The 224,503-nt window shown below is 45.4% G+C and overlaps 1 protein-coding gene, 2 long non-coding RNA genes and 1 pseudogene across 16 annotated transcripts; 1 reads left to right on the forward strand and 3 right to left on the reverse strand.

The window, feature by feature from the left end:
* Nucleotides 1-75,889: 75,889 nt before the first annotated feature.
* Nucleotides 75,890-81,378, reverse strand: LOC147365262 (uncharacterized). 2 transcript variants are annotated; one of them, XR_015135322.1, is made up of 3 exons: nucleotides 80,647-81,378; nucleotides 79,381-79,466; nucleotides 75,890-76,902 (listed from the first exon to the last, which is right to left on the reverse strand). It is a non-coding gene; the product is annotated as an uncharacterized LOC147365262 (long non-coding RNA). The 2 variants fall into 2 exon arrangements; XR_015135323.1 differs by lacking the exon at nucleotides 80,647-81,378 and adding an exon at nucleotides 79,671-80,619.
* A 5,997-nt stretch (nucleotides 81,379-87,375) lies between these two features.
* Nucleotides 87,376-132,425, reverse strand: LOC147365263 (uncharacterized). 4 transcript variants are annotated; one of them, XR_015135326.1, is made up of 3 exons: nucleotides 129,215-132,424; nucleotides 123,855-124,099; nucleotides 87,376-89,370 (listed from the first exon to the last, which is right to left on the reverse strand). It is a non-coding gene; the product is annotated as an uncharacterized LOC147365263 (long non-coding RNA). The 4 variants fall into 4 exon arrangements; XR_015135328.1 differs by lacking the exon at nucleotides 87,376-89,370 and adding an exon at nucleotides 115,769-115,992 and having other exon boundaries at nucleotides 123,855-124,102; nucleotides 129,215-132,425; XR_015135325.1 differs by lacking the exon at nucleotides 87,376-89,370 and adding an exon at nucleotides 115,769-115,992 and having other exon boundaries at nucleotides 129,215-132,423.
* On the forward strand, nucleotides 118,789-120,958 carry LOC147365264 (E3 ubiquitin-protein ligase RNF113A-like; annotated as a pseudogene). The gene has a single exon (XR_015133572.1). The product of XR_015133572.1 is annotated as an E3 ubiquitin-protein ligase RNF113A-like (transcript).
* Nucleotides 132,426-135,260: 2,835 nt separating the features above from the next.
* On the reverse strand, nucleotides 135,261-200,979 carry NOX5 (NADPH oxidase 5). 9 transcript variants are annotated; one of them, XM_086322796.1, is made up of 18 exons: nucleotides 200,818-200,979; nucleotides 179,334-182,522; nucleotides 172,545-172,668; nucleotides 170,729-170,879; nucleotides 166,257-166,467; nucleotides 165,047-165,281; nucleotides 163,568-163,721; nucleotides 163,214-163,392; nucleotides 161,855-162,037; nucleotides 160,115-160,247; nucleotides 156,444-156,586; nucleotides 153,820-154,017; nucleotides 151,915-151,959; nucleotides 151,376-151,500; nucleotides 151,003-151,087; nucleotides 150,102-150,201; nucleotides 141,762-141,928; nucleotides 135,261-140,808 (listed from the first exon to the last, which is right to left on the reverse strand). In XM_086322796.1, the coding sequence occupies exons 2-18, from the start codon at nucleotides 179,381-179,383 to the stop codon at nucleotides 140,677-140,679; spliced, it is 2,415 nt and encodes an 804-aa protein (XP_086178922.1). In that variant the 5' UTR covers nucleotides 179,384-182,522; nucleotides 200,818-200,979; the 3' UTR covers nucleotides 135,261-140,676. The 9 variants fall into 9 exon arrangements, with proteins under 9 accessions (XP_086178922.1, XP_086178923.1, XP_086178924.1 ...); XM_086322797.1 differs by having other exon boundaries at nucleotides 153,820-154,014; nucleotides 200,818-200,978; XM_086322798.1 differs by lacking the exon at nucleotides 179,334-182,522 and having other exon boundaries at nucleotides 200,818-200,978.
* Between the last annotated feature and the right edge of the window lie 23,524 nt (nucleotides 200,980-224,503).

The following is a 224,503-nucleotide window of genomic DNA, read 5'->3' on the forward strand; positions in this document are numbered from 1 at the left end:
TATAACAAATTCCAAAATTACATGAAAAGTTGTATCTCTGTGAACACCAGTGTCTGGCACACTCAGGGCACTGAATAAATGTAGAAAGAAAGACTGAAGAATATGATATTTAAATACAGTCTTCTCTCAATATCCTGAGGTGTTTGTTCCAGGATATTTGCAGCTACTAAAATAGTGGACGCTCAAGTCCTTTGTGTAAAAATGACTGTAGTATTTGCATATAACCTATCACCTATATACTTTAAATTGTCTCTAGATTACTTATAATACCTGCTGCTGCTGCTAAGTCGCTTCAGTCATGTCCGACTCTGTGCGACCCTATAGACGGCAGCCCACCAGGCTCCCCTGTCCCTGGGATTCTCCAGGCAAGAACACTGGAGTGGGTTGCCATTTCCTTCTCCAATGCATGAAAATGAAAAGTGAAAGTGAAGTTGCTCAGTGGTGTCCGAATGTAAATACTATGTAAATAGTTGCTGCTGCAACTTTTTAGAACTTTTCTGGAATTTTTTCCCTGAATATCATGATTGATTGAATCCACACATACGGTGACCAACTATGTAAGAAATCTTAGACCTGCTCCAGAAAATTCAGGCTTTCCTAGCCTTTCCTCCATAGTGACAGCCAATTTCTTCACCCTTAAGTCCAGTCTCTTGATTAGGACGTCTGTCCTATAGTCTGCATTCATTCCCTTTACCACAAGTCCTTTCACTTGATCAAGGTTAATCCCTGCACCTGTGCCCCGGATGGCCGCCATTCCCAGATTTTAATTAATCAAACTATCCTTTCCCTGATATCACTGTTCCCCTCTAATCTAGCTCTTTTTTCCCACAGACACATTTGTTCCATCCTTTGCACAGAACAAAACAACCCAACATCCTCTGCCTTTTCAGATAACTCTTTAAATTGACTTTGTTGTCTTTACTTTTCATCTCTTATTTTCCCTACTGCAATGCTGTTTACACCCACACAATGGGCTGATCTTTCAGTAGTCACAAAGGACCTCATTTCTCTTTCTATTTTGGGGCATCTTTCCCAATGACCACTCTGCAGCCTTTTGACAATGCCAGCCATCTCCTCCTTGGTTACTTGCCTAACTACTTTCTCCAGATTCTTTAGCTACTCTTCTGTTTGTTTGTTTGTTTTTTGGATACTCTTTCCTCGTTTAAAAACTGTTGCATATTGGCATCTGCTTATAGCTATATACCTTGTACATGAAAAGAAAAATGGCTTCCACACACAGTTCCACACTTTGAGTGTCAATGAGTGGTTCAGAAACAAGCTGTTAGAAGAATCCAGAGGAGGAAACATGACTGTGAGGCTGGGTGTTTAAATAGTAGTTGGCCTATACAAATGCAGAGCAGAAGCAAAGGTTTTTCAGAGAAAATAGAGTGAACCTGAGCACAGAGGAGAGGATGTAGGCCAAGCCTGGATCTGAGTGGACCAGACTGGCCCACGGAGGATTCCTGCAGAAGAGTAGTGGAAGGTAAGTTTAGGGAAGAACCAATAGTAAAAGGCCTTGAAAAACCAGGCCAAGCTAATTCAACTTGATTCTGTATCAAATGAGATACCAGAGCCAACCCTAGCAGTTGTAGGGCTTACAAAAGTCTACACAAGGGGGCTCACATATCAAATGTCTAAATAGTATGAAAAGTTATAAAACAAGCTAACAAACTATAAATTTAACATATATATGCCTAGTTGTTCAGTTGTGTCTGACTCTTTGCAACCCCATTGACTTTAGCCTGCCAGCTTTCCTTGTCCTTGGGATTTTCCAGGCAGGAATACTGGAGTGGGTTGCCATTTCCTACTCCAGATATGTACGTTTTGTGTGTGTGTGTGTGTGTGTGTGTGTGTGTGTGCATATATATATATATATATATATATGTATCAGTTCAGTTCAGTTGTTCAGTCACTCAGTCGTGTCCGACTCTTTGCAACCCCATGGACTGCAGCACACCAGGCTTCCCTGCTGCTGCTGCTGCTACTGCTAAGTTGCTTCAGTCGTGTCCGACTCTGTGCGACCCCATAGACGGCAGCCCACCAGGCTCTGCCGTCCCTGGGATTCTCCAGGCAAGAACACTGGAGTGGGTTGCCATTGCCTTCTCCATTGTGAGAAAGTGAAAAGTGAAAGTGAAGTCACTCAGTCGCGTCCGACTCATAGCGATCCCATGGACTGCAGCCTACCAGGCTCCTCCATCCATGGGATTTTCCAGGCAAGAGGACTGAAGTGGCGTGCCATTGCCTTCTCCGCCAGGTTTCCCTATCCATCACCAACTCCTGGAGCTTACTCAAACTCATGTCCATCAAGTCAGTGATGCCATCCAACCATCTCATCCTCTGTCGTCCCCTTCTCCTCCCGCTTTCAGTCTTTCCCAGCATCAGGGTCTTTTCCAGTGAGTGAGTTCTTCACATCAGGTGGCCAAAGTATTGGCATTTCAGCTTCAGCATCAGTCCTTCCAATGAATATTCAGAAGTGATTTTCCTTTAGGATTGACTAGTTGGATCTCCTTGCAGTCCAAGGGACTCTCAGGAGTCTTCTCCAACACCACAATTCAAAAGCATCAATTCTTCAGCGTTCAGCTTTCTCTGTGATCCACCTCTCACACCCATACATGACTACCGGAAAAACCATAGCCTTGACTAGACGGATCTTTGTTGGCAAAGTAATGTCTCTGCTTTTTAATATGCTATCTAGGCTGGTCATAGCTTTTCTTCCAAGGAGCAAGCATATTTTAATTTCATGGCTGCAGTCACCATCTGCAGTGATTTTGGAACCCAAAAAAGGTCTCTCACTGTTTCCCTGTCTATTTTCCATGAAGTGATGGGACTGGATGCCATGATCTTAGTTTTCTGAATGTTGAGTTTTAAGCCAAAATTTTCAGTCTCCTCTTACATTTTCATCAAGAGGCCCTTTAGTTCTTCTTTGCTTTCTGCCATAAGGGTGGTGTCATCTGTGTATCTGAGGTTATTGATAGTTCTCCCAGCAATCTTGATTCCACCTTGTGCTTCATCCAGCCCGGCATTTCGCATAATGTTCTCTGCATATAAGTTAAATAAGCAGGGTGACAATATACACTTGTGTCCTCTGTAGTGAAACTTCAGAGTCTTAACCCCTGGACCACCAGGGAAGTCCTATATATATCTTCCTTTGCCTAGACAAACTTAGCTAACAACTTGGAAGACCATGTCCAAACTTAGGATTCTGGGACTTCTTCTTGGAAAAGAGAGCTGGTCCTCACATAGAGTGGTCTTACCCTCTTTGCCTCCCACAGTTCAGCTGCACGCTGCAAAGTAACCCCACTCCACGGGTACCCCAGCCTACATGTCCATGCTCCATTCCCACTTTTCCCTCTATAAAATTGTAATCTCTTAGCCATTCCACACATTGGAGAAGGAAATGGCAACCCACTCCAGTGTTCTTGCCTGGAGAATCCCAGGGACGGGGGAGCCTGGTGGGCTGCCATCTATGGGGTCGCACAGAGTCGGACATGACTGAAGCGACTTAGCAGCAGCAGCAGCAGCAGCCATTCCATGAGTCCAGGAGTTTATACTTCAGATCTAGGGGAGGAAGCTCATAAAAGCCCTGGAAGCAGGCTCAGGACCATTGGGGCAGAGAATTTTGCCTTCCAGTTACCTGGAACGAGGTCTAAAGGGGTGAATTCAGCTGCAGCTGGCTTTGGTTTGAGGGACTCCTGTGTAGGAATACAGCTGGAGAAGGACCAGAGCAGGGCCCCTTAAAAGGAAGCCCCTCCCACCTGCATCTAAGGTGATAGCGGATAGCAGCAGAGCCCCTGCATGTCTTTCGTCAGGCAATGACATATATAGTATATCTGTTTCTTGAAATATAATTCTGTTTATTTTCTATTTCCCACCTCCTCTTGCATTGGTATCTTTCTTAAATGTTGTAATTTTAAAATTAAAATCCAATTGTGCTGGATCTTCGTTGTTGCATGCAGGCTTTTCTCTAGCTGCAGCGAGTAGGGGCCACTCTCCAGTTGTGGTGCCTGGGTTTTTCATTGCAGTGGCCTCTCTCATTGCAGAGCACAGACTCTAGGGCCCATGGGCTCAGTATTCGTGGTTCCCGGGCTCTAGAGCACAAGTTCAATAGTTGTGGCGTGTAGGCTTTGTTGCTCTGCAGCATGTGGGATCTTGTTGGATGTGAGTGATTCACTTCCAGCAAAGAGAACATGGCAGAATTATTGACAATGTATGATTTCCGAGGTTAGGTCATAAGAGACATTGCAACTTCTTCCTTAGTCTGTCTCTTGGATCACTCACTCTAGTGGAAACCTCTGGAGGAAGTCAGCTACCACGCCATAAGGTTTCAATCAGGGATCGAACCTGTGTCTCCTGCATTGGCAAGTGGATTCTTTACCACTGAGTTGCCATGGAAGCCCTTGCACTGGTATCTTAATGGCAGGAATGTACTGGAAAGAAAACTCTATTCTTGACTCCACTCTCTCCTTTTGTGGCATCTTCTTTCCAGTGCCTTGTTTCACAAAGTGTACTATTCTATAACTCCCTTATTTATCAGTGTATCAGAAACCTAGATGTCTCTAAATGTGAGAAAAGAGAAAAGCTGTGAAGCACTCTTAGGCTAGATTGGAGCTTGGAATACTCACATTTGACTTCTAAATTAAAATGCTTTGGAAATAGAAGCTCCTGAAGAGGCCCAGTGTGTAGGGTACACAGGCAGGCTGAGTACCAAAAAGGCAGTAAGCCACCACAGACAGGGGCACCCCTCTCACCATCTGTCTTTGTGGCATGATGCTTTGCTCTGTGGCCTCAGAGTCATGCCCTATCCTCGCAACCTCTCCATCTGGTACCAAGTGCTGTACCAGCACATTGTGTGTTAAGAACTGCCAGGGAGCCAGAACCACCATGGTTTCTGTTTTCAAGATCCAAGGCTTGAATTCTGCCCACGGATCCTGTATATCTCTTGGCGGTGCTGCGGATGATTTCAGCAGAAGGCTCTGGCACTTCTTAATCCCAGGACCAATGTCTACTCATAACCTCACTCTTGCTCCCCCATCTGTGGCTGGTCTTCGCCAACCAGCAACAGGACAGAACCAGCTAATTTCTTACTCAGGTCCTACCATCTGCTGCGTGTGTCCAACCCATTAGTCCAGGTGAGTGCAATCCAACACTTCTATTTCTTTCTGTCCCTTCCATCCTTACTGCCGTCCCCCTCTCTGAGCATGCACTGGGAAAGCTTTCACCTGGCCACTGCATATTCATGAGGGGCATAGAAGACAGTATCATTGGAGAATCTGGAAGAAGAAATTTGGCTCTCCCAGACCCCACCTCCGCTCCCTTTTCAAGTTTTCAAGTTTTGGAGGAGCACCTAACTGTTAAGGTTACAAGGCTGAAATTCTACATGAATTACCCCAAGACTGAGAAAGCAGTATTCATCTATCCATTTTGCTGTCCACAGTCTAAACCTCTGAGTTTGCTTTGTTTTGCAAATACCTAGTTACAAGGGGGAGAATCAAGAGGGTGGTGGTGGTGGTGGTTGTTGTTCACTCGCTAAGTTTTGTCTACTCTTTGCAACCCCATGAACTGCAGCACGCCAGGCTTCCCTGTCCTCCACTATCTCCTTTTTAAATATATCCACAAAACTTTTGATACATCTCCCTTAAAGTGGCAGAGCTCTTCCCCTTGAGTGTGGGCATGACCAAGTGAGTGATTCACTTCTAGCAAAGAGAACGTTAACAGAAGTGACAGGATATGACTTCTGAGATTAGGTCATAAGAGGCATTACAGCTTATTCCTTAGTCTCTCTCTTTGATCACTTACTCTGGAGGAAGCCAGCTGCGATGCCATAGGACATTTAAGCAGAGGCCAACATGGCAAGACACTTAGGCCTCCAGCTAACAGCTATGTTTGAGTTTGCCATCATGGAAGGCCCAGTCCAGCTTAAGTTAAGCCTTCAGATGCCTGCAACCCAAGGCCAACACCTTGAACTAACCATATGAGCCAGGACCACGCAGATAAGCCTCTCCCCAATTCCACACAGAAATTGTGTGAGATAACATGTGTCTATTTCTTTTTTTAATTGAAATACTGTTGATTTGGGGGACTTCCCTGGTGGCTTAATGGTAAAGAATCTGCCTGCCAATGCAAGAGAAGCTGATTCAATCATTGGGGCAGGAAGATCCCCTGGAGAAGGAAGAGGCAACCCACTCAAGTATTCTTGCCTGGAAAATCCCATGGATAGAGGAGCCTGGCAGGCTACAATCCATGTGGCCGCAAAGGAGTCAGACATGACTCATCTACTGAACAGCAATATAGTTGATTTACAAAGTTGTGTTAGGTTCAGGTTTTAAGTCTGTTGTTTGAGGTCACTTCCTTTTGGCATCATTTGTTATGCATCAATAGATAATACAAAAGTGTTGAGAATAGTATAGTCTAATCCTACTCCTGGACAAACATCTAAAAACTCACATCAGGCAGTAACACTACCTCAAGAGCAAGGTACAATGGCTTTGTAGACATAATGGCTGTATCTAAAATTCAAGTGGCATTAGTGGTACTACACCAAAAATAAGTGGAAGAAATCATTTCTTGGTGGAAATAAAGATTCCAGGGCCTTCAGACTATTAAGAGCATCACAACAATTGGGAGACTGCAATAATCATGGAGTCATTTGGAGGCAGTTAATAGCAGGTCTTGAGCAGGAAGGAAACTTTCCACTCTCAGAAGCTGAGAGTGCTTCACAAACATACTGCTGTCATACAAATTTATGGAAAAGTATATGTTTCTATAAAAATAGAGGTGGAAATATCCTCAAACATCCTCTTACCCATCCATATTAACCAAGAATAGAAAGTTGAAATTTCCACCTATAGGGGCCCTGTCAAAACGAAATTGACATCCTGACACCATTAAGTACCCATGTGAGATCAGAGTATATTTGACAGCAAGAAGATTGAAATTCTTTCTTGAATATAAAACTGTATTTCTGAAGTCTTAACATTGTGAATTAAGATTCAGTGGGAGAGCAATTTCCCTATTAAATAAAGTATGAGGAAAAGACATAAAAAGGAGACCAGTTAACTGAATTACATACATTGCCTGTCTAAATTCATCTTACATCTGTAAGAACCATCTAGATGGGCCATATATACAAAGAGTAAAATACTTTACAAGTTGACCAGAACATAACTTAGAGCTGAGAAGATATACCCGAGATTTATTTGCAGCTCCATTACTCCAACAATCGTAACACAGATGTGGGACCTATCATTTCCTTTAGCAGTAAGAGCAAAAAGTAAGTCTTTAAACAAGGCCCTAGAAACACTCTAAATTCTATCTTTCCTCTCAATACCTCATCATCAAATTTTTAAAGTCAGCAAATATTCACTGAATGGCTACTAAGTACAAAGCATTGTGAAGATGCAGAATACAAGCCACAGTTCCTGCCATTAAAAAAGAAAATCATAGAAATGAGATGAGAATCCAAAACATGTCATGTCTTGCATGCAGTAATTGCTAGCAGGTAAGTTGATGAAAAAGCCTCCTGTGCAGTCACTGTTGGTTACCTAGGCAACAACAAGAACCGCACCCCCTCCTTTTTTCTAACAGAACTCTGCCTTTGTTCAGAATGTTCTCAGTCCCAGGAATGAACCTCGTTTGAGCTAATCCAGTTTCAGCTCATCCATTCCCCTTTGCCAGATATTCATCTTCCCTGCCTCCTCACCACGTGATCCAAGTTTCCTGGATGGTCTCTAGGGAAACTATCCTTTTTCTAGGAAAGTCCTCTCTCCATCTGCTCCCTTCTTCCTTCTGCTTGGAATACTGGCATTAAGACGTGGTGTCTGAGGCTATGGTGACCATGGAGAAACAAGGCCATGGTGATAAATAAGCAGTGTAGACAAAAAGAGCCTTAGGAATTCAGGGCCAGGAGAACCCACTTACATTTGGAGTGGTAGAATGGATAGCTGTTGTTTTTGCCTGACTAGTTTCCATTTCCCCTTCTGGTAGCAGTATCTAAATTTTCCTTTGGGGACCCACCCAACCCCCATTGTCTGTTAATGCAGTTCTGTGAGGTTTACTCTGCCCGTTTGTCTAGGAATGGACGAATGACCCAGCCCAGGTTAATCAGAGTACCATAGCAATAGGTTCAGGATGGGCACGTGACCCATCCTTCTTTAGGACTTTTGTTGAAACTTTTAACAACGAGAAGTTCGTTTTCCCAAGGTTTTTAAGCTGGTAGGATTTTAACCTTGCGTTATGGGGCTCCCCATGAAACTTATTGTCACCTACTCCCTGGTAAAACTAACTCAGAAAGAAATCAACAGATCAAAAGAATCAGCAGAATCCAGACAGAATGATTCCTGATAATATTTTACTTTATTAAAGTCATATTTAAATGCTATACCTGGATTTATCAATTACATGAACCAATAAATTCTTTTTCTTTCTTAAACTCATTTGATATTAGCCTCATCACTTACAGCTGAACGTGTTCTAACACAGGTGGCTAGGGATTGTCATACAGAGAAAATGGGACATAAGCTGTACTCTTAACATGGATTGAAGTTTGGTAACAGAAGAGAAGGGGGTGCTTCTGAGGGAAGTAAATAATGTAAACAAAAACTTAGTGAGTAAAAATGTCATGGTGGAACAAACAGTTTACAGAATAAGTGAATACAGAAATTTAGGTCAGAATCAGAATACAGGTGGGCTTGAAGGCTAGGGGAGGTCTGAGCTTTATTCTGTAGCCAACTCTTTTAAGCCAAAGAGTCACCTGGTCAGATCAGTGTTGGGGAAAATTAATCCAGTAGGATCTAACAGGGTGGACTGAAACTGGGAAAGCGCAAGTGTGAGCCAATGAGAATAGAATCCAAGTACAGAGTCTGCCCAAGAGGAGGGGCCCTTGACAGTAGGTGACCACTCTGCAGGGCAGAGCTAATTAGTTTTTAAATTACCAAATAATAAATAAGGAAACTCTTGATGAAGTTTTGACGTAGAGGCATGGTACTTAGGATTAGTAAGTACTCACGATTACTACCTACAAAGTACTTATGATTGGTCATGTATGTATTCTACAGATATTTACTATGAGCCCAGCATTCTGCCAGATGCTTGGTACATGATAATAAACATGACAGCTGTGAAGACCAGTTGATGAGGTATACATCCATGAGACAAGTAACTGAACACAACTATGGATGTTTTATACATCCATGAAACAATTAACAACAATTTTCAGGTGCTCTGAAAATTATTGGTTGCTATGAGATAATGTATCAGGGAGCCCAATGCCAGTCTCACTGGGAGTCTGGGAAGGCTCCCCAGAAGTAGTAACATTTAAAATGGGACTTGAAGTAGGAATGGGAGTTATTGTGGTGAAAGGAGTTGATGACTAGAACACTCCAAGTAGAAACATGCTAAGATTAGATGGTATTTCTATCAAAGATTCGACAAAATTCCAATGTGGTTTTCTTCCAATGGAGCAGAAAGAGTCTAAAGAGTTAAGTAGAAGGCTGGATTATGCAGGGTCTTGTGTGCAATGAAAAGGATTTGGAGCTCTGTCTGAAGAGCAATGTTAGCATATTTTCTCAAAAAGGAGTCAGTGAAGGGACCAGTCTCATGCATGTTCCAAGTGGGTGGTCGCCAAGTGGTGGGACGTAAGGTTTTGGAGAAGGTCCCTGATTGCAAACTGCTGTCTAAGATTTACTGAACATGGAATCTTTGATACAATAATAGACAATCACATGTCAAATTTCTCTAGGAAGAGGAGCACTGTGAGTCATGCAAATGATTTATAGCTGAACTGCCCTGAAAACAGGTTTGTAGGTCACAGAGAGGTGGAGGAAAGGAAGAAATCTGATACAGAAAGCAGTCACAGAGAGGGGAGAGGGATACATGAAAAAAACACTGGAGGCACCAGAGGGAATACCTAGCACGTAGTATATGCTCAACAAATACTTGTAGGAAGAAATGAAAGAAAGGGAGAACTTTCATAATTTTATTAAGACCTGGCATCTAATTTGGGCAAGCAAATTAGCTCTTGTCTCCCTGAGCCCACAGATGTCATGCATTAGGAAGACTAGGGACAAGGAAAGGAGAGAACATAAATATAATACATTCCCAGAAGTCCTGGGAGTGCCTAGAGCATGACTTGTGATTCAGTTGGCTCCTGGGACCACAAGGTCAGACAATGGCTTTGTCTTTCAATGAAGAAGACATAACAGGGCCCTGAGGGCCGGTGCACTGGGACGACCCTGAGGGATGGGATGCGGAGGGAAGTGGGGGGGAGGTTCAGGATGGGGACACATGTACATCCGTGGCTGAGTCATGTGAATGTATGGCAAGAACCACTACAATATTGTAAAATAATTAGCCTCCAATTAAAATAAATTAATTACCAAAAAATAAAAAAGAAGACATAGGAATTTACCCCAGGAAGGGGAGGAGCCTTGGAAACAGGCCGGGACTGGAGCCCTGTGAGTATAGTGGACAGAAAACCATGGCAGACACTGCATTTCTGTGCTGGCAAAGCTTAAGACCAGCCTCTAGACTGTGGGACCCTACATCTCTGAGACTTCCCCATAGCCGCTGCCCTTCTTCTGACAGTTCTTTAGCAGCACCTGGAACAAACTCTTCATTTGCACCCCCACGAGGTTTTTGTTATTGAATCATTATTGCTGACCAAGACTCATCCACACCTATGGGCTTTAGTTGGGACAGAAAAATCTGACAAAAACTGCATTTGAGTAGTTAGGGATGGTTTCTCATTTTCTTTCCATGCAATACAAAAGATACACGTCCCATTTTCCTTGTGCACATTTCAATTAAATATGTATGTTTGCCATATAAGCCTCTGCTGTCAGAATAAAAATACTTCTGGAATAGCTCAGTAAACTCACTGTGTTAATGGTAACTTGACCTTTCACTGATTTTAAATGAACCAACAGCGAAACGGTAAGTTGCCTTAATTAAAGCATTATCTTCATTAAAGATTATTAGATGAATAGGAAAAGGGCTCCCTGAAAACCAGCATGTGCTCGTTGGTTATAACAACCCTAGAATTTTGAAGGTAGCATGATTGAATAGTCTGGAATTGAGTTTGGTGGTTGGGTATCTCTGCAAAAATATGAACCGTGTTAACAATGATTCCTTCTCCCCAGTGTGTTCTAAAGATTGTTTCCATGGCAATCTACATTGTTTTGTCTAAATTATTCTTCATGCCACTTTTTTCCCTACATTTAGATATTTGTAAAGCACCTATCACTTGAGTATCTCTTCTCTGATAAAGTGCCCAGGAGGGAAAAGAGAATATTTCTCAGAAGAAATGAAAAGCTGACAGTTGTCAAGAAGAGCCAAATTTGTGAGATTATGTAGGGCCTGAGGGTCTCTATAGAGCACTCCACACTCTCCCTGCCCCTGCAATGGGATCCACCTTCTGCTCAGGTGATGGGAAAGCAAAAGCCCCAGTTCACATCTCTGTCACTTCCAAGATGTCTACTCATCTCGGAAATCCAGTCCTTTCCAGGCTTCGGGCAGAATGATAAACGGAGGCTAGGGGAAGGAGGAGGTGGCTGGGCTGAGAGGAGATCACCCTTAGAAAAAGATGCCTCTACTATGTAGCACAGTGATACTGGTGCATCAAATAATTCCATTTCTCCCAGCACACAGAAAGATTTCATTTTCTAGGTACGGCCAGATACTGGTTCTAGCAGAGGCAATGAACTCCTCATTGCTGACTTACCAGGGCAGAAGCAATGAACACTCCTTCTTGGCCAGGCTCTAAAACCTCCTGAGATACATTTTGCTGTCTTTCCTTTCTCATCAACTGGCTGGCTGGATATGGAGGAACCAGTGAAGGATTCCAAGGTTCTAAAAGATGGAAGGACCACTGGATGGAAGGAGTGGGTCCTAAATCATTATGTGGTAGACTGTCATACACCTGAACTGATGTGAATGAGGAATGATGTGTTAAGCTACTAACACTTGGATTGAAGCCCTAGTATTTTGGCCACCTGATGCAAAGAGCCAACTCATTGGAAAAGACCTTAATGCCGGGAAAGATTGGGGGCAGGAGGAGAAGAGGGTGAGAGAGGATGAGTTGGTTAGATAGCAGCACCGACTCAATGGGCATGAATTTGAACAAACTCCAGGAGATAGTAGAGGACAGAGGAGTCTGTCATGCTGCAGTCCATGAGGTCACAAAGAGTCAGACACAACTTAGGAACTGAACCACAGCAATTGACATTTGGGGTTGTTTGTCAAAGCAGTTGTCCTGGTAGATGAGATCTGGCAGGTTTCTGGGCAGGACCAGCAACAGATGGCAGCAGGAACTCCATGGAAGGAAACAATATGCAGTGACCAGAGGGAAAATGGACAGAGTCCAGATCAGGGTCTTCCAGGTGGTCCTAGAAGCCGTGGCCTGACATTAACTGAGCACGACAAGAGGGAGATCAAAGGACTGGGGTTCCCACTGTACTGTAGCCCCTGAGGGCACAGTTTGCACAATAAAAGTAAGACAAGGTCTTCATTTCAAAGGAGGGAAGTGAAGCCTTTAGGAAGGAATCAGGCAAGGCAGGGGGTCAAGCAAAAGGATAAGACTAGACCTACCTGGTGACCAGGACTGCAGCATAGTGCAGAGCCTTGGACACAGGAAAGCAATGTAAGAATTTCTTCCCAAGCCCAGGGTCACGTCAGAGGAACAAAAGTGGCAGCTACAGCATGGCTGACTCAATGTCAATCTTCTGGGGTACTGATACTCAGGGAGCAAGCTGGTTGCCTCGTACTTATAGGAGGATACAAAGTGTCCTTGGCAACCAGAGGACAATAGATGAAAGAAAAGCCAGTCACACAGTGGGAGAGCAGGGGAGCCAGGGCTCAGGAAGTGAGCCAAGAATCAGGAGCCCATCTATGGGGTCAAAAGGTGAGAGACGGTGGGAATCAGAGGTTTAAAAAAGTACTCTGAGAAAACAGCAATAATGGAGCTTAATAGTCAGTTGCCTTCTAATACCAGGTCAGGTAGACTTCAAGAATGGCAACAGGTGGGTGATGAGAAGGGACACTGATGAGCCAAGAGGTCAGAAAGTACCTGACACCAATCAACAAGGAAAGTAATCACCGCAAGAAAGCATCCTCATTTCCTCCCTGGCAGTGCTGCGAACGAACTGTGTCAATGTGCTAGCAAGGTCTGGGCTTTCCCTGCACGTCACTATAACCCACATGTTCTCATAGAGAGAATCAACACTCATCTCATTCAGGTGTTAGGAGGTGGAATTACCACTCTAGCTGCAGGCCTGTCACTTGGACGCTCATAAAACAGTTTTTATAGGCAATGAGCTATGAGACTGTTAACATTTACATTCTGCCCCATGCCTAGGAGTTTGGCTAGCTGTATGTGAAGGATACAAGTTCTGCAGGTTCATCATTAGGAGTTGGACGGTATTTTATCGGGAGACGTGGTTAGCAGCTCTTGGGATAATTAAGCTCTCATCCAGAGACCAGGGGAGCTCTAAATGACCAGGGATGGTACAGGCACATTGAGCTAGAAAAATGGCCAGTTGAATGCAGGATTCTGTCTCTGGTAACGAGTGGTAGATGTTTTCCTGCAAGTCTCTCACTATGGGTAGAGAGTGCATTGGTCATAGGAAGGATCGCCATGACAGTCTTTCAAACAAGAGAGACAGCCTTTTATTATTTAAGGTGAAATCAAATTTCAAATAGTAAGGAAACTCTCCAAGAAAGAACTTCTTATAGACTATGAATAATCTCATTTATACTATAATGTAAATGACTAATATAACTTTCCAGAATATATTTTAATTGTGGAGAGGCAGAGAGCTGAGTCTGAGAGTTGGGAGCAAAATGAGACTGTAAGGAAGGGGAAGCTCACAGAGTGTATCTAGGGATGCTACTGGTACTCTTTTACAAGATGACCTTAACTTACTGCTCCAGACTCCTCCCCTGCTTGTCTGATCACCTTTCACACCTATCCTGCAATGCTGAAGGATGTCTACCTTTCTGAAGACACATCCTATCCTTTCATCTCCATTTCCCATGTGTATTCCCCATGCTTGGGGCTTTTTTCTACCCCATGTACTCTCTGCCTGAACAGCTCTTACCTCTCCAAATCCAGGTTAAATGTTATTTCCCCTGTGAAGTCAGCCAGTCTCTGAGGCAGTTTCTGTTGCTGCTTCCCCTGTGTTGCAACAGCACTTCAGTCAGCTGTCTTTAGCATTAGCTATGTTAGATATCTTCTCCTCTAGGTTGCAAAGCCCTCAGTGTCGAGGACTGTCATTAACTGTTTCTGGATCCTGTGTCCAACACAGGGCCAGGCATTGCCACCTCTCAATCAATGGCTACTGGATCAGTAAAGAATTTTCTACTTAGGTGTTGTGAGAATGGATGAAGACAGTAGTAGATGCCAAGTGGGAACAATCAAAGCATCAAAGCAGTCTAAAAAAAAGTGTTTTTATGGCCTTGACTCTGGAAAGGATTTAAGATAAAATACTGATTCATTTTTAAAAGCCAACCAAACAATCCTTTTAAGTACCAGTTAGGCCCCTGATGCTGGACTGGAAACTAGCCTTTTACCTCAATTTTAATTTTGAGGTGTAATTGATGACAACATTAGTTTTAGGTGTACAACTAATGAGTCAATATTTCTATGTATCACAGAATGAGCACCACAATAACAATTCAATTTTCTGAGAACTGACAAGACCAAAATGTTCCATCCACCAGAAGAGACTTTTCTTGACTGGTCATGCATCATCATGGTGAGGATTCGTGTTTGAATCAGCCTATTCACTAAGTTTTCCAAATTTGCTGGCATATTGTGTGCAGCACTTTCACAGCATCATCTTTCAGGATTTGAAAGAGCTCAACTGGAATTCCATCACCTCCACTAGCTTTGTTCATAGTGATGCTTTCTAAGGCCCACTTGACTTCACATTCCAGGATGCCTGGCTCTAGGTGAGTGATCATGCCATCGTGATTATCTTGGTCTTGAAGATCTTTTTTATACAGTTCTTTTATGTATTCTTGCCACCTCTTCTTAATATCTTCTGCTTCTGTTAGGTCCATACCATTTCTGTCCTTTATCGAGCCCATCTTTGCATGAAATGTTCCCTTGGTATCTCTAATTTTCTTGAAGAGATCTCTAGTCTTTCCCATTCTGTTGTTTTCCTCTATTTCTTCGCATTGATCACTGAGGAAGGTTTTCTTATTCCTTCTTGCTATTCTTTGGAACTCTGCATTCAGATGCTTATATCTTTCCTTTTCTCCTTTGCTTTTCACTTCTCTTCTTTTCACAGCTATTTTTAAGGCCTCCCCAGACAGCCATTTTGCTTTTTTGCATTTCTTTTCCATGGGGATGGTCTTGATCCCTGTCTCCTGTACAATGTCATGAACCTCAGTCCATAGTTCATCAGGCACTCTATCAGATCTAGGCCCTTAAATCTATTTCTCACTTCCACTGTATAATCATAAGGGATTTGATTTAGGTCATACCTGAATGGTCTAGTGGTTTTCCCAGCAAATTTGGAAAACTCAGCAGTGGCCACAGGACTGGAAAGGTCAGTTTTCATTCCAATCCCCAAGAAAGACAATGCCAAAGAATGTTCAAACTACTGCACAACTGCACTCATCTCACACACTAGTAAAGTAATGCTCAAAATTCTCCAAGCCAGGCTTCAGCAATACATGAACCGTGAACTTCCAGATGTTCATGCTGGTTTTAGAAAAGGCAGAGGAACCAGAGATCAAATTGCCAACATCCGCTGGATCATCAAAAAAGCAAGAGACTTCCAGAAAAACATCTATTTCTGCTTTACTGACTATGCCAAAGCCTTTGACTGTATGGATCACAATAAACTGTGGAAAATTCTTTAAGAGATGGGAATACCAGACCACCCGACCTGCCTCTTGAGAAACCTATATGCAGGTCAGGAAGCAACAGTTAGAACTGGACATGGAACAACAGACTGGTTCCAAATAGGAAAAGGAGTACATCAAGGCTGTATATTGTCACCCTGCTTATTTAACTTATATGCAGAGTACATCATGAGAAACGCTGGACTGGAAGAAGCACAAGCTGGAATCAAGATTGCCGGGAGAAATATCAATAACCTCAGTTATGCAGATGACACCCCCTTATGGCAGAAAGTGAAGAGGAACTCAAAAGCCTCTTGATGAAAGTGAAAGTGGAGAGTGAAAACGATGGCTTGAAGTTCAACATTCAGAAAACGAAGATCATGGCATCCGGTCCTATCACTTCATGGGAAATAGATGGGGAAACAATGGAAACAGTGTCAGACTTTATTTTTCTGGGCTCCAAAATCACTGCAGATGGTGATTGCAGCCATGAAATTAAAAGACGCTTACTCCTTGGAAGAAAAATTATGACCAACCTAGACAGCATATTGAAAAGCAGAGACATTACTTTGCCAACAAAGGTCCGTCTAGTCAAGGCTATGGTTTTTCCAGTGGTCATGTATGGATGTGAGAGTTGGACTGTGAAGAAAGCTGAGTGCCGAAGAATTGATGCCTTTGAACTGTGGTGTTGGAGAAGACTCCTGAGAGTCCCTTGGACTGCAAGGAGATCCAACCAGTCCATTCTGAAGGAGATCAGCCCTGGGATTTCTTTGGAAGGAATGATGCTAAAGCTGAAACTCCAGTACTTTGGCCACCTCATGCAAAGAGTTGACTCATTGGAAAAGACTCTGATGCTGGGAGGGATTGGGGGCAGGAGGAGAAGGGGACGCCAGAGGATGAGATGGCTGGATGGCATCACTGACTTGATGGATGTGAGTCTGAGTGAACTCCGGGATTTGGTAATGGACAGGGAGGCCTGGCGTGCTGGGATTCATGGGGTCGCAAAGAGTTGGACATGACTGAACGACTGAACTGAACTGATTCACTAAGTTAATGACCTGTTAATTCAGATAGAATAAACTCATATCCAAAAGCAGCTTGGTAAAGTAGAAGGAGCTCAAGTCTGAAGGACTTGGTTCTAGTCCCAGCTCTGCCCTTAATAGAAAGGTACCAATTCTTTCTTTCTCTTCATCTTTCAAATGAAAAGGGCTTGACAGACTATATTCTCCAATCATGCCACAACACATGCTCTCATTCCACATGCTTTTTTTTTAATTGAAGTATAATTGCTTTACAGAATTGGGGTTTCTGCCAAACATCAACATGAATCAGCCATAGGTCCGCATGCTCCTCTTACAGTGTGATACAGATTCTTGTCCCATCTTGTTCTTTCCCTTGATTATGGGTGAAACTTTGGGACTGCTTCAACCAATAGAATATAGCAGAAGCAACTCTGTGTGACTTCTGAATCTAGATTATAAAAAATCCATGCAATTCTGCCTCACTCATAGAACACCCAAGCTCTATGAACTCATCTGTCACTGTATAAGGAAGCACAAACTAGCTCATGTGACAAGACCTCAGGGAAAGGTTATATGTAGGTGTCCTAGTCAACAGACAGATCTGTGAATGCAAACCACGCAGGGGAGTCTAGCCGTCGGCCATTGAGTCATTTCCAGCCTTTGAGTCTTCCCAGCTGAAGTCCCAGAAATCATAGGATTGAGAAAGCATTTCCTTTTGGGCCTGTCTGAAATTCTGACCCAAAGAATCCGTAAACATAATAAAATGGTCGTCTTATGCCATCCAGTCTCAGGGTGGGTTGTTACATGGCAATAGGAACTGGAAGCGATGGTACTATCTGTCTTGACACCCGTACAACATTGTGAAGATCAAATGAGATTAGTATGTAAGACCATGCTCTGCAGATTTAAAAACAACCTACAAATAAAATTCAATGAGCTCGTGTAAAGCAGCTGTGCCTGGCCTCACTAACCTCCCCACCTCCCTGCCCTCCCTTCGTGGTTTTGAGGCACCACTATGGAACATAAGACCTTGAGGAACCCAGTTTGAAAACCACCGTTCTCATCCAACCCATTCATTCTATGGATGAGATAACAGACCTAGGGTGACTCATCCAAAATCACACACTGGCTGTGTGCTTGTTCCAATTGTCATGCTGCCTCCAAAAAGAGAACTATCTCAGGTAGAACCATCCTTGTCTGAGAGCCATAAAGTGGCAAGCAGGGACAGCAAGATCATTGTGTGATATTTCTTTACAAGTCTCTAACAGACACTTGGAGCTGTTGCCCAAACATGCCAAAGAGGAGCCTATTTCATTCTCCTCTTCCCCTCTCTGCTCCTCTGCCTCTCAGTCCTGATAGTGTAGATCATTCCGTTGGGTAAAACAGGAAGACTCAGCTGCCTATTCCACGCGGAGCTCTGCAGGCTGTCAGCTCTGTGATGAATGGAGATCTGAGCTCATGCAGAGGTCTGCCTGGTTTGGGTGAAGCTCTGTTTGATCACCAATCATTGGCATTCAGGGAGAGTTCCTAATTGTCACTCGGTGATGGGGTGCTGCTCTGTGGTTAAGTGCGTGGGAGCCTCGCTCAGTTATTAACCTTTATGTTGCCCCCATTGCAGTGAGGGCAAAGGCAGGCTGGGATTCTGATCAAGTAATATTTAATGCACTGCCTCTCTTACTCAGCGAATATCCTAACTATTTCAATGGAAGGGAAAAAAGTAAACCCCCAAATCAAACCAAGCAGAAAGGATAAAGGTAAAAATTATTGACCCGAGTACAGTAATGTCTTTCCATCTGATATGTTCCTATACTTGGGAAGGTCCTGAGGGTATTGATGAAAGACCCCTGACACTCTGAAAACTGCAGATTCATAAATCATTGAGTTTGAAAAAGGCTTTGGTGCCTGTCCCCTGAAATAAGGGTGTCGTTCATTTAGGATTTATGGTTCTGGGGAAGGCAATTTATCTAAATAGCTACAGAGAACATTAATGGGGGACTTGAGTGTTTCTGATCCAGTGGGAGCCATGGAGCTAAAAGCTTTACATGGGAATTCAGGAATATCAGGTTTCAATGAACTTTCAAAAAATCCATAGATGTAGTAATTACTGAACAATGATTTGGTTGGAATATTAGTTGTCTGCATAACTCGAAGAAGAGATAATGAATTATCTTTAAAGACAAAGTAAGATGTTTATTATAGTATTTCATGGCAGAGTATGGGGATTTTAAATTTTAGATTAAAAATGAGCATTTTTATTACTATAAATGTGCATGTTCACTGGATAAAATTTGGTAAACATAAAAAGTCTAAAGAAAAATTAACAATATTCTCACTTGGTAACGATAATCACTGTAAATACGCTGAATATCTTTCCTTCCAGTCTTTTTTTCTGTGAATAGGTGTACACACACACACACACACACACATAAAATCGTATATATATATATCATTTAATATTAAGAACTTTGCATTCCCTGGTGGTCCAGTGGTTAAGACCTCCTCACTCCCCATGCAGGGGTCCCAGGTTTGATCCCTGGTCAGGAAACCAGATCCCACATGCCACAACTAAGACTCAGCATAGCCAAGCACATGTTTTTAAAAAAGAATGTTGCACTACAGCTTTGTATCCTGCTTCTTTATTTGACATTATGAAGATCATTTCACATCTTTCAAAAATATGTTTTGTAAAAGCAATGTTTGTTCCATGATATATTGAATTACCCTATTATTAGACATCTAGTTGTCTCCACTTTTCACACTGTCTCTGAAATTTTCTTTATGTTAAATCCTAGAAGTGAGGTTCGTGGAGGAAAAGATCTATACATTTTTACAAAGCACTTGACACAAACTGCTTTTACACTTTCCCAGTCACTTTATTTTCTCTTTTCTTATGCCGTGTGTGAGCTGCGGGACTTCACGCTTTTGCCCTTGTGTTCGCTTATTCCCACATCTTCCCTAGGAATTTGTTTACTCAATGTTCCTCGTGCATATGTTGCCTTACCACCCACGCTCACTTTCCCTCTCTTCTCTTCTTCCACAAATCACACCGATCTTCAGGGTCCAGTGTAACCGTCCTCCTCCAGGAAAGGAGGTCCCTCTCCTCCCCCACAGAGCCTTCCTAGACCTCTCTATCCATAGGCGGCTCTTCTGAACTGCTCCGTATTTTATTGTCTTCACAGCACTCCCCTGACAATTAATCACCACTTACCAGCTGTATGACCTTCAGTAATCCCAGAAGCTTGTTGTGAGAATTTAATGAGATCAAGCCTATAAAATAAATACCTATCACAGAGTGGGGCACAGGCTGCAGCTGGGCAATAAATGGAATAAATAAACGGAAGCTCTTGTTGTTGTGGCCCGTTTGCCTTGTGACATTTCTTCTGTGGATGTTACATACATCCTCTTCCACGGCTATTTAACCGTGTATGACTGCGATTCCAAATCCCCTGAGGCCAGCTACTCCCTCCACTCAGAGCAGCGTCCTCTCGGAAGAAGATCGCAGGGAATGTTGCTGCTGGTGACCAAGCAGTCGGTTCCTTGTTCTTCCCAACCGCTTTTGCTTCTTAGATGACCTCAGAACTCAAAGCTCCGAACTTGTCTGTCTCTTAAATGACAGTCTAGGCTGCTGGAGCACATAGCAAGATTCAGCAGGATACGGTGGTTTAGGACTGGTTTTGTGTTTAATGTGATTGGAGGGTAGAAACGTGAGCATGTATGTGCATCAGAGTTTCTGAGTTGGAAGGGCACTTCAAGGTCTCCTTGTCCCTTGTACTCGTTTTCCAAATATTGGGAGATACCCTCACGCTGTGCCTGGGCTGAGTGCTAGAAGGCCTGGATGCTGGCTTTCTATTTACAAATATTTGTTGTGTCTTCAACAAGTCACTACCCTTCCTGGTTTTAAGCTTCTTCATCTATAAAATGAGACAGTTGGGCTAGATAATATCTCAAGTGCCTTTCAACTAAATTTTATGATTCTATGAAACTGAAGCCCAGAAAGGTTAACAAACTTTCCCTAAATTATGGAGAACACAGACTAGAATAAAAATCTGACTTAAATCCCGGCGCTTTGCCTAGCCCTCTCGTCTAACTCACCAATCACAGGGACTCATCTAATGCCTTCCGTATACTAAACACTCAGAAAGATCACAAGCAGGGATAAGACAGGGGCCCAGTTTTCACACCTTGCTGGGAACACAGACAGAAAATTACTAACCAGCTAGTTGTTCCCCAACATCTGTTCTCCCCTGTTACTCACACAATTCAGAGAACCTCCAATTTTAACTAGGCATGTATCCATTCAGAATAAAGTTAAACCTCTTACCTTTCGTTGCAGCCAAGTGTGGCCATGGGATCAAGTTCTGGACAGGGCCACGTGACCGTAATTGTTCTGTGTGACTCCTAGGTCATTGCACTCCCTCATCTCATTTTCCCTTTTCCCACTGGCTGGGATGTGGATGTGGTGCTGAGCCATCTTGGATCATGTGAACAAATGTGCTGTCCTAGGGATGAGCTAGAAGATAGCAGAAGCCGGGGTCCTGGTGTCCTGGAGACACCACTGGACTGATTATTCCGGCACTGTTACAGAAGACAAATATATTTCTAGGGTTAAATGAGGCAAACTGTTATTTTGAGTTTCTATTATAGCTTCTAAATTCACATCCTAATACATTTGCCAGTTGAGGGCCAAAGGTGTTCATGGAATACAGATGAGAGGACCATTCCTGGAAGCTGTGATGGTCAAGATTCTTATAGATGGAGTGTGAGCTGGGTTAAAAAATCAATAGGTAGATGGGACTTCCCTGACTGTCCAGTGGCTAAGATTCTGCGCTTCCAATGCAGGGGGCCCAGATTCGATTCCTAGTCAGGGAACTAGATCCTACATGCCACAACTACGAGTCCGTATGCTGCAACTAAGATAAGATCCCACATGCCACAGTGAAGCTCGAAGATCCTACACGTTACAACTAGGACCCAGTGCAGCCAAATAGATATTGAAAAAAAAGAATGATGGGTAGAAATAGAGAACAGCCAACTACAGTGAGGTACATGGCAATGAGCCAAGTCACAGAAATGGGAATATAGATGGTAATTTGGAAAGGGTCTAAAGAGAAGGCTTGTATAAGATGATGGTTTCCAAACCAACTGATCATCATAATCAATTTGGAGACTTAAAAACAGATTCCTGAGTCCCAGGAACAAGTACTATGATTACAGTAAATCAGACATGGGATCCAAGAATCTGTATTTTGAAGCTTTCAGATGATTCTGATGATGGAAAGCACTGTGTGTCTGCAATATGAAGCAGTTAGAATGAGACCAGGCCATGGAGGACTTTAAAATCCATGCTAAAAATCTGTTGTTTCCCCAAGACTGCGCTTGGCACCACCTGAACACCTTAGAGATTGCTTTTAAAACTACCTGTCAGGTATACACACTGCTATACCTTGGATATACCTTGGATAAACAACAAGATCCTACTGTATAGCACAGGGAACTCTATTCAATGTTATGTGGCAGCCTGGATGAGAGGGGAGTTTGAGGGAGAATAGATACATGCTTATGTATGGCTGGATCCCTCTGCTGCCCTCCTGCAACTATCACCACATTGTTAATCGGTTATACTCCAATACAAAATAAGAAGTTCAACAAATAAGAACCAGTTGTCGGGTAAGAGGAATCCTAAGAGGAAGTCCACATGGTGTCCTAGAAATAAGTCAGACCTGGGCTCTCATTCTGGCTCTACCCCTGGTCAACTGTGTGACCTGGAGAATGAGCCTCAGTGTCTTTATCAGAAAAAATAGAGAAAATAAGCACTGCTATGGAGATGAAGTGGGAAAATGCATGCACCAATATCTGGCTCAGTGTGAACACCCTGTAACATCACTGAAATGTTAGTTGTCCTCCAGGCACTGAGCTGTTGCTCTGCCTGCTGTGTTTGAGGTGGGCTGATTAGAGGGTATGTAGAGGGCTTCCCTGGTGGTTCAGGTGGTAAAGAATCTGCCTGCAATGCAGGAGACTTGGGTTCAATCCCTGGGTCGGGAAGATCCCCTGGAGAAGGGAATGGCAACCCACTCCAGTATTCTTGCCTGGAGAATCCCATGGACAGAGAATCCTGGTGGACTACAGTCACTGGGGCTGCAAAGCGTCGGACACGACTGAGTGACTAACACTAACCCAGGGCTGGAGGTGGGGCTGAGGGTGGGGCTGGGGGTGGTAGACTCGAGACCGGGATTTTTGCTGTCCTGCCTCTGGCACCCACTCACCTACAACCTTGGGCCCCTGGCACTCTGCTAGTAGTGGACCATGCCATCATGAGTCATTGGCCCCTAGATAAATAATTCAAACTTGCTATTATTTAGTACTCTGTGGTCAAGGCTGGAGACCCGCCAAAATCAGGCCAGGCCTCTGTGGCACGGAAGGGCTCTCACCGACTCCCCTGCAATTTCAGCCTTCAGCCTCGATTTCCATTAGTTCAGGATGGAGGAGAAAGGGCACATTCTGGAAGCTCCCAGGGTTCTACATTGTGACTTGGAGAAAATAAAGAGGCTTAATTACTTTGGGCTAAAGTACACAGGCATTTGACATTTTGAAAAATAGTTTTATGACATTTCTTTGAAAGGTCTGGACCAAAGGCAGCTGCTTCTACTTTGAGGAGATGGCAGAAACGGAGAAGGATAGCAAGCAAGTGAGAAAAACTTTGCATTTTAACAATACTCCCTAACATTTACCAAGTGCTTTATACTTTTCAAAGCAGCTTTACATTCATTACTAAATTATTTGATTTTTACAATTACTGACCATGAGAGAGACAGCAGGGGGTGAAGAAATTCTGTTACTAACTGGATGGGCCTTGTCAAATTAACTTCTCTGACCTTAGCTTTCTCTTTCTTAAAGTGGAGATATTACCTGCTTGCAGGCTTGTGGTAACAAATGAATGAAATGCAAATTGTAATCAGAGTCCCTAGCATAGCTGCTAGCACCGAGCAGATGCTTACTAGCTGTGAGTTTCCTTTGCCTCCCATTGTATATATGTGCCAGCTGAGGAGAGAGATATAATGTGAGTCCATAAAGGGCTGGAACCAGAGCCTGGCCCAGAGATTTTTCTCGCTACAACATATAGACACTCAGGAAAGGCTAGTTCTCAAAATAAAACAAATACCTATTTGCAGGGTAGTGATGGAGACGCAGACAGAGAGAAGAGATTTGTGGACACAGTAGGAGAAGGTGGGACGAATGGAGAGAGCAGCATTGAAACATGTACATGACTGTATGTAAAATAGACCGCAAGTGGGAACTGGCTGTATGACACAGGGAGCTCAAACCCAATGCTCTGCAACTGCCTAGAGGGGTAGGACAGGAGACAGAGAGAGGTTCAAGAAGGAGGGGACATAGGTATGCCTATGACTGATTCGTGTTGATGTATGGCAGAAACCAACACAATATTGTAAAGCAATTATCCTTCAATTAAAAATAAGTAAATTTAAAAACTCAATATTCAAAAAGACTAAAAAAGGAACAAATACCGATTATCACATTTCCCCCTAAATTTCATACTGGGAGTAGAATCTGAAATGGCTCTGTAGGGCTTCTAATAGTAGAATAAGAGGCAAGTGAGAGAAAAGAGACTCAGTGTGGAAGACAACAGCCAAACAGATGGGTGAGGGGAGAAGGAAGCGCATGGTGAGGCTGGCTTCAGACAATGTGTCTTCTCTGCCAAGCTTCCAGTAGAAACGGCTGACAGAAGGCACAGAACCAAGAGCATCCAGAGCTACAGGAAGTTCCAACACCAGGCGAGAAAGACCTGCTGCAGCAATCCATCACCAAATCAAGGTCAGAAATTATCTTGACAGATCAAACGCAATGAGTAGGATGAAACCCCAAAGAATTCAACCTGAGTTCATGGCTGGGTTCAAAAGCTCAATAGCGCAAAATATTGAATGAGAAAAACTGACTTCAAAGCAGAAGATGTTTTCCACTTCCTTTTTTGAAATGGCAACCAAAGGCAGCCTGATACACTCGAAGGAGTACTGGACCAGTAGGAGCCCCTACTCTGTCCTCACTCCCCGTGAGCTGTGAGTTACTTAGCCTCTCTGGACCTCAGTTTCCTTTCCTATAAAATCAGCGGCTTGGACTACTAGACAATTCTGTTTATATTAACTTTAACATGTAACTCTCACATTTTCTCCAAGTCAAGGAGACGTGGTAATTTTAGTTGGCTTTAAGTTCAATAAGAGCCAGTAGTAGTAGAGAAGTAGCCCAGCCAACCCCTCAATTGCTGGGCAGGTCTCTTTTTAGTCATCACTTTTGGGGGAAAGGGCACATTTTGAGGGATCTACAGGAAAGCTAGAGTCTGCCCAGAGAAAACTCTTCAGAATTGTGGAAGATCATTTTCAAATTAGGAAAAACTGAGAAACTGGAAATATTTATTCTCAAGGAAAAAAAGGCAATGGCACCCCACTCCAGTACTCTTGCCTGGAAAATCCATCCCATGGACGGAGGAGCCTGGTAGGCTGCAGTCCATGGGGTCGCTAAGAGTCGGACACGACTGAGCGACTTCACTTTCACTTTTCACTTTCATGCATTGGAGAAGGAAATGGCAACCCACTCCAGTGTTCTTGCCTGGAGAATCCCAGGGATGGGGGAGCCTGGTGGGCTGCCGTCTATGGGGTCACACAGAGTTGGACACGACTGAAAAGAAATGGAATAGCTATAAAGCCAATATCTGACAGGTTGCAGCTCAAAAGATGAATGCAGTCCAGACAAAGTGGGTCAATTTGAGCCCAACATATGAACCTGCCATGGTGGGACAGGAGGCTGGTCATGCAAGAGGGAGCAGGCTGCCGCTGGAGGTGCTGGCCTATGCCCCAGGAACAGCCTTGGGAGGCACAAGAGGAAACCAAGATGCTTCCAAGATCTCTTAATGCTGAGACCTGAGGATTCAAATCAAGGAAGGAACAGGAAGGACCGAAAACAAGGCTGCTGGAAAAATTAGATGAGCAGGGTAAATGGTGGTAATGAGAGAAAGGGCCTGGCTGCCTCTGTAAAGGACACATTCATCACAGGCAGTGCTGTTAGACCAACTAGCAAGAAGCGTGACCAGTAGATTGCCCCTCACAACCTGGATGTGGGGCGACTGGTTAGAGTGGGAGCGATGAGACAGCAGAGCTCAGTGGCGTCTGGTTTCTCTTGGTTTTATCTTTTATCAATAGATTGTTGATCCCCAGAGAGCAGGGATCTTGTTTAGGCCTTTCTGCTCCCCCATCGGTTAGCTCCTGGCTCCACTTGAGATGCTCCACTGGTGTTCAATAAACAGTTTGTCAAGTGCCTGCTTGAATGGACGAAGGAACAGCTAGAGCTCAATGAACATCTATTGACTCAATTAATTAATTAATTAATTGATGGAAAATCGACCCGCCCTTTCATTCTGCTCTCAGGAGGGTGAAACTCTAAGAAAAGAGGCTCACAGTGGAAACAAAGATGGAGGAGATGAAAACTAAGGAAGTAAGAAACATGTTGTCAGAAGAAAAGGAGAGAGAGGTGGGGAGGGAAAAAATGCAAATAAACATCAGTGTTAGGGGAGCATCCATACTGGCTTCTGGAAAGGCATTCCATCTACCCATCCATCTATCCATACATCAATTCATTCCATGATTCCTTTATTCATTCCTTTGAACAGCCTTTTTCAAGGGCCTACTCTCACTCCAGCTTGTTCTTGAGACTACCTAAGACACCATGAGGCATAAAATCCAGCTGGGCTTCTAGTGTCTGCACCAGAGTCTCACAAAAAGAATTCTGCTAAAAAATAATATAAGATGCATGATGGCTCAAGATCATACACCAGCTCTGTAGTCTCCTAGATCACCAGGGGCTGACTATAGGAATACGATTTTAAAAATATTTCTCTGGCTGCCTGCATTCTGAGGCTCCTCAAATTTCTTCCCATGTCGTTCTGAGGTTTATCAGTGGGTGACACCCTATGCTTGTGGAGGTCTCAGGGCACCTGACCCGCCTGCTCATCTGCTCTGCCTTGTTGAGCTGAAACCTTCAGTCACCATCAAAGGCACATTCAGCAGCCACAGAGGGTGCCTTCCAAAGCCTGTTGCACCAGGGGCACCACCCAGGGCCCTGCTACTGCTGCTGGTGCTGACACTTGTGTTGAAGCCACTCTACCCCAAACCCCATCCTGCACACCTGCCTATACCCAACACCCAGTGTAGGTGACCAAGCTGGAGACACTATCTCTCTTCCAAACAGCACTTGCTGGCCCTAAAACAGCAGCTATTTTAGACCATTAGCATCTATGACCATCATTATAAGGCTGCTCTTTTATAATTTTTTGTAGCTCTTCCTATAGAGAAGGGCTCAGACATCAGACTGGTGGAGCTGGCCAGAGGTCATTCTGAGTGGCAGAATCCACATTCCCACTCCCCACACCCTGGGCCATTATTCTTAAATCTAACTTCTGAATCTCCCTGCTCTCTTCTCTTAGGATAAACTCTTTTTCCAGAAGACTCCTAGGTTCCTTAGGTAAACAGGTCCCTAGTGGGTCTCCAATAGTCCACAAAAAGGAATGAGCCACATGAGTTGTATAGGAAGTGATCTAGGTCCTAACTGGTTGCGAGCCCGGAATGGTAGGTTGAAGAGTCCAGGCCTTATTTAAGCTTAGCAGCACAGAGCCCAATGCAGTGATTGATTAGCGATGCCTGCCACATGCACTGGAGGGCCAGGGGCATCACATGTGCCAAGTGTAGGCCCTCCCTGATCTCGGTTACTGTTTGCCTCCAGAGAGTGATGACTGGATAGGAAAGGAAGGGACCTGAAATCTGATTATTTTAATAGTGAATATTAGTGATATTTAATAGCGAATATTTCATTATATCTCACAACAACCCAGAGAAAGGGATATTCTTAACAATCCCTTTTACAGATGAGAAGCTAAAACTCAGAAAAGGTAAGTGATTTGTTTAAAGCCAGACAGGTACCAAGAGTACAATCAGGATCCACACATAGGTTTACTGAACTCAGAAGCCATGCTTCGTCCATCATGTCCCTGAGCACTTACGGTGAAATGGAATGGACCACAAGATCCTTGAAGGCAGTGATGGGGACTTGGGTCTTATCCCAGGCAGAGCTTTATCCAAGCTCCCCATGTCAGCAGGCATGAGGTAATGCCTACCCTGGTATTGATGGTAGGTATCGGTAACCTACCCTGGTAATGATGATGGCTGATAATGACTGTGGGGATGTGGCCCAGGTCCCCCTCCTCATAAAGGATTGGACTTCATAGCAGTAGAGAAAGGGTTAGTTGCTCCCAAAGGCCTCTTTACATGCAATAGATTATCAGACTGACTCCTGATCATTTCAAAATGCACACATTCATCAGTATTATCCAAGCCCCACAGGAGCACTTTGCCAGGAGAGTCACCCAAATGCTTTTCCTGAATGCAGACTCTTTGTCCTCCTTGCTGACACTGACCACAGTGGCCAGTCACCTCTGACTCCCAGCTGTCCTTGGCCATCAAGGTGTCTGTGTGCAGTAGCTGGATTTTATGCCTGCAGATTTCCTGTGGCATTTTCCAGTTTAACAAAGCACGATACACATATGCTTCCATCTACATCTATGCACCTCCAAGTCTAGCCACCTCTGCTAAGGAGTGTTAAGGTTCCACGAGAGGCATTAGAGCATGTTCTCAAGCCTGCCCTGCTCTGGACACATACCAGCTAACATCCCCTTCCCTCATTCCACACCTTTCTGGGGGCAGGAAGTAAAATGACAGCCCAGGTGGGCTACTTTCTTCAATCACAGTATATCTTCACAGATGTGCTGAGCACTTAGCCCAGTGCCCATCGCTGTGGAAAAGACAAGAAAAGACAAAATTCATAGACCCTGCCCTCCAAAAGATGAGGAAACCACCCAGGCACAACCATACCACACAGCAGAGGATAAAGTGGTGGATTCTTTTTTTAACTTATTTTTTAATTGAAGGAACATTGATTTACAATGTTGTGTTGGTTTTTACCATACTATAATGTGAATCAGCTATGATTATACATATATCCTCTCCCTTCTGATCCTCCCTCCCCTCCCCTAACCTCACCTTTCTAGGTCATCAGAAAGCGCAAGGCTGGGCTCCCTGTGCTATATAGCAACTTCTCACCAGCTATCTGTTTTACACATGATCGTGTATAGTGCTGAATTTTGAGGCCAAGAAAAAAAAAAAAAAGAAGAAGATTTGTAAAATCAGAGGTAAAAATGTAGACCTGCATTCTCAAGGAAGGCCTCAGGAAAGACGGCAGGGGTGGGAGGATTAAATCTGGGTCTTAAATGAGGTTAAGATGAGAGCAACTTTCATGATGGTCCAGTGGCTAAGACTTTGCTCCCAGTGCAGGGGGCCCAGGTTTGACCCTGGTCAGGGAACTAGATTCCATATGCCACAGCTAAGACCAGGCACAGCCAAATAAATTTTTTTTTTTTTTTTAAAGAAAGGCTAAGATTAGAATTCAGAGACGAATCTGGGCTGGGTGCTGGTCTCGGTCCCTCACTAGCTGGGTAAACTTGACCACACACAAGCCTCCTCTGTGATCGGTTTCCTCATCTATCAAACAGAATAATCATGGGCCCTCCTAGGACGGGGGTCCAGGCTACCCCATGTTCCTCACATGTGCCCAATCAAGTGTCAGAATTACAACACAATCCCTTAGCAGCAATTCTAAGGCCCTGAGAGCCCAAAGTGATTTTTGTAACTCATTTGGTGTTTGGCAGCCACACCTGACCTAACTGGATGTACTGAGTGGTAGAATCTGGCCTGAACTGTTGGGAACCTGTGGATGATATTCTTTATCCCACATAGTGGCAATAGTCATATATTTCACTACAGAAAAAACTTAATGTGTTTGATTATGGCATGCTGCCTCAGATCCCACGGGTCAATATATAATACACTACAGATTATGTGTTTATACACCAAACTCTGAACAATCCTGAGCTCTGAAACACCTCTGGCCACAAAAGACCTGTATTATTATACCTGTATTATTTTTAAGGGTTATTTTTATTTATCTGGCTGCATTGAGTTCTTGGTTGCAGCACTCGGGACCTTTGTTGCAGTGCCAAGACTCTAGTTGTGACACGCAACGGGCTCCAGAGTGCATGGGCTCAGTAGTTGCAATGTGCAGGCTCAGTTGCTCCGTGGCATATAGGATCTTAATTTCCCAACCAGGGATGGAACCTGCATCCCCTGCAATCCAAGGCAGATTCTTCACCACTGGATCAGCAGGGGAGTCCCTACTTGTATTATCATACAGCCTTGGCTAAAGGGAAAGCAGCAGGCATTTCCAATGACTAACCCCAATACTGTGACAATCGCTATCTAGAGCAAGGCTTGGCAGACTTTTTTTCTGTAAAGGGCCAGATAGTAAATATTTTAGGCCCGGTAGGCCACATATGGTCTCTGTTGTAACTGTTCAACTCTGTAGCGTGAAAGAAGCTACCACAAATGGGCATGGCTGTGTTCCAATAAAACTTTATTTACAAAAAACAGACAGCTGGCTGGGTTTGACCCATAGGCTATGACGTGCCAACTTTGAGGCAGAGAAATAGGTTTGAGACCTGGAGAGAGTGCCTGCTTTGTCTCAGCCCCATTTCACGTGCTGATCTCTGAGAGGCACAGAAAAAGGCAGATCCAGGTCCAAAGGTCAGGCCTCTGGGTCTGTCAATTCTGGTGTGGGGTGGCAAGACTTCTCTCCTCCCTGGAGTGGACTCTACCTTGCTGCACAGACCTTCTAACACCTGGGAGCAGGGCAGAGGGCCAGTGAGCCTCTTTGGATCCCCTGATTCAGTGCCAGCTAGCCTCAGAAACAGAAGAGAATCTGAATTTCCTCATTGACAAGATGAAAAATGCCAACTCAAAAATCAAAAGCAATGAGAAGTATAAAGCCAAGCCTCAGTGCTCTTCGGGTCTGTAAAAACCATTTGGCCCACAGGCCAGACCCCCTGGCCAATGGGTGCTGCCAGCCCAGACTGCAACCAGAGTGAGGGTGGCAGATGACAGCCACCCAGGGCCTGGGGCCAGGGCAGCTCTGCCCACCATCTGCCATGTTCCTTTCCACTCCTTAGCCAGTTCGTGAAGAGCCTTGCCTTTTAGCCAGGCACCACAGGATTCCGGCCCCTCCCCAGCTTCATGCCAAGAAGCAGAAAGCAGTGACAGATGCTCACTGAAGGCCCTGGCATGGGGTGAAAGGGTACAAGCCTGTTCCTGCTGGGAGAGGGGCAGCTGTGGGCAGGAGCCATGCAGCCAGCCTGGATCCAGGAAACCAGGAGAAAGATATGGTCCTGGGGGGGCGGTTTCTAAAATCACAAAGCCTGAGCAGAATGGAGCTTTCGCAATGCAGCACTTCAAGCCCTGCTCCCATTTTACAGTGGGGAAAACTGAGACTCGATATCACACACTCATCAGTGCCTGGTGCCCTGGCCCTTGACTGAGGTCTCTCTTAACTAAAAGGCTTTCGACCATGGGAAATAGTCAGCCTATTGAAATGGATATGACAGTAGTATCTAAGTCACAGGGTTGTTTTGAAGATTAAATGAATAACTACACAGTATAAGCTTTCCCAGAAGTGAATTTCATCACTTAGGCTGTCCTGTTGCTCCTCTTTGTTGGTTCAGAATGACTAATTGATTTTTTTGTGGATGAAAAGAACGGCCTGACTGGTCATTGATCGGCTCAGCATAAAGACTTCTGCCTTTGTGTTAGCCAAGAGAGGAGGGATGCTGCTGACTCTATATTTCCATCCATATCTTCTGTCTCTATTCCCTGTCTTGTTTACATAAGGTTGTTTGCTATATATATATGCACATATAAACTTTGTCCTGGAGACCTGCTCAGAAACCAAATGAACAAAACAGTCACTTTCCAATGTCCACTCTTCCCTCCCCCAGAATAGAGAGAGGGTGGGCAGATAGCCCAGAAAGCCGTCTCAGGCTCTGCCCTCTCTGCAGTAGCCCTTGCTCTCAGAAGCCCCAGGTTTTAATATCCAGGCAAATGCTCCCAACCTGGCAGCATCCTCTTCCTCACACACTGGCTGTCTTTCGGGACCACGAAGCCAGGACCACAGAGTGGCTAAGAACTCACTGTCTGGGACCCAGGATGTGGGGTTCATAGGTCAGCTCTACCACTTATTTGCCAGGTGACCTTGGGCTAGTTCATCTCTCTGTGCCTTGGGTTCTCTATCTGTAAAAAGAGGGAAAAAATGGTACCTCTCTTACAGGCCTATTGTGAGAATTCACCAGTTAATACACTATATACACATATCCGGGCTTCCCTGGTGGCTCAGACAATAAAGAATCTGCCTGCAATGCAGGAGACCCAGGTTCAACTCCGGGTCAGGAAGAGCCCCTGGGAAAGGGAATGGCTACCCACTCCAGTATTCTTGCCTGGAGAATCCCATATCTTCATGTTACTAATATCATGGGATCTATGGGTGGGCTTGTGGGTGGGCTGCTACCCACTCCAGTATTCCTGCCTGGAGAATTCTATGGACAGAGGAGCCTGGCGGGGTACAGTTTGGGGGCTGTGAAGAGTCAGACACAACTGAGCGACTAACACTTGCACTTTTCACTTTCATACACATATTCAGCGTTGTACAAACGTGAACTTTATAGCATTCCATGCCCACAGCCACCACTCGTACTTTTCCCAGTGCGGGCAGGCTTGGCTGCAGTCTGCGTGGACCGCGACTCTGTGCCTCAAACATACTATATACTGCTGGCTCTACCCTTGCGTATGCCGGGGCCTCCGTCTTCTCCATCCCACCTCCCCTCTGAATGGCCCCAGGTGACCCCTGCTGAGAGTGGGTTTTCCTTCCTTAGAAATCTTGAGCACACCAGTTCTGCCTTCCCCAGGGACCACTCTTAGGTATGGCCATGCACTGCTGGTTTCCTTCTGTTTTTCATGAAAAACTTGCTTTCCAAAATTTTTATTTCAGGACCGTTGGATTTTACTTCCTACCGCTGAGTCAGCTCTGCTAATAAGGTCTATCAATGTAGATGGTCATACCCTGCTCCTCTGTCCTTCCTTCAATATTTAAAGTCTCTGGGCAGTCTCTGGCTCACTTTTTAGAACATGTGACAACATTTTCTCTTTAACAAAAGCCTCAAGGAGTGGTCAGGCACCTCAGTTGGATTGTGTTCCCCAGGATATTTTGAGGCTCAAAAAAGACAGGCCTATTCGTCAGGAGGTTGGCAGATTGACAGACCTTCCACACAGGGAAGGGGGCCTGGTCCTGGACCACAGCATCCAAAGGAAGCGGATGTCAACTCCACCCTAGTTCCTGTGATCTTACTTCAGTCTCCCCTCTCCTCGGGGACACACTTAGGCCCAAACTGGCTCCTGCAAAGGTTCTGCTGGGCTCCTGCACTATCAGGGCCGAAAACCAGCTCCCGTGAGTACTGGTGCCGCCTTGACGGACTCTGCCTGGCAGGGGGACTGTGGCCTAGTTCCCCAATCGACACTGCTCAGCAGAGGCCTTTTTAGAACACAGCTGAAGAGAAATAGAAAGCGTTGTTTGCTCAGTAAATGGACCTTTGCTGGATGGGGATGGTATTTTCTTTTTCTCCCCTTTGCTACTTGTCCATCATTCAGCTTCTCTTTCCTCCTTTTATACCCTCATCTGCCCTCCCTTCTCTCAACACACTGAAAGGTTTTTTTTTTTTTTTTTTTTTTTTTTAAATTGGAGGATAATTGCTTTACAATGTTGTGCTGGTTTCTGCCGTATATCCCTTCTTTCTTAAGCCTCCCTCCCACCCCAACTCCCATCCCATCATCACTCTAGGTCATCACGGAACACCAGGCTGAGTTCCCTGTGCTACACGGCAACTTCCCATGAACTGTCTTACACACAGTAGTATCTATGTTTCCATGCTGCTCTCTCCATTCGTCCCACCCTCTCCTTCCCCCACTGTGTCCACAAGTCTGTTCCCTATCTATGTCTGCGTTTCCATTGCTGCCCTGCAGACAGGTTCACCAGTACCGTAGTCCTAGATTCCATATATGTGCATTAATATGTGATATTTGTTTTTTTCTTTCTGACTTACTGGGCATATACCCTGAGTAAACCAGAGCTGAAAAAGACACACGGCCCCACTATTCACTACAGCACTATTTGGAATAGTCAGTACAGGAGGCAACCTTGATGTCCATCAACAGATGAATGGATAAAGAAGTTGTGGTACATATATACAATAGACTATTACTCAGCCATACAATGGAACAAATTTGAGTCCCCCTCTGTGGACTCAAATTCATACATCTGTGGAACTGAAATGTATGAATCTGGAGCCTGTTATACAGAGTGAGATATTGTGTTCTTACAGTAACAAAGTAATAGTTTTTAGTTTTGTTATATCTGCCTCAAAGAATTTGGGGAAGAAGATGAGGTATAAAATAAATGGATGGATGGATGAGTGGGCCATAGCTACCTAAGTATATCAGCCCTTGAGCTTGTTGGCCAAGCCTTGTCTTTTTTTCACCTGGTTTCCTAAAATCATGAGGATAAGGATAAATTTAATGCTGACTAAACCCTCCTGATAATCCTGTTTTTGTTAAATTGGAGTTCCTCACTTGTATTTGTCAATTGGGTTTGTCAGGCTATTCCAACCTTGCTGGGTAATTTATCTGTAATCTAGGTATGCTATATTGCATAGGAACCTGGAATGTTAGGTTAGAAGGAATCAAGGCAAATTGGAACTGGTCAACAGGAGATGGCAAAAGTGAACATCTACATATTAGGGATCAGTGAACTGAAATGGACTGGAATGGGTGAATGTAACTCAGATGACCATTATATCTACTACTGTGGGCAGGAATCCCTTAGAAGAAATGGAGCAGCCATCATAGTCAAAAAAAGAGTCTGAAATGCAGTACTTGGATGCAATCTCAAAAACAACAGAATGATCTCTGTTTGTTTCCAAGGCAATCCATTCAATATCAGGGTAATCCAAGTCTATGCCCCAATCACTAATGCGAAAAACCCTGAAGTTGAACAGTTCTGTGAGGACCTACAAGACCTTCTAGACCTAACACCCAAAAAGACATCCTTTTCATCATAGGGGACTGGAATGCAAAAGTAGGAAGTCAAGAGATACCTAGAGTAACAGACAAGTTTGGCCTTGAAGTACAAAACGAAGCAGGGCAAAGGCTAACAGAGTTTTGCCAAGAGAACGCACTGTTCATAGCAAACACCCTCTTCCAACAACACAAGAGACAACTCTACACATGGACATCACCAGATGGTCAACACCGAAATCAGACTGATTATATTCTTTGCAGCCAAAGATGGAGAAGCTCTATACAGTCAGCAAAAAATAAGACTGGGAGCTGACTGTGGCTCAGATCCTGAACTCCTTAGAGCCAAATTCAGACTTAAATTGAGGAAAGTAGGGAAAACCACTAGACCATACCATTCAGGTATGACCTAAATCGAATCCCTTATGATTATACAGTGGAAGTGAGAAATAGATTCAAGGGATTAGATCTGATAGAGTGCCTGATGAACTACAGACGGAGGTTCATGACATTGTACAGGAGACAGAGATCAAGACTATCCCCAAGAAAAAGAAACGTTAAAAAGCAAAATGGCTGTCTGAGGAGGCCTTACAAATAGCTGTGAAAAGAAGAGAAGTGAAAAGCAAAGAAGAAAAGGAAAGATATACATATTTGAATGCAGAGTTCCAAAGAATAGCAAGGAGAGATAAAAAAAGCCTTCCTCAGTGATCATTGCAAAGAAATAGAGGAAAACAACAGAATGGGAAAGACTAGAGATCTCTTCAAGAAAATTAGAGATACCAAGGGAACACTTCATGCAAAGACGGGCTCAGTAAAGGGCAGAAATGGTATGGACCTAACAGAATCAGAAGATATCAAGAAGAGATGGCAAGAATACACAGAAGAAATGTACAAAAAAGAGCTTCATGACCAAGATAATCACGATGGTGTGATCACTCACCTAGAGCCAGACATCCTGGAAGGTGAAGTCAAGTGGGCCTTAGAAAGCATCACTATGAACAAAGCTAGTAGAGGTGATGGAATTCCAGTTGAGCTATTTCAAATCCTCAAAGATGATGCTGTGAAAGTGCTGCACTCAATATGTCAGCAAATTTGGAAAACTCTGCTGTGGCCACAGGACTGGAAACAGTCAGTTTTCATTTCAATCCCAAAGAAAGGCAATGCCAAAGAATACTCAAACTACCACACAATTGCACTCATCTCACATGCTAGTAAAGTAATGCTCAAAATTCTCCATGTCAGGCTTCAACAATACATGAACCATGAACTTCCAGATGTTCAAGCTGGATTCAGAAAAGGCAGAGGAACCAGAGATCAAATTTCCAACATCCACTGGATCATGGAAAAAGCAAGAGAGTTCAAGAAAAACATCTATTTCTGCTTTATTGACTATGCCACAGCCTTTGACTGTGTGGATCACAATAAACTGTGGAAAATTCTGAAAGAGATGAGAATACCAGACCACCTGACCTGCCTCTTGAGAAACCTGTATGTAGGTCAGGAAGTAACAGTTAGAACTGGACATGGAACAACAGACTGGTTCCAAATAGGAAAAGGAGTACGTCAAGGCTGTATATTGTCACCCTGCTTATTTAACTTATATGCAGAGTACATCATGCGAAATGCTGGGCTGGAGGAAGCAGAAGCTGGAATCAAGATTGCCGGGAGAAATATCAATAACCTCAGATATGCAGATGACACCACTCTATGGAAGAAAGCGAAGAAGAACTAAAGAGCCTCTTGATGAAAGTGAAAGAGGAGAGTGAAAAAGTTGGCTTAAAGCTCAACATTCGGAAAACTAAGATCATGGCATCTGGCCCCATCGCTTCATGGCAAATAGATGGGGAAACAGTGGAAACAGTGGCAGACTTAATTTTTCTGGACTCCAAAATCACTGCAGATGGTGATTGCAGCCATGAAATTAAAAGATGCTTATTCCTTGGGAGGAAAGTTATGACCAACCTAGATAGCATATTGAAAAGCAGAGACATTACTTTGCCAACAAAGGTGTGTCTAGTCAAGGCTATGGTTTTTCCAGTGGTCATGTATGGATGTGAGAGTTGGACTGTGAAGACAGCTGAGCACCGAAGAATTGATGCTTTTGAACTGTGGTGTTGGAGAAGACTCTTGAGGGTCCCTTGGACAGCAAGGAGATCCAACCAGTCCATCCTAAAGGAGATCAGTCCTGAGTGTTCACTGGAAGGATTGATGTTGAAGCTGAAACTCCAATACTTTGGCCACCTGATGCAAAGAACTGACTCATTGGAAAAGACCCTGATGCTGGGAAAGATTGAAGAGGGGAGAAGAACGGGACAACAGAGGATGAGATGGTTAGATGGCATCACTGACTCAATGGACATGAGTTTGGGTAAACTCTGGGAGCTGGTGATGGACAGGGAGGCCTGGCGCGCTGCTGTCCAAGGGGCTGCAAAGATTCGGACACAACTGAGCGACTGAACTGAACTGAACTGTGATATCACCTGCTATCACCAGGTGGCAGGTCACTGATGTCCCTTTGTAGCCTGCTATCCAAATGTCTGGAGTTTCCATTGTCAGCACTAAGAAACACAAAATGAACTTCCTCCTTTAACAGTTGGGGAAGCTAAGGATTAGTAGGGTTAGGTGACCAATCCAAGTTCATGAAATGAGTTAGTCACAGAGTGATGGCTAAGGCAAACAAACAGCATGAGTTCTCTGGAGCCAAGAGCAGGTTTATTTGGGATTAGAGTCAATTGAGGGCTTTCTGCAGTTGGATGGGTAGAGGAAATTCCAATGACTGGAAGTGCCAAGGAGTCCCACAGCTTAAGTCACTTTTCCCCTGGATCTTTAATTTCTAGTTTGATGACATTAGTGGAAAAGGAGAGAATAGAAGTTTCTTTCCTTCAGATACATATTTTTAAGACAACTGGGGAAAGAAGCAGAGGACAAAAAGGATCTGCAAAAATTTGAAAAGGAAAGGAGCTGGTTTGAAGAAACCTGAAGAAAAAGAAACTAACATCTTTGGACAGCCCAGATAAGCACTGGGGTTAGAGAGGGTATGGATCTGGGTTGCTAAAGAGACAGAAACAGATGTGGGCTGGTCCCTGGCCAGAAGGCCTGTGTAAACCACCTCCAATGCTCTGGGCTTGAGCTGGAGGCCTCCCTGCGTCCTTAGAAACGCTCTTGCTCAATAGAAGATACCTACTTGTGGCCTCAGTTCTGTTTCTCTTAGTGGCCATCATTTGCTGGGCTCCTAAAATGATGTCTCAGAGCAGGACAAGTTATTTTAAGGAGTAAGTGACTAATAACCAACCCAAGAAAAGCAATCCCTAAAAGTTACCTAAGTTCTGAAAATTTCCCAATTAGAAATTTATTCCTTTATCTATAACCAACTTCAGCATGCATCAGAATTACTAGGTGGACAGTGAGCTATGCCTCACCCTGGTCTGGGATGGGGCCTGATAATTCCCTGACAATCTGCATTTCTAATAAGTTTCTGAATAGTGCTGATGCTGCCAGCTCTCCCATTAAGGGTCCTTGGCTTGGAGTATCACCCTTGTCAGTGGCTCCATGTTTCAGGACAAGTGGCATGGTGAGATAAGAAGATTCTACTTGGAATTAGGCGCACTAGCTTTGTCTCTTGTTAGCTGTCCTTTCTAAGGCTCAGTTTTCTCATTTGTAAACTGAAAGTTGTGCTGAATAGAATATTCTTTCTCTGAATTTCGCTTTAGACACTTTGTGAAATTAATGGGTTTTTTTTTTGGTGGGGGTGCTCCTGTCTCCTGTGACTGTGGAATCACCCAGGGGCTTGTTAGAAGAAAGACACAATCTTTATTTAACCGTCACTTTGAGTAGGGACTGCTAGCTTTTCTTTCAAAAACCATTCTCTCCTTTTCCCATTAGTACTAGATTCACTAAAGGCAGCTGATTATATAGCATTCATAATAAAGACCACATTTCCCAGCCTCCTTTGCAGTCAGGTATTACCATGTGACTACTACTGGCTGCTGGGATGTGAGTGGCTATGTTTACATCTTCTAGTTTATCCCCTTACTTTTTCTTACATAGAAAAAGTATGTTCTACATTGTGCCTTACTCCCTTCCTGCCAGTAGAACCAACTTCAATCAAAAATTATGTATTGAGTAGCTACCATGTGCTTGGCATTCTTCTAGGCACTTGGCACACCCAGTGAATAAACAAGACAAATACCCTTGCCCCAGTGAAGTTTACAGCCTAACAGGTGGAGACATACAATAAACATATCTTTGTTGGCCACCATTCAACCAGGAACCAAAAAGCATGCAATATATGGTGTGCTTGGCCTCAATGCTCAGCAAGCCAGATGGGTTTTCTCAGTCCTCAGGGTGGGTTTCTCTGAAGTGGGCCAACAAGCTTTGACCGGGGAATATACACTGTGTGGCAAACTCCAGCTCTGGGCATGTGCCAGTGTAGACTAAAGGCTAAGGAATAACCCTTTCTGTACCACTTCCCTCTTTACAAAATGGCCTAAGACTATTGAAAAACCAACCAACAAACAAGGCATCCACCTCCATGCCTCAGTTCTTGATAGAGAAAACAAGGGGTGGTGTGAAAGCCTGAAAGAGATTCGTTTTGGCTGGGTTTTGACTGAGGAACACAAATTTGGGAGCCCCAGTGCTGTGAAGTATGAGAATTACAGCAATGACCATTTCTCTGGTGCCTCAGGAGCTAAGGTGCTGGGTGCTGCATGGACCTTACCTTGCATTGCCACAGCCAAGAGTATAACTAAAATGTTTAACAGCCAGGAAGGTGTAGACACCAAACTCTCAGAACTGACCCTGCCTACAGCTCTGGGACCAGATCTGCAGCTCCTGCTGCTGTTTCAGACATGCCCTCAGGCTGCTGATGCTATGGATGCCTGGAAGTCCCAGAAGGGGATGTTTAGAATGTTTAGGAGTAAGGGAAATCCAGGAGCTCAGTGGTTTTTCACCAACCACTATAGATACATCTGAATATTCTAATAACTGGAATACCTCTACTGGTGTGTACCAGCTGAATAGCGACCTGCAAGGTAAATGTTGTCATCCCAGTTTCATAGATGAGGGTGCCAAGCCTCAAGGCCTGAGATTTCCCTGAGAACTCGTGGCTAGTGAGTGAAATGCTTCGCTGGGAAAGAAAGAATGTCAGAGTTGCTGGGAGGATGTGGGAGTGTCGGGGCCTCAGCTTCAGAGACAGTAAAAGATTTCAGCTAGGAAATCTCTCCCCTGACAGTTCTTATCCGAGGAGCTTAGAGAAAAGCAGCTACTTATTGAAAAGCTTATGAGTGGGGATCTCAAGGCAACTTCTTCCTCCCCAGGGAGTCCCGAGTTCCAGGGTAAATACCCTGAAAGCTCATCAGCCCTGCCCAGATGCTGAACCTCCCTCCCCGTGAGGGACAGTGCAGCATTCCAGCTGCTCAGCCGGGCAGCTCTGTGTGCAAGGAATGGAATAGAATGGAATGTCCAGATATTGCCGGGCAGAGGGCCACGGAACAGAACATTTCAACGTGTCAGGAGGAAATGCCTGGCAGAAATCAAACCAACTGGCTGATTGTGAGTATTTAGCAATCACTCGGCATGTAGAGCATTAGCAGGTGTCAGAGGTCAGCTGGAAGGCCTATCACTCGTGTCAAATCACACAGCCAGTGAGGAGGAGGGGGAGGCTGAGTGTCCCACCCCTGCTTCACCCACGTGCGCCTCTTTCATTTGGTTTATACATTAGGGTACTGATTCCAACTGCACAAAATGTTCCACTGCTTTAAAAAAAAAAAAAAAAAGATTTTTGCTGTTGATAAACCACTGACCTCATTCACTTGCCACATTTCACTGATAAGAAAAACCGGGTCTCAGGGCTGATGACTGGCTGTCCTGCCATGGGAGCGGGCTCCTGATGGCCAGTCCAATACTCTGCCCCCTTGGTCTCCCATGCATCCAACTCTGCCGGGCAAAGGGGTGGGAGAAGGCAAGGAAAGCGATGCTCACCTTCACTGGGCAAACGATGGGCAGACTTAGTTGCGAGAAAGGATCAAAATATCCAAAGCTGGCATCCCTGGATGGATTGTGTCTGGCAGACAGTCTGGGCTGCAGAAGCTCAAGGAGGGAGAGGCCAGTTGTTCTGGAATGTTAGTGGTGGGAAGATGACTTAAGCTGGACCCTGAAGGGTGAGGACTTGGAGGAACAAAAGAGAGAGGGGAGACATGGGGGAGGAAGGTGTGAGAAAAGGGCTCAGCAACGGATGGTGGAAAGGTCCTGAGAAATATAGTATTTCCTACCATATCAGTAAACAAGAACGCCACAGTCATCAGCAATTGCAGCACTCCAATATGAGCTCATAAGCCCTAAAGGCACAGGAAGGAGAAGAATACCTGAGATTTGGCAGCCATCAAGCTGTAGCCACTTCCTACGGTGAGCTAAAGGGAGCTCAGGACGTGAAAAAACACAGTATACTGGCTCCAGATAGCTGAGATGCATGTGAAAGGAATGGCTTCAGTGAGCCCAGACTCGTGCATCTTCCCATACACAGACATGTGCTAAATTCCTTAGCTTGGGATGTCTGGTTTTCTTTAAGTCATAAAAATACTTTGATATTCAGACTACCTGCCCTTTGTTGCAAACTTTATAACCTGATTCCTCCCCTCTGCCCTCTCAGAGCAGTTCTCTCAGGGTTACCTGAGATGGCTGTCTCCCAGGTTAAAGTCCTAAAAATTCCCACTGAATAAAATATTACTTTCAACTTTTAGGTTGTGTGTATTTTTTCAGTCGACATCCTGACTTGAGGAGGCTGGGACAGTAGCCTTGCTTCTCTGCCAGTCACTTACTGTCTCAGACCACAGCTGTTCCTCCATCATATGACAGAGTTCTATCAGAGCCCTGGCTCCCAAACTCTCCCAGTCATCAGAATCACCAGGATGGGAACTTTCTGATAACTTAGGTCCTGGGTGCTGCTAGTTTTGAGGGAGATGATTTAAGTACTAGACTTGGAGAATCTTGAGACCTCTGAGTTCCCTTTTGGCTCCGAAATTCTACAACCTTAAGATGCTTCCGCAGGCATTTGGCTCTCTCCCCATGGAATTAAAAAAGCATACTATTCTCCAACAGATGTGTGCCTGTCCAGAGCGTCAAGGAATAAGAGCTGCATCTTTCAAGGAGGAAAGTGGGTCCCACCTCCTGATCCACTCAGGCTCTGCAAGTCCCCAGGCACTGAAGTCCTTTGCTATGATGAGGTTTTCACTCCTAGTGTTTATCCAAAGTATGACAACTATTGTTTGAAGTTGTCTGTGCCTAAGGCTCTTTCTTAATTCCAAAGATTCCTGCTTACCCCCAAATCCCCACAACCTGAACATTTCACCCTGTCTCCCACCTCCAGAGTGCATAGATACCCATTAACAGCGGACTAATGCTCAAATTTCAGCACCAAGACATTTATTTTTTCAAACTGAAAAAAGTACTTTTTACTGGACATTTAATCTAGGCTCATTGGGGAAAAATTAGGAATTACATATTAGAAATAAAGAAAAATTACCTCAAACATCACTTTAATGACATATTCTTGTAAACCTTTCTCTAGCCAAATGAAATCTTTCCCACATTTCTCACCTCATGTTTCTTTGAGGGAATAGAAGCCCTCCCTCAGACATAAACTCTTCTTCTCTCACCACCAGGCCTGTGGATTTCATCTCCATCTGCAGACACACCCCTACCTTCTCTCCTATTGGCAACAGAAATGGACTTGCTTTTGTCGAAAACCAGCCCCTCCAGCCACTGGGATACCATCTTCTCTGTCCTCCAGTGACCCTACCCTGGCCATTACCCAGTGCTCTTGCACCCTCAGGGGCTCATTATCTCCATTATTCCCGGGAGCTTACAAACCCTCCTTGGTTTAAAAAATCCCTTCATGGAACGTAAACTGGTGTGGCCACTATGGAAAACAATACAGAGTTTCCTTAAAAAACTAAAAAAGAGAGCTACCATATGTTCCTGCAATCCCACCTCTGGGCATATATCCAGAGAAAACTCTGATTCAAAAAGATACATGAGGACTTCCCTGATGGTTCAGTGGTTACGAATCCGCCTGCCAGTGCAGGGGACACAACTTTGATCCCTGGTCCAGGAAGATTCTACATGCCTCGTGGCCACTAAGCCCACGTGCCACGACTACTGAAGCCCACACATTCTAGAGCCTGTGTTCTGCAACAAGAGAAGCCACTGCAATGAGAAGCCCCTGCCCTGCAACTACAGAGTAGCCCCTGCATGCAGCAGAGAAGATCCAGTGCAGCCAAAACTAAATAAAGAAATAAAATATTAAAAGCTACCTGCAACCCAATGTTCATAGCAGCACAATTCACAGTAGCCAGGACATGGAAGCAACTTAAGTATCCATCTATCCACTGATAGATGAATAGATAAAGATGTGGTGTTTATCAATGGAATACTACTCAGCCATAAAAAAGAGTTAGCGATAGGGAAGCCTGGCATGCTGCAGTCCACGGGGTCACAAAGAGCTGGACATGACTGAGTGACTGAACTGAACTGAAAAAAAAGAATGAAATAATGACATTTGCAGCAACATGGATGGACCTAAAGATTATCACACTAAATGAAGTAAGTCAAACAGAGAAAGACAAACATCACATGATATTACTTATACGTGGAATCCAAAAGCTGACACAGATGAACGCATTTACAAAACAGAAACAGACGCACAGACATAGACAACGCGCTTATGGTTACCAAAGGGGAAAAAGGTAGGAGGGGAACGGGGAAGGGATAAATTAGGAGTTTGAGATTAGCTACTTAGACACAAACTACTATACATAAAACAGATTAAAAAATAAGGTCCTACTGTATAGCACAGGGAACTATACTAAATATCTTACAATAAACCATAATGGAAAAGAATCTGAAAAAATACATATATATAATATAAACTGAATCACTTTGCTGTAACCAGAAACTAACATAACATTGTAAATCAATTATACTTCAATAAAAATAAATATAAATATCTCCTCCTGGACCACTGTATTCATTTCCTACGGCTACTATAACAAGGTACCCCAGATTGAGTGGCTTAAAACAACAAAACTGTATTATCTCACAATTGTGGAACCTAGAATCTGCACCAAATTGTGTGGAATTTGTGTGGAATTGTGTGAAGTTGTTCACAATTGTGGAACACCAAAATCGAGGTGTTGGCAGGACCATGTTCCACCCAAAATCTGTGGTGAGACTCTAGCCCCTGGTGGTGGCTACCAATCCTTGATGTTTCTTGGCTTGCAACTGCCTCTTCAAGTTCCACCTCTGTCCTCACGTGGCATTCTCCCTGGGTGTTTCTTCTCCCCTCTTACAAGGACACGAATCATTTTGTATTAAGGGACCACCCTCCTCCAGTGTGACCTCATCTTAGTTTACATCTTAAGATGTAAATTTCAAAACAACAGTCACAGGTATTAGGGGTTAGGACGTCTACATAACTTGCAGGGGGACACAATTCAACCTGCACAACACCACATCCCTCCTGTGTCTACTCCACCTCCATTGCCCTCCGCTGTGACACTCATTCAAAGCAGCTCCGTCTCACTGTCTTTGTTTCTCTACCTCCGTATCTTACTCTTCAACCCTCCACAGTTCCGCTGTACCATGGGGATCGCTTGTGTCACTAGCCAGGCCACCATCACCAGACTACTCTTACAAACTCCTAACTGGTCTCTCTGCTTTGACTTTTGCCCCTCAAGTCATTCTGTGCACCAAGCCAGAGTGATATTCTTAGATATAAATCAGGTCATGATTTGCTCTACTTAAAACCCCCCTTTATATCACACTTATAAGGAAAGCTAAATTCTTATATGACCTACAAGACAGATTCTTTCTCACCTGCCCCTGCCTACTTCTCTGGCATCCTCTCCCCCAGTGTCCCCATCACTCACTGATCACTGTTATAATGATCTTGTTTACTTCTTTATGGTCTCTTCCCTCTCCCTCCCCTAGAATGTAATCTCCAGGAGAACGGACACCTTGTCCCTCTTTTTACGTGCACCCTCAGTGAAGAGGCAGTAGGGTCTTTTGCTCAGCAGGCACCCAAAAACTACGTACTGAACGAGGACAAACACTGTGGTAGACGGCCTCCCAGATGACCCCGTGATCCCTCCTAGCATTCACACTGTTGCGTAGCTCCCTCCCACATGGCCCAGGGTAAATCTGCAAAATCAATAGAGCATTGCAGAAGTGACAAAGTAGGGCCACTGAGGGAGGTATGAAAGATCTTGTGATCTTCATCTTGTTCTCTAGGTTCCCCTGCTCCGGGGGAACCCAGCTGCCATGCCACGAGGATACAAGAGCTGTCCTATGCATGGATGTGCAGGTAAGAAGCGGAGGCCTGCTGCCAACGACCACAGAAGGAGCCATCTTGGAAGTGTCCTCTATCCCCATTTATGGGGATATGTCTTTAGACACAGGTGATCATAGCCCCAGCTGACATACCCCCATGAGGGACTATGTGCCAGAAGCCATTTCTGAATTCCTGACTCACAGAAAGTGTGAGGCAATACATGCTTATTATTTTAAAGCACAAAGTTTGGGGAGTAATTTGATACGTATCAACAGATAGTTAATACACTTGTAAATGCTATATTTTTTTCTTTAAAAGATAAGATTATAATATCCAAACTGCTTAGAAAACAACTTTTTCCTTTAAATGGTATATCATGAACACCTTCCAAGTTGATAAATCCAAGTTGATAAATCCATATCCACAGTCATTTTAATGGATATTCAGAATTTCACTGAATAAATATATACCACAACTTAGCTAGCCACTCCTCTAAATCTCAAAATTTTCACTACTATACTAAAAATTGCAATGGCCATTTTTGTGAGTAATTCTTAATGACATTTATGGGTTTCTTAAAATAAATTCAGAAGTGAAATTACTGAATCAAAGGGTATATTTTGAGCAGCACATTTCCAGATTGTGTCTTTTGAAATCTTGCATATGCTTATTTCCGGGAGGATCTGAGAACACCTGCTTAGTAGGCAAGTTCTTCAAAAACTTTTACTATGTTGCCCATCTGATAAGCTTTCAAAATGACCTTTGATTGTTTGAACACTCATCTCTTTGATTCTTAACTACAGCAGCCTTGAAACCATGTTTATGAGCAGCCCTGGGTGGGGAGGTCTCAGAGACAGAGAGGGCTCTGTCAGCCCATGCGTTTGCCCAGCCCATCATCTCCACCCCAAACAGCCCTTGGGAAGGACTGGACTGCCTCTGTTTCTAAGCTATCCCCTGCTTTTCTTTCCCTAGGGTGCAGGCAGAGGAGGAGTAAGGGGTTTCCTTCTTGAAACAGATGAAGGCCCTGGCATCACTGGCTCCCAGACCACTGACCCTGTCCTGTGGGCAGGGTGGGGTGGGGTCCTGCTGTCTGACCTCTCCACAGCTAAGTGGGGAACCATCCGTTCTCAGATAAGGAAAAATGCTGTCTCCATTTCCCTACTCCATTCTGCCAAAGTGCTTGAGGAGAAGAAAAGAAATGGTATTCAAATTAGTAATGCCACCAGCAGAACTCAGGTTAACTTTGCAGTCAGACTAAGCTATTTAGAGCTCCACCTACCATAAGGAAGATAGATACCACTGTTCTCAGGGAGGCTTCCTGACCCTCCTGCTTGGGGTCCCCACAGTGGGGAGATCTCCACTGGGCACGCTTCTCTCTGCTTTCTGGAGCATGGGGAGAAAGCAGAGTAAAGGGGGAGAAGGGAGAGCGGTATCAGGCCAGAGGGGAAGGGAGAAAAAGCAAAGAAAGCTGTGAAGGAGAGAGAAAGGAAGGAGGAGAGAGGAAGAGCAATGAGGCATATGGGTTATGGGAACACACACCGGGTTTGTCTGGCGGTTAGTGACATCGCCAAAACCTACAACTCAACTCCTAGGGCTGGGAAGAGTAATGTGGATTTATGGTAATTACCTGGGCAGAAGGAATACATTGTGTCACACCCCAGAACAGCAGGCCCTAATCAAACTTTCCCGTTTTCCTCTCCCCTTACTCTCCCAAAGCCTGTTTTTGAAAAATCCCTTTAATTTCCAGATCTCCATCTCTGCTCAGGTACCCTATGGAGCACAAGCAGGATGACCAGCCCTTGGTCTGCAGGTTGGTCAAGCCTTTCAACCTGGAGCCCCTCCTGCCTTTCTCTCCATTCCCCGCTGCAGCCTGGCTTTTTCCAGAAGTCAGTTCCGCACTCTGCCCAGAGCTGTGTGGTTTCTTGGAGTCCCCACAACCGCTGGAAGACCCAGCCTACTCACCCAGCATCTCCCTAGCTTCCCTTTTTCTCAGCAACGGGACAGATGGTGACTGCCTGGTGGATGTTAGGGTGTCAGGGTGTTGTGAACACACTCACCTGTCCTCTGGAGCTGTCCATTCCTGGCCCAAATGGGGGATGCCCAGCTTCCTTCCAGGTAATGAGAATTCGACCTTTTATATACCTGGTGTGTGTTTTCACATTCTCCTACAATTCAGTTATCTTCTAGAGCTGGGGCCGAGAGGAAGGGGAGGAAAGTGGCCCCTGGCCCTCCCCTGCGCTTATAGGCACTGAACCCCAAGAAAACTGAAACCCCAGGTGAATGGCTTGCTCAAGGTCATGGGGTCAGCAGAACTGAGGTAGGATCGCAGCTTTGATTCCAGAACAAATTCAAATCTCTTCCATATGCAATGCTCAAGGCCAGGTTATAATTTCCCTAAGCCCTAGACACTTGCGTTTTTATAGGCTCCTTCTACCATAAAAAATATTTAAAATGAGCAAAGAAAGTATAATGATCATTTCTTTGTATTTTAGGGACTTTAACCGGGACATCTTCTAGTTGGTATTAGGAATGTTTGGTGGTTTTCCAGACTTTTATTTTTTAAACACATCATGGGCTCCAATCTGGTCAAGCATCAACTAAGGCTGAGGCATCTCTGACTGAGGCGTTTTGTTTAATTTTGTTTTTTAAAATCATGTATTTGCCACAAAGTATTGGACTTGTCTCAATGGAAATGGTGTAAAAAAATGATATGTGATATGTATCATACTTAATAAATCAATCTTGTAAAGAAAAGATACTTTATGATTGCATTGGTATAAAGACAAATATAATCCTGGCTGGATTCATTATTCTATATTCATTATTTCTTCTGATTTTAAAATCAAAACCTTTTTATGGCCCCTAAGTCTACCCATTCAAGTGTTCTGGCCTGGAGAATTCCATGGACTGTATAGTCCATGGGGTTGCAAAGAGTTGGACACAACTGAGCGACTTTCCCTTTGCTTCAAAGTCCCAAGGACCCCAGACAGTGCCTGCTGTCCCAAGGGACCAGGCGCCTACCCTGCCGCCTTGCACTGAATGCTCTGCACAGATACACCGAGGCCTGCTTTTCAAAGCGTTTCCACAGCTGTGGAGGGAGATGAGATTATTAGGAAGGAAAAAAGATCTAGTTGATTAACAATGTAAAACACCTGTGTGCCTTACAGACCTCCAGCTGGGAAGCACGCAAAAGCCACAGGTGACCTGACAAATAGCCAAGGGGCTGGAGCTGGGTTTCCCCTGGGATGCTCACCCACCTCTTAGACCCCACCTGCCCAGCCCACCGAGACGAAACCAGCTTCACCAAACATCTGTCTCCTGCCACTACAGAGCAAGCACTCCTCTTTCTCTCCTGGTGAGTCGACATCAAGGACTTTCATCATGAAGATCAAGAGGAGGTACTCTGTGACCAGGGACAGCTTCCCTGTTCCAAGATGATACTGGGAGACGGCGTTCAGTTAAGAAGCTGAGTTACTCTCTCTGTGTGAGCCTTTGGAGATGCCAGGTAATGGTTTCTATACCTCTACTGCAGGTAACTGTAAGAGTCACAGCCTGTCTTTTTGCCTTCAGGGAGGAGGCATCTAGAGCAGAGATGGCCAATGTGGGTTGCACGTGCCACCAGACCTCTGCCCAGACTGGAGCGGACATTTTCATTCAGTCATGCATTCTGTCTGCAGAGACTGGGGTCGGGCTTGGGATCCTTCACAGCCTGGATAGTGCAAGTCTGCCCATGGGAGACCTGCTAGCCCTCTCTGATCTCAACCATTCTCTTCAGCCTTTACTCCCTCCTCTCTTTTTGTAACTTTAAAGGAATACATGCATGAGAAACCCAAACAGTGCTGCATATTTTTAACCCTTGAAATAATTATAGGTATATACATACACTTATGTATATAATTACTGTTCCCATTTCACAAAGGCAGGAAATGAGGCTTGAAGAGGTTAAATATTTAACCCAGAACATAATCACTAATAAATGGTAGAGCTGGGGTTTGAATATAAGCTGACTCAAAAGCCCAGAACATAGCTTAATGGAGATGTGAGCTCTAAAAGAGATGCCTTAAATTAATGATGAAACATTGACTCTGGAATTCCTGGCAATGGGGAGTTAGGGAAATTGAGGTATCATTACCCCAGAACCACATCACATGAGACTGCTTAGTGAGACCGAGATCTTAATTTGTCTTCCCATCAAAGGCTCAAGATGCGATGTGAAGTCTTTAAAAGAAAGGGAAGCAGGCTACTCTAGGGCACTTGCATTTGCTTCTCCAGGGCCACATCTGTCTCTTCAGATGCTCTCAGCTGCCTGCCTATTGGCTACTTGGGAGTCCCTGGAAGTGGTCTTTGCATCAATTGCTTTGCATCCTGCAAAGGAGTCTAGTCTCCCGGGTGGTCTTTGCATCAATTGCTGACCTTCTTCTCAACCCCGAGGACTCAGAGTTACAGGAAAGCTCCCCACGTCTATAATTCCACCAGTCATCTCCCTGCAGGAAAGCTTTAGATCTGTAAGTCATGCACCTGAAAGAGGTTAGAATGAAGTAGGAGAAAGATAAGCAAAGAACCAGCCCCACCCAGCATCTGGGAAGATGGGGCCACTGGAGGTGGACCCTGCCCCCCAGGGTCAGCCCCTGCAAAACAGAGGGCACCAGGGGCCGGGGTCTGAGGGGAACTGCTCATTCTCCTTTCTGCTCCTCCTTCTCTTAGCATCCCATCCACCTCTATGGTCTTTCTCTCTGGTCCATGCCATTGCAATTCACAAGTCCCCATCTGTGTGACCCCCTCCCCTACCATGGCACTTGACCTAGACTTCTGTATGGGAAATGAGGTGAGGATGGGGTGGGGAGAGGATGTGAGCCCTCACTAAGCACTTAGTATGTGCAAGTACTTTATATATCTTGTTTTATTTTTGCCTTTGAACTGGCTGTACAATTTGAATTTCATAATACAAATGAGAGCCAAAGAGATTAAGCAATTTGTCCCCAGAGCTAGAAAGCAGTGCTAAACAGTCTTGTTCTGAGTCTGTCTGACTGCATTGTCCAGACAAGACCTTCCCACTCGTCTCCCTGTTCCTGTCCCAGGCTCCAAGCTATCACCTTGCTGAGCTCCAAGCTATCACCTTGCCCTTCTGGATAACCGCCTCCTTTCAGTGGGGTCACCAGCGCATCACAAGCACTGTCAGGGCATGTTAAACACATTCTCTTTCCCAGATCCTGATTTTAGAGTGTGGGTGGAAACTGAGAATTTGCATTTCTGTGTTTTTTCTGGGGGTAGGGAGTTGGTTTTTGATTTTAAGAATTTTGGCCACCACTGAGTGTGGACTCCTAGTTCGCCAACCAGGGATCAAACCGCACCCCCTGCAGTGGAGCACTGAAAGTGCAGAATCTTAACCACTGGACCACCAGGGAAGTCCCAAATTTTCCATTTCTAATGAGCTCTCAAGTGTTGCTGCCACTGGGGTGCAGGGAAACCACACTTTGAGAACCGCTGCTTTAAATCATAAGATTGGGTACCTAATGGTAGAGTTTCAACCTTCTAGCAGGAAAATATTTGGGGCTCCAGGGCTTTTTCCAGTGACCCTGGAAACACATCAAGTAGACAGCTGCTTCGGCGTCCCTGGCCAGCCTGCTTTTCCTCAAGTCTTTGATGTGCTTTAAGGTGGAGCCAGAGAGCGCGCTCAGTAACATGATCTTTGGAGAAAGGCACTCGGGTGCCTGGTCTCTAGCCCTGGCTGGGCGGAGGGCTGGAACCTCCCAAGCACGTGAAAAAATAAGAGGAAAGGCCAGGGCAGCAGCTGCAGGCTGTTTCAGAGACTGCGACTAAGGTTTTCATCAGCTGGAGCCGTATTTGCCCTCAGGGTGAGTCTGACGGGGGCTGACAGGCCATAGCAGATGCTGCACAATCACAGCAGCTGTCTCCACCTGCCCTGTAATCAACACAAAACAGCAAAGAAGTTAAAAGCCTCCTTTTAACTGCTCCCCTTGGGGATTCCCACCCATGGCTGGGGGAGCTGACACACAGAGGGCAGAGGAAGGAGCATCCTGCTCACTCAGGCTGCCCCAGAAACGCTCTCCTTACTGGGGTAGGAATCCCAGGATCAAGAGGAGTTAAGGAATGAGGGCAGCGTCTAAACGCCCATGAAGGTACAAATAACAGCCCTTGCCCATTCTAATAAGAGCTAACATTTTTGGGGGCTGCGCTGGGTCTTTGTCACAGCATGTGTGTGTGTGTGTGTGTTCTCAGTAGTGTCTGATTCTTTGCGACTCTTTAGACTGTAGCCTGACAGGCTCCTCTGTCCATGGGATTTTTCAGGCAAGAATACTGGAGTGGACTGCCATTTCCTCCTCCAGGAGCTCTTCCTGACCCAGGAATCGAACCTGTGTCTCCCTGCATTGCAGGCGGATACTTTACTTGCTGAGTCACTGGGGAAGCCACAGCGTGTGGCTACTAAGTAGCAGAGCTGGGATCTGAGTTGAAACCTGTCTTCTCCAGATACCATGCTCTGTTAAACCGCCTCCCTTCTGAAGTTGGATTCATTGATTCATATTAATATATGCATTCACTCACTCAAACATTTTAGGCACTGAGAATAAGAAAGGAAGACCCAGTCTTTACACTCAAGAAATTCACAGATGTGGAGAAGAAAAGCAAGTGATTCACCAAGGGAGAAATGCTATGAAGAGCAAGTATAAGAATGCAAGGACTGAGGGTATTAGATGAGGGCGGCTCACCCACATGGGCAGAGACAGGGCCCTGCAGACACTGTTAGCGGCAGTAATCCTTGAACAAACGAGTTAAGGGGTTAGTCTCCTGACTCCCAGTGAAGGGCTGGCTTAGTCTCGACGAGGCACAGGTGAGGGCAGGCTATCCCACTGAGGAGGCTGGAGAGCTTCTTCATCCAGTGGTTCTCAACTCTGTTGCACAATGGAATCATCTGGAGAGGTTCTAAAAGGCCCTATGCCCTGGCCCTTGCCAATCAATCAGAATCCTGGCACAGGGACTCCCCAGGTGATATCAGTACGTAGCAGAGTTTGACAGCCACTGTTCTAGATGGTCCATGGGTCCTCCAATAGAGCTTCTCAGGCTCTCACCCATTGCTTGTTCCTGTTTCCCATCGAATGAGCCAAGTTTCAAGGAAAACTAGAGTGGGCCCCTGGTGAGTCTGAATTTTCACGCAGAGGAGTTTTAAAGGCCTGGGAGTCTTCCCTGGTGGTCCAGTTGTTAAGACTTCACCTTCCAATGCAGGGGGTATGGACTCCTGATTGGGAAACTAAGATCTCACATGACTCCAGGCCAAAAGATCAAAACAAAACAGAAGCAATATCGTAAGAAATTCAATAAAGACTTTTTTAATGGCCCACATTAAAAAAAAATCTTTAAAAAATAAAATCAAAGGCCTGTGAATACCACTTATGCTTTTGTGACTTCTTCCAGCTGAAGGTTGAAATTTCAGATGAGAAAAGTGGTTGTGAGAAGGGAACAGCTGGATAAATACCTAGCATGAGAATGTAACTCCAGATCTAGATTTATCCTTAGTTCTCTCCACGCACAAACAATTATACAGTCAGATCTTGGGGATCTGGTATTCTGACCCATGACTGATGCCAAAGAAATGGTTGCCTCCTAGCAAGGAACTCAGTGCATCTCAGGAAGATGTGAAAGAACCTTTTTGGTAAGAGAATGGTAACAACAGCAATGACTACTTTTGAGTTCCTAGCTAAGAACTGCTCCAGGTCAAATACTACTCCTTTAATCCTTACAACACATTCAAGAGGTAAATATTAGGTTGGTGTAAAAGTAATCATGGCTTTTACATTGTTGAAATTTGACATTTGATATTGGAATATATTCTTAATAAATATGGTCATGTTATATATCATCTACTGTATTCACCTGACCGCTCACCAACCGACCACCACTTCTTCAAGCATCTCAGCAACTTTTTGCAGGGAAAATGCTTCCACAATCAGCAAGAGGCAGAAAATGCTTTCCAGGAGTTTGTCAAATCCCAAAGCACAAATATTTATGTTACAGGAATAAACAAACTTCTTTCTCACTGGCAAAAATGTGTTTGTTGATTATACTGGTTCCTATTTTGATTAATAATGATTTAAATTTCATGGTCTGAAACCACTATTAGATTTGCACCAACCTAATGGGGTCACAAAGAGTTGGACACAACTGAGCGACTGAACTGAACTGAATATTATTATTAGCATTTTAGAAAGGAGGAAATGGAGGTCTAGAGAGGCCACTCAACCTATAAGTGGCAGAAGCAAGATTTGAACTCAAATTCCAAAGTTCTTCCCACTGGACTATGCTTACCTCTAGGCTGGAATCAAGATTGCCGGGAGAAATATCAATAACCTCAGATATGCAGATGACACCACCCTTATGGCAGAAAGTGAAGAGGAACTCAAAAGCCTCTTGATGAAAGTGAAAGTGGAAAGTGAAAAAGTTGGCTTAAAGCTCAACATTCAGAAAACGAAGATCATGGCATCTGGTACCATCACTTTATGGCAAATAGATGGGGAAACAGTGGAAACAGTGTCAGACTTTATTTTTTTGGGCTCCAAAATCACTGCAGATGGTGACTGCAGCCATGAAATTAAAAGACGCTTACTCCTTGGAAGGAAAGTTATAACAAACCTAGATAGCATATTCAAAAGCAGAGACATTACTTTGCCAACAAAGGTCCATCTAGTCAAGGCTATGGTTTTTCCAGTGGTCATGTATGGATGTGAGAGTTGGACTGTGAAGAAGGCTGAGCGCCAAAGAATTGATGCTTTTGAACTGTGGTGTTGGAGAAGACTCCTGAGAGTTCCTTGGACTGCAAGGAGATCCAACCAGTCCATTCTGAAGGAGATCAGCCCTGGGATTTCTTTGGAAGGAATGATGCTAAAGCTGAAACTCCAGTACTTTGGCTACCTCATGTGAAGAGTTGACTCATTGGAAAAGACTCTGATGCTGGGGGGAATTGGGGGCAGGAGGAGAAGGGGATGACAGAGGATGAAATGGCTGGATGGCATCACTGACTCGATGGACATGAGTCTGAGTGAACTCCAGGAGTTGGTGATGGACAGGGAGGCCTGGAGTGCTGCGATTCATGGGGTCGCAAAGAGTCGGACACAACTGAGCGGCTGACCTGAACTGAACTGAACTGATTGAGCATAAGGGGGTAACTGACACAAAAAAGGGAAATTTACCCTAAAATTTAAGGGGGATGAAGGAAACCAGATAGTACTGCAAAACCAGATGCAGTGGAAGACTCTCTCTTCCAAATAGTTCTTCTCTATTTGATACTTTCCATCAGTAACTGTAAAATCATACTTCCCATCTTTTAAAAAACCCTCCCTTGACCCCACTGCACACTCTAATTACTTCCATTTCTCTGATAAGCACAAAGTTGTTCATATCAATGTGAGAAGAAGTGTGTGAGATGAGCTGTGGGGGTGGCATGTGAACATCCTCTGGACTGGGGCGCTCTGTGTCCTTTAAGGTCCTGGTGGGGGCGTTAATCCTGACTTCCTTTTCCCATTTCTCTCTCTGCCTCTCCAGGAAGGCCTGTGTTGAGGCTAGGGCAGATGAGGGCTGCAGATGGCCAGGGAGGATGGGAGCGGCAGAAACGGAGGCTAAGAGCTGAGGTCAGAGCCTAGGTCCTGCTCACTGGAGGTCAGGCCAGAGCTGCCTGAGATGTAGTCATTTTTCAGACCATATTCTCCCAGGCACAGTTATACCCTGGGTTATTTATTTGGGATCTGAAAGAAACAAACATTTGCAGAAAACCCACAGTATCCTAGACATTGTGCTAAGTGTTGAACATACTTTATTTCATTTACACACTAAACAATGTCGCAGGAAAGGATGTCTTCTTTTAAAGAGGCACAGAGCGATTAAAGTTCTTGATAGAGGCACTCAGGACATGTTGAGCCAAAACTTCAAACCAGGAAAGAGCCTAGGAGGAACCTGCCTTCCTGGCTTTTTCTCAAACAGTATCCCAAAGAATTGGTGAGCTGGAGGAGATGGTGGCTCAGTGGCCAAAGTGACCTGAAATCCCCTTAGACTGTCATTTCATGTCTCATCCCTTGGAGATGGACAACCTGACTCCAGCCCAGATGCTGGGCCAGCCCTCAGGAACGTGGTACCCTGATCACCAAATCCACACACCTCATAACCACACGTCAGGAGGAGCACCAGATGCCATAGAAGTGGTTTGAATTTTGGAAGAAAGGAGATAAGTGAGATTGTTTCTTTGGACCCTCAGACCTGAGAAAGACAAGCTCAGCATCTGGGAGAATCCCAAGAGTTCGTGGAGATGCTCCACAGACCCCTGAAGAATTCTGTTCCCAGTTGCTAAAGGATAGAGGTGTCCTAAACATGGGTTGGATCCCTGATCTGGGAAGATCTCACGTATGGCAGAGCAAATAAGCCTGTGTGCCGCGACTATTGAGCCCGTGCTCTAGAGCCTGGAAGCCGCAATTACTGAAGCCTGAGTGCCTAGAGCCTGTGCTCTGCAACGAGAGAGGCCACTGCACTGAGAAGCCTGCGCACCGCATCTGGAGAGCAGCCCCTGATCTCCGCAACTAGAGAAAAGCCCAAACAGCAACAAAGGTCCAGCAGAGCCAAACATAAATAAATTTTAAAAATTGTATATTTTTAAAAAAAGATAGCAGTCTCCTAATGTCTAAATGTGACTTATTTCCCCATGGCTCCTCATGAAGGGAGGATGGAAATCTGCCACCATTTGCAGCTCCCCCAGCAGTGGGGCAGCTCTGTTGTGATAATGGGGTGATCTGGAATAGCCAGGGATGCAGTTCAGAACCCATAGATGGGCATGTCCTCAGTCCATATACAGAAAATCCCATCAGCCCACCGACCACACTCCCCTCAGAGGCAGGGCTTCCTGCTTTCAGCACATCTGAGTTGCCCACCTCAAGACATCCCTGAACACAGAACACAAAAGAAACTGGTGTTGTCCTTTTCCAAGGAAGGCTTAGAAATGGCTTCACCCATTTAGCAATAAGCAGGTACCACAAAGCATGTCCTTGCTTTCAAAGACTATACTACACAGCTGAGAGCATGGAAAGAAACCACAAAGCAAGTTATTAAGGATTAAAAGGAGCACCCCAGACAATAAGCACTTGAGCTATTGGAAGAAGACCCATCTCTGGAGACCAGCAGGCTGTTGAGAAGGCTTAATGACAGATGTGGGACTGGGGCTGGGCCTTGGGTAAGAAGGATTTTTCAGAGAGAGAAATAGAAAAGGTTTCCCCCCTCCGCCCCCCAGATGGAGTGGCTGGCAGGAATGAAGATGTGAGAGCAGGAAAGTGATAAGCAGGTTTGGAGACAAGGAGGAAGATACAATTTGAAGGGTAATCTGGGTATAAGCGGAAACAGAGTCAGGAGATGTTGGAGAAACTGCCTGCCAGGCCATTGAGGGTGGTGAGGACGGCCAGGGACTGATAGATGGGAGACTCGGGCTTGATCCTGTGGACACTGGAGAGGAGTTGCAGGATCTTGAGTCTGAGGGTTGTCTGTTCAACCTGGCAGAGGCGTGCAGCATGGACCATGAGGTGGCAACAAGGATGTAGCCATGCAGAGGTGAGAAGGGAGTGGAGGTTGGGACCCAGATGGTTCGTGGAGGCCACAGGAGCAGACAGCAGGGGAGAGAGGCAGGTTCCAAGGGAAGACGGCGTGAAGGGGTGATGTGACTCACTGTCCTGTGGGAGCAGAGGGAGAGACAGGAGTCTGAGGTGACTCCCACTCTCCAGCTAGAGTGACTGAAGAAAAGGAGTCATAGAATCAAGAAAGGGAAGGCGGTAGTGGGGGAGGGGCTGGCTTTTCAGGGGAATCAGCAGGAAATGTAGAATGCACGCTGCAGTGTGTGGAATAGGCAATGAGGAATCCAGAGTGGGAGATGGGTCTTGAGAAGGTTTCTCTGCCAATCTCTGGATGACGCAGCAATATCAGATGCTCCCTGGGGAAGGCTCAGTGCAAATGCACACCCATCCTTACCTCCCAGATCCTTCTTGTTGTCCCATCCCTAAATCATATCCCACCCCTAAGTCATAAGACTGCCCTGATGTCCTCATCTCACGTCATCATTTAATTATTTCACTCCTAGATCATAGGTGTCACGTAATAACATCATGGCAGCCAACAGCAATTGAACAGTAAAAAGGTTAATTGCATTTATTAAAAAAAAAAAAATGCCAAAGGAAGGTACTCAAACCATTGGGCAGACTAGTTGAAAGCTAATGTTGTGACTAAATTGAATTTCAAATGAATTTTACCTCCATAGTTCATTTTGCTAATTTGATTCTCTGCATCCTGTAATTTGTTGACAGTGATTGATTATTTAAGTGAATAATATCTGTGTATGGGAATCATTTAGTAATAGAAAATGCCATACATGATCATAACATTAATGAGTATTGTTTACTTGAGTTTTCATCACCTACTTAGTCCGTTGAAGGTATTGGGAAATTCAGGGGACCAGCGTGACTGGTCCCAAGGGCACTGGGGTGATTTTCACACCAAGGGCAAGATGGGTTCCTATATCTTCAAGACATCAGACCACAGCTTCACATCATTCATGGGTCATCTAGCACTACTTTTTTTCTCAGCAAAAAAAAAATCAGAAACACAGATTTCTGGGTTTGGAATCTCTGCTTCTCTTTTGGATGGACTACTGGCTATGCTCATATTAAGAGAAACATGACTTGTGTGTGGGGAGCACAGAGGAAAGGTGAAGAGAAGTTATCTGAATAGAGCTACAACTAAACACACACACACACACACATACACACACACACACACCCAGGACCTGAAATTCTCAAATCTCAATGTGCATCAGAATCACCTGGATGCTAATTTAAAGTGTAGATTCCAACTCTACTCTTAAGGACACATAGGAAGGTGTCCTAAAATCTGCATGTGAAATGAGCACCTACGTGCGCGCTCAGTTGTGTCTGATTCTTTGAGACTCCATGGACTGTAGCCCACCAGGCTCCTCCGTCCATGGGATTCTCCAGGCAAGAATACGGGAGTGGCTTGCCATTTCCTTCTCCAGGGGATCTTCCCGTGGAAGGATCTTCCCAGGGATCAAACCAGCATCTCCTGCATCGGCAGGTGGACTCTTTTACCACAGAGCCACCTAGGAAGCCCCGAGAAAAGCGCTAGAGTGATGCTAATCTGGGTGGCTCTTAATGACACTTTGAGAAACACTTTGCGTCCCTGAACATTCATTGTGACCTGCCTCAAACTCTTTTCCCAACTTTTTTTGATCCATTATACTCCTTGTTTCTCCTCTTCACCCTCAAAACAACATCATGAAATAATCCCCATTATTATCCCTATGCTCTAGTCAAGGAAACCGAGGCACAGAGAGATTAAGCATTTAGTGATTACAAGTCCAGATTCTGGTAACAAACCTGCAAAAGAATCTTGCTTTGGATTCTTACTGGGTAATTTTGGGCAAGTAAATTACTTAACCACTCTGACTTCAGTTTCTTCAATGGTAAATGGGCTGTTGGTCCCTCCCCAGTAGAGGATTAAGTGGGATTAGGTAGTGTATATAATACCTGCTGCTGCTGCTGCTAAGTCACTTCAGTCATGTCCGACTCTGCGTGACCCCATAGATGGCAGCCCACCAGGCTCCCCCGTCCCTGGGATTCTCCAGGCAAGAACACTGGAGTGGGTTGCCCTTTCCTTCTCCAATGCATGAAAGTGAAAAGTGAAAGTGAAGTTGCTCAGTTGTGTCTGACTTTTCGCCACCCCATGGACTGCAGGCTCCTCCGTCCATGGGATTTTCCAGGCAAGACTACTGGAGTGGGGTGCCATCGCCTTCTCCAGTATATAATACCTAGAGCACAGTAAACATCCAATGAACTGCAGCTGTTACTCTTACCTGGCTCTGAAGATGAACCCCACCCAGAATCAGACCAAGAGAAGCAGGCAGCATGGACAACAAGATGGCCAGCCCAGAATTTTGAATGATATGAATATATGACATATTGAGAAAATTAATAATAATTAGAAATAGAAAAAGTGTACTGATAGCAGTTTATTTACTCATTCACAAAACAAATGTTTGCTGAATCCCTGCTATATGCCAGGTCCTCTTCTAAGTGCTAAGGACTCAACAATGAACATGCAGGCCAATTAATTAATGCAGGCCAAAGAATGAAATAATGCCATCTGCAGCAACATGGGTGGGCTTAGAGACTGGCATACTGAGTGAAGTAAGTCAGACAGGAGGAGAAATATTGTATGACATTGCTTATATGTGGAATCTAAAAAGAAATGATGCAAATAAACTTACTTACAAAACAGAAAGAAACTCATAGACTCAGAGAATGAATTTATGGTTGCTGGGGTCAGGGCAGGGAGGGATTGTTAGGGAGTTTAGGATACACATGTACACACTGCTTCATTTAAAATGGATAACCAGCAAGGTCCTACTGTCTAGTACAGGGAACTCTGCTCGATGTTATGGAGCAGCCTGGATGGGAGGGGATTTTGAGGGAGAATGGACACATGTCCACGTGTGCCTGAGTCCCTTTGCTGCTCACCTGAAACTATCACACACTGTTTGTTAGTCAGATATTGTTTTTAGTCACTAAGTCATGTCTAACTCTTTTGCAACCCCATGGACCATAGCCCACAGGCTCCTCTGTCCATGGGATTTCCCAGGCAAGAAAACTGGAGTGGGTTGCTATTTCCTTTCCAGGGGATCTTCCCAACCCAAGAATCTAACCTGCGTCTCCTGAATTGGCAAGCAGATTCTTACCACTGAGCCACCAGGAAATTGGCTATACCCCAATACAAAACAAAAGTTAGGGAAAAAAAAAAGAAACAAGCAGACAAGAATCCCTGTCCTTGAGTGCTTATATTCTAGTGAGAGAGAAGCAATAAACGTAATAAGTGAAGGAAGGATAGTGCATGCTAGAAAGTAATAGACGCTATGAGCAGATGTCAAGCAGAGGAAGCAAACAGGAATGCAGAGGGCTTCATTTTTAAAACAGTGGTCACGGTAGGCCTCTCTAGTGTGGAGATGACCTGTGGTGGCTTGAAGCAGGGCTTGGGTTTCTAGCCAGAGATGGAGGTCGAGTCGCGGCAATGAGCGCACCAAATCCTAGCCACTGGACCAGTGATCAGTGACAAGGCCCTGGGTTTTTTGGCTTTGCAGAAAAGAATTCCCACAAAGACAGAAAGTAGTAAAACAAGGAAAGTGTCATTAGGAGGAAAAGCAGTACAGTATATGTGGATAGACACACAAGTGGACTCAGAGTTGTGCCCTCGTTGCAGTTTAAATCACTTACATGGGGCATTTCTTTCCGGTTTCCTTTGGTTTTGACTTTCCCAGTTCAGAGTCCATATTTGGTTTATCTCAGGATCCTCCCGTGTGTATGCACACCTCTCTTAGCCAAGATGGAGTCTACGGAAGAGGCAATGGGTAGTTAGCTTCACTTAGCATCTCCCCACTTTGGGCCTCCAAAGAGCCTTTCTGTGCCTGTGTAGGTGAGGAGGTCTCTTGACTTTGAGAAAGAGAAATATATGGCCTCTTATCTCCTATCTGGGCAGGACCCAGCCTTCTTCCTCAATTGTCCTGCTATTTTTGTCTTGGAGAGACAGAGAACGAACCCCAACTGTTTGCTCCGAGGGGCCCATCAATCTCCTAACTCAGTGAAGTTGCAACAGACTTCTGGGAGGCCCAGGACTGAGCAGCAGACATCTGGGAAAGAGCCTTTCAGGCAGAGGGGACGGACAGGGCAAAACTCTCAGTGAGAAGGTACTTGCATATTCAGGAAACAGAGAGGAGGCCTTTGTGGCTGGAGTGGATAGACAAGACAGAGAGAAGTAGGAGAGAAAGTCAGAGAGAGTAAGGGCAGGGAAGTGGAAGATCAGATAGAGCCTTTAAGGTCGTGGTTAAAAAAAGGCGGGGGGGGGCTTTTATTTTTAGTTAAATTGGAACCACTGGCAGTTTTGAGTAGCGTGAACTGACACAGCTTAAAGGATTGCTCTGGTTTGTGCATTGAGAAAGGTCCATGAGGTAAGGATGGAAATGGGAAGATGAATTAGGAAGCTATTACAATCATCCAGTTGAGAGATTACGGTGACTGCATTTGTGTCCTCGGGCTGTCATAACAAATTACCACAAGCTAGGTGACTTAAAACAATAAAAATGTATTATCTCACAGTTCTGGAGGCTAGAAGTCCCCAGTCAAGGTATCAACAGGACTGTGCTCTCTACAAAGCCTGCAGAAGAGAACCCTTCCTTGCCTTCTCCAGCTCCTGGTGGCTCCAGGTATCCCTTGGTTTGGGATTATAAAACTCTGATGTCTGCCTCCATCTTCTTATGGATTTCTCCATGTATCCATGTGTCTCTGATCCCCCTCTGCCCTTCTCTAATAAGGACACTCGTCATTGGATTTAGAGCCCACCCCGAATCCAAGACAACCTCATCTTAAGATTTTTAATTACACCTACAAGGAAACCCTCTTTCCAAACAAGGGCACATTCACTGGCTCCAAAGGTTAGGATTTGGACATGTCATTTGGGGGCCCATAATTCAGTCTACTACAGTAGCTTAGAGCCAAGACGATAGCAGTGAAGGTCCCGGAAAAATTATTAATAAATTTTGAAGATAGAGCCAACAGGATTTGAGGAATAAGAGAATGAGGAATCAAGAATGACTCCATGGTTTTTGGCTGAGCAAATGCAATGATTGAGTTGCCACTGGTTGAGACTGAAAAGGCTGCAGGTAGATCAGATTCAGAGGCAGCTGTAGGCCACAAGTTCAGTTTTGAACATCTTAAGCTTGAGATGATTGTTAGGCATCCAAATAGAAATGCCAGATGGGCAAATGGAAATAAATACTAGAATTAAGAGGAGAGTTCTAGGCTAGAGGCACAAGATTTTGAGTCAAAAGCAAATAGATGATATTTAAAGTCGTAAAGTTGGACGAGACTGTCTCAGTGGTAAGCGTATCAGGAGGACAGAAAGAATCTGTGCCCAGGGCCTAGGCTGGGCTGTGAGCAGAGGTACATTTGATGGTTCCTGCTCCCAAGGAACCCACAGTCCGAGGTGGGAGACAGATGAAACAAAGATCAATGCTCAACTGCTGGCCACTCTTCTCAAATCAACAGCCAGGTCACCATGGGAATGACCAGTTTTCTTCCACATATCCTCCAAGTGGCCAGTGGTCAGGGCTTCTGTTTTTATACAGTCTCCAAAAAGGACCTGGGCAATAGCACCTCCAGAAGATGCTATTTCTCACTACAGAGGATGGTTCCCATTTAAAAATTTTTTTCTAAACAAACGATCAGTTTGATGCATCAACTCAAAATAACTCTGCCTAATGGAATGGCATTGCCAACCTGTATCCCTGTCTGCAGCCTTCAACCCTCATTCCTATTTGTTTAAAAATGAGAAGCAACAAATATAGTGGCAGCTTGTCATGAAATATTTTCTCCCTAAATCCAATATACTATGTGTGATTCAAATCTAATTATACTCTTTAAAAATTAAAATGAGTCCTTCTGTTTCTAGTATGGCCATTTGTTCTTATCAAGTTTGACTTCACAATGAAGAGATTATAAGGTCTGCTGAGAACTTTTACCCATTCTGGAAAACTGTGTTTCTGCAGAGGGTTGATAGGGCCAGGTCCTGGCATAGGCAGGAGTGGTCGGTACAAGCAAAACCAAGGGCAAGGGTGTCATATTCTGTTGACTGTCAGTTTAGTTATGTTGTACGGTCACAGAATAAGTCCTTGCAGTTATGCTTAGGATGTAAAAGGAGGCAGTGTTTTGCCTACAGTACTGGAGTTTCAACTGGTACAACTAATTCATACATTGATTCAGTTCAGTTCAGTTCAGTTGCTCAGTCGTATGTGACTCTTTGCGACCCCATGGACTGCAGCATGCCTGGCTTCCCTGTCCATCACCAACTCACGGAGCTACTCAAACTCATGTCCATTGAGTCGGTGATGCCATCTAACCATCTCATCCTCTGTTGTCCCCTTCTCCTAACTGCCTTTAATCATTCCCAGCATCAGAGTCTTTTCAAATGAGTCAGTTCTTCGCATCAGGTGACCAAAGTATTGGAGTTTCAGCTCAAGCATCAGTCCTTCCAATGAATATTCAGGACTGATTTCCTTTAGGATGGACTGGTTGGATCTCCTTGCAGTCCAAGGGACTCTCAAGAGTCTTCTCCAACACCACAGTTCAAAAGCATCAATTCTTCGGCGCTCAGCCTTCTTCACAGTCCAACTCTCACATCCATACATGATCACAGGAAAAACCATAGCCTTGACTAGATGAACCTTTGTTGGCAAAGTAATGTCTCTGCTTTTGAATATGCTATCTAGGTTGGTCATAACTTTCCTTCCAAGGAGCAACCATCTTTTAATTTCATGGCTGAAGTCACCATCTGCAGTGATTTTAGAGCCCCCCAAAATAAAGTCTGTCACTGTTTCCACTGTTTTCCCATCTATTTGCCATGAAGTGATGGAACCAGATGCCATGATCTTAGTTTTCAGAATGTTGAGCTTTAAGCCAACTTTTTCACTCTCCACTTTCACTTTCATCAAGAGGCTTTTTAGTTCCTCTTCACTTTCTGCCATAACGGTGGTGTCATCTGCATGTCTGAGGTTATTGATATTTCTCCTGGCAATCTTGATTCCAGCTTGTGTTTCTTTCAGTCCAGCGTTTCTCATGATGCACTCTGCATATAAGTTAAATAAGCAGGGTGACAATATACAGCCTTGACGTACTCCTTTTCCTATTTGGAACCAGTCTGTTGTTCCATGTCCAGTTCTAACTGTTGCTTCCTGACCTGCATATAGATTTAAGAGCATAAAATGGTAAGCAACCTAAAAGTCCATCAACAAACATTTTCTATACCATCCATAAAACGGAATACTATGTATCTTATGAAAGACTGGATGTGTAAGTTTAGTAGCCCTGCTGTAACAAATACCACAGGTCTGGGTGGCCTAAATTACAGAAATTTATTTTCTCAAAATTCTGGAGACTAGAAGTCCAAGATTAAGGTGTGAGCAGATCGCTTTCTTCTGAAGCATCTCTCTTGGGCTTGCAGGTGGCTACCTTCTCACTGTGTGCCCACCTTCTCACTGTGTGCCCACACGGCTCTTTCTCTGTACACGTGCCTGAACCTCTGTGTCTCAATCTCCTCTCCCTAAAAGGACACCAGTCATATTGGTTTAGGGCTCACAGTAATGACCCATTTTAACTACATTTTTTAAAAAGACCTTATCTCCAAATACAGTCACATTTTAAGGGACTGGGGGCTAAGGCTTCAATATATGAATTTGGGGAGACATGATTAAGTTTGTAACACTGGACAAGCCCATATACTCTGACTTGGAAAAATGTCTATGAAAGTCTGCTTGAAAGAGAAAGAAGTTGCAGAAGAGTATGTCCAGGATGATGCTAATGTTGCTATAAAAATAATGCATGTGTGTGTGTGTCTAGAAAAATGTCAGCAAGGGCACCCCCCCCAAATAGTTAACAGTGGCTTTCTCAGGAGAGGTAGAATTGGAGTGCAGAAAAGTCCAACTTTTTCACTTTATAAATGCCTCTATTGTTAGTTTGATTTTTTTTTTTTTGCAACAACCAAACAATAAGTCTGTAATTCAATTTTTTTTTAACCTGGCAGGAGAAAAAGAAGGCTACTTTTGCTCACTGGGAAGGTCCAAAGGCAGTGTCTGCCTCAGTATTTTTGTCATCAGCACCATATCAAGTGCCTACTGTGCGCCTAGGGTTTTACTCTAAATCTCATTCGATCCCCAACCACAGTGCTATGAGCTACATACTAGTGCTCTCTCTTTATGGAGAACTTGTGCTCAGAGAAAGTAAACAACTGGCCCAAAGTTATGCAACAAGTAATTGACAGAGGCAAGAATCAGGCCTGTGTCTCCCAGGGGCTGTCTCCTGAGCCAAGTGAATGGCTTAAACCAATCCTTTCCCTTTGTCAGAAAACCAACTTGGGGTGCCTGCTGCTGATCATGGTGGTGGTAGGGGATTAGTGACATTCCCTTAGGGAAGGGGGTGTCCCCTGTTTGGCTACTGGGGGCTAGATCAGGAGGTAGCCAGCATGAGTTCTTCAATTGCTACTCCTTCAAGCTAACATTCATAAGTGCCCACAACACGTCTGGCTCTGTTATAAATGTTTAACATCTATTAATAGATCCCTCAAAACCACCCCATTTGATAGATGAGAACAGTAAGCTATTTCACAAAAAGAGAAGGAATCTGAGTGAGCATGTGCTGCTGGCTTTGTGCAGGTGGGTGAAGAGCTCAGCGCCCTGCCTGCAATTACTCACAATAATGAGGGGGCAGGAAGAGCATGAATAATACAAATTCCCTGATAATCAAAAAAGGTTAGCTGAAAATATGGGCCAGATGGCAGTGGGAGTAAGTGGACTCACCATTAAGTGAGATCATAGATGCTATAGTGCCAAGGACAATGCCTGGCACAGTGTGTACCCCCTGGTCAAGCAAGACCCCAGTCTCAGGCACAGGCAAAGGGCAAGGTGCCCAAGATGGGTGCTGGGCTTGGGCCACACTGACCCTCTAGCTGTCGAGTGTGGATGTACATCCAGAGCTGAGGCTGAGATCCACACCCAAATACACAGTTCAATAGTTCAATCAGGAACCAATCTGGGAATTTCAGACCAGAGCTGAGATTTCAGACTTCATGATATGGAATGAAGCCTGGGGGTTCTTCCTGGACACAGGAGCAGAGCTGCAGAAGGGGTCTCTATAATGGGTGGGAAGTGAGGATAAAGGAGCCGGCAGGCTTGAGCTCAGAGCAGGTGCTTAACAGGCTAGTTTCCTTCCATTCTTAAGCTAAGGAGTATTATTAGTGCATTGGTGATATTTGGGGTGCCTTGGAGCTCCATATTTCTAGCCAATATTTTTAATCAATGCCTTCAGGATGGGTCAGAATTCATCTGGGTATGGGGAGCTGGTGATTTCCTGGAAGGAGCATTGATCAAAGTTGCACACAAAGGCGGAGAGAAACAAACAAAACTCTCCAAGACAGAATGGGGACCAACAGGGAGGAATGCAGTCAGGCAGTGAGGTTCAAAATATCATTGTGATAGGAAAAGAGTAAAGAAACAAAATAGGTGATTAAGTAGTTAATCCCACTCGGATCAGATCAGACCAGATCAGTCGCTCAGTCATGTCTGACTCTTTGCGACCCCATGAATCGCAGCACGCCAGGCCTCCCTGTCCATCACCAACTCCCGGAGTTCACCCAGACTCACGTCCATCGAGTCAGTGATGCCACCCAGCCGTCTCATCCTCTGTCGTCCCCTTCTCCTCCTGCCCCCAATCCCTCCCAGCATCAGAGTCTTTTCCAATGAGTCAACTCTTCGCATGAGGTGGCCAAAGTACTGGAGTTTCAGCTTTAGCATCATTCCTTCCAAAGAAATCCTAGGGCTGATCTCCTTCAGAATGGACTGGTTGGATCTCCTTGCAGTCCAAGGGACTCTCAAGAGGCTTCTCCAACACCACAGTTCAAAAGCATCAATTCTTCAGCACTCAGCCTTCTTCACAGTCCAACTCTCACATCTCACATGTGGTCTCACATGACCACAGGAAAAACCATAGCCTTGACTAGACGAACCTTTGTTGGCAAAGTAATGTCTCTGCTTTTGAATATGCTATCTAGGTTGGTCCTAACTTTCCTTCCAAGGAGTAAGCGTCTTTTAATTTCATGGCTGCAGTCACCATCTGCAGTGATTTTGGAGCCCAGAAAAATAAAGTCTGACACTGTTTCCATTGTGGGATTGTAAATAGAAAAAAACAAGGGAGACCCTTGTAAGTGAATGATTACTCAAGAAAGCAGGCTTGTTTAGCAACAAAACTATGCAACGGAAGCACGAGACATACCCCAAGACAATAAAGCAGTGCGGCATGAGACCCACATACTGCCCAGTGGGCTCAGCAAGTTAATGATCCCTAGGACATGCTCTCTGCCACATAAAAACAACAATTTGTGGACCTAACTTGACCACATAGGGACAAGAAAACTCTCCTGCCCAACCTGAAGGAGGACCTGATGATAGAAGCATGACATCTACTCAAGAAAGACAAAAAAGCTCTTCTCCCTCTCCCCACTTTTACTTTGATTATAAAACTGTAGCCCAGTAAGTTCTTGGGGTGTGACATCCTCTCATCGGCCTGCTTGTAAGCCTCTCAAGGGTTCTATTCTAATAAATCATCTCTTGTCTATCACTTTGTCTCTTGCTGAATTCTTTCTGCATTGAGACATAAAGGACCAGAGCTCTTGAGGTCCCTGAACATGACACCAAACAGTTTCAGTTGCACAAGATGGACGAAGACGTAGGCTCGGCCACCCTTTAGATGAAGACTTGAAGTTGCTCACTTGGCCAGGAGTTCCATGTGAACTTAAAAGATGTGATACAGTGGCTAGGAAAGGTACTGCACATTTAGCTTGCATTCCTAGAAGCATGGTATTTAGGTCAAGCGAGGTGAGGATCCCACTGTCCACAGGACTGGCCAGACTTCATCAAGGTCTGGGGTCTAACTGATGAACAACCAGAGCAGTTGTAAACCAGCAGCCCAGGGGCTGGATCCAGCCTACAGATACACTGTGTTTGGCTTATAGAATGCTATAGAAAAGAACAAAAAAGAAAAAGAAAAAACTGATCTGAAAAAAATCAGAATCTTTCAAATAGAAACCCAGGCTTCCAGCAGCTTTTGAAAAAGTTCAGAAGCTCTGGCACCATCCTTTATGACAACACCTGGCTGGACCTGAACACTGCTTTCTTTAGATCATGCATTCACTTGGCATTTTGCCAAAGTGCTTACCATCCCTTGTTGTCCCCGCATAGCAAGATGGAGGGTTAGTTGCCTTTATCACTGAATTTGCAGAGAAAAACTTTTCAGTATCCTTGTCTCTATGAAAAGTGGGAAAATAAAAAATGAGAAGCTCATGTGACTTGCTGTACCTGGCCTGCTGCTCTGTTTATTTTCATTACTGGTCTGGTGTCTGCAGAAGTTTGAATTTGTAGTCTGAGTGCACTATACATAGAGGAAGAAGCACAGCATGTAGGAAGGTATCACAGGGAAGAGGTACAGCAGTTGTAGACTTATAGCTTGGAGAAGAAAAGGCACAGAGGATGCATGATTCAGGAGTGCAGACACTGGAAGGACTATCAGAGGGCAGAGGGACTGGCTTATGTGCTACTCTGGTGGGCAGACAGACTACGCAAGTTCGAGAGAAGCAGATGTCAGCTTAATACGTGGATGAGTGTTTGAGAACACAGCTTTCCAAGCAGGAATGAGGCATCTGGAGGGGTAGAGAGCTAGAAGAGGCAGAAGTTGTCAGGGGATGGGACAGAGAGAACGAAGGAGGAGGCAGTACACATCCAGGAATTCTGGTCCAGCTTCTATTCACTGTGGCCTTGAATAAGTTGCTTGATTTGATGCCTATAAGACAGATATTAAAATTATGCAACCTTTTAGAAACTTGGTAAGAGTAGAATCGGGCCTACCTGGTGACTCAGAGGGTAAAGAGTCTGCCTGCAGTGTAGGAGACCCGGGTTCAATTTCTGAGTCAGGAAGATTCCCCTGGAGAAGGGAATGGCTAGCCACTCCAATATTTTTGCCTGGAGAATTCCACGGCAGAGGAACATGATGGGCTACAGTCCATGGGGTCGCAGAGAGTCGGACATGACTGAGTGACTTTCACTTTCAAGGGTAGAATTAATCAAGGAACTTCCCTGGTTGTCCAGTGGTTAAGAATCTACCTCGCAATGCAGGGGAGTTGGGTTCCATCCCTGGTAGGGGAACTAAGATCTCACACGTAGCAGAGCGACTAAGCCCAAGAGCCGCAACTAGAGTCTGTGTGCCGTTTTTTCATCGCAAGGAAAGATCCTGCAAGATGCAACTAAGATCCAATACAGCCTAATTAATTAATTATTTTTTTAAAAAGATAATAAAAATCAAGTCAGTTATTTTGTATAATATTTGGCTTGTAGTCAATATTCAATAAATATTAGCTATTATTTACAATCGGGTGAAAGTTTAGGTAATTGATTTCTAAGAGCACTGCCAAATCTAAGTTCTGTGATTTTCTTGTCTTATTCAGCTTCATTTCCTCCCTCCCAAGAAGCTGCTGAAAAGAAAGAAAATGAGTGAGTTTCAATCTCATTTTCTTTTATTGCTTTCCTCCCACTCCTTCCAAAGCACTTCTAACTCATGAAATGGCCACAGGCTAACTTTGTGAACTACAGACTTTATTTTTAGCTCCTTCTATGGTCTCTTTTTTTGTGATCCAAAATCCTGAAAGTTAGCTAACGTTGGCAGACGGTATGCCCATTTGAAAATGTCTGCTCGTTGCCATTGCTTCAGATCTAAAGTTGATTGTCCTGGGATCTCTTATCAGTAGTGATGTTATCAGTGGACTGGATCAACTTCAAGGTCAATCAGCTTCCTATGAAATCAAACAGCCTGGAACCAGACCATTGTATATTGGTTTGATACAATTTCCAAGCCACTTGTTTATGACAAGTGGAATTATTTGAACCCACTTATATGGCAAAGATTTTTAAAAAGTGTTTTTTTTTGGTGGTGAAGTGGTTTTGATATCAGAATGAAGTAAGGAAGCCATATTAGGATGTCATCATCTCATCTGTTGTCAGCGGATGAGGCACTTGGTCGCTGCTGAAGGCCCTGCTGGGAGCCTATCAGTAAGAACAAGTGGAGAAGCAGCTGTGTCAAGGGGATATTTAGAATATGAATAGTAGGCGTTGTAGTGGAGAGTTCAGGTCTGGGTAAAGCCACCCTTTGCTGATCCAGCTCTCCAAAAATTTTGAGACACTTGCTCCTACATGCCCAGGCTACTCTGGCTTGGCAGGGCGTTAAGCCGAGTGGCAGTCTCAGGAAGAGAAGAGACACCTGTTCCTGCCTCAGGGAGGTACTCTTGTGCACAGTGTTGCAAGCCCTGCCACAGTCCCTGGAGTGATAACCCTCAGAGCAGCCTAGCCTGCCCAGCAGCAGATGCCTCTGTTTCCTAGTAACCTGCTCGAGCAGCAAAGGACTTTTATTTTTGTATTGGTAGCTAGATGTCAGCTCTCAGTTGACAAAGCCAGCTCTCCCTAGAAACCACAGCTCATAGAAAGGTACACCTCGAACTGTATTTGGACTTTATTTCTGTCATCTCCCCTTGCCTGAAACAACAGTGTGATTAATCTATCATTTGTTTGGAATGTGTTATTTCTTTGTTGGCTTCTTAAGAGACATGATCCTGGATGCTGTTGGCTTGTGAAATTATTATAATTCAATGGTGAACCTGTGCTAAATAAATTGCTGGCAAAGACAAACCAGTCTCTAAGCTTCATTTGCCACTCCCCAAACAAAAACACAGACAAATACAAAATGCTGAGCCACTAAATTGAGACAGAGACCTCATCCTTGGAGCATGGGATAGATATGATGTAGAGGCTGGGTGTACAGGCTGCTGGGCTGGTTTAATGAGGAGGAGGAAATCATGAAATGTGTTTGAAACACATTTGTTTTTCTAGCAGTGGGGGACACTGTGAAATATATATCCATTCCTCTTTCCTCTTTACTAGTCAAAACCCCATTTTTAGGGGGAATGTCAGTGTGCCACATCAGTTGAAGTTCCTTAGTCTCTGCAGCTGATTTTGACCAATGATTAAAAGTTTATTTCTCCTGCCACGAGCATAACAAATCTCTTACTTGTTTAGGTCACTGTTTATCAGATGTTCTGTTACTTCTAGCCAAACAGAATCTCTATAATTTGCAGATCCTCAACTAGGTGTCCAACAATTCAAGTGTGATTCACTTGATGTCAAACCCCACACGTTAAGGGCATAGTTCCACGTGACTGCCTGATACACCAATCACGAGTCCTGGGCCACCTATCCTTCTGACCAACCAGCTATAAATCAGGGGTTCTCATGACCCCCTCCTCAGGTTTGGTGATTTGCTCGAACAGCTCACAGAACTCAGGAAAACACTTGTTTTCTGGTTTATTATAAAAGATAGAACTCTGGAACAGCCAAATGGAAGAGACGCACAGGGTTAGGGATGGGTGTGTGTGGAGACACAGCTGACTAAACCATCGGCCACTGGTGATGAAACTCTAGTCTCCAGCCCCTCTTCCTTCCCTGGAGATTGGATGGGTTAAGGTTCCACATTCCAACCTTCTAATCATGCCTCGGTCTTTCTGGTGACCAGTCCCCATCCTGAAGCTATGTTAAGACCCCAGTCTCCAGTCATCTCATTAGTATACAAAAGACATTATCATTCAGGAGATTCCAAGGGTTTTAGGAGTTCTATGCTAGGAACCAGAGACGAAGACCAAATATTTACTTTTTATGCTACCGCAGAATCATATATGATTCATAGGCCAACTGCTCACTAGGTGTCTCCATTAATTTTTATGAATAACAAAGTACAGATGGTTCCTGACTTATGATGCTGCGACTTTACCAAGGTGGGAGAGTGATACACACTCAGTATAAGCCTAATTAGAATTTTGAATTCTGTTCATTTTCAAGGCTCGTGATATATAGTAGGGATACTCTCTGGTGAAGCTGGGCAGGGCAGTGAGCCACAGCTCCTAGTCAGTCCTGAGACCCGAGGCTAGACAACCAACACACTGACAATCATTCTATACCCTCATGACCATTATGGTTCTCACTTTCAGTATAGTATTCAACATATTACGTGAGATACTTAACATTCTTGATAAAATAGGCTTTGGTTTAGATGATTTTGTCCAACTATCAGCTAATATAAGTGTTCTGAGCAATTTAAAGGTAGACCAGGTAAAGCTATGTTTGTAGGTTAGATATATTTAAAACACATTTTCAACTTAAGATATTCTAGGTCTGTGATGGGTTTGTCAGGATGCACAATCCATCATAAGTCACAGAAGATCTTCACTCCAAATCTTAGTGGCTTAGAACAACCACCATTATTTCTCACAACTCTGATTTGACGGTAAGCTAGACAGTCTTCTGTTGGTCTCTCTTGAGGTCTTATGTAGTTGCAGTCAGACTGTCCAAGATGGTTTCATCCACCTGCCTGGCACCTTGGCAGGGATGGCTGAAAAGTGGGGACCTGGTATTTCCATATGGAAGCTGGATCCCAAGAATAAGCATTCCAATGCATGAGGACTTATCAAGACTTTGCTGGGATCAGGCTTTCTAATGACCCATTCATTGGCCAAGCCCAGAGGAAACTCCACAAGGGCCACCAAATTAACAGTCTACCACATCAGGGATGTTGTAGAAGTGATATATTCTTTATGTACAGGACAGGACTACATAAACCCTCAGGTCACTTCTAATAGTAGATTCCTTCTTTTTTACAATGTTTTCCTTTGTTTTCATCTTTCTACCCCTTCTTACTTTTTTCCTTTTTCTCTCCTTATAGCTAATCCTCACCCTAGAAGACCAAAAAACATACCAACTATCTGCAGAAGCCTTCCCATGAATTAGGAGCTAGGAAGTAGGAACTGAACTCTTTAAACCTGTGTTATAAATGAATAGCTCACAAGCATGTTTTGACTGGGGCTCAGTATTTTTTAATTTTTTAAAAGTTTTTTATGTGAATCATTTTTTACGTCTTTACTGAATTTGTTACAATGCTGTTTGTGTTTTATGTTTTGGGTTTTGGCCACAAGGCGTGTGGGCTACGACACGGGATGCAGCTGACAACAGCTGCAACGGAAGGTGAAGTCTTAACTGCTGGACCACCAGAGAAGCTCCGAAGCTGGCAAATTCCATATTAGAATTCAGATTCCCAGCGTCTCTTGAAAATTCAAAACAGCAAACCATTCCTGGGCCTACATTCTTCCCTGGCAACAACATGCAAGAGCAGAATTGAGGCTCCCCTTCCAGAAGGGCTAGGCCTTTGCCGTCTACCACGTTTCCCCTCCCCATGTTCTTATTTAAATTGGAATCACAGCTTCTAATTTGAATTGTCTACCTCATTCATTTCTATTATCTGTCTGGCCTCTGAAGGTTTTTGAATTGCAACCCCTGCTTGAAAGCTCCTCTGATTTTCCCCCTTTTACCATTACCACCCCCTCCCATTTATCTCCCCTCTATAAAATGTGCACTATTTTCCACTCATTCACTGCCATTCCATTTTTGAACCCTATCTAAAGTCTTTTCCAGCTTGAAATCAGCTCATCAAATAACTCCTTGCCTTTCATTTAAGCAGTGCCCCAAATCTCACCTCCTTTTAAAAGCCTTGCTTGACTTAATAATGATAAAAGAGTGTGGGTCCATCTGGATTCAGCATGTTTAAATCCAAGACCCCTGGATTCAACTCCTCCTTCATAATGCCTCAGGCCAAAGCTTGATTACAAATACCTCTGTTTCTGGGTTACAGGTTGGTGTCTAAGACACAAGCACAGAGTCATCACGTAAAGCAACAGTCTATAATGTGAGGATCAAGAAACACAACTCAGCCCTTTTCAGAGAGACATATTTGGTCCAAGTTTGGAGCATCATTGAGGGCAGTGGTCCTCAAAGTATTGTCCTTACAGCAGTAGCAGCAGCATATCTCTGTAAGCTTGTTAAATATGCAGAGGCTCAGCCTCACTCTTGACTTAATGGATCAGACACTTCAGGATGTAGGGCGCAGCAATCTGTGTTTTAAGAAGACTTCCAGGTAGTTCTGATGCACTCTGTGGTTGGAGAACCACTGACTTAGATCATCTGGCACCATCAGGCTTTATGGTTCCAATTTGAGCTAAGTAGACTAAGTGGTGGAGAAGGAAATGGCAACCCACTCCAGTGTTCTTGCCTGGAGAATCCCAGGGACGGCGGAGCCTCGTGGGCTGCCGTCTCTGGGGTCGCACAGAGTCGGACACGACTGAAGTGACTTAGCAGCAGCAGCAGCAGACTAAGTGGACACTCCCCACCCCACCCACCCTGCCCCGCAAAAAAAGATCCCCTGGAGGAGGAAGAAACGGCAACCTATTCCAGTATTCTTGCCTGGAAAATCCCATGGACATCCTGGGCTGCAGTCCATGGGGTCACAGAGGGGACACCACTGGGACACACTGAACCCCTCACCCTAATGCACAGATGTCAGTTGTTTTACTGGCTTTTAGACATTTTCCAGTCCCTTGCAACTGCAGGTAAGTGATTCCCAAAGTGACTCAGCATAGGCATTACCTGAGGAGTGAGTTTCAGCCCACCTCCTCATTCCTGATCAGTAAGTTGAGCTGGAGCCCGGAAGTGTGCCGCTCTAATGAGCTCCTGGTGCTGCTGGTGATCACGTGGGCTTGAAAAGCCTTTGTAGAAAGTACCTGCTAATGGGGTCACCTCTTTTCACCTCCCATTACACACAGCTGGGGTGCTTTGGCACTTGAATTCCTGGAAAACTGTTTTCAAAGTCTCAATTCTGCTGCTGATTTTGGAAGGCCGTTGAGTGGCCATGTGGCAGTGTGTGCGGAGTAACATGTCGCAGCACCGTCGTGTACAAACTGCTGCTCTCCAGCCCAAATGCCCACATGGCCAAATAGTTTGGTCTTTTCTCTCTGGGGCTTTCTGTAATGGCATTTGACCCATAATATTCTTTCTGTCTGGCCACAGGGGATTGTGTGCAGACCTTCTGGAGGGTTAATAAATAAATGATGGGCTTCTTTCTGGCCACGGGAAATCATCTCAAGGTCAATGCTATTGCAGAGCCAGGCTTTCCAGAGCTTGCTAAGATTAAAAAATCATCAGCTCCCACTAACCACATCCCTTCTTTTCTGAAACTTTGAAGCTTCGCTGCTGCAAAAAAAGGAGCACAATTAAGCCTCGATAAAATTTTAATAGCGGGAATTATGCACTCTGCAACCAGCCTACAATTAGCCGTTGCTATGCTACAGGCAGAACCTAATCACGATAATGAGGCAAACAAAGGGAGGGAATTAATCAGGGCTATAAGGGTAGCACACAGCCGTTCCATCTCAGAGCACTGATTTCTGAAACACAGCAGCTGGGCCCCTGGGAAATCTCAGTCCCACGCAAGGTTAGAGTCACTGGGGTGGAGTGGCTGTGTGTGCAAGCTTCTGAGTAAGGGGGCTGTCTCTGCAGTCTCATTCCTACCACTACCAAGAGGATGCATTCATTTTTAAAAACGATGAGGCCTCTATTCTGTGCAGGAATCCATGCCAGATTCTGCAAGAAAGATATTGTTACCCAAGACACAAATCCTGCCCTCTCAGACTTTGCTATTTCAAGTGGGGTCCTTGTACAAGCAGCTTTTGTGCCATCTGGGAGCTTGTTAGAAATGCAAGCTCTAGGAATTCTGGCTGTCCAGTGGTTAGGAATTCATGCTTACACTGAAGGGAGCATGGGTTTGACCCCTGGCTGGGGAACTGAAATCCGTATGCCATGTGGCACAGCCAAAAATAAAAAGGAAAGAAATACAGGCTTTCAGGTGCACCCCGGACCTCCTGAACCATACCTGGATTTTAACAAGATGCCCAGGTGAACTGTGTGCCCACTGAAACTAAGACACCTGCTCCGGGAGAGTTCAACCTGGTTCAACAACAAAAACAGTTATTACAGTGATACTAACTATTGTTTCTGTCAGGTTCTGTGTGAGGCATTCTACTTGTGTGATTATCTCATTTCATCCTCATCATAACTCTATGAGATTATCCTCATTATGTACATGAAGAAATTGAGGCACAATTCAGTTCAGTATATGATAAGAAGTCACAAATGAGGAGGATGGTTTTAAGAGATGACAAAGGGTCAGTAGCCTCATTTGGTTGAGGTGATCAGAGATGGAGAAAGTAGCATTTAAGCTGGAATTTGAATGATAAGTAGGATTTATTTAGAAAAAGTGGTGGGAAGGGCATGCCAGGCAGCTGGATCAACATAAGCAAAGTATGACTTGAAAACATGAAGGATGTTTTGGACCTAAGGAGAACACTTCATTAAAGTATGATTTGTGTTTGAGGTGGGACTAAATTATGGAAAGCCTTGAAAGTCAAGATAAGGGTTTGAACCTTACTAGGAGGTGATAAGGATCCATGGAGGCTTCCCAGGTGGCTCAGTGAGTAAAGAATCCACCTGGAATGCAGGAGATACAGGAGGCACAGGTTTGATCCCTGGGTCGGGAAGATCCCCTGGAGGAGAGCATGGCAACCCACTCCAGTATTCTTGTCTGGAGAATCCCATGGACAGAAGAGCCTGGCAGGCTACAGTCCATAGGATCACAAAGAGCTGGGCACAACTGAAGTGACTGAGCATGCATGCATGCATGAGGGTCCATGGAGGGCGTTTGAGCTGGGGGTGTGTCATGGTCAGGCCAAGTTCTAAAAAGAGCTAACTTGGAGATTATGAACTGAATAGGGAAGGCTGCGAGTCCCAAACCACCACTGGCCTGAGAATCAGAAAGGAAGGAGGGTCACAAGATCTTGCAAGAGGAGGGGGCAGAGCCGTGGGATGTGTGAGAGCCTCCGACTCTGGGCTTGTAACCTTAGTGACCGAGAGAACACTGAGATGGAGGGAAGGATGGTTTGGGGAGAAAAACAGTGGCATGCTCTGAGATGTGTTGCATTTGACGTGATCTGCAGCCTCTCATCAGCAGCAGCGGTGTTCCTTCGACAGCTGTTTATTAAGAGGGACAGCAAAATGAATAAGGCACAGAAGCAAACACGCGAAGCTCACAGGAGCCGAACACCCGCTGCAGGGCCCGAGTGCAAGGCTTCACAGACATTGCTTTTCTGACTACACTCCGGCCCCTTGAAGTGACCTGTCATCATTCACAATCCAGGACACACAGAATAATCACCTGGGGAGGTTTAAAAATACCGGGACCTGGGGCTCATCCTGTGAAAGATGTGTGTACTGTTACTGCACTGAGTGACGGTCCTGATCTAAGGTGGTGATTCTCAACTGAATCTTGGCTGGAACTTCCAATTCTGTTGATGCCCTTCAGCCAAAGACCACCAGGAAGACATCTACAATTAACCCAGCTGAGTCTGTTCCTCATGATAGAGAGGGAGAGTATCCCTGTGGGGAATCCTGGGGCATTATCCCCACTGGAGGGTCTTAGGAAGAACCCATCATAGCACTGAGCTGTGGTGGGGTGACTTAGTAGAGGGTCTCAGGAAATGAGCCTTGCTCTAGATCAATGGCTTCAGAAAGTAGGGCTCTTCTATGACTATTTCCGTGACTCTCATCTATGGGGAGGGGAGACTAGAATGAAGAAAACTGACATTGGTAAAGAAGTAGCAGTCACCCACCTTGGCCAAGAGTGGGGGTATTGTTGGGTGGCAGGCTTCCCTGGTAGATCAGCTGGTAAAGAACCCATCAGCAATGCAGGAGATCCCAGTTCAATTCCTGGGATGAGCCCCTGGAGGAGGGCATGGCAAACCACTCCAGTATTCTTGCCTGGAGAAGCCCCACGGACAGAGAAGCCTGGCAGGCTACAGTCCATGGGGTTGTAAAGAGTCGGATACGACTGAGTGACTAAGCACAGCACAGCACAGAATGACTTTGTTTTTGTCTTAGACAAATTTTTTTTTTAATTTTTAACTTTATATTGGCATATAGCTGATTAACAATGTTGTGATAGCTTCAGGTGAACAGCAAAGGGACTCAGTCATGCATATACATGTATCCATGCTCCTCCAAACTCACCTCCTTTCCAGGCTGCCACATAACATTGAGCAGAGTTCCATTATGGTAAGTCCTTGTTGTTTATCCACTTTAAATACAGCAGAATGTACATGTTGATCCCAAAGTCCCTAGCTATCCCTTACTCCATTCTCTCTCCCTGGCAACCATAAGTTTGGTCTCTGTATCTTTTTTTTTTTTGGTCACACTGTGCAGCATATGTGGGATCTTAGTGCCCCAACCTGGGAATAGAACCTGTGCCCCCTGCAGTGAAAGTTAACCACTGAGCCACCAGGGAAGTCTCAAGTCTTAGACAAAATTACCAAGTGGCCTTGCTTCATCTCATTTTATCTTGATCTCAGAGTAAACTTTGAGGCCGGTGTTGTGTGAAGTCGTTCATACCTAACAGGTGTATAACCCAACTCTGCTGTGGGCGTCAGGCCAGCTTCTGAAAGTCAGGGCTCCCACATTTTTTCTTTCTCACGGCCCATTCCCCACCCTCCCCCACCACCCACAAAGGATAGAGAAGAGGGGAGAAGGAAGCAAGCAGAAGGTTTAAATTTAAGAAAGAAAAGAGGAAAGAGAAGGAAACTGTGAGGCTGGATGTGGGGAGACTTAACCTCATGGATTCAGCTTCCCAGCTGAACACAGGTGGCTGGACAGGAGGGCCTGGCCTGAGCTACCAGGATGACAGGGATGCCATTCGCTGTCCTTCCACTGCCCTGCAGCCCAGCCCTCACTCAAGGTCAGCAATGACCTTGCCACCCATCCCCCCTTGGAACCAACGCACTTTCCCACCATCTGTTTGGCATCAGTCAGTTGGTGATGCTCAGCGTGGTGTGAAGGGGAATCTGCTCACGGAAGAGGAGAAGGGTGAGCAGTGAAAGGATCCAGGCTCTCGCAGCACTGCATGTGTATGCTCTCATGCACACGTGCACACCTGTGTGTGCTCACTCTGGCTTAGAGACATCTCAGCCAGACCGTTCCTACCCAAGCTGTGTGGACTGCAAGTTCTTCCTGAATCTGGAGTCTGAGCCCAGAGCAGGTGTCTGTGGCCTCTCCACCCCAACTCCAAAAATATAGGGAGGAGAGGGGGTGGGGCCTCAGTGCCCCCTGGCCCTTCAGGGCCCCGACCTGGCTCTCGGGCTGCCATCTGCGAGGCCTGGCCATCCCTCCACTCTGGGGCTGGCACTATGAAACCCTGAGGATTCTGGGGCTGTGGAAGCAGCAGCATGCAGGTGGCAGTGACAGGCCACATCCCTTGTGTCTTTCTCACCTTGGCTCAGGCTTTCCCTCCTCCTGGAAAATCTGTGCCTCCCTGCCCTAGTCAGCCTTCAGGACTGAAAGCAAAGGCCAGTGTCCCCCAGCCGGATCATTATCCCTGCCTCTGCTCCCAGAGGGAGGCCTTTGCTCCCCATTCTCCTGGAAAAAACTCTTACACTCTACTTCTCGCTGTGTGTTGCTTACCTGAGTGTCTCTCCAGCTGGACAAGGAACTGGCTTGTTTATCATGTGGTCCTCAGCTCCGAGAACTCAGCCAGACTCATGGTGGACCTTTGGTAAATGTTTGGAAAGAAAAGGAGGGGAGGAGAGAGGATTGGTTGCCACCCTAAACATGCAGCAGTGTCCCAGGGGTGACGGGGTAGCAGAGACCCTCCTGCTGGCAGTCAGCGCATGCCCGGTGGCTGCTGCCAACAGCAGCAGGCTTCTCACCTAGATCAGGCTGCAACTGGGTGCCCTCCCCTTTTCTCTCCCTACCTGGTTAGAGCTTCCAGGGAGTCTGGAGTGAATGACGCAGACCTGGGAGAGTCCTAAGCTCAAGAAGACACTAGGCCCCAGAAAAGCAGCAGGGGTCTTGGTGTTACCCAGGAAGACCTCAGAAGAAGGGTTGATCTCGGGTGGCCTCAGCCTGCAGCAGCTTGAAGTAGGACTTTGGTTCCCTGCCAGAGACTGAGGTCGGGTCCCGGTGGTGTGAGCACCAAATCATAACCGCTAGACTAGTGGTCAGTGACAAGGACCTGGCTCTTCAGCTTTGCGGAAAAGAATTCCCACAAAGACGAAAAGTAGTGAAACAAGTAAAGTGTTTATTAGGAGGAAAGGAATATAGTACGTATGGATAAACACACAAGTGGACTCAGAGTTGTATCCCTGTGGCAATTTAAATCACTTCTGTGGGTAATTTAAACTTACGTGTTTCTCCGAGATTTCCTTTGGCCAATCATTTTGCTTTGCCTGGTTCAGAGTCCCTATTTGGTTTATCTCAGGACCCTCCCACGTGTGCACACGCATTTCTTACCAAGATGGATTCCACTCAAGAGGCCTGTGAGTAGTTAGCATCACTTACTATGGGGTGGCGCCCCTTCCTTTTTTGACCTCCGAGGAGCCTGTCTGTGCATGTGTAGTGGAGGTCTCCTGACTTTGAGAATGAGGCACACGTGGTCTCTTACTGCCTGTCTGGGCAGGGCCCCGCCTCCTCCCTCAATTGTCCTGCTATTTTAGTCTCAGAGTATCGGTCCACAGAGAACCAGTGCCAACTGTTTGCTCCGGGGCCCATCTGTCTCCTGCCTCAGGATGACTGGCAAGCAGTCCCCTGTTGACACAGTGTAGTGATGATTTCACCCCAGTGATTCTGGTTCCTCTCTAGAAATAGCTCCTCACTGAAGCCACAGAGAAAATCCAAATTTCCCAGGAAAATAAGACGGAGGAATTGGGGATTAGGAAACATATCACTCACGCCCTGAGCTCCCAGGGCCGCAACAGAGCTACAGCAGCATTCATCTGGGGCCACAGGGTCCCTGGGCAGATGCAGGCTGTCCCTTCCTGGCCTTCATCTGGGCCCCTGCAGGGGGGACCCTTGCGCTAGGAGGGTCAAGCGGAGCAGAGCTTCCTCAGTGCAAGCTCAAAAGTCGAACTACTCAATTCGGCCCTGCCCTGGAGCTCCAGTGGAGATGTTAAATGCAAATGAGGATCAGCACGTGTATGATGATTCAGAGCAGTTGTAACGGGTGAGATGCATAAAGAGACCAGGAAGAGGCAGTTTGGGGGAGGGGGGTTTCTTTTTTCTTTCGGCTTGAAATGAGCATGATGGCCAGCACCACAGGACTCACCACCTGTCAAGTCCTACTTCGGCCCCCTCAGAGACCACAGAGTCTTAGCGGTTCACCAAGGGGAAGGGGGTGGGGGAAGAGAGTTGGAAATAACATCTGAAATGTCCCTCTGAGTCCACCCCGTGGGGCATAAAGGGACACAGGGGAAACGGTCTTGGCCGCTGAGATTTCAAAGGGGCCTGGCATAGTGGAGAGAGCAACAACTTGGATGTTAGATAGAAAAGAGTTCAATCCTGGTTCCACCACCTACAAGTTCTGTGATCTTAGATAAAGCACTTGAACTCCCCAAGCTTTGTTCCATCTCCTGTACGGAGAGAGCACGGCCTTCCTCCAAGGCTGTGGGATTTGGATTAAATTGAAGGACATGGTCTATAAGACAAGAAGGAGCACAACGCCTGGCATATTGGAGATGCCCAGGAAAGGGTGTTGCCTTCCCCGCCCCACCCTGCCCCTTACAGGACAGCAGCATGTCTTTTTAGCGCTCCACTCCTCTCTACCCCGCCCCCCCACCACCAACACACCAGACAGCCGCAGTTCTCACAAAATTAATTATCCAGGAATTCACCAGAATCTAAACACTCTGTGGGTGTGTCTTTGGCAAAGAAGCAGCAGCTGGCTGGAGGTGGTGGTCAGTGGGTTCCAAACATTGACTCTCCTCTGGGTGAAGCTGAACTCTAATTCATCCTCAAGTCTATGGCTGGAGGGCCTCAAGTGGGAGCAGGCTGGGATTGGACCAGGGTCTCACCTTCCCCATCACGATCTGATGGACTCTAATCACCTCTCCATCCAGACTTTCAGCCTCCAAGTTTTCATCTCCAAGTGATTCATCTCAAAAGCCACCCCCATGGGCCCCTCATCTGCTGTTTAATTGGAGAAGGGGGTGCTAGAGGCCCTAGAGCCTTAATTGCATCTGTTAATGGGTAGGTACAATTATCTCTGCCACATTCCTGCACACTGCCAGGCAGACAGAAGATGATTAAGGGGCTCTTGAAAACTCCAGCTCCCAATAGCCCTTTCCACTAATTGAGCAGTGGAGGAAGCGTTATTGAGCTCTCCACTCCTTTCTTTAAATTAACTCCTGGCTCAAGTCCTCCTCAGAGCAGTGTGTTGGCCACGTGGCTCAGAGCGTTCAGTTCCAATCCCATCCATCACCCGTCACTTAGGCACAGGGCCCAGCCAGATCGTCAGTGGGACCATTCATCACCTACAGACTGGGAGTGAGCTGTGGGTGGGGGGACCTTCATGGGCTCCGGAGGGTGACATCTAGCCTGACTGTAGCACCTGATTTAACTGAGAGGTGGTTTAAAGGTGTCCCACCATCTTCTGTCCTCAGCCACCCATGTTCAGCCCCAGTCTGGACCACCACATTGCCTAGTGACTGGTCCCCCGACTTACTGTGTTCTTCACCCAGCAGCCAGGGGGATCCATTTGAATTAAAAATGGGTTCAAGTACTGATTACCCAGAATGCACTCTAAACCACAAGTCATGTCCTACGAAGCCCCAGGGCTGTGGTGCCTGGCACATTCCCCCACATCAACTGCATCACCCCACTGCTGCTGCTGCTGCCGCATCGCTTCAGTCGTGTCCGACTCTGTGCGACCCCATAGACGGCAGCCCACCAGACTCCCCCGTCCCTGGGATTCTCCAGGCAATAACATTGGAGTGGGTTGCCATTTCCTTCTCCAATGCATGAAAGTGAAAAGTGAATGGGAAGTCGCTCAGATGTGTCCGACTCTTAGCGACCCCATGGACTGCAGCCCACCAGGCTCCTCCATCCATGGGATTTTCCAGGCAAGAGTACTGGAGTGGGGTGCCATTGCCTTCTCCAATCACCCCACTAGCCCTTGCTAACTCCACTTACTAAGGCCCACCCACACTGGTGTTATCATCCCAGTTCCTCAAAAATACCAAATGCCTTTCAGCCTCTGGGCCTTTCCTTGACTTGGAAGCCTTTGCCTTCACACTTTTCACCATCAGCTTCTTCTCACCCTTCAGGCCTCTGTTTAAATGTTGCTTGAGAGAGGCCATATCTTAAGTAATTTTCCATGTCCTTCCATGGAAGGACATATCTTAAGTAATTTTTCACTTTCTTTTTTTTTTAACACATATTTGTTTACTTCAAAGTACATATTACAACTTTTTATTATCTTAGTTTTATTCTTTTGCTATTTACTTGTGTTGTTTCTGTGTTACGGATCCAAAGCTTTGTGAGGTCCGGATCCTGCTTTCAGTTCACTTCCACACCCCAAGTGTCTGTTGGAGTGGTTGGTGCTTCTGTAGTCATTCAGCATTTACTGAGCTCCTACTAGGTGCTAGGCGCTCTTTCAGGCCCTGGGAACACAGTAGTGAACACATAGGAGAAAATACCGGTCTTCCTGGATCTTATGTTCTAGAGGGGACAGGAGAGGCAGGCGGTAGACAATAAACATAAACACAGCGAGGCGTGCAGTGGTTAAATCTTCGCCTCCCAGTGCAAGGGGTGCCGGCTCAATCCCTGGTTGGAGAACTAAGACCCTACATGCCTCTTGCCTAAAAACCCAAAACATGAAAGAGAAGCAATGTTGTAACAAGTTCAATAGACTCTTAAAATGGTCCACATCCAAAAAATCTTGTAAAAAAAATACCTAATAAGGAAATTACATATAACATTAGAAGGCTACTAGGGCTCTTTCTTGGAGAAGGCAATGGCACCCCACTCCAGCACTCCTGCCTGGAGAATCCCATGGACGGAGGAGCCTGGTGGGCTGCGGTCCATGGGGTCGCACAGGGTCGGACATGACTGAGTAACTTAGCAGCAGCAGCAGGGCTCTTTCTGGGGCTTCCCAGGTGGCACAATGGTAAAAATTCTGCCTGCCAGTGCAGGAGACACAGGTTTCATCCCTAAGTGCAGAAGATCTCCTAGAGGAAGGAATGGCAACTCATTGCAGTGTTCTTGCCTAGGAAATCTCATGGACAGAAGAGCCTGTCGAGCTACAGTCCACGGAGTCACAAAGAGGTGGACATGACTCAGCACCCACACAGGCACGCAGGTCTCTTTCTAACAACCAAGACTAAAAGCTAAAGAGAAAAGGAGTGTGTGTGTGTGTGTGTGTGTGTGTGTGTATGTATGTGTGTGTATTGGGTGTGCAAGGTCAGTTAGCCTGCAGAACATCTGTGCCCCATGGCGTGGTTCAGTCAGGTAAGTTTGGGTTCTGGCCTGCCTGGCATTCATTCATTCCCCTTTCTTCTAGAAACAGCATCCCAGGTTTTTCAGGGGGACCTCTCCCTACCCCACTGGATATAGGTTCGGTAGGGCTGTCAATCACAGCCTCTGCCTTCTCCCAGTTAACGGGTGGCACTGGACCCAGGCCCTTCTGAACCTGAGTCCTAAAAGGAGAGGAAAAAAGATTTAAAAACAGAAGTGTCTTCATTCTGATGAAATGATTGTTTGTTCCTGTTTTGTCCAATCACATGTCTCACTTTTCCCTTGTTGCTGGCACCGCACCATAGTCCCTCCACGCATTCTTTCCTATTTACGGAAGTTCCTATTGCTTTCGGCCAGAGATCCTTACTTACGCTGATTCACGATGAATGCATCAGTGCAAACTGATACAACTACAGACCAGTCCTCTTGTTTGTTGGTGGGTGACCTTGGACCTCCACTTCCTTGTCAGTAGAATGAGGACAATCATAGCATGTTCCTCTCAGGGTTATTGTGAGGATAAAAGCATCTGCATGTCAAAGTGATATCACTTTCTTGGCATCCTCCACATTCTCTTCCTAACCTCTCACACAAGTCCAGGAGGACCTGTGGCAAAGTAGGGACAGCTGGTCCCCACAGAAGTTGCTATGGGAACCCCAGCCACTTGGGCAGCATCTGGTGGCGGGGGGTGCCTGCAGCTGCTGAGGGACTTGCTGCAATGACTCTGCCTTTTGGAGCAGAAAGGCCCAGCTATTCTCCTCCCCATGCGTCCCGTTCTCAGTCACTCAGTTGTATTTGACTCTTTGCGACCCAAGGACTGCAGCCCACTAGGCTCCTCTGACTGTGGAATTTTCCAGGTAAGAATACTGGAGTGGGTTGCCATTTCCTACTCCAGGGGATCTTCCCAACCACAGATCGAACCCGTGTCTCCTGCATCTCCTGCATTGACAGGAAGGAATGCCAATTTTACTTTACTACTGTGCCACCTAGGAAGCCCCCCACCCCCTACCCCCAGGTCCCAACTCAATTCAATTCACAGAATTGCAAACAGAACATCTGTGCAGCTTGGGGAGACAGGCGGAGGAACGTACTTTGTCTAGCTCTCCTCTTTCGGGCTCAGGGGAGGCTGTCAGGGAGAAAGAACATCCCTCAGCTCAGAATTCTTAGACTGGAAACAAGCCTTCAGAAGACATACAGTGTGGATCAGTCCGACAGCAAACCTTCAGTGAGTCAGTTCTGGAGCGCAGCACCAAACTGGGTAGACAGTGAGAGAGACAGAACATCAGAAAACATGAGTAGAAGGACGTCAGTGAAAATAAAAATAGAAATCAAAAACAACAGTCTCAGTGATCATTTGTGGAGCACTCACCACGTACTCAGTTCAGTTCAGCCGCTCAGTCATATCTGACTCTTTGTGACCCCATGAATCGCAGCACGCCAGGCCTCCCTGTCCATCACCAACTCCCCACTCTGCAAAGATTTTTCCATGCATCTCTGTAGCCCATACTGTCAACTCTGCCTGGGGGCATTCCTGGGTCCTTTCATCTCCATTAGGCTGAGCTCAGAGAAGTTGTAGCGCCTGCCTGAGTAGTCCCCAGCCCAGAAAGATCTGACCTAGTGCCATCTGACGATCATACAAACCAATTCACGTCTTCACTCACTCCCGGGAGTTGGTTGAGTATTCGTGGGTTTTGGGCTCTGTACTGGATATGCATGGAGTCCCATGGGAGCAGCTCACTTGTACAGAGGTGATGCTGATAGTGGTCAGGGCGAGAGAAAGCAGTAGGACATGACACCAGCAATGCCTTGAACATCAGGATGGAGTGGGGAGACACTGGCTGAGCTGGGTCTTGAAAGATGGCTCAGTGACAGTTTAGCAAAGGAAAGGGTGGAGGCAGAGGAGGGGGTTTCATGTGGTGAGCAGGCGGGGGCGGCTTCTCTCTGGAGTTCCCCTGCTGGAGAGCTGAGCGCCTGGGGCTCCAAGCTGGGGGCTGAAACCAGATTGCAAAGGGCCTTATATGGGATGCCAAATGATTTGAATTACATCTGGTAGGAAAGGGGAGGCCTCTGAAGGGTTTTAAAGCAGGAGTGCTGTGGTCAGGTTCGCCTGATACCCAGGCCTCCCTGTTCTTGTGTGTGCGTGCGTGTGCGCTAAGTTGCTTTAGTCTTGTCCGATTCTTCGACCCCATGGACTGTGTAGCCTGCCAGGCTCCTTTGTTCCATGGGATTCTCCAGGCCATGCTGGTTCAATCCCTGGGTTGGGAAAATCCCCTTCTCCAGGGGATTTTCCCAACCCAGGGATTGAACCAGCATCATTTATGTCTCCTGCATTAGCAGACAAGTTGTTTACCACTAGCACCAGCTGAGAAGCCCGCTCTTGTGTGTAGGATAGACTATAGCCTGGACAAGAACACAGCAGAGATCCAGCCAGAGTGGATGGGGTTAAAGGGACCGGGACTGTGGTGGGGTGGGGGGGCTTCAGGGGACACTTAGAGACATTTCAGAGATGGAATCAATAGACTCATTGGCAGGAGACTGAGGACACAATTGTGTTTCTTACCAGAAACCAGGTGTGTCACTGTAGTGATTGTGTGTGCAGGTGTGTGTCTATCGACGTGTATGTTAGATGCACGCACGCCTGCGTGTGAGGATGCGGTCTGGAGGCACTTCGGGGGCCATGTATGCTCCTGTGCAGGTAAGCAGCTGTGTGCTCTCAGGCACATCAACATGACTGTATCTGTGTGTCTGTCCGCTGCGAGCCCCTCCCTGGCCCCTCGTTGTGCTCCCGGCTCAGGGCAGGTTTCTGTGTGCCAGGCACCTCCAGGGACTTAAGCTGCTTTAGAGGCTCCCACTGCTAATGTGAGCTGCATCTTCCATCCCTGTTTGATGCTGCAACAGGAAGTCTGAGGCAGTTCTTCAAAGGGAGCGACGGGGGTGGACAGAAAGAAAGTAAACATCAGGATTAAAACTGTGAACTCACCAAGCCCGGGTGCCGCAAACTTCCCCACCAACAGGCTTTGATTTGACAACTGCATTTTCCCCAGGCCAGGATTCCAGGCTGAGAGAGTTCTGGGAAGGGCTTGTGGGAGGGGGCGGGGACTCAACAGCTCCGGGAAATAGGCAGCCAGTAGACCTGCCCCCAGGGGCCTGGACAGACTGGGGTGGGGGGGGGGGGCATCCTTTCTTCCCTCCCTCCCTCTCTTCTCCTTCCTTCCCTTCTCCTTCCCTAACCGCCATTTCCAGAGGACTCTGAGGCTTCAAACTGACTCCCGTCTGTGTACTATTAATAACTCTGATGCTTAGTGATGATGTGATTGTGGGCACGGAGGCCTCTGTTGTACGAGACAGCTATTCTTCCCTCACGGGGTTGTCTGGATGAGGTCAGCCCAGCTGTGTCTGCACAGCGCAGTGCCAGGACCATCAGAGGAAGTAGCCGACGGCAGCCGTCACAACTACCATTATTGTTATACAGGGATCGATAAGGCCTCTCCCCACCTCATACAACTTCCTCCACATTGATCGTGTACAAAAGGCAGGATGCTCAGAGGGGTTCAGAAGGGCCCACTTTTCCCAGCAAAGGGGTGGGATCCCAGAGAGCTTCCTGGAAGAGACGATTTCTGAGTCTTAAAGGAGGACAGCTGAATTTCACCAAAGGAGTCCAGTGTGAGGCCAACCAGGCCAAGGAGAGAATTCCGCTGAGGTGTGAGAAGGGAGCCGCGAGGACCCTGATGAGCCTCAGGCCTCGGGCCTGTGCAGGAAGCCTGCTTCAGGCTGCAGGGCCAGGCAAGTCCTATGACTGCGCAGCACTCCTGGAAGAATTCAACCAAACCAGAGGCACTGGGGCTGAAGAGTCTCAGAAAATCTTTCTAGGCCAAAAGATCTTCTCTACCCAGGTGGCAGGCTGCCCAGGGAGGTGCTCCTTCAGTGAGGGACCTGCTGGGAGGGTTGTGGCAAGCACAGTGGTCAGCCCCTTCAGGAGAGCCTCAGCTGCCCGGGGAAGCCCTGCCCAAGATCCTTCCCTTCCCCCACAGCCCACATCTGGGGACTGACGGAGTATAACCATCTGGCCATTGCAGCCCAAGTCAGGACAACCCTGAGGGGTGGAGAGAAGCTCCAGGGCTTCTCTGAGGAGTCAGCTGAGACTGTCATGGGCTGAACTCTGTCCAGAGAAGGCCCTGAGCCCAGTGGGGATACTGGAGAAGGAGACAAGAAAGATAAACCAGGGGCCAGACTGTCATGGGGGAAGATATGACCCCCTCAATGGACAAGACTCCATCTTCTTCATCCCCAGATCTCTAGCCCTTAGCAAAGGAAGTGCCTTGCATTTGCCCAGCAGAAAGCAAGTGGTCATTAGAGTGAGATGAAGTCCAAAAGGCCGTGTAAATGATAATAGCTCCATTTCTCAAGCCTCCAGCAGGTGCCAGGCACATTTACATATTAGCAGCTCATTTAATGCAGTTGAGTAGCTTCGATCTGCTGATTTGCTGATGAGACTAGTTTAAGCTGCCCAAGGTCACTAAGTGGAATTCACAGCCAGCTGTGCCTGACTCCCCCTGCATGCTGTCCCCCTAGGCCACGCCGCTCCTCATTAGGGGAGCCAGAGAGAGTAGCTGTCCAAGGTCTTCGGCAGGCAGCAAGCCCATGCTCTCCCTTCCAGGTGAGGGAGCACAGAGACAGGGTCAGAGGGGCTCTGAGTAAACGGATGGGATAAAGGTGAAATGACGGCACCATTACCCTTATTCCGCCCATAACCTCTCTCATGCTCTGTAGCCTCCTTCTTCCACCCCTTTCTTCCACAAACACTTACTGAGCACCTGCGGTGTGTCAAGCCCTGTGCTAGCACCAAAGTGAACACAATGGACACAAAAGTCCTGCCTTCACGCAGCTTAGGCTCAAATGATGAACACAGGAGACAGCCATAATCAAGTGATTCCAGGATCAGGAACGGAGGGGTGGTGGAGATATTCCCACACGCTTGCTCTTCCTGCGGCAGACGCTGCTCCCAGCGCGGGAGGAAGCCCAGCGTTGGTGCGTTTGTTCTGTTCCCAGAGGCCTTTGTGTTGCTGGGTGAGCCTGGGCTGCAGGCTGCTGTTGCCAAGCACCCAGAAGCCATCCTCCCCTTCCTGGCTTTTGCGAAAACACATCTTTGGAGGAATTATGCTGTGTTGTCTGAAAAGAGGGAGGGTATGGAGAGGGTGAGATGGAAGCAGCTGAAGTAGAAAACTGGGCAGCATCTCCCAAGCAGAAAAGGGTCAGGTTTGGGAGACAGGGACTGTGCCCTGGGGGACCGTGGATGGGAGTGGCCATCGGGGACCCTACTTGTCACACAGATTCCTGACTTTGACAAAGATGCAAACAGTCCCCTACACAGACACACACACACGCATGCACGCGTGCGTGCACACTTGGCAGAGACATTATAGAGATAGACGTTACCTGTGGCTTCTGGGGTAGAACATAGACCAGAGGACCTAGCCTGACCAATGTGGATTCTCAAGGTCCCCTGAGACCTTTGCTTGAGGGTGGGTGGAGCCCCAACATCCAGGGAGATGGAATTTCCCAAACTGGAGACAACGTCCAGTTCCTCACCTGGTTCTCCTTGCTTCCTGTTCAGACTCTTTTCCAGACAATTATATTTTGTCCAACCTTCCCCATTGATCCTCCACCCATTCCCTAACTCCAGGGTTGACCTTAGTCCAGAATCCATGACTGCTTTTCCAGCATATTCCCCCCTCCAGTGTCTGAGTTGTGGTGACAGGGGTAACACCCTGGGAGCGGTGGGGGTATGAGAATAGTACTACCCATTGGGAAGCTGTGAGGATTAAACGAGACAACCCATGGGTAGCAGTTCATGCAGTGCCTGGTCCATGGAAAGTGCCCAACAAACATGATCTCTTGTTATTAACGATCTCTCTAGGCAAGGGAAAGCAGTCATGCAGCCATAGAGGCATGGAAGGGCATGGCATGTTCAGTTTGACAACAAACGGTGGGTGCAGATTTTAATCATGCTCAGGGTCCTCTGTTCATGGATTTCTCCAGGCAAGAATACTTGCCAATTCCCTCTCCAGGGGATCTTCCCAATCCAGGGATCAAACCTGCATCTCTGGCTTTGGCAGGCAGATTCTTTACCCCTGAGCCACCAGGGAAGCCCGTTTTTTAGGCAGGGATATATATTTTAGAGAGTACACTGGGCCACAGTGTGGAGGATGGATCTGAGTGGGGAAAGACTCAAGAACGTGCTGTTCCACGCCATTGACTCCGGTTGATGAGGACAGCCCTTCAATATCTGGGCAGGCAACATAAGGAGAAGAAGAGTCCAGCCTAATTTCCAACAACATCTCATTTTTAGTGAGTAAGCACCTTTAGAATTATGCTAATTGTTCTGTCAGGGAGGTGATACAGCAGGAAAGAAGGGAACACCTGTAAAAAGATTACAAAATAGAAAACCCACTGATGTGGCCCTATAGGTGATAGTGATTCACGGAAGCATCAAAGTTTCTGAAATCCCGACACCTCCCCTCCCATCCCATGCTCCACCCACTGACCCAAAGAGGTCTATTCCTCAGCGTGTGCATTAATTAGGACTCTGTATTGCAAGCAGCAAAACAAAACGCTGCTCAAACTGACTTCAACAGTCAAAGGAAGTTATTGCCATGAATCACTGAAAAGCCTAGAAGTATGGATTTCCCAGGTAGCAGTAGTGGTAAAGAACCCGCTGCCAACGCAGGAGGCATGAGAGTCGTGGGTTCAATCCGTGGGTCAGGAAGATCCCCTGGAGAAGGAAATGGCAACCCACTCCAGTGTTCTTGCCTGGAGAATCCCATGGACGGGGAACCTTGTGGGCTACAGTCCATAGGGTCTCAAAGAGTCGAACATAACTGAACGACTTAGCATGTATGCACGCTAGCTTCTGGTGAAGCTTGATCTAGTGGCTCAAACAATGTCATCTAAGACCCGGTCTCTATGTGTTCCTGCCTCCTACAATTTAGGTTTCAAACTCAGGCCTCACTTAGGGAGCCTCCAGTAGCTCTAGGCTTTCCATCACAGTTTTAAATGGCTGTATTGGAGCCTAACTTCACATTCTACCCTACTCTTCCCAAGCCAAGGGGGAGTCTTTCTTCTAGTAAAATAATTCCCCTTTCCCCCAAAAGCCTCCCTTTCCCCCACATCTCCTTGCTTCCTATTGGCCCTGAGGGTTTATACACCATCCCTAAATCAGTCAAGGTGAAGGTGGGGGGCTGGCATACACTGTTGTCTAAGGACCCCCTACCACCACCACCACAATCACTCAAACCACATGAAAGACAAAGGAGGAAGGTGACTTCCCAAAGGAAACTCCGAAAGTAGTGGGGTAGGAGGGCTTCCTTGGTAGTCCAGTGGCTAAGACTCCAAGCTCCCAATGTAGGGGCCTGGGTTCAATCCCTGGTCAGGGAACTAGATCTCACATACCAAAACTAAGAGTATGCGAGCCAGAAGAGCCTGTGTGCCACAACTAACACTTGGCATAGCCAAGTGTAAGTGCTGTTTTGAAAAAAAGAAGTGGGGCACGGACGCAGGGCCACTGTGATTTCACCTCCTCCGTGTGTCCCCCTTCCTCTCCACACCCCCTCCTCTCAGACCTGGGGTTCCCATCCTTTACGCATAGGGCCTCCCAGGGCTGTCCTCGGTCTTCTCGCTCTTGAGCTGTCTCTTGCGCCTTCCCTGACTAACCATTTATTGAGGAACTTGATTCCCCATGACCAGTCTAGATGTCACTCCTGCGCCATGAAACTCTAGACCCAGCTACCACTGGCCTGCCCGCTTGGAGGCGGCCCAGAACCCCACGGTTGGGTCTGAATCCCAGCTCATTTTCGCTCCCGTCAACCTGTTTCCTGTCTGTGTTCTTGATCTCCAGTGGCCTCAGCCTGCAGCCATTTGAAGCAGGATTTCAGTTCCCAGCCAGAGACAGAAATCAGGCCACAACATGAGAGCACTGAATCCTAACCACTAGACCACAAGAGAACAGTGACCAGTGGCAAGGCCCGGGCCCTTCGGCTTTGTCAAAATGAATTCCCACAAAGGTGAAAAGTAGTGAAACAAGTTGTGCTGATTAAGAGGAAAAAGGGTACGTGTGTACAGACACGTGGGTAGGCTCATAGAGTCTTGTCCTCAAGGTAGTTTGAATCACTTTTATGGGTCATTTATTCTGGGTTTCCTTTGACCAGTCATCTTGCTTTGCCTGGTTCTTCATCTATCTTCGAAGTCCATACTTCGTCTATCTCAGGGTCCTTCCATGTGTGTGCATGTATCTCTTAGCCAAGATGGATTCCAACATAAAGGCGTATGGGTAGGTTGACATCACTGACTATGAGGTGACGCCTCCCTTTTGACCACCAAGGGACTTTTCAGAGGACGTGTAGTCAGGAAGGTCTCCTTGACCTTGAGAATAAGAGACATGTGGTCTCTTATCTGGGTCGGGCTTAGCTTCTCCTCCTCTTCATCTTGGAATATCTGTCCACAGGGGCAAACTCCGGCTACTCAGCCTGGGGTCCAGCTATCTCCTGCCACATTCTTACCCTCATCACTGAGCTAGATCATCCCTGACCCCTTCCCTCCCTCATGACCCAAATTTCATCAAGCTCCAGGCCATAAATCTCTCTAGATTCCATCTCCCTTTTTTGTAGCTCTACTGCCCTGCTCATGTTAGGTATTCAGGAAGTCCTAGGTGACCACTGGTCTCTATTTTAGCCAAGGCACCATCTCCCATGCAGAAGACCTGCTCACTGCTCCTTTCATCCCCTTTGTGAATGATAAATATGGTCTGCCATATCAGCAAACAAAGGATCTGCAGCCACCAAGCCATCACATTACAGCTGCCCTGATGGTACACGCTGAGGAGACCCTGGATAAAAAAGCACAGGATACTGGCCCCAGAGAGCTGAGGTGCATATCAAAGGAATGATGTCAGTGAGCCCAGACTCTTGCATCTTCACATACATAGAAAAGCACTAAATCCCTTAACTTGATATATCTGGTTTTCCTTAATTAACAGTAAATTTTTGATGTTCCAACTATCTGGTGCCTGTTGCAAAAACTCCTATGTATCCTGAATCCCCTCTTGCCTCTTTGGAGCAGTTTTTCCAAGTTATCTGAGATGCTCAGACATTATCTGAGGGGCTTAAGTCCTCAGTTTTGTCCACTGAATAAAACAAAGCTCTCTGGTTGCAAAGGCTGGGGCTGAGGCGAGGGAGAGGGATGGACTGAGAGTCTGGGATTGGTATGCAAACTATTACATTTTAAATGGATAAAAAAACAAGCTCCTACTGTATAGCACAGGGAACTATCAATATCCTGTGGTAAACCTTAATGAAAAAGAATATAAAAAAAGAATGTACATGCATATGTATAACTGTATAGCAGAGACTGGCATAATATTATAAATCAACTATACTGCAATAAAAACAAATAAGATTGACAACAGCAATGACAAAAACCCCCAAACAAACCCAAAACCTCATAACTCTCAACTCTTAGCTTGTACCTTTTTTTTTTTTTCCAGTTGACACCTTGTGGCTTTGTCCTGAGGTCAGGGTCTATGTCATGACACTGCTGTGCTGATCAGAGCCCAGGACAGTGCCAAGTACTTAAAGACTTCTACCAAAGTGTGTGGATAGAACAAATAAATGGATGAATGATCAAAAAAAATAAGAGAATTCTTCTTGGGAAAAAGCGGCAACCTCCCCGAAGGCCTGGGGAACAGGAGGTGACTCTGACCAACCACTGGAGAACGGAATGGCAAACCACTTTAGTATTCTTGCCTTGAGAACCCCATGAACAGTATGAAAAGGCAAAAAGATATGACACTGAAAGATAAACTCCCTAGGTCAGGAGGTGCCCAATATGCTACAGGAGAAGAGTGAAGAAATAGCCCCAGAAAGAATGAAGAGATGGAGCCAAAGTGGAAAAAACACCCCGTGCTGTATGTGACTGGTGATGGAAGTAAACGCTGATGCTGTAAAGAACAACACTGCACAGGAACCTGGACTATTAGGTCCGTGAATCAAGGCAAATTGGAAGTGGTCAGACAAGATGGCAAGAGTGAACATCAACATTTTAGGAATCAGTGAATTAAATGGACTGGAAGGGGTGGATTTAACTCAGGTGACCATTATGTCTACTACTGTGGGCAAGAATCCCTTAGAAGACATGGAGTAGCCATCATAGTCAACAAAAGAGTGTGAAATGCAGTACTTGGGTGCAATCTCAAAAGTGACAGAATGATCTCTGATTGTTTCCAAGTCAAACCATTCAATATTACAGTAATCCAAGTCTGTGCCCCAACCACTAATGCCAAAAAACCTGAAGTTGAACAGTTCTACGAAGACCTACAAGACCTTTTAGAACTAACACCCAAAAAAGACATCCTTTTCATCATAGGGGACTGGAATGCAAAAGTAGGAAGTCAAGAGATACCTAGAGTAACAGGCAAGTTTGGTCTTGGAGTACAAAATTAAGCAGGGCAAAGGCTAACAGAGTTTTGCCAAGAGAATGCCCTGGTCACAGCAAACACCCTCTTCCAACAACACAAGAGATGACTCTACACACGAACATCACCACATGGTCAATACTGAAATCAGATTGATTATATTCTTTGCAGCCGAAGAAGGAGAAGCTCTATACAGTCATCAAAAATAAGACCAGGACCTGACTGTGGCTCAGATCATGAACTCCTTATTGCCAAATTCAGACTGAAATTGAAGAAAGTAGGGAAAACCACTAGACCATTCAGGTATGACTTAAATCAAATCCCTTACGATTATACAGTGGAAGTGACAAATAGATTCAAGAGATTAGATTTGATAGACAGAGTGCCTGAAGAACTATGGACAGAGGTTTGTGAGATTATACAGGAGGCAGTGATCAAGACCATCTCCCAGAAAAAGAAATGCAAAACGGTTGTCTGAGGAGGCCTTACAAATAGCTGAGAAAAGAAGAGAAGCTAAAGGCAAAGGAGAAAAGGAAAGATATACCCATCTGAATACAGAGTTCCAAAGAATAGCAAGGAGAGATAAGAAAGTCTTCCTAAGTGATCAATGCAAAGAAATAGAGGAAAACAATAGAGTGGGAAAGACTAGAGATCTCTTAAAGAAAATTAGAGATACCAAGGGAACATTTCATGCAAAGATGGGCACACCAAAGGACAGAAATGGTACGGGCCTAACAGAGGGAGAAGATATTAAGAAGAAGTGGCAAGAATACACAGAAGAATTATACAAAAAGATCTTCATCACCCAGATAACCAAGATGGTGTCACCAGTCACCTAGAGCTAGACATCCTGGAATACAAAGTCAAGTGGGCCTTAGGAAGCATCACTACAAACAATGCTAGTGGAGGTGATGGAATTCCAGTTGAGCTATTTCAAGTCCTAAAAGATTATGATTCGAAAGTTCTGCATTCAATGTGCCAGCAAATTTGGAAAACTCAGCAGTGGCCACAGGACTGGAAAAAGTCAGTTTTCATTCCAATCCCAAAGAAAGGCAATGCTAAAGAATGTTCAAACTACTGCACAATTGTACTCATCTCACACTCTAACAAAGTAATGCTCAAAATTCTCCAACTGAGGCTTCAACAGTACATAAACCAAGAAGTTCCAGATGTTCAAGCTGGCTTTAGAAAAGGCAGAGGGACCAGAGATCAAATTGCTAACATCCACTGGATCATCGAAAAAGCAAGACAGTTCCAGAAAAACCCACTTCTGCTTTATTGACTACACCAAAGCCTTTGACTGTGTGGATCACAACAAACTGGAGAATTGTTAAAGAGATGGGAATACCAGACCACTTTACCTTCCTCCTGAGAAATCTGTATTCAGGTCAAGAAGCAACAGTTAGAATCAGACACAGAATAGTGGACAGGTTCCAAATTAGGAAAGGAGTTCATCAAGGCTGGATATTGTCACCCTGTTTATTTAACTTATATGCAGTGTACATCATGCAAAATGCTGGGCTGGATGAAGCACAACCTGGAATTAAGATTGCCGGGAGAAATATCAATAACCTCAAAATATGCAGATGACACCATCTTTATGGCAGAAAGTGAAGAGGAACTAAAGAGCCTCTTGATTAAAGTGAAAGAGGAGAGTGAAAAATCTGGCTTAAAACTCAGCATTCAAAAAATGAAGATCATGGCATCCTGTCCCATCACTTCATGGAAAATAGATGGGGAAACAATGGAAACAGTGACAGACTTTATTTTCTTGGACTCCAAAATGACTGCAAATGTTGGCTGCAGCCAAACATGCTTGCTCCTTGAAAGAAAAGCTGTGACCAACCTAGACAGCATATTAAAAAGCAGAGGCGTTACTTTGCCAAGAAAGGTTGATCTAGCCAAAGCTATGGTTTCCCCAGTAGTCATGTATGGATATGAGAGTTGGGTCATAGAGAAAGCTGAGAGCCGAAGAACTGATGCTTTTGAACTGTGGTGTTGGAGAAGACTCTTGAGAGTCCCTTGGATGGCAAGGAGATCCAACTAGTTCATCCTAAAGGAAATCAGTCCAGAATATTCACTGGAATAGGACTGATGCTGAAGCTGAAGCTCCAATACTTTGGCCACCTGATGTGAAGAACTGACTCATTGGAAAAGACCCTGACACTGGGGAAGATTGAAGGCAGGAGGAGATGGGGATGACAGAGGATGAGAAGGTGGGATTGCATCACCAACTTGATATACATGAGTTTGAGCCATCTCCAGGAGTTTGTGATGAACAGCAAAGCCTGGTGTGCTGCAGTCCTTGGGGGTCACAAAGAGCCAGACATGACTGAGCAACTGAACTGAACTGAACTGACCAATCACGTGTGGGGCCTCCAGCAATTGAAACCCACCTTATACACGTTTAACACTAAGAGGGCTGCCTCCCTGCTCCCCCATGGTCAGGACACTACAGAGGCACTTCTGGTGGGAGGTGGCCACCCTAGCAAAGGATTCCTAAAGACCCTTCAATTCCAAGAGCTCAGCTTTTCCTCTCAGCTCAGTACAGTTGGCCCCCGGTACCACCTGGAGCAGCTATAAGTTGGACTGCTCCATTTCTTGTTTGAAGTCATCAGAAAACTAGCACATTGACACGGGGCCCTGGGAACAAAGTGGGTTTGTTTTTGCCCCACCTTGGTCACACACGGGATGTGGACAAGTAGGCTAAAGACACCAAGGATTTCAGTTACTGCAGCAACAATAAAGTTTCATCAGGGAGAAAGCAAAATGTGCCTGCTTGGCTCTAAAGACTCACAATGTTTATGAACCTTCTGTGACTTGGCAGAGACGGCAAGTGGTGGCAAACACACAAATGTGGAAATATTAATAGATGTGTGGCTTCGTGACTTGGTTTTCTCTACAAGGTTGCTGTACTTTTATAGGCAAAGACTTGCTCATACCTCTCTCCTGTTAAACAATGCCTCCTTCAGCCCTTGACAGGCTTGGAAAGAAAGACAAGGAAGGAGAAGAAAACTTGGTTTTGTTGTGTTCTTGCCTGGGGTGATCCCTGGGTATTCCTAAATATGATCTTGTTTAAGCCTCATCATAACCCCCAAAACAAGCATTTTCATCATCCCAATTTTACAGAAGAGACAAAGGCCCAGAGAAGTCTCCTGACTTGCCCAGAGGTTGAATGATTAGGGAGTGTTATATCAATTATACCTCAATAAAATTAGAAAAAAAAAATATAAATTTAGAAAACGCAAGCAATAGGAAATTTTAAAAATTAAATGCTCTTCCCCCGTATTCCTCTCCCAAAGGCAATCTTTCCAACATTTTCTTGGGATTCCTTCCAGTAAAAAAGAACATATGTAATCTGATATGTATGACTCAATTTTGTTTTTACACAAATGAAGTCGCCTGATACTCCTGCAGCTTACTCTTTTTTTTTTTTTATTGTTTTTGACCCAGTAACCCATCTGAGAGAATCTTTCCATTTCAGCACAAAGCCATCCACATTTCTTTTCCTGAACATGTAGGGTTCATATTCTTTGCTCATTGGCAAATCTGATTTGGGATCTTTTTCTTATCAGACTCTCTATAAATTGGTCAGTTCCTGGTCAACTTTATATGCTCCAAACGTTTCCCTTGTTTTTTACTGTTTAATTTCAAATCCCTGGAGGTCTTTCTTGTTTCTAGAGGTAGTTCGGGCGATTGCCTCACATGGACTATGGACATGGCGGAGAGGAGCTGTATTGCTTTTCTATTGCGGCTGCAACAAATCTCCACAGATTTAGTGGCTTAAAACAAATCAAATGTAGTGACTTACAGTTCAGGAGTCTGGATGCCTAAATAGTGTCAAGGGCTGTGATCCTCCTTGAGGCTGGGGTAGAGGTGCAGGGCGTGGGGAGAATCCACTCCTTCACCTTTCCCAACTTCCAGAGATCACCTCGTTTATGGTCCTTTCCTCCACCTTTGAACCCAGCAACGTAGCATCTTCTTTCCTCTCAGGCTTCTGCACCCATCCTTACATCTTTTCTCTCTCTGAGATGCTTATCACCTCTTTATAAGGATCCTTGTCATTGCATTGGGCCATCCAGATAATCCAGGGTAATCTCCCCATCTCAAAACCATTAATTTAATCACATATTCACAAATTTCAGGCATTAGGACAGAGAATCTTTGGGATGGGGACAGGAGGAATTATTCAGAGAAAGGGAAGAGGGAGGAAGAAGCAATAGTATTGCTCCAAAGCAAAGCACAGCTCTCCCTCCATCTCCAGAACTCAGGAACACGCTACACTTGGTGTGACCTAAGCCTCATCACAGACCTCTTCTTGCAACCCTACCTAAACGGAGACACCCTTACTCTTCAAGGCTTGTCACATCACCATGTCTGTTTCCTATCTGCCTCCCTGCCATAGGGCACAGGAACAGGTTATGGAAAGCAGATACCCATGCTAGGAAATTAACTCCCCCAGCTGAGTCTTCCCCTGTCACCAGGTTATAAGCTCCTGGAAGTCAGGGGTCAAAGCCTAGGCTTTTGTTCAGGGTCTTCCCTGGTGGTCCAGTGGCTAAAACTCCATTCTCCCAGTACAAGGGGCCCAGGGTTCCATCCCTGGTCAGGAAACTAGATGCCACATGCTGCGACTAAGAGTTCACATGCTGCAACCAGAGCAACTAAAGATCCCATGTGCTGCAAGGGAGACCTGGTACAGCCAAATAAATAAGTAATTTTTTTAAAATATTAATTTCTAGGCTGTTGTTGCAGCCCAGCACCTTGAATGCAATTGTAAAGAAAAGGAAGGAAAAAAGGAAGCGGTATAGGGGATGTTGGGGGTGAGGGTGGGGGCAGCTGCTTCTCCCAGGCCCAGCAGCTCTCCCTGCTAAGTCCTGGGCCAACGCACTCTCTCCCTCCTCACCTGGGTTCCCCCTCCCCTGGGGCCCAGCTTGACTCCACTAGCCCCTTGGGTGACTGGGTCTTCTCAGAGGACAGGGCCCGTAGGCAGGTCCTGGAGCCACCTGCGAGCAAAGACCTTGCAGGAAGATCGTGCCCTGTTTTCTACTTAGGTGAACAATGGAAACACGAGAGCAATAAAAACATTTACCATGCAGTTGAAGCTCTTTGGGGATTCTGCTGGGAGCAGGATGAGGGGAGCAATGGGCAGTTCCCGAGGTGGGGAGGAAGTTCTGCTATTGTGTCTTGTTCAGGTACTTCATCTCAGAGGCAGGGGAGTTGATAGAATGACTTCTCAACATTTCTTCCAGCCTGACATGGTCATAACCTCCACATCCCCAGCCCTGCAAAGCTGCCTCAGGCCTCTTACTCTGAAACCTCCAGCCTTGAGACTCCTTGGGCAGATGGCCATGGAATTTTTTACCTCGTGATTGTAAAAATAGCACATACCTCTTAAAATGACAAACTCAGAAAAACACAAATAAGCAGGAAAATATGATAGCCATAATCCAGATATTCAGCAGGAACCATAGTTTCCATTTAAGCCTATTTCCTTTTGTGAATTTGTAAGTCCTGTAAAAGGCTTCTTTCTGGGGTCTTCTGGGAGTTCAGTTCAGTTACTCAGTCATGTCCAAATCTTTGCAACCCCATTGATAGCAGCATACCAGGCCTCCCTGTTCATCACCAACTCCCGGAGTTTACTCAAACTCATGTCCATTGAGTCAGTGATGCCATCCAACCATCTCATCCTCTGTTATCCCCTTCTCCCACCTTCAATCTTTCCCAGCATCAGGGTCTTTTCAAACGAGTCAGCTCTTCGCATGAGGTGACCACAGTATTGGAGTTTCAGCTTCAGTCCTTCCAATGAATATTCAGGACTGATTTCCTTTAGGATGGACAGATTGGATCTCCTTGCAGTCCAAGAGATTCTCAAGAGTCTTCTCCAACACCACATATCAAAAGCAACAATTCTTCAGTGCTCAGCTTTCTTTATGATCCACCTCTCACATCTATACATGACTACTGGAAAAACCATACCTTTGACTAGATGGACCTTTGTTGGCAAAGTAATGTCTCTGCTTCTTAATATGCTGTCTAGGTTGGTCATAACTTTCCTTCCAAAGAGTAAGCGTCTTTTAATTTCATGGCTGCAGTCACCATCTGCAGTGATTTTGGAGCCCCCCAAAATAAAGTCTATCACTATTTCTACTGTTTCCCCATCTATTTGCTGTGAAGTGATGGGACCAGATACAATGATCTTAGTTTTCTGAATGTTCAGTTTTAAGCCAACTTTTTCACTCTCTTCTTTCACTTTCATCAAGAGGCTCTTTAGTTCTTCACTTTCTTCCATAAGGGTGGTGTCATCTGCATATCTGAGGTTATTGATATTTCTCCCAGCAATCTTGGTTCCAGCTTGTGCTTCTTCCAGCCCAGCATTTCTCATGATGTATTCTGCACATAAGTTAAATAAGCAGGGTGACAATATACAGCCTTGACGTACTCCTTTCTCTACTTGGAACCAATCTGTTGTTCCATGTTCAGTTCTAACTGTTGCTTCCTGACCTGCATACAGATTTCTCAAGAAGCAGGTCAGGTGGTCTGGTATTCCCATCTCTTTCAGAATTTTCCAATTTGTTGTGATCCACACAGTCAAAGGCTTTGGCATAGTCAATAAAAGCCCAGTAGATGTTTTTCTGGAACTCTCTTGGTTTTTCTACGATCCAACGGATGTTGGCAATTTAATCTCTGGTTCCTGTGCCTTTTCTAAATCCACCTTGAACATCTGGAAGTTCATGGTTCATGTATTGTTGAAGCCTGGCTTGGAAAATTTTGAGCATTACTCTACGAGTGTGTGAGATGAGTACAATTGTGCGGTAGTTTGAGCATTCTTTGGCATTGCCTTTCTTTGGGATTGGAATGAAAACTGACCTTTTCCAGTCCTGTGGCCACTGCAGAGTTTTCCAAATTTGCGGGCATGTCAAGTGCAGCATCATCTTTTAGGATTTGAAATAGCTCAACTGGAATTCTATCACCTCCACTAACTTTGTTTGTAGTGATGCTTTCTAAGGCCCACTTGACTTTGCATTCCAGGATGTCTGGCTCTAGGTGAGTGATCACACCATCGTGATTACTCAGAAGACCGTGAGGAGATACGCAATGTGTCTTCTGGGAAGAGGGTGTCAGTAGACCAACTGGCTGCCTCTGTGTGTCCCCAGTGACGCGTGCTGCTTTTGTCCCACCCCCCACCACTCGGGATGGGCTTACACAACCTTCCTCTGAGGTGCCCCTGGGCCCTTAGGGAAGATTTCAGCTCCATACTGAGTGAGAACAGATCTGGGGTTCTATTTGGTGGGGGTGGGAGGGAAGGTGGAGTAGGCTATTGCATGAACCTCCCCAAAGTCTCCTACTTGGAGAGGAGACCTCTTGACCCCTTTCCTCTCTTCCTGTTGCCCCTCTGACCTCCTTCTGCTCAGAAATCCAGCTTATCCTCTTCTGGGAACGACCTCTCTTCCTCAAATGAGGAATTCTTAAAACTACTCCTATGTCTCCCGCATTCCCAGCCTCTGGCTTCAAATGACCAAGTCTTTTCCCAAGCTGTCAGCTATTTCTGCTCCAGAGAGGAAAAGCTGGTTTTCCTGGGAGGTAGTGTGCAGGGGGCAAACGGGAGCCCTGTGTTCTGGGGTGCAAGTGTGGGAGGCAGGGAATGGGGGTGGTCTTCCATATAGCTGCTTCACCCAACAGTACATCTAAGAAAGAACCTACCTCCCTACACCAAGACTAATTTCTTCCAGGAAAAAACCCCACAACCATACAAATAATATTTGACCCACATAAGAAATTAATATTCTTCCCATTACTGTACTCGTAACTCTATTTCCTGTGAGCAAACACCCTGACCTTATTAGCCCAAGAGAACATTTACCTTCTCCCTGTCAAGGTTAGATGACAAGATATCCTTCATTAACTTGACAAAAAAGCATATGGCTTTAATTGCTTGGAAGAGAAATAGGGGTGGGTGTGGGGCGATGGCAAGAGCAGGGTGACAAGTCTCCTTTCACTCTATCACACATATCTTTAACAGACTTGAAATCATAACAGTTGTGTAGCCTGCTTTTTTTTTTTTTTTGCAATATGGTAAGCATTCTCCCACATTTTAAAACCCTCTCTAAATACATTATCTTATATAAACCCCATTTTAAATGATAGTATAACATTGCACTGTAGAGCAGAGCACAGACTGGATTTTTTAGGGGAAGAAAGTCAATGTTTCCAGATTATTCTTGCTAAAATAAATCCTTATGAAGCCTAATAACTAGCTTAGGAATGGCTGGAGACTTTCCAAATAAATTGCTAATAGGGAAGAGCCTTTTTAGACTGGGAGTGAGGCTCTAAGTTATCAAATGGTGTACAGAAGGTATTGATGCCAGCCCTGCTGTAACCACAGAAGCTGGGTCAAGAAACATATCAGAGGAGGAGCCAAGGTAGAAGTGTTAACCAGATACAAAAGACACATTACCTGCCTGATTGACAGCAGCCACCAATCTGTCCCCAGTGAGCAGAACTGGAGACATTTCATCCGGACACAGGCAGACTGTTGTGTTGCTGGATAGGGGTGGACAGGCCCGGGGCCAGCATATTTCTTACTTTGAACTCTGACCACCTCTGAGACTGTGTAGCCCTTGGTTCTCAACCCTGACCACATTAAGGGAAAAAACAAAGAAAATCCCCAGGACTTAGCACATTCTGATCAAAGAAAAAAAATTGATCTTTTTGCTCTGGAGAATCCTAGAGAAAGACAATGTTCTTTGTTCATTCCCCCCCCCCCCCACCTCAGTTTCATTACCCAAGAAAGCATTTCTGGAGGCAGGAGACAGGGGTGGGCTCTAAGACCTCTAACTGGCCCTCCCTTCCACCCCGGGGAAAATCAGGAATCTATGTTCCTAAGGCAGAGCTTGGCAAGAAACACTGGGATATCAATAACTTTACAGAGCATTTTATGCCCAGGTTTTTTGTTTGTTTGTTTTTAATCTTGCAAAGCCTGTTTTCAGGTCTCATCATCAGTGAGACTTGGTGAATGAGACAGGAATCTTGAAGTGGCAAGAACTCTGATTCTGGTTGCCTCAGGTCTTCCTGGAGGTCTCCATCAGACTTTAATCCAGATACTTACAGAGGACCTTCCAGGGAAGCAGTAGGGAGCTCACTGTCCCGTTAGGACCCCCTATGCCCTTCCCAGAAGGCCAGCCTAAACAGAGTTGGCTTGGGACACAGCAGCAAGCTGCAGAAGAAACCCAACTCCACATTCAGTTCAGTTCAGTCACTCAGTCCTGTCCGACTCCTTGCGACCCCAGGGACTGCAGCACGCCAGGCCTCCCTGTCCATTGCCAGCTCCTAGAGTTTACCCAAACTCATGTCCATTGAGTTGGTGATGCCATCCAACCATCTCATCCTCTGTCGTCCCCTTCTCCTCCTGCCTTCAATCTTTCCCAGCATCAGGGTCTTTTCAAATGAGTCAGTTCTTTGCATCAGGTGGCCAAAGTATTAGAGTTTCAGCTTCACTGTCAGTCCTTCTAATGGTTACGTCACAGCTTCCCATAGCCTGCCCTGAAATAGTCCACCTCCTCCTGGCCCTCTCCACCACCCCTCCTCCAACATCTAATCAGCCAGTAAAAGCTATCAACACACCCCCCGTTTGTCTCCAATCCACTTCTCTTCCTGCCTGGCACCAACTCCCCAGAGCAGAAGCAATCTCCTCACTGGTCTTGTTATTGTTGTTGTTCAGTCACTCAGTCGTGTCCAACTCTTCCTGACCCCTTGGACTGCAGCACGCCAGGCTTCCTTGTCCTTCACCATCTCCCAGAGCTTGCTCAGATTCATGTCCATTGATATGGTGATGCAATCCAGCCATCTCATTCTCTGTTGCCCTCTTCTCCTCCTGCCTTCAGTCTTGCCCAGCATCAGGGTCTTTTACAATGAGTCGGCTCTTCACGTCAGGTGGTCAAAGTATTGGAGCTTCAGATTCAGCATCAGTCCTTCCAATGAATATTCAGGGTTGATTTCCTTTAGGATTGACTGGTTTGATCTCCTTGCAGTCCAAGGGACTCTCAAGAGTCTTCTCCAACACCATAGTTCAAAAGCATCAATTCTTCAGTGCTCGGCTTTCTTTATGGTCCAACTCTCACATCCATACATGACTACTTGAATAACCATAGCTTTGACTATATGGACGTTTGTCAGCAAAGTAATGTCTCTGCTTTCTAATACATTATCTAGGTTTGTCATGGCTTCTCTTCCAAGGAGCAAGTGTCTTATTTCGTGGCTGCAGTTATCATCCACAGTGATTCTGGAGCCTGAGAATCTAAAGTCTGTCACTGTTTTCATTGTTTCCCCATCTATTTGCCATGAAGTGATGGGACTGGATGCCATGATCTTCATTTTTTGAATGCTGAGTTTTAAGCCAGCTTTTTCACTCTCCTCTTTCACCTTCATCAAAAGGCTCTTTAGTTCTTTGTTGTTTTCTACCGTAAGGGTGGTGTCATCTGCATATCTGAGGTTATTGATATTTCTCCTAGCAATCTTGATTTCAGGTTGTGCTTCATCCAGCCCAGAATTTCGCATGATGTATACTATATGTAAGTTAAATAAACAGGGTGACAATATACAGTCTTGATGAACTCCTTTCCCAATTTGGAACCAGTCCATTGTTCCATGTCCATTTTTAACTGTTGTTTCTTGACCTGCATACAGGTTTTGCAGAAGGCAGGTAAGGTGGTCTGGTATTCCTATCACATAAAAGTATTTTCCACAGTTTGTTGTGATCTACACAGTCAAAGACTTTAGTATAGTCATTGAAGCAGAAGTAGACGTTTTTCTGGAATTCTCTTGCTTTTTCTATGATCACCGGTCTACCAACCTGCAAGCTTTCTGCCTCAGTCTGTTCCGAAGCCACAGACAGCATAGGCTTTCTGTGCTGAGAACTTCTGATTTGAAGATGGCGTCCAGTTAGCAATCCTCCTTTCGATTACTGGAAACAATCTAAAAGTGAAAAGGAACTGAGAAAGGAAAAACTCCATTTTGAGTGCAAGTAGGAGATGCTTAAAACACAAAATAGGTAGAAGAGCTGCCGCCAAATCAGAGGCACTCAGGTAATTCCCTGGTGGTCCAATAGTTAGGTCTCCATGCTTTTACCAGGTTCAATTCCTGGTCAGGGAACTAGGATCTTGCAAGATGCATGGCACAGCGGAAAAAAAAAAAGCAGAGGAAGTGGAGTGAGGACAGTTTGCTGCAGAGTCTCAGGGACAACCTGCAAAACACTCATCGGAAGGCAGAGGGCACACCTAGAGGCACACTACGGAAAGCCCTCGTTTGCAAGAGCAGGAAGCAGGCGCACTTGCTGGTGGCTTGAGTTCTGCTGGCCCAGGACTAAGTGAGGCATCGTGCAGGCAAGCTGTTTGCAGGAAGTGATCTGTCTCTGTGGCAATAGGGGAGGAGAGGCTTTACACTGGGAAAAGCACCACCACTGGCTGGAGACAATTCAGGCTGTGGTTGCTAACATTAACCCTGGGTCATAAGGAAAACTCAGACCACCTAGAAAGCAGCCTTGGCCACTCTCAGACAGAAGGTCCATGGGAAAGGGAAAAAGAAATCACCTGCTCTAATGATCAATCATCTAAACAAAGATTTGATAAGAAAAAAGGAGGGAGAAAAAAGAGCAAACAACAGCAAGGCAAAGGAGCATCAAAAAAAATATTGCCACAGAGCATATGAAAATTCTAGCCAGAAAATTAAGAAAACATAGTGAAGAGACCTCAGGAAAGAGATGGAAACAATAGGAGGAAATGAATCCTGAGCTGACAGAGCTCAGGGAAGAAGTGGAAGGAAAAAAAAAAAAGTTTAATCTTCATTCTTAAAAAGAAGTCTAAAATCTGAAGGAGAAAAAATTACTGTTAGAAAATCAGTAAGAGATTTCTGGTTCAAGATGTTGGAGTAGAAGGATGTGTACTCATCTCCTCCTCTGAGAGCACCAAAATCACAACTCACTGTTGGACAACCATCTACAGGAGGAACCTACCAAAAAAGATACCCCACGTCCAAAGACAAAGAAGAAGCCACAGCAAAAGTCATTAAGAGAAAGCAAGAGAAAAAAGGGAAATCAGAAAATTAAAGGAAAATAGAGAATTAAAGAGAAAATGATAGAAACAAAAGACAAAGACGATCTATTGTATATGCATTCAATACCTCTGAAAGGACGCAGAAGAAACTGGTAACATGATTTGCTTTTAGGGAGGAAAATTAAGTCATGGGGGTCAGTGGACGGGTGGATGAGAGGAGGGCAAGGATGGAAGGGAGAATTCTCGGTCTTTTAACATTTTGACCTGTATGAACGTATTAGCTCCTCAAAAAAATTCTCACTAAGCAATCCTTACAACCCCCCAACACACACACACACACACACACACACACACACACACTCTCTCTCTCTCTCTCTCAAATCTGATTGTGTAATTCTCTTCACTTAAAACCCTACAATCAAAAAAAAAAAAAAAAAACAACCCTACAATCATTCTCATCAGTGTTAGGATAAAGAGCATACATTTCACAATGGTTTATTAGTAGGGCAACCATAGAATCTACTGCCCAACAAGACATTAAAAAAAAAAAAAAAAAACCCATAATTTATTTGGTTGTGCTGGGTCTTAGTTGCAGCATGCGGGATCTAGCTCCCTGACCAGGGATGGAATCCAGGCCCTCTGCATTGGGAGCATGGAGTCTTAACCACTGAGTCACCAGGGAAGTCCCAATAGCTGCACTTTTGAGGTTGAAAGGAGATGAGACAGATGTAACCCGAGACTAAGGTCACTTATATAAGGCAGGTACTTACTGCCCTTTCCAGTCTCAGTTCTCACCTTCCAGCCCTTCTCACCCTAGCCATGCTCCAGACCTCCCCACACATGCGGCTCTCCCTATTGTAGTGTCTCTCTCCCAATCCCCCACTGTCTCAGGGATGAAGGATGATCAAAATGAGGAACTTGCTGCCTCCAGGCTCTCTGGCTCTGCCCAGGAATCGGGAACCAGGCTTTAGCATACAGCTGCCTGCCTGTGTTCAAGATGAAATGTCTTCAGATCTCCACCCAGGGACAGACTGATAGCTAGCTCAGGGAATGTGTCTTTTCCATCCTAACTTTTAAAAAATTAATTTATTGGGCTGTGCCAGATCTTAGCTATGGCATAAGGAATCTTTAGTTGTGGCATGGGAACTCTTAGTTGTGGTATGTGGGAGTTCCCTGACCAGGGATTGAATCCACACCTCCTGCGCTGGGAGAATGGAGTCTTAACCACTGGACCACCTGGGAAGTCCCTTTGCATCTCGTTTTATACATTTACCTTGGCTCCTCCTTGGCTCCACTTCCTGTGCAGAGCCAACTCTGCAAGAAGACCCTTCTGTACCGTATCAGCCATGCCTGGCCTCAGTACCTTCTGTGCACAGCTGTGACAAGCTGGAGCCACACTCCCAATCTCCCAGCACGAGCACTCACTAAGCAATTGCTCTGGAAACTGTGTAATTCCCAGGGTGTAATTTCCATTAGCAACTTCATTTTAAAATCTCATCAAGCCACCAGGTGCTACCCCAGCACTCCAATAGGCAAACACCCTAAGAACTCCCCCATTAAAAGACAAGGAAACATTTTCCTCCTTCAGCTCAAGATTTCTAAAACTGTTACATCCGTACACATGGCCTTGGAGGAGAATTGAAGAGGGAGAAGTTCGGGGTCCTAGGACACCTGGGCAAGAGCACAGCTCTCTTCTTTTCCTGTGACTGGCCTCTGAAGCCCCACCCACTCTAAGAAGTTGAAGGGAAGACCCCCCAACTGGCCTCAATGTTTTGCCTGAAAGTTTTGTCTCAGGTTCAAAGGGTTTGTTAACAAAATTAGCCACTTTTACATACAAATAGATAATACAGATATTTATTAGAGAATTATCTAGCTTCCTTTCAACATACTAATGTTAGGGGAAGCATACTGATTGAAACCGCCCACCCTGGCCAGGCACCATAGCAACCATTTGCATGAGTTGTTTTATGACAGGAGATCCTGATAAGTAATACGGAACTAATAAGCCACCCCCAACCAGAAGAGTTCCGGAAAGGTCTAAAGGAGATACCGCGTGTCTGTCCACTTTCCAGAATCCCTCTCACTAGCATCCATCTTGGCTGAGCAATGTGTGCGCCACCAGGAAAGACTCTGAATTAGGATGATTGGCCAAAGACCACCCGGAAACTAATCCCATCACCATAAAACCCGAGACTGCGAGCCACGCGGCAGAGCAGTTCTCCTGGGTTCCCTTACCCTACTGCTTTCCACCCAGGTGCCCTTTCCCAATAAAATCTCTTGCTTTGTCAGCACATGTGTCTCCTCCGACAATTCATTTCCAATTGTTAGACAAGAGCCCAGTTTCGGGCCCTGGAAGGGCTCCCTCTTCCTGCAACACTAACATTAAAAGAAAAGAGAAATAGAAAGAGCAGAGAATACATCACCAAATTGGGTTTTGACCAACATCCAGACTCAAATAGCACTGGGAAGTCCTGTGTCACAGCACATCTGAAGTCCCATTTGGGAAAGAGTCCCAGGCAGCATGTCCGCTCTGCGGGTGAGACTTCCAAGATTGCAGTTCAGGGTTCCTGCTTCTAATCCCAGGACAGAGGCAAACTGATGGCATCATCAATCTGTCACCAAAATGCACACCTGGTTTCATGTTAATGCTGTTTGTTTTGTTGTGTAAAACTTGGAATGTAGTTAAGCCTGGGGCTTGGTTGGCCAAGGCCCCGCCAGGGTCTCAACAATCTCAAGATTCCTCACCCATCTTAACTCTGGTGCTGCAAGTCTTGCACTCACAGCAGGCAGTCACTCCCAGTCAGGGCAGTGTCCAGGCAGGTTAGAAGCAAGGTCAGAGGCCTGCCCTGCTTTGTCTCTGAAGCCTAAACAAGACTATTCATTTAATTTCCCTACACTCAGCTGAAGCTAGCCTCATCTCTCCCTCCATCAGCGTTTTCATGAGGATCAGAGGTGACATAACTGAAGCTGCAAATCCTGCACGTTGCATGTAATAGGTGCCGTGATGGTTGTTCCCCACCTTCTGCCTTCTGGTATCCCTCATCTAGAGAACTTGATTGTGTTGTCAGGACTTTTCTACAGCATTCCTCAATAAACTGGAATCCGCAGCCCTGCTGATTGGGACACTGGTTTGCTGGGAATGGAACGGTAGTGTTGACATTTGCAGAAAGCTTTCTTGCTAAACTTTAAACACTGCTGGTCTAATTCAGCTAGCCTTGCCTGCTAGTGATATTCCTATAGCTATGATGGACATGCTGAGTTCTATCAGACGCCCGGGGAGAGGGCAGGATAATTGGCTCCTTTTAGAGTTCCAGTAAAGTTAGATAGACACCAAGTCCATTTTACCAGGAGGGGAATTAACATATATTGAGTGTTATCTGTCTGGCACATAGGAGGAATTCGATAAATATCGACAAGCTGAATAATGTGAAGGAATAAATTAATTAATTGCACAGGCCAGGATGAAGTATGCATTTTTACTTCATACTGTTTGTCTTGCCAGGTATGAATGGCAAACTTCAAATGTTGATGTATTTATTTGGGTGCAGTGGTATGTCAGGCCATTTGCTAGGTTCTAGGGACATAACTATATATAAAACCAAGCCTCTCTGCTTTCTGAGATATCTCAATGCAGAGAGGGTGACAAAGAAGAAATGGGAGTATTACCTGTATTAGTCAGTCTCCTGAGGCTGCCATAACAAAATACTATAGACTGGACAACTTAAACAGCAGGCATTTATTTCCCCACAGCTATGGAAGCTGGAACGGGTGAATTTAACTCAGATGACCATTATATTTACTACTGTGGGCAGGAATCCCTTAGAAGAAATGGAGTAGCCATCATGGTCAACAAGAGAGTCTGAAATGCAGTACTTGGATGCAATCTCAAAAACAACAGAATGATCTCTGTTCGTTTCCAAGGCAAACCATTCAATATCACAGTAATCCAAGTCTATGCCCCAACCAGTAATGCTGAAGAAGCTGAAATTGAACAGTTCTATGAAGACCTACAACACCTTTTAGAACTAACACCCAAAAAAGATGTCCTTTTCATTATAGGGAACTGCAATGCAAAAGTAGGAAGTCAAGAAACACCTGGAGTAACAGGCAAATTCGGCCTTGGAGTACAGAATGAAGCAGGGCAAAGGCTAATAGAGTTTTACCAAGAGAACGCACTGGTTATAGCAAACACCCTCTTCCAACAACACAAGAGACAACTCTACACATGGACATCACCAAATGGTCAACACCAAAATCAGATTGATTATATTCTTTGCAGCCAAAGATGGAGAAGCTCTATACAGTCAGCAAAAACAAGACCGGGAGCTGACTGTGCCTCAGATCATGAACTCCTTATTGCCAAATTCAGACTGAAATTGAAGAAAGTAAGGAAAACCATTAGACCATTCAGGTATGACTTAAATCAAATCCTTTATGATTATACAGTGGAAATGAGAAATAGACTTAAGGGACTAGATCTGATAGATAGAGTGCCTGATGAACTATGGACAGAGGTTCCTGACATTGTACAGGAGACAGGGATCAAGACCATCCCCATGGAAAAGAAATGCAAAAAAAGCAAAATGGCTCTCTGAGGAGGCCTTACAAATAGCTGTGAAAAGAAGAGAAGCAAAAAGCAAAGGAGAAAAGGAAAGATATTCCCATTTGAATGCAGAGTTCCAAAGAATAGCAAGGAGAGATAAGAAAGCCTTCCTCAGCGATCAGTGCAAAGAAATAGAGGAAAACGACAGAATGGGAAAGACTAGAGATCTCTTCAACAAAATTAGAGATACCAAGGGAACATTTCATGTAAAGATGGGCTCGATAAAGGACAGAAATGGTATGGACCTAACAGAAGCAGAAGATATTAAGAAGTTGCAAGAATACACAGAAAAACTGTACAAAAAAGAGCTTCACGACCCACATAATCATGATGGTGTGATCACTCTCCTAGAGCCAGACATCCTGGAATGTGAAGTCAAGTGGGCCTTAAAAAGCATCACTATGAACAAAGTTAGTGGAGGTGATGGAATTCAGTTGAGCTATTTCAAATCCTGAAAGATGATGCTTTGAAAGTGCTGCCCCAAATATGCCAGCAAATTTGGAAAATTCAGCTTTGGAATCAGGACTGGAAACAGTCAGTTTTCATTCAAATCTCAAAGAAAGGCAATGCCAAAGAATGTTCAAACTACCACACAATTGCACTCATCTCACATGCTAGTAAAGTAATGCTCAAGATTCTCCAAGCCAGGCTTCAGCAATACGTGAACCGTGAAATTCCTGATGTTCAAGATGGTTTTAGAAAAGGCAGAGGATATCAGAGATCAAATTGCCACCATCTGCTGGATCATGGAAAAAGCAAGAAATTTCCAGAAAAAACATCTATTTCTGCTTTATTGACTATGCCAAAGCCTTTGACTGTGTGGATCACAAGAAACTGTGGAAAATTCTGAAAGAGATGGGAATACCAGACCACATGACCTGCCTCTTGAGAAATCTGTATGCAGGTCAGGAAGCAACAGTTAGAACTGGACATGGAACAACAGACTGGTTCCAAATTGGAAAAGGAGTACGTCAAGGCTGTATATTGTCACCCTGCTTATTTAACTAATATGCAGAGTACATCATGAGAAACGCTGGACTGGAAGAAGCACAAGCTGGAACCAAGATTGCCAGGAGAAATATCAATAACTCAGATATGCAGATGACACCACCCTTATGGCAGAAAGTGAAGAAGAACTAGAAAGCCTCTTGATGAAAGTGAAAGTGGAGAGTGAAAAAGTTGGCTTAAAGCTCAACATTCAGAAAATGAAGATCATGGCATCCAGTCCCATCACTTCATGGGAAATAGATGGGGAAACAGTGGAAACAGTGTCAGACTTTATTTTTCTGGGCTCCAAAATCACTGCAGATGGTGACTCCACCCATGAAATTAAAAGACGCTTACCCCTTGGAAGGAAAGTTATGACCAACCTAGATAGCATATTAAAAAGCAGAGATGTTACTTTGCCAACAAATGTCCGTCTAGTCAAGGCTATGGTTTTTCCAGTGGTCATGTATGGATGTGAGAGTTGGCCTGTGAAGAAAGCTGAGCACCGAAGAATTGATGTTTTTGAACTGTGGTGTTGGAGAAGACTCTTGAGAGTCCCTTGGACTGCAAGGAGATCCAACCAGTCCATCCTAAAGGAGATCAGTCCTGGGTGTTCATTGGAAGAACTGATGCTGAGGCTGAAACTCCAATACTTTGGCCACCTTATGTGAAGAGTTGACTCATTGGAAAAGACCCTGATCCTGGGAGACATTGAGGGCAGGAGCAGAAGGGGGCGACAGAGGATGAGATAGCTGGATGGCATCACCGACTCGATCCACATGAGTTTGGGTGAACTCCGGGAGTTGGTGATGGACAGGGAGGCCTGGTGTGCTGCAATTCATGGGGTCGCAAAGAGTCGGACACGACTGAGAGACTAAACGGAACTGATGGAAGCTGGAAGTCCAAGATCAAAGTTAAGCCATTTTGGTTTCTAGTGAATACTCTCTTCCTATCCTGCAGATGGCTGCCTTGTTACTATGTCCTAATATGGCCTTTCCTCAGCATGTGCAAGAGAGAGATTTTTCTGATTTCTCATCATCAGTCCTTCTCAAACTCTTACAAAATTTTGAGAAGGGAATACTTCCACAGTCATTCTATGAGGCCAAGATTACCTTGAAACCAAAGCCAGATAAGGACCCCACAAGAAATGAAAACTATAGATCAATATCCTTGATGAATACAGGAACAGAAAGTTTCAACATAGTGTCAGCAAACTGAATTAAAAAACACTTAAGGATTATACACCACAACCAAGTGAGATTTATGCCTGTATGCAAGGATGGTTCAACATACGCAAATCGATAAATGCAACACATAGTAATGAAACAAAATATTTTATCACATGATCATCTCAACAGACGCAGAAAAACCATTTGACAAAATACAACATCCTTTCATGATAAAAACCCTTAGCAGATTGGGTACTGAGGGAATATAACTAAACATAATAAAGGTCATATATAGCAAATGCATAGCTAGCATTATACTCAATGGAGAAAGATTAAAAGTTTTCCTTCTAAGATCAGGAATAAGACAAAGATGTCCATTTTCACCATTCTTACTCAATATAGTATTGGAAGCCCTGCTAGAGTAATTAAGACAAAGAAATGACAGGCATCTAAATTGGGAAGATTAAGTAAAACTTACCCTTTCAGTAAGTATTACTTGTACAGAAAGGCAGGTGATATGATCTTGTATATAGATAATCCCAAAGACTCTAGCAAAACAACTGTTAAAAACTAATCAATGATGTCAGTAAAGTTGCACCATACAACATCAATAAGCAGAAGTCAGTTTTATGTCTATTCACTAAGGATAAAATATATGAAAGGAAATAAAAATATCCCTTTCACAATAGCATCAAAACAATAAAATACTTAGGAAAAAATTTAACCAAAGAAGTGAAAGATCTGCACAACAAGAACTGTAAGACTACTGAAAAGAAATAAAAGACACAACAAATAGAAAAATATCTGTACTCATGGATCAGAAGAATTAATATTACTAAAATGGCTACAGATTCAATGCAGTCTCCATCAAAATATCAATAGTATTCTCCACAGAAATAGAAAAAAATCCTAACATTTATAGTGAACCACAAATGACCCCAAATAGCCAAAGTAATCCTGAGAAAAAAGAACAAAGCCAGCAGTATCACACACTTCCAGGCTTCCCTCAGCTGGTAAAGAATCTGCCTGCAATGTGGGAGACCTGGGCTCGATCCCTGGATTGGGAAGATTCCCTGGAGAAGGGAACAGCTACCCACTCCAGTATTCTGGCCTGGAGAATTCCATGGACCGTATAGCCCATGGGGTCGCAAAGAGTCAGACACGACTGAGCAACTGTCACTCACTCACACACTTCCTGATTTCCAACTATACTACAAAGCTACAGTAATAAAAATAGTACAGTACTGGCATAAAAACAGACACATATACTAAGAACAGAGCTCAAAACTAACCCCAGCTTACATGGTCAGCTAGTATTTGACAAGGGAGCCAAAGGCCTCCAATGTAGATAAGACAGTTTCTTCAATAAATGGTATTGAGAAAAACTGGATAAACACATACAGGGCAATGAAATTGGACTGTTATCTTACACCACTCACAAAAAGTGAAGTGAAGTTGCTCAGTCATGTCCACCTCTTTGCGACCCCATGGACTGTAGCTTACAAGGCTCCTCTGTCCATGGAATTTTCCAGGCAAGAGTATTGGAGTGGGTTGCCATTTCCTTCTCCAGGGGATCTTCCCGACCCAGGGATCAAACCCAGGTCTCCTGCACTTCAGGCAGATGCTTTACCATCTGAGCCACCAGGGAAGCCCCTCCACTCACAAAAAAAAACTCAAAATGGATTAAAGACCTAAATGTAAGATATGACACTATAAAACTCTTAGAGGAAAACACAGACAGAGCACTCTGACATAAATAGCAGCAACATTTTTACTGTCCTCAGTTCAGTTCAGTTTAGACGCTCAGTCGTGTCCAAATCTTTGCAACCCCATGAATGGCAGCACGCCAAGCCTCCCTGTCCATCACCAACTCCTGGAATTCACTCAAGCTCATCTCCATCGAGTCGGTAATGCCATCCAGCCATCTCATCCTCTGTCGTCCCCTTCTCCTCCTGCCCCCAATCCCTCCCAGCATCAGAGTCTTTTCCAATGAGTCAACACTTCTCATGAGGTGGCCAAAGTACTGGAGCTTCAGCTTTAGCATCATTCCTTCCAAAGAAATCCCAGGGCTGATCTCCTTCAGAATGGACTGGTTGGATCTCCTTGCAGTCCAAGGGACTCTCAAGGGTCTTCTCCAACACCACAGTTCAAAAGCATCAATTCTTCGGAGCTCAGCCTTCTTCACAGTCCAACTTTCACATCCATACATGACTACTGGAAAAACCATAGCCTTGACTAGATGGACCTTTGTTGGCAAAGTAATATCTCTGCTTTTGAATATGCTATCTAGGTTGGTCATCCTTCCAAGGGGTAAGCGTCTTTTAATTTCATGGCTGCAGTCACCATCTGCAGTGATTTTGGAGCCCAAAAAAATAGTCAGGCATTGTTTCCACTGTTTCCCCATCTATTTGCCATGAAGTGATGGGACCAGATGCCATGATCTTCGTTTTCTGAATGTTGAGCTTTAAGCCAACTCTTTCACTCTCCTCTTTCACTTTCATCAAGAAGCTTTTTACTCTCCTAGAGTAATGGAAATAACAACAAAAAAACAATTGGGACCTAATTAAACTGAAAAGCTTTTGCACATCAAAGGAAATCTAGAACAAAACAAAAAGACAACCCACAGAATGGGAGAAAATACTTGCAAATGATTTGACCAACAAGGAATTAATCTCCAAAATTTACTAACAGCTCATGCAGTTCAATATCAAAAAAAAAACAAACAACCTAATCAAAAATGGGGAGAAGATCTAAATAGACATATGTCCAAAGAAATATACAGATGGCCAAAAAGCACATGAAAAGATGTTCAACATCACTAATTATTAGAGAAATGGAAATCAAAACTACAAAGGGATATCACCTCACACCTGTCAGAATGGCCATCGTCAAATAGTCTACAAACAGTAAATGCCAGCGAGGGCGTGGAGAAAAGAGAACCTTCCTACACTGTTGGTAGAATGTAAATTGGTACAGCCACTATGGAAAACAGTACGGAGGTTCCTTAATAAACTAAAAGTAGAGCTACCATTGGATGTAACAATCCCACTCCTGGGCATATATCCAGAAAAAACCATGATTCAAAGGATACAGGCACCCCAAAGTTCATTGCAGCACTGTTCACAATATCCAAGACATGGAAACAACCTAAATGTCCATTAACAGATGAATGGATAAAGAAGATGTGGTGCAATATAAAATGGACTATTCAGCCATTACAAAGATGAGCCTGGAAATTAGCATACTAAGTGAAGTAAGTTAGAGAAAGACATATATCGTATAATATCACTTATATGGGAAATCAGTTCAGTTCAGTTCAGATGCTCAGTCATGTCCGACTCTTTGCGACCCCATGAATTGCAGCATGCCAGGCCTCCCTGTCCATCACCAACTCCTGGAGTTCTATACGGGGAATCAAAAAATTGAGAGAGTAAATTGTTAGGTAGATTGATAAGAAGTCCGGGGTCCCCTAGGAGGCAAAAGAGGTCTGGAAAAAGGAGGAAAGAGGAAAAAGGTCTGGAAAAAGGAAAAAAGAGGAAAAAAAGGGCTTTCAAGGAGGAGAAAAAGGATAAACTTTTTTTTTTTAACATTCCTTAGTCTTAGTCACATAAAATGTTTTTTTCTTTAAGTCCAGAGCTTATGTTTACACAACAAAACATCTCAGCTTAAACTCTGTACTAAGGATTATATAAAAACAATGTATCCTGCTTGAGGACATGTTTCTCCTTCTTGAGAACCTTCTCAGTTCAGTTCAGTAGCTCAGTCCAACTCTTTGTGACCCCATGAATCGCAGCATGCCAGGCCTCCCTGTCCATCACCAACTCCCGGAGTTCACCCAAACTCATGTGCATCACGTCAGTGATGCCATCCAGCCATCTCATCCTCTGTCGTCCCCTTCTCCTCCTGCCCCCAATCCCTCCCAGCATCAGAGTCTTTTCCAATGAGTCAACTCTTTGCATGAGTTGGCCAAGGTATTGGAGTTTCAGCCTCAGCATCAGTTCTTCCAATGAACACCCAGGACTGATCTCCTTTAGAATGGACTGGTTGGATCTCCTTGCAGTCCAAGGGACTCTCAAGAGTCTTCTCCAACATCACAGTTCAAAAGCATCAATTCTTTGGCGCTCACCTTTCTTCACAGTCCAACTCTCACATCCATACATGACCACTGGAAAACCCATAGCCTTGACTAGACGGACCTTTGTTGGCAAAGTAATATCTCTGCTTTTTAATATGCTATCTAGGTTGGTTATAACTTTCCTTCCAAGGGGTAAGCGTCTTTTAATTTCATGGCTGCAGTCACCATCTGCAGTGATTTTGGAGCCCAGAAAAATAAAGTCTGACACTGTTTCCACTGTTTCCCCATCTATTTCCCATGAAGTGATGGGACCAGATGCCATGATCTTCATTTTCTGAATGTTGAGCTTTAAGCCAACTTTTTCACTCTCTTCTTTCACCTTCATCAAGAGGCTTTTGAGTTCCTCTTCACTTTCTGCCATAAGGGTGGTGTCATCTGCATATCTGAGGTTATTGATATTTCTCCCGGCAATCTTGATTCCAGTTTGTGCTTCCTCCAGCCCAGCATTTCTCATGATGTACTCTGCGTATAAGTTAAATAAGCAGGGTGACGATATACAGCCATGACGTACTCCTTTCCCTGTTTGGAACCAGTCTGTTGTTCCAAATAGGGTCTGGTAAGATCTTTCTATTGTTGATCCTAATCTTGTTAATTTAAGATGCATATTGTGGGAGTGGGTCTGGTAAAAGTATATGAGGCCTTGCTAAGAAGATCGAGGGGTGCACTCTGTGCCGCCTTCCGATGTCTGTCAGAAGCCTTCTCTGTCCTTTTTCACTGTAATAAAACTTCTGCCATACCAGAGCCCTGAGTGGTCAAGCCTGGTCTCTGATCCTCAAGCTAAATTTTCTTCTTTGGACATCAGGAATCTGACCCCATTCACTGTAAGCTATCAAAATTATACAAGTGAATCTAATTTATAAAACAGACTCAGAGACTTAGAAAGCAAACCTATGGTTACCAAAGGTTAACCAAAGGGGAAAGATAAATTGGGAGACTGGGATTGACATACACATACCACAATATTAAAAATAGATAACCAAAACAAGCACTAAAACAATAGATAACCTCCAAGGACCTACCCTATAGCACAGGGAACTCTGCTCAGCATTCTGTAAAAACCTAAATGGGAAAAAATTTGAAAAAGAATAGATACATGTATAAGTATTACTGAATCACTTTGCAAACACCTGAAACTCATGTGATATTATTCATCAACTATACTCTACCCCGGAGAAGGCAATGGCACCCCACTCCAGTACTCTTGCCTGGAAAATCCCGTGGATGGAGGACCCTGGTAGGCTGCAGTCCATGGGGTCGCTAGAGTCGGACACGACTGAGCGACTTCACTTTCACTTTTCACTTTCATGCATTGGAGAAGGAAATGGCAACCCACTCCAGTGTTCTTTCGTGGAGAATCCCAGGGACGGGAAGCCTGGTTGGCTGCCGTCTATGGGGTCACACAGAGTCAGACATGACTGAAGCGACGCAGCAGCAGCAGCAGCATACTCTACCCAAGCACCCCTGAAGAAGGACAGCCCCCTTCCCAGGCTGATTTAAGGGGATTGATTGAATCAAAGGCAGTCACATGATTTAAGGGGGCTTTTTTTTTTTTTTTTAAGGTTTGTCAGGAGACTAAGAACACCTGTGGCCACAGATTTTGCATGAATTCACAGTCGAGCACTCAACAATGCAGTGATGAACAGGCCCACGCCACCTGGCAGACCACAGCCGTTTCTGAGCTCAGGACTCTTAAAATGTCAGAGCAACTTTCCCCAGGAAAGAGGACAGACAAGTTGTGAAAAAGATCTTTCTTTTCAAAAAAGCCTGGGCAAAAAGTGGCTGCAGGAAGTGCCCCATCTGCAACCAAGAGTCCAGAGACAACAGCTGCAGTGATGAAGAGAACACTGTGGTTCGCCTGGAAAAGAAGCAAGCTCCCCACAGTCCCATGATACAGAAGGCCCGTGGCAGTGGTAGACAGAGGTGGCATACGGTGACCAGAGTAGCGAGGAGGAGGAGAACAAGCCCAAGTGTCTGGGCGTGGTCTACAAGTCCACTCGCCCAGCAAAACCCATAGGGCCAGAGGATATGGGGGCCACTGCTGTCCATGCTAGACACAGAGAAGGAGCATGATGCACAAACCATCTTTGAGCACAGCCAGAAGATCCAGGAGGAGCTGAGGGGCAAGGAAGATGATCTTTTGGGTGGTTTAATCTAATAATCATTAGATCTAATAAGATCTAATAGTTAATAATTGCCAGAAATACATGAAGCCCAAGGATACATCTATGGGCACTGCTTCCTCCTGAATGGTGAGGAAGGGCCCCATCCGAGCTCCCCAGCATCTCCATGTGCTGGGATTACCAGCTCGACATTTGTTAAGGACTACGAGGAGATTGGTTTTTGCAGCTTCGCAGACCGCTGCAAATTCCTCCATGACCGTTCAGATCACAAGCATGGGTGGCAGATTGAACACGAACTTGATGAGCATCTCTGTGGCGTCTAAGAGGACAAAAACTACAAAGTGGGAAGCGACCAGGAGGAAATACCATTCAAGTGTTTCCTCTGTCACCAGACCTTCCAAAACCCAGTTATCACCAATTGCAGGATTATTCTGTGAGCTCTGCATGCTGCAGCTTTCTCACACCACCCCTCGCTGCTATGTCTGGAACCAGCAGACCAATGGCGTCCAGAGAAAGAATGGATTATTAAACTGGAGAAACATTGAGCTGCAGAAGGGGATGGTGCTTCTGATTTCCCAGAAGACCCTGATGAGAGTCCAATTCCCATTACTTAAAATTTCCCATTAGTCTCAAATCTCAAATGTTTTGTTATTTAGGAAATCTTAAGAAAAAGAAGAAGACCCATTGACTTAATGGGGTACAGGAGAATTAAGAAAGCAGAATGACTTAATGGGTGTCTGGAGAGTTAAGAAGGCAGACGGATTTAATGGAGGTCAGGAAACCTAAGGGGTTTGATTGGTAAAATGGATGCCAGGAGATTTAAGAAGGATGATTGATTTAGTGGGGGTCAGGATATTTAATGGAGCTGATTTAATCAATGGGAGTCACATGTTTTAGGGGCTGGTGTAATATGTAGGTGTCACATGACACAAGCATGTTGATCAAATCAGTGAGGGTTACCTGTTTATGGGGACTGATTTAACAATAGGAGCCGTGTGACCTAGCAGCTGATTGAATCAGCCCAAGGGGACAGCACCTACATAAAAACTGTGTATATGTGTCCACAAAGGCACTGTGTGTAACAATAAATATACACAGCTGTGTACGTACTGTGTGTCCAGAAAGGCACTTTGGGTACACAATGCATATGCACAAGTGTACCAGAAGGGATGCATGTGGGGAGCCCAAACCCACCCCCACAGGCGACAGCACCCTCCCTAACATCTCATCATTATTTCTGGTATTTCTGGTTTTTGCTACTACAAACAAGGAAGCGATATTATTGCTGCCTAACACATCACCCCAAAATTTTGCAACTAAAAAAAAAATTTTGTGACTTAAAAATAAATATTTAACATGGCTCACAGTTTTTGCCAGACAGGAATTTGGGAGCTGCGTGGCTGGATGGCTTCTGGCTTCGTGGTTTTCATTGGGTTGCAGTCAGAATGTTGGCTGGGGCTACAATCACTGAGGTTTGACTGTGCTGGAGGGTTCACTGCCTCCAGGGCTGGCAAGTGGGCGATGTCTGATGGTGCCATGCCATGCTAAGGTGCTTAGCATGTTGTGTCTGACTCTCTATGACACTATGGACTGCAGCCTGCCAGGCTCCTCTGCCCATGGGATTCTTCAGACAAGAATACTGGAGGGGGTTGCTGGCTGGCTGATGGTGGAGAGCCCTAATTCCTAGCTCCCTAAGTGGCCCTCTCCATGAGGTTGATTGAGGGTCCTCACAACATGGGGGCAGGTTTCCCCCAGAGTGAGTTATTCGAGAGAGAACAGCAGCAGCATGCATTTTAAGACCTAGCCTCGTAAGTCACACATTGTCATCTCTGCCTCATTCTGTTCATTAGAAGTCAGTCACTGAGTCCAGCCATTTGAAGGGAGGAGCGTCAAAGAGTTTGCAAACTTGTTTGAAAGCCATCAGTACTACCCTTTTATATAATCTTTACATACTTGTGTGAACACATCCTTGTAATAGATTTTCTGAACTAGAATTGCTGGATCAAGTGACATGTTCACTTTTAATTTTGATAATTCCTCTACGTGTCTAAAGCTGCCCAACAAATCTTTGCTCTGTTATTTGTTTTAGCAATGAATCTCCCAGGTGCTATCTAGGCACAGCTTGAGAAGGTATTTCCCACGCTCCCTTGCTACAGACAAGGGAGACAGGTAACTAACTTCTGGCCAGTGGGACGTATTGTGTGAGATTTCTGAGTCATGCTTTTAAAAGTAGCCATTGGCCTATTTCCTCTTTCCCTGTAGAGAATGCTGCTTGGAGAGCAGATATGGTGGTGGTGGGAACCAGCTTGCACCAGGTGATGAAGATGGTACCTTTGGGGATGATGGAATTATGTATAGAAAGAATCTGGACCTCTAGATAATCTCAAGGAGCCAAGCTACCCTTCTTCTCAGGGCATCTTGCCAGCTTAGACTTTTGTATGAAAGAAAAATAAAATTTCTATTTTAAGCCACTGTTGTTTACTGGTGATTTGCCTTCTGAAGAGGCTTTACCCACAGCATATGCATATCCATTCCCCCATCCTTGCCCACACACAATATTCTCAATCTTTAAAAATTTACCACTCTGATGGACTCCCCCTTCACTTACAACTTCATCATCCCCCTCCTTTGCAGCTGAACCAAATGCTAGGAATAAAGGGAGGGACACTGACCAGAAAGCCTACCACAGTCAGGTTAATAGAAAACACAAAGGCAAAATGTTGCTGTCGAGCAAAGGAAACTATAAGCAAGGTGAGAATACAACCCTCAGAATGGGAGAAAATAATAGCAAATGAAACAACTGACAAAAGGATTAATTTCCAAAATATACAAGCAGCTCATACAACTCAATACCAGAAAAACAAACAACCCAATTAAAAAGTGGGAAAAAGACCCAAACAGACATTTCTCCAAAGAAGACATACAGATGGCTAACAAACACATGAAAAGATGCTCAACACCGCTCATTATTAGAGAAATGCAAATCAAAACTACAATGAGATATCACCTCACATCAGTCAAAATGGCCATCATCAAAAAGTCTACAAACAATAAATGCTGGAGAAGGTGTGGAGAAAAGGACATGCTCTTGCACTCTTGGTAGGAATGTAAATTGATACAGCCACTTTGGAAGACGGTATGGAGATTCCTTAAAAAACTAGGAATAAAACACCATACGACTGAGCAATCCCACTCCTAGGCATATACCCTGAGGAAACCAAAATTGAAAAAAAATACATGTATCCCGTTGTTCATTGCAGCACTATTTACAATGGCTGGAACAAGGAAGCAACCTAGATGCCCATGGACAGATGAATGGATAAAGAAGCTGTGGTACATATACACAATGGAATATTACTCAGCCATAAAAAGGAACACCTTTGAGTCAGTTCTAATGAGGTGGATGAACCTAGAAACTATTATACAGAGTAAAGTAAGTCAGAAAGAGAAAGATAAATATCATATTATAACGCATATATACAGAATCTATAAAAATGGTACTGAAGAATTTACTTACAAGGCAGCAATGGAGAAACAGACATAGAGAATAGACCTATGGACATGGGGAGAGGGGAGGAGAGGGTGAGATGTATGGAATGAGTAACAAGGAAACTTATATTATCATATGTAAAATGGATAACCAACGGGAATTTGCTGTATGGCTCAGGAAACTCAAACAGGGGCTCTGTATCAACCTGGAGGGGTGGGATGGGGAGGGAGATGGGAGGGAGGCTCCAGAGGGAGGGGATATATGTATATCTATGGCTGATTCATGTTGAGGTTTGACAGAAAACAACAAAATTCTGTAAAGCAATTATCCTTCAATTAAAAAAAAAAAATGTCGCTGTCAAGAAAGGTCCTCTTACAACTCTAAAGTACATGTCCATCACCGAAAGAGCCTCTGCAGAGATGCTGTGCCTGCCCTCAAAGGCATGACAGCTGAACTGGGGACAGCAAATATCTGAAAAGAGACAACCAGCAGGGCAAAGTGGAAGGGTCTGGCTGTCCAGTTATGGGGGCTACCCAGGGACCTGGAGCAAAGACGGAGGACATTAGCCTCCCCAAGGCACGGTTCACGAGTTTCTCATGCTACTCTGGCCAGAAGTGGGGCGGAGGGAGTGGCTTACCTGGGAGAAAGCTACAGCAAATGGCGAACGGCAGGGGTGCCGGTGTTAGAGAGTCCATGCCGCCTCCACCTCCACCACACTTCACTCTGTGGACAGAGGACGCACCGAGTGCCTCCTGGAGCCGGACACTGCGGGCAGTGCTGGGAGTCCCGTGGGAAACTGCAGTACCCGGAGCTTCCCTTCAGGGCGCTAAGACGGACAAGTCAAGGCTGGGCCACCGTGTCCTCACCTGCAGAGAGGGGCATCTGCTGGGAAGACAGAACGGAATAACACGTGCTTGGGTTGGTGCCCACAGCCCTAGGTAGCGAAAGCTCAGTGCAGGCAACTGCAATGATTAAGAAAAGCCATGAAATATCATGATATCACTTATATGTGGAATCTAAAAAAAGGATACAAGTGAACTCATTTACAAAACAGAAATAGATTCACAAACAAAAAACGAATTTATGCTTACCAAAGGGGAAAGCAGGGGGAGGGATAAATTAGGAGTTTGGGATTAATATATACACACTTTTATATATAAAATAGTTAACCAACAAGGACCTATTACATAGTGCAGAGAACTATACTCAATGTTTTGTAATAACCTATAGGGAAAATAATATGTGTGTGTGTATCTCAATCACCTTGCGTACACCTGAAGATAACACAACGTTGTAAAACAACTAGAACCCCCAAATTTCTTCTATGTGCCCTTTTGTTCCCTCACTGGTGACTCCTTCAAACATTGGGTTAATGCCCATCCCTGCCTAGGGGGAAAAAAAACGCAGATTCCTGCTTTTGTAAAAGAGCGTTCTCCTTGAGAAACAGCTGATGTAGTTTTACGCCCTGATTCTGTTTCGTTAACACTTTAGTGGGGGACATACTGTGTTTGATTCAACCAGAGGAATGAAAGTCTAATTGCGAAATTTTAGGCATCAGTCAAGCTAACTGCGGACACCTGGCCCAGTTGGAGGTGCTTCACTGATGCTGTTGAAACCATAACTTTTAGGAACTGGCCCCAGCCTCTTCTCCTCCCCTCCCCTCCTCTCTCTTCTGTTCTCCTTCTCTCCTCCGTCTCCTGTCTTTTTCTTGCCTAAACAGCCATCCAAATCCCTGATGACTCAGTGTGATCGAGTTTCCACAGGCAGGTGCGCATCTTGTTTAGTCACATCACAAATAAATCACTTGGCCACACATAGTCAGTGCACCAATCTGTTACTTTTCTCTGCTCTTCAGGAACAGACTTCTGAAAAAGCACAAGATGGTTGGGTGAAATGCAAGCGAGGAAAAGAGCAAGGTGGAGTGGGCACAGCCCTTCTGAGCTGGCCATCTAACTTCACGTCTAATCAGAGAGTGAATCAGTTACATCTGCAATTATGTCAACAGCTCAGCATCATGACTGCTGCCTGGAACCCACGATGGCGAGCTGTGGAAGAAATAGGTTTGGAGTGGAGAGGTGGTGCTTGTGTTTACTGAAAACCTATCGTGTGCTAGGTCCTGTGTTTACTGGATACCTACTATGTGCCAGGCCCTATGCTTGCTTTTGCATCTGTTCTCTTCCAAGGCAGGGATCAGGATCCTGACTGGGGGGCCCTGGTCAGTTTCACCTTTCAGGGTCTTGTTCCTGCAGACTAGAAACATTACACCATTCTCTAATGATTCTGTTTGATATGATGGAAGGGTCTTGGGGTTGGAGAGACCTAGCTCCACCACTGTGGGCAGGTGACCTAACACCTCTGAGTCTCAGTTTCTTTGTCTCTAAATGGGTATGAAGATTGGATCAGATGAAATAACATATTTAAGACATCTCATAAATGGCAGCTAAAAATGATGGTGTTTAATCTCTCCTTCATAACATACAACTTCACCTTCTTAGAGATTTTTATAATGTTTACAGGTTAGGGTGGCAATGCTCCCAGAGCTCCGTGTGCGTACATGTGTTTCTTATAGTTGATTAAAAAAAAAAAAAGCAGTCTGAAGGGGAGACAGCTGAGTCTTTTATAGAAATCTTGGTGCTTTAGAAAATCAGACAAACCTCAATGAAATGCCATTGGGCACTCTGTCAGTGAACCAGGCCTCCCCGTGGCCACACCCTGCATGGTGTCCCTCCACATTGGATCTGGGCTGTGATTTGTTTTGAATAATAAGGCAGAAGTGACACTGGCCTAAGCCTCAGGAATTTCTAGAAGTGTCTGCCTTTGTGTTTCAGGGAGGCCATGAGCCAATATCTAAGAAATTTGGTCTCTGTGATGTAGAGATGTTAGCACAGGTTCACATGCTCCATGGCCAAACAAATGGAAACATTGGAGTTTGGAGCAGACAAATGTTTATTTCAGGGCCATGCTATGAAATGGGTGGTTCATGCTGTGGGTGGCTCACACCCAAAAAACCCCAAGCCCCCTGAAGGGGCTCCTTGAGGGGTTCCAGCAAAGTATTTTTAAAGGGCCAGGTGAGGGAGGGGGGTCACAAGGTGTGCGATCAGTTCATGCACAATTCTCTGATTGGCTGATGGTGCGGTAACAGGGTTGTGTCTCGGGGGTTAGCATTATCAGGCCTTAGGTTCTAGGAGGCCTGGGGCCATGTGCTCATGGTCATAAATTAGTTAACATCTTCCATTTGGGGGGCAGGTTCACACTTGTAAAACAACTCAGGAAATGTGCATCAAATACCGATATCTAGGTATTTCAGAGAGGAGCTAAAGCAGAGGATATGGAGAAAGGCCTGTATGCTTGCTTACAGAGACAGTATAGAGAGAGTTCATGGAAAAAGAGAGGCCCTGAGAATCTATGGGAGGAGAGAGTCTCAACCTAGGCCAGCCCTCCAGCCACCCCTCTGTAAACTTAAAAAATATGCACGACCTAAAAGTCGAGAGTTATGTTTTACCGGAGGAAGTTTTTAGGATGTCAAGCAGCGAGGCAGCATCTCAGTTAACCCCGAGAGAACTTCTCCGAGGAGGTGAGGGGGGAGCCAGGATATATAGGAGTTTGGCAACAAAGAGCAGGTAGTCAGACCGTCAAAAGATTATCGTTAATTAAAGAAAACCAGATATCTCAAGGAATTTAATGCTTTTCTATATATGGGAAGATGCTAGAGTCTGGGCTCACTGAAATCATTCCTTTGATACACACCTCAGCTATCTGGGGTCAGTATCCTGTGTTTTCATGGGGCTTCCAAGGTGGCACTAGTTAAGGAACCTGCCGGCCAGTGCAGGAGATGTAAGGGACATGGGATCCCTAGGTCGGGAAGATCCCCTGGAGGAGGGCATGGCAACCCACTCTGGTATTCTTGCCTAGAGAATCGCATGGACAGAGGAGCCTGGTGGGCTAGAGTCCGTGGGGTCACAAAGAGTTGGAACAAGCTGAGTGACTAGCATACACATACTCCACAGACTGTGGGCCATCTCAGAAGTCAACAGGCCCTGAAATATGGGGTTGTTAGTTTTTATGGACTGAGTAATTTCTTAGGCTAATGACTGAGAGGATTATTCCTACTATTTCAGGGAAGAAGCAGGGATTTCTAGGAATTGGACCACTGCCCACTCTCTGACCTTTTATGGTCAATGTCAGAACTGTCACAGCACTGGAGGGTTCGTCACTTAGATGCTAATGTATTACAACGAGTGTATAATGAGGCTCAAGGTCTACTGAAAGTCATATTCCGCCATCTTGAACCTAGCTAGTCCTAACCAGTTTTTGGCATGTTCTATGGCGATGTCATTCTTTTAAAGGTTGTGCCCTGCCCTCTTCCCTCCTGTTTCAGCTGGATGTAAAAATAATGGGGCTATTACAAAGTCAGGTTTTAGGTCTGCAGTGGGGACCTCAGAAAAGCTGGTCGTTTCATGATCTTTACTTTCTCCATCCCATTTGATAGAAATAATACAACTCACTTCCCTGCTGACTTACAAGCACTCGTGATTGTGGAGCCTTCTGGGGGAGGTTCCCTTCAGCACCCACTGGAGGGGGTGCCAGAATATGTGTAGGACCTGTTTGCAAAGGGACTTTTTAGGTCCCCACCAAAGATAGCTTGGGGGGTGGGGGTGGGGAATTGAGGTTGTCAGGCCCTTTGTGTACCGAGGAGAACGGTTTAAAAGACTAGAAGTGTAGCTTCAGCAGAGGTAACTGGCTGGTAATTAGCAGGTTAATGACTCACATTAGGGATAATGCAAGGCTGGAGCCAGGGGGCAGGAAATGACTTGAAAGTCTCCCTCTCTCTGCTCCCCACCCCCTAGTGTTTGCTGAGTCACTTCAGTCGTGTCCGACTCTGTGCGACCCCATAAACGGCAGCCCACCAGGCTCCCCCCTCCCTGGGATTCTCCAGGCAAGAACACTGGAGTGGGTTGCCATTTCCTTCTCCAATGCATGAAAGTGAAAAGTGAAAGTGAAGTTGCTCAGTCATGTCCAACTCTTAGCGACCGCATGGACTGCAGCCTACCAGGCTCCTCCGCCCATGGGATTTTCCAGGCAAGAGTACTGACTGGAGTGGGGTGCCACTGCCTTCTGCTTTAACGTCTCCTACCTAGGAAGGGCTGGATCCTATTTGTCTCCTTAGCTCTGGGAGTCAGGGCCAGGCCAGAAGCTGCCGGGTGGTGCCAAAAAAATACTGACTTGTAAAAAATAATGAGCAACTTTGCCCTTCTCTTGAGGATCAAGAAGGGGTGTAAGTGCAAATTGAAGGGGATAGAAGGGCAAGTGATCCCCACTCCATGCAGAGGAAGGCTGAGGGCCAGGGGCATCTTTTTTCAAACTTTTAGGATGCCACCTGAGCTTGTGGGTCCACCCAGCCTACTCCACTTAGAATCTTAGCATACACAGATTTTTACAGATACTGAATCAGTTAGGAATATGTTTAGTTGTAAGTAACACAACTCCCCTGATAGCTCAGTTGGTAAAGAATCTGCCTGCAATGCAGGAGACCCTGGTTTGATTCCTGGGTTGGGAAGATCTGCTGGAGAAGGGATAGGCTACCCACTCCAGTATTCTTGGGCTTCCATTGTGGCTCAGCTGGTAAAGAATCCACCTGCAATACGGGAGACCTGGGTTCCATCCTTGGGTTGGGAAGATCCCCTGGAGAAGGAAAACAGCTACTCACTCCAGAATTCCATGGACTGTATAGTCTATGGGGTCTCAAAGAGTCGGACACGACTGAGCAACTTTTACTTTCAACACAGCTCCTAAAGGTGGTCTAAACAATAAAGACATTCCCTCAATCCACAGAGAACTACTGAGAGGTGACTTCGTGCCTGGCACTGTTCTGGGAGTGGGGGACAGAGCAGAGCAAAGAAACTTCCTGTCCTAGAACAAGAAGGCAAGCCCTGGTGCAGGCAGAGGCTTCCCACAGCCTGGAGTGCCCGGGCCTTCCTACCTTTGTCCTCCACTCACCTTTGGCTTCTGCCTCCTGGTCCTAGGATCACCTGGGATGTCCGGGAATCTCAAGACAGGAAGCACGGGAGAGAGGTGGCACCAGCCTCTCCTGCTCCTTTTATCAGGAAAAAGAAAACTTTCCCAGAATCTCCAGCGGATTCTCGCCATCACTGGGGAGAAGAGGCACATGGCTGCATCAGCGTTCTCAGGACTAATTAATCTGGTCATTAGTTATCACCTGGGGTTGCCCAGCACAAAGTCAGGGGTCAGTTTGCAGAGGAGAAGAGGGAAGGATTTTGGGGTCAGGTTATCTTGCTCCTTACTGTTCACAGGGTGAGGCCCTGACAAAGAGACAACTATCCTATTGCAAATCTTAAGTAAATAGTAAAGCAATTAAAAATAACACTGGAGGGAATTCCCTGGTGGTCCAGTGGTTAAGACTGCCTTCCAATGCAGGGGGTGTGGGTTCCATCCCTGGTCGGAGAACTAAGGTCCCACATGCTGTGGCGTGCAGCCAAAAAAAAATTTTTTTTTTAATGTTAAAAAAAAATGACATTTTTTCTTTAATACAACCCAAGATGGGGCAAAAAATCTTTATGGACTGCTCTTACTAAGCTCTTTTCCAAGGGCTCTGTAGGAAATGTGAGGGTGGTGGAGAAAGGATCCAGTCTCAGGGCGCTCTCAGGCTAGCTGGAAATAACACACACACACAGCTGAAACCACCTGGGACCATGAGAGAGTGAAAAGGCTTTGGTAGGATCTGAACGCACGGTATCGAATAGAGGCACAAGTAAAGGCCGTCATGGTCCAAGGCTCGCTCACTGCCTGCCCTGCCCGCACCCCCTGGGGAACACGTCACAGCTCCTAACAGCCAGGCCCCTCCCCAACCCCAGCCATGGCTGATGGGATCAGACCTGGACCCTGAGCCCAAGGCAGCCAATCCATACCCAGCAGGGAGGACGTGAGCTGGGCCACTCAGGTGCTCTGTCTTGAGAATCTGAAGAGACATAGAGACTACTGCTCAGGGTGAGAGGTCCTGATACCTCGTGGTAAGAGAGATGTGTCAAGAGACCACACAGATCCTCAAGAAGGAAAGGACAAGGATTTCCCTGGTAGTCCAGTGGTTAGGACTCTCTGCTTCCACTGCAGGTTTGATCCCTAGTCAGGGAACTAAGATTTTGCATGCCTTGCTGCACAACCCAAAAAAAACCCACCTTTTTTAAAGAAGAAGGAAAGGGCAGCCTCACTCCTAACTTGACCCATCCTGAACTAGGGTTGGGGTTGCCATTCCATCCTGACCACCAATGTTCCTTTTATGAGGGCTGGTTTGAACAGGTTTTGTGCCTCAGCTTGAATGGTATGGCGTGGGAAGACTTCAAGCTCACCCCTCAGCCTTGTATCCACCTCTCTCCCATTCCGCAGTCCATCCCCCGCCTCTGCCTTAGGCCAAGTCCTCTTCCACCAGCTGCTCCGCCTGCATTTGTTCTCCCTGTCATTTCATTCACTGGTCTTTCTAACATGACCCTGCCAGGCTCTTGCTTTACATCTTTGAGTAGCTCCTCATAGCTCAGCCTCCAGTCCTATCTGACTCCCTCGCTACCTATGCTCCTGACCTGCCATCCAGTCACCCTAAGATTAAACAGTCACACCTCTATGCCTTTGCACATGCCCGGACTTCTGTGCACAAATACACCCTCCACCCGTTTCCCATGCCTCCTCCAAGATCAAGGTGGGGACATCTCTCTCCAGTCCTAACTTTGATTCCCCTCTGCTCTGGCCACCGCAGCAGCTCGTGAGGCCCTGTGCTGGCATTTACTTCACTGCATTGGCACCATGCTTGTTTGTCCTTGTCACCTGGCGCTGTGCCTGTGGAGTGAATGAACGAATACGCCTCAGCTGACTTGATCGGGTTCTGTTGGGAGAGTGGAGTGTGAGGAGGGGACTTTTCTTTCTGGGAGATTAGCCTCAGTCCAGCCTAGACTGGGGCGTCAGGTGCTTTCTGAGGCCCTCCTGCCTCATGCCCTGAAAGCCCACCTGTCTGCTTGCTCCTCTGGTGACATGGGGACAGCCTCATTGAAACTGGCCTTCTTGTCCTCAACACTGGACGGAAATCCCCCAGGAGCACGTCTCTGTTTGCCTCCTCTAGAGAAGAGGCACACAGACAGAACTAAAGAGCCAAGTGCAGCGAAGCACTCAGATTTGATAAACAGGCAGGAGATTTCAGGAGCAATCAGGGGAGAAAAGAAGATACATTATCCCCGGAATTCACAATGCAGAGGTGACGAGCTGGAGGGGCTGTGATTCCATCTTCCCATCTTCCCAGGCCTCCTGCAGCCCAGGAAGATTTGCTGCTTTGGGAAATGATGCAGTGATGTCCACATGGCCGTTCAAGGCTTCCCTGGTGACATGGAGGGTGGCGGGCAGTGTTTGTGGACTCCTGGGAGCCTGGTAGTCCTCCCTAGGAAAGAAGGTTGTTTATTAGGCTCCCAAATGTATCTAATGATAATGGACCTGAACACAAAGGGCTGCAGACCCCTCCTGATGGCAGAGGGCCAACTTGGAAGAGGGTCCTCACCAGAACCAGACCATGCTGGGACCCTGATCTCCGACTCCAGCCTCCTGAACTGTGAGAAATAAATTCTGTAGTTTATAAGACCTCCAGGTTATGGTATTGTGCTATAGCAGTCCAAACAGACTAAGACAGAAATAACCAGCATTTATTAAACTTACTACCTGCCAAGCACTGTCTTAAGCACCTTATACACATTAAGTTACTTAATCATTTTACCATTTCCCTATCTGACAGGTACCATTATTATTGTTGTCTCCATTTTACAGATGAGGAAACTGAGATCAGATCTTGAAATCTTTTGTCTACTTTGTTCAACTCCAGTGCCTAGAACCTAGGAATGCAACAAACTCATCCAGTAAGCAGCAGCAAAATGTCCTCTAACGCAGAACCTGGGGCCAACAATGACCCAGATGATGGCACAGTGGGACCATGGGGATGCACGGAGGCTTAGATGCCATCCAGAAGTTCTGCCTCTCCCTCCTGTCCTCTTTCCTTCCATACATATTTTTCAGGGGTTTCCTATTTGTAGAACGCGTTCACAGAGAGGAATCAGATTTCCCTTCTGCCCCAAGTGGGTTATAATTACAACATAATAAGTAGTGATAACCTATGCAGAAAAATTACGGTAAAGTAATTTTTTAAAAACCCAAAGAGAAGCAAACAACGTGCTGAAACAAATTTGCCATCCTTCATCCGTTCACTCATCCAAGGAGCGTGCATCGAGCTAAGCCCTGGGATGCAGGAATGAGTGTGAACTAGGCCCCCTTCTGGTGGGACAAGGCTGCCTCCCTCAGAGTAGCAAAGGCTTGGGGAGAGCAGCTGAGCAGAAGAGGCTCCAGACTTGAGGCCTGCCTCCCGCATCCCTCTTCCCGCTGCTCCAAAGGGTGCTTTCCCCAGAGCTGGCCCAGTCCAGTCCAGAGGGCAGGCTCCAGGGCTCCGGCCTGTTGAGGAAAGCAGGTCAGTAAGCCTTGTCCCAGGCCTTGGGGCTGCCGGTCCCCTTTCAGTGTCCCTCCAGCCTCCCTCCCTCCTTCTGCGGTGCCTGGCAGCGAGCCCCAGCTTCCCCAGGCTGGCTGCTCACTCACGAACGGGGCCCAGAGCCGTCCACAGACCGCGCGGCCACCTCCCCCAGCCCCAGCCCCAGAGCTCTGCGCCGTGATGGATGGCGCTGCTCTGCTCCTGGTCCCAGAGAGCTCCTTTGAATAATAACTTGGCAAAATTACTCTTTTTTTTTTTTTGCTTTCTCTATTTCTGATTCATTGGCTCTTTCTAAGTCATTCATCTCTTTTGAGTTAGAGGAAGAAAGAAGAATGAGGAAGAGGAGGAGGAAGTATCACAGGGTTACAAGGGACCCTGAGTCCCACCTCCTTGTTCTACAGGGGGAGCTGGAGGCAGAGCGTGGATTCCTATAGGAATCCTGATCTCCACTCATAGAAGAGAAGCAACTGTGGGAGGGATGGGAGACGGGGGAGGCAGGGATCTTTCTAGGGACCCTTCAGTTGCACCTTGAAGGCAGCTGCCTACTGTATCCACATGCAAGGCTGGTCCAGTCTGCCGGCAGAGACGTTGGAGTTTCTTTATCCTTGAAGGGGCACAGCAGAGCAGGGAAAGGGAGTAGAGACAGACGGGGCTTCAAGTGAGTTGTGGCAGCTCACCAACACCAACACATGATCACCTACTGTGTGCTAGGCATGGAGGAGACAAAGATGCATAGACACTGTTCCTACCCTCAAGGGTTCACAGACAGGTACAGGTAAAGCTGATGCCTGTGGCAGGTGCTGTAGGGGAAGTAGGTCCGATAAGATCACACAGAGGAGGTTGTTCTACGCCGGGAGGGACCAGCAGCGAGGTCTTCACAGATGAGCTGATAAAATGTTCTGAGATCTCAATCTGAAGGTGGGGAAGCATGCTCCAAATGTCAGGCACCGCAGAAGCAAAGGCGTGAAGGTGTGAAATGGCACAGTGTTCCGGGCAACGCTGAGTTCTACAGCATTTTTAGAGTATGAAGGTGAAATGGATGTTGGCCAGACACAGGAGAAGGGCCAATGATGATACTGCCTGCAGAACTGAATCAAGTGCTCGCACAGGAAGGCCTGTGTGCCAGTCTTGGGAGTCCGATGACTGTGACAGGACAGTTATCCAGCAGGAAGGGGTCTAATCAGATCTGCAACAGTGTGGAGGACGGATCAGACGGGAGAGGCTGGAGAAAGGAGGACCAACCAGGAGACAAATGTGATAGTCCAGGCAACAGTCTATGGAAGGACTGAACCAAGGCAGGACTGGCACAGAAGGGAATGGATGTGAGAAACACGTTGACAGGCTTGGTGGCTGGCTGAGGGATGAAGATGAGGAGACAGAGGAGTCAAGGGTACCTTGCTGATGCCACCAGCTGAAACAGGGATCACAGCGCAGAAGCCTTCACAAACCACTGCCAAGCACCTGCTAGATGGCAGTGCTAATCCAGACATAGAGACAGAGACGGATGATTCATTTCCCGTGGATGTACTTCTCTGTTCTTTAAAGACAAGCTTAATCTGTATACACATATGTCCAAACAAGTTTGGGAGAACCTTAGAAATTTTTTCTTTTACCAAAAAAAATAATACACCCATTCCCTCCCTCACTTTCTCCTGCAGCAACCCCCCCCTCCCCAACACACTGAAACCCACTCCCTGATTTATTTTGTTTTCTCCAGGAGGCAACAGTCATGCAACTGGGGTGATGCCTGGTGGTGTAGGATTAGGGCAGCTAATTTGGGGCCACTGTCACAGAACTAATGTTGGGAGGTGGGAAGCTTCCTTGAGAGTGGTCTTTCTCCAGCCATCTCTGCCTTTCTGCTGGAGTCTTCTTACCCCCTGGGATGGATTTCCCTGTAAAATAAATGTCTTGTCTGAATTAATCTTATTTTTAAAAGGAGAGAGTCATCGTGTTGTAAAGACAGATCATAAAAAGATGCATCAATCTGTCAGGAAGGCTGGTTAATGTGAGTATTTGTTTAGCAGAGTCAGTGCCCCCGAGGCAGTCTTTTTGGATCAGCCCTGGGCCTGGAAGGGCCTTTAATTTGAATACTTAGAGCACATTTGGCTGGCAGCTTTGCATTCGGAATCTGGGCACTGGCGCAGCCTTGCTCTGTAGAAGAGGTGGAAGGGGCCCATTCCCAGGGCCAGCAGTGCCCCAAACACTCCCATTGGAGAACTAATCAATAGGAGGGGTCTTTAGAAGACACCTCAGATGCTCTCTCCATTCTGCGTTATTCTTTTCGGGCTTCTTTTATTCCTATCAGGCTTCCCTGCTGCCTCAGCTGGTAAAGAATCTGCCTGCAATGCAGGAGACCTGGGTTTGATCCCTGGGTTTGATCCCTGGGTTGGGAAGATCCCCTGGAGAAGGGAAAAGCTACCCACTCCAGTATTCTGGCCTGGAGAATGCCATGGATTATTATATAGTCCATGGGGTTGCAAAGAGTCAGACACAATTAAGTGACTTTCACTTCAGACACTCTCTCCATTCTGCTTTATTCTTTTAAAAAGGATGCAGATAAAAACCGAGTAATATATGAAGTGCATGGTATAAAAATTCTATGCCGTGCAACATTCCATGGGTGATACAGAAATACAGGAAATAGAACAGAGAGGATGGCTCAAAGTGCTCCTTGACCTCCTTGCAGTTGACCACTGGGCGCTGTTAGGGTGCACCCTTCTTACCCTCTTCCAGCACGTTTCCATTTACCTGCATGATACACAGACACTGCTTGTTTTTTCTTAGATGGAAGGGAAACACATCAAAACATGGCATTTGAATTTTTAATTAACCTTCTATTTTGGATTTTTTTTAATACAGCTATAAAACTAATACGTGTTTGTCATAAAAATGTCAAAATTGATAGAGGGGTAGAAAATAAAATGGTAAAAAAAAAAAACCAAAAACCAACACCGTCCTTCCCACTCACTCGGAGCAGATAAAACACATCTCTGTGTAACTTTTTGTAAAGACCATGCATGTACAAGCGTTTAAATGCGCACATCGTTCATCTGTTCATTGAGGGAGGGAGGGCTCCAAGAGGTCACAGGGCAGATTAAGGTCACAGAGCAAATGCAGAGGCCGCCTCCTGGATTTCAGAGGGCAAAAGCCTTTCCACACCGCACGGCTCCCAGGAGTTTGCACGCAGCCGGTCTCAACTGGAGTGTCTAATCTCTCCAAGCTTCAGTACTTTAGCCACCTGATGCAAAGAGCTGGCTCAATGGAAAAGACCCTGATGCTGGGAAAGATTGAAAGCAGAAGGAGAAGGGGAGGACAGAGGACGAGATGGTTGGATGGCATCACCGACTCAGTGGATATGAATTTGAGCCAGCTCGGGGAGATGCTGAAGGTCAGGGAAGCCTGATGTGCGGCAGTCCGTGGGGTCGCAGAGTTGGACACGATTGAGCGACTTAACAACCACCACCTCCACCTTGTCTGCAAGGCGGCGACACTCCTGAGCACCGCCGGCTCTCAGTGTATTAACAGACGGCACGTGCTGGGGCTGTCAGAGGGTTTGTGGCTCTGATGCTGCTGTCCCCTCCAGAGCTGGCGTCACAGCAGAGCAGCGTCGTGGAGCCTGACAAAGCGATTCGTTCAGTGGGCCTGTGTTCTCGCTTTTGTTCCCCAGATTACCGTGACAGTTACAAGCGGAGGACGCTTCCAGAGGAGGATTCTGTTTAAGAAGCCCCTCCCCTGGGGGGGGGCTATAACCGCGTGAGGCCCTTCCCGTCTACCGGAGGCCCTGGGGCCACAGGCCTGACCGCTGGAAGATCCCATCTTGATGGAGTGGCCGGTACACACCCTAATAACCCGCCCTGATCTTGCGCTCACCTGCAGTCCCTTTCTGTTCACCTAGAGGACTGCCAACACCTGGGTGAAAGGAGAAAAGTCAGCCAGTCGCGAGATGTGCTTGTTTCTGGTTAATGGCAGGTTAGCCCCCATCTGAGCATCTAGGAAACATCCAGATGGACAGCCCGGCTAATCTGTACGCCCACATATTGGATCCTGTCACCCATGATGATGTGAGGTGGCAGAGCCTGGGCCAATGAACTCCCCCCACCCTCCAGCCCACCGCCCCAGACCTGCTCTGACCTTGCAGCTAGAAAAGAGGGAAGCCCAGAACTTGTACACTGGGTGCAGGGTTGGGAGGGGCGGGGGTGGGTGGGGGTGTGTGTGTGTGTGTGTAGCAAAGGGTGGGGAGGTGGAGGGCTGTGTGTGTGGGGGTGTGTGTGTGTGTGTGTGTAGCAAAGGGTGGGGAGGTGGAGGGCTGTGTGTGTGTGTGGGGGGGGTGTGGTGTGGTGTGGGTGTGTAGCAGAGGGTGGGGAGGTGGAGGGCTGTGTGTGCATTTGTGTATTGGGGGAAGAGGCTGGCAGCTAGAGAAACTGATTTTTTTTCTTTGCCGTGCCTCACGACATGAGGAAGTTCCCGACCAGGGATGGAACCCGTGCACCCTGTGAAGGTGCTTAAGACTCTGAAGCAGAGTCTTAACCACTGGACCACCACTAAGTCCCAAGAAACTCCAATCTTGAAAATGAAGTTTCTTGACTTCATGGTTCTGCCTGAGTCTCGGCGTGGAGCTGTTGCCTCCAGCAGAGAGCTTTGGGGTGGGGCTTTCTTCCCTGGCTCTTTCAGATTCACTACCGTTCAGAAACCAGTCTCCCTCCCAGCAAAACAAACCCTCTTGAGATCGCTGGTTCCGCAGTGCCCTCCAGTGGGTAACTAGAATATGTCTGGAGAGAAAGCCTTGGACACACACGGTCACAAGTCACTCCTGTGGATCCTTCAAGGATTTTAGAATCTAGGTGCAAGATTCTCCATTTGCTCCAAATGCCCTTTGGAAGATAAAATTCTATATGAAGAGTTGGCTGTTTGTATACAGTGGCAGATCAGTGGAAATCTGTAATGAGAGAGCAAGGGACTGCGGACTGGGGGACCAGTGTTTCAGGGTAGTATGAATAGTTGTATTGGGCAAGCTGTGAGATAATGGTGACTGTATGTGAGTGTGAGTGTGTGTGTGTGTATGTGTGTGTGTGTGTGTGAAGTCCTATTAGCACACACTAGAATGCTCTGCCAACTCTTGCCACATGACTGCTATATTCTCTTTACCAGCCCCTCATCAGGACACCCTCCTAGCTTACATCTACACTTCACTGAGCGACAGTTGCTTTTTTCCCCAAGCTTTCCCAAGTCTGACGACAAGATGAAAACACAGACTCAACAGGAGGAAATGGGCTCCAAGAGCGTGACCCCAGGCTGTTAAGTTAACTGTTCTTGGTCTAAGTTCCTCCGTGGGAGTTAGATGTCTATCCCAGGCTTGTTGGAAATTAAACACAATCGTGCACAGAGGCTCCAACACAGGCCTCTCAGATATGCTGACGCCCACCCCCAGGAGAGGCCCTGTGAACCCAGTGCCCCTCCTTCCTGCCCTCCGTGCAGCTCGCGTGGCTGCCTCCTCTGCCTCCAGGCTGGCAGCTGGGCCCCACTCCCCTTCTTGCACTCTTCCTCCTGCTCCTCCTGCATCTGGAATGCGACGTCCTGTGTCCCATCTTTTCTCTGTCCCAGTCCTCATGCTGTGCTCTGCCCTCTACCCCAAGCTGCACTTCAACATCCTTATCCACCAATCCTGTGTTCTTGCTGCTGCTTTTTTTTTTTTTTAAATATTTGGTTGTGCTGGGTTTTAGTGGTGGCATGTGGGATCTTTAGTAGTGGCATGTGGGATATCTTAGTTGCAGAATGGGAACTTTTCATGTGGCATGCGGGATTTCGTTCCCTGGCCAGGGATCAAACCTGGACCCCCAGCACTGGGAGTACAGAGTCTTAGCCACTGGGCCACCAGGGAAGTCCCCTTTTGCTGCTGCTATTTGAAAAGAACTTCTCTCACCGATGTCATTTCAGTGTCACCCACAAGATGACTCCAAGTGTCCTCGGAACTCCCCTCACCCGCTGTGTCCCAGGTTCCTCTCTGATGCCCAGCCTTTATCAGAGGTGTCACCATCATGGTTGTCACCTTTACCCGTTCTGTGCCCAGCACTTCTAACCCACAGAAAAGAAAGGTATATCCTACAATCCCATTGGAAAGTGCCTGATTCCAACCCCCTGAAAGCCGCTTTGGGGAGGAGAGTTTAGACTGTCACAGAAGAGATGGGACCCAGCAAGACCAGCTGCAAGGCGCAGGACAGGCAGCAGCTGTGAAGTCCCCAGAGGCTCGCAGTGTGGGGCAGAGAGAAAACACAGAGCTCAGATCTGAGGGGTGAGGCCAGCCCTTCTGCCCCTGCCTACCACCCAGGACATCTCCTCCCCAGAGTCTCCCAGGGAGCTTCTGTATTTGCTGTCCTTGCCATTGACTCCTGTCTGGACAGTGACAGATGCAAAAAGAGGCTCCAACACAGACATAAAGGGAGCTATGAAGTAGAGAATGGGCTTCCCTGATAGATCAGTTGGTAAAGAATCTGCCTGCAATGCAGGAGACTCTGGTTCGATTTCTGGGTGGGGAAGATCCCCTTGAGAAGGAACAGGTTGCCCACTCCAGTATTCTTGGGCTTCCCTTGTGGCTCAGCTGGTAAAGAATCCGCCTGCAATGTGGTAGACCCGGGTTCCATCCCTGGGTTGGGAAGATCCCTTGGAGAAGGGAAAGGCTACCCACTCCAGTATTCTGGCCTGGAGAATTCCATGGACTGCATAGTCTATGGGGTCACAAAGAGTTGGACACGACTGAGCGACTTTCACTTTCATGAAGTAGAGAGAAGATGCAGAGACTCAGATGCTAGAGCAATATAGAGCCACCCAGGGACAGAGGATGAACATCCTGAGCACTACTGGTGACGTCTCATTTCACCCCCAGCAACTGTGATCAGGGAGGCGGGGCATCAGGCCCATCCTTCAGATGAAGAAACAAGCTTGAGGAGGTTTCCAGGGCCACACCACTGGGGCACAGTGGAACTGAGCTACAAGTCACAACCTGCCAGATTCCCAGGCACAGACTTCTCTGTGACCCCCATGGAGAGACACACACGGAGACTCTGTCTCCATCCCACTCCTCTAATGACTCAGTGTGTGGAGAGAAGGGAAAAGCATCATGCTGAGCAAGGAAGGGACACACACAGGGGAGAGACACAAGGAGACAGGCAGAGAGAAGAAAAGGGACACAGATATAAAGAGAGATGGGAAGACAAGGGAAAATTAGCTGCTCATCTCTCCCTATGGACATGGATTCTGGATAAAACACACATTCCAGGTCTCAACCCCAGATCTGCAGAACCAGAATTTCTGGGCATGGGTCCCAGGAATCTACCTTTAAAGAAAGTTCCTCTGAGTAGCAAGGTGTGCTTTGAAATACATCAGCAAAACAGGATAGCCTGATGGATGAACAGAGGGAGGGGGAGATGGAAAATATGCAGTAAGCCAAACACAGCAAAATGTTAACTGAGGAATCTAGAAAGTGGGTAACACTGTTCCCTGGACAAGTCTTTAAATTTTCTGTATGCTTGAAAATTTTCATAATAACATGCTGTGTATGTGTAAGTTCCATAATGACCCTGATGATCAGGTGGATCTGGGACCACTGTAGGAGGAGGGAAGGTGTCCTCAGAGGACTTCTGGAGGAGGGGTTGCCCTGGGAAGGCCCCCTGTGCCCCTCAACCATGTCACCTCCACCCCTCTACCCCCCGGCCAAGTCTGCCCAGCCTCACAGCAATTCCCAAACTCACAGTAGCACCCCACAAGGCCCCGCCCTCTCCCTGGATTCTCAAGGAAGTCCATCTGCCTCCTAGGGCCTCCTGTTCTGCACGTGAAGCTGGATTCACTGGATCCTCTGAGGCTGGTCCCTGCAAGGCTCTAGCAGCAGTCTGATCAGGCTGGCGGGCAGTGGGTTTGGACAGAGCTGGGAGAGGCAGGGCTAGAAGTTCTCTTGGAAAAACTTGAAGCTGAACTGCTCACAGTGGCCCTTGAGGATCTTGGCCAGAGCCGGGGAGCCACAGAAGAAGACCTGCACCTTGCCTTTCTTCTCAGCGGCCACCTTCTGGAACACCTAGAGTCCACAGAATTAGGGAAGAGCACAGGGAGAAGAGGGGGACTTCGGACCCGCCCAGTGGCTCACCTAGTGGGGCTGAGGGCATAATGGGCCAGGGTGGCTGTCCTCCCCATGAGGAGCTCCAGGGCACAGCTGCTTGGCTTTGGCCATTAGTTTAGAGGCTATATGCTCAATGTATAACCTGACCCAGACCCCAGGGAGAGCTGGACCAGAAGCAGATAAGACCCAGGCCCTCCACTCAAGGAGCTGCATCCATGGGGGAGACGTACTAACCAGCTGCAGTGCTGGGGGGTGATGACAGAGCCCAGCAGGCACACTGAGCTCCAACGTCCCAACTTCACGCCAGCTCACAGGCCTGCATCAACATGCCTCTGTCCTGAAGTCCCCCAGGGAGGACCATTTTCCACCCCAAGTTCTGCTTAAGAATTGCCTTGCCTAAAGTTTTCTTGGTGTTCAAGGCCTGCTGGCATCCCCTTCCTCACCAGCTCTTACCATCTAAACATGGATCACCTACAGCAGTTTGAAAAGCAATACCTTCTGGTCATTTCAGGCAAACACTACACCCCAAATGGTAAGTGCTCAGGGAGGAAAAATAATAATAATAAAACCAATCTGAGGAATAAAATAGAACGACTGGGATAAGGCCTGATATCTCCCCAGAACTCTGTCCACTGGGGCCTTTGGAGTCTGGTCTGCAGGGTGTTTGCAGGCTGGGAGGGGCCTTGGAAGTCCTATGGACTAACTTCCTCTGTGATCAGATGGGGAAACAGAGGCTAGTGGTGGAACAAAGTGAGGCAGTGATGGAGCCAGAACGTAGGTACCCTGCCTCCGATTCCAGCCCTGAGACCCTAGCTGGACTCTGGCTGCTTGGCCCAAATCTCCCTAGCCAGTGCCTTAGGCTCTCAGCCCCACTAGTCCCCACAGGCTTCAGGACTCCAGGCAGCCTTTACCTTGTTCCAATCAGGCCGCCCAGGCTGGGTGCGTGTCTGGAGGCCCGTGATGGAGTCCTTCTTCTCCTTCTTGGCCAGGAGGTCGAGGGCCATCTGCAGACCAATGGCCTTTATGTCGTTCTTGCTCAGCGCAGAGGTCATGTACATGTGCAGCTCCAGAAAACGGCCTACGTGGTGGGAGGAGAGGGCAGGGCTGAGGGGCCAGCACCTATGATGGGGACAGGGCAGGATGCCAGCCACTCTGCCCAGGGCTTGGAGGGGGACTCATACAAACACCATCAGCTAACATGTTTACCCATTATCTCCATCCAACCAACACCATAGAAGGGAAAGCCACCTTGGGCTGCTTGAGCTGGGCAGGCCCTATGCACGGCATACACAAGTTACCTTATAGCCACTGTCCAACGTAAGCCTTACAGCCACCCCAGGAGTTAGACCTCATATTTGAGTGTGTGCGTGCATACTAAGTCACTTTAGTCGTGTCCAACTCTTTACAACCCTATGGACTGTAGCCTGTCAGGCTCCTCTGTCCATGGGATTCTCCAGGCAAGCATACTGGAGTGGGTTGCCATTCCCTTCTCCAGGGGATCTTCCCAACCCAGGGATTGAACCTGCATCTCCTGCATTGCAGGCAGATTCTTTACCATCTGAACCACCAGGGAGTAGATCAGAGGGCAAATGCTATTGATATACAGGGAAGGCTGGAGCAGACAGAGCTGCTTCCTGGGCTGGTGGGGATTGGGTGAGGTCTTGGCAGACGGGTGAGACTCAGAGGGGAGGTGAAAGGAAGGTACACTCAGAATGGAGCAGCAGGAGCCAAGGGCAGGAGACTGGTGTTTGTGGGTCACGATGTGACTGTCAGGCTGGAACAGAGCATCCTTGAGTGGGGGTGACAGGGGATAGGACTGAACACACACTGAGGCCAGAATGTGAAGGATCTGGAATGCCCTGCTAGGGAAGGAGGGCAGGGAGAGGGTACTGGAGCAGGGCATGATTAGATGAAAAGAGCATTTTGGGGAGGGGATTCAGAGGACTGAAGGGACAGGGCAGAGCCTGGCATCAGGGAGACCCATTAGGCGTGAGTGTCCACAGCTCTATGTCTGCAATGGGACAGCTTTGTGAGATGTTGATCCCGCCAGCTTTAGGGATTGGTGCATCCAGGGGGCATCTCCTTACTAAAGCAGTTTGCTCTGTGATCCCAGATGTGGCAAACAAATGTAATCACTTTCCCTGTTTGCCAGGATGGGGAGAAGACTGCTGAGCGCCGCCCCACACCCCTGCCTTTCCCTCAAGGATTCAGGCCATCCCAGCTTGTTCTCTAGTGTTTTATTAGCCCACTTTTCCTTTGGCTTGAAATCTCAGCCACTGTTAAAATGCAAATGGCCCTATAAATATATGGACAACAAGGGAGGAAGGAGGATGGGATGAACTGGGAGATTGGGATTGACATATATATGTATACTTGTGATAAGCTGCTTCAGTCGTATCTGACTCAGCGCAACCCCCATGGACTGTAGCCCATGAGGTTCCTCTGTCCATGGGATTCTTCAGGTGAGAATACTGGAGTGGGTGACCATTCCCTTCTCCAGGGAATCTTCCTGACCCAGAGATTGAACTGTGTCTCTTATGTCTCCTGCATTGGCAGGTAGGTTCTTTACCACTAGGGCCTCCTGGGAAGCTCTCTGACATATATCCACTACTACATATAAAATAGATAACTGATGAGAACCTACTGTGCAGCTCAGGGAGCTCTACTCAGTGCTCTGTGGTGACCTAAATGGGAAAGAAATCCAAAAATGATGGGAAATATGTATACATGTAGCTGACTTACTTTGCTGTACAGTAGAAACTAACAATATTGTAAAGCAACTATACTCCAATAAAAAAAATTTTTTTAATGCAAATGACCCTAAGAGGGACACCACATTTTATTTCACACATCACTGAGCTTGAGCAGTGCTGGTGGCACAGGAGGGAAAGAGATGCACCATAAGGGATGCCCACCCGAAAGAACCCTGGCCCTTCTTCTCTCTCCTGCAGTCACTACCTGCCTCATGGGGGTGAAAAAGGAGATGAGGAGACACCAGGGTGGGAGGGAGGCGGAGGTGCTGTGGAGGTCTTCACTCTCTCCAAGACACTTGTGTTCAAGACAGTCCTCCCATTTCTGGGATGCTCCCTTAAGGAAATCATCCAAAGAAAGGGGAAAAAAAATCTATGAGCACATGCATATTAATTGCAGCTTTACTTGTGATAATAAAGAATTATGAATAAGCAAAATGTCCCGTAGTAGGGGCGTGGTTGAAAATTTATGGCAAATCATTAACTGTACTATTCATTAGATAAGTCATTAAATACTACTAGTACTGATACTATTACTACTATTAAATTTATGGGACAATTACTACTACTATTATTACTTCTAAAATTAAATTTATTGAGCAGTTACTACTACTGCTACTACTACTCTTAGTACTATTTCTGCTACCGCTAACTTTACTGAGCAGGTATTAAGTTCCAGATCCTGTTCTAGGTGCTATACAGATGCTCTCTCATCCAATCCTCATGACAATCCTATGAGGTAGGTACTTAGTATCCATATTTTTCAGATCAGGAAGTGGAGGCAAAACAGGGTGCTCAAGGTTCTAGAGTGATTTTGGGTTAGAGTAGAAGATTCAAGTCAAACAAAATGACTGGAGCTTAAGCTATAGACATTAAAAATTATGAGCCACAGATTCTTTAACTCAAGCCTTGGTATATAATTAAAGTTGAAATCAGAGGCCATGTGTTTCAGCTGCAATTAATGAGAAACCTTGGAAGAAATTCGAGGTAGCAAAGCTGTTGACTCAAGTGACTTTGCGAATGCAAAGCAGTGGGTTCACTGTTACCCTTTGCTTACATAGATTAGGAAGAAGCAAATAGTAAATATTTGTATACCAGCAACCAGAAAATTTAAATTAAATCTAAACTTCCCCTGAGGCTATCATCATAAAAGCAAGTTTCTTATGAATTAAAATACTTAGGCATTTGGAACAAAGTCAGGGCTATATAAATATTTGCTTTAATTATTATTTACAAGAAAGGGCAAGAAGCTTTACTGCAACATCTAGGGTTTAATTGTCATCTTCCAAAGACTGTTGACTTGTGCTTTAAGGCTTTGGATGTTTGTTATAGTAAACTACATGTGTTGCAATGTTTTTATAGAATACTCTGTTTGATTACTTGAGTTTATAAACTATGTTTATCATAGGAATTTGAATTTACTCATGGCAACCCTGTGATAATTAAACAGCCAAATAATATCTAGTTCCAGTGAACTCAACAGTATAAAAAAAAAAAAACCTCACCAATTCTCTTGAGGTTAGAAACATATCTAAAACTGTGCCTTCTTCTATAAGATTTTCCACAAGTAAAGCATAACAAAACAAAATAATGACTAACAGATTAAGTACAGTACAAAACCTCAGTATTCCACAAAAACGTCCCAAGAGGACTATTATGTATCCCAGAGAAACATGTTATCATACAGTGCTCAGTGAAAATGTACACTTGCTGGGTGGGGAGGGGAGACTGCGGGGGCTGGAGGAGGACTGTAAACATTCCAATTTAACAAACATATAAAAGAAAGGACCATCCACAAAAGAATTTGTACATGCCAAGCTATATAATCTTTATCCTAGACCACTTTCTGAATTTTTGATTGCCACGTCATCAGGAAAAATATTGAGCACACACCACAAATAAATATATATGTTCATCTCTACTTACAGATTACATCTATTAAAAATCAATATTGGAGGGTGTTCCCTGGTGGTCCAGTGGTTAAAAACCTGCCTTCTAGTACAGAGGATGTGGTTTTGATCCCTGGTCAGGGAACTAAGATCCTACATTCTGTGGGGCGACTAAGCCCGCACTCGTGTTTACTGAGCCCGTGCACTCTAGAGCCCGGGCTCTACAACAAGCAAAGCCTGCCTACCATAACTAGAGAAAAGACCCCACACACATCTAAGACCCAGTGCAGTCAAATACTAATAAAATAAAATATTTTTTTAAAAACCATATTTGAGTAAAAAGAATCATAACACTCTCTCTTCTTGAACAACCAGAAATATGAGCAAGATATATAAAACAATGGTTTCCAGACACTGATCAACAAGTTGTGCAGAACTGTCTTTGCTGAGAGAGGAAATAATGAAGTATGCCTTACGACCGACTGGTGTCAGCCTCACTGAGTTGAGGAGACAGATATTGGAGTTCAGAGAGGCCAAGACAGCTAGAACCCACCAGGCACAAAACTAGAATAAAGGCGCATACAGACAAACAGAGAGAGAGAAGGAAGAAGAGAAAGAGGAAGGGAGGACAGGGACTCACCGTTCTAGAGAGCTGCATCAAGTTCCCCTCAGTCTTCGGCAGAGTGTTAGTCTATATACACGTGAAAGAAAACTACCAGGAAACAGGAGGCGCCACAGTGCCTGGAGCTCAAACAGAGCTGGGAATATTCTGCATTCCACCATCAGGGATGCAGAGAGCTTGTAATATCCAAGGCAGTAGAATGAGTCCTCAGAGGTGTAGCATCTTAGCTCTGGGGCTGAATTAGACCCACAGTAAAGGCTGCTCTGGAGTCACCCTGCTGCTGCTGCTGCTGCTAAGTTGCTTCAGTTGTGTCTGACTCTGTGCAATCCCATAGACGGCAGCCCATCAGGCTCCGCCGTCCCTGGGATTCTCTAGGCAAGAACACTGGAGTGGGTTGCCATTTCCTTCTCCAATGCATGAAAGTAAAAAGTGAAAGTGAAGTCGCTCAGTTATGTCTGACTCTTCGCAACCCCATGGACTGCAGCCTTCCAGGCTCCTCCATCCATGGGATTTTCCAGGCAAGAGTACTGGAGTGGGGTGCCATCACCTTCTCCGGGATTCACCCTAACAGAAGTTAAAAGCAAGGCTTGAAAGGATCCAAATCATCCTAAATAATGTAACTGTGCACCAGAACAAAGTACAGTACTATTTAAAGAAATACACAAAATCCAGAACAGGACAACATGTGATTCACAATGCATGACATCCAGTAACAAATTATCAAGCATGCAAAAAAAAACAGAATGCAATTCATAACCAGGAGAAAATTAGTGATTAGAAACAGATCCAGAAATGTCAGAGATGATGATGGACTCAAAGATATTACAACATATATTATAAACAGGCTTGAGAATATCAAGACAAACAAAGAGCCATGATGAGGAGAGAAGTAGAAGACATAAAAGATACCCAAATACAAGTTTTGTGGAAGAAAAACACAACAACAGAAATGAAAAACACAATGGATAGGATTAATAGCTATTCTAGGTCTTTGGGTTTTTACATATTAATTTTAGAATCAGCTTCTTGATACCTACTTTTAAAAACCTGCTGGGACTTTAACTAGAATTGGAAAGATCTCAGGTGGCTCAGTGGTAAAGAATCTGCCTGCCAATGCAGGAGATGCCAGAGACATCCAGTTCAATCCCTGGGTCAGGAAGATCCCCCTGGAGCAGGAAATGGCAACCCACTCAAGTATCCTTGCCTGGAAAATCCCATGGACAGAGGAGCCTGGAGGGCTACAGTCCATGGGGTCATAAAGCGTGAGATAGGACTGAGCACTGCACTGTACTGTACTATACTGCAGAGGAAAAGATGTACTTGAAACCATAGCAATAAAAACTATCTAAAATGTGGCATAGGTTGAGGGGAAAAAACCAACAACCAGATTCCCAATAGCCTGTGAGATATCAGTATAACACCTGTGTAATTGAAGTGACAGGAAGGGGCAGGGGAGACAGAAAAAAATATGCAAAGAAAGAATGGCTGAAATTTATCCACATTTGATGAAAACTCTAAGTCCATATGGCCGAGAAGTTCAATAAACTCCAAGTACAAGAGATACATATAAAAAAAATTTCTCCAAAATGTTTTATAGTTTTTAGTGTTCAGATCTTGCTCATATTTTGCTAAGTTTATCCTTAAGCATTTCATGCTTTTAATATTTTAAAGATTTTCAAATACTAATTATTTGTTGTTGGAAAAGATCCTGATGCTGGGAAAGATTGAAGGAAGGAGAAGGGGATGACAGAGGATGAGATGGTTGGATGGTATCATGGACTCAATGGACATGAGTTTGAGCAAACTCCAGGAGATGGTGAAGGACCGGGAAGCGTGGCATGCAGCAGTCCATGGGGTCACAGAGCTGAACACGACTGAGCGACTGAACAACGACGACAAATAAAAATAGAATTGACTTTCGCACGTTGACCTTATATCCTGGACCTTGTTGAATTCATTATAAAACTAATTTAAATAAAGAGCTAAAACTATAAAAACTCCTGGGAGAAAACGTAAAAGAAAATACTTGTGACCTCACGTAAGGCAAAGATTTTAGATAAGACATAAAAAGCATGAATTCTATGAGAAAAAAAATCTGATAAATTGGACATCATTAAAATTTCAAAATTTTGTTCTTCAAAAGACAGTTTAAGAAAATGAAAAGACAAACCACAGACTGGGACAATATATTTATAAAATGTACACCTGGTTATGGACCTGTTTCCAGAATATATGAATAACTCCCAGAGCTTAATAAAAAGAAGAAAAACATTGGATTTAAAAAGCAAACAAAATATTTGAACAGACACTTTATAAAGAAGGCATACACAGCAAGACCATGAAGATATCTTCAACATTATTAGTAATTAAGGAAATGCAAATTAAGAGTATATTGAAACTAAAATAAAAAATAAATAAAAAAAATTTTTTTAAGTATTTTGAACCTATAGGGGTGGGATGGGCAGGGAAGGGAGACCCAAGAAGGAGGAGATATATGTATATTTATGGCTCATTCACGTTGTGGTACAGCAGAAACCAACACAACATTGGAAAGCAATTAACCCTCCAATTTAAAAAAATTAAAAACAAAACAGACAAAAATGAGCATATTGAGATACCCCTATACACCTACTAGATGAGCTAAAATTAAAAAGACTGCCAACAACAAATGAGGCTGTGGTTGATGAGGTTGTAGAGCAACTGGAACTCCATTACTGATGGAAATACAAAACGGTACAGCCACTTGGGAAAAACAATTTGATAGTTTCTTATAAAGTAAAACTGAGCACATTCCGTACTACCCAGCAATCCCAATTCTAAGTATCGACCCAAGAGAAATGGAAATCATATGTCCACACAAAGACTTTCATAGTCAAAAATGGCTAAAAAGTGGAAATAACTCTAATATCCACCAACAACTGAATGGAAAAACAGATTGTGGTATGTCCAGAAAATGGAACACTTCTTAGCAACAAAAAAGGTATTAACTACTTACTGAAAGATGCAACAGCATGGATAAATCTCAAAGGTTTTATGTTAAGTGAAAAAAGTTAAAAAAGAATACATATATATTATATGATTCCATTGTTATGAAATTCTAGAAAAGGCAGAACTATAGTGACTGAAAGCAGATCACTGGTTGCCAAGGGCTGTTAAGTGGAGAGAGGGTGTTGATGCAAAGTGAGACAAGGGAGCTTTGGGGGGTAAAAGAAATGGTCCATGTTTTGATGGTGCTCCCTAGGCCCCCTCATGTGACCACCGTGCTTCTAAGGTTATACAACTGGACACATTTGTCAAAGTGCCATTATATTTATTGGACACGTGAATTGATGAATCTTACTGTACATAAATTATCCCTCAAAACATTTCTTAAAGAAGTGTGAATAGGAATCATCTGAGAAGCGTGTTAAAATGTAACTTCTCTAGCCCTACTTCCAGAGAATCTGATTTGGAAGGTCTGGAATGAGGCCTGAGAATCTAACTTTTTAATAAGGGCTCATTTTGAACAAAAAGAAATGTCATTTAAAAAAAAAAAGAAATGGGTGGAAAGTGAAAGTCGCTCAGTTGTGTCCGACTCTTTGTAACCCTATGGACCATACAGCCCATGGAATTCTCCAGGCCAGAATACTGGAGTAGGTAGCCTTTCCCTTCTCCAGGGGATCTTCCCAACCTGTGGAATGAACCCAGGTCTCCTGCATTGCAGGCGGATTCTTTATCAGTTGAGCTACCAGGGAAACAGGCTATACATTTTTATAAAATGTGAATAAGAAAAAAATACCAGAAGGAAATCCTTCAAAATGCCTGGGTAGCTAGATGGGATTATGAATGGGTTTTTTTCCACTTCTCTTAAGTTTCACAAATTATTATGTTTCATCGTGGGAAAAAAGCAGCTCCCTCTCCCCTACATTTCTGATAGAAAGAGAATGAACACTTTCTTTCAGAGACCCTCCCCCTCCCCCCCATTATCCTCCAGCCCCGCCCCTCTCCTACCCTCCTGCGTCTCCTCGGCCTGGTCCATCTCCAGTTTGGTCAGCAGGCTCACAAACCACTCGAAAGACTGCTGGTCTCGGTTAATCCAGATGAAGTCCACCTAGGGAGAAGGGCCCAGATCGGGGGTGGGGGGTTTACCTCATTCAGTCTTATCTGTGCTCCTCCTGTGACCACCCTGCTGTTAGCACAGCACACACTATCACTCCCGTTTAACTGGGGTAGTGGGAGGGGAGTGAGATGGGGGTGCAAACTGAGGCTCCCAGAGGTAAAGAATGAGGCTACAGAGCAGCACGGGACCAGAACTTGGGTTCTAGACTGCCAGGTCAGGATTTTCTCTAATGGTCTATTGCTCACAGCAAGCAGTGTTCTGAGCTCTTAAGCTTATTAAGCCAGAAGAACATTTTTTTTTTTTTAAAGAAACTCTTTTAAGTGGCTTACACAGAATAATGAATTTTCTTTTTTTTTTTAATTATTTATTTTAGTTGGAGGCTAATAACTTTACAATATTGTAGTGGGTTTTGCCATACATTGATATGAATCAGCCATGGGTTTACATGTGTTTCTCATCCTGAACCCTCCTCCCACCTCCCTCCCCATCCCATCACTCTGGGTCATCCCAGTGCACCAGCCCTGAGCATCCTGTCTCATGCATCAAACCTGGACTGGCGATCTGTGCAACATTTTCATTTTTAAAACCACCATCAGGTCACGGCTAGCGAGCATCATGGCTGTGACTGCATCCCGGCTGCCTGACTTTCAGGCTCTGTGTTCTTTAATGAGGTGCCTGCCTTCAGGGCCCAGAATGTCTCTCCAGAGGGAGAGACAAGCTGGGGGGAGGAACTGGCTCTGGTGTCTGGGAGACGCTCTGGAGTCCTGCCTGTGGGAGGCAGTGCTCACTCACCTTGTGGAGTTTCATGTCCTCGTCCTGACCACTCTCCATCCAGGAGTGCTGGCAATTGGGGCAAATGTGCTTTCTCTTCTGGTGTCTGAGGGCAGGTAAGAGGAGGGGATTTTGAGTTTGGGGTGAGTATGAGATTTCTCAGGACCCCAGAGAACAGTGCAGGGGACAGGGACGAAGGGTGGGGCGGCAGGGGGAGGGATGAGCCCATGAGAAGGGGGAGGGATGAGACCCCAGAAAAGAGAAGGAGGAGGAACAGAAGAGGAAAGAGGTGAAAGGGGAGATGGAGACAGGTGAAAGAAGGGAGCAGGGAGGAGTGGGCATCTCTCAGGATTCTGCCCCAGGATACAGGTAGGACCACAGCCTGCCCACCCACCTGTATAAGATGCTCTGCAGGATGGAGGCAAAGGGCGTGATGCCAATGCCTGCACCAATGAGCACAGCATGCTCGGAGGCAAAGATCCTGCGAGTGGGGGTCCCATAAGGGCCATCGATGTAGCACTGCATACAGGAGGGGTTAGAGGAAAGAGAGAGATGGGTGGGTGGGTGAGAAGTGGACCCCAACACGTCAGACCCCCTGTATATGTAGGCAGTTGTCTCCTGGGCTGGAACCCGGGAGTAAGTGGCTCCTGCTCAGAGCACTGTTCACACACTGCGCTCTGAGCTTGAGTCTGGGAGCACCCTAGAACTCCCACATGCAGATCTGGTGAGAGCAGGGTCCAACCAGCACAGCCGTGTGCCCTGTGAGCGTGGGCAGGGGTCTGATTCCCATTATCTGGGGACCTGGGAGTCAGGCTATGGGGACTGAAGAGCCTAGGAACTGAGCGCCCCAGCAAGCCCTCCCCGTGGGCAGAGGCTTTGCTTCCTCTGCTTGGGGCAGTGGTTTTGGACACAGCCACCCCTGGAACCTCTCACCTTGATGTTACAGAACTGGTGGTTCTCAGAGGACATCTCAGAGACCTGCAGAGCATAGAGCAGAGAAAGTGGGTCTTTGGGAGTGGGTGGGCCAGGCATTTCTCAGAGGTTTACAGTCTTGCAGTCTGAGCAACCTTACAAAAAGGGGATTGCCTTTTCTACCCAAACCATTCCAAGGAGCATGGGGCACTTTTGAGGGAAAACATCAGTGATGTGCTGGTAAACTGACTCCTCAGAAGAAGAAAGGACCACCAGAAACAAAGTCCGATTGTTAGTGTCGAGATTTCTGATGTAAACACTGCCATCATGGCTCCCACCAATGACTGGTTCTAATAACTGGCTCCCCCTCACCCACCTCATGCTCTAGAGCCCTTGAGCCCCAATTACTGAGCTAGCACGCTGGAACTACTGAGCCCCTAGCCCGTGCTCCACAAACAACAGATGCCACTGCAACGAGAAGTCCTGGCGGCGCAGGTAGAGAAAGCCCAAGCAAAGCAATGAAGACCCAACAATAAAAAATAAATAATAACAGCAATAAAAAAAAAAACAGGCTCTCAAAATTCCTGATAATTTAACAATCGCTCTTGTGGTCCAAAACAGGTCAGCTTCAGGTGTGACAGGAGAACACTCAGCCCAGCCTGCCTCGTGGGCTCAGCTACAACCGCTTGCTTTCATGTTTCTCGACACAACCCTGGCCTTGAACATGCTTTCCCTGTGCCTAGCGCACACCACACTGTCCTTTCTTCTAGCTGGCACATTCCTGCGCATCTCTCAGTGTGCACCTTGCTTAGAGGGGCCACCTTCCTAGAGTCTTTGCCCAGCGACTCTGGGCAGAAAAACCAGGTGCTGGCCTGGCTCACAGCTCACCCCTGCCCCGGGGACCCTGCTCTGGGCTCACTGATGGGGAGCCACCTGAGGGCAGGGAGCAGCCTCCTCTGTCTACTCTGCCTGACTCCTCCAGCCCTGAGCACAGGCAGACCAGAGTCCTTGAGGTTCATGTGCTTCCTTCCTGCAGATGAAGGAAACAGACCCGCAAAAGGGCTTCAGAGGCCTGTGATAGCTTCTCTCTGGTTAGGAGTGACCTTCACAACCATCCAGGCAAATCCCTCCTTTCATAGAAGAGAAGCTGAATCTGGGAGTGTGACAATGACTCGCTCAAGTCCCCACAGAGCTGGGCTGGAGCCTGGGTCTGTCTGCCCGTCCTGCGCTCACCACGTCACACCACGTCGCTCCTTTGTCCGGGGGCAACTGAATTTTGTGTCCTCCACAGTGCTGGCCTTGAGCTACTTGTGATGGTTATTTTAGGAGGCGCACTGTAAGAGGGCTACTCCTCTAACAGTTTAAAAAAAATCCTTCTTATTGCAAGGAGAAAGCCTTACATCATGGTTATTATATCCCCTTAACTTCTAACACTTACTATTCCCTCTTCTTTTTTTTTCCTTTAAACAAAGTGAGAAAGAAAGAAATGGAGAGCATGACAGAGACAGAGAAGGAACAAGCCGAAGAGAGCAGCTTCAGGCTCAAAGCCTCATTTAACAGGCAGAAACATCTGGCAAGAATTTAATACCATTGTTTTTGCTTTTAGACTTATCTTTTTTATGGCACATGATACTTATTTGCCATTAAACATGCTAATCTAAAGAGTCCTTTTAAAATACAGTTAAGCTGAAAGTAATGTTGGGATGTAAGGAGAAATATTCAGTGGGAAATACTGCCTATGGGAAGTAAGTATGGTAAAAGTGACACAGATGCCCGCCATACAGGTGAGAGGCTGCAGAAACGCCACGTGGCGTGGGGCCCTTCCTGACTGCGGCCCTCTATTCCAAGTTCCAAGGACCCACCCACCATTCCTGGGAGAAAAATCTTTGGCTCTGCAACCTCCAGCCCCAGCTTCTTCAGCCTTACCAGGGCCGGGTCCTCGGCTGCAGCTTCCCTCTGTGCCCGAGTCCGATCCTTTGTCCCCGTGTTCACCAGGCCTTCGTGTCCCTGCCACGGAGCTCCCTCCGGCCTGTAGGATATCAGCTCCACAATCACCTCCTTGTTGGAGGCTACTGCACCCTGTGCTGAGGCTCCGAAATCGATGGGCTGGGGCTGCAAGCCCTGCTTGGTTTCAAAAAACGAATATTGCTTTATTATTTAAATCACGTGTGTGTTAGTCGCTCAGTCGTGTCCGACTCTTTGCGACCCCACGGACTGTAGCCCACCGGGCTTCTCTGTCCATGGATTTCTCCAGGCAAGAATACTGGAGTGGATTGCCATTCCCTTCTCCAGAGGAACTTCCCAACTCAGGAATCAAACCCTGGTCTCCTGCATGGCAGGCAGATTCTTTACCATTTGAGCTACAAGGAAGTCTATTTAAATCATAAATCAATACAATTTTTTTTAAATTCAGAAACTACAGAATTTTAAAGGATAAAGTAACAAAGCACCCTGAATCAGAAAACAACTTCTCTAACCATTTTCTCTGTCCTTCCAGACTTACACACGCACTTTCACATAAACAGAACATGCTGCTTTGTAACTCGGCTTTTCCACTTACGGCATCTTGGCTAGCTTTGTGTGCTAATGCATATACATTTACATAATCTTTTTTAGGCAGCTTACTTTTCCATTAGAAGGGTGATTGGTAATTTTTTAAACTGCTTCCCTATTGTTGGGCATTTTGATTATACTCATTTTCTCATCACTGCTAACAACCATGGTGTATAAAACAGCTCCTTCCCTTTACTCTGACTTATTTTCTTCACGGCCCTTATCACCACGTGACACATTATGTGTCTATTGTGTATGTACTGTCCACCATCCGCTCTGTACTGGAAGCAGTGACAATGGGTATTTTGCTTATTGATGAATCTCAAGCATTTAGAATAGTACTTGGAAAACAGTAGACCCTGTGCTCAATAAGTGAAAGTGAAAGTTGCTTAGTCGTGTGTGACTCTTTGCAACCCCATGGAGTCCACGGAATTCTCCAGGCCAGAATACTGGAGTGGGTAGCCTTTCCCTTCTCCAGGAGAACATCCCAATCCAGGGATCAAACTGAGGTCTCCTGCATTGTAGGTGGATTCTTCACCAGTTGAGCTGCCAGGAAAGCCCTAAATATTTGCTAAGTGAATTGAAGGAATGAAGTGGTTAAGGAGCTTGCATACATGGCCAAATAGCTTTTTAGGATTAAACTCCTAAAAATGGTATTGCTAAGCCATTGGGTAGGAAGGCTTCCCTGGTAGCTCAGATGGTGAAGAATCTGCCTGCAATGCGGGAGACCCAGGTTCCATCCCCGGGTGGGGAAGATCCCCTGGCGAAGTGAATGTCTACCCACTCTAGTATTCTTGCCTGGAGAATTCCAAGGACAGAGGAGCCTGGTGGGCTACAGTCCATGGGGTCACAAAGAGTCAGACCCGACTGAGCGACCAACACTTTCACTTTTAAGCCACTGTGGATAGATATTTAAAATGCAGACACATACAGCCAGACTGTCCACCAGAGAGTCTGTGCCAATTTACTCTTTGGCAGTGGTACCTAAGACCCCAAGGAAACACAGCTTTTAGTATATCTACCCACCAATTCTCAGTGTTTCAGGACTCACCTGATTTTGAAAATCAGCTTCCTCCTTCAGGAGATTTCCCCTGATTAACAGGAAAGAACACCCTGTCTGTTTCTACCTACTTCTCCATTTCCCAAAGTTCTGCTCTTGGCACTGTTCTAGAAGGGCCCTCTGGTCTAGCCAGGCAGGATTCCACGTGGTTTTCTTCTCTGGACTTTATATTCCACAAGAGCAAGGCAGGGCTGGGTCAGGCCTGGGGGAATCTCTCCCTTTGACCTTCAGCAGGGTTTCCACATATTAACCTGATTCCAGGCCTGGTGGCACAGCCTACTAGCATTTAGGCACCCTCAGCCTTCTACATCGATTCCTGCTTCTTCAAGTGCTGCTCTGATCTCTCTGCATTCCTCCCAAACCTCCCAGAGCCTGTATTCAATGGCAGCTTGTCAATTGTATGGGTTTCATCAGGGCTCAAAACATAGTTAAACTCATGGTGGTGATGATGATGGTGGTGGTGGTAGTGCTGATGGGGATAATGAATGGTCCACCTGGACCATGCTGCCCAGTTCATGCAATACTTTACATGCATACATTCCACGGGTCCTTAAAACAATCATGTTAGAAAGGAGAGCGAACGACAGGAACCACCTCTATTTCATAGGTGAACAACTTGAGGCTAGTAAGGCTAAAAGGTGTGCCCAAGTCCATACAGTTAGAAAGTATTAGAGCAGAGAAGTAGAGATGGATTTTTCTCATCTCAATTTCCCCCTCTTTGCCTTGTCCCCTGCCTTCTAATGGAGCACACTGGACCAGGAAGGATCAGGTGTGGTCTGGCTTCAAGGAGGCTCTTGGACCACACATTCTGAATTGACCTACCTTCTGTGCAGTCCCAGCCAGTGTTCACAAGTGCTCAGGAGTTGCCAGCTAAGAAGGCAACCGGTCCCCATGGGTTTGTCACATGGTGGACCCTTTCTCCCCTTCAGTTACTTACCTGGGGCTTCCTCTGACTCCTCTTCATCTCCAACCTCCTCGAGAGCCTCTTGGAACCACAGAACACTGGCTCTGGTTTCTTGAATGACTCAAACAACCTGTTGGTCCACTGGCCCTGGGACCGGATGTGTAGCCAGATGGTGTCTGAGCAAGAGACAGGGCAGGAGGAAAGGAGTCAGTGCTGGTCTCCAGCAGGGACAGGCCTGTCTCACTGGAGGGACTGGGCATCAACCCCTTATGCTCTCCTCTGAACGCCCTTCCTAAGGTCCAAACTAGCAGCCACAGCCATGAGACTGGGAGAGCTGGCCTCTCTGGTGCAGACCTTGCAGTCTTTCTCAGTTAAGTCTACCTAAGGGTTCAGTTTCCTCTGCCAAGGCAGGGGTCAGAGTGGCCCTGAGCACACTGGGGGCTCCAGAAGTGGGGGCCTTGCCTCCTCCATCAAGCCAGGGTCTCACCAAGGTTGGGGACCATCTCTCTCCCACATTCTATGAGATGCCTGTCAATGGTTCTGCACACATTAGGTGCTCAGTCAATAGTGGGGCCAATAGCTTTCACTGCCCTCAGTGTCTGGGATACAGGGGGTGTTTGCTTAGGTTCCCTATTAAGTGGATGACTGGTAGAAGGGTGTTGAGGGGTACCAGAAAGAAGACACATTAGAGCAAGGAGGCCCCTTAAGAGACTTCCTGGTCTGGAGTTCTCATCCTTTTTCTTTTATTTAAAATCATGAACTCTTCTGGCAGTCCTGTGAAGGCAAGGATAAACTCCTTCTTGGAATAAGGTTTTTAAATACTTTGAATAATATATGTAGAAATTATGAATGAAACCATTTATAATGAGACAGTTACCAAAATAAATTTTTAAAAAATTTTGATTTTAAAATACATGTGCTTTTTTGTTAACACATGAAATAACGAGATGCAGCAGGAATTGCGTGGTCACTGGAGATGTGAATTAGCAATGAGCATGAATGACATGTCAAAGTATGGACAACAACCATAACACGATATGAAGAATCCATGGTTTTCATTTCAAAAAAGTCACAGGGGTTGGTAATGCTACTGTGATTTGTAACCTGCATTTAGAAGAAAATGCTAAAGCTCAGTCAGAGGCTGGTAAAAACAAAGGTGTCCCTTTTTTTTTTTTTTTGCCCATCTGCATTCCTGAATGAGGTGAGGCACGCTCTCATAGGGCTTCCCTTGTGGCTCAGCTGGTAAAGAATCCGCCTGCAATGCTGGAGACCTGGGTTCTATCCCTGGATTGGGAAGATCTCCTGGAGAAGGGAAAGGCTACCCACTCCAGTATTCTGGCCTGGAGAATTTCATGGACTGTATAGTCCATGGGGTCTCAGAGAGTCAGACATGACTGAGGGGCTTTCACTTTCACGCTCTCACAGCTTTGTGAGGAGGGGACTGAAAAAGTCAGGTCCTGGGACCACTGCTCCCAGGAGCCTCCCTGGCGCTTCCTCCCTCTTCAAGGTGCAAAGCAGCAGAAGGGCTGTGCTGTGCCCTGTCTGCACAGATGCACCCTGAACTGCCTCACACAGTGACTCATATGGGGGAGGCCTCTTAAATGTCAGTTGAATTCAGTCAGACAGAGTTGCCAGCTTAAGTCCCACTCCTGATCTTGGAAACCAGCTCTACAAAATCAGAGGATTTACCAGCCCCCATGCAGACTCATTTACTGCAGGGGACTCGGGACTAAGAGATTCCAAGCAGAGACCCTAAAGAAACCCTTCAAGAATTGGTCAAATAGGGACTTCCCAAGAGAGGTCCAGTGGCTAAGACTCCCAACGCAGGGGGCCAAGATTTGACCCCTGGTCAGGGAACTAGATCCCACATGCCACAGCTAAGACCCAGAGCAGCCACATAAATAAATAAATACTTTAAAAAACTGGTCAAATAAATTACACATCTATATTATAATCCTATTACTATTAATACACTGGAATAGCATGCAGCCATGAAAAGGAAAAGTTCTTCTTTTAAAAGAACTGACATGCAAAGATCTTCCTGACATATTATTCATGGAGAAAAAGTGGACAGCAAAACAGTGTAATCCCTTATATGTAAAACCATAATCCCTTATATGTAGAATTATCTCTATATCTGATTATTCATGGAGATACATCAAGATCTGGAAAGCTATTCACCAAATGATTGACAATAGTTTTCCTTGGGTAGAATTATTTGAGGGATTTTAATTTTCTTTGGCACATATTTCTATACTGTCTGAATTTTCAGGGAGCATATCTGTTCTTTATGAAACAGCAAAAAAAAAAAGGAAATAACAATAGGAAGAAAATAACCCACCCCCTCTAACTCTCACCCCCAACCCATTGTACATCCAGGCCACCACTCATGTGATTCCAGGGCAGGTGTTGTACAGCTTCTTGTGGGGAACCCTGGCCTTGGGTCTGTGCCCTGAGCTGTGGGAGCTGGGCCAGGGGTGGGGCCTGGGCTGGGGTGGGAGGCATCCTGAATGGAGCTACAGCTTTTCATGGAGGAGGGTCAGAGAACCCCGGCAACCAGAAACCTTTACCTCTCATGAAGCCAAGCAAGGGTCTGGCTTCAATAGGCCATACAAGACCTCCTCCGTCAGAAGCACTTCTTGAGGGACTTCCCCGGTGGTCCAGTGCATTCCGTGCTCCCAGTGCAGGGGCCCGGGTTCAGTCCCTGGTCAGGGAGCTAGATCGCATGTGCCACAACTAAGACTTCCCATCCCCCAACTATGACCCCGTACAACCAAACAGACAAATAAAAATAAATATTAAAAAAAAAAAAGCAGCACTTGAGATGGGAAGGCCAATCCCTGGCCTGGCCTGGAGGTCAGAGGTCCAGGTTGGGGCCCCAGCAACAGCCCAGGACCAGAAGGCGGGCACGCAGGCACATGCATGGGCAGGGGGCAGAGGACAGCTAGGTGAAGAGAGGGTCGGCTGAGTAGTTCTGTGGGTGCTGGGCACCCAGAGGATGGAAGTGGTCAGGGGTGGGGGAGAAGGATGGGACGGATTCTGTTGCCTTGGGGCTCCCCAGGTCTCATGCCCACATGGAGTGGGGAAGCCTCGCTGCCTGTCACAGCCCTCTGGAAATGCCCTGGTGCCCCTTCATCTGAGCCACTACTCCTTTGCTTAAGACCCTTGCAGGCTCCCAACTGCCTGTACCATTCCACTTTTCACTCTGCATTCGAAGACCTTCCAGACCCCACACTAGCTCTTATCAATTTTGCCAGCCACTTTGGTCCTTTCTCTGACCTTGTCTTCCTTCCCCTCACCTCTGCTTCCTTCCTCCCTACTCCACCTGACCCTCAACCCAAACTACATCAGACCCTTCCATGTTTGCAGGTTTCATGCTTCCCCTTCTGCCTCCACCCCGATGCCCTTCCCTACCTAGTAAACTCCTGCAAACCCTTCAAGGTTCAGCTGAAGTGCCACCCTGCCCATGTCCCCCACCAGATCAGGCCCTCCCCGGTGACCCTCACAGAAGCCAGTATAGCCCCGATCACCCCATTTAGTCAGCATCTGCACATCTGCCCCCGTGTACCAGAGGGAGATCCGGGAGGCCAATTTGTGTCTCGGGTCTTGTTTGCCTCTGTGTTCCTGGTTCACAGCCTTGCTTGGCACATGGCAAGGATGCAGTAATACCCCCTGAGGGACTGGTGGAGTTGGTGCAGACCTACCTTTCTGCTCAGGAGCACTGCTGATGGTGAAGGGGTGCCACTCGTAGCGTGCAATGCTGGGGATGTTCAGATACAAGTAGTCACCAGGTCTGTAGTGGAAAAGAGGGGGCCTCTTGATGAGGAGATGAGTGACCTGGGGAGAGAAAGAGACCAGGGTCATCCGTGCAGACCCAGAGCTGCCAGGGACCCCAGGACCATAGTCTGGGCCATCTTCTTCCACCATCACCCAGGCCAGCCTGACCTTTTGTGTCCCTGAGCAGCGGCTCACCCTACATACAGCACATGGGTGGTAGGTGGCAATAGGAGAAGGGGAGGCAGGCTGTGTCTGAAGCGGGGCTCATGGTGTGATCCCACTTCTTCTGGTGTAAATACTGCTTCAGAGTGGCCCTCCTCCTCTGTGAAGCCCCCTGACTGCTCCAGCCCCTTTTCTGGAACTGCTGTGGCATTTGGCTGGCATTCCAACCAGGAGCAGGCATTTCCCCCAGGATACAACAGTCTCCTGGAGAGTAACTTCGGTTTACTGAGCACTTACAGGTGCCAGAGCTGTGTGGAGCTCTTTAAGTGCTGCCTCTAGTCCTTACGACAACTCCCTGAGACGAATGTCCATCTTTCTCCACTCTACGGAGGAGAGGCTGAGTTAGAGAGGTTAAATGACTTGCTCAAGAGCACCAGCTAAGAAACCATGGGATCTGAATCTAACCACTCTGTCTGATGCCAGGGCCTAGACACAAACCTGTTTCTTATCCAGCTTCCGTGTCCTCACTTTCAAGTTGTCCAGAGTCAAGCCCTCCAGAACTGCCTGCCCTTTCTCCAAAAATGGCCCCAATTGCTCAGACACCTGCGAGACAGCCTAGACTCCTCCCCCGACACCCCCATCCCAAATGCAGCCAGCTACCTCTCGAGTCTTTCTGTGATATGCCCCCGCCCCACCCTGGTCAGGGTCAAGGCTCTCATGAGCTCTCCTCTGCATATGTGCAACAGCCTCCCCAGTGGTCCTCTCTAAGCCATCTTCCACAGACCAACTGAAGAAATCCAGCTGGAGTATACACCAGCTCAATACCACCATCCTTTCCCCACCCTGCTCAGGGGTTCCTGCGGTCTGCAGAGCGAGGCCACTCACCATTAGGCCCTGCCCACCCCTCCAGCTTCTCCCTGCACCTTGGCTCCAAATTGCTTGTAGTCCCTTCAGTACAGTATGCCCTTGCATTACTCTCTGCCTTTGCCACGCTGTTCCTTCTCCCAGCAATACCCTTCCCAGTCTTGTCTATCCAACAAACTTCTATTCATCTCTCAAAACCCCGGTATGACGGCTCCCCTCGCATTCCGAAGCTTCTCTGATCTCTCAAAGAGTTTAACGCCCCCTGAGATTTTCTTCTCTTGCCAACACAGCCCTGCACTGATGAAAGGGCTGACTCTCCTACTATCCTGTGTGTCTATGGAGAGTAGAAGACTGCCTCCGCTTTCTCTGCACCTCTGTCACCAAGCGTGGGGCCTGCCCCTTGCAGACATGTAATCTATACTTACTGAAGGCATTCTACGCACACCTGGCCTTTAGTAGTGCCCTGCCTACCCAACATTCCCCTTCCAGAAGTGTCACTCTTGCAGGGTAGGACCAAGTCTTGCACTTGCTTGTCTCCTCCACTGTGCTCCCTATTCCTGGGGGTGGAGGTCTAACAGAGCACCCAGCTGCTGCACCCCACCACCTGGGACACCTCTTGGCTCCTTGGGCCCCCTTTGCACCTTGGAAGGGAGGAGATTGACTTCCACGATGTGCAGGGCCGCCATGCGGGATGCTGCCAGGCTGATGGTTTTCTCCAGGAAGAACAACGTGCCAGGGACCAGCAGCCACTTCCAGAAGTTGGGCCCGTGCAGGATGAGCAGGAGCCACATGGGGAGGTAGGACAGGTGAGTCCAGTAGAACACCTGTGGGGGAGGGAGAGTAAAGGGGTCAAGGCATTGGGGTGGGACAGAGCCAAGGTTCACGGTCACCCTCAAAGCCAGGACTGTGCCCAGAGCCTCGGCCATACACACCCTCTCCTGGGAACAGGCTTGGGTAGGAGACTGGGGGTGGGAAGCTTTGTTGCCTCTTTGTTCTGAGGGCCTGGCTCAGAGAGTCTGTAAGTGAAGATTCTGGGCGCCAGTGACAAACACCTGGAACATCTGCCTGGGTGTGTTCTGGGCAGGGTGGACTGCCCCCTCTGATGGGCTCATCAGCACCAGTGTCCCGACCCACTGACCCTTTCTCGGGGGGAAGGAAGGAAAGAGAGCAATGATGTTCTGGCAGTAGAGAAGAAAGAGCAAAGCCCTAAGTTCTAATACCTGCTCTGCTACTAGCTGTGTGGCCTCGGCCTGGTAAGTTACTTCTGTGAGTCAGATTCCTCGTGGGTCAAGTGAGGATGCCAATTATGACTTCAATGGATCATTGCTGGCTCAGAGTAGCTGATCGTGTGTATACATATATATATGTCTATTTCTGCTATGACCAAATCAGTCCAGGGGACACAATCTCCAAACTAGACCCTTTGGGACCTTTTATATCTCCAGGAGGCTAGAGAGAGGGAAGCCAGGCTAGACCTAACACCTGTGGAGCGCCCACATGCCAGGTGTGTATAGTTATTGACTTCACCTGTATTATCTCATTTAATTTCTAAAATAACTCCAAAGGTAGAGAATCACAGCTCCGCTTTACAGATGAGGGCAGCGGAATGACCAATAAGGAGTGGGGTGGGGATTAGAACTCTCAAGAGCTTGTTTCTTGCCCTCTCTGTGCCATCTTGAGCCTATAATCCAATTAGAGCAAGAGGATAAGCCAGCAAAAAAAGGTAGAATCTTCTAGAGCAGAACATTTTCACTTGCCAGACATACATCACAGTTCAGTGGCAGAACCCAAGTCACATGTCCATAGTATGCAAACCACCTGGAACTTCCTGGGCTCTGGAGTAAGTTGGAGGGGGCACAGCATGAAATGAAAGTGGGTGACTCACTTTGCTGAAAAATACAAACCAACTATACTCCAATAAAAATTATTTTTTTTTAAAAAAGGAAGAAATGAAGGTGGGAGCCCAAGATAGGCCAGGCAAAGGGGAAAGGCTGGGGCACCTCAAAGTGGCCACTCCTGCGGACACAGGAGCTGGAGCAGGCGAACATGAGAAGCAGCAGCAGGAGCAGAGCCACGCCAGTCGGGGAGGCCAAGCCGTGGACCCAGCCGATGCCAGGCCTCATGGTGAGCAGGAGTTCCCAAAACCGGAAGGGGCTGGTCTCAGACTGAGCCTGGAGCGCTGGAGACGAGCACAAGACAAGCTCGGCCCACTGCACCTTCCTGTTGGGGTTCCCACCTCCCCTTCCAGCTTATCCAGGACACCCTTCTCTGCCCATTGGGACACATGGGGGGCATAAATTAGTGGTTTGTGGAAAGCCCAGATCCCTACCCCACCCCATCCCCAGGCTACTCACCGAAGTTCACCACGTGGGCCACGGTGTGCACGAGGGAGAGCCCAACCACCACGTAGCCCATAAGCTGGTGGAACTGGATGTTGTGGTCCAGCGGCAGGACCTGGGCCAGCCACGTGGCCCGCAGCCACGTGAGGCAGCGCCTGAGCATCAGCACCTGGCCGAGCAAAGAGGCAGAGAGCCCATCTGGCTCGCTCTCTAACCTGAGGCCTTCCCCTTGGCAGCAGGTGTCTCCCTGCCTCCCCCTGAGATGTCTGTGCTTACTGATGGGCGGGGCTGGCGGGTGGGCGGGGCTAGGGGACATTACCACCTCCCCCGCCCTCAAGTCTTCGATTGCTGCCCTAGATTCATAGCTGGGGTCCCAAAGTAGGACCTCCAGAACTGGGCAGGGAAGAAGAAAATCTTATAAGAATGTTCATATTCCTTTTATCTCAACACGTGGGAAGCACATAAGCTTTTACTAATATTTAGGCTCTGTGTAGACATGGAGTCCTCATTTAGTCGTAGGTCAGACAGGCACCATGTCCCACGTAGTTTTTGAGATGTCCTGAGGGGAGACGGCACTTTTTAAGGGGCTTATGGCGAGGACCCTCTCCCTTACTTATTTGCTTTAATTTATGCCTGTCCTATTGTGTGAATTTGCGGGTTACATTAACTGCTTTTAACTTAAGTAAGCTAACTACCCCTCAGAAAGGACAAGTAGCTTAAAAAGATTCCCTACAGAGAAAATGCAGATTGAAAATAGTGTTAATAAGGCAAGAGTAAGTGACCACAAAAATGAGTCATGTATCTCCCACTCCTGGTGTGAATTCTTTGTAGCTAGTTATGAGGTTAAAAATAAAACCCACTCTAGTAAGCAGATGATAGTGTCAAAAGGAGTATTTGAACTAGAGATGTACATCTCTGATCATTAAAGATGAACCTTGCCTTATAGTTATATTGTGCCTAAACCTATTGGCTAACAATAACAGGGCATGCATACCATTATAAGTGAGCATATATTGGGTAATTGGGAGAGGTTTTTGTTTTTTGTTTATTTTTGTTGGGTTTTATTTCATTCCAGTTTTAGAAGTGTGTTATCAAATACACTTCGAGACCTCAGGCTCTGGTCCAGAGGATCACGTTCTGGCATTCAAGGCCTCTTGAAGTATTCTCTTTCTGGCTGGAGCCCTGCACAGGAGCTAGCCTGACCTCCCCTGGGTCCACCATAGGGTTATCGTGAGGGTCAATAACCCTATGGAGAGTGCTTAGCACTGTGACTGGTACATAGCAAGCACACAAAAACGCCAGCTGTATTATTTACCTGCTGTGTGACAACAGACAACTCACTGCCCCTCCCACCACTGAGTGTTGGCCCAGTGGATTTCTAAGGTGCCATCCTGCACTGCCAATGCAGGTGTCCATGCGTGGGCCATTTAGTCTGAGAGGAGCCTACATCAGTCCCCCTGCCTGCTTCCCTGTGTTGTGCCCACAGAGCCCTACCGCGATGAAGCTGCAGTCAAAGTTGAGGCACTGGCCGCAGCCCTTGGCCACCATGACGCTGGCTCCGAAGGCCCGGTAGGCACTAGCTGCCAGGGCAAACAGCAGCACGTGGAGGCCCACGAAGACGGCCAGGCAGAGCACATGGCTGCGGTGGTTGTGCCAGTAGGCAGAGGTCAGCAGGCGAGGTTGGCGCCGGTGTCGCTGGGGAGCTGGAGGCGTTAGCCAGTGAGCAGCACTGTAAGAGAGGACTCCACTCAGAGGGACGCGGTGCGGCGGGGACCACCGGAGTGGGAACCTGGAGACGCACTCCCTCTGCAGCCACTAACTCTCGGGAGCCTTGGGGCAAACAGGCCGGCTTCCTTTTACATCAGGAAAGGGAGGTCAAGTGACTTGCTTACAGTCACACAGCGAGGTAGAACTGGGATCAATCTCCTGTCTGTCTGATTCCACATCCACGGCTTTTTTTTTTTACTACCTCGAGTGGGGAGACAATCATAATGGATGGAAGAATCTGAGAAATTTTTGACGTTAATACACAAAAAGAATGAAGTACAAAGTGGCACTATTCAGAACTTGGAGTCAGACGAACTTAGGGCTGTTGTTCCACCCTTTTTATGTTATTTTCTCCACAGTGCCTATCAATTTGTACTTGTCTAGTTTATATACTTGTTTATTGGTATAAATTACCTGTCTCAGCCCGGAATGCAGCCCCAGCAGAGCTCTGCTATTACTGAGAACAAGGCTTGGTACAGAGTAGCTGCTCAAACAAGTTGAATAAATAACTGTCTTTGCTAATTATTTGTGCGCTCCTAGGTGTGTTACTTCAGGTGAAATAACTTTAATGTCTTTTTGTTACTTCATTCTCTGTGTAACTGCAATTTCCTTTTCCATGCTATGCAATGATACACTTGTAAAAATTCCCAGCACATAGTTGGTGCTTAATATTGAGTTGATTCTTAAGGAACCCTGTAGAAAATGCACTCATGACAACAGCTGCCCTGCAGAGGGCAGGACAGACCTTTGGCCCCAAGAGAAAGCGGGCAGAGGAGCTAAGCTGGACCAGGGAGGGAACCCGAGGGGTGGGGCTGGGCAGGGCCGACCAGGGCGGGGCCGGGCCAGGCCGAGGGATCGTCCTTGTGCTCGGGCCACACTTCGCAACTGGGGTCTAATCCCGGCACGGGCTGTGTCCCTGCACCAGACAGGGCGGTACCTGATGGTCAGGTTCTCCAGGACCCCGGGGAAGCGCTGCAACTCATCTCGGAGCTCCTCGAAAGTGATGGTGCCGCTGCAGTCCTTATCGGCGGACTCGAAGAGCGCCAGCGTCAGCTGGTCTAGCTTCTCCTTGGGCAGCGAGATGGCGCTCTCGTACAGGCACGACTGCAGCACGGTGCGCAGCTCGTCGGCGTCAATGGAGCCGCTGCCTGTTTCAGGTGAAGATGAAGCCTACTGGGGACCCGCACCCAACCCCTCCCGCCTCACTCTGTACTTGCAAACCGCGCCCTGCCTTGCACAACCATTGTATCGTGGGGTTAACTTCCGGTTCGTTCAGGTTTCTGCCAACCTGATGTCTTTAGGAGTAAAGAGAAGGCAATCAAAGGACATATGCCACCTCCAGCTCACAAACCTTCCATGGCTCCCTACTGCTGGGCTCAACAGAGGCAACACCTTCCCAAGCACGGAGAGTCTTTGGCCCCAGTGCATGCCTTCCTCTAGAATCCGCAGCCTCCTCTCTAAGTACCACTCAACTTCCAAGACCATCTGCCCAGAAGATACGCTTGCTTACTTAATCTATAAGGAGCTATGTGGCCAGAGCCCCAGTTATTCAGAGGCAAATTATATATGAGGTGGTGGTGAAGAGGTTTCCCTTTGTTCCCCAACTTGTAGCAGATTCTGCTCATCCATCCATGTTGTCCTGAGAGGCCACAGCTGGTCCCTCAAGTCCAGGGTTGTGACCTTATGTGAACATGAGTGGCTAGAGTGGTATGGAAAGGAAGCCAAAAGTACAGTTGACCCTCAGCACAGACGGGTTCCTTATCTGCAAATTTTATCACACTTGGTTGAATCTGTGGATGCATGAACCCACAGGTTATCAAGGGTCGACTGTATGTCTACATTTTATATAAAGGACCTGAGCATCCATGGGTTTGGGTATCCACAGGGATCCTGGAATTTACTTGCGAAACAACTGTATCAACTGAGATGGGATCTGAGGCATTTTTTTTTTCTGTATATATTTTCATTCTTCATAAGTAGTAGGACACTTGATTAGAAATTTCTTGACTTGTTTTGGATGTAGACACACATGAGGTAGCAATATGCTTCTGCCCCTTACTGTGTGATGGTGGGCTATAAGTCCTTTAGAGTCTTGTGAATTTGCTTATCTCTAAAATGGGGCTAATTATTCCTCCCTTTCAGTATTGGTTCAAGGATAATAGATAATTATAAAGCAGAAAGGACTGATGCTGAAACTGAAGCTCCGGTATTTTGGTCATCTGATGCGAACAGCTGACTCATTGGTAAAGTCCCTGATGCTGGGAAAGACTGAGGAGAAGAGGGGGTCAGAGCATGAGGTGGCTGGATGGCATCTCCAATGCAATGGACATGAACTTAGCAAACTTCAGGAGATGGTGAGGGACAGGGAGGCCTGGCATGTTGCAGTCCATGGGGTCACAAAGAGACACAACTGGGTGACTGAACAACAACAACAACAATGCAGTATTTGGAAGAAAGCAGCTACACATAAATGAAAGTCTTATTGGTGCTGTGATCAATACTTGGGCCGAAGTCAAAGCCTGTAATCACAGTACGATGCAGAGTCTAGCACACCACTCTGCAGTCATACCTCCTGTCCTTCAGCTTAGGCAAGAGCCCAGGGCAAGAGCCATCATGGACCATACTTTAAAGAAAACCTTAGTAAAGCTCTGCCAAGAAACTCGTGAACCCTGGACCAACTTGTTTCCTATCGCACTCCTCAGGGTCCATGTAGCCCCCAGGAGTAGTCTGAGATTTAGCCCATTTGAAATGACCTATGGAGGCCTTTGCTTACTACTGACGAATTCTAAGGGATGAGGGTGTGAACCAGGGTGTGTCCAGATATTATTAATCTTGGACACATTCAGAAGGCGATCCATGACTATGCCCAAAAGGCAGTGCAAGCTCCCACTAAAAATGCAAAGGAAAGCACCGTTCCTTCACAAATAAATCCAGGGACCAGGTTCTTAAAACCTGGAAAGAGGGAGCCCCCCAACCCCAAGACCAACTATTGCACAGGATGGGTTGAAGCCTTCCCTATCTGATCCAAAAAGGCTATGGATGTCTGTATGTCTCTTTTAAAAGAAACAATTCCTTGATTTGGACTTCCAAAGTCCTTCCAAAGTGATAACAGGCCCTTTTTCATAGCCAAAACCATACAGGACCTAGAGAAACCCCATAGGCCAGAGGACCATGCCCAGGAGCACAACAGCAGCTGCGCTGAGCTTTCCCAGATGCAAATCCAGCCCTGTGACTCAGTGCTCGTCAATGGCTCCCCGCTTACTCATTGTACTGAGACTCCAAACCATGACCTCTGCGGCCTGCCCAGTCTGGCTTCACCAACCACCCCAGTCTCACTGGGTGCCTTTTTCCCACTCAGACCCACTTCCTTTGATGATTCTAGGCTTTCAGAGACTCTTTAAGCCACAAAGTTGCCAATGATGTAAGAACCAGGATAATTATTGCAGTGTCATTTATGATGCCAAAATAAGGAGGGAGAACAATGGAGTCTCCATTTTGGAAATGGTGTTTGAGTAAATAAGCAACAACTGACCCCTGTAAAGGTGTGTCCTGAGCTAGGCACTGTTTTGAGTTTACATAACTAATTTAATCCTATCAACCTCACAAGTATGTACTATTATGATGATCATTATTTTCATGTGATACATGGGGAAATTAAAGCATGGAAAAGTTAAGTAATTTTGGTCATCTGATGCAAACAGCCAACTCATTGGTAAAGTCCCTGATGCTGGGAAAGATTGAGGAAAGTTGTTGTCCAGGGTCAACAACTGGTAGAGCTGAGATTTGAACCTGGGTAACTTGGTCTCAGAGTCAGAGATCTTAACTACTAGGCTGTGCTTCATGGAATCATAGGGTCAAAGTCACACAGTAGCATATAACACAGTCACTACAAATGATGCTATAACTCCATTCAGTTTCCCTTCATACCTGTTAGATAGCTGTTATCAGAAAAAAAAAAAAAAACAGAAAAGTATAAGTATCGGAGAAATTGGAACCTTTGTGCATTGCTGGTGTGAATGGAAAATGGTGCAACCACTGTGGAAAAGAATATGGGAGTTCCTCAAAAAAAAAAATTTGTCCTGTGATCCAGTGATTCCACTTTTGGGTACATGCCCAAAAGAACCGAAAGCAGGGTCTTGAAGAGATATTTGTACTCCCATATTTATAGCAGCATTATTCACAATAGCCAAAAGGTAGAAGCAGCCCAAGTGTCCATTGACGAATGGATAAACAAAATGTAGTATATATGTACAACAGATCATATTCAGTCTTAAAAAAATAATGAAAGCCTGTCACATGGCGCAACATGGGTGAACCTTGAGAACATTATGCTAAGTTAAATAAGCCAGTTACAAAAGGACAGCTATTATACAATTTCACTTATATAAGGCTGCTGCTGCTGCTGCTAAGTCACGTCAGTCGTGTCAACTCTGTGGGACCCCATAGACGGCAGCCCACCAGGCTCCTCTGTCCCTGGGATTCTCCAGGCAAGAACACTGGAGTGGGTTGCCATTTCCTTCTCCAATGCATGACAGTGAAAAGTGAAAGTGAAGTCACTCAGTCGTGTCCAACTCTTAGCCACCTCATGGACTGTAGCCTACCAGGCTCCTCCATCCATGGGATTTTCCAGGCAAGAGTACTGGAGTGGGGTGCCATCACCTTCTCCAATAAGGTAGCTAGAATAGTCAAATTCTTGGAAAAGGGGGGAGTAAGGAGTTATTGTTTAGTTGGTACAGTGTCGGTCTGGAAAAATGAACAAGTAAGTTCTGCAGACAGATGGTGGTGATGGTTCACAACAATGTGGATTTACTTAATGCTTCTGAACTATACACTTAAAAATGATTAAAGTGATAAATTTAATATTATGACTATTTTACTATAATAAAAATGATATTGTAAAGCAATACAGTCTTATATGAACAATTGTTTATATTGTTGAGTGAAAAAAGGCAGTGTATATAGTATATAATCCCATTTTGTTTTTAAAAAATGTGTGATGAATGTGTATATGCAATCAGTTATAAGGCAGTATAGAAAAATGCAATGGGTGATTTTTGCTTTCTTTTTTAAACCATTCTATATTGCCTAAAATGTTCATAGTGGGCTATTACTATTATTAAAAAGCAACAAACCAATTTCTTTTTTCAAACATGGAAAATAACAAAGGAAAGTTCTGGCTTCTCGTGAGTTGAATCAAGGGCATTTGTCTGCCTGTCAGTGTCCCACCCTCTCCCCCAACAAAAGGGAGATGAGGACCAGAGACGGGGCAGGGAACCCACAGAGAGAGAGAGAAAGGAAGCTGTCAGCCTCACCTGGAGACACTGGCCCAGTGCTGGGCAGTCACTGAGACGGGCCGTTCCCTTTGTCCCTCCCTCTGAGTCCTCCTCCCATCCCACAAAGGATGCTTACCGTCGACGTCATACACCTGGAAGAGGAATTTGAGTTTGTCCATGGGGCTGCCGTGGATAAGCAGGGTCAGTGCCTTCTGCAGCTCCTGAAGTGTGATGGTGCCACTTCCATCCGAGTCAAACAGGACAAAGAATCTCTCAGCAAAGAAAGACTGTGGCCAGAGGAGGACGGAAGATGGGTACAAATTGGCCATGGAGCCTGGGCTTGGAATTCATTCACTCTGTGTGTGTGTGTGTGTGTGCGTGTGTGTACGCATGCCATGGGGTGGTGGGATTCAGGGAGGACTCAAGTGACTGAAAATAGCCTGTGGTCTGCCCAATGAAGCCACACTAGGGGACAGTGTCCATGGCCCATCCTGTCAGCTGAGAACAGCTCTGGGCTCTGGTAGGAGAACTGTTCAGATCCCTGGAGTGAGGATAGGCTTGTGTCTGGGTCCTGGGCTCCCTTCTGGCTCTCGGGCCTGGTAATTTGCATAGGCTCTCTGTCTCCATAACCCACCACTCTCATCAGCCTTACAGTCCAGACCTCTGGTGGCCCCTTACTCAACATGGGGAAGAGGTCAAATTGAGTGTCCCCCTGCAGGCTCCTCCCAGGTCCTGTCTTTTTCCCCTTAAGGTGACCCCGAGGGACAGTGAAGCCAGGAAGGATTTATAAAGAAGGTGCCACTTGAATACCTGTCTTTGCCTTGTTGTTTGGGCTGCCTATAGCCTACAATTAAATGTTCTTAATGTAGAGTTGTTCTTAACAGCACTTGTTCTCAGTTGCTGGTGCACTCACTCCATTCATCATTCAACCATCCATTCATTCAAGAATCGTATCTGCGGAAGCCCCTGCTTGCCAGGCAGGCCTTGTGTTAGGCACTGAAAACACAGAAATTAAGAAGACAGGCTGGGTCAGTGTCATAGATATCCACCGAGATCCGCTCCTTGAGGCAGGGAGAGGAGCCTGAGGGCTTTAGTGTCTGATCTAAGTTCACAAGCATGAGGTTCATTGCCGGCAGTCAACCCCACCTTGGCTTCACTCTTTTTCACCTGGGTCCCTTTAGTAATGCCTTTATCACTCTCCCGATATCATTCTACCATCCTGAATGGCCTTCATCTTAAGATATCTTACAGCTCCTATTAGGCAGAAGGCCTTTTTTCCCTTCCCCATATTGACTATGAAAGGATACAGCGTTTAGCGTTCAAAGCAGTGCCCCTGGTACCAGCAAGTGAGGGGCCCTCCCATCCAAACAGGAGCATTCAAATGCTCCTTGTCTCACTCCCATCAAGGATACAGGCCAGCCCAGAGGACACCTGTGGAGAGGCTGGCATTTGCAGGCTCATGCCACCCTCCTCTCTGCTAATGTCTCCACTTTTTGTCAGGCATGCAGGCTGTTATGGGGATGGGCAGAGGATCCATGACACCGAGAGAGAGGACTGGGGATGGTGTGGCAGTGCAAACAGGACTTTAATGGATACAAACCGTGGAAAATTTTGTTTGATTGGCAGGAAACTTAAGTCTTGGCATCACCTCTGCCCATGAGGCTGGTAGTAAATGTAAGGTCAATAATATTTCTTAAGATTTGACAAGCTACTGATTTCCAACTTCATGTTTTGTTTGGAAGATCCCAGGAGGCCATGGCTACCACCATTGATGGAAGGGCCCCACAAAGACAGAAATATCCTCTGGCCCTGCTAAGGAGTAGAGCCTCAATCCCAGAGGAATCTGAGAAGCAACTTTCCCTTCCTTGTGAGGTACTGTGTCCTGCAAACCAGATTGCTCCCCCTCTATAAAATATGAGCACAGGGTCCCCACTTCTGGAGCAGACACTTGCCTCTTTCACCTTCAGGGCTTTTTTGAAGTCTTGCAGGTTGATTTCCCCATCTTCTCCCGCAATGGTCTTAAACTGGTGCGTCACCCACTGAAGCCACTTGGCATCCTCCTCGGCATTCATGGTGCTGGGAGACAAAGGAGACAGGTGTGGGTGTTTGGGGTGTCCAAGGGCTCAGGAGGCCTCACGGTGGCCCCAGGACCTCTGTCTTCCTCCAGCTGGGGTCTCGGGCTTCCCATGTGGTTGAACTAGCTTCAGGGTGGGAGCTGCTTCTTGATGTCTTTAAGTCTCTTCTTCCATCTAGGGCATTGGCTGACCCAGGCTTAAGTCTCTTTAGGTTCTGGGATGACAGGGCCCCAGTGAACTGGGCCGCAGACTATGGGCTTAAGTTCAGAGAATGGCTCGCTCCATGGGTGTTATTAACATGGTGACAGTGACATCCCACCTCACATTTACCTGGCTCTTTACTGTGTTCCGAATCCTTCCCACTCACTCTTTGCTTTGGTCCTTGTTACCGAATGTAAAATATACTCGACTGCTCTGAGCTTCCTTCCTCCCTAAGACATTTTACAGGGCGGAAACAGGCTTAGAGCACTTCAGTTATTTAGCAGAATTTATTCAGCAGGTCAACTCCAAGGCCAGTGCTTTTCCCATCAAACCCAAGAACCTCCACCCTCTGCCTGAACATTTCAAGTATAAGCCATGCGAGGGCTGAGACCAAGAGCTTGACTCTCTGGGTCCAGGATGTATCAGCAATGTCACAAGGGCACCAGCCATCTTAAACCCTCACAGATGGGCTAACTATACTGTGATGAGAACAGAAATTAACACTTTCTGTGGCATCAGAACCCAGCAATCCAAACTTGAGTCAATGAGTAAGAATTTATGTCATCTTATTCTCTAAACTTCCTTTGTGAGAAATGCTTTTGTCTATATCCCATGGTTTAATATAACTTTAAATCAATCTTCGTTATCTGCAGATTCCATATATGGAAATAAGCCTACTTGGGAAAATTTGTAACCCCAAATCGATCCTTGCAGCATTTCCGAGGTCACCGTGGACATGGGTGAAGTGGGAATGCGTTTCAGTCGCTTGATGTGCGTGTTTCCTGTTGAGGTCAACACAAGCGACGGTCTGCCTGCTTGTCTCAGCGCTCAGACTACAAACAAACGGCTTTCCCACAATCTATTTAGAGCTGTGTGTTTCACATTTTTGCACTCTTCATTGGTGATCTTGCTCTTTAAAGTGGCCCCCTGGAGTAACACGAAGCACTGCCTAGCGTCCCTCAGCACGAAAGGCTGCGGTCCGCCTTATGCAGACGTTACATTGTTAGATACGCTTTGTTCAGACACGAGTTCTGGTGCTGTTGACCATAAGGTCTATGTTAACGAATCAACAATTTCTGCTTTTAAAGGAATCTTTAACCAGAAACACACATAAAACAAAACTATGTATTGATCATTATATGAAAACTTTGTGCTCATCAGCTGGGAGGAATCAAATCCTGTATTTATTTCCCCTAGGAGTAAAGGTACAGGATTTCCTCATTCAGGAAATGTGACTTTACAGAATACAACTACCACAAAAAATGAGAATTAATCGTATATATAAATAAGATTAAAAATAAATGAGTTACAGTGAAATGAGTCAGAGAAAGACAAATGTTTTATGATACCACTTATATGTGGAATGTAAAAACTAAAACATACTATGAACATAATGGAAAAGAAACAGATCCACAGATATAGAGAACAGACTAGTGTTTACCCATAGTGAGAGGACGGGTGGAGAGGAAAGACAGAGGTAAGGGGTTAAGAGGTACAAACTACTATGTATAAAATAAGCTACAAGGATATAGTGTACAACACAGGGAATGTAGCCAATATTGTTAACTATAAATGGAGTATAACCTTTAGAAAAATGAAATAAATGGGCTAACTTTCACATAAGACACTAGAAAAAGAAAAAAACACACACATACATGAATAGAAGGATAGACTCAAGTATAAAATCTGAAATTAAGAAACTAGAAAACGGGAAAAAAAAGGTCAAAATGGTAAACTGATGTTGGTTACAGCAATGGTTTTACAGATGCATGCATATGTCAGTTCAGTTCAGTTGCTCAGTCATGTCTGACTCTTTGCAACCCCATGAATTGCAGCACGCCAGGCATCCCTGTCCATCACCATCTCCCGGAGTTCACTCAAACTCATGTCCATCAAGTTGGTGATGCCATCCAGCCATCTCATCCTCTGGCGTCCCCTTCTCCTCCTGCCCCCAATCCCTCCCAGCATCACAGTCTTTTCCAATGAGTCAACTCTTTGCATGAGGTGGCCAAAGTATTGGAGTTTCAGCTTTAGCATCATTCCTTCCAAAGAAATCCCAGGGCTGATCTCCTTCAGAATGGACTGGTTGGATCTCCTTGCAGTCCAAGGGACTCTCAAGAGTCTTCTCCAACACCACAGTTCAAAGGCATCAATTCTTTGGCCCTCAGCCTTCTTCACAGTCCAACTCTCACATCCATACATGACCACAGGAAAAACCATAGCCTTGACTAGACAGACCTTTGTTGGCAAAGTAATGTCTCTGCTTTTGAATATGCTATCTAGGTTGGTCATAACTTTCCTTCCAAGGAGTAAGTGTCTTTTAATTTCATGGCTGCAGTCACCATCTGCAGTGATTTTGGAGCCCAAAAAAATAAAGTCTGACACTGTTTCCACTGTTTTCCCATCTATTTCCCATGAAGTGGTGGGACCGGATGCCATGATCTTCGTTTTCTGAATGTTGAGCTTTAAGCCAACTTTTTCACTCTCCTCTTTCACTTTCATCAAGAGGCTTTTGAGTTCCTCTTCACTTTCTGCCATAGGGGTGGTGTCATCTGCATATCTGAGGTTATTGAGATTTCTCCTGGCAATCTTGATTCCAGCTTGTGCTTCTTCCAGTCCAGCGTTTCTCATGATGTACTCTGCATATAAGTTAAATAAGCAGAGTGACAATATACAGCCTTGACGTACTCCTTTTCCAATTTGGAACCAGTCTGTTGTTCCATGTCCAGTTCTAACTGTTGCTTCCTGACCTGCATACAGATTTCTCAAGAGGCAGGTCAGGTGGTCTGGTATTCCCATCTCTTCCAGAATTTTCCACAGTTTATTGTGATCCACACAGTCAAAGGCTTTGGCATAGTCAATAAAACAGAAATAGATGTTTTTCTGGAACTCTTGCTTTTTCCATGATCCAGCGGATGTTGGCAATTTGATCTCTGGTTCCTCTGCCTTTTCTAAAACCAGCTTGAACATCTGGAAGTTCACGGTTCATGTATTGCTGAAGCCTGGCATGGAGAATTTTACTAGCGTGTGAGATGAGTGCAATTGTGGGGTAGTTTGAGTATTCTTTGGCATTGCCTTTCTTTGGGATTGGAATGAAAACTGACCTTTTCCAGTCCTGTGGCCACTGCTGAGTTTTCCAAATTTGCTGGCATATTGAGTGCAGCACTTTCACAGCATCATCTTTCAAGATTTGAAATAGCTCAACTTGAATTCCCTCACCTCCACTAGCTTTGTTTGTAGTGATGCTTTCTAAGGCCCACTTGACTTCACATCCAGGATGCCTGGCTCTAGGTCAGTGATCACACCATCATGATTATCTGGGTCGTGAAGATCTTTTTTGTACAGTTCTTCTGTGTATTCTTGCCACCTCTTCTTAATATCTTCTGCTTCTGTTACGTGCACACCATTTCTGTCCTTTATCGAGCCCATCTTTGCATGAAATGTTCCCTTGGTATCTCTAATTTTCTTGAAGAGATCTCTAGTGTTTCCCATTCTGTTGTTTTCCTGTATTTCTTTGCATTAATCGCTGAAGAAGGCTTTCTTTTCTCTTCTTGCTATTCTTTGGAACTCTGCATTCAGATGCTTATATCTTTCCTTTTCTCCTTTGCTTTTCACTTCTCTTCTTTTCACAGCTGTTTGTAAGGCCTTCCCAGACAGCCATTTTGCTTTTTTGCATTTCTTTTCCATGGGGATGGTCTTGATCCCTGTCTCCTGTACAATGTCACGAACCTCCATCCATAGTTCATCTAGCACTCTATCTATCAGATCTAGGCCCTTAAATCTATTTCTCACTTCCACTGTATAATCATAAGGGATTATATGCATTATAATATTATGCATATGTCAATACTCATCAAATTGTTCATTTTAATAAAAGTACATCAATTATCCCTCTGCTGCTGCTGCTTAGTCACTTCAGTTGTGTCTGACTCTGTGCAACCCCATAGATGGCAGCCCACCAGGCTCCCCTGTCCCTGGGATTCTCCAGGCAAGAACACTGGAGTGGGTTGCCATTTCCTTCTCCAATGCATGAAAGTGAAAAGTGAATTATCCCTCAGTATAGTGAAAAAAGGGCTTCTTCCCTGGTGGCTCAGATGGTAAAGAATCCGCCTGCAATGCAGGTGAACCAGGTTTGTTCCCTGAGTTAGCAAGATCCTCTAAAGAAGGGAATGGCTACCCACCCCAGTATTCTTGCCTCAAGAATCCCATGAACAGAGGAGCCTAGAAGGCTACTGGAGTCACAAACAGTCCATGGAGTCACAAACAGTCGGACATGACTGAATGAATAAGCATGCATGCACATAGTGAAAAAAACAAGTTGGTTCTATGAAAATACTAAGTAAGAAAGCATGATTAGAGAAAGTGAAAAAATAAAATATTAATATTGAGAAAGGCAATAGAATCCAGAATCAGCAACAGAAATACGAGTATTGTGTGCAACTGATTGGTGAACATAGAGAAATGAATTGATTTCAAGAAGTAACACTCTGAACAGACAAATAATCATTTAAATAGTTAGTAAGAGGGTTAAATGTCAACATTTAAAGTAATGTCAGGCCCAGCTTGTTTTCACAGTTGAGCTTTCTCTAATCTTCAGAAAATAAGTTCAATGTCAAACCATCTCAGATTGTAGAAAATGATGGTAAGATTATTTTACCATCATTTTCTAGTTTATTTTACAAAGCTAGCATTACCCAATCCCACTGAAGACAGCATGCAAAAAGAGAAAATTCTAGACAAGTTTCACTTACAGAGATACAAAACTCTAAAATATAACCTAGTTAAATCCTAAAGTTTACTTAAAAAATTAGGGACTTCTCTGGTGGTCCAGTGATTAAGGCTCCAAGCTTCCACTACAGGGGTGAGAGTTCGATCCCTGATCAAGGAACTAAGATCTCACATGCCACATGGCAATGCCAGAAAGTAAAAATCAATTATCATCATTATCAGGAAGGACTTACTTTAGTAATATAAGTGTGGTTCACTTCTAAGAAGTCTATCAATAGCCCTCTGCAGCCCAACAGGGCAGTCTCCTAAGAGCATGGTTCTCAGACCCTGGTTAGTGCTTGTCAGAAAAGGGGGAAGCTGGTGAAATGCCCATTCTGACTCACCAAATTCGGAGCAGGGCCCAGGAATCTGCATATGTAAGCAGCACCCTGACTGTCTGTGACCCACACAACGTGGCCCAGGCTCACACCTGGAGAAGCAAGGCCCTGAGGGTTGAACAGCCTCACCTACGACTTCTCTTGGGACCCCACAGGAAGACATTCCACAAAGCAGAGCGAATTCTAGGAAACAGGCTGCACACAACGGCTAACCTAGGGAGCATGGGGGCAGGGTATCCAATGTTAACCTCTCTCGTCTCAGAAATATTAGTGTGCCTGGCCTACAGGATGAGAAAGGAAACTCTGCAAAGGGGCTGGGGAAGAGACAACTGGTGGGAAGTAAAGAGTGAGGAAGGGTGGGGAAAAGGAGGTGGTCCTCGACAAGAAACCGGGAATCTGCAGGTTTCAGAGCTCAAGGGGAAGCTGGTGCTGATGAGAGGCCAGAACTGTCCCCAGGAGACCAGGTTCTTAGGTCCACTGGCCCCAGTGTGTGACAGTGTCCTCATCTGTGTGTTCGTGTGTGCTAAGTCACTTCAGCTGTGTCCAGCCCTTGGCAAACCCATGGACTGTAGCCCGCCACGCTCCTCTGTTCATGGGGTTCTCAAGGCAAGAATATTGGAGTGGGTTGCCATTTCCTTCTCCTGGGGATCTTCCCACCCCAGGAATTGAACCCATGTCTCTTACGTCTTCTGCATTGGCAGGTGGGTTTTTTTTTTTTTTTTTTAATCACCAGTACTCTTGCCTGGAAAATCCCATGGGTGGAGGAGCCTGGTGGGCTATAGTCCATGGGGTCGCACAGAGTCAGACACAACTGAGCGACCTCACTTTCACTTTTCACTTTCATGCACTGGAGAAGGAAATGGCAACCCACTCCAGTGTTCTTGCCTGGAGAATCCCAGGGATGGGGGAGCCTGGTGGGCTGCCGTCTATGGGGTCGCACAGAGTCGGACACGGCTGAAGCGACTTAGCAGCAGCAGCAGCAGCAGCAGCAGTGCCACCTGGGAAGCCCTCTTCACCTGTAAATGTGACAGTCAATCCTTCAACCAAGGGTTGCCACGCGGACCCAATGAGATTCTATTTCAAAAGTGAAACTGGTGAACACTGCACAAATGTTAGGTATGGTTATTAGTCTGGTTATTAGATTTGGCCAATTGCTTATTTTATAGGTGAGAAAACAGGCCCAGAAGAGGGCAGGTGACTTGCTCAAGATTGTACAGCTTGCTAGCAACCAGACAAAAGCATGCTCAGGTCTCCTTACTTCTGCCACAGGTAGTCTACCCTTTGCGGACCCCCAAAAGAATAAGCACTCCTGCCTTTCCCTTGTCCCTGGCATGGAAAGTGAGACAAATGAGCCACTCACCCTCTGAAGCCTTCAGAGTCTGTCCAGGCTGTGTCTCCTGGCGCGCTCATCTTCTTCGCTGTCTTTTAGACCACAGGTCCCGGAAAGGCTGCTGTCCGTATAGCAGCCTGCGTCCTGAAGCCCACAGTTTATCTCTCCCCAGCTACTCTTCCTGCCTTTTCTAAAAAGCTGCTCACACCCACAGCTGCTCACTGAGTCATGTGCAGGCTGGTGGCCAGGTTGTTTCAGAGAAATTTTATGAAGGAAGCCTGGTACAGAGTAGGGCAAGCCTTTTCCTGGGAATGATGTGGGCTATGTTCCATCCAGTCCAGTACCTTCCACCTTCCCTCCCTCAAGGAGACTGGGCAGGTAGGAGATCTAGAAATGCACCATGAAAAAAAGTGCTCCATGAGACTTCATGGCCCACAGTCCCATCAGTTACCAACAAAAATGCTGAGGACTTCACACATGGTGCCTGACTGAATATGTAACTCAGCCCTGCTTGGGGGTGTTAGCATGATCACTCTGCTGATATGGAAAGTGAAGCTCAGAGAAGTGAAGTAACATGTCCAGGAGGCTCGGCAAGAATTCAATCTGGAGATTGCATTTAACCATGTGGGGAGTGCAACTCGGACCCAGTATCCTGTGTAAAAATAAGTTGGAACACTCATCTGTAAGGGGTTTCTGTCCAAGGGGTCTGGGGGAAATCGGTGGTCTGCAAGCTCTGTTTGTTAAAACACAAAAAGAAATTGTGCAGTCATTTAGATAAGGCCACCCTGCAATTAAAATTCCAAGTGCTTTTCACTTCTTCTCCTGTCTGGTAAGACGTCAGCTCAGGATGATACTCCTAGACATCTGTTGCGCATTAGGACCTCCTATTGGTTATTTTAGATATTCCTGGTTCATTTCCAAAATGAGGGAAGTAATTATTGCTTTGTTTTAAAGAAGTTTCTCCAATTGTTTGGCCCCTGGCTTGGAAAATCCCATGGATGGAGCAGCCTGGTAGGCTGCAGTCCATGGGGTCGCTAAGAGTCGAACACGACTGAGTGACTTCACTTTCACTTTTCACTTTCATGCATTGGAGAAGGAAATGGCAGCCCACTCCAGTGTTCTTGCCTGGAGAATCCCAGGGATGGCGGAGCCTGGTGGGTTGCCGTCTATGGGGTCGCACAGAGTCGGACACGACTGAAGCGACTTAGCAGCAGCAGCAGGATATTTAAAGGGCTCCTTGAGTGACAGTCAAGGTAGCCCCTGAACCTGAAATGCTCCCTCAAATCCCTCTGCTGTCGCTCACATGCTCCTCTGCTCACAGGCTCAGCAGTTCTCATTTAACTAAGTCCCAAGGGAAGACGAGTTCTGTGGAACTTATCTGGTGACCTTGGCAAGTGCTTCCCTTCCAATGTGACAAGAGATCAAATCTATTGGGTCCAAATTGTTTAAGACAGAGAATCAGAAAGGATAAAGAGCATCTGTTTTTCCTTCAGGGAGAACCGTCCAGGTTTTATGATGTGATGACAACAATCTATGAGTTCAGTCTTTTGGTTTTAGTTTATTAGATTTGATTTGCTTTTCTTAAACTCAGGACTGGAGAGACTTCAGGGTCATAGAGTTCACTTGATTTTAAAAAGTAAGCTTTACTGAAATATTTGAGCTTTTTTGTTATTCAGTTGCTCAGTTGTGACCCTGTGGCCTGCAGCACGCCAGGATTCCCTGTCCCTCACCATCTCCCAGAGTTTGCTCAAACTCATGTCCATTGAGCTGGTGATGCCATCCAACTATCTCGTCTCTGTCATCCCCTTCTCCTGCCTTCAATCTTTCCCAGCATCAGGGTCTTTTCCAGTGAGTTGGCTCTTCACATCAGGTGGCCAAAGTATTGGAGCTTCAGCTTCAGAGTCAGTCCTTCTAGTGAATATTCAGGATTGATTTCTTTTAGGATTGACTGGCTTGATCTCCCTGCTGTCCAAGGGACTCTCAAGAGTCTTCTCCAACACCACAGTTCAAAAGCATCAATTCTTCAGTGCTCAGCCTTCGTTATGGCCCAACTCTCACACCCATATATGACCACTGGAAAAACCATAGCTTTGACTATATAGACCTTTGTTGGCAAAGTAGTATCTCTGCTTTTTAATATACTGTCTAGGTTTCTCATTCCTTTTCTTCCAAGGTTCAAAATTTCAAGGCTGCAGTCACCATCTGCAGTGATTTTGGAGCCCTTAAAATCTGTCACTGTTTCCATTGTTTCTCCATCTATTTGCCATGAAGTGACGGGACTGGATGCCATGATCTTCATTTTTTGAATGTTGAGTTTTAAGCCAACTTTTTCACTCTCCTCTTTCATCTTCATCAAGAAGCTCTTCACTTTCTGCCATAAGGGTGGTGTCATCTGCATATCTGAGGTTACTGATATTTCTCTTGGCAATCTTGATTCCAGCTTGTGCTTCTTCCAGCCCAGTACATTTCACATCATGTACTCTGCATGTAGGTTAAATAAGCAGGGTGACAATATACAGCCTTGATGTACTCCCTTTCCAATTTGGAACCAGTCTGTTGTTCCATGTCCAGTTCTAACTGTTGCTTCTTGACTTGCATACAGATTTCGCAGGAGGCAGGTAAGATGGTTTGTTATTCCCATCTCTTTCAGAATTCCACAGTTTGTTGTAATCTACAAAGTTGAAGGCTTTAGCATATTCAATAAAGCAGAAGTAGATGTTTTTCTAGAATTCTCTAGCTTTTTCTATGATGCAATGGATGTTGACAAATTTATCTCTGGTTCCTCTATCTTTTCTAAATCCAGCTCGAACATCTGCAGGTTCTTGGTTCACATACTGTAGAAGCCTGGATTGAAGGCTTGAAGGATTTTGAGCATTACTTTGCCATCATGTGAAATGAGTGCCATTGTGCGGTAGTTTGAGCATTCTTTGGCATTGCCCTTCTTTGCAATTGGAATGAAAACTGACTTTTCCAGTCCTGTGGCCACTGCTGAGGTTTCCAAATTTGCTGGCATATTGAGTGCAGCACTTTCACAGCATCATCTTTGGATTTGAAATAGCTCAACTGGAATTCCATCACTTCCACTAGCTTTGTTCATAGTGATGTTTCCTAAGGCCCACTTGACTTCACATTCCAGGATCTCTGGCTTTCAGTATAATAAATACTTATTTCTTGTTTACTTAAGTGCAGAGTGGTGTTTTGCTGATGAATCCTCTTAACCTAAAACCAAAAGTAAGTCTTTTGGCAGAGCACTGTACTAAAAAGACAGCCAATCAAACCAACAGTAGGGGGATTTCATTCTATAAGAAGTGAAAATAATAGACGTTAAGCATGTTTAGAATCCTCAAAGAAAGGAAAGAAAAACATCAGTTTAAAAAAAAAGAATAAGAACTTAAATAAAAATGGGCAGAAATTAAACCAGCCCCGTTGGTATGAAGAAAAGACAACTAGAAATATGGAGAAGAATGTGGTTATTAAACATTTAAATAATTCAATAAATAAGATAATTTTTAGTCTACACATAATTGAAGAGTAGATGTACAATTCCTAAGATAGTATTGAATAATTCACTTGGAATAATTTTGTAACTTCTTTTCACTTACTAGCATTTACATTTCTCCATACTATTAAATATGACCATGTCAAAATGTTGTGAACTAGTTTTCCGTGTTTGGACAGTTAACTTTCTTATATTTATTCCATTACTATAAACAAATTTGTGAGAAATCTTGTTATTAAATCTTTGTCCAAATTTCCAATCACTCTCTAGATCGCATTCCCAAAAGACGAATTACTGAAGTATGAAACTGTCTAAGTCTTTTGGTTACAGACAATAGCCAAATTGCTTTTCAAAGATCTTAAACCAATTTTTCAGTCCCACCCATGTTTGAAGAAAATGTCTATTTTACCAAACACTTTTGAATACTAAGAATTATTCTTTAAAATATTTGTCCATTTCGCAAAAAAAATACTGCTTTCAATTTTTATTCACCTTAGTCTGATTAGTAACAAAGTGAAACACCATTATGGAAGGAAAAATATGAAAACTTCTTTCCCTCATTTTTCTGAGTGAAGTAGGACATAATTTCCGGTAGAGGGGACACAGCACTTCATTACACGCCATGCTCCCAACTGGCTGCTTTTTGCCAGAAAGCATTTTTCTTCTACATTTTTTGTCAAAGGCATGATGTCTTCACTCCAGCCCTATAACAGATGATTTAATTCTTGGGGCTGATGTTAAGTTCTGAGTCTGTAGCTCCTGGATTTTCTCTGCTTGCTGTAGAGTGGGAACACTGCTACGGCCACCTTCCTCCACCTGGATGAGTCAGGAAAAGCAGCTGACGCGCTGACAAGCCGTGCGGAAGGCAATAGGTCACCTGCCTGTGCTCCTTCCCGTGGCCTCCTGTGCCCTGGAGCCTGCATCCCCTCGCCCATTCAAGGATGGTGACCCCATGCTTTCTGCAGTGTTTTCCCCTTCTCGGCTGGATCGTTCTTTCTCCAGCTAGTGCCCAGTTTCTCCTTAATAGCAAAGCTTCTTGAAAGAGTTGCTTATACTCAGTCTCATTTCCCCCCTTTTTTTGGAACCCATTCCAATCAGATTTCTACCCCTCTAAGCCCAGGGGTCACAGCAGCATGTGATGAAGGTGAGTTCCTTTCTTGAACCTCTGTCCTCTCTTGACTTCCTGAATCCCACCCTCTTCTGGTTTCGAACTCACTGTCTCCCTTTCAGTATCCTAACTTATTGATATACCTTGCTCTTTTTAAAAATATATAAATTTATTTGGCTCTGCCTGGTCTTAGTGCCTCTGCTGAAAAGGCTTCACCTCTGTCCTTGCTTCTTTGCATCACTTCAGATGAACCAAACTTGCATTTTGGATCCTTGACCTGGCTACAAGATAAGGCAAGAAGCAGCAGTCCTGGGAGGTGTATGCCAGAATAAGTCCTTTTTGGAGGTCACTGAGTAACCGTACTGTGGCTGCACGGGCGCAGGAGGGCCTAGAGGAGATATCCCACCTTGAAGGTCAGGAAGGGCGGCAGTGAGGAGATACCCCTCGTCCAAGGTAAAGAGCAATGGCTGCGCTTTGCTGGAGCAGCTGTGAAGAGATACCCCACGCCCAAGGTAAGAGAAACCCAAGTAAGACGGTAGGTGTTGCAAGAGGGCATCAGAGGGCAGACACTGAAACCATACTCACAGAAAACTGGTCAATCTAATCACACTAGGACCACAGCCTTGTCTAACTCAATGAAACTAAGCCATGCCCATGGGGAAACCCAAGATGGGCGGGTCATGGTGTTGAGATCTGACAGAATGTGGTCCACTGGAGAAGGGAATGGCAAACCACTTCAGTATTCTTGCCTTGAGAACCCCATGAACAGTATGAAAAGGCAAAATGATAGGATACTGAAAGAGAAACTCCCCAGGTCAGTAGGTGCCCAATATGCTACTGGAGATCAGTGGAGAAATAACTCCAGAAAGAATGAAGGGATGGAGCCAAAGCAAAAAGAATACCCAGCTGTGGATGTGCCTGGTGATAGAAGCAAAGTCTGATGCTGTAAAGAGCAATATTGCATAGGAACCTGGAATGTCAGGTCCGTGAATCAAGGCAAATTGGAAATGGTCAAACAAGAGATGGCAAGAGTAAATGCCGACATTCTAGGAATCAGTGAACTGAAATGGACTGGAATGGGTGAATTTAACTCAGATAACCATTATATCTACTACTGTGGGCAGGAATCCCTCAGAAGAAATGGAGTAGCCATCATGGTCAACAAGAGTCCAAAATGCAGTACTTGGATGCAATCTCAAAAATGACAGAATGATGTCTGTTCATTTCCAAGGCAAACCATTCAATATCACAATAATCCAAGTCTATGCCCCAACCAGTAACACTGAAGAAGCTGAAGTTGAACGGTTCTATGAAGACCTACAAGACCTTTTAGAACTAACACCCAAAAAAGATGTCCTTTTCATTATAGGGGACTGGAATACAAAAGTAGGAAGTCAGGAAACACCTGGAGTAACAGGCAAATTTGGCCTTGGAATACGGAATGAAGCAGGGCAAAGACTAATAGAGTTTTGCCAAGAGAATGCACTGGTCATAACAAACACCTTCGTCCAACAACACAAGAGAAGACTACACATGGACATCACCAGATGGTCAACACCGAAATCAGATTGATTATATTCTTTGCAGCCAAAGATGGAGAAGCTCTATACAGTCAGCAAAAACAAGACAGGAGCTGACTGTGGCTCAGACCATGAACTCCTTATTGCCAAATTCAGACTTAAATTGAAGAAAGTAGGGAAAACCACTAGACCATTCAGATATGACCTAAATCAAATCCTTTATGAGTATACAGTGGAAGTGAGAAATAGATTTAAGGGCCTAGATCTGATAGATTGAGTGCCTGATGAACAATGGAATGAGGTTCATGACATTGTACAGGAGACAGGGATCAAGACCATACACAAAAATAAACTCAAAATGGATTAAAGATCTCAACGTAAGACCAGAAACTATAAAACTCCTAGAGGAGAACATAGGCAAAACACTCTCTGACATACATCACAGCAGGATCCTCTATGACCCACCTCCCAGAATATTGGAAATAAAAGCAAAAATAAACAAATGGGACCTAATTAAACTTAAAAGCTTCTGCACAACAAAGGAAACTATTAGCAAGGTGAAAAGGCAGCCTTCAGAATGGGAGAAAATAATAGCAAATGAAGCAACTGACAAACAACTAATCTCAAAAATATACAAGCAACTCCTACAGCTCAACTCCAGAAAAATAAATGACCCAATCAAAAAATGGGCCAAAGAACTAAATAGACATTTCTCCAAAGAAGACATACAGATGGCTAACAAACATGAAAAGATGCTCAACATCACTCATTATCAGAGAAATGCAAATCAAAACCACTATGAGGTACCATTTCACGCCAGTCAGAATGGCTGTGATCCAAAAGTCTACAAGCAATAAATGCTGGAGAGGGTGTGGAGAAAAAGGAACCCTCTTACACTGTTGGTGGGAATGCAAACTAGTACAGCCACTATGGAGAACAGTGTGGAGATTCCTTAAAAAACTGGAAATAGAACTGCCTTATGACCCAGCAATCCCACTGCTGGGCATACACACTGAGGAAACCAGAAGGGAAAGAGACATGTGTGCCCCAATGTTCATCGCAGCACTGTTTATAATAGCCAGGACATGGAAGCAACCTAGATGCCCATCAGCAGATGAATGGATAAGAAAGCAGTGGTACATATATACAATGGAGTATTACTCAGCCATTAAAAAGAATACATTTGAATCAGTTCTAATGAGATGGATGAAACTGGAACCTATTATACAGAGTGAAGTAAGCCAGAAAGAAAAACACCAATACAGTATACTAACGCATATATATGGAATTTAGAAAGATGGTAACAATAACCCTGTGTACGAGACAGCAAAAGAGACACTGATGTATAGATCAGTCTTATGGACTCTGTGGGAGAGGGAGAGGGTGGGGAGATTTGGGAGAATGGCATTGAAACATGTATAATATCATATATGAAACGAGTCGCCAGTCCAGGTTCGATGCACGATACTGGATGCTTGGGGCTGGTGCACTGGGACAACCCAGAGGGAGGGTATGGGGAGGGAGGAGGGAGGAGGGTTCAGGATGGGGAACACAGGTATACCTGTGGCGGATTCATTTTGATATTTGGCAAAACTAATACAACTTGTAAAGTTTAAAAATAAAACAAAATTAAAAAAAAAAAAAGAAAAGACCATCCCCATGGAAAAGAAATGCAAAAAAGCAAAATGGCTGTCTGGGGAGGCCTTACAAATAGCTGTGAAAAGAAGAGAAGCAAAAAGCAAAGGAGAAAAGGAAAGATATTCCCATCTGAATGCAGAGTTCCAAAGAATAGCAAGAAGAGATAAGAAAACCTTCCTCAGCGATCAATGCAAAGAAATAGAGGAAAACAACAGAATGGGAAAGACTAGAGATCTCTTCAAGAAAATCAGAGATACCAAAGGAATATTTCATGCAAAGATGGGCTTGATAAAGGACAGAAATGGTATGGACCTAACAGAAGCAGAAGATATTAAGAAGAGGTGGCAAGAATACACAGAAGAACTGTACAAAAAAGATCTTCATGACCCAGATAATCACAATGGTGTGATCACTGACCTAGAGCCAGGCATCCTGGAATGTGAAGTCAAGTGGGCCTTAGAAAGCATCACTATGAACAAAGCTAGTGGAGGTGATGGAATTCCAGTTGAGCTATTTCAAATCCTGAAAGATGATGCTATGAAAGTGCTGCACTCAATATGCCAGCAAATTTGGAAACCTCAGCAGTGGCCACAGGACTGGAAAAGGTCAGTTTTCATTCCAATCCCAAAGAAAGGCAATGCCAAAGAATGCTCAAACTACTACACAATTGCACTCATCTCACACGCTAGTAAAGTAATGCTCAAAATTCTCCAAGCCAGGCTTCAGCAATACGTGAACTGTGAATTTCCTGATGTTCAAGCTGGTTTTAGAAAAGGCAGAGGAACCAGAGATCAAATTGCCAACATCTGCTGGATCATGGAAAAAGCAAGAGAGTTCCAGAAAAACATCTATTTCTGCTTTATTGACTATGCCATAGCCTTTGACTGTGTGGATCACAATCAACTGTGGAAAATTCTGAAAGAGATGGGAATACCAGACCACCTGACCTGCCTCTTGAGAAATTTGAATGCAGGTCAGGAAGCAACAGTTAGAACTGGACATGGAACAGCAGACTGGTTCCAAATAGGAAAAGGAGTGTACGTCAAGGCTGTATATTGTCACCCTGCTTATTTAACTTATATGCAGAGTACATAATGAGAAATGCTGGACTGGAAGAAACACAAGCTAGAATCAAGATTGCTGGGAGAAATCTCAATAACCTCAGATATGCAGATGACACCACCCCTATGGCAGAAAGTGAAGAGGAACTCAAAAGCCTCTTGATGAAAGTGAAAGAGGAGAGTGAAAAAGTTGGCTTAAAGCTCAACATTCAGAAAACGAAGATCATGGCATCCGGTCCCACCACTTCATGGGAAATAGATGGGAAAACAGTGGAAACAGTGTCAGACTTTATTTTTTTGGGCTCCAAAATCACTGCAGATGGTGACTGCAGCCATGAAATTAAAAGACACTTACTCCTTGGAAGGAAAGTTATGACCAACCTAGATAGCATATTCAAAAGCAGAGACATTACTTTGCCAACAAAGGTCTGTCTAGTCAAGGCTATGGTTTTTCCTGTGGTCATGTATGGATGTGAGAGTTGGACTGTGAAGAAGGCTGAGGGCCAAAGAATTGATGCCTTTGAACTGTGGTGTTGGAGAAGACTCTTGAGAGTCCCTTGGACTGCAAGGAGATCCAACCAGTCCATTCTGAAGGAGATCAGCCCTGGGATTTCTTTGGAAGGAATGATGCTAAAGCTGAAACTCCAATACTTTGGCCACCTCATGCAAAGAGTTGACTCATTGGAAAAGACTTTGATGCTGGGAGGGATTGGGGGCAGGAGAAGGGGACAACAGAGGATGGGATGGCTGGATGGCATCACTGACTCGATGGATGTGAGTCTGGGTGAACTCCGGGAGTTGGTGATGGACAGGGAGGCCTGGTGTGCTGCGATTCATGTGGTTGCAAAGAGTCGGACACGACTGAGCGACTGATCTGATCTGATCTGGTCTTAGTTGTGGCATGTGAGATCTTTGGTTGCAGCATGTGGGATCAAGTTCCCTGACTGAGGATCAAACCCAGGCCCCCTGCACTGGCAGTATGGAGTCTTAACCACTGGACCACGAAGGAAGTTCCTAGATTCTGCTCTCTTATGTGGCCTTTGTAAGTTGGGTTTAGCCTATCTTTTCTATCTAAACTAATAATTCCTTGTTAAGTTAACCAGCTCATCTACAAGTGCATGTCTCCATCCCCAACCTTGGCCTTGAACTGTGGTCCAGTAATTCCAACTGCCCCAGTTACTATCTCCACTTGGATGTCAATCTGCATCTAAAATTTAACACACCCAAAACTGGATTCACAGTTCCTAACTCCGAGCCCGCTGGTATTCCCATCTCAGTAAATGACCCCTGCCCCATTCCCCTCAGCACTATGGAGTACACATCTATTCCTTTCTTTCCTACATGTCTGACATCTAACCCACAAGCCAACCTTGTAGCTTATACATCCACATTAGAAATAGATGCAGAATCTCACTGCGCCTCCACAGGTCCCAGCCTAGCCAGAGGCACCATCACTGCTCACCTGGACCATGTTGACAGCCTCCTAACTCACCCTCTGTTCCACCATTATTGCCTTAGAGTCTGTTCTCTATTTGGCTGCCCTGGGGATCCTGTTCAAATGCAAGTTAGATGAGTACTCACCTGCTCTTATCCCACTTAGAATAACCACAAAGCCCTCCATAACCCTCCCCATGACATGACCCCATGACCCATGTGCCCTCACCTCAGGTTCTCCCCTTGCTCACTCAGCTCCAGCCACACTGGCCTCCTCAGTATCTCTTGAACATCCCAGGCACACTTCTGCCCCAGGGCCGTTGCACTGACCATTCCCTCTGCCCAGAACGTTCTTCTTCCAGAGATCTACCTGGCTAACTCGTTCACCTCCTTCAAGCCTTTACTCATCTCACATCTGCTTAATGAAGTCTACCTGGAGCATCCTGTCTTAAAGTTGAATCTCACCCACCCCAAACTACTGGTTCCCATTACCCTGATCTACCCTCTTCTTTCTGTGACATGTATCATCTTCCAGTGTGCTATATAAAGTGCTTTCTTACTGTTCCTTGTCTGCCTCCCCCACTCTAGAATGTAAGCTCCATGACAGTAGGGACTTGTGTCTGTTTCATTCTGAATGAATCTCAACACTAGAGCAGTGCTTGGACTGTAACAGTTAGTCCATATTTAGTGAGTGACTTAGCAGGCTCAAGCAGTAAAGAATCTGCCTCCAATGCAGGAGACTTGGGGTCGATCCCCGGGTCAGGAAGATCCCCTGGAGAAGGGAACGGTTACTAACTCCAGGATTCTTGCCTGGAGAGCCTCACGGACAGAGGAGCCTGGCAGGCTACAGCAATGGGGTCAGAAAGATTTGGACGTGACTGAGCGAGCATGCAGCTTAGTGGGCTAGCCACATCAGCATCCCACAGAGGAAGCCCCCGACTTCAGTCAACCATTCCCAACACCCAACTCAGTTCTAACCAGGGCCAGCAGGAACCGAACCAGCTCCAGGCATTAATCAGGAGAAGGGGCTTCCATGGCCAGCTTAACTCACTTTCTGGTCTAGGAAAGTCACATCCCCTGTTCCAGATCCAGTCCCTCATCTGCTCAGTGGAGATGTTCTCCTGTTCTCCCTGCCTTGAAACACACTATAAGAGCAGTCCCAGGGATATACACGTTTAAAGCCATTAAAATTGACCTATCCACATTGGTCTTCCCTGGTGACTCAGATGGTAAAAAATCCACCTGCAATGCAGAAGACCCAGATTCAATTGCTGGGTCAGGAAGATCCCCTGGAGGAGGAAATGCCAACCCACTCTAGTATTCTTGCCCAGAGAATCACATGGACAGAGGAGCCTGGCAGGCCACAGTCCATGGAGTCACAAAGAGTTGGACACGACTGAGTGACTGACACTTCACTTCATCCTCACTGTGCACTTTGTGTTTGGGAGAGAGGCCCACAGGGTGCTGTTCCTGGGGCCAAGGAAAGTAAACAGAGGCTCTGTCTTCCTGCGATGTCACTAGGTCTCTTTTTAATGAGATTGAATATGGCCTATCACCCCACCCTAGTCTTACCTCTCTGGGGTTGAAATGACCTCGTAGAAAACAGGGCAGTTAAGTTGACTTAATATCATTCCAGCAAGTTCTATCATCCTTTTAAACTGATAAACAAAATCTCAGAGGATATTAAGTTTTCACCAGCTTTTCTTATCTCCTCTTTAAGCTCTGGAAGGCTGGGACCTGTTTTCTTCCTCTTGTATACAACCATGGGGCTCCACGAGCTGGTTACCGATTTGGTCAGCATTTGGGACCTTGAGTAGCTGCCCTCAGCCTGAGGGAAATGTGGAGAGAGCCAACACTGTGCCTGCCTCAAGCAACAGGTTTCCCCTTGGGGTTACAATGGGTATTTATGAAACATTTCCCAGAGCAAAATCCTTGTGCAAATACATCCCAGGAAATCCCAACAAGATCCCAGTGGGGCAGATATTCTGAGCTCCATCTATCAGACAAACTAAGGGGCAGAGTCTGGAACAGAATACTCTGAGCTCCATCAGTCCTGCCCACTATCCCATCTCTCGAAGCAGAGACACAGCCTCTGTTGGAAAACTTGAGCATGTTTTGCTCATTTTCAACACAGAACCTTTGCAGGAACTGCCTGGTCTTCCGGGCAAGCATCTGGAGGCACCACACCCCTCAAACTGGGCTCATCCCTCAAGAGCCAGCCCAAAGTCCACCTTCTGGAGGCTCTTCCTGCTGTCCCCAACCCAGAGTTAATTACACTGTGTTCCTGCCCATAGATTTGGCTGAACACATGCTGTCTTGCAACATCTCATACCATTGCTTTGTATGGGTGGTGGCGGGGGGCGGGGTGGGGGGCAGGTGGGCAGGAGGGGAGGATTTGGTCCTTAGGTCATTATTTAACTTTTCGTGTATATATCTCTTCTCTCCCCAACATGCCTATCAGCTCTAGGTAGGAAACACCTCTGCTCATTCACTATTTCCCTCAAGTTTTTCCTTTAAGAAATATTCTATGTCATCCTTGCAATAAATAGATGATCCATGATTGCTGCCCTCACAAAACTCATATTCCTTATTTATTCTTTGATAGTGATAGTGTTAGTCACTCAGTTGTGTCCAACTCTTTGTGACCCCATGGTCTGTCCATGGAATTCTCCAGGCAAGAATACTGGAGCGGGCTGCCATTTCCTACTCCAGGCAATCTTCCCAACCCACGGTTTGAACCCAAGTCTCCTGCACTGCAGGCAGATTCTTTACCATCTGAGCTACCAGAGAAGCCCATTTATTCTTTATGTCCCTGCTATGATTCCCCGTGGGACCTGCTATAATTCATCTGTAACCAGCAGGCAGGAGTTAATAGTGACAGTCTCTGGCCAGCGAGTTCCAGCTGCGTGTGTCTCTTTTATCTGGTCATAGCCTAGCGAAGACTATTTTTAAGTAGAAAAGCAGGAAGGACCACAGAGATGGGGCCTGAGCAGGGCTGCCTCTGGACAACAAGCCTAGAAGGGAATTCCTTCTGGGAGAGACTGGAAGCTCCAACCCCAAAAGAGTCAGAGTTCGTGGGTTCTGAAGAGGCCTTTAGGCACACCAAAGCCACTCTTGTGGCCCAGATGGGGAAACTGAGGCACCCGGCAGGCTTGTGGCTGATCCAGTGCAGGACTCCCAGCACAGTGCTCTTTTCCTAGGACCCCCTGAGGTATAATTTCCTGCAAAAGGGAAAGATTTATTTTCCCACCTAGCTATTGGAAGTCACTCTGGCACACTCTGGCAGGTGGAAAGAGGCGTGGGGAGACCAATTCACAACGGTGGCTTCCATTACTTTTAAATAGGCTGGAAAACACTTGTGCTCTGATTCTGAGCATCTCCTCCATACCCAGCACTGGGCATGGGATGGCGGCGGGCTGACTGTACTCCAGGAAATCACACAGGACGATCAGCTGTTTGGCAGGTGTGGCCAGTGGGTCCCTTGATAGGAGCGAGACCTGTGAGTGAGAGGGGCTGAGCTTGACTGGAGTTCTGCCCTCCCTGGAAGCCCTCTGACCTTCTCTGAGGGTTCTGTGTAGGGTGGGTGGAGGTGTGTCTGCCCTGCCTACCAGATCACACGGTTGAGGACTAAATGAAGCACCATATGAGGAAGCACCTGTCCCGGAACAGACACTCAGTTTATTTTCACTTGTTCAGAAGGCTGTTTTCATTATTCCCAACCACCTCCTTTGTTTCCCAAATCCCAGAAAAAGCATCCTGGCTAGTGTTTCTGAAGCAGGAATCAGTGAGTGCATGTGACCCCAACTGCCTCCTCCAGGGGTCATGGTCCTGATGCTCCTGTTCATCCAACCACCCTCAGCATGGGTATTTTGGGCTCAGCGCTTGATGCTGTAAGCCAACATGCTTCCTTTCCACATTCCTCACTTTCCTTACCTGTAGAAAGGGACTGCTCATGAAACAGGGAAAAACAAATCTGACTCCACATTGGATGTCTCTTTCACTTTAACCTTTGTGTTGTATTGCTTTTGCTACTAAAGGGATGTTGCCTGTAGCTTAAAGTATACATAACTGCCCCTCTCTAGGAACCCTGTGGGCTTCCTTGGTGGCTCAGTGGTTAAAAAAAAAAAAAAAAATCTACCTGCTAATGCAGGAGACACAGGTTCAATCCCTGAATAGGGACGATCCCATTGGAGAAGGAAATGGCTATCCACTCCAATGTTCCTGCCTGGGAAATCCCATAGACAGCGGATCTTGGCAGGCTAGAGTCCATGGGGTCAGAGTCAGACATGACTTAGCCAGTAAACAACAACAAGGAACTCTGCCAAGGAACACCTGAGCGTTAAGCTAGAATACCTTTGCTTAGCTCACAGGAAACCCCCTGACCAGACCCACCTGTGAATGGCTGCAGGCAAGAAGAGACAACACATTCCCTCGGGAGTCTGGCCAGAAGCAGGAAATACATGCAACTTAGCACCTTCTTTTTACTTTACCTCCTTACCTCCCCCTCTTTGTTCTATTTAAGGGAAAAACAAACAGCAAACAAAGTAGCGTTCAAACCTGGGCAAGACGGTTCTTTGTGACCCTAGTCCACCATCTTCTCGTCTGCTGTCTTTCTGAATAAAACTCCTATTCTTCGGCCTAACAACTCATCTCTACTGATTGGCCTGATGTGCAGTAAGCAGGACGAGCTTGGTCTCAGTAACACCAGACTCACTCCTGTGACGTTATGTGGCTCCACTGAGACCCTGCAAGTACACATTCCAGTGGGTTCCACTGGATACATGCTCCTGATTCCCTTCCTTCTCCTTTCTGGAGGGGGCTGTTCTTCAGAGAGGATGGGGAAGGACCTAGAGGCTGGGTGAGAACCTCTTGTCCTCGGCTACCCCACTCTCTTCCCACCCCTGTCTACACCCTTAGCACAGGAAATGCCTTTGCTCTCCAGCCATCAGAAACACACGCAACGAGGGCCAGCTGCTGCTACCACCACCATTCCAGCCCAAGAGACAGAAGACATGTGTGAGACACTCTCCTGTTATAAAAGAGGGCAATGGTGGGAGGGTTGCTGTGGGGGACCAGCTGTAGAAGACAAGCCACTTCCCTCCTCCCCACTCTGCTTCCACTTTTGAGTGTGGAGAAGTCTAAAGACATATAGAACTTAGATCTGGATATAGCCTTGAAGGGGTTTCCCTGGTAGCTCAGCTGGTAAAGAATCTGTCTGGCAATGCAGGAGACCCCAGTTTGATTCCTGGATTGAGAAGTTCCCCTGGAGAACTTCCCCTGGAGAACTGAAAGGATACCCACTCCAGTATTCTTGGCCTTCCCTGGTGACTCAGATGGTAAAGAATCCACCTGCAATGCGGGAGACCGGGGTTCGATCCCTGGTCTGGTTGGGAAGAGCCCCTGGAGGACGGCATGACAACCCATTCCAGTATTCTTGCCTGGAGGATCCCCATGGACAGAGGAGCCTGGTGGGCTACACTCCATGGAGTTGCAAAGAGTCGGACACAACTGAGCGACTAAACACAGCACAGCACATAGGCTTGAAGTTGATTTGTTCCATGACTTCCGAACACTTAAAATTAGTTTTTACTTACTTGGGTAAACTTTTAACCGACTCACCTCCCTAAAATTGTGTATGCAGATTTTTTCCTATGAAACATCTAGTGTAACCTTTTCTTTCTTTTTTTTTTTAAATTGTTCATTTCTTCATCTGGCTGCGTCGGAGCTTAGTTGCAGCACACAGGATCTCTGCTGTGGCACACAGACTCTCTAGTTGTGGCACACGGGCTTAGTTGATCCATGGCAATGTGCAATCTTAACTCCCTGAGCAGGGATCAAACCCATGTGCCCTGCATTGCAAGGCACATTCTCAACCACTAGACCACCAAGGAAGTACCAACCTTTCTTTTCTAGATGGGGAAACAGAGTCCTTGGAGCGGATGTGGCCTCTTGACAGTCACTCAGGAGTTGGTGGAGATGGAACTAGAGTCCTAGTCCCCTAACGCAGACTCTTCCCACAAGGCTCCACGATAAGGGGGTGATTACAAACCCTGAGGCTGGCCTCTGTATCTCAGACACAGGCAGAAAGAAGGCAGGGTGGAGCACATGTGGCCTAAGTGGGAAAGAATCCAGGCTGATCCAGGAACTCGGTAAATTTATGTCTTAATCCTATTTCCTAAGAATTGGTTCTTGGAACAAGATCAGTATTTATAACTCAAACTTTTATTGGAAGAAATTAAAACATAATTTTTGCCTGTTGTTTTTGAGAGGCGCCAAGAACCATTAGGCTTTGGGAATCCCAGAGGGAGGAAATGTGGCCCTCAAACATCAGGCCTTGAAGGATGTCTGTCTCTGGTTCCCACTGTGAGTCATAGCTTGAGACCTTCCACAGAGTAGACTTGCCTGGCCTTCCCTGCTTTCTCCACCTTGCCTTGCCTTTCTTTTCTTCCCTCCCTCTCCTTCCTTTAACCTTATCTAGTTTGCACCCACAGAAATCACAGCATGAATGACAAGGCCTTACTTTAGGGCAGCAGCCCCAGCCTGTCCCCAGGACACTGGTTCCACTAGAGAAGAAGTGGAGTCTCTGGCAATTCAGTGCACATCGGCATAGTGAAGGCTCCATCTGGACTGAACATATTCTGGTTAGTTGACAAGAAGGCATTGCCTCTCTCCAGGCTTTGTGTTCACCCGAAACTACACCTTTGATCCTTGACTTGAAGAGGGCTCAGGGCCATGGCAGCATGACATAGTTGGGAAAATCTCTGGACAGACTCAGGACCCTGGTTTTAGCAACAAGGATGTGATAGCTCTCCTCCTTATATCTCCACCTGGTGAATTCCTAGCCCACCTCAAGGGCCACCACAAATGTTCTCTCCCCAGCCCACTCCTCCCCAAGAGAAGAGCTTACTTAGTTCTCTCCTCCAATTCTCACTGAACTTTACTTTTGTTCTGTCAACACACAATGTTGAATGGTACATTCTGGGGTGTGTGTGTGTGTGTGTGTGTGTGTGTGTGTGTGTGTGTGTGTGTGTATGAGAGAGAGAGAGCTCTGTAATCAGATGTCATGTGTACATACACAAACAAATACCACTAACGGTATCACCTATGAAAAGCGAGACCTTTCTGTTATTGAAGGAGAAGAATTTCATGGGAATTTAATATACCACAATAATTTATTAACAAATTAACTTACGTCATCTATTGCTCTTACTGACTTACCGGGAAAGAACAATAACTATCTTGAAGCAGCCCACACACTGGAAGTCAACTCAGTTTTCTTCCTATGGTCAGCAAGCATTCTCCAGTCCCTTAAGAAGCAATAAACAATTCTTCCTGTTTCTGGCTCTGAGAGGAAGTTGTGTGTGCTGGGAGGGAACCCTGGTGTGAGAATGGGCTGCCCTTCTACAACGTCTAAATAGGACTCTTATGTTTAGCTGGAGGCAGTTAAACCAGATTACCCTGGAGGGGAGGAGAACGGGTCTGGTGCTCTAAGACAGAGGTAAATGTGTTTTTAGGTGAAGAGCATTTGTCTTTAGAAAGAGTACACCACACAGCACAGATCACACAATGTCTTCCTGAAATGACACAGCTGACTCATTCCCACGCTAGCGTTGATAGCGACATCTTTTAAACATCTGGGACCCAGGGTGATGTGGGGGTGCTGTCATCCCCGGGTGGGGATTCCAAGCTCCCTGCACACAGGGCCGTGAGGGCCAGGCCTGCATCTTGTGTCACCAGGAGCAACAGCTACCATGGCAACTAGAGGCTGCAAAACCCCCTTTTAAGAATGCTAAGTCCCTAGAGGGCCTTTTGTAAACCCAAGGGAGAGGAAAAAGCAACGATATGACTATATAAGGATATGAAGGATATGACTATACAGGATACACTCCTCCTAGTTAAGGAGGGTCCAAAATAATTCCATTTCCTTTCAATAAAAGCAAGCCATGCTTTTATTATGTAGTGAAAACTGCGAAAGCACAAGAGAACAGGCAAGGAGAGGAACATCCCTCCCACCTCCCTCCCTGCTGGCCTCACTTCCCACAGGTGATGCTATGAGTACTGTTGGTGGTATACACATGACATCTGATTACATAGCTGCCACACACACACACACACACACACACACACCTGTGCACCAGAATGTCATCTGCTCTGAAGATTGTTCTGCGTCAGCTCACTCAGTGCCACTTGTTCTCTTTAATGACTAAAAACTTCTGGTCCCCTTTCAATGGATTCAACCTGACTTAGACACCATCAGGAGTGCGACATTAATTGCAGCTGAGTGTCATGGTATAACTTCATTCCTATACTTATGTAGGTATTTAATATTCCATGCATTACCAAGATTTGTATCTGCATCTCTATCCCTCCTAAGAAGTGAGCCTACCAATAGCAAGGGCTGAGATGGAAAGTGGTTTAGCAGAGGCCCAGGAATGTGGGGTGGGGGTGGGTAGGGACAACTATAAAGCAGACTCAGAGAGAGCTCCTTTGCAGTGATACAAAAGCTCTGTATCGCGATTGTCATGATGGGCACAAGTCTATACGTGTGATACGCAGAACTACACGTGCACACACACACACACACCCCTACATACACACCATGAACCCACACAGATGAACATGTACATGTGAACACTGTGTGGCTGTGCCCATGTCAGTTTCCTGGATTTAATATTACACTGTGGTTTTAGTCCAGACATTGCCACTGGGGAAAGCTGTGTGAAGGGCATGTGGGGCCTTTCTGTACCATATTTGCAACTTCCCGTGAATCTATAATTATTTCAAGGTGAAAAGCTAAAAGGCTGGGGTCTGTGACATCCTGGCATTCTATTCCCAGGTTCTGATACAAGCCCTGGCACAGAGAGGCACTGAAGGAGTGGACAGTCTCTCCTTTCCGGGCCTCTGTACAGTGAGGCCCCTGAACTAAACGATCTTCACATTTCCAGTCTCCATGTCCTGTTCTGTGCAGGCAGCGAATAGTCCTGCCTTGGGATCAGTCAACAGAGCCTTTTTAAGCACTTGCCCCCACACTCCCCCTGCTCTCCCTCTCACCCCACAGCCCCCTTGGGCAGAGACCCCGTACATCTCCAACATAATGCAGAGTGGCTAAAACAGAAGGTGTAGCACTTCTTGAATACTGATAATCCTGAATACCTGTGACATGAGCAGTGGAAGAATGTGTCAGATGTGTGTAGCTAGGCCTGCTTTGCTCTATCGGCTGAAAACACACAGCCAAGTAAAAGAATTGTGTGATAATTAAGTCTAGGGTCTCTGGCTCACCTTCCTCCAAATGAGGTTGCCTTTCCACCACCTCTATCAACCGAGCTGGACTTGCTGGGATTTAAAGGAGACGCCGGCATGTCGTGGACAGTGTTGGTGCTGCACTCTGACCACCTGGCATCATTCCCGGGCCCCTGCCCTCCTCCCACGGTAGACCCTCACCTCTCCTGGGGGAAACTGCCCTCAGCTGCTGGAGTGGCCCCATGCTAAAGTGAAGAATTCAGGGCATTCCTGGAAGTAGGTGTCCTCCTCCTCTTCTCCCAGTGGGTGGTAGGCGACAGCATGAGAGCCCAGCCCAGACTAGGACATTTGAAGTGTTCTTCATACTCCAGGCTACCCTGTGGGATTGGCAGAAGCTGCCCTCATAGGCCTTTGTCTGAGGGTCCCCAGGCTTTGTCCTGCTTCCCCATCCCCTTACCTGTGTCCCCTGGGAACTTAATACAAATTCATGCCTCACTATCTGCTTTGGGACAACCCATCTGAGCAATGCCATCCCTCAACAGTCTAGCCATTGAGACCTGTCTCAGTGCCGCTCCTAAAGGAAGAGAGGTTGTCCCTCCCAGGCTGAAGTTTGGTGAGGAAAAGATGGTTAGAGGAGCTGAAAACAAGGCCTAAGAAGGAAGAAGTAGTAGTTAGTCTATCAAAGCTGACATCAATTGCAAATTTAACTTGCTATTGACAAACTATGACCCAGTAAGAGATCTGGAACCCTCTAGAAGACCTAGGAAGAGGAACCAGTTTGCCCCTCTTCACGAAGCTGGCCTGTTGACCTTCGCCCCCCGTTTTCCGTTTTATCTTCCACTTCCCTCTGTCACCCCTCAGCTCTAGGCACCAGGGCTGTCTTCAGACTCCATGATTTAAAAAGTGCTATTAAGGCAAGAGTACATACAATAAACTACAAATATTTCAAATGGGCAATTTGATATGTTTTGACCTATATATAGATCCATGAAACTGTCACCACAATGAAGACAGTGAACATAACCATCACCCCTCAAAGTGCCCACTGATGGTGATACTTAAATCAGTGTCAGGAAGACACAGCAATGTGGGAGTAGCCACAGTGCGTGTGCAGGGACACGGGCCCCAGGTGGCATCCTGATCACACTGTTCCTGAGGGTGAATTTGCTGTGTTCTAGCCACCAGTTTCCTTTTGGTGTGTGATGATTCTTACACCAGTTTTCTAACTTCTCTATTGATTCTGTTAACGTACCAATAGTCTTCTGATCAGTGTCACTGAAGTTACCCAGAGCTGGTATCTGTTGCTCATAACTTAAAACCTCCTTGATTGACAGATGCTGGGGGTAGAGGGTGATTGTAAACAGATCACTGAACGAGAGTTCTAGGCAGGGGCTGCCCTAGGGCCCTTCAAATCCATCAAGACAGGATGCTCCAGGAGGTTGCCTCCCACCTCGTACCCAGCTCCTCTATGGGCCCTTTAAAGCTCTCAAGAGGGGCCACTTAGGACCAGAACCAGATACACAGCTCAGTTCTCCCAACTGACCTCTGCTCTCACATGGGAGCTTCTGGAGACAACATACTACCCTGCCCCTGCCTGCTAATGTAATATTAAGACAGCTACTCAATAATGATTGAGGCAGATCAGAGGGGAAGTTGGGAGTACAGCCTTTCAGATTGGCATGCCTGATTTCTTAATCCTGGCTCTGTTATTTTAATTGTATGTACTCAGGCCTTCATTTCCTCATCTGCAAAATATAATAAAACCCACCTCAACTGCCTGGAGAATTCCATGGACAGAGGAAGCCAGTCCATGGGGTCGCAGAGTCGGACACGTCTGAGCGACTAATTCACACACACACACAGACTGTGCTGAGGTTTAATGAGATGATCCACACACAATGAGTGTTTGGATGTGTGCCTGATTGTAACAAAAGTACCTGTTGCTTTGGCAGGTAGGGTAAGACATGCAGAAACAGAAACAACTTTCACAAGGGAAGAAGCATGTTATACTCACAGATCCCTAGAAACAGGAGGCATGGAAACCTTGCAGGTCTACACGGGGAAATACCAGGGCCCAGTCAGAAGGCAGAGATGGCAGAGGAAACTGGGTAATGTCGGGGTCCAGCCCCAGCAGGATCCAAAGGTACCCTCAGGATGGACAGCGTCGGCAAATGAATGACACAGGGAGGCCAAGCTTCAGTGAGCGAGGCCTGCAACTTTATTTTCAAAAGGAGCTTTTATACCCTGACTTGTACATAGAGGGAGATGAAAGATGCAAGGTCATGCAGAGTCAGCCCAAACACTCCAGCAGTTTTGCCCTTATTGAAACCAGGATTTTTTTCTGTATGCCTTTCCGTAAACAAGGGTCTTATGTTACGTACATTATCTTCTGGCCTGGAGGCCTGTTGACATTTTATGACCCTTTTTTTGATAAAGGTTGATAAACCAGGAAACTTGTTTTCCCTTGAAATGTTCTTTCACTTCAAGTGAACACACAAGTGTTCCCTGAAGTGTTTTTTTTTCTTTATATTTCTAATCTGTGTCAGCCTCAGAAAGTAATAAACAGATTGACATTCTCACGGAGCGAAGGTGCAGTGGGTCACAACAAAGAAAGAGCTTATTAGCTCAAAGGTCTGATGTGGTTAATACCAAGACTACTACTTGTTTTTCTTACATTCCAACTACATTTCTTACATTCCAACCACATTGCGCACCTGGGAGTGCATTAGTTGGAAAAGGGATATGGGAACTTGGCAGCAAGCACTGGCCCAACAATGAAGCCCTTAACCAGTACTAGTCTAATAATTTTTCACCCCTTAAAGGGCTCTATTCCCATGAAGACTTTTAAAATGTTTAGGCTTCCTGTGCCTTTCTTGGTTGGGAAGTTGTGAACAATCATGTGCGTTAGTTGTAAGAGGAAGGAAAAACCTGTCAAGCAAGCTAGAATGCCAACAGAGGGGTTAGAATAAAAATATTCCTTTCATGCCCAGGAGACTTATCAACTTAGAGCCCTAAGTTGATTTTCTCCAGAAAAAGGTGGTCGGGGATAGCCCCCTGCTAATATCAGAAGAGTGGTTGAAAGACATAATATAGTAAACAGTAGACAGACAGATTTTGGTTTTGGGGTAGATGTCTGAACAGGTCCAGGAAATCCCTTGAGTCCTGATCCGCCTTTACCTGTCAGGTCTTCTCCACACGACCTTTGTCATGGGTGGGATCTCCCGTGGTGGCTCCCAACAGGTAAGAGCCTTTATTGCAGCTTCCATGGGAAAGATGGGTAAGGCAGGGTATGCAGGCTTATGACTGGTTTTTAAAATAATCCTAGCGGTTCTGGGGCACAGGGGCTATCCTGAGCTGTCTGGTACCTGACCCTGGAATGATTAGGGCAGGAGAATAGAGGCAGCAATCCCTCAGGCACCAAAGGGCAACATGAGGACATCTGTGAGGCCAGGGAGGCTGTTAGCACTGAAAGTCATCGCCCAAGAGTCTCAGCTCTCTCTGAGGATCTGGAAGCACAGCGGGGGCCACGGTCTAGATACAGAAGCAGCACAGGTCAAAGGACCTGCAAGGATGTGTAAGAGGGAAAAAGAAGCTGGCCGTGTGTGTGTACATATGCGTGTGTGTGTGCATATGCCTCTGTGTGTTGAGAGGTGGTAGGTGGGCAGGTAGCTTTGGAAGCAGTTGAATTATATTGTCAAGAACACATTTTTAAATCCTTCCCCCGCTGTATTTGCCTGAAGAAAATGTCTGATTTGTACATTCTGCAGAACCCCACACATGGGCATTGTTGGTCAACAGCAAACTTACCTGATAATGATCTGCATCATTGTTTCCTGGGGTTTCTCTTGTATTGATGGAGGCTTGCCACCTTAACTAAAATAGATGTGCTCTTTCTCTGTTCCTCCTGTGTGTGAGCCTCACTTCCCCACATCATCAAGCAGGCTGCTGAGGGCCAACATGGGCTTGCCTGGACCTGTCTTTTATCACCATTCATCTGGACTGGGACAGAGCTTTCAAGCTCAGGTAAAACCACTGCTTACATCCTCATCAACTGAGCAAAATCAATGAAGGGGTCTTGAAGCCAAATAAGAAGTGAAAAGTGAAATATTTCCTGCGTATCAGTAAACAAGAATGTTACAGTCATTGGTGATTCCAGTCCTCCACCATGAGCTGGTGAGCCCTGAGAAAAATCAAGATGTGAGAACACAGGATCCTGGCCCCAGATAGCTGAAAAATCAAAGGAACAGTTTCAGTGAGCCCAGACTCTTGCATCTTCCCACACATTCGAAAAGTGCTAAATTCCTTAACTTGGGATATCTAGTTTTCTTTAATTAACAGTAATCTTTTGATGTTCTGACCACCTGCCCTTTGTTGTAAAACTCCTTTATATCCTGACTCCTTCCCTCACCTCCTTGGAGCAGCTTCTCAGATCTATCTGAAACACTGTCTCTTGGGGTACAGTCGTCATTTTGCCCCAGATAAAACTTAATTCACCGCTCTCATGTTCTGTATTTTTTTTAATTTAACAGAAGTGAAGGACCCCCTTTTGGCCTCTTGAGGCTGAACTGTCCTGGCTATAAGGAGACCAGGACTTTCTCAGTTTAGCACTGAATGTTTTGTGCCCTGCAAAATCCCTGGCCCCAAGCAACCTGGGTCAGTTGGTCCCCTTACCTGGATACTGGTGGTGCTTGCCCTCCAACCTTCTGCACGGGGCTTCTGAGGGTGACTGGCGGGGAGCAGAGCCTCCTGTGGGGCCTGCAGGGACTGTACCAGGTGTTGCAGGCACAAGGCCTACTCACAGCACCCCGTCTGTTAGCTCTTGGTTACAACAGCAGGTTTGTTTTCTCAGAAGTCTGGGTTAGATCCCACCAGCTGGAGAGACTGAAAGGGCCACCAAGAGACCAGAAGATCATCCAGGTGGAACGACATGATGTCAGTAAGGAAACAAACTGAATGAGGTTCTATTGAAAGGCGAGATCTTGGCTTGAGACAAGCAATGTGACAGGATGCTCCAGGACACAGGAGGCTTGTATGTGTGTGGTAAAGGAAGACAGGAACAGACTCCCTCCTCCCAATGGCTAGGAGCTCATCAGACAGCTGCATGCTCAGGCAGTGGTCCATGAGCCAAGACTGCCAAACAACACTTACCAGCAGACATAGGGCACTGCTAAAGTAAGATGGGAATGCTGGAAAGACTCTGGTTCCTGTAGAAAAATGAAAATGTCAGTTAAGAATCTGAAAGCAAGGGGACAAGGATAAGGAAGATGGGTCTGAAAGGGATTCAGAAGCAAGTGAGGAAAGCCCAGCCTGGTTTGATCTAAGCAAGCAGAGGAGCAGGAAGAGAGAACAATGAGAAGGTAAGGCCCCGAGTCTTGGAGAGGGACGTCCCCACCAAGGGGAGGGGCGACTCACCAAGAACCACATGCCCACCTGATTGAAGCATAGCCCCAGTATAAAACTTTACAGTTAGCAAAATCCTCCACTAGCATGTGATTATTTGATCTGATCTTCACAGTGACCCTGTGATGCATCAAAGCAGTGCCACTTTATGGGATCAAGAGATGTACTCCCATAGCAGCAGCAATGAGCCTTCTGAGAACTCAAATGCAGACAGATGAGGTGGTGAGATCACCAGTCACCTTGGCTACCAGCATGTCAGCTCACATCTTACATTACACTGTGATGACGGCTGGTCCCAACTGCCCAGATTTTCCATCCTCTTCTGCAAGTCTCAAAAATCCACCCTGTGCTGTCCTTATCCCTAAAGTAAAAACGTAAATCACTTGAAGCATGCATAGCTTGAGTTTGTAGAAGAATAGGGAATAGTTGGAAGAGAATGGAAAGCAAGAGGCTCACTTCAGCCAAAAAAATCAATAAGGGTCTGGAAGCCAAGCAGAGGACATGCTCTCAGCCTTCATGTCAACAGATATCTACAATCTGGAAGCTGACTATGAGACAGATCCTGTTCAGACACAGAAATGAGTGAGACACATGTCATAACTCTGAGAATCTTCCTGTTCAGAGGGGAGGCAGACCCAAAACGGATGAAGAGCAATAATCGTGGCTAAGGTGGTATCTATTGTCTGCTGAGTGTGAACCCACACTGGCTCAATGCTTGGTGTCGTCTACTTACCTGCCTCTGCAACCTGGTGGGATAGCAGTGTGAGCAGATCAAACTATGCATGTGAGACGCTGGGCCTGGACAACAGTGAGCAGATGATAAATGCTAGCTGTGGTTTAAAATAACTAATGCCCCTGTTTTAGAGGAGAGATAAATGAGGCTTAAAGGGGTTAAAGTGATAGGCCCAGGATCCCACTCTGTGTTGTTTGATTCCTTAATCTTGACCATTGATCCCAGTAGTTCCTTTTTGAAAACTTTTTATTTTATATTGGAATACAGTTATTAACAGTGTGTTAGTTTCAGGCGGACAGCAAAGTGATTCAGTTAGGCATATACATGTATCTATTCTTTTTCAAATTCTTTCCCCATTTAGGTTGTTACATGATACTGAGCAGAGACCTGCTATACAGTAGGTCCCTGTTGGTTATCTATTTTTAAATATAGCAGTCCTGATATCAGTGATTCTTAAGTTTGCTTGTTAAAAACACAGCTTCTGGGGCCCGCATGTTGGAGGTTTAGATTTTGTCAGGTTGATGGTGGCAGGGAGGTCATGATGACAAGAAGGAAGTATAACTGGTGTTTAAGAGCCAGAGCTCTGGTCTGAGAACAAACTCTGCTCCTTACTAGCCTTATGACCTTGCTTAATCTCACCAAGACTCAGTTTCTTGGTCTGTAAAATGGGGTCTGTAATACAGGAGTCTGTAATGTTATCCATTATGCTAATGTACATTCAAGGCACTTTAATAAAATGGTTGAGAGCATAAACTCCAGAGTCAAACCGCTCAAATTCAAATCTGGCTTCACCACTTGCCATCTCTGTTGTTTAGTCACTAAGTTGTGTCTGATTCTTCTGCAACACCATGGACTGTAGCCCACCAGGCTCCTCTGTCCATGGGATTTCCCAGGCAAGAATACTGGAGTGGGTTGCCATTTCCTTCTCCAGGGGATCTTTCCAACCCAAGGATTGAACCCACATCTCCTGCATTGGCAGGCAGATTCTTTACCACTGAGCCACCAGGGAAGCCCACCTTGTGCTTTTCTGTGCCTCAGTTTCTTCATCTACGAGATGAAAGTGATATTATCATCTCCTTCAAGGGGCTGTTCAGTTTTAAAGCATTCATACTTGTAAAGTTTAGAACAGGGCCAGGTGAGAAGGAAGGACTCAACCAGTGTAAGCTGCTGCTATCATTAATACTGTTTTCACCATCATCACCATCCTGGCAAGAGGAAAGAGACTTTAATTAAGGCAGTGGTAGTAGGACTAGATAAGAAAGATCATGGGCACAGAATTCAAAAGATGAGCTTCAAGGAGCAGCAAGAATAAGAAAAGCAGAATGTGCTGACCTTCATTCCCAAACTGGTGGTGGGGCAGTGGGTGGACTTCGGGCAGTCCTGGTCATGCCACTGGCTTGCAGGGTGATCCTGAGCAAGGCCTCCCCTCTCATGATGTCTTGTCTTATCATCTGTAAAATGAGGGGCTGCAGTCAGCCTAGCTTGCAGATCTCCTCCAATTTTAACACATTGAGAGTCTAGGAGATTTCATGCTGATGTTTTTTAAAAACAACTTTGTGGGCTGGTGGGTTAGGGTATGCTTGTATGTTCCCAAGTTGTCATATTTTAGGCCTTCTGAAGGTTGATTTTCAGCACTACATGGGCACAGATCTATGAAGCTTGGCCAGGGAAAGCTGTTTTGTGCCCGAAAGTGAAGCCCAGAGGCTACTGGTTGACACATCCCCCACGTCCCATCTAGGTGACCCAGACCAGAAAGCTCATCTGACAACCCCTGCCTTCTTTAAGAAACACCAGTGACCTCTGGGGAAGTATGTAAGAAATATGGCCCTATCCTCATCTCCTGCCACCTACATGGGGATAAAGTACTGAGGATTGAGGAATCCCAGTCAATGGGAACTGGCCACCCAAGGTTAGTTGCCTGCTCAGCTCACTCCTGCAAAGTAAGGATGGGAGGAACCCCAACCCGCTCTAGCAGAGACAAATCCAAAAGCCTACCTCCAGACTCCTAGCCATTCCTTCAAAGCAAGAGCAGAGATATCCATAGCAGCCAGGATATTTGGCAATAACCTCTTCTTTTGCCCCTGAGTGGGTTAATTTAGTATTAGATTTCCAAAGTGAAGTGAAGTCGCTCTGTCGTGTTCAACTCTTTGCGACCCCATGGACACCAGTCTCCTCCGTCCATGGGATTTTCTAGGCAAGAGTACTGGAGTGGGTTGCCATTTTCTTCTCCAGGGAATCTTCCCGACCCAGGGATCGAACCCAGGTCTCTTGCATTGTAGACAGATGCTTTACTGTCTGAGCCACCAGGGAAGTCCAGCTGATGTTGAAATGGTGAAGTCTCTCACTCCTGCTAAAGTTAGTGATACAAATGGGAGACCAAGCCCTCCCCAAGACTCATAGAACATGCTCCACAGAGGAGTCTTTCCACAGTGGCAGAGATACTCTGCATGTATGTGTGTGTATATATATATATATATATATATATATATATACACACATATAAATACCTGTTCTTCTCAAGTACACAGAGAACACTCACTAAATTAGACAATCTATCAATTCACAAAAAAGTCTCAGTAAATTTTAAAAGATTGAGATCATTCAAAGTATTATCTCCAAACATAATAGAAAAAAAAAAAAAACAAGAAATCAATAACAGGAGTAAAACTGGAAAATTTACAAATATGAGGAAATTAATACTATGCACTTTCAAACAACCAATGGATCAAAGAAGAAATTACAAGGGAAATTAAAAGTACTTAGAGACAAATGAAAATGAAAACATACAAAAATGGAAACAAGATGGAGGAGGAGTAGGTGGACGTGGAGTACATCTCTCTCCATGGATACACCAGGAATACACCTTCAGACACAGAAGTGCATGCACAATACCAGCTGAGACCGGACAGGAGTACCTGACCAGTGGAAAGAATATATAGACCCACGCAAAACTCGGTAGGATGAAGGAACTAGGGGGAAAAACAGGAGTGTTAGTAGGACTGTGTTGGGGGCCAGCGTGAGGCACTCCACCCGTGGCAAAGGTCATGAGGAAGGGGGCTCGACATACGCAAAGGCGGGATCGAGCCTCAGGAGTCCCCCTGGAAATCCTCGAGCATCTACCCCCATAACCAGAGCCTGCCTACTTTACTACTTTGTGCTCTCACCTACACCTCTGACTTTACGGGGGGCTGTCCCCCACCACCTCTTTCGGAGAAGGAGTTAACTTAGAGCTCCAGTTAATAAAAGTTCCTGGGCGTGACAAGAGTGTTTTAACTTACAAACTCCTCTGAAGGTTCTCTAGCCTGCCTGACAGGCTTGTCCAGCCACATGTGATTGCTCACAGCCTCCCAACCGTGAGAGGCACGAGATGCTTTAAACCTTCTAAAAACAGGTTCCTTAGAAAAGTTAGAAAACCATTAGTATAAGTATAGTGGGCTGATTAGAAATTGTATTGGTGAAGGGTTTTTCATTTGTTGAGCCAATGTTTGTTGCTAAGTCTCCACATCCCCTGCCCTTACACACATTAATGAATATATAGAAGAAATAAGTATTAACCTTTGATATAAATCACGTTAGACCTTAGGCTAAGCAAATTCTTTCCTTAATTAAAACCCACTACACCCTCACCCTATAGGAATGTAACTTTATCTGATACCTTCGGAAGATGGAGTCTTTTTTAAGAATAATCACCCCTGGAGAAATAAGTGTTCTGGTTGACTGACCGCTGTCATGAGATTGTCATAAATTGTCAGCAGGCCCCCTGGCCAGAAGATGATGTAACACCCCTAAGACCTCTGTATACATTTGTATGAAGCACCTGACTTTGATAAAAGTCAGGACTGCTGACCCCACGTGACTTTTGCATAACATCTCAGTGTATAAAAGTAGACCATGGAAAATAAAGAATTGGGATCAGTTTCTCAAAATACTGGTCTCCCCATGTCGCGCTCTCTCTCAAACTCTGGCTGAGTCTCCATCTGGAGCGTGGAACCCACCAAGCTTACTAATTTTGCCTGGGCTTCTAAGATCTGACCGGGGAGGCCTCAGTGTCTCCTCTCCTTCGGGAGAACAGAAGGACGCCTGCGGCCTACGTAAGTGGTGCAAACTTCTTGTCTTGAAGTTTTATTGGTCTCCCGCATAAACCAAGCTACTCAGTCTCTTTTCTCCACTGAATTTTCCTACTGAGCTATCCTCATTCTATTACTCTTTACATCTCTAATTAATATCTAATTGAAGCTATTGTATCCTGATCCTCACCGACGCCGTCCCTGCTTCAAACTCCCTGGATCAGCCGGGGCTGGACCTTGGCAGGACTGGATGTGCCTTCAGCAGGTGGGGGAACTGAAGCAGGGGTCTGATCCCTACATGGGGCAATTGTCTGGGCCAGAGGAGAAACATTTAAGGCTGAGAGTGAAACAGCTGATCTGTGGCAGCCTAAATGGAATGAGAATCAGACAGTCCTTGCCGCAGTCATTCACACCCTGGACAGGGACACAGGTCCCCTGGAAGGTGCAGCAGCTGGGAGCTGGAGTTTAGGGATTGTGGAGCAATCCCAAGGCAAGCGCTGCTCTTGACTGAGGAAAGACAGATTGAGGGGATATGAGGGAGGAGACTGAAGTAGGATATGCCTGTGGAAGAAAGCCAGGCAGCCATGAAGCAAGGCAATACTGCTGAGTCACAAGTAGCAGTAGAGCCATCGCCATAGCCTCTCTCTCCCCACACGCCACCACTGGCAGCTGAACAACGGAGAGGCTGGTCCACCAAACACCTGACGTACTGAACTACAGAGTAGGACCCCACCAAGGGTGCTCTTTTAAGTGACTGATGTGTGGAACTACAGAGTAGGACCCCAGTCAGGGGGGCCCCTCTATGTGCCTGACTCCAAACAACAGAGAAGGATCCCAGGCAAGGGTGCCTTCTAAGTGCCTGAATGAGCAGAGCTACAGAGAAAGACTGGCCAAAGAGGCCTTCTGATCACCAGCTACAAGAGGCTCAAAAAAAAAAAAGACTCTGATAGGGCCACAACTCCTGGGGCAGAGGCAACTGTGTCCCTGCACAACTGGCACTGCCAGGGTCCCCACAAGCCAAGCAGCTGCACCACCTTCATGCTCAACCCTCATGGGGCAGAGCTGCCACAGGCAAAAAAGTCTTGCATCTATGCATGCAAGGTCACTTGGGTCATGTCCGACCCTTTGCAATCCTGTGGACTGTGGCCTGCCAGGTTTCTCTGTCAGGGGGGTTCTCCAGGCAAGAATACTGGAGTGTAATGGCCAATACTGGGTGCCATACCCTTCTAGAGCGCTGTATTTCTTGCCGCCCTAGCCACCAACTCCCCTGAGTACCTGGTACTGCCAGAACCACAGTGACCCAAGCAGCTGCACCACCTCCACACCTGACCCTTACAGGGGTAAACCCAAGTCCTCCAGGGCAGCCTCAGGAGCAAACCCCAGTGGACGACAGATATGCAGAAGTGGAAATAAAACCACAGTTGAAACCCAGGGGCAGTGTGACTAAGGAAGAAGACCCAAAACCCTCCCACCAGATGTACAAGCTGCAAATTAAATCCACACGATCAACTAGGCAGACTCTGTGCCTATGGAATATATAAAAGGTCATTGAGAGCCCCTACAAAAGAAAACACACTAGTTCTGATAGCTGTGGACATTGGAGGCAAGAACACATAGGAGTATGACCAGGTTAGAATCTGAGCTGCCTCCACAGCAGGTCCAGAGACCAGCACAGTGTTGGAGGGCATCCTAGGGAGGTAAGGTAGACTGTGACTCCCAGTCTGGGAAAGGACTCTGACAGCAGTGACTCAAGAAAAACATTTATTATTCTTATATTTTGACTTGTTCTGTAGATTCTTTTGGATTTTTTTTACTTTTTTTTCTCCCCGCCCCCTCTGTTATAGTTGTCAATTTTATTGGCACTATGAAATCTAATTAAGCTTTTGAGATTTTCTTTGTCTTTTCCTCAGTAACATTTTATATTGTCGCTATAAACCTCTGCCTCTACATTGGGGTTTTGCAGTTCTGTGGAGTTTTTCTTTTCTTTTTTTTTTCTTTCTTCTTCCCATTTATTTTTCTTTTCTCAATTTTATTTTTTTAAACCTATAAATATTTTTTCTACATTTATTCCTTTGTTTGCTTTTCCTACTGTTCTTTTCCCCTTGCAGTTAATCTTTAATGCATATAAATCTTCATCTACCTCTATTTAATTTTGCATGTCTATTCTTTCTTTCTTTCCTTTCCTCTCAACATATTTGTTACTTCTGATTTCATTGCTTTTTCCCCACTTGGCACCTTGCTTTAGTTTCATTTTACAGTTTGTGTTTTAGTTAGTTTTTTCCTTAACTGGTAGATATAATTTTTGGTTTCCTTTGTTTGCTGGGCTAATCTATTGTACTTTATTTTAGCTGGACTGTTGTGATTTTGCTTATGGGTGTATATGTATATATTCAGTCACACTCTTTATTGTTGTTATAAACCTCTGCCTCTATGTTGGGCTTTTGCAGTTCTGTGGAGTTTTCTTTTTTTTCTTTCTTCTTTTTTTCTCTTTAATTTTTTAAAACCTACTATATTTTGTCTACATTTATTTCTTTGTTTGCTTTTCCTAGTGTTCTTTTCCCCTTGCAGTTAATATTTAATTTATATAAATCTTCTTTATCTACCTCTATTTAACTTTGCATATCTATTTTCTTTCTGCCTTTCCTTTCCTCTCAACATATTTGTTAGCTTTGTTTTCATTGCTGTATTCACCACTTATCACCTTGCTTTAGTTTTGTTTTAGTTTGTGCTTTAGTTTGTTTCTTAACTGGTAGATATAATTTTTGATTTCCTTTGCTTGCTGGGTCAATCTACTGTACTTTAGTTGGACTGTTTTGATTTTGCTTATGGATGTATATGTATATGTGTATATTCCATTAATTTAATTATTATTTGCCTAATTTTGTAGCTGCCATTTGTCTGGGGTTGATCTTTGGTTTCTCATTTTGGAGTATTTGTTTTAATATGATTTAATGCTATAACAAACCACTCATGGAATCTTCATTCCTGACCAGAGATGAAGTCCTGAGCCTTTGGAGTGGGAGCACTGACTCCAAGACCCTAGATTACCAGAGAACTAACCCTAGGGAGTATCAAATAGTGAGAACTCACACAAAGGAAACCGCTTGAATACAAGACCTGGCATCACACAACCACCAGTAGCACTCTGTGCAGGACGCCTCATCTAAACAACAAATAAAGCAAAAATTCAAACCCAGTCAGAAGCAGACAGGATTACCATCTCACTCAGCCTTGCCCATCAGAGGAAAAAAACAAAACAAAACAAAAATTCACCACAAATCTCACCCTATATGAAGCTTACACAAACCACTGGACCAAACTTAGGAGGGCAGAAACCAAAAGGAAGAAATAATTCAACCTTGACATCTGGGAAAAGGAGACCTCAAACACGATAAGTAAAGAAAAAAAAATAATGAAAAGGCAGAGAAATACTACACAAATGAAGGAACAAACTAGAAATACAGAAATCCAAATAAATGAAGAGGAAATAGGCAAACTACCTGAAAAAGAATTCAGAATAATGATAGTAAAGATGATTAAAAAAAAAAAAACCTTGAAAACAGAATGGAGAAAATGCAAGAATCAATTAACAAAGACCTAGAAGAATTAAGGAGAAGGAAATGGCAACTCCAGTATTCTTGCCTGGAGAATCCCGTGGACAGAGGAGCCTGGTGGGCTGTCATCCATAGGGTCGCAAAGAATTGGACACAACTGAAGCTACTTAGAAGAAGCAGCAACAGAAGAATTAAAGAATAAACATACAGAGACAAACAACACAATTATTGAAATTAAAAACACTCTAGAAGGAATCAATCAGAGAAGGCAATGGCACCCCACTCCAGTACTCTTGCCTGGAAAATCCCATGGACGGAGGAGCGTGGTAGGCTGCAGTCTGTGGGGTCACGAAGAGTCGGACACGACTGAAGCGACTTAGCAGCAGCAGCAGCAGCAGAAGGAATCAATAGCAGAAAATCTGGAGCAGAAGAATGAATCAGTGAGCTGGAAGATAAAATGGTGGAAATAACTTCTGAAGAGCAGAATAAAGTAAAAAGAATGAAAAGAATTGAGGATACTCTCAGAGACCTCTGGGACAACATCAAGTGCACCAGCATTTGAATTCTAGGGGTCCCAGAAGAAGAAGAGAAAAAGAAAGGGTATGAGAAAATTTTTGAAGAGATTATAGTCAAAAATTTCCCCAACATTGAAAAGGAAATAGTCAATCAAGTCCAAGAGGAGCAAAGAGTCCCATACAGGATAAACCCAAGGAGAAATATGCCAAGACACATACTAATCAAACTAACAAAGACTAAACACAAAGAAAGAATATTAAAAAGCAGCAAGGAAAAAGCAACAAGTAACATACAAGGGAAATCCCATATGTTTAACAGCCGATCTTTCAGCAGAAACTCTGCAGCCCAGAAAGGAATGGCAGGATATATTTAAAGTACTGAAAGGGAAAAATCTACAACCAAGATTATTACTGTACCCAGCAAGGATCTTATTCAAAATTGATGGAGAAATCAAAAGCTTCTCAGAGAAGCAAAAGTTAAGAGAATTCAGTACCACCAAACCAGCTTTACAACAAATGTTAAAGGGACTTATATATAGTCAAGAAATACAAGAGAAGAAAAATATTTACAAAATCAACCCCAAACAACTAAAAAAAATGGCAATAGGAACAAATATATCAATAATTACTTTAAATGTAAATGGATTAAATGCTCCAACCAAAAGAAACAGACTGGCTGAATGGATACAAAAACAAGACCCATATATATGCTGTCTACAAGAAACCCACTTCAGACCTAAAGACACATATAGACTGAAAGTGAGAGGATGGAAAAATATATTCCATGCAAATGGGAACCAAAAGAAAGCTGGAGTAGCAATCCTCATATTAGACAAAATAGACCTTAAAATAAAGATTACAAAAGATAAAGAAGGACACTACATAATGATCAAGGGATCAATCCAAGAGGAAGACATAACAATTGTAAATATCTATGCACCCAACATAGGAGCACATCAATACATAGGACAAACACTAACAAACATAAAAGGAGAAATTGACAGTAACACAATAATAGTAGACTTTAACACCCCACTCACACCAATGGACAGATCATCAAAACAGAAAGTTAATAGGGAAACACAAGTCTTAAGTAATACATTAGATATTAGATGACATGGATCTCATTGATATCTTCAGGACATTCCATCTGAATGCAGAACAATACACCTTCTTCTCAAGTGCACATGGAACATTCTCCAGGATAGACCACATCCTGGGTCACAAATCAAACCTCAGTAAATTTAAGAAAATTGAAATCACATCAAGCAACTTCTCTAACCACACCGCTATGAGACTAGATATCAACTACTAGAAAAAGAGTATAAGAAACACAAAAACATGGAGATGAAACAACACGTTTCTAAATAACCAACAGGTTACTGAAGAAATCAAAAGGGAAGTCAAAAAATTTCTAGAAACAAATGACAATGAAAACACAACAACTCAAAACCTATGGGATGCAGCAAAAGCAGTCCTAAGAGGTAAGTTCATAGAAATATAATCCTACCTTAAGAAACAAGAAAACATTGAATAGACAACCTAACTTTACACTTAAAACAACTGGAAAAAAAGAACAAAAAACTGCAAAATTAGTAGAAAGAAAGAAATCATAAAGATCCAAGCAAAAATAAATGAAAAAGAAATAAAAATAGTAAAGATTAATAAAACTAAAAACTGGTTCTTTGAGAAGATAAACAAAATTGACAAACCTTTAGCCAGACTCATCAAGAAAAAGAGAGAGAAGAATCAAATCAACAAAATCAGGAATGAAAAAGGAGAGGTTACAACAGACAATGCAGAAATATGAAGGAGTATAAGAGACTATTATGAACAACTATATGGCAATAAAATGGATAACCTGGAACAAATGGACATGTTCTTAGAGAAGTTCAATCTTCCAAGACTGAACCAGGAAGAAATAGAAATTATGAACAATCCAATTACAAGCACTGAAATTGTAGCTGTGATGAAAAATCTCCCCAAAAAACAAAAGCCCAGGACCAGATGGCTTCACAGGAGAATTCTATCAAACATTTAGAGAAGAGCTAATGCCTATCCTTCTAAAACTCTTTCCAAAAATTGCAGAGGAAGGAACACTTCCAAACTCATTCTATGAGGCCACCATCACCCTGATACCAAAACCAGATGAAGACAACACAAAAAAAGAAAACTACAGGCCAATATCACTGATGAACATAGATGCAAAAATCCTCAACAAAATTTTAGCAAATAGAATTCAGTACCACATCAAAAAGCTCATACACCATGATCAGTTCAGCTCAGTCGTGTCCGACTCTTTGCAATCCCATGAATCGAAGCACACCAGGCCTCCCTGTCCATCACCAACTCACAGAGTTCACCCAAACTCATGTGTTTCAAGTTGGTGATGCCATCCAGACATCTCATCCTCTGTCTTCCACTTCTCATCCTGCCCCCAATCCCTCCCAGTCAGGGTCTTTTCCATTGAGTCAACTCTTCTCATGAGGTGGCCCAAGTATTGGAGTTTCAGCCTCAGCATCAGTCCTTCCAATGAACACCCAGGACTGGTCTCCTTTAGGATGGACTGGTTGAATCTCTTTGCAGTCCAAGGGACTCTCAAGAGTCTTCTCTAACACCACAGTTCAAAAGCATCAATTCTTTGGCGCTCAGCTTTCTTCACAGTCCAACTCTCACATTCATACATGACTACTGGAAAACCCATAGCCTTGACTAGATGGACCTTTGTTGGCAAAGTAATATCTCTGCCTTTTAATGTGCTACCTAGGTTGGTCATAACTTTCCTTCCAAGGAGTAAGCGTCTTTTAATTTCATGGCTGCAATCACTATCTGCAGTGATTTTGGAGCCCCCCAAAATAAAGTCTGACACTGTTTCCACTGTTTCCCCATCTATTTCCCATAAAGTGATGGGCAGTGCCAAAGAATGCGCAAACTACACACAACGCACTCATCTCACACCATGATCAAGTTGGGTTTATTCTAGGAAACTAGGATTCGTAAATATATGCAAATCAATCAATGTGATATACCATATTAACAAATTGAAAGATAAAAGCCAGATGATAATCTAAATAGATGCAGAAAAAGCCTTTGACAAAATTCAGCACCCATTTATGATTAAAACTCTTCAAAAAATGGGCATAGAAGGAACCTACCTCAACATAGTAAAGGCCATATATGATAAGCCTACAGCAAACATCATTCTCAAAGGTGAAAAACTGAAAGCATTCCCCCTAAGATAGGAACAAGACAAGGGTGTCCAGTTTCACCACTATTATTCAACATAGTTCTGGAAGTCCTAGCTACAGCAATCAGAAAAGAAAAAGAAATAAAAGGAATCCAGATTGGAAAAGAAGAAGTAAAGCTCTCATTGTTTGCAGATGACATGATACTGTACATAGCAAACCCTAAAGATAGTATCAGAAAATTACTAGAGCTATCAGTGAATTTAGCAAGGTTGCAGGATACAAAATCAAAACATGGAAATCACTTGCATTTCTATATACTAACAGTGAAAAATCAGAAAGAGAAACTAAGGAATCAATACCATTCACCACTGCAATGGAAAGAATTAAATATCTAGGAATAAACTTACCTAAGGAGACCGAAGAACTGTACACAGAAAATTATAAGACACTAATGAAAGAAATCAAAGATGACATAAACAGATGGAGAGATATTCCATGTTCCTGGGTAGGAAGAATCAATATTGTGAAAATGACTATACTACCAAATGCAATCTACAGTTTAAATGTGATTACCAAATTACCAATGGCATTTTTTTCACAGTACCAGAACAAAAAATTTCACAGCTCATATGGAAACACAAAAGACCCTGAAGAGCCAAAGGAGTCTTGAGAAAGAAGAATGCAGCTGGAGGAATCAACCTTCCTGGCTTCAGGTTATATTACAAGGCTACAGTCATCAAGATAGTATGGTACTGACACAAAAACAGAAATATAGACCAATGGAACAAGATAGAAAGCCCAGAAATAAATCCATGCACCTGAGGGTACCTTATTTTTTACAAAGGTGGCAAGAATATAAAATGTGGCTAAGACAGCCTCTTCAATAAATGGTGCTGGGAAAACTGGACAGCTACATGTAAAAGAATGAAATTAGAACACTTCCTAACACCATACACAAGGATAAACTCAAAATGGATTACAGACCTAAACGTAAGACCAGAAACTATAAATCTCTTAGAGGAAAACATAGGCAGAAAGAACATTCAATGACATAAATCAAAGCGAGATCCTCTATGACCCACCACCTAGAGTAATAGAAATAAAAACAAAAGTAAACCAAGTGGGACCTGATTAAACTTAAAGGCTTTTGCACAGCAAAAGAAACTATAAGCAAGGTGAAAAGACAACCCTCAGAATGGGAGAAAATAATAGCAAATGAAACAACTGACAAAGGATTAATTTTCAAAATATACAAGCAGGTCAGATAACTCAATACCAGAAAAACAAACAACCCAATCAAAAAGTGGGAAAAAGACTTAAACAGACATTTCTCCAAAGAAGACATACAAATGACTAGCAAACACGTGAAAAGATGCTCGACATCGCTCATTATTAGAAAAATGCAAATCAAAACCACAATGAGATATCACCTCACACTGGTCAGAATGGCCATCATCAAAAAGTCTACAAACAATAAATGCCAGAGAGTCTGTGGAGAAAAGGGAACACTCTTGCACTGTTGATGGGAATATAAATCAATACAGCCACTATGGATGACATTATGGCAATTCCTTAAAAAACCAGGAATAAAACCATCATACGACCCAGCAATCCCACTCCTAGGCATATACCCTGAGGAAACCAAAATTGAAAAAAACACATGTATCCCATTGTTCATTGCAGCACTATTTACAATAGCTAGAACATGGAAGCAACCTGGATGTCCAGAATAAAGAAGTATGGTAACATATACACAATACTGTATTATTCAGCCATAAAAAGGAATGCATTTGAGTCAGTTCTAATGAGGTGGATGAACCTAGAGCCTATTATACAAAGTGAAGTAAGTTACAGAATGATAAATATCATATTCTAACACATGTGTTTGGAATCTAGAAAAATGGTACTGAAGAATTTGTTTACAGGGCAGCAATGGATAAATGGACATAGAGAATAGACTGATGGACATGGTGAGAGGGGAGGAGAGAGTGAGAAGTATGGAAAGAGTAACATGGAAACTTACATTACCATATGTAAAATAGATAGCCAACAGGAATTTGCTGTATGGCTCAGGAATGGGATGGGAAGGGAGATGGGAGGGAGGTTTAAAAGGGAGAGGATATATGTATACCTATGGCTGTCTGAATGCAGAGTTCCAAAGAATAGCAAGAAGAGATAAGAAAGTTAATGCAGCGATCAATGCAAAGTAATAGAGGAAAAGACAGAATGGGAAAGACTAGAGATCTCTTCAAGAAAATTAGAAATACCAAGGGAACATTTCATGCAAAGATGAGCTCAATAAAGGACAGAAATGGTATGGACCTAACAGAAGCAGAAGATATTAAGAAGAGATGGCAAGAATATACAGAAGAACTGTACAAAAAAGATCTTCATGACTCAGAAAATCACGATGGTGTGATCACTGACCTAGAGCCAGGCATCCTGGAATGTGAAGTCAAGTTGGCCTTAGAAAGCATCACTACGAACAAAGCTAGTGGGGGTGGTGGAATTCCAGTTGAGCTATTTCAAGTCCTGAAAGATGATGCTGTGAAAGTGCTGCACTCAATATGCCAGCAAATTTGGAAACCTCAGCAGTGGCCACAGGACTGGAAAAGGTCAGTTTTCATTCCAATCCCAAAGAAAGGCAATGCCAAAGAATGCTCAAACTACCACACAATTGCACTCATCTCACATGCTAGTAAAGTAATGCTCAAAATTCTCCAAGCCAGGCTTCAGCAATATGTTGACTATGAACTTCCTGATGTTCAAGCTGGTTTTAGAAAAGGCAGAGAGGAACCAGAGATCAAATTGCCAACATCCGCTGGATCATGGAAAAAGCAAGAAAGTTCCATAAAAACATCTATTTCTGCTTTATTGACTATGCCAAAGCCTTTGACTGTGTGGATCATAATAAACTGTGGAAAATTCTGAAAGAGATGGGAATACCAGACCACCTGATCTGCCTCTTGAGAAATTTGTATGTGGGTCTGGAAGCAACAATTAGAACTGGACATGGAACAACAGACTGGTTCCAAATAGGAAAAGGAGTATACGTCAAGGCTGTATATTGTCACCCTGCTTATTTAACTTATATGCAGAGTACATCATGAGAAACGCTGGACTGAAAGAAACACAAGCTGGAATCAAGATTGCCAGGAGAAATATCAATAACCTCAGATATGCAGATGACACCACCCTTATGGCAGAAAGTGAAAAGGAACTAAAAAGCCTCTTGATGAAAGTGAAAGAGGAGAGTGAAAAAGTTGGCTTAAAGCTCAACATTCAGAAAATGAAGATCATGGCATCCAGTCCCATCACTTCATGGGAAATAGATTGGGAAACAGTGGAAACAGTGTCAGACTTTATTTTTCTGGGCTCCAAAATCACTGCAGATGGTGACTGCAGCCATGAAATTAAAAGGTGCTTACTCCTTGGAAGGAAAGTTATGACCAACCTAGATGGAATATTCAAAAGCAGAGACATTGCCAACAAAAGTTCGTCTGGTCAAGGCTATGGTTTTTCCTGTGGTCATGTATGGATGTGAGAGTTGGACTGTGAAGAAGGCTGAGCGCAGAAGAATTGATGCTTTTGAACTGTGGTGTTGGAGAACACTCTTGAGAGTCCTTTGGACTGCAAGGAAATCCAGCCAGTCCATTCTGAAGGAGATCAGCCCTGGGATTTCTTTGGAAGGAATGATACTAAAGCTGAAACTCCAGTACTTTGGCCACCTCAAGTGAAGAGTTGACTCATTGGAAAAGACTGTGATGCTGGGAGGGATTGGGGGCAGGAGGAGAAGGGGACGGCAGAGGATGAGTTGGCTGGATGGCATCACTGACTCGATGGACGTGAGTCTGGGTGAACTCCGTGAGTTGGTGATAGACAGGGAGGCCTGGCGTGCTGCAATTCATGGGGTCGAAAGGAGTTGGACATGACTGAGCAACTGAACTGAACTGATGGCTGATTCATGTTGAGGTTTGATAGTAAACAACAAAATTTTGTAAGGCAATTATCCTTCAATTAAAAAAATAAATGAATTAAAATAAAAAATATATAAAAATGTGTTGAATGCCATGAAAGCAGTACTCAGAGGGAAACTTATAGCAGTAAATGCCTATGTTAAAACAAAGAAATATTTTAAATGAATAATTTAGGGACTTCCCTAGTAGACCAGTGGTTAAAACTCTGTGCTTCCAGTGCAGGCAACACAGATTCCATCTCTGGTCAGGGAACTAGGGTCCCATGTGCTGCACAGCCAAAAAATAAAATAATAATAATTTAGCTTTACACCTTAAAGAACTAGCAAAAGAACACAATAAACACAAAGCTAGAAGGTGGAAGAAAATAATAAATATTAGAATAAAGATAACGAAGTTAGAGCATAGGAAAACAGAATAAGTGAAAATAAAGTTAGTTCTTTGAAAAGACCAACAAAATTGACAAATTTTTAGCTAGAATAACACAGGAAGAGAAAGAGGAGACCCAAATAACTAAAATCAGAAATGAAAATGAGAACATTACTACCTACTTTACAGTAATAAAAATAACTATAAGAGAATACTATAAACCATTGTATGCCAAAAAATTAGATCTATATGAAATGTACAAGTTCCCAGAAACACAGATCTTAAAAACAGACTCAAGAAGAAATAGAAAATCTTGATAGACTTATAGTCAGTAAAGATTGAGTCCGTAATCAAAAACCTCCTTCCCAAGAAAGAAAAGCTCAGAGCTAGATGGTGTCACCAGTGAATCTACCAAACATTTAAAGAAAAATTAACATCAATCCTTCACAATTCTTCCAAAGGACAGAAGAGGAGGGAATACCTCCTAATTCATTCTATGAAGTCAGATAAACACATTCCAAGAAAAATTATAGCTCAATATCCTTTATGAATATAGATACAAAATTCTTTAAGAAAATACTAGCAAACAGAATCCATTGGCATATTAAAAAGAATAGACACTATGTCCAAGTAGGATTTATCTCAAGAATGTGAATGTGAATCAGTATAAGAAAATCAATCAGCATGATCCACCACATTAATAAAAGAAATGAAAAAATCATATTATCTTCCCAACTGATGCAGAAAAATCATTTGACAAAACTCAACACCCTTTCATGTTAAAAAAAAAAAATTAAGAAAACTAGAATTGATTGGCACTTTCTCAACATGATAAGGGCATTTATAAAAAAAGAACCCACAACTAGCATCATACTCAGTGGTGAAAGACCGAAAGCTTTCCCCCTAAGAACAGGAACTAGATAAAGATGATCACTTTCTCCCCTGCTATTCAACATTTATTGGAAGTTCTAACCAGGGCAATAAGGCAAGAAAAAGAAATTAAATGCACCCAAAAGGAAAAGAAGTCTATCTATCTCTATTTGCAGATGACATGATCCTATATAGAGAAATTCCAAATAATCCACATAGCTACAATAACTATATAGTATTATATAGTAACTACACACTATAATAAATTCAGAAAAGTTGCACAGTAGACAAAATCAGTTATGTTTCTATACATCAACAATGACCAAGCTGAAAACAATTCCATTTACAGCAGCATTCAAAACGATCAAGTACCTGAGAATAAATTTCCCCAAAGAGGTGATTTTTACACTAAAAATATAAAACATTGTTAAAAGGCACTAAAGAAGACCTAAATAAACAAACAAACAAAAATCCTTTGTTGATGGAATATTTCTATTTTAAGGCCCAAGGATATCTACAGGTTTAATGCAATCCCTTTTAAAATTCAAGCAGTCTTTTTTACTTTTTTTTAAGGAATGGAAAAGCTAGTTCTCAAATTCATATGGAATTGCAAGTTGCCCTGAATGAGCAAAAACAATCTTAAAAAAGAAAAACAAAGTTGGGGAACACACACTTCCCCATTTCAAAACTTACTACAAATCTACAGTAACCAAAATAGTGTCATAATAGCACAGGGATAAACATGTAGATCCGGAGAAGGCAATGGCACCCCACTCCAGTACTCTTGCCTGGAAAATCCCATGGATGAAGGAGCTTGGTAGGCTGCAGTCCATGGGGTTGCTAAGAGTCAGACATGACTGAGCGACTTCACTTTCACTTTTCACTTTCATGCATTGGAGAAGGAAATGGCAACCCCCTCTAGTGTTCTTGCCTGGAGAATCCCAGGGACAGGAGAGCCTCGTGGGCTGCCGTCTATGAGGTCGCACAGAGTCGGACACGACTGAAGTGACTTAGCAGCAGCAGCAAACATGTAGATAAATGGAGTAGAATTCAGAGTTCAGAAATAAACTCATTTATCTATTGCCAGTTGACTTTCAACACTGGTGCAAGACCATTCATTGGGAAAAACTAACCTCTTCAACAAATGGTGCTGGGACAACTGGATATTCAAATACAAAAGAGTAAAGTTCAACTCCTATCCACATCACATACAAAAATTAACTCAAAATGGATCAATGACCTAAGTATTAATATAAGAGTTCATACTACAAAACTCATAATAAAATATACACTATCATATGTATCTTGGAAAGCAAGGACTAAAGAAAGAATTTTCAAATGAACGTTTCAAGAACTTTGCCAGACTATAGAAGAGATATTTTGAATATTCTCAAATCATGCTATACAGCTTTGACCCTGTATAAGCATAGAAAACCTCTTTAAAGCTGCAAGTAACACAAAGCTATCATTTATTAAGCACTTAGTATGTACCAGTCCCTTCACATATGCTATTCTTTTTAAACTTTTTAATTCACCCAATATCAACAGGTATTCTACATCATTGAAAAAAAAATAGAAGCTACAATCTGGAATTCCCTCAAATTTTTGCTACAGAACCTATAAGCTCACCTTTATCTGAGCCCATTCTTTCTCCTTCCCTCCTATTGCAATAAAAGAGGTGTTAATCTTTTCATCTATAGAAAAAAATACTCTACCAGAACTCTGTATCTCATTTGCTCCATTTCACCCTACCCATCTTCAATCTCTCCTTTTCTTCTGGCTCCTTCTCATCAGCTCCTAAACATGAGTCTCACCTATCTCAATATAATAAACTAATATTTTCCCTCCAGATAATCATCTTTACTTTCCCCTCCAGATAATCATCTTTTCCTCTCATTCTAGTCAGTTAAGTATCTCAAGAAACGAATCACCAGTCCAGGTTTGATGCATGATACAGGATGCTCGGGGCTGGTGCACTGGGATGACCCAGAGGGATGGTATGGGGAGGGAGGTGGGAGGGGGGTTCAGGATTAGGAACACGTGTACACCCATGGAGGATTCATGTTGATGTATGGCAAAACCAATACAATATTGTAAAGTAATTAGCCTTCAATTAAAATAAATTTAAATTTAAAAAAGAATTGTCTCTATTTTATATCTCTGTTTTCTTAACTCAACTTATTTGTCCAGTATGCCTTCCTCATCAACACCTCTACCACAACCATTTTTGCACTAATTGAGAACAAGATCTTCGGTCTTTATCTCGATTTCTCAATTACAACAGTGTCAATTCCTCCCAAGTTATATATTTCACATAAAGACTTTAGTTCCAACTGAAAGTACAGGAGGCAGATATTGTTACTAAGGCTGCACAGGGATCTTATTGAGCAAATGGCTTGGGATAAGATGCTGAGCTTTGCGGGAGAAGTGAGGGCAGTGGAGAAAGGCAGTGAAAGAGAAGCAGGGAGGAATGGACCACCTCCCCCTGCGAGGGGCACCCCATCAGTGAGTATGTTCTTGAAATGACACAGGAGCAGGGTTCTTCCAGGCTCCACATTTGCCCCTTTCATCATGAAGGAAGAATAGCTGAAAAGAATAGATGCTTTGAATACTGCTGTGAAGCAGAAGAAAACCAAGACAGTGTTTTAGTTAAATAAGTAAACGAGAGGGAAAAAAAAGGAAAGGAAGCACAAAGCCCAAAGTACCGGTGGCAAATATCCACCAGGGAAGATGAGCATGAGGAGGAAGATCCCAAAGATGGCAAATTCTTCTTTCTTGAAATACTTTTCCTTTGGCTTCTATTTTGGAGAAGAAAATGGCAACCCCCTCTAGTATTCTTACCTGGGAAATCCCATGGATATAGGAGCCTGGTGGGCTACAGTCCAGGGGGTCACAAAGAGCTGGACATGACTGAGCGACTTCCCCTTCACTTCACTTGACTTCTATTTAACTACACTTTCCCTAGTATGCCTCTTACTTCTCTATTCTTGCCCCCAGTTGCTTTAGGAGCTTCTTTTCCTTATTTGTCTT

This window comes from Bos grunniens, chromosome 10, assembly GCF_055505025.1.
Source record: "Bos grunniens cultivar Pamir isolate PY7600 chromosome 10, Bosgru_T2T1.0, whole genome shotgun sequence".
In the NCBI taxonomy this organism is placed as follows: Eukaryota; Metazoa; Chordata; class Mammalia; order Artiodactyla; family Bovidae; genus Bos; species Bos grunniens.

Bases quoted from the DNA above. Each gene is read 5' to 3' on its own strand.
- NOX5 (XM_086322796.1), bottom strand. From the start codon at position 179,383: ATGAGCGCGCCAGGAGACACAGCCTGGACAGACTCTGAAGGCTTCAGA. The intron at 166,468-170,728 runs GTAAGCATCCTT...CACCTGAAACAG, and splicing joins CCAGGTGTATGACGTCGACG to GCAGCGGCTCCATTGACGCC. The intron at 163,393-163,567 runs GTGAGTAGCCTG...GCTCGTCTCCAG, and splicing joins GGCCCACGTGGTGAACTTCG to CGCTCCAGGCTCAGTCTGAG.